At 38.3% G+C, this 288358-nt stretch overlaps 1 protein-coding gene and 1 non-coding gene across 3 annotated transcripts; both read left to right on the forward strand.

Moving 5' to 3' along the window:
- Nucleotides 1-58368: 58368 nt before the first annotated feature.
- Nucleotides 58369-237102, forward strand: Npsr1 (neuropeptide S receptor 1). Of its 2 annotated transcripts, XM_027939686.3 has the most exons (9): nt 58369-58518; nt 88137-88269; nt 187824-187927; nt 207712-207805; nt 210164-210365; nt 222609-222685; nt 232638-232724; nt 235989-236169; nt 237012-237102. In XM_027939686.3, exons 1-9 carry the CDS (start codon nt 58369-58371, stop codon nt 237100-237102), a joined length of 1119 nt encoding a protein of 372 aa, XP_027795487.1. The 2 variants fall into 2 exon arrangements, with proteins under 2 accessions (XP_027795487.1, XP_071464529.1); XM_071608428.1 differs by lacking the exons at nt 187824-187927; nt 207712-207805.
- On the forward strand, nt 219711-219813 carry LOC114096241 (U6 spliceosomal RNA). The gene has a single exon (XR_003583388.2). It is a non-coding gene; the product is annotated as a U6 spliceosomal RNA (small nuclear RNA).
- Nucleotides 237103-288358: the final 51256 nt, after the last annotated feature.

Genomic DNA, 288358 nt, shown 5'->3' on the forward strand with positions numbered 1-288358 from the left:
AAAGTCCAGTCAGGTCAAGCTTCCACGCGGTTTCTCCTCAGACCCTTCTCCTGTCCACTCTGTGTGTCTGATGGAGTTCCGTCTGGGAGTGATATGTCAATAAAGCCCCATTTAGCGGCCCTTTTAAATCTGCCTCCTTTGGTCGTTGTCCACCTCTCCTGATCTGACACTGACTTGTAACATTTGCCAATTCTCTTGGTGTAAACCTTCGTTATTGCTGATTTCAAGGTACCAGGATGATATCACTGACTGCAGAATCCAGAGTCATCATCTTATGAGCAAATATCTAGCCATAGTAGACCACACCAATGGTTATTCAGAATAGATCCTCACCTGCTTTAGGTCAGCAGCCTGTTTAATTGTGTACTGAACCAAAATGTCTACAACTCAGAAGACGATACACACTTGAAGACTGTAGGCTATTATCCTTGACCTTTATTATTCTCCAGAAACTATGAAGGAGATGAATGAAATTCAGGTAATGGTCATTGAAATATAAGGTGTTTGTATGTTTCCAATTAGTGTAAGAGTAACATTACTCCCTATGTTCACACAGGCCAAGTAGTTTTCTTATCCTACCCAGGTGTTGAGATCGACCCAACCAGAAAAAAATGAGTCCAAGAGTAAGCAAGAGTACTTCATTTCTGGAAATGACTATAAGAGGCAGGGTTAGAGAATAGAGTCTTTATCTGTAATCAAGTAGCTTCCAAATAGGAAACTCCCTGAAATTAAGGGACAAGGGGAGAATTGGCACTTTGAAAATGGGAAGCGTGAACTGTAGGCACAATGAGTCCCAAGGGAGTTTAGATAGAGGAGATGTTGGGAGAGTGTCTTAAGACCAGATACCTATCCTGACATAAGCAGAAATAAACAAGAGCAGGGCTCCTGAACCTTCCTGTGGTTCTTGGTCCTACTAAGGGGTGATAACTGCAAAGTGAAACAGCAGAAGGAAGCGTTGCTTCAAAGAACGTCTTTGCCCAAGAAAGAAAGGAGAGGGAGAGACTGATTCCCCTATGTAAGTCGTTCATCAGGGAAGTCATTCTGTAGGCCAGGCATGCCTCACTAAAGACTGTCTGCAGGTGAAGGGGGAGAAAGATATCAGCCCCACACTGCTATGATGCCTCACCTATTTTTGCTTCAGTCTATGGTACTTAATCATTAAACTTTTGGCCCTGGGGGAATTTGGCTGCTCCCTGAGGGAAGAAGATCAGCCCAGGCCTACAGGGAAGGAGTGTCTCACTTTCCACCTCCCCAGGCATGAATCTCTGCTTCTTTGTGAATTTCATGAGACTGCTGAAAGGCAATATATAATTTGTCTCCATAAAGTTCAGAAATTATTCATACCAATTAATTAATTAGGACAATCCCACAGCTATTTGGTTCCCAAGGCTGAAAATTTGCTCTATATTTTATTTCCCATTCCAAATTATGTCCAGCCAGCATTTCAGAGGTGCTGCAATAAAAACAAATGAATAAAATGTCAACCACATAGATATACCCGGAATTTGATTATTAAAACTTCTCCCTTAATTCAATTCCCAAGATAAATTATAGTTCAAAGATTAATATGCTTGCTTGTTAAAGTCCATGATTCATGCCTTCTAATTTCATATTTTGCTCATCTCCAGTAAAGGGGTTATTATGGAGTCTGCAACGTCACCTGTAATGACCTCCTACAGAGTTCTCTGGAACAGGGTGTTGGAGAAGCTGCCAGCCCAGTTGGCCTCCCTCCCTCTGGTCTTGCAGCCTCATAGACTGATGCTAACTAAAGCCCATTATTCCTTGCCTTGAATTCCCACGTAACCTGTTCATACGCTTTTTCATATTTTGTGTCTTTGCTGCCCCTTCTTAGTTTCCAGTTCTTTCCTTCTTTATTAAACAAAAACAAACATGGATTTGGGATAGAGTTGAAATGCATAAATATACAATTGCTTTATCTTCAGCTTTGAGATAGTTACTGAATTCAGTGGAGTATTCTCCCAGTTACTCAGAAGGAGCTCACAAAGTAGACTTTTTATAGAGTGTCATATCTGTTAGTAAGTAAGGCTAAAACCTAAAAGATTCTCTTTCTTGGCTGTTAGAAAAGCACAGAACTCTATGATTCATCTTTGCTAGGATGGACTGATGTCAACTACCAAGAATTGCCTCCTTTTGCCTTCTGAGTATTTCTAAGCATTAAATATGTTAAGACCAAATAAAGTGGGAGGAGATGAATTTTTAAGCTGTGCTTCATGAAGAGAACTTTGGTGGCATTGTCCTCAGGGACTATGGCACATAATGAGACCCATTTGTTTTTCAAACATTGCTTCACGGAGAAGGGAAGTAGTTTTACTTAACCAAAACTATAATATCAATTTTTATGCTCCTCTAATCATTTCTACTAACATTGATAAATAATTTCTGACATTTAAAACGTACCTTTCAAATATCCCTTCTCATTTATTTATTTTTTGTTTTGTTTTTGTTTTTGTTTTAATTTTTATTGTTGGTTGTTCAAAACATTACATAGTTCTTGATATTTCATATTTCACACTTTGATTCAAGTGGGTTATGAAAAAACATAGTTTTGGAAATACCTATCCCTCCTGGCCCTATTGCAAGAAGGCTCACTTTTTAAATAATCGCTTTTACTATAAAAGTAGAACATGAATATTAAAGAAAATTTGGAAACTCAGAAATGTAGTAAGGAAAAAAAAATACACATCCAGTCCTGTAACCCAAGAAAAAACATTGTTAACATTTTAATGTTTTCATTTGTGAATTTTTCTATTTTTATGCCTATAAAGTATTCCTTGGATTGAAAATAGGTCAATTATCCACATTAAGCTAATCATTTAATGTTAATTCTAAATTGCAATTCCTTATTAGAATCCAATTCTAATATAAATCCCTACGGATTTCTTTTAGAAACTGATGTATTCACTCTAAATTCAACTACAAGTTTAACTGGATCAGACTATGTAAGAAGAAAATTTTGAAGCAGCTAAGAAAGAAGCAGTCTTGTAAAATACATTGAAATTAAAGACGCATGCACTCTTGGATCTAACAATCCAGTAGGGGAAACTTTCCATACAGTGCAGCACTTGTTTGCAAAGATGCATGTCAAAGGGTGTTCCGGAGGGGTCTGTGTCAGTTTGTTATCCAGCTGCAGGTGCAGAGAGTAGAATTCATGAGAGTGCTCAGTTCCTGACACATTCACTGCCATCATCCATGAATGGAAGGGCCGCCTCTTCCTTGGTTTTGCTTGGGACCAATTCTTGTTCTCTGTTTGACTCCTAATCCTCATTCCCTTTTCCTCCCTTACCCTCCAATCATGCACCACATTATAAATATCCATTCCTTTAGGAATAACCCCCAAATTGCTTTAAACTCCTTTAAAAAAAAATCACGTAGTTGTAGATGGAAACAATACCTTTATTTTATTTATTTTTATGTGGTGCTCAGGATGGAACCCAATGCCTCACATGTGCTAGGCAAGTGCTCTACTACTGAGCCATAACCCCAACCCCTTAAATTCTATTTTATCTCAAACAATGAAACAATGAGCATCCCCATAAACTTTCCTCTATGGCCCTCTGTAAAAATCTAGATTGGACACAGGATAATACAAATATAAATCTATGTATTCTTATCTTCACAAAGTTCTTCTGAATTGTTTTCTATATTATTTGTATCACTTTTTACAACCACTTCTGGCCCAGGAGGTTAATTTCCTCTAATTCTCAGCAATAGTTGATATTCATTTTTGTTCATGTAATGGGGATAATGTAGTAGTTCACAATGGTCACAAGTCTTATGCATTTCAGTAGTTGTGGCCATTTGATTTTTCACTTCTAAGATTTGGTCCACTTTTTATTCTTGGTGCCCTGACTTTTTCCTAATTAGTTAGAAGAAATCCCTTAAATGTTATAGATTTCAATCTCTTGTCAGTCTGAGATTGGACATAATATCTTCCTCTTTTTCTGTTTATTAATGTTATCTACAGTGTTTTTTGCTTAATAGAGATCTCATTTATGATGTAATCAAGTCTTAATTTTTCATATCATGATTTTTATTTTTTGAGGTTTTCTTGAGGAATATCCAACGTGACCTGAAATCATAAAGGTGATCTCTTACACTTTTTTCCTATTGTCTTCTGTTTGACAATTAGTACTTATAATCCACTAGAATCCATCTTCATATTTTACATGATACCTGGTTCTTCATACAATTAATTTCTATTAATAATCTGCGCTCTTTCCCATTGGTGCGGCACTATCTTACCCCTAATTTTAAAAGTTGACCTGACCGGCATACATTTCATCCAACAATGACAGACTCCTCCTCATTCTTTCAGGTATATGTAATACATTAAGAAAAAATGAACATATTTCTGGGCATAACTAAATGTAAAAAAAAAAAACCTTTAAAATGATTGGCATTATCCATTGTAAATTCTTTGATCATAATGATATCAAATTAAAATTTTAAATATAGAAATTAAATAATATACTTCCTAATAAATCTATATGTCATAGATGTTATCATAGTAGAGATTAGAAAAATATAGAACTGAATTATAATAAACAAGTGGAATGCAGGAAATGTATACCATAAATATACGTATACATACATATTATATATTTATATGAAAGCTGAAAAATCAATTACCTAAGCTTCCATCTCAAAATATAATTACATAAGCTTTCATGTCAATGAACTAAAAGAAACAATAAAATAAAAACAGCAAATCAAAGCCACTGAGAATAGAGGAAATGAGAAAGAGAAGAAATTAGTGAAATGTAAAACAAGAACACAAGGTGGAAAAACAAGTCTAACCCCAGTTATTTAAAATTTATTTATTAATCATAATAAGTTTTAAACAAAAAAAATTTTAAGTCCATTATGATTAATAAATTATACACTCGAAAATTTCTTAAAAACTCTAATCATGAAAAATTCAAAAAATACTAATTACCAATATTAATGATGCAAAAGGGGATGTTACTACAGATTCTGTACACAAGAGGCAAATATATAACTTTGCACCAACAAATATACTTCATAATATATTAACAGTTATTTTAAAATCACAAAATAGAAACACAAAAAATAGGAATAAAGAAATAAAGATAGAAATTACAAAATGTAATCCATTTATTAATCATGTTTCCAAAAAAGAAAGTAAGCCAAGTAAGCATGACTTTACTACTGGTCATACGAATATGTTAAAAAGAGATAACACAAATCTTATGCAGGCTTCCAGATAATAGGGAAAAATTTCAAGTACCTGTTATAAGATGTTTTAAAACTTTGATTTTAAAACTTCTCAAATGGACAGTATTAGAAGAGAAAAATATAATCTCTTTCATGAATATGCATGCACAAATTCTTAGGAAAACATTATTGCTTAGCACTAATTTATTTTGTATTTACATAGAATTATGGCCAAATGATATTTATTCCAGAAATGTCATGCTGGTTTAATAGTTGAAAATCAAGGTAATTCTACACATTAACAGATTTTTTTTTAATTATATGGTCATTTCAATGGATGCAGTAAGAGTATTTGTTGAAACTTAACATTAAATTATAATAAAAATCTCTAAACAAATAGAAGATAAATTCTTTATTTAATCAAGATTATCTGCCAAAACATACAGAATGCTACACATAATCATGAAATAGTGATAATTTTGCCTTGAAATTGGGCAAAGAGAGAAGAATATCACTCTTAACACTGTACAGTAGTTTCTACTTAAGGCATTAAGAAGAAAAAAGAAATAGATGGTGGACGTGAGAAATGGCACCAGTATTGTCCTCCTGTTAGAAATCAGAGCTACATGCACCTTCTATTGTGGGGTGTCCCTCAACAACTCTTCCCTTTTTCCCAATGTTTAGACCATTTGGGAAGGTTACCGGGAAGGATAGGCACATTGCCAACAATTGGTGATTTAGAATAAAGACAGGGTTTTGTGCCCAGGAAAGTTGAGTACTTATAGTAATTGGCTTCAACCTCTCTGCAGCCATTTGACCAAGAGTGAACATTTGGTCAGTCTCTTTCCTGAGAAAGTTCTGGAGGAAGGTAAAAAGAGACCTCCAGCATTCCCTGCAGTGGAAGGTCGAAGAATCACCTTCCGTAGAGAAGTTTGTCCCTGGTAAATAAGTCTTGGGGATACTCAAGTAGTCCTGATCATGGACAGGATTTATTCAACCCAGAGAACAGAGCAAGGGAACCTGAGCCACTGCACCGGTGGGTGTCCTTCAGTCTCTCTTATGTTGTCCCTTCATACCTCAATTTAGGGTTACAGCTATGAGACTGCTGTGCTTGAGAGAACTATGCAGAGTCATTCTTCTAGAAGTTCCATTATTTTCTACAAAATAGTCCTTTCTCCTTCTCCTTCTCCTTCTTCTTCAATTGTAGTACTGGGAATTGAATCCCATACTGGGAATTAAACTCTGCTACTGAGCTACATCCCCAGCACCCCACCTCTGACCATTTTTTTGTTTTTATTGGAGACAGGTTCTTGCTCAGCTGTCCAGGCTGGGTTGGAACTTGTGCTCCTCCTGCCTCAGTCTTCCAAGTAGCTGGGATGACAGGTGCGTGCCACTGCATCCAGCTATATCAAATAGTTCTTGAATAGGCTGAAATCCCTCTGGATTTAGAAATGTACAAAAATACCACATTATTATCTTTTCTATATGTGCTTTAATAGTCTAGGTAGTCAGAGTGGAAAAAATAAATATTTCTATTATTTTTACAATGGGAAAATAAATATTCAGTGTCGAAGTTTATAGAAAATTTTAATATGGTAAAAATCATTCTATTCACTTACCTTCTCATAGAGGAAAAAAATAGATTTTCAATGAAACTTTAAAAAAATCATTCTTTATTCTCAGTAAGAGAAAATGCAAAAATCCATTAGGAATTTATGCTCCTCTTTATATGAAATGTTTCTGCAGACAATACTATATGAAGAAAGCTTCATATAAAAGAGAATTGAAAATTATCCTAATAAATATTCAGTTAGCAAAATACCCCAATCGTCAGATCCGTATTTCCTTTATTTACTTGCAATAAAAACTGAAACAGTAGCTGAATGAAAGTATAGATCAAAATGAATTGTTTTGAAAAATTATAGAGACACTTTCTATCATAGAGGTCACATTCATAAAATGAACATGATCAAAACATGTTTTCTGTACTCAGTCTGACAATTTATCTTATGTCCTTTTCTTTGAGAATAAGAGTTTTTAATATAAAAAGCCCAAGATTTTAATTGTCCTTGTTTTTGTTCTGGCCAATATTTTTATTAATGACTGAAATGTGGATAGTAATGGTATGTGAAGCTAATAATCTTAGCCAAAGGTGTGAAGAGGATTAAGTTATCTGCCCTAGCTAGAGAAATACAAATTAATACAGAGAGTAAAACCAGGGTCCCAAATTGCCTGCTATATTGGATAGGAGCCTTTGCCTAACCACCTTCCATGTGCTTATTGGTTTGCAGTTTCAGTGGAAATCAGCAATGCTTTGTGACTTCTAAGACAGTTGATGTAATCTTAGTCTAACATGACATGGAGGGCAAGTAAAGTCATAGTCCTAATATGTACTGAGTCCATCAGAGTTTAGCTACATGACACAGTTCAGTTCTAGATCCAACTCAGAAAGGAGGGAGCCATAAGAATTGGAGCAAATTCAGAGGAGACAACTGAGATGGATAGACCCCAAAGTATAGTCACACAGGGACCAGGTGAAGAGACATAGAAGACTCACAGAAGGCATGATAGGTGTTTTCACATCCTTAAAGTGCTGCCATGCTGTGATAGGACTAGACTGACTCCATTGCAGAGAAAAACTGGCTGCACATCTGCACAGGGAAGATCTGTGAAAGAATAGTCTGCCTATTGCCTCATCATTGAGGCATTCAAATAGACAAGCATATGTTAGGGATGTTTGGGGGCATGAAACATCTTTAGATGTTTAGAAATAGAAGGGCCAAGATGGGCGCAGTGGCACACACCTGTAATCCCAGAGGCTCTGGAGGCTGAGGCAGGAGGTTGGCAAGTTCAAAGCCAGCTTAGCAATTTAGCAAGGTCCTGTCTCAATCCCCTGTCCAAAAGATAAAAAAAAAAAATAGTGAGGCTAGATTGTTTTAGATTAGAGAATTGACCTGAACAATCTCTGCAATGCCCTCCACACCAAATTTCTACAAGGCTGTGCAAACCAGGTTTCCCTATGGTGTCCTCTCAACTTGTCACTCTGTCATCCCTTTCTCTGTGTATTGCCCACTTCACTGATCCCAGACAGAGCCCTTTGACTTCTTCTTCTTCTTTTTTTTTTTCTTTTTATATACATCCCTTATAGTACCATCTTGCCTCACAATGTATTTCTCTTTTTCTTTGTATTCGTTCCTCATCTGACTGTGAGTTCTGACATCATTGGGACAGGCTTTGGCTTCCTATCAACTACATGCCCTTTACCCAAAAGCTTTTTGTCAGATGAGTTCATGCATCTCTGTAAATACTTATATAAGCAACCTTGAGAAAAATAAAAGAATCTGTTGTAGTAAAAAGGAGTTGGTGAGAAATGTCAAATACTTGGTATTCAAAAATTAAGGGAATAAGCCAAAGCTTAAATGCTCCATTATATAACCAAATGACATTGTACTTGTGCAACGATTTCTACTGAACTCGAAAATATCCTTTACACATTGAGGAAACTAATGTCACTCGGAACACTGCTTAGGTTGAAAAATTAGAAATCAGGAAATCAGAAAAACAGAATAGGAACTTGTTAGAGTCTTGCTGGAGCCTCTGCAGTCTCATTATGGCGAATTTGGTATACTGGCACAAGCCCAATGCCAACAATTGTCAGTTTTCCAAAATCACTAAATAGAAAATCCTATCTAGACATTCCCTGGATTTGCAGCTTCTTGGTGGGGATTCTACTTAGGTGTACCTGAAACCCAGAATTAACTTGCAAATTTTTGATCTTTAATCTGCAGGGAGAAGTTGTGGATGGTTCAGACTCTTCCATTGTTAGGTAAGCTGAGGCTACAGATGCAGCCCAGGGAGCTGTCAATCTTGCTCCTCACACTTACCATGTCGGGGCAATGCAAAAGTACACATACTAAGAACAGATTTCTGAGACCAATATATTTGAGACTGTCGAAAAGAAACTTATTAGGAAAGGTCGTTGAGATGGCTGGCAGAACTAGAATATGCTTTGATGTCATTAATTAAAATTAACTTTAATTTTTAAATAACTTACCTGTGTTACCATTTATCCATGCACTTGCAGTTTTAAAAAATGAGTTGCATTTGCTGCCTAAGAGGCTCAGTCAAGATAGGATATGTAGAGATGGTTGCAACTCCAATTATATTAGCTGTCAGGCTAGCTCTTTGTCTCCCACTCAAAGTTCAACTACTAACAATGGAGTGATCTTTGATCTGTGTTACAATCTCTAATTGCTGATGAATTAAAATATTTGCATACTTCAGTACTAGAGCACCAATTATCCCCCTCTAAATTCATCACAGCACTCCACTGTGTCTACACTAGGTGCAGGATTGCAGGGGTTCTGGATTCTGAAACTAAAATCTCCTAAGAAAAGGTTTCTTTAGTTATGGAAGCATCCTCACATCAGAGCCATTTGTTCTCAACATCAAAGGCCAAGACTTTAATCCAGGAATATGTGAGAGAATGATGAACAGGAACTCAGTTAGAGAGACACATCCCCAGAGCAGAAAAACTGAGGATCTCTCCTTCTCCTCTTCTTCCTCTTTCTTTTCTGCTTCTCCCTCCTCCTCCTCCTCCTCCTCCTCCTCCTCCTCCTCCTCCTCCTCCTCCTCCTCCTCCTCCTTTCCTCTCCTCTTCCTTCTCTCTGTTCCTCCTTCTCTCTCTCTCCCCTCTGTCTCAAGGAAGGAGAGAAGGCCTAAATAGTTGCATGAGATTCTTACAGAGAAATTCAATTAATGCAAAAAGGACAATTACCTTTTTTTCCCCACAAACATCATTGAAAACTGAAGGATGAGACTATTATTTACACACACTATCTAACCCAAGATACCACTCCCTGCCAAATTGGGCAATTGAATCTCCCTGGATCACTTGTTTATGTTTCAGTTAGAGGCAGAATCCTACAGCAGTAAAAGCAAAGGCTTTGACAAGGGACCCACATGGTTCAGGTTATGGCCATGCTGTCTGCCCCCTCTATAGTCTCAAGCCTCAGTTTTCTCACCTATGAGCTAATAGTGTTATTTCAAAGGATTTTAAAAAATACATCCTGCATAGAAAATGATTATTAATAAGCACTAACCTCAGGGCAGTTGATAAATAATAACTATTAACAAAAGTAATAATAATGGGAAACCATGTAGTCTGAAGTCAAAACTGTCTATGTAAAAAGTCTTGGCTTTTGTTCTTTTATGTGACATTGAAGAAGTTATTTGCCTTTCCATGCCTCAGTTTCCACATTTGTAAAATAGAGATAAAATGGTACCTACTTTCCAGGGTTCCTATGGATAATAAATGGTATAATCACAAAATGCTTATAATATGGCCTTTATAAATATCATCTGTTAGTTTGTTACTAGCCAGTTGATGAGTGTAATAAAGAAAAAACTTTAGGTAAATTAAATTCCACAGAGCATAATTTAATAAGGAACAATTTGCAAATCTAGGCTGGCCCTAGAACCAAAATAGATTCAGAAAGACTCAAAGCTGCCACTTGGCTGGGTAACATTTATAGACAGAAAAAAGGAAGTGATGTATAGAACATGGAAGTCAGGAAAAGAGACAGCTATAATTGTTCAAGTGTGGTGTATGCCTTAATTGAACCTGATTTGAACAGTTGCATGTCTGTGATTGAAGTTTTGGCTGCTGTGACTGACAGGAGCAGCTATTTGTTGCAAAGGTGAATCCCCAAGTTAGGTTCTCAGTTTGTCTATGTATTGAAATAGGTTGCAGTTTGCTATGTGAGGACTGGAGTATGTGAGTAGAGAGGATTTCTTAGGCCAAAGTTAGTTTGGTTGTAAGATTCATTTCAGTCCAACAATCCCCTATGGCCCTAAGTAGAAAGAATTAGCACAAGTTGTTCTCACTCAGAATGACTTACAGTTGGATTGTAAAATGAAGATCAGCTGTTAAATGGTGAATACCTTAAGAGTAGTGATGTTTCATTCATCACTATTTCCCCAGGGGACACTTGTGGTTGACTGCAAAGTTAGCGTTCAATCAATCAGTTCATCTAAATAAAGTAAAGAAAGTAAATTCATACAACATTTCAACATGTCATGTTCTCACCATCTTTTAATTCCCCCCTCACTAGTCTGAATGGTTCTTCAAGGCAAGAATGGTGGTGCTGCTTTTTAAAAACGCCTGTATCACCAAAATAGCCAGGTACACAGTAGGTGATTAGTAATCATTTGTGGAATAAATAAAAGAATGAATTTTCAAAATGTTTTATTTTGAATATTAGATTTTTTAAAACTCTTTTTTAGTTGTAAGTGGATCTTTTAATTAATTAATTAATTAATTTATATGCAGTGCTGAGGCTCGAACCCAGGGCTTCACACCTGCTAGGCAAGTGCTCTACCACTGAGCCACAACTCCAGCCCCCCAAACATAAGTTTTTTATTAGCATCGAGAGTAAATCAGTATTTTCATATTAGGTAAATAGTATCACTTAATTAAAATGGGCAGCATCTTGCATGTGGAATGTTTAGCTGCCACAGTAAATCAGCTGTGTCTAGAGACTCTAATCCTTGCTCCTCAGGCAGATTGTACCACTGGATAACCCAGCTTGCTTTTAAAATATTCATTCTCAGACTCTATCTCAATCTACTGAATTAGTCTCTAAAAATGAGATTAAATAGCTATTTTGTTAACCTTTCTTCAAATATCCCCAAGATTAATATGAAAGTAGGATTAAGAACCTACCTGTACTTATAAATTACTAGCCCTGTAATATTTACCATTTTTAAAAATTTCTGTAAGTCTCAATACCTCATAAAAATGAAGATAACTATTATATCTACCTCCTAAGGTTGAACAATAATTAAATTAAATAATCCCATAAGAAGTTTTGAACATGGTACCTAAAATATTAAAAGCCTTGTTATCATTTTATTAGCAACATCATTTTAACTATTGGCATATAGGCCATACCACTACCTGTGAGGCACTACTGCCATACCTTAGCCCAATATCCTAACTGCAGAGTCTTTTTCTGTATTTAAATACTTGAAACTGGACCAACTTGCTACTTCTAACTAAACTTTTCAAGTAAAGAACAGCAAATTATAAAATTCCAACCACCCTTTCTTTTATTCATCTCTGATATCCAGGCCCAGATTTCTCCCCAGTTCTTTCTCTTTTTTTAATTAATCTATTTTAATTAGGTATATATGACAACAGAATTCATTTTTTGATTCATTGTACACAAAATGCAGCACAACTTTACATTTCTATGGTTGTATACAATGTAGCATCACACCACATGTGCAATCATACATGTACCTAGGGTAATGATGTCGGTCTCATTCTATCATCTTTCCTGTCCCCCGTTAATTCTAAGTTACATTATTTGAGCCTCACTTAGGCTTGAGGTCACTGCTTTCAGAGGAAAGAAAAATTACTGTAGGATAAAACTTCCTACATATTATTCCTCCAAAATTGTGAAAAAAATGTGTATTATTCAGATTTGTATCTCTGTGACTGGAATACCTGACAACAACTTAGAGGAGGAAAGTGTACTTCAGGCTCTAAGTTTCTGAGATTCATTCACTGTCAATCATTCACTTTGGCCCTGAGCTGAGGCACAGCATCGTGGTGGAATGGCATGGTAGAGGAAAACTGGTCAGCTCCTGGCATTCAGGGAGGGGAGAAAGTGAGGGAGAGCCAGGGACAAAATATAATCTCTAAGGTTATGCCCCCAGTGACCTATTTCTTCTAGTCATGGCTCCACCCGCCTACAGTTACCACCCAGTAATCCATTCAAATTATTAATCCATCAAATGGGTCGATTCACTGATTGGGTTACAGCTTTTATAATCTAATCATTTCACCTCTAAATATTCCTACATTTTATTCCTGATTTGGGGGAACATCTCATATCCAAACCCTAACAGTGTGCCTTGACAAAACCCACTGTGTAGGAGATGGTTTTGATTGATAATTTGGACCTATTCATTTCCTGATGTTATCACTCTAAATGTCCTCATGACTCTAGTAGACCTCTGCAGCTTCCATTTCCATGGCACTGAAGGGGCCAAATGAGTATATTTTATGTGAATCATAGCATGCACAAACTCTGTAAGATAAGTTCAAAAACCGATCTACACATTAGAATCAGGGAGAACAGGTGAATATTTATAAGGAAAAATAAATGTTTAAGGTAGAAAAAGAAGAAAACCAAAGAATTCCTGTGCTGTTTTCCTCAAGGATGCTCATTTTCCCAAACATAAACATCTGTTTATCTTATAAATATTTACCTGTTTTCCCTATAACTAATGAACAAATTGGATTTTGAACTTATCCTTGAAAGATATAAGAATCCCAGGGCTAAGAGTACAGAGATGGAAGTAAAACAGAAACAACATTCTGGAGTTGAGAACATGTCAACAGAATGTCTACCCATTTCATCTTCCCAATGACACCGAGAGGGAGTACTATCATCCCAGTAGTACAGATGAGGAAATGGAGACAGATGAAGGAGAGACTTCACCAATGTACAGAACCATTGGGTGGCAGAATCCCATGAGACTCAATGCATGGGTTGCTTCATTTCATGGTTCGTCTCCTTCTATTACGATGTTTTGTGTAGCAGAGAGAAGCAGCCCACAGCCATCAAAACCATTTTAACTAAAACAGAATATTGTAATTCATGTGTAAGAAAATCTCCAAAAACAATTTTCAAGGCTCTGAGGGAAGTGTTTGCTGTGTGAGATGTGACCCTGGGCTGCCTAAGGAGATGCATAGTTGTGACAGAACAGGGTTTTCTTCATTTAGAGGTCATGAACAAAATGATTTGGGCCTTTGGAGGTGAAAGAAATTGGCGATGGGGTAGGAATGATTTTTTTCATGTTTTAATTTTTATAAGATTCCTTTTAAAAAATTATTAAGGAAAAAAAAGGTGATTCTCATGATAAATATCACAGAGCAATCCTATTTTATCAGATAAGGAAGACTAACTTTTTACTCTATCATAAGAAGAATAAAGCTCTATAAAAATGTTTTGGTTAACATGTATTAACTGTATATACTAATAGGTTCAATGTGATATTCCAAAACATTCACACTGTGCACGCCAATCAAATTCAGCCTTCCTTTATCCACCTTCCCTTCTCCCCTTCCCCACCTCTAGTATTCACTAGTCTACATTCAGGTCAGCTTTTTAAATAGAAGTTCCACATATAAGAGAGAATGTGTGGGACTTGTCTTTCCATGTCTGGCTTATTTTACTTAAAATATTGTTCTCCAATCCCATCCATTTTGTTCCAAATGATAGGATTTACTTATTCTTTGTGTCTGAATGATTTTCTATTATGTATATAGACAACATTTTCTTTATCCATTTGAACACTGATGGACATCTAGGTTGATTGAATATCTTAGCTATTGTGAATAGTGCTGCAATAAACATGGACATTCAGGTTTCTCTTTGGCATACTGATTTCATTTCTTTTTGATATATACCCAAAAGTGAGGTAGCTGGATCATATGATAGATCTATTTTTAGCTTTTTGGGGAGACTCTATACTGTTCTTCATACTGGTTGTGCTAATTTATTTTCTCACCAGAGTGTGTAAGAATTGCTTTGTTTCCACATTTTCACCAACATTTCTCATTTTTTTTTTTTTGTTTTTGAATAATGGTTATTCTAACTGGAATGAGATGGTGTCTCATTATAGTTTTGATATGCCTTTCCCTGATGGCTATGATTTTGAGCACCTTAGTATGTATTTCCTTTTTTGAGAAGTGTCTCTTCAGATCATTTTTAATTAAATCCCTTGTTTTTAAGGTTTTGAGTTTCTTATATATCTAGATATTAATTTTTTGTCAGATGAATAGTTGGCAAATATTTTTTCCCATTCTCTAGATTGTTTCTTCATTCTGTTGATTGCCTTTGGACTATTATTAAGTAAAACAAGGCTTACTTGAACTCAAGCAACAGTGATGCTGTGATACCATGACAGTAGAACTGATAACCAAGGCAAGTACCAAGTAACCTACAGATGGATAATTTATACAGGATGGATACACTGGACAAAGAGATGATTCATGTCCAGGCAGGACAGAACAAGACGGAGTAATATTTAATCACTCAATTTGTGCTGAAGCTTTTTTGTTTGATGTAATCCCATTTGTCTATTTTTGCTTTTGTTTCCTGTGCTTTCATATTCATATCCCAAAAAGTATTTCCTATGCCAATATTTCAAAGTGTTCTCCCTATGTTTTCCTCTGGTATAGATTTATAGTTTCAGGTCTTATATTTAAGTCTTTGACCCATTTTATGTTGATTTTTGTGCAAGGTGAGAAATAAGGGTCAAGGTTCAATATTCTGCATGTGAATATCCTGTTTTCTCAGCGCTATTGATTATAAAGACTGTCCTTTCCACAATATGTTTTTGTTACCTTTATCAAGAATGCTTGGCTGGGGCTGAGGCTGTAGCTCAGTGGTAGAGTGCTTGCCTAGCACATGTGAGGCGCTGAGTTCAATCCTCAGCACCACATAAAAATAAATAAATAAAACAAAGGTATTGTTTCCATCTACAACTAAAATAAATGAATAAATATATAAAGAGAACACTTGGCCTTAGTTGCTTTGCTTATTCCTGTGATCTCTATTCTATTCCACTGGTCTATGTGTCTGTTTTTATGCCAGGATCATGCCATTTGGGTTACTATGGCTCTGTAGTTCATCTTACAATCAGGTATTGTGATGCCTCTGGCTTTGTTCCTTTTGTTCAAGGTTACTTTGACTGTTCAGAGGCTTTTGTGCTTCCCTGTAAATGTTAAGATTGCTTATACAAATAAAGGTTTTCTTCAAAGCATTTTATATTTTCCTATCCATTCCTCAAAATCTTACCATGTGCTGACAGGAAAACCTCCCTTAGAAAGCTCAGTGGCTCCCTCTCTTAGCAAAGGCCCAGTGAGAAGGGTATTAAAAAGATGATATTCAGGGAGATCTGTACCCAGAGGGACAGGTTTTGAGTCATTATTCACAGACTTGCTGTGATATCCTCTGAATTATCTCTGTGCTTTGGTTTCTTAAAACTGACTTATGTCTCGCAGAATTCTTATGGGAAAAAAAGAAAAAAAGGGAACACAAGGATAAATGAATCCCTCTGCAAAATCTTACTAGTTTTAAGTGATGACTTTGTACCCAGCACTAAGCTTAGGACTTCACATACATTGTCTCCTTTAATCCTCAAGACAAGTATTATTATCCCTTTCATCAGAAAGAGGCACTGGGGCCTACAGTGTCAGTTAGCTTGCCTAGGGCCATGCAGATCCTTAGAGGTACAGCCTATTTTCCCTGACCTTTGACCTGCATGCTTGCTCAATTTAAGAACTTTAAAGTCAAGATGTTTATGTTCAAATCTCCCTCAATGGCCAGAATCTGACCTTTGGTAAATTTCTTAACTTCTTGGTGCCCCAGTATTTTCATCTCAAAGCTGGAGACTACTAATAGACAGGACTTAAAGCACAGGGCTCTCAGGAGGATGAAATGAGTTACTATATTTCAGGTACTTAGATCTGAGATTCCCATCCAGTGTGCCAATGTGCCCCAGGGCACTGCAGTTAACTCACAGAGAATTGTGGCACATCTAAATTTTTCCGGAGAAAATGTGCTGATACCTGACATTTGTCAGTCCTTGAGTGAACTACTAGCTTTATCATTAAGAGTACTGAATTTGTTTTTGTTTTTGTTTTGTTTTGTTGGTGGTATATATTCACCAAGCTAGGTTGTCAGCTATTGCTGTGACCAAAGGCAACTACCACCCAAGAGCCACTAAGGAGCAGGATGTGAGAGTGGTGATTCCCAATGTAATTCAGAGGCTCCAGAAGTTGTACTATACCCAACAAGCAAAAAACCCATAGTAAGTATTATATTTCTTAAGAATGAAAAAAGGTATTAATTTTTATTTCAGTTTATATGTATTTTATTTTTTTTCAAAAAGCTACTAAGTTGTCAGGACATAAATACTGCACACTAAGTAATTGAGATGCTGCTAGTTGGTAAATGGGTATCATGGGTGGGCTTTTTTTTTTTTTTTTGTAGCCTAGATAGCCATAAAAAAAACATACTATCACTATAGATGCTATGAAATGAGAACGTTTGGAAATTCTGTCTTAGAACCATTCTTGGTTGCAGAGTCATGCTGTATGTGTTAGCCATTATTATCAACCTTCAAGTTGTACTTGACCTTTTATTAAGTTCTACAAATTCCAAATGATTAATTTAGTTGATGTTTGTAGATGCAAACTGCCTAAACAGGTTGGGAAAGAAAGAAAGACCAAAGTTTACAGCGAACACTGGCTTGTGACTTGTCACAGATCACTCAGACAGATCACACAGATCACTTGAACTTCCAGAGAGAAAGTGCACTGTTCTATGAGACATCTAGTTCCTCAGGATAAAATGACAGCAAACAAGAAAAAAATTGTTACAACAGTCAATGTTCTGCTTCTTGACCTCAAAAGAGAATCCAGTCTCTTCCATTTTCCTTTGCTTCCTTCCTTCATTAATTCACTTGAAAATATGTTATTTAATGATTTTAATGAGAAAGTCAGTCTGCTGATTCAGAAGATAAGCAGCTGGATTTTATTTTCTTCTCTGACTAAGTGGGAAGGCTCAAAATAAGATTCATGCTTGTCATTCTAGGATTCAACTCCCCATCTGTTACCTACATGTCTGGAAGATTCTGTGGAGATAGGTGCCTTCTGCTACTTTTAGGATCATGGCAGGTTCTTCAGAAACCTGACCTGGAGTAGGGGTCAAAAGGATTTAGTCAGAAGCCATAGTTCTGTTATTATTAAGAGGCAAGGGGGAGGAGAGGTGGGGGGGGAGAGAGAAAGAGAGAGAATATCTCAATTTGATGCTTTGATACAGGTAACTGTGCCACTGGAGGCAGAACCTTTTTTGCAAACTGAAGAAACTGTTTTGAGGAGTTTGTGTTTAGTGGCTCACTTGTTTGTATTATTTCTTATTTTTCTCCCTAAAATATTTATGGCACTGATTTACCTTTCATATTTTTATAGCATCCCACAGGGCCATCCTAAGGGCCTGATTATGCCAGCTGCAAGTCATTATGCTATTTTGGCTAATTAAGGGGTTTCACAAAAGGTGCTCTGGGAAGATGACCTTCAAACATTTCAGTTTCAAGTCTGTAAGCCTCTGCATCCATCCCCCAATCCCGTCCTAGGTCCTTGTAAAGTTCACACCCTGACACACAGGCCTGAGCCTCCCCTTGCCTCCTATGACCTCATCACCCAGTCCCTTACTCCTGATTCTGCTTCACTCACTGGTGCTGTTACTTCCTGGTTATGAATGTGTTTCCTATCATCAGTCAAAGATAATTCTAGACTCTCCATTAGATTAAGCTCCTCTTGGATTTTGAGCCAATTTCCATAGCATTATTTGTTATCACTATTATTAGTATAACCTCTTTTTTATTAGTCCCACCTTTGCAGCCTTATTTTCTGGTTAATAATATGGGGATAATTGTATTTACTTTTTAGAATTGTTGCAAGAATTAAACGACATGCTGGATGTAAAGCTGTGAGTCCAACCTAATGGGCACATGGTTAATGCAGCCCTTATTATTATGAGTAGAGCCACCACTAGTCAGGGAGAATAAAGATAAGTGGAACTTAGAGCCTGGGATGGTTAGAAAGACCTTCAAAGATGCTCCTTCTCTGTTACCTATATCCTATGAATATGTTATGACACATTGCAAAAGTGATTTTGCAGGTATAATCACCATTATAGACCTTAAAATAGGGAGATTATCTGAATTCTCAGATGGGCCCAGTCCAGATACAACCCTTAAAAGCAGAGAGAATCCTCTAGCTAGAGTCTGGAGTTGCAGCAGAAGGGGAAGTAAGACAGATCTGAAGGTGAGAGGGACTCAATATGCACCTCTGGCAAAGCCACCTGGGAAGTGCGAGAAGGAATGAGGACAGCCTCCAGGAACAAAGCTCTGCCCCAGATGACAGCCAGTAAGGGGTCCTCACTTCTACAATGACAAGAAGCTGATTCAACTAACAACTTGGAGCAGATTCACCCCAGAGGCTCCAGACAGGGATGCAGTCCACCCAACACCCAGATTCAGCCTTGCACTAAAAGCTAAGACCCCACTGAGCCATTCCGTGCCAAATCACTGACCCACACAACCATGAGATAATGCATTAATGTTGTTTTAAGCTGCTAAATTTATGGTAATTTGTTACCATAGCAATAAAAACCAGTACAGAGCCTGTATCCTGTATTAGGTCTGTGTAGGAAAATGAGTTTCAAGAAAATGCAGAATCCAAGCCATCATCATCAAGTATTGCCTCTCAAAGGCCTTGGTTGGAGAAGGCAGCATGGCAATACAGCCATCAAAGGAAATAGTCACTGACAGTGACACAGGCTTAAAGGGCTGAGGGACTCAGAAGATGACTCACCTTTAACAGTGCCGATAGCTGCAGTCAGAACTGTGAAGCCTGGCCCAGGGATGAAGCACAGAGAAAGTGGGAAAGGCAGCCAGCGTGCCAGCTGGTGGGGCTAGGTCCAAGGCTGGTATATCCAGTGTATGGGGAGAAGCATGTTACTACTAAGCATGTTAAAGTCAAATTAGTATGGAGTAATATGTCATGTCCATAGTGATACAGTAGTCCTCTTAACCCAAGACCCCCAGTGGATGCCTGAAGCTATAGATAGGACTGAACCAATATGTATATGTTTTAACCTATATGTATATACATACGATAAAATTTAATTTGTAAATTAGATATAGTGAGAGATTACCCATAACTATTAATAGCAGAACAATTGTAGAAATATAATAAAAGTTATATGAATGTAGTCTCTCTCTCTCTAAATATCTCTTACCTTTTACCTTAAAGAAATCACTTTACAACTTCTCTTCAGCCTATCTAAATTGCCACTTGAAAGATTCTCCAGCATCACCACTCCTGGGCTATTGGACTATTTTTAAGTAAAACAAGGCTTATACTTGAACACAAGCAACTGTGATACTGTGATACCATGACAGTAGAATTGCTAACCAAAGCATCTACCAAGTAACCTACAGGTGGGTAATTTACACAGGATAGATATACTGGACAAAGGAATGATTCATGTCCAGGCAGGACAGAACAAGATGGAGTATTATTTCATCACTCAATTTGTAAAACAATGAAATTTAGAACTTATGAATTTTTTACCTCTGGAATTTTCCATTTAATATTTTCAGACCACTGTTAACCACTGGTGATGGCAACCATTTCAAGTGAAACTGCAAATGTGGCAATAACCATATGGACAAAAAGGTAAGTTTTTTTTTTTTTTTCCTCCTGCACAGATTTGGGAGACATCTCATTTAGCACTGTCAAATAAGTGACCTCCCTACTGGCCAGTCCTTACTTAAAGGGATAAAACACAACTTCTCCTCACGGAGACTTGGGAAACTTGAGTACATTCACATCTTTCAACATTAGAACCAACCAGTGTCCAACAAAGTTTACTGTTTAACCTTCGCCCTAGAATGTAATGTGTGACATAGCCATCTCCTGCTGTCTCTGCACCTACACCTCTCCTCACAGTGCAAGAGCATCAAAAATGTAATATTCTTATTTTCTTTTATAATAAACAACATTACCAGTACCTGCTAGAAAAAAAAATAAACACCTCTATTATATGGCTCCTATCAATCACAATTCTGCAGGTAGGTGTTGGGAGATGTCAAAACATGGCTCCCTTTCTCTTGTATATTGTTTTCTGTCTGCAATATTCTTTCTCCCTTGTCTAACTCACTCCTAATCATCACTCAGAATTTAACTCAAAGCATTTCCTCTTGACAGCCTTTTCTTACAACACCCCCATTCACTCATTCCAGAGACATTGCAGGCCTTATTCAAAGTGACCCAAGTATTAGAGATATAAAAGTGAATAAAAATGAAAAGTTGTCTGTCTTTATGAAGTTTACAGTCTCTTGGATATGAATCAAACCCTGACCAAATAATTTACATGCAATTACAGGCTGGGATAAAGCTGCTTTGCCAGGGTGATGATGTATCAATAGTGTATTAAAGAAACGATTTTGTGGGTTTTTTTTCCCTGTACCTGACTTTTTTAAAGAAAAAAAAATATAATTTTCCATCTTCCCCAGAAACATACCTCTGACTTTATGTTTATGAGCCAGTGGTTTAGGGGTTTCTGCCCTTGAGGTGGAGCTACCAAGTGTGGATAAGGACTTGTTTTCCATTCTGAAAAGTCTACAGTAACACTGTATGACAGAAGTATAATATGAATTAAATGTGTTTTCTTAAACTTTCTAATAGTCACATTAAACAAAAAGAAGTACAATTAATTTTGATAACTCATTTTACTCAACCCAGTATCCAAGCTATTATTTTGACATGTGTTATGGTTTGGATCTGGAATGTCCCCCAAAGCTCATGTGTTGGAAGCATAATCCTCAATGAAGCAAGGTTCAGAGGTAGGGCTTTTAGGCAATGATTTGATCGTGAGGACTCTGACCTCATTAGTGGATTAATCCTTTTGATGGATTAAACCATTGGTAGCTGAATGGACTAGTAGGGGGTGGGACCAAGTTGGAGGAAGCAAGTCTCTGGGGGTATGCCCTGCAGAGGTTTCTCTTCTTCCAGATCTTCCCTTCTCTCTGAGCATCTTTCTTCCACCATATCTTTCCCATGATGCTCTGTCTCATCTTAGACCCAGAGAAATGGATTCAGCTGCCTATGCACTGAGATTCTGAAAATAAGACCCAAAGTAAACTTCTCCCCCTGTAAGTTGTCCTCATTGGGTACTTTGGTCATAGCAATGAAAAACTGACCAACACAACACATAATTATATATGAAATTATGAATGAGGTTTTTTACATTATTTTTTCATATCAAGTTTTCAAAACCTATTTTACAACCACAACACATCTTCATTTGAACTGATCACATCCCAAAGTTACTCTTCCTATAGTAGGAAGATTTTCATTGAGTTAGCTGTGTGATAATTCTGGAGTAGACACTAATATCCAAGGATTTGTTATCCTGACAAAGACCCTCATGATCAAACCTTCAGGTCATAGAGAGGCCTGTCTCTAGTCCATTGCTGGGCCAGTAGTGGATGGAGGGCAATCCTTAACCACAGTAGCATTTAACCGAATGTTCCAAATTGGCAATACAGTCCAAGCAAACCCTTCCCCCATTTTCTAGAGTAAATAATTTCCTATTTGTGGTAAATGGGTACTTTGAATTGTAGTATTTTATTTTCTTTAGAAAGTTCTAGTAGTCAAATGCAAAGTATTTGAATGTCTATATTGTCTATGGAAAATAATTAGAAAAAAAATTCTTTTTTATATATATTTTTTAGTTTTACATGGGCACATAGCCTTATTTATTTATTGTTATGTGGTGTTGAGGATCAAACCTAGTGCCTCACATGTGCTAGGCAAATGCTCTACCACTGAGCCACAACCGCATCCCTAGGAAATACTTCTTAAACCTACATACAACCTTTTGACTCAGCAATCCCACTGCAAGGAATACTGTGAGAATAAACTTCCAAAAATCTGAAAAAGCATATGTATTTGGTTATGAATTGTGGCATTTTATGAACGGTAAAATTTCACCCACAAAGGACTACAGTCCTCCCACACAGAGGACTAGGACACATCTATTAAGTAGATGGACAATCTCTGTGAACCAACACAGATGGTTTCTAGGATACACTTTAGAGTGAAAAAAAAATACAGAACAGTATATATTACATGCTATCTTTTGTTTAAAAACAAAGGATAATTAACATATTAATGTTTTTTGGGAAAAGAACTAAACTTACATGTTTATATGTGCTGAATTAACCATTAAAAAATTGTTCCTTTTGTGGTAACCTGATAATACTTTTTCTTATAGTTCTGCCCTTCAAACCATGAGAATGCTTAGCAAGTATTCAAAATAACATTAAATCAAAAGAAAAAAGCAAATTATGAAACTTGACACAAGAACAAATGAACTTAACTATATATGATTAATAACATATATATAACTATATATGATTAATAACAAAACATCCCATGAAAATAATTAATTCAAGTAGCTAATGAATAAGAACTCTGATAGTACAGTTTTAGTCTGATATAGATACTGTTATAGTTTGAATGTTGAATGTCCCCCAAAGGTGTTAAAGGCTTGGTCCCCAGAGTGGTGATACTGAAAGATATTGGAATCATTGGGTGGTAGGGCCTTATAGAAATTCCTAGGTCATTGGGGGTGTGCACACAAAAAATATTGTGGGAACTCGGTTTCTTCGTTTTCCTTTTCTGATTCCTGGCTGATGAGGTGAATGGATTCGCTCTGCCTCACACTCCTGTCATGATGTACTGCCTCACACAGACCCCAAGCAACAGGACCAATTGATCATAGACTAAAACTTCCAAAACTATGAGCCAAATACGTCTTTTCATTTTATAAGTTATTTATCTCTGGTATTTAATTATAGTAATAGAAAACTGGCTAACACACTCTAAGAACAAAATGGACTGCCAAGAAAGTTTAAATTTCACTCAGATAATTAAGTTTTTACTCAGATAATCAAGCTAAACTCAGGTTTATCATTGTTAGTTAAAGTAGTAGTAAAATTTTGAACTATTATAAGTATATTATAGATTAAAGAAACAAGCAAATATATTAATGTTGTTAGGGAACAAGATTTAAATATAAAAGAAAAACATGAAAATTTTTAAGATAAAACTTTATAATAGAAATATAAATTGGCCCTTAAAATTATTATTTTTCTACTTCTGACATCAACAGAACCTAGAAGCACCTTATCGATATTGATACCACTTGCCCAACCCCCCAAATAAAAAGTGATAGAAAAAAAATGCAAGCTCTACTATAGAGAACATTTCATTTACTGGGTAGTAAATGAAAAGGGGATGTTAGAATTATGAAATCTCTATTTGCAACCCTCATTGCAATGATTGATTTAGACAAGCTTCATCAATGAATGCTAAAACCATAAGGAGAAGTGGGAGGGACCTGAAGGATATCATATCATGCCAAAGTATCACATGAATGCTTTTCTACCAACTGAAAATGGTGAAATTTACTATTACAATAGAGAAATCTGATGGCCACCATCTTCAAATAATTATAGTTAATACAAATAGTGCAATAAGCTAATATTTGGGGCCCCGGTGTAATTCACTGTGATGTACTTAGCATCAGCCATGAGGTAGTCTTACCCACATTATTCAACCCAATCTAATCAAGCTTCTAGACCCAATTTCCAATTTATAGGAAGCAGAGTGATAGAGGAATAAATAACACCACAACCAAAAAAAAAAAAAAAAGAGAGAGAGAGAGACAAATCCAGAATTCAGATCACTCTGAACTGGACTCATAAAATCATGACAATGTCATAGGAAAAGAAGTGTGGAAACTTTAGATTTAAAAAAGATTTCTAGCCCCAACAATAATATTTACTGGCATTAAATGGTATCTGCTTGAACTCAACATCATTGACTCTGGCATAAGCAGAGCAAAAGGAGCTAAAAAGTGAAGAAGTCCAGTGAACAAAGAGTGGGTGAAAGTCAAATTCATGAGTGATCCTGAGAAGTAAGCAGCGTATGTGTGTGGAATGGTAAGTGTCTTAGCACTTACTCCAGTGTGCTCCCAGTACCACTTAGGAAAGGAATAAAAATACCTGCTTACATCTATACACATGGGAAGGGAGCCAAGCAGGGACAGCTCTGTAGCCTGCAAATGTCTCCCACTTTAACACTTCCCTATGCTTCACAGGCAACCTAGCCCCTTTCCTCACAGAAAAAGACACCCATAGCATGAATATTGCCTTTTCCCTTTGTCTGGAACAACATAATTGAACAAATATCTAAAAACAGCTGGCTGTATTCATCTCAGTCCCCAACACATAAACAAAATAGACAAACCATCTCATCACAAGAATGAATAAGTACAGAAAAAGCTACAAATCTATGAAAACATTCAATAGTTCTCAACAAAGATACCATTCTGAGAAAACACTACATGCTTTCCACAAAAAAAAGAAAGAAAGAAAGTCAAGGGAAAAATACATTAACGATTTCTGTTTATAATTTGTTTATAATTTTCAAAGATATTTAAGAGAAACTTCTATCTATGAGCAGTTAATAATCTGTAAGGTACAATTAGCTATGGATGATTGACATAAATAGGTTGAAAATATAATAGAGGCTATGGATGATGAAATTTCTTTTTAAATGAGAATTTGTTAATTGGATGAAAGAATTAAGGAATTTTCCCAGAACAAAAGGATAAATCATGATGAATGTGGTAAATATATTCAAAAGAGACATAGATGAGGAGGTAATTCTATGACGATGGCAAGTAAGAAGTAACAGGAATCTCTTCCCCCACAATGACACAATATACTGGCAGGATCTATGTGATGCAGACTGTTGAACTCTGGAGTCTTTTGAAGTCTTGCAACTTCCAGAGAAACAGAGGGACTGTGAACCATGATTGGTTTTTATCAATTTTAGCTCTTTGTATAGTAGCAACCACCCATTCCCCATACTAAGCCCCATAGCAGACAGCTGAGCAAATGTTCTTTGAGCAGTTTGCATAAAGCTTGCAGGAGCCAAGTGGGAAATAAGGACCCTGTTCTTTAAATACCAGGATTCTGTGCTGTGACTGCAGATTTTGGCTTTTGATTACAGAAGTACAGTGAAAACCGTGGATGTGGATGGCCATTTTAATTGCATCTCCCCCATTATTGCAGATTTTCTCCCACTTCTGCTTAAAGTAACTTGCAGAGGAATTAAAGGGTCAGTGTCCCTTTCCTTTTTTCTCCCTCTCATTTTCTCTTTTGCCCATCCTGGAAGCCAGGCATTAAAAATTAAGATATTTTAAAAACATCAGCACATGTGGGGAAAATTAGAAAGCGATCATGTATGCCCAGGAAAAACTCAGAAAGAACCTTAGAAGACCTTAAATTGGCTAATCTGTGACACAGAGATTGCCTACAACAATCAAAAATTAAAATAACAATAAAAAAGCAATAATAAACTACAACAAACAACACAAAAGAGGGAGAATATGATTTATGGAATTACCAAAGTATTAAATTCAACAAAAAAAGTATACAAAGAAACATGAAAAGTTGGAATATTCATGGGGAAAATAAATAAATAAACAAACAGAAAAGAGTGCTGCAAAAGACCTTGTGGCATATTGACTAGATGAAGATTTTAAAGTAACTGTCTTCATGAAGTTAGAAGAACTAAAGGAAGATGTAAAGAAAGTCAAGAAAACAATCATTGCATGATGAAATGAAGATATTTGTAAGGAGGTACAAAGCTTAAGAAGTAATCTAAAATTCTGGAACTGAAAGGTACAGAAACTAAAATTTAAAAAAAATCAATTTCACTGAGTGATTCAAAATCCAAAGAAAGAATTGACAAATTTGAAGAAAGGACAAAGGAAATCATTGAGTTTAGGGGAAAAAATAGAGTAAAGATAAAATAAAAATGAGCAAAGTATAAGTGACCTTAAAGACATCACCAAGAGGACCAATATACGCAATGTCGAAGTCCCAGAAGAGAAAAAGAAGGAGGTAGAGAATATTTGAAGAAATAATGACTGAAAACTTCTAAAATTTGATGAAAGACATAAATATAACACCCAAGAAGCTCAACAAACTCCAAGTAAGATGAACTCAAAGATACTCATGCCATAACACATTAAATCAAATTTTTAAAAGATAAGGAACAAATCTCCAAAGCATAAGGGAGGAGTGACTATTGATATACAAAGCATACTCAGAAGGACTATCAACATATTTTGCTTTAGAAACTTTGGTGGCCAGAGTGCAAGGCTGTATATTCCTACAATGTTAAAAAGAGAAAACTTTTAACCAAGAGTTCTATATCCAAAATAATTGTCCTTCAAAAAATGAGGACATTTCTTGATATATCAAAAGCTGAGATGATTTGTTACAATTAAACCTACCCTGAAAAAAATGATCATGGAAATTTTGCAAGCAAGAATGAAAGGATGATGGACAGCAAAGCCATCCAAAGATGCACAGGTCTCAATAAAGGTAAATACAATGGCAATGATAAGTCACAAATTTTTGTTGTTGTTAAGACAGATTTATTTCACTGGAAGAGCAAGTTATAATGCAAACATGGTTCCTTTTTCCTCAATGAAAAAGCAGAATAGCCTTTACAAAGATTGTGCAGTTTTGCTAGATAACTTTGAAGCTCATTAAGAGTTTTGATAATTGCAGATGTGTAACAAGTAACACCAATACTACAAGAGTAAAAGAAAAATGGCAGTAGCATTTTAGCAATTAGTCATAGATAACTCACACAGACCCATGGATTGTAAGGAATCTGAGTTCCTGAAATTAACACTTTTATATCTTCTGAAGAGAAACCACAAATAGTTAAAAAAAATCTAATGTGTATGTGCAGTACTTCATAGAATTGGAACCATTAAGTTAAACATCAAAACTCTTGAAGGTGGGGGTGGTGTTGTAAAGGTATAGAGTATTTTTTTAATGTTATTGAAGTTAAACTTACATAAATTCAAAATAAAATCTAATAACAGTGGTGTGTTAAATGTAATCTCCATAGTAACCACTAACAACAAAAGACTCTAAATAAAAGTGAATGCAAATGGAATTTAAACATTTAACTACAAAAATATCAACTCACCACAAAATGCAATAATACAGAAAATGAAGGGGAAAAAATCAATAGTTCATAAAGAACTCAAATAGCAAAATGAGAGAAGTCCTTTCAATAATAATTACTTCAAATATTAGGGGATTAAATTCCCTGGCCAAAAGACAAAAATTGTAGAATAGATTAAAATACTTGATGCAACTGTATGCACTTTGGATGAGACTAACATTACATATAAAGATTCAAATAGATTGAAAGTGAAAGGATTTAAAATAATATTTCAAGCAAATAATAACCAAATTATTTTTGGTTATACTAATATGACAAAATAGATTTTAATTTAAAATTATTTGAAGAGATGAGCAGGGCAATATATGGTAATAAAACACTAAATAATGGATGAAAATATAATAATTTTGAACATTTACACACCTAATAGCAGACTATCAAACTATACAAATCAAAAACAATACTCTCAATAACAGGCATACCAAGTAAGATAAGTCAGAAGATAAGAAAGAGAGGACATAAAAATACAATAAACCAACTATATCAAACTGACCTACACTTAACACTATCCCAAAACTAAACCATGCATTCTTTTCAAATGCACATGGGACATTTCACAGGACATGCTATATAGTAGGCCACAAACTAAAATGTCAGTAGATTAAAAAATATAAGTATCATACAAAGTATCTCCTCCAAACATAACAGGATGAAGTTAGAAATAATTAATAGTACTAAAATTAGAAAGTTCACAAATTTGTGGATATTAAGCAACACACTCTTAAGCCACTATGAGTCAAAGAAGAAATCACAAGGGAAATCCAAAAATACTTAGAAATGATTGGAAAGGAAAAGAAAATGTATCAAAATGTAGGGGACAGCAAAAAAAACAGCACCAAAGGGGAAATTTGTTCCCAATCAATCATGGAAAAGAAGAACAAAATCAGAGGACTTACTCTTCCTGATGTCAAGACTTACTCCACACCTAAAATGATCAACATAGTACAACACTGGCACACAGACAGACAGATAGGCAATCCACAAAAGGAGAGAAAATATTCAGAAATCATGTATTGATAAGACATAGATATTCAGAATATAAAGAGAATTCCTAAAACCCAACAACAACAAATTGAATTCAAAACTGGATAAAGGATTTGAATAGACACAGCTCCAAAGAAAATATTCAAATGGGGGATAAGCACATGGAAAGAAGCTGAATATCACTAGTCATTAGGGAAGTATAAATCAAAATCACAATGAGATACCACCTCATACTCATCAGAATGGCTACCACTACCAAACAGAACAGAAAATAGCAAACAAAACAGAAAGTAGCAAACATTGGTGAGGATGTAGAGAAAACCTTGCGTACTGTTGTTGGGAATATAAAAAACATAGTTGCTGTGGAAAACAATGGCAATTCCTCACAAAATTAAAACTAAAATTAACATGTGATCCAGCAATTCCACCTCTGTATATATGCCCAAAGGAACTTAAAAAAGCCTTGAAGAGGCTTGTACAGTGTTAGTGTTAGAGTAACACAGTTTTTTTTTTCTTTCCAGATTTATTTAAGAATTTTCCTAAAACTAAAATTAACATGTGATCCAGCAATTCCACCTCTGTATACATGCCCAAAGGAACTGAATAAAGCCTTGAAGAGATATTTGTACAACCCTGTTCGCATAGCTAAAGTATGGAAGAAACTCACAGGTGAATGGACGATAAGTTGAACAAAATAAAATTCATCTGTACAATGAAATACTATTCAGCATTTTAAGAAATCAAGGAATTCTGATATATACCACAGCAGAAATGAACCTTGAGGACACCATGCTAAGTGGAAGAGGCTAGCAACAAACAAATACTGCTTGATTCCACTTATATGAGGTACAGTAGTCAAGAATCATAAAGACAGGAAGCAAAATGGTGATTGCCAAGGGTGGAGGGGGCCAGAGTGGGGAGTTCTTCTTTAATGCGTACAAAATTTCAGTTTTCCAAGATGAGGAAAATAATGGAAACAGATAGTGGAGATGGTTCACATTAATATCAACAGACATTTAAAAATGACCACAATGGTAAATTTTATATTGCATCTTTTTTCACCCAATAAAATGGAAATGAGACACTGATAAAAAGGACCAGATTTCATTCATCGGAAATAATAATTGAGGAAGAAACATATAAAGGAGAAAGAAGTAAATAACCAAAGAAACTACAGAAAATTATTGAGGTATAAAGAAGCTTTCATCTTCAGATGAAAAAGGCTTACTCAGTATTAGCTGAAATGATGTAGCGAACCACTAGTCAAACAATGAAAATCCTGTTTGCAAGGGATCCTGGGAAATCTGCTTTGCAAGGTAGCCTCCAGAGTCAATGAGTAGAGCAGAGGAAGGGCGGGGAATGGATCATACAGCAGTTGGACAAATTGGCACCATGGCTGTGTAAGTTTTGTTCCATAAATAAAGGTCATAAACATGCTGTTTATGCATGTTCATTATTAGGAAATCTATCAATGTATCATATACATAGATCAAAGAACAATATCTATAAAGAAAGGATGCTGAAATTACACTTGAAAATTAGTAATGAAAAGAGTAAAACAACCATAGTTGAGTTAGATAACAGTCAATCTGACACACATTAAAAGTGATAAAAATCATTTGCTGCATGATTGAATTATTCAACATTGAATTATTCAACTGGATATTTTGGCCAAAAGATCTTTGCCTCTAACAAAAAGTGAACGAAGACAGGAAAGAAAAAACATAATCAAGAGCTATAAATAATAGAAAAGAGGAGAAAAAATTACCATTATATTCATATGCTGTCATTTTAGGCCTAAGACCTTCCCAAAACCCAACTAAGTAACTTTTAGAACTTGTACATGAATCCAGTAAGCTGCTAACTAAAAATAAGCAGTGTAAAAAGTTAATATACTAACAACCTCTGAATAAAATTAATTTATTATAATATCTAAAATATTAAATACCAAGGAATAAATTTAACAGAAAGATAATATAAAATATTCTTCTTGAAATACCTAACTAGAAAACCTAACTATATGGGAGAAACAAGATGTCCTTGGATAGAAAGTCTCCATGTGTTATGGACAGCATGTTTATGTCCCTTCAAAATTCCAATATTGAAGCCCTAACATTCAATGTGGCAGTATGTGGAATTAGGAATTAATTAAGGTTAAACCAGGTTGTATGAGTAGAGCCCTGATTCAATAGAATCAGTGCCCTTATAAGAAGAAATACTATGGAACTCAATCTGTCTCTGTTTCTCTCTCTCCCTCTCCCACCCTCCCTCCATCTTTCTTTCCTTTCCTCTCTCCTTCTCTCTATGAGCATGAACTAAGGAATAGTCACTTGAGGACTGTGTCATCCTCAAAATAAATTATCCCCGAATACCCCTTTCTGTCCTGAAATATCTAGCCACATCAAGGGATCAATGAGAGCAAGTCTGGGCTGGAATGTCCCAATGCATATTATCTTTAAGGGTAGTGACTTTTCTTGTGTACACTGGGAACAAGAACAAGCTAATGTTTGTAGAATGTTGTTTTTACCTGTTCTTCAGGACAGTTTCTCCTTGGATTCTGGTCATAAAAGCAAAATAATGCTGACGATGACACTGTTTCTGTAGCCTAACATACCCCTCTCTTAGTGGCAACTAGCACAGAACTGAGGACACTGTGGAAAGGATACATGTCACTTGTCCAGCAGGCTACCACTGGACAAAATGCCATGAAAGATGGACAGGGTATTTTCAGGTTATTTCCAATGCACCTGCCCTATATGCATTTCTGGCACAGCTGGGCAGTGGACATAACTAAATATAGAAAGAAAGTGGCCATATATATTATTTGGGGTTGGGGTGCCAGGGATTGAACTCAGAAGCACTGGACCACTGAGTCACATTCCCCAGCCCTATTTTGTATTTTATTTAGAGACAGGGTCTCACTGAGTTGCTTAGAGCCTCACCATTGCTGAGACTGCCTTTGAATTTGCAATCCTCCTGCTTCGGCCTCCTGAGCCTCTGGGGTTACAGGCACATACCACCTTGCCCAGCCAAAAGTGACTATATATAAGTCAGAAGCCAAATTTTCCCACACCTTGATGATGGATTTTAACTCTCCAGACTGTGAAGAGTAAATGTTTATCTGGGTGCAGTAGTGCACAACTGTAATCCCAGCAGTTTGGGAAACTAAAGCAGGAGGGTTACAAAATCAAAAAACATCCTCAGCAACTTAGCAAGACCCTGTATCAAAATTAAAAAAAAAAAAAATGGGGAATATAGCTCAGTAGTTAAACTCCCCTGGTTCAATTCCTTATATCAATCAATCAATCAATGTTTAAACCACTTACCCAGTCTGTGGCATTTTGTCATAGCAGCCTAAACAGACTAATACACCACACAATAATGTTGTTTATTGTTCTACCATTAGCCTATAAAATCGCCATTATTTCAACCATGACGTCAATGAATTATTTTTAAAAACTTAATTTTGGAAGGAAAATTTTTATATAAATCTGGAAAGAAAAAAACTGTGTTACTCTAACACTAACACTGCACAAGTCACAGTTACACTAGAAGAAAGGCTGGCACATCATACTCAGAATCTTAGTTATTATCATCACCATCTTCACTTCCATTAAATATTCGTAAAAATGTTAGTTATTGTCATCATCATCCATTTCTCACTTTTGGTAGATATATCAAATGTTTTAACTTTACTGAGGGAAGTAGGAGAAAAATTGGTTTAAACAAAGAAGGCAAGGATGTGCCTAAAGTCAGGGTAATTTCATCTTTAGAAAACTACCATTAGGATATATTTAGGCTAAAGGCTGAAGACATTTACTGTAAATTGTTTATAATGGCATGAAATGGAAATAGTCTAAGAATTGGATAATGAAGCAATATTAAATATCTATAAAATAGAAAATATTTTAGCCACAGAGCCATTGTCAGGGTGTCAGGGTCACAGAAGAAGGAGATGATGAACAGGATGATGGGCCATGAAGTTGAGCAACACAAGAATCCGCTGACACTCTGAGCCTGGGCAGGGGAGGGAGGAAGCAGTGGTACCAGAAACAGAAGCTGAGCCTTCCTGTGGAATCTAGAGTCCCATTAGAAAGCTGAACAAAGTCCTAGTGCAACAGGGGACCACAGAAGAAAGGGTTGTCCTGGTGTTGCTGAGGCCAGTGGAGAGACTCAGTTGCTGCCAGCATTAACATTCAATATTTCATATTCAATATTCAAATTCAAAGCAGAGAGAAAGGCAGAGAAACATCCTGCCTTATCCTTTCCAGTGTTCCACCAATTTTTCCTATTAGTGGATCTACCAGGAAATTAAAGGCAAGGAAATTCAGGAAATGAAATTCACTGCGATTCAGAAGACACCGAGAAAATGTGGGGAATGAATTTGAAAGGAGACAGGCAATAAACTGACATACTTTATGTAGTACTTATTGATGGAGAAAATATATTCATGATATATTTTAAGGAAGGAAACAGGTTTTATATATACTGTTTACATAGACACATACCCACCTATATACATGCACAAACATGTAGAAAAAATGTCTAGAGAATATCAGCCAGAATATTAATGTTAACATTGTTTGGATAATAGCATTGTTTGTTTTTCTGTATCTTGTACTTTTTTCTAAAATAAATATATATCATGAGTAACTTAAAACATTAAAGGGATACTTATGTTTCTGTGTTTAAGAAACAGGTTAAGTACATTATTGGCTCCTTGAATGTAGGATATAAAGATGAGTTATCTTTATCATGGTCAGAGCCTTTATTCTAGGGAAAAGAGAATTTAAACTTTTCTGCAAATATGAAACATACAATGGCATCCATTGGTGTGAACCATGAGACAAAATGTTCCTTTTAATTTTACTTCTGCTTGCCCTTTTCTAACTCCTTGCATAACTAAAATAAAAATGTGTATTAAATCTGCTTCATTTTTATCTCTTTCAATATTATATTATGAATCATGCCCTCTAACAACTCCTTTCCTTTATTATCATGTTCACCCCTATAATTCAGACAGCTCTATTTTGTGATTTTCATATTCAATATCATTTATTTAATAACAAGTTTTCTCTATCCTTTCACCTTGAATTTTGCATTTTTCCCCTCAAAACATTATTCAGAATATTTGAGTGGTTGTAGAAGACAGACCTTGTTTGGGGACAATGGGTCAGATGTGAACTTGTAAGGAGAAACTGGAAAACCCTGTTTCCCATTGTCATCCTTATTCTCAACTTGGCTCATTCCGTAGCTGGTCAGGACACAGAGATGACACCAATTATTTTCACACGGAAAACTGAATGTGAACAATAGTTCAACAGGTATTGGAGAACTGAGAATGGAAACACAGGACACTGAGGCTTTACAGAGTTTGTAAATATAGAAAGCAACAACTACCTCTAGGGTTAGGAGGATAAGGAGAAGGAGAAGGAATTAGGATGATTAAAATTGAGTCAGTTAGGCCAGGGTGCCAAGGAACTGGGATGGAGGCCTCTGAGCAGAAAGCACTCCCTGCCTTTATGATGCCACAGTTTCAGGGCTTGTAAGGAGGCATTCTGGAACTACACTCAGGCCTCTGAGTAGGGGACCTTAGCCAGCCTGGCCAGTGCTACTATGCCTAAAAGGATACCTTGAGGCTAGTTCTAAAGGCAAACTGGATGGCTACTGCTACAAAACTTATTGCCATTGTCATGATGAAGGACCGCGATTGTGGTATGGCTGAGATGAACAAGAAACACACAAGAAAACAAGTCCCTTCTCCCTCTTCTGTCAGGCATTAGGATCCTCCCTATGAAGAGGGGAGACTACAAGGAATCACTGATCAAACAAAAACAAGTTTGGGTTAGTCCTAGCCCTGAAGTCAAAAACTGAATATAAGAGGTGGTTTGAAGCTGAGACGATTAGCCAAAGTCTCCTGCCACACAGAACTGTTAAGAGTGTCCGAAAATACTAGAACTCTGTGCTCACATCTGAGTTTAAGGAAGCCTGGACACCAAAGGAGAGTATAGATTTGGGGTTCTTTATACTAATTAAGATAGCAGGGCAGAGAATCACCATCCCACATCTTAAGTCAGTGCTGAAGAAATATAAGCTAGATCAAACAAAAACAGGTTTGGGTTAGTCCTTGCTCTGAGGTCAAAAACAATTATCATATCCATTTAGCTTACTAACTATGCAGCTGAATCTGCAGTAATTTTTACCTCATTTCCTGATGTTCATCCCCATTGAAGTAGATAATGAATTTGGATTTCTGGAGTTTGACCCTGAGAATTCTCCCTTAGGTATAAAGTATGTGTGTTTTATATGTTCACCCACTGACCTTCTAAATGTCATTCCCCTCCAACGATAAGTGGCATGCAATCATACAACTTTGTATCGCCCAGTCCCATAAGACCTGTGTTGGCCTTGGAGAGCCCTCTCCACCCATCTGCTCCACCATTCCCAACTCATTCAACAAGTGCTTATTTAGAACCCTCTGCGTTGCATATTATTCTAAATGCTGGAGACATAGCAGTGAACAAAACAGTCTTTGCGCTGATGGAGTTTGCATTCCAGTGGGAGGAAAGGAGAGGCAGCCAGGGCAGCCAGGGGCAGACAAGGCGCAAGCTAATACATCACAAAAGGTCATGGAATAATGAGTCCTGTAGAGAATAACAGAGCAGTGTGAGCAGAGAGTGATGGGTGGAGGGATGAGACAGTGATTGGGGAAGGACTTTGAAAAGTGACGCTTGAACAAATATAAGAATGGCACAAGTCCCAAGAACAGCTCTGAGGAAAGGCATTCCAGGTGAAGAGAACAGCAAGTGAAGAGGTTCTGAAGCAAGAACACCTCTTGATTTACATGTTGGACAAAAGTAAATCAAAAACACCAGCAACACTGGGGAGAAGTCAGTTTGGGGGTCCCATAGAAGGTGAGATCCAAGAGCCAGCAGATCACATTGGGCCATCTGAACCTTAGTCAGAACCTACTCAAAGTGAAAATGAGAAGCTACATGAGGAGGATGAGCAGGGGGAGAGAAAAATCGATTTAAATTTCTAAAAAAAAATTTAAAAATCATCCTAGTTACTGTGTGGGTAATAATTCATAGACTCTGAGAACAAATCAATTAGAAGAGACATCATCATATCACTGAGAAATAAGAAACACTTCTAATGAAAAGCCACAAAAAACTTTCTTGTGACTCAGGAATTTTTTTTTACTAGGTAAAAGAACTCTTGGATTTATTAAGATACAGAAGTTCAGTATCTAGTATTCTTGTGCATATATAAAAGAAAAATATATATGAAATTTTTTGGCTAAAGAATTCCTAAGTCTTCTCCATATCAAGAGTCCAGCTTTCCCAAAATACTTTTTGATTCAAAGTCATCAAGGAAACCAGGCTATTCGCTCATTTCACTCATTCATTCAGTCAGTCAGTCAGGCAGTCAGTCAACAAATACAACCAGGATCCAGTATGTGGTGGAAATATGACAGATTGGATCTCATCTCACTAAACTTGCAGTCCAATGGACCACACAGAGCAAGAAAGAGAAGGGTGAGAAACAGAGAAGAGAAGGTAGCAATTCTGTGAACATTCTGTCAACACAGGGCCTTGTTCATTATGTCAACTTTAATGCCAGTCAAAACTGGCTTGAATCTTGACTCCCTGTTTACCATTTACATGTCCTTGAATGCATTATTTAATCTCTCTGGTCATTGATTTCCTCCTAATAATATCCACCTCCTAGAGTTGTTTGGATTAAAATAAAGTACTGCCTATAAAGATCTTAGCAGAATATTGGCTCTGACTGTAGAATTTGTAGTTATTTATTGAGTGCATATATGTTTTTGTATTTTAAAATGTCTGATATAGCTTGCAAATGAACTCACATACCCATGATAGCCCTGACTTTTCTTGAGCCAAGTTGTAAGGGTTAATTTTTTTCTTTCAGTAACCCTTGTGGGGGGTCTTTTAAATAAATGTGTAACATTATAATAATATGACAAATTTATCTTCTCATAATTATTCTCTTAGTTAACATCCTTTTCCCTCTCTCCTAACTCAAAGGATTCAGAAAGTAGCATTTGCTTCCACTTGTGTAAAAGAATTGTTATTATTATTTACCATTCTTTCTATTTGGCAAAGTAAAATTTGAAGGATTGAAAGCAAAGTGATTGGAACACCAGCTCAAGGGCACTGAAGGACACTGTCAATCACTGCAAACATCTGAACAGTTTGAAGGAAGTATTGAGCTAGCCCCATCCAGGATCCCCATTGTTGACACAGTTCTCCTGTGAGTCACTATTAAAAAATAATAATAATAATAATAATAAATAAAATAAACAGTTCTCAGTCAATCATGGAGTTTCATGTCAAAGGCCCCTCAGCCCTGAGGCCAGGAAGACAGTGAGGTGCACAGTAACACACATGATGACCCTGTTACTACAATCTTCATACCATCAGAACCGAGATTCCCTGTGTCTTCCTCCTGCCCATATACTTAAAGTTCTGATTAGACCCAGTTGTCATTTCTTATGCAATCAAATAAACATACAGCTTAAATGGTTTCTATCTTTTAAATCCTGAAATGATAAATTGTACACTGAAGTTTTCTTGGCAAAAGTTTCTTTGAAGGAAAGTGGATAATCTATCTCTAAAAACAGTTACATTTGTTTTCTCTTCTACATTCTAGACCACATTAGACTTCATTTGCCATCTGTCTCATTTGTGTGAATCCCCCCTCAAAAAAAACCCACAGATTTATGAATTAGAAAATAATACACCTTTCTCTATATATCTTCTATTAATATGTTAACATCATGACTACATGACCAGCAATATTTAATGTCTATGAAAGGGCCATTCTGCTTCCTGCCAAAACTATCTGTTCCAGAGCTCAAAGGATGCCAAATACCCCATAATAAAACTTCAACATAAATAGGGCCCTGTGTTTCAATATGATTACAAAAGCATAAAACACCTTTCCACTCCCTGAATATTTTAAAATAGAGAGGCTATTTTATTATTTATTTATTAGTGTATTATCTGACTTACTCTCTCCCAAACCATGTTTTATAATTATAATGAGCAACTTGAGGCCACGTGAATCTAGAGGATGGTCACAAATGATTAATGATTCAAGCCCTATTACAAGGAAATCACTGAAAAATCATGAGGTTAATTAATTCTTACCCAGGCAACATATGGTCTTTAACTACAACAGACACATGAATGTGTTCTGTGTTTATAAATTTCTAATTTCTCAAAGTGTTCCAAGCAGCTCAAATTAATTTTCAGCATGTGTTGCTTCTTAAAACACATTCCATTTTATATTACTTCCACAAAATAAAATTACTTTTTTTCACATGAAGTTTTAACTCATCTGAATAATCAGATGTCAGCCGTGGAGAGAAACCCATTGTACTCAAATTATGGGCAAATGACATTCTAACTCCACGGTATCTATTTCTTTCAAAAGTCTCCCCTGTCCACTGTCCGCCTAATTCCTTTTACAACCTGATCTATGTAATACTACATTTCCCCCATATTTCAACTTCCCAAAGAAAACCATGAAGCCAAGGTGGGGCATGGTTGGCACAAGGTTCACACATGATGTCTACTTTCCCATAAGATGCTTCAATCTGCTTACTGATGTATTAATAATGATGGTGACAATGACAATGAAATCTTACATTTCCTTTAATCAAATCATTCAATTGTCTTGCACTTTGATGCTTTCCTAGCACTTTGACATTAATAACCACATTTAATTCTCACATAAATTCTAGAACAGACAGTTCAATAATATTACATATATTTGCATACACAGTATAAGACATTAAATCACTTCAAAAAATTACAATTATTAAGAGTTGGTGCTCATAATAGTACCCAGACTTCCTAACCTCCCGCACATAATGTTTTCAATGATGTCCTAAGAAATAGATTAATCTGAGTTTTGATGTTGTATATATATATCCATTGGAAAGTTACTTCCATTCTTCACTAGCTAGGTGAATGTGACTTTACATGAAACCCGTAAGACTTCTGCACACTTATGACTGTTTATCCTAAAGTGCTTAATATGTGAAGCTAACTGCTATTATTCATTCCATTGTGTACATTAAGAAACTGAGGTACAAATGGATTAAGAAACTTCTCAATATCAGACAAGAAAAGAGACTGATACACTTGAGCCAGTTAATCTGGTTCCAGAGTACTTTGACTATATGTCAATTCCACTAACTGATAGAACCAGCATGTGCTAGGTTTAGAGCAATGAGTCTTCTATTTAAGTGACAGGAGATTGGGCTTCATAATTTTGTTTTCAGCAAATGTACCTTAACATTGATATTTTTGGTTTGACAATATGGAGCATGATGTTCTGATTCTGATAGGAATTCATTGTATATAAGAAAAGGGAGATGAAAGTCTAGCAGTTTGGGTAAGTTAGCATTACCAAATAACTGACTGAGATGCTTTTATATTTGAGAAAGAATAAAAGTGGAAGTTGAGATCATTGCCATGCACTGAGGGTTTTGAAAGACTTTTACTCTGGAATTGAGAGCGGGCCTGATATCATCCCAATCAAACTCCAGAGTCCCCACATTTAATTCTCACATGCCTTCTCTGACTTTACACTAATCAGGGCTGTGTCAACCATCACAGACTTCCCCGGATACACCATAACACATCAATAGCTGAATTTTACACTTATTCACTACAAATTGTGGCAACAATTTCATGGCCTTCTTTTATGATCCAATGAATATGTTACCAAAGGCCATTTTGTTTACAGTTCTTGGAGTCTGTGTTCAACCTTTATACTCTCTCCCTAAAGGAACTAACAGGTGTCTCAAGTGTTGGTGGTACTAGGTCTTAGGGTAAGAAAATAGGATGAGCCTGGGATGATTTGTTGTTAGAAAGGGGGATGTTTGTGGAATTTGGGAGATATTTTGGTACAGCTAATAAGATGGAATTGAGATAAGGGCTCACACAACAGTGCATTCAAGTAGCAGAAAGGTAACCAGAAAAATATTATTATGGCTCACTAGGATAACTTACAACCAAGACTCAAATGCATGTTAAATCTTAGAAATAAAATTCAACTGAACAATGCTAATAATACTATATAAGTTGGAATTGGATCAAATGTGAGGCTTTGGTTTTATTTACAGTAAGAGAGGTTATTAATTTATCAAACAAGTAAGAGAGTCCTATACTGAAGTTTAGCCAACATTCATCCAGGTTACACATGACAAATTGCTTCTTCCTCTGTGGAGGCTTTTAAATCCACTTTGGCACTCCTTCCATGAAGAGATGAAGGTCTGAAAGTTTTAACCAGTATAGATGAAATGAATGGAAGAGCCAATGCTATGTGATTTCGAAGGCTAAGTCATAGAATGCCATGGAGCTGTGTCTTGTTTACTAAACCACTTGCTTCCATATCTCTGATCCACTATATGAGATGTTCAGTTACCCTGAGGCTGCCATGCTGTGAGGAAACAAATGTCACATAAGCAGGCTCCAAGCAGGCACTCTTGTCAACAGTTTCACCTGAGCTCGAAATTCACATCCTCCCTGCTCACATACCAGATGCATGAGTGAAAAATACTCTAAAAGATGTCAACCGATCATCACTTCAGACACCTAAGGTGAAGTCCTCATAGAGAGGTCCCAAACATAATGGAGTAGTAACAAACCATTGCTGTTCTGCCCTTCAATTTCATGATCCACAAGATCTGTATGAACAATAAAATGGTTGTTGATTTATGTCACTAAATTTTGGAGTATTTTGCTACACAATAGACAATCAGAATATCTCCAGACATTTAGGTTAGTATAAATTATGTGATTAAAATCTCAGGTACTTATGAAATATCAGTCCATACTGTTATACTTTAGATTGTGCTTAGTGTTTGGTATGCATAATGCATTCCAAAAGGATGGAAAAAATCAACTCAAGTAAAAGGATAATAGCTCAAGAAATCTCTACTATACAAAATTGAGCCTGAGTCACAGATAACTATGCATGAATATTACACATAAAATTCCTCTTAAGATTGGTACTAATTAAAGTTCTCAAGAAAATAGCTTAGTACACTGATTCTCAAAGATTGGTATCAGAATCATCTGCGGCACTTGGGGTAAATGTAGAACCTAGGCCCTTACTTATATAGTGAGCTGGAGCCCCTACATCCTTTATTAATCTCCAGGTGATTATTGTGAAATGCTAAAATTTGAGACACACTGATACAGTGTTTGGGAAAGTTTGTAGAGAAACGGTTGAGATATAGATAAGATGTCAATATTTCTTGCCCCTTTGTCTACTGGATAGAGGAGAAATTTGAGGAGTGTTAATTCTGGAAGGAAATGCAAGTGTCCTTTTTCTTAATTGTTTCTTAATTGCATTGCTTTGTCCCACTAACTTGAAGGATCATCCTATACCCATGCACATATTATGGATCTGAAGTTTGTGGCACTTACACCTCAGGAGGGACAGGATCTATTTACTTGCCAACCAAATGTATAAGGACTTATAAAAATTCCTCTTTTCCCACCTATACACAGATTACAGAAAAACCAGGAGGGTGGGACACAGGCATCTGTGACGTATGGGGGTCTCTGAATGATTCAAGGTCTACAAAGGTGAAAAACCACCATCTTCAACTCAAATTCTCATTAATGAGGCTGATTAATCCAGGATTAACAGAATAATGTGTAACACCAATAGTGCTCTTTCTTTGAAAATACTCTCATAACTTGATATCAGATGAAGTAGTTTATGAAAATGTGTACAAAGAGGAGAAAGTGAACAAAAAATTGTTCCAAGTATCCTATTCTTTATATTCCTGCCTACTTTTTAAAAACCTAAAGAAAACATCATTCAAGTTCCTGTACATGGGTACAGTAGAGAAACAACATGCAAAAATATTAGATACTTTTAAATTTTTTCTCTTAGAAAATTTTTTTTTTAATTTTCTCATTAACAAGAACAAATGCCAGATAACAATGCACCAGCAACTTGTACTGCACGTGCATATCAGCTTCCTTGAGCATCACAACAACCTGAGAAGTACACTTTGTCATTATTCCCAGTTTGCAGATGGTTCCCTAGGGTGAAGATAACCAGATATCATCAGTTGTCCTAGGATAGGATAACCCTGGTTTACCCCTGTTACAGATCAACACATGCATGTAAATTACTTAAAGCACTCATTACATTCTCAAAGTATCAGAGTATGAATGGTAAATTATATGATCCCCCCATTTTGAGCCTAAGAATTACATTTGGTAAGTTATCTTATTTCCACTGTTAATAAGTTAACAGTGTAAAGTTTAATCAAATAACTTAAAGATATAAAAATACATATTAGTAATACAAAAATTCATATCTTCCATATTACAGAAGAAAAAGAACCAAAGAAAACCTTTAAAACATAACATAAAGAAACAATATAAAGCTAACATCAAAAAGAAGACAACATTTAAAATCATAGCAAATTATGGAAAACAAATGTATGAATTGGAAAACATATAGAGACCAAACACAGGATATTTAATAATAAATATAAATGGTTAAAGCAGTTTGTTGCTAAAAGAAAGAGATCCTGAAATTAAACAAATAAAAAACCAAAACCTATTTAGAAGATCTAAAGCCAATGACTAAGAAAGCTAGAAAATAAGGATGAGAAAAGATAAGCAAAGAATATTGGTGGAAAAGAAAAAGTCATCAATGTCAGAGACTATTATCTGCCAATCCATTCCTAACTCATGTACCTAAAGAATCCTGATTTTATGGGGTATCACAGTATTTCCAGTCTCTCTTGCAAATAGAAGAAACCATATAACTAAGTTCTGGCCAGTAAAATATAAGCAGAGGTTATGGAGGGAGGCTTGTGGGAAAGCTGTCTGAGGAAGAGCTAAGCACCCTTTTGTCTTCCCCACTTTCTTCTTTCATTGGCTGGAATGTTAACCTAGTGGAATGGGACTTTCCAGTTCCATATGGTGACCTTAAGGATGCAAGCAATTCACCAAGCATGACAGAGCAAGAAGATGCAAGGAGCCTGGTCCACTGATGATGAAATAGAATCTCTTCATCCTCTAGCTTTCCATACCTCGTCTCTATGCTACTAGAAGGGGAAGGAAGAAGGAAAAACTATCCTGTTGAAACTGTTTTTCATTCCTCTGTTATTTGCAGCCAAAAATAATTCTTAACCAATATCAGATTATAATATAAAGCAAGTCAAAACCAAAGGTGAAAAAAAAATATTAGCTAAGACGGGAAATTGGCTTGCAGATTGATATATTCTAACATAAATATGTACATCATTAATCTTTCTGGGACAATAATACAACATTAAAAAGCATGATCAAAACCTAAAGGAAATACAAAGAGAAACTATTATAGAGTCTAACAGAGTACTAATGGGAAACATAAACTTCTTTCAGTCTTTGACAAATGAAGTAAACAAAAACCAATAGGGGAAGAAATAATGTTCTATGGGCTGGGATATAGCTCAGTTGGTAGAGTGCTTGCCTCACATGCACAAGGCCTGGGTTCAATCCCTAGCACCTCAAAAAAAAAAAAGAAAAGAAAAGAAAAAGAAAAAAGAAAGAATGTTCTGAAGAATACAGTCAAGTAGATGAAAGTATCCTAACAATACACACATGAAAGTATTTGTGTTCATGTATGCCTTGGTGTATACAATTGTCTTATGAATAGAATTCCAGGGACATTAAAAATATGTAAATAAAGACATTTCAAAATATACATATTGTCTTCAAAATGTAATTCAAGAAATAAGTAGAAGGTGGGCATGCCTATAATCCCAGCAGCTCAGGAGGCTAAGACACTAGGATCTCAAGTTCAAAGCCAGCCTCAACAAAAGCAAGGTTCTAAGCAACTCAGTAAGACCCTGTCTCTAAATAAAATACAATAAAGGGCTGGGAATGTGGCTCAGTAGTTGAGTGCCCCTGAGTTCAATTCCTGGTATCCCCACCCAAAAAGAAATAAGTAGAAACATGAAATTAAATTAAATGTGAACACAGAATGTAATTTAAGAAATAAGTAGAAACAGAATTAAATTAAATAATAATGAACACTTGAAAGCATTTACAAGTAATTATTTGGTCTAAGAAGAAATCAAACACATATACATTGTGGGAAATAATGCAAATAAAGATATTACATATCAGAAGGTCCAGGATACAGGTAAAAACCTAGTTAGAGGAAAATTCATTGCCTTAAGCACTTTAGTAACACTCATGAAAGAATGAAAATAAAAGCCAAGTATTCTAGCCCAAGAATTCAGAATACAAAACACCAAAACTAAAACCAAAGAAGAAGAAACAGATGGAGAAAAAAAACAGTAGCAGCAATTCTATCTCAAGAAAATATTTTGAAGAAACAATCATACAAGTGCTCAAAGATGTTTGTTCATTTCTCTGTATATGAAAAATCAGAAACAACTAAATCTCAGCGATAAGGGGACCATCAAATAAATTATGGAACATTGCATATTGCCATAACACAGAGACATTAAAACAACCATTGTATTTCTTGATATAAAAATCTACACCATGAGATTAAAAAGCAAAGTGCAAAGCCAAGTATAAAGAATGATCTTACTTGGGTGCTGAGGATTACATTAGCAGTTAATAGAACACATGTCTTTGCATCTTCAGATATTTATTGAGAGTAGGCACATTTTACTGTTATAATTAGAAAATGCAACCTAAAGGCATGATCTGCTAAATCATATTTCTTCTAATGTCCTCTTTCAAGTAGAGCACTACATTCCATTTATTCAAGGAATACATCTCTTAACCATTGTAACAAGCGTAACCTATTGCACCTGTCAGAGTAAGCAATTACCAGAGGTAACATTGAATGTATCTGTTCTTTGGGATCCAAAAAGAATTTCTCCATCTTCAAAGCAATTTTCTAACACCAAACATAGACTTTTATTTTATACTGATGATTTAGAACCCTCACCATCAGTATGTCAGGGTCAGGGAGAGGGGAAGGTTAACTAGTGTGGAGAGTAAGTGATTGTTTCTAATTCCATCACTCTACTTGAAAAGCTCCTCTTTGCCAAGAGTTCCCTGTATCTTTAAAATGGAGGAGATGTGCACTCACTTTGAGGTGCTATTCAGGAAATTAAATGTTGTGACATCCAGTAAGCACCCAGCACAGTGTTTAGATGGAATTTCCTACTTTTCCTTCTCCATATCCTTCCCTAAGCACCTCTGTAACTAAAGCTCCTCAACCAATCCACTTTTGCCTGGCTTCTGTGAGAAGCACTTACACAGTAGTATCCAACTGCAGCAGCTGTGGTCTTTTATACTCACTACCAGAAATATTTCAAGCTTTAAGTTGTCAACTCGTTCCTTTAAGGGAAAAGTCCCAGGGACTGAGGTGTCTATTCACATTTTAACCCTGGGAAATTTACTCTCTGCAGGCAATGGCATGTTCTGTTATCAAAGGATCAAAATCCAGCTGGCCAAAGTGACTTTCCTTTGTCCTACAATTCACACTTAACTAGCCACTCTTCACTCAGAGGGAAAGGTGAGTTCTTCATCCCAAGAAACTAAACAAACAAAACCCCCAATTTAAAACTTGATCTCTGCTTCCTGTGAACTCAGAATATTAATTCTACACACTAATCATTTAGAGATGAGTCACCCTCTGCCCTTGTCACCTATTGAGTCCATGTTATTTTACTCTCTTTGTGTTATTCTACTTGTCTATTTTCTCCAACTAAATTATAAATTAGCCCATGTCAGGGATCCTCTGACAGCAGATTGACCCAACATGTTCCTCACATATCAATGCTTTGTACATTTTTTTATGACTAGATTTGTTAGCCAAAGACATGTCACAATTTAATACAACTTGTGTTTTAAACATTTTGAAGATTTTGAGAAATAACTTGGAACTTTGGACAGATGACACTTTATTCAAAAGGATTCCTACAAGAGCAGAGAAAGTGACCTTTGCAGGAAGGAGAGAGGGACTGTTGCTTAGGGAGAACTCCTACCATGAGATCTGCAAACACCCAGAAGTTAGACAAAATTAATGCCATTCTTTCAGAGAGAGAAGTAAGCAAGGCTAGAAGAGCCTGGTGCTGAAACATGGGAGGCGACTAGAAGGACATGGCCTGACCATAGAGAGAGTGTTTCACCTTGTGGTTCCGCGGCCTGTCCCAGTGAAGGGCGGTTTCCTGGGTTGTGTGCTGGCTCAGGCTCCAGGAGAGCCTAAACTTATTCTGCAGAAAAACATAATGGTAATTAGAGTTTGTTTATTCAGCATGGTGCTCTGATTGATGGTGGAAACAAAACAATTTAGCTAACTCTTTAAGAGGCATAGAAATGGAATTTGGAGGCTGTGTCCAGCTTCCTTATAGGAGCACTGTGGGTCTGATTTAAGCCACGTAGGGAATGGTGGTTTGTTGCTGTAAGCTGTTTCAGGAACACAAAGGGCAAGGGGCATTTCATAATCTCTCTTGTCTAAGACCACAGAGATCTGGTAGCTTTTGTAATAAGGTCAGAGGACATAGAAAGGAGGTCAACTCCCTCAGAATTTGGAGACTAAATGCAGAGTAGAGAAAAAAATTACACATTAAAAAATAATGATTAAGGAGAAAGAAAGAAGAAAATTAGCATTAACAGGTAAAAACTTACCTCATTTAATTCTCCAACACTCTTATGATTCAGGCACTCTGGTCTTTCCAGTTAACAGATGAGGAGAAAAGAGAGTTGAGGGTGTTAAGTAAATAATTCATAGTTTTATAGTAAGAAAGTACAGAGCCAGCTCGGGATCCCAATCATGTTGACAGCTAGACCACAGTTAGTGTTATGTGAAAGTACCAACATTTCAACTAACAAAGATGTTTAGACAGTCAGGAAATACCTGGGAGTTCCAGAACTTTCTATCTTGTTTACATGGAGTGAACAAGAAAACCTTTGGACTTTGAGTCTGCAGTGAGGAAGAATGGCAATCCAATAGACTGCAGTAACCTTCAAAACACATAGATAAGAAATAAGTTTGAAAGTTTTGCTTACAATTTTTATTCCAAAGCTTACAAACTTTTTCCCTTTAGCATTGTAGGAAAACAATGCCTTTGTTGAAGGTCATAAATATTGTAGCCAAGACTCCCGTAAAAAAAAAATGCATGAAGCAGGACACTGTGGGGAATTCATGAAACCTGGAGCATCTCTCTTCCAAATCTCTCCATCAGACTGTTAGCTAAAGCTGAAATGCCTCTCTCAGGGCAAAGATTTTCATTCTAGGAAGGTCAAGACTTCAAAAATAAATGTTCCTAGTGGGTAACTGCCTCTATTCATGGCTGACAGGAGACTGATTTTGTGCAAAAGTTTTCCTAGTGGAAACGAAGAGAGCCAGTAACCAAGGAAAGGTGACCTTCATCTAGAAAAGAGACTAGATATCCAGTTTTCACAACACCAGTTTTAAATAAAGAAAAGAAGAAAAACTAAAAGGCTAGAAGTGAAGGGTGAAGAATATAGGAAGGAATCAAAACCAAACCACAAAATCTTGTTCCTTCACAGTGATCGAAATGTGTTACAATAATGTTTCAAATATGAATCTTTGTACTCCTTTTCCTTAGCACTTAAAAAAAATCTATTATCTGTAGATCAAGTTCATCTCCCTTCAAACCTGAAGTGCTAGGTCCCAATTATCCACTGCTTTGGAGGAAAATATGAGGATCATCTGTGAACCAAAGGCAGAAAACTTGTGGAAACTGAGTCAGCTCCCAGATGTTCCTGAGCTGATATCTGGAATGGCCCATAGATCCCATAGATACAATGGCCAGTATGCCTCTACTTATTGTTCATTATCTAGGCCTGTGGTTTTGGGAAAAAAATCCACATTGGCCCACTCTGGCACTGGGAGGTCACCCAGGAACAGGTCCTGATGATGATTCTGTGTGATCCCTGACACTGGCCATAGTGGACAATTGTTTCAGCTGAAGCTTTTTGGTTTTCCTCCCTCCTGCAGGGGAGGACACATGCCTACTGCGTATGGCTTTATAGCTATTAGAGATTGGAAGTGACCAAGATGATGAGGCAAGAAGGCTAGACATGGAGATTCCTTTCTCCAAACTACATGCTTGACCAATAGCACAAGAAATAACAGAAGGCTGAGGAGAAGAGAATTGGACACACACTGAGTTCAAGGTAAACAAAAAAGAAAAGAAAGAAACTTTTGAGCTGCCATTTTTTCCCAAAGTCTTGCAGTCTGCACATGTCCCAGAAACATAAAAAGTAAATGTACTTCATAAAGCAGTTGCATAGCAATTCATGCAATTTCTCTTTTGGGGTCTCCAAGCCTTAGTTAAGTCTTTTGAAATCCCTTGTTCCTAGATCTGTTGCATTCTCAGGTACAAGTATTCAACTAAGAACTCACACGGCTAAGGTCAGAAAGGCAGAAAAATTAGTAAGCTTCCCCAAGGACAGAGAAAATCTAAAGAGTTTAGCTGGAGCTTTGTAACCTATACTTACTTCCTGTCCTGAGTATTCTTCTTTCAGGCTCAGGTTGTATATGTTTTAATTAAGCCAATGCTTAGTCCTAGAAATGTGATTTAAGTTGGGGTATATAAATGTCTCCAAATTGAAGGTTGACGAGGACATCCTGTTGCTAAGAAAAATAGAAGAAAAACTGGTAGTCCTAAAATTAAAAAGTGGAAATATTCCTTCATCTCTCTGCTCCTCTGAGCCTGTGGGTGCAGATTGGCTAAAACTGGGTTTTGAGAAAGCAGAGCCTGCAAATGAAGTCAGACTTGCTGTGGGTCTCTGGAGTGCCAAAAGCAGCCCACAGGGCTGAAGACCAGGTAGGGCTAGATCATTAGGAAAGCAGAACCAAGTGGAAGGTGGGAGGGCAGATGGCAAGAGAGACTTAGAATTGTTGTACTCCTAGGAAAGATTCTCTCCTTTGCATGCACATTAGAAATATGTGGGGAGCATTAAAAAAAAAAAATCCCGAAGCCCAGGTTTTACCCCCGGAATCTCTTCAGAATCTTTGGGGGTGGAACCCAAGCATTAGTATTTTTTCAAGCACCCTAAGTTTTTCCAGTGTGCAATGAGGATTGAGAATCCCTAACCTGGTGGGCAATAAAGAGGTAATAAGCAAGGCTTTGAAAGGGTTCCAAATTCATAAGTAACACAGCAATGTGCTACTCACTTTATTGCAACCTTTTAATAAGCCATTTACTAAGGCCTCAGTTGGAGGGCACAGTGGCCAGGTGGGGAATGTTTAGCTTCCTCTCCTGGTAGTTGTCAGAGATCAGAACTCTCCAACCAGTGTGGAATCCTGTGAGGGTTACTGTCAGGCCCTGCTTGAGCTGGGATCCCCAGCTCTATTGTCTAATCAGGATTCTCAACTGCAGCATCACAACATGCTGGGGTTTGTTGTTAATTAATTGTTGTTAGCAATTAACGCCTAGTAATATATTGAGAGTCCTGACATTTTCCTGTGGTTTGACATTTTTGGATCTTAAATTAGAGAAGCTTCAAAGTGGTCCTTGTAAGAACACTGTACTCAGGCATCTGCACTCTGGCTCATTCATCCAACAGTTTTCTATTTGACATGTACTACATGTGTGCCAAGCACTTAGAAAGATGCTAAAGATAACAGTCCACACAACAGTTGTGGATTCTGCCTTCACAGCGCTGATCATCTATCAGAGAGCAAAACCTTTTTTAAAAAAATACTAAATTAAGATGATCGTTAGGATGACCAAAAACTACCCCAGGGACAGTGAGCAACAGGTTCTTGGTAGAGATTCGAGAAGCCCTTTCTTATCATGAGGTCTGAGGGATAAGCAGGTGTTGGGTGAAGGAGCAAAGGATGAGGCTACAAATTTTTATGAGGAATTGCCCTACATAGTGGCCTATCCCCAAAGCCACAGAAAGCCCCCATTCCTGAGGGCTTAATACTTGTCACAATTCTTGTCTATGACTATATTATAATATAGCTTACTTCTCTACATATTTGGGGGGATTCATCAGAATCTCAGAAAGACTGGGGAGGGAAGGGCTTAGGCCTATGTCGCATGTTGTAGGAAAGGTCAAGATCCACAGCACTGATACTGGAAATATGTCTGAGTATTTTCTGTTGCTGTAACAGAATTGCTGAGGCTGAGTGAGTGAGTATTAAAGATGTGAAGTTTGTTTTGGCTCATAGTTCTGAAGGCTGGAATGTTCAAGATCTGGTGAGGATCTCAAGCTGCTTCAATTCATGATAAAAGAAAGACAAGTGGGCAAATACAAAAGGGACAGAAACACCAGGGCAGGGGGACTAATTCCATGTCAACCTGCTATCACAACCACTAATCCAGTCCAGAAAGAGTTCACTCTAGAAAGGTGGCGTGAACCCATTCGTGAGGGTGGAGTTCCCACAACCCAAACATCTCCCACTAAGCCCCACCTCCGCCCTTTGCCATGCTGGGACCAGCACGTGAACCCAGAATTCATGTCCTTCTCACATAAAAGAAAAAAAATGCATTTATTCTATCTTAATAGACCCAAGATTTTTAACTAGTTTTGCACTCTGGAGTCCTGCTATGAGCCTGTGAAATCCAAACATGTTATCTACTTCCAAAATGCAATGGTGAGATGGGCACAGGATAGATGCTCCCAGTCCAGAGGGGTGAAGTTGGCCAAAAGAAGGGGGTAATTGGCACCAAAAGAGATCCAAACCCAAGAAGGCAGACATTAAGTCTTAAAGATAGAGGATAGCATTTCATTCTACATGCCATCTCCTGGGCACACTGGGATGAGGTTGGGTCTCCTTGGGTACTCTGGCCCCCACAGCTTTGCTGGGCTCAGCCCTTGTGGTGTCTCTCTGAAGTTGAGTCACAGGCTGGTGCCTATGGCTTTCCCAGGCTGGCATTTCACACTACAGTTCTACAGTTCTACATCCCAGCAACGACTCCACTCCCACAGCTCCAAGAACCACTGCCCCAGCAAAGACTCTGAAAATGTCGTATGCTCTTCCCCAGCATTCATATAATTAAATAAACACACACTAATATTTGCTTTTGTTTTCATTTCTTCACGTTAAAAATTATGTACAAAACATACACAAACCTTAATTACATAATTCGATAGATTTTGACAGATGCATTACAACAGAGTATCCCAGACACCTATCAAGAAACAGAACATAACACACATCAGGGAGTTCCTTCTCACCCCTTCCAGCAATCTCTATAACCAGTCCTATTATACACAGATACAACCATATTCTTAAATTTTTCCACCTTAGATTACTTTTGGTTATTATAAGACTTAATTAATAATTAAAATAATTTAATATTTATTCTTTTTAATAATATTTCTTTTCATTCACCATAATAACTTTGAAATGAGCCATGTTGTTGTATGAATCGTCACTTTGTTCCTGTTCATTACTGAGAAGTATTCCATTGTATGAATAGGTGCGGATTTATTTACTCTCTCTCCCATGGATGAACAACTGGAATCTTTCCAGCTTTTTGCAATCACAAATAAAACTGTGATAAACATTGTTTTGCAAGTTATTTTTTTGTGTGTGGATATATGACAATCCTACAAATAGAAGTATCTCATTGCAGAATAAGTATGGTTTTTGTTTTATAGAAACGGTTAGAAATTTCCCCACCAAGTTGTACCAGTTTTGGGGGTTTGTGTGTTTGGTTGGTGGACTGTTTTCCTTCTATCAGAATTGTGTGAGGGTTTTACCTACTCCATATCCTTTCCAGTCTTTGGTGCTATTAGTCTTTTAACTTGAATAATCCTTGTGGATGAGTAGTGGCATCTCATTGCACATTTCTCTGATCATTAATCACATGAGCACTTTTTCATGTTTATGCCACATTCACATATCATCTTTAGGTATCTGTATAAATCTTTTCTCTGATCTAGTTTGTTGTGTTTTAACTTCTTATTCATATACCTTTGATACAGGACCTTTGTCATGTATGTATTAAAAGTATTCTCTCCTAATCTTGCCTCTATACTTTAATATCTTTTCTTTTATAAAAGAAAGCATCAAGCAAAATTGTTGACCATAACATTCTAATTTTATTTAAGTCTAGTTTATCAATGTCCTTTTATGATTATTGGCTTTTGTATCCTGAGAAACATTTGCCTAATCAAAATTGTGAAAAAAAATCCTTCTGTGATTTATTCTAAAGACCAGAGAGTTTTAAGTTTATAGCCATGCCAAAATAACTTGGAAAATGAAGGCCAAGCTTCATTTCCCTTCCATATGGATATCCAGTTGTGTAAACCCTTTTGTTGAAAGGAGTTTCCATTTCCCATTGGATTGTTTGGGTCCCTCTGTCAAACATCAGATACCTGTATCAGTGGGCATTTGTTTCTGCATTTTCCACATACTTGGAATGTTTTGTTCTGATAATGCCATTATCACACTGTCTTGAATTCTGTAGCTTTAGAGAAACTCTTGAAGTCAAGTAGGTTAAGCATCCCAACGTTGTTCTTCATTTCCAAGAATCCTGTAGATGCAATGCATTTCTGCATATATATTTATATCATCTTGTCTACTTCTACTGAAAATCTTGGTTTGATTAGGACTGGAATTTCATTGAATCTATGCATCATTTTGAGAAGAATCGACATCCTAATAACACTAAGTCCCCCAATCCCTGAGCTGCTCTACCACTCTATTTTCTCATGTCTTCATTCATTTCTCTCAGCAATGTTTTATGGAGGTATTTTCACCTCCTTTGTTAAGTATAAGCCTAACATTTTTAAATTCCTAAATTTAAACTTCCTATAAATTATAAATGAAATTCTCTTATAAATTTTATTTTCCAATTGCTTCCAATTGTTTTTAACTCTCCCAAGGGGACTCATTATATAGATGTTCACATTTTTTCCATTGTGCATATTCCTTAACTATTTTTTCTTTCATTCTTTACATGATATTTTTACCATCTTTAATGTCTTCTGAGAGTGTTTCACCTTTTAGCTCATTAATTATTTTTTCTACTATTCAATACATTTATTTAGCTTTTTTCCCCAACTATTTATTTTTGTAAATTAATCAATTTTTTTCCAGTGGATATTCTTTAAACTTATGGCTCCACTCTAACCTGGTCTTATTCAAAATCTCCCTCCCTCAGGTATAAACACCTAGGAGTGATATCAAGGGTGGATTTTATAGTGGCCCCAGTGACATTTAAACCTGAAACTCACACCTTTGTGTAATCCCCTTATCCAGAATATGGTAAGATCCTGTGACTTCTTTCTTCTTTAATACTATAATGATTTCTTTTTATTATTACCTGAAACAGTTATAATCTTGTGCCTGAGTAGCATCCCATCTCTTAAAAATGATCCAGTAGCCTCTGGTCCCTTGCCATCCTGATGTGTTCTACCATGCACTTGTTGCATATATTTATGGAAAGAAATCAATTATGAATTTCTCACTGAATGACAGGCCTTGGTGCCATCACAGATGGGACCCAAATCCAGAGTAGAATGCTAGCAGATGCTTATTTGGGAAGTGTTGCTGTCATACAAGGCTGAGTGGACACATAACATTTTCACCATAAGAAATATGTATGTTGTCAAGGGGAAAAAAACCTATTTCAATGGTTTATTTTATTTGAAGGAACAAGATGTTCTTTCATACTTCTTAGATCTGGATTAAGGGATTAAGCATCAAATCAATGAAAACAATAAATTTTATGATTTTTCTGCCAGAATACTGTGATGGATGACTTGGAAACCCAGTTTCCTCAAGAGTGTCTTTAGCCAGTAATAATTTTTTTTGGTAGCAGCAGGGCAACAGGATTGTTTCCAGTGATATTTTTATTATATGTTAGAGAATAGCGCAGATCTTGGAGGCAGAGTTTGAGTTTAAGGATGAAATGTGCTGGGATGTGTACAAAGTTAAGAAAGGTTCTAAAACTTTCTGAGCCTCATTTTCCTCATCTGGGAATTGGGATTGTTCTCCTCTGTTCTAGCCAATCCTAAGTAAACCTATAATTAACCTCCTTGTTGCAGCATCTTCCTTATCTGTGAAAAAGATTACCAGTGATTTCAGGCAGCAACAGTCAATATCACTATGCTGTAAAACTGAACTTGTGCCACAGGCAGGCTGTGATGCCCAATTTCTCCTCAAAGTGGCCAAACTATCTCATTTTAGCTGGAGAAAGCAGAGGGCAGCAGGATAAATGGAGAGTTCCTTGGATATCAAATTAATTCCCACAAACAGTTTAGAAAAGCAAAGAGTTCCCTGGATTTGGACTAGGAACAATGCTCTGGAAACATCCACAGGCATGCATATAGGAGAAGGAACCCATCAGAGAAGGGAGGCAGTGGTGAGGAGGAAATCATGCCAAACCCACCCAGATTTGGGGCAAAAGTGAGTAGTACACAGTGCCCCTGGCTGCAGTCAAACCCAGCAACCCAGCAAACTCCCTGTTCTCAGCCCCACCCTTGGCAAACTCCTCCCAACTCATTCCGTGGGAGGTGTGTTGGAAGTGGAGTAAGCAGTCAGAGGTGTTTTGGATGGCAGCAAGATGCATCTGTGACTTTATTTTGGAGAATAAGGAAAAGAACATATGCAATTAATGTATGAGATTGCATAAGAGTAGTGCACTTATCTTGCTACAGTATCCTGCTCTTGTGCTGGCTTCAAAGATATGAGCCACAAGGAAATGAATTATGCCAATAGCTTGAAGAAACCCAACAGTGGATCCTTCCCCCATTGAGCTTCTGATGAGACCCCAATCCTGGCCAAGCACCAATTTCAGCCTGATACAAATGGGACAAGAAGAAATACTCAGAGGCCAGCTGTCTATCTGTGCATGTTGAACTCAATCCACATTCACCCCAAGGCCTTGCACCACAGTTGCTGCTACTATTTTTCTTCTCTTTTATAATCACAGGCCAAGCAAGGATCTATCTGGGCAACATGTGAAGAAAAAACAACTCAACTAGAAAGTTCTTTCTCAGCTTATCTGCCATTCGTGATCCTTAGTCTTTGTCTATGTTAGGTCACCATTTCTACCTCCTGCTCCAAGCCTTTTCAAACAATGACCCAACCAGCCTCCCTACCCGCTGCAGGATTTTCCCACAGCTTGCAAAACATTTACACAAAAAAGGCAGAAACCGTAAGAGTACATAGTACAAGGCATATTCACAAGTGCAGCACCCTCAAGTAACCACCCCAGTCATAGAACAGAATTACCAGCCTCGCAGCATCAAGCCTTCTCAGCAATGTATCTTTTCCATTGTGAAAATATGCCACAGTTTATTATTTCACTTTAATGTTGGTGGACATTTAAGTAATTTCTAGTTAGGGGCAAATACGAACAGAGTCACTATAATCACCATTATATTTTTTTGGTTAACATATGCATTCATTTGTGATAGGTATTTTCCTAGAAGTGAAACTGCTAGGTCATAGAGGGTACATGTGTTCAGCTTTTAATAATATTTCCAAGCAGTTTTCCAAAGTGCTTTGATCAGTTTACCTCCCCACCATAGTGTATGTTAGCTCTTCTTCCTCCTCCACATCCTTACCAATACAGAGCGTTTCCCATCTTTATCACTTAGGTTAAACCAGGAGCTGCTTGAATGGCTTAAGTTCTGTATTTCATCAATGTTCCACTCACTGTGAACAATCTCTAGGGAGCAGTTCAGGTGAGGGGCTAAAATCTGTGTGTATCAGTCAGGGTTCTCTAGAGAAGCACAACCAATAGGCTGGAGACCCAGAAGAGCTATTTTTCACTTCAACTTCAAAGGCAAAAACAAACACAAATGTCCTAGGTCAAGGCAGTGGGTGGGTGAGAGCCATCCACATGAGGCTGCTTCACTCTGTTTACTAATTTAAATGTTAACCATTCAAAAAACACCCTCATAGACACACTCAGAATAAAGTTTGACCAACTATTTGTGTGCCCTGTGAACTAGTCAAACTGACACATAAGAATAACCTTAATACCATGTTCATTTGCCACCTGGTCTACAAAAATTCCTTCAAACTGTTGAATATATTCCGTTGTGTGTGCACACAGTTATGCTTTATATAAATGATAACAAATATGCTTATTACTTTGCTTAATATTAAGCAAAGTGAGTTTCATCTCTAATGATATTTTTGGCTCTACACCTTTCATTCTCATCACTGTATAGCATTCCATGGTAATTATTCACCCAGTTAAGAAGCATGTGGGCAGTTTCCTCTTTAGGATGTCTCATTGATTTTTGTCAACTTGAATATTTAGATTGCTTCTGTTTCTACACAATGTTGCAAAAGCATCTTTTGCATGTCTCCTTGTACTTATCTATGAATGTTTTCATTGAGAAACCTTAGATCAAGCAATGATCTGGACCATGAGTGGAGAGAAAATGATACAACCTGAAAGGTCTTTCTCCACTTATCTGTTGTCTATGACAACTGCCATTTTCTCTCTTTCCACCCATCCACACCAAACTAGCTTCTGCTCTTTCTCAAAGGTTTCCCACAAAAAATTTATATTTTTTAAATAAAACTCACAAACAGAAAAGTGCACACATTTTAATGGTGTAATCCAGCAAAATTTCCCAAATCAAACACATGTAAGTAACCCAGATAGAAATGGAAAATTACCAGCCTCTAGAAATGGAATAATGCATCAGAGGGTCTGTAATTGCAACTCTGCTAGACACTGTCAAATTGCTCTTCAAAGTCACCCTGTCACCTAACTCACTTCAGAAGTAAAAATGTACACCCCTTTTTTCTCAATCCTTTCAACACTTTGGGGGGGGACAGGTAGTCATACATAATTTTCATTATGCTAATTGGTAAAAATTCTTATTAAGTTGCTTTTCCCTGTTAATAGGTTTAAGCATTTTTTCCATGTTCATTTGTTGGCTGGAATACTTGCCAGTTGGAATCTTTTGCTGTTGGGTTATTATTTTATTATTTTGTTTTGACCCTTTTCTAAGAACTGATAACATCTCCAGTTTTCTGGAAAGCCCCCTTCTAATGGTTGCTCCTTTATTCCACATGTAGTATCTTCCCTTCTGTAGCACACTGTTCTCTTCTTGATGGGAGAAGGGGGATGGATTATGCAAAGGTTTGCTTAGGAGATTTCATGGGGCCATTGTCTTTTTTTTAATAGTCACTAAACCTGCTACCTCCTATACCATGTGCCACAAACCACTGCTGGCCTATTTGGCTCAGAGTGTTTTCACAGTCCGTGCTCCAATGTTATGCTTGGTTGTCATACAAGAAGCTTAGTTCCTGATGATTTATACCTGGCTTGCTACCGTATTCATATTAACCTCTCGTCCTGGTAAGCATTTGGGATTTGATGTAAACTCATCTATGTTTCAGTAAATCACCACTGTCTAGGAATTTCAGAAGAGAAAGGTTAGCAGCTCATTTCCATCTCTGGTTGTGGGATGTTGGGCAAGTCACTTCATCTTTTCCACCCAGCCTCTCCTAGTGTAAAAGGAAAACATAAAGTCACCTTCATTCCCTACATCCCAGAGTTGTGGAAATCCAATGGAAAAATCAAGGCACAGGTCAACATGCTTTATGAGTTTGCTTGTGAAGCAGGAACATCTATTATTCTAACTCCTCTTCATAGTGTCTAGGATACTACAGTGACCTTCTTTCCACCCTTACCCTGAGTACTGTTCCAGGCAGGAGTTAAGGTGAGCCCACAGCAGGTGAGAAGATTTCACCAGGCCCCTCCTGGTCACATCAATGAGGGATCATGGATTACACACACACACATATACACACACATACACATACATCATTTTTTTGAGAACTACCCTTTGAAAACCTAAGCAGAACCATGGGTGTGAAACACAAATATGCTGTTTGCCTCCATCTATTGAAACAATGTGCAGGCTACTGAGTAAATGGCTAGGTGAGGACTGTAAGTCAGAAAGCAACCTTAACAGAAACAAATGTATAATTATGATTGATTTCAGAAGTGCAAACATGACCTGAATTAATTGACCTGATGATGAGTCCAGATTCCTGAATTACTGAAGCTGGAACAGAATGGGAGCCCATTGTGTAAGTTAGGAAAAGCACAGCAGAGCAGGAGGCCCATCCAGGCACCATGTCCATGGCTGTGGGAGGCTCGCCCCTTCCCTCAGGGCGAGGCCCTGGCCCTGTGTGGGACTGTGGGGTGACAAGGGCTGTGCTGGCTCCTGGATTGTAGCTGCTGAGGAGAGAGCAGCACGTGGATCCTCCCTGTCGTCAGGCAGAGCTCTTCAGTGAGGTGGGCTCAGGGAGGGCTCTGTGCCTCTGCTCAGCCGAGCTCCAGCCAAAAGCCTTGGAAATCAGAGGAAGTGCCAGGCTGCAGCTGCTGCCCAGTTCTCAGGGGGCAAGCTAGACCCTCTTGCCTGGCTGCAGGGACAGGGACAGCAAGCCTCAACCCCTCCTGAGCCATGCCAGCCAACCTCACAGAGGGCAGTTCCAATTCCACCCAGACCGTGCCAACAACACTGGATTCATCCCGAGTGGCTTGCACTGAAACGGTGACTTTCACTGAAGTGGCCGAGGGAGAGGAGTGGGGCTCTGTCTACTCCTCCTTTAAGGTAAGTGTTCCAGATTCCATGCTGAATGTTGACTTTAAATTATGGGACAGGTGGAACTTAGGAGGGCAGTGAAAGTATTAGCCAGTACTGTGAATGGCCATTGTTTATTTCTTTTCTAAAAGGAGTAAAAGAAATGATAGTTTTAAACAATGATTTTCATAGTGTTCCAAGATCTGAATTATTGATTGTTTTTAATGTATACTGGTGTATTTTCTTCTGCTGATGAAAACTTGTGAATCGTAAGTAACGTTTGTAAGTGGAAGATTTTTTTACTTTCCTGTTTTCATTAGGTGAAAGCACTTTTAACTAATTCTATAGCAGTGCTTGAGATGTCTGCTTCTAGTAGAAATAGTGAAATTGTCAAAAATAGACATTTCTAGTATATGTGTGCTCACTGTCAGAGCTATGAGTCTTTTTGCTAGGAGCATTAGAGGTGCAGAAAGCCCATATTCCCCAGGGCAGAAATGGGTGCCACTAGAAAAATCATGCCTAGTGAGATAGGAGGATTACACTGCCTTTGTTGATCCTTCTCCTTGAACATGCATGAGAAATAGATTCTTGGACTCTAGTTGGTGGTGTCCCTGTTTGCAACAAGTTGCTACCCAGACACATGAAAGAATCAATTTGATGCCTTTCACCTTCAGAGTATCCAAGGCTCACATTGAGGAAAAGATCACCATTAAGATAATACTGTTCTCTCCTTTGGAAAAAAAAATCTTGTGGACAGAGAGAAATCATGTCCCTAGAAAACAAAAGTTTCCTGCCTCTTATGTCTGAATGCTGGCTTGTGGGTTATTTTACGTGCTGCCTGCCTGACGTTATGTTTAGTCCTTGCAATAACTCACAGGTCTCAAACTGGTCCTTTACACTAGAAAGAAAAATGCCTCAAGGAAAATTCTTATTGTTACTTTGTTGTCAGTAATGTTGTTTTTAATCCTCTGGGTGTTCTTGAAATGATCTGACTTTTACAAAAAGAGGTAGAATTACTATAACAACCTTCTCTCTACTAGAATTTCACTTCTTTGTGAATACTCAGAATAAAACTTTCAGTGGGGAACTGTCCAAGGAGTCAGCTTCCTATTCATGGGAAAAGAGACCCTGTGGCAGTGCAGATCCTGAACAAATCACTTACACTGGCTGCAGGGGATCCAGTCCCATGGAGTCACATCCGAATGCATTCACATACACAGCCCAGCTGCTCAACTCCCGCAGCACAGAAAGTGAAATTGGAGTTTGTTACCACTTAACTATTGACTGAATAATCCCTTTTATGAAATCAGCCTCCACACACAGATATTCTATCTTGGCAGGCGTGGTACACCCAGGAAGCTCCCGACTCCACTAGTGACACCGTCTCTGAAGGCTTTGATATTTAGAGAACATGACAACAAACAGAATGAAGAGGCTGGCCTTTGTGAAAAGGATAATAATCAGCAATAAGGGAGTTGTTCTGAAACTTGGGCAATAATCGCTCTCAGCGCAAATCTTATTTAACATTTTTTAATGTAGCCTGTGAGAAGATGTTTTGAATGTAAGAACAAATCCCACTCACTTGCTGCTGGTGTTCCCACTTGGTCCCAGCATCATCATCTGCAGGCACTAAAGAGAATACATCTCCTGCATTTCATTCCTGCTAACACATCTGTGGCCAAAACACTTAAAGAAAGAAGCAGAGAGAGGAATTATGTCTAGGCGGGAGCTTGGACTGTTCTGCTTCATTTTTGAGAGATGTATTCATCCTCTAGAGCACTGAGCTTTAGGGACACAGAAATCAGGGGTGGCATCTATGGGAGCCTAGCTTAAATATTTTGGTGTGTCTGAGCAAAAGCAGTTTTGATACACTCTTGACACAGAAATCGTTCTGCTGCCTGCTCCTGGTTACTGTGATTCCTTTTGTCCCACAGACTTGAGAAGAATGTCAAAACTGTGCCCCGTTCCTATGTCCCTTTAATTCCTGTCACCTGCACAAAAATCAGTGAAAATAGCACAAAAATAGACATGGTGATAGCCATGAAAGTAGCAGAAATAATAGCTACAGCAGGAGTGATTAGTTTCACTTGCTGTGGATTTTCTTGGTGCCCAGAATTTTGCTGTCTGACCTCTGTGGAGATCTCATGTAATTCCCATAAACCACTGTGAATTTCCATTGAAACTACCTTCCATTCTATGTTAATTATACTCCTTCTTTAAGGTTCAGTGAGGGCTGCTTCCTCCATGAAGCCCTCCTTGACTCATCCCAGCAGGTTATGGTCTGAATCTGTCTTAAACTGGTGTTTCTATCCCGGCTGAGTGGATGTGTTAACAGTCACGGAGCATCATGAATGAAAGAACTACCTTGCATTGATTTCATATACTCTCTGGGATCCAGGACCATGCTAGACATGTTCAGTAAACATTTACTGCGTAAGCAAAGTGTGGTGTTCTTTTTCTGTCCACTGCCAACATTTTGCCAGTATGGGCAACAGAAAGCTTGCTTTCTCCATGATAAAAATCAGGGGAAACATATAGTCCTGCATGGTGTCTAACTGCTTTACTCACCAAGGACTCTCTCCCTGTCTCTTCAACCACATTCAACTCATCCCTGTTCCCACTTCAAAGTCAATAGGACCAGTAAGTTATAGATCCCAGTGGACTACTAAATTTACTGTGGCAGGGCAGGCTGGCCCCAGAACCGAGTACAGCCCTCAGGAGTCGCTTCCCACCACAACACAGCCTTATCTAGTCTCAGAACCCAGGGATGTGGATAGTAAGGCTGCTATCATAGATTCTACCTAGCACCTAGTTCCTCCTTTCTCACCCTAAAATTCTCTTGATAGGAGATAAGACATCCCTGTCTATATGTCTCTGGATCATGCTTCATAAGCTAGAGCCTTCTTCCTCCCATCTCCATCCCAAATTCAAGTTTCTAGGAGATCAGACAGGAGGTTGGGGTGAGTTTACCGCCATGTTCTCTACAATGGCACTGTACGATTCACCCCTTGTGACTATGGGTTCACAGTCACAGGGCTCTTAACTGAGTCATTGTCTCCTTCACAGCTGCTGACCTCTTCTACCTTCAAGTCCTATCCAATTTACCTCCTCATTTCCCAGCCACCAGCATTAAGCAATTACAAGGGCTTTGAGAAACTACTAGAAGTTTTCAAGGAGGATGGAACCCAGCTCATCTAAAAGTACATGAGGCTGTCCAAATTGAAGACAAGATGAACTTCTTCACACAAAAAAATCTTTAATTTTGCTAGTGAATTTGCTAGCAATGTTTTCTGAATCTCTGATTCATGGTGATGAGAAACTCAATTAAAATTAACTGGGTGGGAGACCTATCTGAATTTGTAAATTACCTAAATTGTAGCAAAATGCAAATGAAACTCAGTCTTATTACTTCTAGGTGAGAAGAAAAACATGAACCAAGACTGCTAAATACTACCTAATGATGATCTTTCATTGAACTTCCTTTAATGGATAGTTACAAAGGATATGCAATTAGTCTAACTATTGTTTGTATGTAAATTGTTGCTTCTAAATGCTTGGGGGTGATTGGACACAGTGTGTTCCCATGTTTGTACACCCTCCCTGCTATGCTGTCTTACTGTTAATTTTTGCAACATACCCTTCCTCCATTAATATAATAAAAGAAAATTTTAGCTCAACTATATCCCAATTATCTCACACTATGCTTTAGAAAAAGCTCAGTTTAAGAAGCTTAAGTATAGAATACTTGTTTCCATTACATTGAGGTTGACAATGCATTCCTAAGACCTTGTTCTACCCACTGTGTACCAGCATTTTCACCTGTGACTGTCATTTTGTCCCCTCTTTGCCCTTCTGCCTGCTTCCCTAAACTCCCCCTCTTCACCCATCATACCTCTCTAAGGTTTGCTGGTCTCCCCTCCTGCCATGGAACCCAGGAGAGTCCATGATGTCTTTCCTGGAATCCAGGAGACTTAACTTCCTGAACTTCTAATGTAGTTCCCACAATTTGCATTTATGTCATGCATTTTTTATTTTTTTCCACCTGGTTTTACTCATTATGTTTGCTTGAATATTTACAGTTGAGTACCATGCTGTTCCTAAAGGAATTCCTACGAGTTTTGCTCAGTCGAGTGATTTTTATTAAAATCACTTTTGTTAAAAGTCTGATTCTTTCCTGCTTATTTCAGCTACGCAGAACTAGCACTTCACTCTCCAATCATCCACCCTGAGTGAGCGCTACCATGCAGTGTGTCCACCTTCACTCCATGACAAAAATGTGCAGATGTTATTGATGGGCTGGACAAGGATGGCATGCAGTTTCCCAAAGCTATTTATATTGGAGTATGAGAAAGGGAAGCTTCTTTGACTGAGTTTTTCTCTGTATTATTAATGTACAGGACAGATGGCAAGAAACACAAATCTTAGTTAATTCAGAGTAAACACAATCATTTTCCAGCCTACAAAAGTTTTCACATTCTCTGGCTTACTGAAGATATCTAACACCAAGGGCAGTGGTTCTGGGATGAATCCCTGTCTATGGTTGGGAGTGGTGGGGGTGGAAGATATCATCTCTATTTGGGTAAATTTGGCATCAACTGAAATGAAGAATCAGATCTCTTTCTCAAAAGTGGCCATCTTTGTTCTGAAGCTGTGTCTGAGATCCTATGTGGCCCAGGTCAATTTCAAATTGCTTTCTGGGACAGCTTCCTTTTTTCTTAATTCCCTAGATCCAAGGTTCTTGAATCCCCCTTTCCCCCTCTCACTCCTGGCTAAATTTCCACATCCTTGCTGGGAATGGAAAATTAGACAGTTCTCCTAACAGCTCTGGACTTCAGAAAACAAGGTAGCTTTGATTCTGGTCGCCTCTCCCCTGACACAGACACCTAATGGTACTACTCCCGCATCCTCATGGCCAGTGCCATCTTGGAGTCATTCTCTGGTTTCTACACAGTGAGTGATCCTCAGCCTTCTTTTCATCCTGTGCTTCCTAAACCTAGCAGGCACTGTCTCTTCCTTTCTCTTCTTATGCTAACCTTTTGGAGGGAGGCAATACAATGTCCTCTCATCAGTGTCCAAGTTTCCCACTTTCTCCTGGATCCTACACCAGATTTTTGCCTTCACCCCTTCTTCCATCTCCCTCAGCCTCCCTTCTCCATCTGTGTCCCTCCAGACTAACTCTTCCAGGCTCCATTCTCTGAAGGCTCATGAGACTTATCCCCTCACAATGGAAAAATGCCACTTCCCTTCAAGTTCTTTATGGAATTCTGCTTCGTGCACTTGAAAGCCCAATTCTTACTTATTTCTGTTTGCATTAAAGTAGTAAAGGGTCTACCTTGAGGGCAACGGTTAGAGCCCTCAGGCTAGAGAAGGTTTTATCAAGGAAGTGAGAAGAAGCACATCCATTCATGCTTCAAAATGTCACCCTGTCATCCTTGAAGTAAATTCCTCTTTATACAGTGGGCAAGAATGTTTCAAGCTATGCACTTGAGTGGATGAAAAATGTCACTTTGTTTTTCTTAAGTTAATCTCTCTCTGAGCCACTCAATCTGCCTGATTGCAGAAAAAGATAACTTAGTCATTACCAGGGAAATTCAGGTTCTTGAATTTTCTCCATCATTTCAGGGAGACTCTGGAGCTAGTAGATGCATTCACCCACTGGAGACCACTACCTAGCTGTGTGATTTTGGACGGCTCTCTGCTCCTTGTGCCTTGGTTTCCTCATCTAACTAATAAGCTTCTAATTGAATGTCTTTCTGAGAAAAGTTAAGTGACAAAATGCTTGTAATGCCTTCAAGAATAGTAACTGGCCTGGAGTGTGGTTTAATATTAGCTATTATATTACCAGGAAATAGTCATTTCAGTCTTTTCTCAAGACTACTTACTGAGACAAGAAGAACTTCAATTACAAGAAAGAAGCTTCTGGAATTGCTGGGAGACATCACTGCATGTCAAAACACTTGAGGACAGCTTTACTATGCATTTGGTCCTCAGACAATGATGGTGAATTAAGGTGTTCTTTCTCTTTTTCTTTCTTTTTTTAATTAGACCACCAAAAACGATAGAATAAGATGTAGATATTTAGAGAAGATTCCATTTCTTATTTTATCATCCTGCTTTTATGCCTAACTTTTATCTAGGCAAGTTAATGGCCCATACATGAAAGGTTATTTGCAAAGATGGAAAATTATGTCCTATCCAGAGAAAGAACGGATGGGCTTCTGCAGTGGTTATAAGATTTTCCAGGCCACAAGATAGCAAAATCACCCAAGGTCATGATGAAGCTATAAAGAATAATCAGGGATATGTTTTCCCACTTAGGCAATATTAATGGTTTCCTAAAAATGATGAAGCCCTGACTCTTGTCAGGACTGTACAGTGTGATTGCACATTATTATATCCGAAACTCCCATCAGCTGTGTGTATATGCGGAGGGGGTTAAGTAGCATTTTTAAACTAAATATGAAAATAAAGACTGAGAAGTCAAAATTGTGAAGGAGTGAATGCCCTAAAAATAGGTAATATTTAAAAAAGAAAAAAATAAAACAGGTTTCTAAGCTGATTTTAGGATAGATTCGACTGTGAAACAGTAAAAACAGAAACCTTGAACCTCTTCAGTTTAACACACCAGAAGTTTATTTTTTCTCACATCATAGTTGCAAACAGGCCAACTTGCCTCCTAGAATAAGCGGTTTCCAGGCGAGATGACCAACCTTTTGTTGTTGGCTATGGCTTCAAATGACACATGATTTTGACTTGATTCCATGGGTAAGGAGTAGCTACCTGAGGAGCACAGGAAATGTCCCCAGTATGGGAGACAAAAGGCACTGCTTTACGGCTTTGCTTGTTCCTCATCTTCTGCAAGATGAAACTCCAAATATTCCACTTGGCCTCCTGGCCTTTGGCATTTGATGCCCTACCTTCTTCTCTTCTCACACCCTGTGCCACTTTACGCTGAATGCCTCACCACAGTCCAAGAAAAGATGTTCTGTTTACCTTTCTGCACAGGCTTTTCCCTCGCCTCATTCTTTTTTTTTTTTTAACTGCAGCAGTTTTAAAAAATTATTATGGGTTACAAAGAAGCATGCAATATATAAAGTTAAAAATTAAATAAGCAATAAGAAATGCAAATTTTTCGATAAATGTATAAAAGTAAAATATATGAAAATACCTCCAAATGAACAAAGCAGACACTGAAATGTCTCCTCATTCTTGTGATACCACTCCAGGCTTAGTGAGTCCCTCCTCTATGAAGCTTTCAGCTTTGGTTAATATTCAGCTTTGTCAATATTCTTGTGCCCTCAAAGCACTTGGAATCCCTGTGAAAAATGGCTTGTCTCTAGATATGCATGTTAACCTATGTGCAGACACATGAATGTATGCATGCACTGAATGTCAGTCAACTAGGGATATCTCTAGGACCTACTGTCCCTAGATTAGTGCCTAATACAAAACAAATAAATGGTCAATAAATATTTTGTTGAATGAAAGAGTGTCTCAAGAAACAATTCATATAAGATGATGATGATGATGATGATGGTGATGGTGGTTTAGAACTAGGGATTGAACCCAGGGGTACTTAACCATTAAGCCAATCACCAAATCTTTTATTTTTTTATTTTGATACAGGGTCTTGCTAAGTTGCTTGGTGCTTCATGCCTCACTAAGTTTCTAAGACTGGCTTTAAACTTTCAATCCTCTTGCCTCTGCTTCCTGAGTCTGGGATTCTAGGCATGTGCCACTGCATCCAGCAACAAGTTTTATTTTTAGTCTCAGTAAGTTTGTGTGAATGGAATGGGTGATGGTGTCTTAATTTTTATTCACCAGTCATTTAGTGTGAATTTTAAAAGTGCCAAGATCTGGGAGGAATCCTGACATCATAGCAAGTCATGTTGGCAGGGATATATAGATTGGCCTTTCAGATCTGAATATGCAGCATCCAAGGCCCCTGCATGCCCTTTCCCATGCTGCCATGTTCTCCTTCCTAGGCCTTGAGATCATCCACCTGTGAGCCCTGAGACACGAAGCAGGTATTGAGCAAGGGTACAACATTAACCTTCAAAACTTCACTCTCCATATATGTGTTTAGATGCATGATTATAAAAGCGTAGCCACAGAGAGCTCCTGCAGGGTACATAGGACAGAAAGACCATCTGAAGACACAAGGATCTGTTTCAGTGGAGCACATGAACTCAGCCATCTCTCTAAAATTTCAGGCAATAACATCTAATTCCTGCCAGCTGCCTCTGGACAGTTCAAGCAGATGTGCTGTCCCATGAACAGAGAGCTATAGCTGCTTTTTCTGGATTGGACCCATACTTGGTAGGGAAGCAGAGGATTAATCACTGTCTCAAGGAGCTGGTAAACAAGGCAGTAATTCAATAAATATTATTAAAAAGATTTTCATAATTTTAAATTTTAACACCTATGGAGAAACATAAATATTTCTCACTCTAATTTAAATTTTAAAATAAATATTAAATCTCAGAATAAATCAAGACATAGTAATGCAATCTTTCAAACTATATTTTTCCCTTCTCATTATGACAAATACCCCTTTACCCTACTAAGTTGAGAAATAAAGATTGGCTTGACAAGTACATTAAGCACTGAGGTTCTGAAATGGGCAAAACAAATTCATTGCCCTCGGGTAGCTGTCTAATGGGGGTAGCCAACTTGCTGTCAATAGTTGCTTAAGTTATCCATATAAAGGGGAAATATCAATTCAACGAAAGGAGTAAAGAGGTGGAAGTGGAACTCACGGAGGGTCTCAATAAATGGCAAAGAATTTGTAAAAAAAAAAAAATTAGCAGCTCTAGCAGACAAGCAGACAAGCAGACAAAAATTAGCAGACAAGCAGATGGAAGTTGGGGGTTTACTTAGAAGAGTTAAAGAGCTAAAATGAACCTACTGGACCATCAGACTAAATAATAAGATTTTTTTTTTTCTGGGCAAGAAGAAATCTTTCACTTTGTGTTAGAAGAAAAAAAAGTTACAGTTCAAAACTGTAATTTTAGAGAGATAAATCAGGATGAATCTGAATTACAGGGAGGGGACACTGGAGAAGGAAAGTCAATTAGGATGATTCAGTGTGAGGCACTTGGAGCTCAATCAGACAAGGACTGTCTGAGCCTGGGAAGGAAGAAGCAACGGGAGGTCATCTCTGGTCATATGTGGGGTTTGGGGGACATAGAAGGTTGGGAGAAGCAGAGGAGGAAAATGGAGTGGAGGTTAAAATTGATAAACTGATTCTAAAGTTTATATGGAAAGAAAAAGGAAAACGGAAACCATAATAATTCTGAAAAAGAATGAAGTTGGAGAAGCTGCTTGACCTGGTTTACAGATTGAATAGAAAGCTACAGTGTGATATTAAAGGTAAACGTCCAGATCAATGGAACAAAAATAGGCCCACACACATCTATATTGATTTTTGACGAGGGTAAAAAAGAAACTTAGCTGAGGAAAAGAAGAAAATGATGCTGGAATGATGTATGGCTGCATGTAAAAAGTAAGGCTCACCCCACATCAGACACCCTAGAAAATTTAATTCCAAGTGGATGATAAGCCTACATGTAATCGCTAATATAAAATATTTAGAAGAAAATATAACATAAATTCTTTGTAACCTTGGATTAGGAAAAATTTCTTCCATCCAACACTAAAAGTACAATCCTTAAAGGAAATTTTTAATAAATTGGACTTCATTAAAATTAAAGATGTTTGTTTTTTTAAAGCTTCTATTAAGTGAATAAAAGGGCAAGCCTCATACCTGAAACTTTCTCGAGAAACTATTAATAAATCATATACCTAATATAGGATGTATATCCAGAATACACAGAAAATATTTAAAGTTAATACAAAGAAGAAAACAAACTAGCCAATGAAAAAGAACACCAAAAGATTTGAATTATAGGTAGGCATACACAATGGCAAATAAGCACATGAAAGAGATTTTACATTAGTCATTAGAGAAATGCAAAATAAAAACCAAACTGAAATAGCACCAGACATTCATTACAATGGTTGAAATTAAAATGTACTGACCATACTAAGTACAGGCAAGGATGTAGAGCAATTAGAACCAGCATGTATTGCTGATGGCAAGGCAAACTGGTGAAGATATTTTGACAAAATTCTTTCCATTTTCTTATAGTTAAATGTACATTTTTTCCATACAATGCAAATATCCTGTTTCTAGGTATTTGCCCAGAGAAAATAAAACATACCTATACAAAATCTTTTAAAAGGGTACTTATAATGGCTTCATGTGAAATCACTGAACACTAAGGGAAAAAACAAACATCCCTGGGATGGTAAATGAATAAATGGTGGCATATCCACTCAATGGAATGTTACAGAGCAATGAAAAATAAGCTTACAGATACACACAACATGGATGAATTTCAAATGTGTTAAAAAGAGACAGCCTTCAAGTGTTTCTTTCTCTAATTAGTTCATTTATATAATGTTCTTAAAAAGGCAAAACTCCAACAACAGAAAACAACTCAGTGGTTGCCAGGGGCTGGGTAAGGGGAGAGATGTTGGCCACAAAAGGGCATGTGGAAATTTTCTTGGATGATGGAGTTGTTCTTTATTTTGATTAATTTTTGTATGAGTTGAAAATACAGAACTGGGATGGACATTGTGGAGCATGCCTGTAATCCCAAGATTTGGGGGACTGAGGCAGGAGAATCATTAGTGTGAGACAAGCCTGGGCAACATAGGGTGAACCTGTTTCAAAAAATAAAAAGGATTGGGAATGTAGCTCAGTTGTGGAATGCTTCCCTAGCATGTTCAATCCCCAGCACCAAAAAAAAAAAAAAAAAGAGTATACACATACACACACACACACACACACACACACACACACTTAATGCATATACCTAATATAGGAGATATATATATATATATATATGCATTAAGAGTGAATTTGCTTTTGAACAAACTATACCTTAATTTAAAAATTGATACATAGAATTTATGACTTTGGATGAAACATACTTTGCTGAATATTAAATTCATTATGTAAATCTCTAAGTGACATCATAGTAGAAGCACAGCTTAAGTCTCAGGAGGACTTGAAAGGAGGTGTAGAAGTTGATGGGACCAAATGAAAGATGAATGAACCGAAAGCAGCAAGCGTTTCAAAATGAACAGTGACGAATGTCTCATTTCACTTGGGCATTGGTCACCTCCTCAAAGATCTTTGACCCACCCAACCAAATATCAACATGCCCATCATCACTCCTTGTCCCCCAGGCTGGTTTATTTTTCCTTTTAACATGTACGTGGCATCATATTATATATCTAGGTATGCCTTATCTATCTCATAGTTTTTGGAAACCGTGTTTCTTGGACCTTCACCTAACTTCTCTGCAGTGTGTCCAGCCTGAACACCTGCATGCACCTGGTGCAGAGTACAGCCTCACAGAATCTTGAAGAGTGAACAGATCCTCTCTTTGACTTGGCATTGTTCTGGGCATGAACTGACAAAGAATCCAGGTCCATGAATTCAGGACCCATGGGTCCTCTTTATCTTACTTTACAAATAGACATCAACTTTTACCTTGAGTAATATATGTAGTCATTCACCTATATTTAGTGCTGGTGAAGACTATGATGTTGCTGCCAAATGTTGGAATATACAATGGGGCTTCTGGGAAGAGCCACTGGATAACTCTCGAGGAGGAAAAGGAACAGGCTGCTGAAACCTGTTTTAGTGGACGCAGCAGTTAGCCTTAACCCTCTTCTCACTTTTCCATCTGAATACTTTGCATTTAAATGAGGCACATTTTCAGAAACTTTATTGGAGGCCTCTGAGATTTCTGAAAAGTCTTTCCCTTGCTGATAAAGGAAAAAAGACACAGCTGGCATTTTTACCTTCCCCCTTTCTTCTGCCTTGAATGCAGTGCACAGAGCTGCAGCAGCCTTTCTGTGACAAGAGAAAAAGCACAGCAGTCTCAGTGATGAATGCCAGAAGCAATCTGCCTTCCAATTTCTGGTTGTCTGAGAGAAATTAAAACTTATTTGTATTAAGTGGACTTTCTCTCATTCTGAGCTGAACACTTTCCTAACTGATACTAATATCAGGTGCAACAGAGATGTGAAGAGTACTGAAGCCAAGGAACCACCAAGAGTCAGGCAAATATTCCAGTTATTCCACCGTTGGGCAGGGCAGAAGCTGGCTCTGTCCATTTTTTTTCCATCCTGCTATTATCTAGATTACGAAAGAACTGAATAGATACTTTTAAATATTGATTCAGTTTGGATTATATGCTTTTGAGTAACCAAGAAAGTCTTTCCCTCTTTACAAAGAAAAGGACCTTAAATTTTCTCCTCATTCCAAAAAAAAATAACAGTGTCATTCAGTGATGTCACTTTATAAAAAAATATTAAAGTACTTTTAAAACTTTAAGTTCAAAAATGACCCAAAGCATTAGGTCACTATTTCAATGAGTTTTGATTGTTTCTTTATTCTCCTCCCAAAAGCAGAGTTGAAAACAACCAAGAAAAGTGTGACCTGAGACATGGCCTCTGGGCCCCTCCTCCAGTTTTCTATTGTGGGACCCTCAGGGTTGGTCTGCCGTGAGTGCAGAAGGATGGGGACTTCCCTGCCTGGATGGTCAAGTGGGACCTGCCATGTGTCCTGCACAAGATACAGTTTTAGGGGACAGAAGGGAAGGGTGGTCATGGAGGAGCCTTACTCACTGAGATCCTGTGGAAGTCCTCCAAGCTCAGAGTGGGTGGTAGTTCGGGAGGGCTGACATTCTTCCCCTCAAAGACCAGTCTCCCAGACACTCCACTTACCCAAATTATTCATCTATCACTAAAGGCTAATAAAGCAGAAACTTCCTGGGATTCCTCCCCATGAGTTCCATTTTTGGAAAGAGACAGTTTTCCTATAGACAAGATAATAGTAAGTGGCTGGAGAGGAATAAGTAATAAGCATGCTCATAGGTGTCTGCATTTCTGGGTCACACTGTGACCTGTAACTCATGCTCTTGTTTTTGACGTGTTTCCCAAGAACCCAGATGAAGGTTTCCTGCCCTCTCAAGAGCGCCCCCTTCCTAGCCTCCTCGGATGGCCTTTGCTTTGGACCTTGCTGTCTGTTTTATACATCTTTTTCTTCCCACTTTCCCCACCCACTCTTTCATTTTATCCAATATTTTATTCTCAATAAGACAATTTCAAATATTAGTGTAAAAACAATTCTGAGTAACACTAATTCCATCCCTCAAATGTCTCTTCCCAGAACACACATCTCTCCAGCTTTATAGGGCCATTTGTATTTTTTTAAAAAGGCCTTTGCTTAATGTAAATAAACCCTTACTCTTTGGGAGAGTTCTGGGGCATAAGATGGTAAAGAAGGTGGCTGGGAGGCTCAGTGGTGAGTACTTGCTTAGCATGCAGGAGGCCCTCTGTTCACCTCAGCACCACAAAATAAGGTTTGTTTGTTTGTTTGTTTGTTTAAGGGCACTCAGGGTCTAAAGGATTCTGAGTTTCTTGAAGAAGCTAGAACTCTTCTGGTGGGCTGGAGCCCTGATTCAAATAGGCCTTGAACCAGGAAAGAGATCTCCTGACAACACTGAGAATTCCTTTCACATACAGATATTGAACCAAAGTATCATAACTTAGCACAAAATGAAAAGGACTATTGTGCGTGCTCAGATGCAGGTTTCTTCCTTTATCCATTATTGAAGACTATGATACTTGATAACACATAGCAATTCATGCAAAGGCAAGAAATTCTTTGGGCTAAGAATAAATTCTACTCCCTTTCCAAGGCATTTAGTGCCTTTTAAGAATTTTTGGCCTAGATTGAGATAAAAATGCAAAGGATTTTTTGAGCCTCCTGGACTGACTGTTTTGGACCTAGAATGTCCCACAAAGGCTTATAAGTTGAAGGCTTGGTCCCCAATGCAGCAATGTTTAGAGTGGGGTTCATGGGAAGTGATTAAAAATCTGATTTCATAATTTGGACATGTATATGCCCATGAAGGGTAGGTATCTCTTGTTCCTGGCTTCTTCCTCCCCATACTCTTCTTCCTGGATGCCATGAGGTGAGCAGCATTGCTCTGTTGCACCCTCCATCATGATGTCCTTCCTTCCCCACAGCAGGGCCACAAGCAAAGAACTTAGCTGATTGTGGTCTTCTCTGAGACCATGAACCAAAGTAAACCTTTCCTTCTCTAAGTTATTTTTTCAGGTATTTTGTCATAGCAAAGACAATCTAATACAACAGGAAATATGAGGGTCTGAGCTGAGTAGATCCTTGGGGAGAAGATTCCTCAGATATTTATACCTGTATATTAATAATAAATAAACTCCCACAGGCCTATTTTTTAACTATATGAATCATCAGGCAAAATATTGTTTTGATATTTTTATTACATAGTAGTTATAGTTGGCTCTCTATATTCATGGGTTCTACATCCTTGCATTCTACCAAATGAACAAGAAAAAATAAATTTTAAAAATATCTGTACCAGGGGCTGGGGATGTGGCTCAAGCGGTAGCACGCTCACCTGGCATGCGTGCAGCCGGGGTTCGATCCTCAGCACCACATACAAACAAAGATGTTGTGTCCGCCAAGAACTAAAAAATAAATATTAAAATTCTCTCTCTCTCTCTCTCTCCCCCCCCTCTAAAAAAAAAAAAATCTGTACCAAAGATGTAAATTAACTTTTTTCTTGTCATTAGAATATAGTATGACAACTTTTACATAAAATTTACATTGTATTAGGTATTATAAGTAATATAGACATGAGGTAAATCACACGGGAGGATGGGAGAGGTTATATGCAAACACTGTACCATTTTTATAAAGGACTTGATGTGGGGGGAGGATTCAGTAAAGAGATGACAGTACTTTTCCTACCAAATTATAAAAATCTGGACCTAATTTACCCAAATGTTAGTTGTGTTGTTTTGTTTTCAAGAGTCTAAAGCTTAAACAACGATTTAAATGTTAATTCCAATTCTTGGTACTACAAATACTTCATTTGTTTATTCAACAGATATTAACTGTTCTATAGACTTGAAGCCAAGTGGGTTTTCAGAGGATCTGTGGTCAGATGTGCTATGGGGATTCAAATAGAGTCTCAGAATATAATTGTCTAGGTTTCTAATACACCCTATTTGTGTTAATGTTGAAGTCCTCATGTGATCAAAGAAAAAAATTGCAAGAAGATTTTTCACATTGAGGTTAGTGTAGAGTACATTTGTGGCATTTCTATCTGGTGAAGTCAGATCGTACTACCAACACAGTTCCACACTTCAAGGCCCTGACTCTCAAGAGAACGATTAGGCAGTGGGAAATCACTAAAAATGTATGATCTGCAAATACATGTGACCCGTGGTGGGGACGATGAAATACTCCAGACCATTGAGTAATCCTTCCTTGTCAGAGTAGAATGTCCCGGATGTGGATGCTAAAGTGGGAAATACATATGAGACAGTAATCCAGAGTCTACTGAGTCACTTTCTTATCTAGTCCCTATCTAAAGGAGCAAATGTCATATGCTTTCACCTGTGATGATGGTGACATCATTTTCCCAAAGATGGGAAAAGGCAGCTCAGGTAATTGAGACAATTGAGGATCCCAGAAGGACAAGAATCTTTTGGTAGCACTTTGTTCTAACTTAGGACAATGATCCAGAGTTGACCTTTCTCCATTTCTGCAAGAGCTGGTTTTCAGGACCCAGCTCCAGTTTCTCATTATAAACCTTTCTCACTCTGTGACTGCTCCCAGCAGGCCTGGATGGCCACTGTCCACCCTCACTAACCTGTAGTTTTCATCCTCTGCCTTAACTTATATTTCCAGACATCTTCTTCACTTAGCTACTTCTACTTATTTTTTTCAGATTCAGCTCACATATCAATTTCTTTAGGATATATTTCCTGTCCAACTACAAATAGCTCCTCTCCAACTTCTACTACATGTTCCTTATTTAGGATTCTACAACATTTCCACAAGGAAAGTTACCACTGAACATTTTTGTTTACATACCTGCTTTTACCATCATTCTATGAGCTCTGATCTTAGCCTTCTTATAATCCCAAGTATGTAGAACTTTGCTAGTAATCTCAAAAAAAAATGATTATCAAACTTCATACAGAGTAGAAACCAATAGAATCACATCCACAGATCCATGATTTCTAAGAGAGCTTCCCACTTCTACCACTTTGACCACAAGGAGTACAAGCCAGGGCCCTCCCCTCAGGTCAAATGCCTCCTTGTGTTCCACATTACCTGACAGTTCATTGATGACTCTCAGTCCACAACTATTCATAATGTCATAGTCCCAGCCTCATTTCCCATCCTATGCAGTTCTCTATTTTCCATGTAGGAGGCTTCCTACGCTCTTGACTTGCCAGCCCCTCGATAGGTCCAGAAATCACACAGGGAACAACCTCCATTCCTGTTCTAGATCCCTGTTAAAAGTCACATGAAATGCCTTCCACAGGTTAAAAAACAAAAACTTCCACATTTATATGTAGCTTATAATGTTTTATTATTTTTTTGTTTTCTCAGCCAAATATTAAGTAAAAAGACTACCATGGATAATCCAAGATAGCATCCCCGTAGCTCTTGGTACAACAGCTAGAGAAGATGAATATAGTATGACAATATTTCAGCTGTATGTGCAAGGCTGTCTTCCCAGCTGGACTGCTGGAAGGAAACCAGATTTTGTTTCTGAGGAAAAGGCAGATTTTCCAAAAAGATACCATCAAGAGATGGCTATTTGGAGGAAGAAAGGTGGGCCCTTCTGAGCAAGCACAACCCTACCTTTGTCTTCCTTGGGATTTACACTGTTCCTTTTTTTTTTTTTTTTTTTAAATCTGCTGGTAGTGCTTCTAAGGGAGATAGTGTAGAGGAAGAGAAAAGTTGGAATAAATCTGAGTGAGAGGTTCTTGGTTGTTCAGTACCTGCTCAGGAGCCCTCATTTCCCCATAATGTGTCTCACTCTTCAAGTCTAATTAAGCATTTCCAGAAATTCAAAGCTTTGCCATCTCTTTCTACCTGTGTTACTTTAAATTATATGCTCATAGGTGTCTGCATTTCTGGGTTACACTGTGACTCATGCCCAGTGGAATTAGAGATTTCAGATCTTGGTTTCTGATATTACCAACCCACCTAAGCAAATTAATGAGGCTTTGATCGGAGATCAGGTATTGTGAATGCCACAAGCCACACAAGTCTCAATAACAAGACAGTCCAGTTTCTTTGTTGCATTCCTTGAGAACTGAGGCTGAATCAGTGAATCTTTTCTCTAAGACTTCATTTCCTGTCTTGTAAAGTAATAGATATTTGCTCCTTCCTGTGCTTGAGATATTCATCTTCAACTCCACACAAATAACAGCATTCATAAAACAAACCATGAAATGTGAGGGGTAAGAAAGCTTTGTGACCTCAGGATGGATGATGTAGCTGTATCTTTTGTGACATTTATGATTACTCTTACGTGAAAGCTGTGTATTGCTCTGGTGTTGAAAATATGTAATTGGCATTGAGCTTATGCTCAGTCCTCAGAGATATAGTTGTGACTCTAACCCAGCCTCGGAAACCCAGTTCAAATTTTGGATCGGAAGGAAGATGAAGATTTGTTCCACACATAAAAATTGAAAGCAGAGTAAATGAGGCAACTTCACAGTCCCTGACTCCAAATGTGGTCAGAAATCCACTGTAGAGAGTAGGGCATGTCTGGGTCAGTCAAGCACAGCTGTGTTCAGATCCCAGCTGAACCATTTATGAGCCAGGTAACCAAGGGGGTAACTTCTGTGAGCTTCATTTCCTTTCCTGTGAGATGGAGGACAGTGATACTTTATCGGTTAGGTTCTAAGTAAGCCACATGGAAAGCATCTCAAAGGAGGCATGGCCCATGACAGTCAATCAACATTTATTGCCACTTAATATACATTATAAGCTAAGTAAGTGAGTTGCTGGATTAATGTGATTCGCTCACATCATTTGGTTTACATTTACTCTATAGTTGTTAAAGATATTAGGTTTTTTTATCTCCCATTTTCCAGGACTTTACTGAAAAGAATCATTAGTCAGTATGGGGTGGAGGGTCATCCAATGATTAATCCTTGGATATGCTTAAATCATGTCTTCCATTCCAGATATGCCTGGCACATCCAGATTCAACCAAAGTAACTAAATGTCCTTTATTCTTGAGGTAATTGTCATTTTAAATGACCTTTTCTGTGATCCTTAAAGTAGTCTTTTACTTGTCATCAACCATCTAACAGATGTTTATTAAAAACCTTCCTTGGACCAGATAGATTCCAAGCTTGTAGAGTTTGCCCACACTCATGGGCATCCTTCTGTTTCTGGAAGAATGGTTCATAACGCAAAATCCCAGGTATCAGTCCTGTGGCAGCACAAGCCTTACCAAGGGAACCCTGCAATTCATCTCTATCAATCCCAGCTTGCAATTCTCTGAGTCTGCAGAGAGCTGACATCGTTGTGTGAATTAATTAACTTGAGGTTGAAAGGCAATCAGTCATGAGTCAGCAACCATGTAACTGGTTGAGAACACCTTAGTCATTGAAAAATTTTAAATTCAACTGCTTTTTCAAGCCAGTAGAAGCATCTGACTGTAATTTTGCTTCACATAACCACTAGGGGGCATTTAGTCCCCAACTATATTCTGCAATAGATTTAAGAATGGTGTTGGGACATGGTCAGTATGGGGAGGGAGGGTTGTAGGTAGAGTGTCTGTTAGGTTCAGGTGACATTTCAGTGGACTGGTACTGAAAGTAGGTTAAACAGGATAAACTTAAGCATTATTATGAAAAGGTAGTTAGTTATTGGTCATTCCTCAAACTTATGCATAATCCATAAAACTAAGAAAGGAAATAACACTTGTTTTTAATAGCAGTATTGGGAATTAAACCCAGGACTTTACAAATGCTAGATAAGCACTATATCTCTGAGTTGCAACTCCAGCCTTGATTACCCCATTTTTTAAATATATTTATTATACCTTTATTTTATTTATTTATTTTTTTATGTGGTGCTGAGGATTGAACCCAGGGCCTCACACATTCTAGGCAAGAGCTCTACCACTGAGCCACAACCCCAGCCCCCTTAATTAACCCATTTTTATTGCATGTCTACTATGCATCACACTGAACTCAGCATCTTCATCTTCATCATCTTATCTACCCATCACAACTATCCTGAGAAGAGTTTTATTTTTATCTTAATAAATGAGAAAGCAGAGGTGAGGTAGGCTATAGTGATATATCACACTTGTAGTATATACCCAAGACTGAGGAGAGTCTGGCTCAACCACATCTCTCATCAGGGTGTGGGGACTTATTTCCTCAATTCTTATTACCATCACTCCTAAATCTGTGTGTGTGTGTGTGTGTGTGTGTGTGTACGCATATATGCACAAGAATGATGTGAATAAATGAGCAGGCAGCTAAATGCTTAGTGATCCTTGTATATTTGATGCAGCAGGATTTAAACTTGACTGAGTGTAACTTACACATGCTACGTGTTTTATTCTTTCTTGTAGTACCAATACCAAGGCTGCATTTGGCACATAGAAGATAAGTAATAGATAATCCATGAAATAATAAACTAATAAGTAAATATGGCTCTTAGAAAGACTCCAGAAAGCAATAGTAGGGTATTTGCTCCATCTGGATGATTCCTGAAGCTAATGACATAAGACCAACTTCCAACAGAATGCTTAAGGGAGAGGAGAGAGACCTGTTTTTGTGAAGCAAGATTTGCCCAGCCTGTCCCAAGACATTAGTCAATCTTCAGAAGAGATCTCAACTTGTTCATAGAATTCTTTGGACCTAACCCATAGCACACTTATCTCAAGCTCCTAAGATAATAACGATCCACTCCAAGCCAGTCCTGACCTTCAGTCCTCCTGAGAGCTGACATCCAATTCACAAGCATATCAAACTAGGGTAGTTTTGTCCTCAGTGGTTATCACTACATACTCCCCATGGAGCAGATCTGAAGCCTGCCTTGAAGACACTTGACACTTCAGGATTGTGCTATACAAAGATGAAGAAAGTAGCCAATTATTTTAGACAAAAACTTGACTTGGGGCAATCTGAGCTTTGATGACAGTACCATACTTGCCAACTTGCCATGTGAAAAGCCAACTATTTACCTCCTCCAGTAGTGGTATTCTGGAAATGTTCTCTAATTATACTTACCCAGGAAGGTAGATGTGTGAAGAAAGAACAGGAAGGTGAGACACAGTGCAAAACAGCTCATGTTCTCTCGCTTAATCTCTTTCTCTTTCCATTTTCTTCCTAAAGCTCATTGCAATGTAATTGTAGTTGAAACACATTCTGTAACAGAAGTAGACTATATGGAAAGTTGATACCCACCTATTGGAACAGTGGAGGAAATTCTATAAAGTGTAGAGTAGGCAAGAGGTTCTGAGGGCAGGGAAGATGATTTTTGTGTATTACACCTGAGGCCAGAGTCTCCCTAGGGAAACAGTAGGGGAGAGGCTGGCCCCAGGGATTCCACCAAGCTGAGTTCAGCAGCTGAGATTGGAGCAGTCTCCAGCAAGCAGATTTCTGTTCACTGGATGCTGTAGATGTCACAGAGGGGGACTGTGGCCAGTGCCTTCTCACAGCTTACAGGACGTGGACAGCTGTCCAGTAACACTTGGGCAGGACCATGGACAGTGCTGGTAAGGACACAGTTTCCTCAGGGAAAACAACCATGGATCTTCTACCTCCCTGACACCTCCCCCCTCCCCTTCTTTGGCTGCTTCTAGGCATTGCTGTCCCTCGACTCACCACGCACACCTGGGTTTCTGGCCTGTCCAAAAAAAAATCACAGGCAATAGAACTTTTCCCTTCCTTTTTGTCCAAGGCTAAAAGAATTCAACAGAGACCAAAGCAGTACTGGATAAGTGTAGGAATAAATCGCTACTCCCTACCACCACCCAAGCAGAGAAAAATTGCTGGACATGATACAGTGTTCCCTAATTTGCAAAAAAGAAATTGCTTAAGGCATCAATGTGCTTCTCCCTATGAAACTGATTTCCTGAAAGAAATGGGAACAAAATCTTGGACAATGTCTCATTTGTGTTCTCAGCAGGGCTTGAAACCACATTGCAATATGAAAGGGGGCATGCTTATGTTCAGAAAATATTGTTTTAACATGAAAATCCCATTATTTCAAGGAATTGAGAATGAACAGATGACTTGGTTGTTAAAATGTGAGAATACTCAAGAAATTCTCATAAAATTCACAGTAAACTTAGGAAAGCTAAATCTGATGAGGTGCAGAGAGATAGAGAGGAGATATGCAGGAAAATCCCATGAGATCCATACAATAAAACTCCAGTAGCAAGAAGAGGTCAAAGAAGAAGCGAGAATGAAAACAATAACAGAAGACAATTTATCTGACTTTAAAAATTGAGTCTTTTAATATAGAAAGGTCAAGAAGAATCATAATAAAAGACCTAACCTAAATCATCACCTAAATTTTGAGAATATTAAAAGGAAAAAAAATTTATCAAGGACCTAAATAGAAAATTGCTTTCTGTATAGAAAATAAATGTGTATCTTCTCTATAACTCAGTGTTAGAGATCATGCTGAATATTTACACATTCACATTCATAATGCATATCTACAGAGCTCTAAGAGAAAAATATGTGTTTCAAAATATTAAAAGCTGTGAAGGTATAACAGATGTTTTTCTCTGTGCCATGTGAAGATTCAGAACACATTCTAAATCTCCTTTAAAAAAATTAAATTAGAATATTCTACTTCAGTTAGGAATAAAACAAAAACTTGAACACAGAATATATAACTAATAACTAAATATTTCTTGGTGAGATTTTTATGAAACTTTAATGCAATTGTTAAAATGACTCCTAGAAATATAATTATGTTAAAATTTAATAATCATCTGAATTTAAAAATCACAAATTATTTCAATAGACTCTGGGAGGATTGGGAGGAAATAAAAGGTAATTTACAATGTGGGTGGGCTTAAGCATATATATGAAAATTAGTTACCAAGTAGAAAAATGTAACAGTATAAACAAAAGATGCCATTTGTAAGGATTTAAACATACCTATGAATAAAAATTGTGAAGACTGAACATCTACCCAAAACAAATTTTAAAAAGCATTTGGCATTATTTAGCCAAGTTGAAAATGCTTCTCCATGTCCTAGCATTTGCATACATGCTAGAGCTTTACATTGGTAGCATTTTTTTTTTTCTAATAGCTCCAATAAGAAACCACTCAAACATCTGTCAAGTACAAGTAATAAATAAATTGGAGTGTGGTCATACAATGGAATACTACATAGTAGTAAGTATGGAAACCCTACAACTCTATGCAACAAAATAGATGATTCATACTATCATAAACCAAACAAGCAAGATGCTATAGTTTGGATGTGTTTTGAGTGTAGTGCTCAAAGTTCATGTGCTGAAAATTTTGTTTTCAGTGTGGTGATGTTGAGGTGGTGGAACCTGAAATAGGTGGGAGCTAGTGGAAAGTAATTGTGTCATGTTAGCTTCACCTTTAGAAGGGATTAATGCTGAACTCTCAAATAGAATTAGTCCTTGAGAGAGTAGGTTGTTATAAAAACAGCCTGGCTCCTGAATCCCTCTTGCTTCCTGTCTTGTCATGTGATCTCTCTTGCATGTGCCCCACTATCATGCTATCTGCCATATTATGATATAGCCAAAAGGCTCTCACCAGAGCTAAGAAAATGCAGGCACCATGATTTCCCATATCCCAAACTGTGAGCTAAATAAACTTCTTTATGTATTACCCAGCATTAGGAAATTTGGTATAGAAGTAAAAGTGGACTAAGAAAACCTAAGGAATATGCATGACATCAAACTCAAATAAAGTTGATAAGCAGAGAGTACTCTTTCTGGGTTGATACACATGGTAACAGTAAAAATTAGACAAATAAAACTGGATTAGAGGTTATCTCTAGGAAGCATGGGATGAGATTATGATAAGGGGTTCACAAGGGGCTTTCTGATTTGGCAATGGGTTTCTTCATGATTTGATGGTAATTTCACGAGAGTTCATTACATTATTACTAGAGATCCATCATGTATCATATCTATCTATAATCATTTATATTATATAATATGTGATGTCTGTAATATATAAGATAGATATCTAGTAAACATAATCACCTCTTATTTTTATCTATATAATAGATACAATATAGATAATATCTATATAATATACAATATAGCTATCTAGTAATAATATATTATATAAATAGATGACAGTAATAATATAGTAAAAGCTCCTATGCACTTTTTATGTGGTAAACTTTACAATAAAAATGCCACAAAAAATGTATTTGCAAACTGATAAAATAGTCAACATTAATATTACAAAGAGGTTGTATTCTTTTTGTGATAATGAATCTTATAAATTCGTCTAAAAGAAAAAGAAAATTGGTTGTTCCCAAATATATAACTTATAAAATTTAAAAAGTCACTAAGAAGATAATGAAATGTTAATTGTAATTTACATTAATAAAATACTATAAATGTTTGTCACTCACTAAACTGGAAAAAATTAATAAAAAAAAATAGTTCCTCATCATGAAAATATTTTTAAATACTCATTTTCATGTACTGGCATTGTGGGTAAGAGTTGATTCAGACATGTCTTGAAAGAAATTAATATGTATACAAGATTATTTAAAACACATTGATTTCTTTGACTTTAATCTTTCAAATCTTTTTACTTTTACTCAGGAATTAGGCTTATATAATGGATGTCCATCATGATATTACTTATCATTTAAGTAATGACTAAATTCAGTGTCCAAAAATAGGGGATCAGTTTAATAACTTACAATCTATCCAGATACCGGGATATAGGCAGCTACTAAGTGATCAGGTGAAGACACATGTCACGAGAGTCCAAATGTCAGAGTCAAGCAAACCTGCTTAAATAGAGACCTCTTTTTAACCTGGGTGAACTTTTCAGCTTCAGTTGCCTCATGTATAAACCCAAGGATAATAAAACACACGTCTTTCACTGAGAGGAGGATTAAATAAAGGGATATAAGTCAAATGCTAGGAAGCTCTTGATTTGGTGTGTTGTGATAAAAAGAGAAAAAGCGAGTTCCAGAACAAAATCTTGCAAAAGACCCTGATTTGTGGGCACAGGAGCAAGAGGAAGAATCTATAGGTGCTGAAAGATTGATTTTGAAATTATATACCCCAGACTCATCTTTTAGTTCCTTCTTTTTCTATATCTTCTAATTTTGTAATAGCACATATTCTTTTTTTAGTATAATCATATTTATTGAAAAATTCCATTAATTTAGAATAATAATAAATGTTTAATAATGATAATTTGGGAGAAATGTTGTAGATTTTTTATTGATTTTTTTAAAAAATAAATAACAGTGGAATGCATTACAATTCTTATTACATGTATACAGCACAATTTTTCATATCTCTGGTTGTGTATAAAGTATGTTGACACCAATTTGTGTCTTCATACGTGTCCTTTGGATGATGATGTCTCTCACATTCCATCATCCTTGCTAATCCCCTGCCCCCTCCCTTTCCCTCCCACCCCTCTTCCCTATGTGGAATTCATCTATTCCTCCCATGTTCCCCCTTCCTACCCCACTATGAGTCAGCCTCCTTATATCAGAGAAAACATTTGGCATTTGTTTTTTGGGGATTGGCTAACTTCACTTAGCATTATCTTCTCCAACTTCATCCATTTACCTGCAAATGCCATGGTTTTATTCTCTTTTATTGCTGAGTAAAATTCCATTGTGTATATAGGAAAACTGGGAATGGAACCACCATTTGACCCAGTTATCCATCTCCTTGGTTTATACCCAAAAGACTTAAAAACAGCATACTATAGGGACACAGCCACACTGATGTTTATAGCAGCACAATTCACAATAGCTAAACTGTGGAGCCAAACTAGATGCCCTTCAGTGGATGAATGGGTTAAAAGAAAAGTAATGGTACATATTCTGACAAGTTTTTTTTATTATTATTATGATCCTTCATAAAATGAATGCACTACCTTCCACAAATCCAAATGTCACAGCAAGTATGACACTCTTCTTTGACGTTCCCAGCTCCCAGCCTACTGTCTCATCACTGGGTGCTGTCTCTTAGCTCCTATGGGTTGTTGCTCCAAGTAGACCAGCTGCATAGATCTAAACTCTTGAATTTCCTCTTTCATTTTACAACACTGACCCTTGGGCCCCTTTCAGCTTTTAAAGATTCGAGTTTTGCCCTGATGCCTTCCTCAGTCCAAGTGCCCAGAATGAGGAAGTAGGATTTCAGTCTTCCTTTGTCAGGATTGGAAAATCAATCATTCTTATCAGTTCCCGATTCCCAGGGGACAGTCCTAGCCCTCAAGTTTGTAACAGACTGAAGCACAGTTGCACTTTCCCAGTTATTATTGGCACAGGGGTGAGAATGGAGCTTTGCCTCCCACATAATTTTAGGCCTGGTCACCTCTGTTCACCTTGTCCTCAGGTAACCCATCGCCATGCATCACTAAACATGTTTCAACTTCATGCAACTGCAAGGTGTGCAGAGCCTTGTGGATTCAGTTTTTCTTTTCACATAAGTGAAGAATGGCAGTGTAGGAGATTGCACCTCTTCTCCAGCCAGCTAGAATGTGCTCAATCACTTCCTGGGGCTCTCAGCAGGGCCAAAGACACATGTGCTGTTCCCATGCAAGGAGACAGCCATCTTGAGACTGGGAGAAGTGAGAGTCGTGGACATTGGTGAACCACTAGAGTCATGAGCCTTCTCCTCTTTTCTATGGTTGAAATGCCTATGTTCAAAGTTCAATGAGTAAAATAGTTGGAGCATCTCCAGGGTCCTCATATCCTATGATGAACTCTAAATACCCTAGATCTTTTAAAGCTGAAAGAGAATACTTCATGGTGAGGGATTTCTGTAGACCGGGATATAGTATCTGAAGCCCATACACTGGTACACAAAAAATAAGAGACTATATAATTTACCATCAAAACCAAGGCCACTTTGGGGAAGTTAAATGTCAGTTGAAAAAATTACTTTGGGATAAGACAGTAAAACTAGGTCTGTCCTAGGAAAACCAGGTTGCATCATTACCCTAGCAATGGACCATACTTCGAGAAACACATTCCAAAGGTTTCCAACATGCACAGCTCCTCACAGCCATGCTCACAAGTCACAGACAGAAACATTTCTGAGAGATATGGAGCTTCCAGAAAACCTAGAATGTTAAGATGCCATGGGGAACAGAGGGAAATACAGAAGAGCTTGTCCCTGGAGAACTGGCCCAACACTGTCACAGCACTTCCTGGGGCCATTCAGCACTGCAGCTTGCTTCATAGACTGAGCAAGAGTATTTGGTGGGTCCTTTGTCAGACCTTCCCTGCTATACCACCTGCTCATTAGGCCACTTCAGATTTTTCTGAAGTATAGATACCCCCAGGACACTATCGTTACCCTTGACAACACACTATATTAAAGCTATATCAGGGATATGCACACTTTATCTACCACCCTGGTCCTCAACAGCAACATCTGTCTAGATCATGGAATCAGTGAGACTTTCTGCTAATGGGAACTTCCAACCATCTGCCTTCTTATACTGTTATCCATGTTACTATATAGTGTTTTTAAAGGCCAATCATCCAAATAAAGTTGTTGGGGTATCTCCAGGGTTCTCATATCCTATGATGAACTCTAAATACTCTAGATCTTTCAATGCTGAAAGAGAATACTTCATGGTGAGGGATTTCTTTCTTATGTCCCACTAGTTGAACAGAATGTGCTAGTAAGATATATCAAGGTCCTCTCCTGTTCTATCTGCTTCTGGCAACATAGTTAGTTGTCTAGTCATCTCAAAAGCATTTTTTTTCTCTTTCAAAAAAAAAGCATTTCTTCATTGAAGCCAGGACAGTTCTTATCATAATAATTAGTTTCCATTCCTGAGGCTTTCTCAATGCCCATGTGAGGACTGTTAGAGCAAATGAATCACCCTGAAGAAGATAACCCATCTGCTGAACCAAGAACCAGAGAGCAAGTATGTAGCTTGGGCCCATGCAAAGGAGCTGCCCTCCAAGTGGGAAATGACAGAAACATTCTCTACGTAAGGTATCTGCCCCCTGTGCCCTCCAAAGTAGCACAGATCTTCAACCCTGTGGTCTTCCCATGCCAGTTCTACATCACCATTCTACAACTACCACAATGCCTTCCTCCCTAACTTCCATAATACTGTACTCCCAAGGATCTGACTTCTGTCCTAGGCTCAGGAACCCAACTGAAAACCTGGGATGGAGAGTCAAATTATCAACTTGTTAAGTGAGGTACTCATGGAGATGCTCTCTAGCTTCAGCCTGGAATTCTGGCAAGGATAGAAACTGGAGGGTTAATTCCAAGAAAATTTCCCTTTCTCTGAAACCTGGTAGAAAAAGTTTACATTCCAACTTGGCATCCAAAGGGAATCACAGTTCTTCTGTGTTCAGGAGTTGGGGCCTAAGAGAATCGAACAAACTCCCTTCATTACCTAAGCCTGTAAACTTGCCCAGTCCTTCAACATATTTTGTTTTCCTAGACTTAATCTATTTCTTGGATCAAAGTATTTTGTTACATTATATAAAATATCACTTTTATTTGGCTATCCCTCCAACTGACTAAGAAAGAAAGTTTGAACAATATGGAGACTTTCTTAATTTCAAAGGACTGGGGAAAAATGTACACTGTATTCAAAATTATTTTTACTTTTTGGGAATGGGGAGCTATGTAGCAAGGAGAAAGGAAGATTTGGTTCTATCTCCATTGTTTTAGTTTCTTAAAGGAGAATTCATTCTTATATGTCATTATATAATTTTAAAATTAATTTAATATAGTAAACAGAAAAAAGTGCAGCCGTGACATTAGGTACTCAGGGAGCATATCAGTCAGTGTTCTCCAGAATTATATACATACATATGTAAGATGGTCCCTGATTTAATGATGATGGAACTCATGATATTTTTCGGCCTTACAATGATGCAAAAGATATATGTATTCAGTAGGAATGGTACTTGAATTTTGATTTTGAGCTTTTCTTGGACTAGCAGTATGTAGTATGATACACTCTTGTGATGCTGAGAATGGAAATTTTGTGCCACAGCTCCCAGTCAGCCATGTAATCAGGAGAGTGAGTAACTGATATTCTACAGTGTACAGTATTGCCACAGCATTCATAACTTGCATGAGATAGTCATTGCTCTATTGTAAAATAGATTTTGTGTTAGATAATAGATAGATTGTCCTACTGTGGGTTAATCTAAGTGCTCTTAGCACATTTAAGGTTGGCTAGGCTAAATTAGGATGTTCAGTAGATTAGATGTATTACATACACTTATAACTTATGAAATTTTCAATTTAGAATGTGCCCGCTAGGATGTCACCCCACTGTAAGCCAACTCACTGGCTAAGGTCCATCCACATTAGTGAGGGTCATCTGCTTCACTCTGTGTCAAGTAATATCAGATGTTAATTACATCTATAAAAGATCCTTATCACAACACTTAAACTAGGGTTTGACCAAACATCTGAACACCCACAGCCTAATCAGGTTGATACATAAAATTTAACAACCACAGGGAATTTCTTCTGGCTCTTCTTATCTTCTCCTCCAAACAGAAGCTCTGTGGCTTCAGTCTCAGATCTGTGCATTCTTACAAGGACCCTGCCCAGACCTTTTGAGCTGATGTCTCTGTTGGGCCATTTGGCTTTGAGTTCAAGTTTCTCCAGCATCCCTGCGGCCACACACTCTTCCCATGAGCTTGTTCTGCATCCTGAGTCTAGCTCATTCTGATGCCTTGGCCTCTATTCATTCTGGCCCACAGACATCACACCAATAACAAGACCCATTTGAAGAATCATGGGAGGCTTTTTATGAAGTATTGGCATTATAAATGAGAGGTATTCATGCTTTTTGTTATTGTTTTACTAATCACACATATTTCAGCAGAACTTTAATATTACAGTCTTATGAAATTCTGCCAAAGGATAGAAAAGAGAACCCATAATCATTCTACCCTAAAATAACCACTCTTAACATTTTAGTATACTTCAGCCTTTTTCCTATGTGTATAATTTTGTAGAGTTGTAATCATACCCAATATATAATTTTATCATGTTTTCCCACTTACCATTATACTATAAGTATTTTTAATCTAGTCATAGAGTCTTCAAGGTTGTCACTGTTAATCGTTACACAATAGTTCACTGAATTGAAATGCTTGATTCACTTAACTATCTTGTTATCTATACAATTTCCAATTTCTTCTTATAATAAGTATGCACTACAATCTTTGTGATTCAGTGTTCTTTTTCACACCTTGAACTTTCTCATGGAGTTAAAATTACTTGGCCAAAGAATAAAACTTCTGTTGTTTGTTTTAGTCTCTTGCTATACATTTCTAAAAATATTTTAAGGCACATTAATTTACTGTGCTGCTGATGTAAATGTGGACCATGTTGTCATTATTCTCTTGAGATTCAAACTTCCACATGTGAGGATAAGGGACCAGAAGGAACACATCCAGCACCAATGCCTGCACTGTACATTCAGAAAAGTAGCCTGGTCCTTACAGTACAGCTGTTCTGTGTTTCTCTGCTCCTTACAGACTGAGCAGTTGATAACCCTGTGGGTCCTCTTTGTATTCACCATTGTTGGAAATGCAGTCGTGCTGTTCTCCACATGGAGGAGGAAGAGGAAGTCCAGAATGACCTTCTTTGTGACTCAGCTGGCCATCACAGGTAAGCAACTGTTTCAGTGGGAGAGGAAGAAGTTGTGTGCACAATCCCTATGGCTCCTGCTTTTGATTATTCTACCAATAGAAATGCAGTGCTAGCAGTCAAAAGGTATCAGTAAACTCAGGAGCAATTTCTATAAAACTGATGTTTGAATATTTCCTTTAACAAATTTAACACATTTATATGCCAGTGAAATATAAAAATAAGTTCTTATATTCAGAATTGGAAATACCATTGTTAATATCACCAAAGGGTTCTATAGGGTTTTCTTATACATAGCAGTCTCCCTAGTTCACTAAGATAATATCGCCATATCATCCCATATTGGGAACTTAAGTAATACATCCTAAGAAATGAACCAGAAAGATCTCTATTCAATAATAAAAAGAGAAGTGTCAGGTACTTTGCAGACTAAATCCTGTGGTACTGCTTTCAAAGTGCAAGTGAAGGTGTAGCACCTCTGCTGGAGGGGTATGAGGAAGCAAGATGATATCCAGGATCTGAATGTTTAAATGTAAACTTCGGGAATGGCCTACTTGGTAGATGTGCAAGCACAGCACTTCTGGAAGGGAAATGGCAAAATATCAAGAAAGAAGGTGATCTATGAAGGGAAGACCCCAATAGGAAGGTTTAGAGGCTAGATTGGTAGAGCTCATGTTCAAAAAGAAAAGGAAAATACAACCAGGAAGAGAGTAGCATTCCATAAAGCCAGAGAAGAGAGTGGGCAAATGAGACTCACAGAGGTCCCAGGCTAAGCCTGGCTGGAGTCCTGAGCTCTGGGAGCAGAGCAGATAGCTGTCATATTACTTTAATTTGGATCAGTCTATAATGGAATCTCAGTGGCATATAAATGTGTTAAATTGCAAACAAATTTTTAAGTCTTAAGTGTAAACAAGGATTGATGTTAGATGACTTTCAAAAGGATCTATTTAGTACAGTTCAACCTGTGCTGTCATCCTAGCTGCAGTACCGGCAAAGGAGTTCTTGGAATTTAGCCCTGAGCCAAAATATGAAAAATATGACATTAACCTATAGGAGAACCTTAGTTATGCCTCATTCCCAACCTGGATCCCCCTTTCTTTGCCTATGTATTATAGCAAGACTCTGAGGAAAGTTGACACAACCTGAGCTACTTGAGCTATGAGAAAGACACCATTAAAAAGTATAAAGAAGGGCTGGAGTTGTGGCTCAGTGGTACAACGCTCGCCTAGCAGGTGTGAGGCACTGGATTCGATCCTCAGCACCACATAAAAATAAATAAACAAAATAAAGGTATTGTGTCCATCTACAACTAAAAAAGAAAAAAAAAACATTTAAAAAGTATAAAGAATATAAGAACCACCTAAGCCCAAAAGGTGGGACACGTGATGGGGGAAATCTCCTTCAGTCATTCCTATAAACAGGAGTCCCATTATTCACTCTCACAGCTGTAGAGGAGTAGAGAGTGGTAATCGTCATCCAGTAAATCCTAGGATTCAAAATACCTGATTGAGAGCATCACAACTTGTTTCATCACATTTCTCTGATTACAGTGCTGTAACCCATATTCTCTGAAACTATGTATTCTCTAAGAGTGTAAAACTTAGAGGTGGCAAGGATATCAACTTGGAATTTAAAGTCTTGCCACAAATAACAGATCAATCATGGAAATTTCACCATTATTACCAAAGAGAAAAGATGCATGTTCTTTTCTAATTCATAGTCTGTTGAAACCAGGTTTGATTTCTCATGAATGTTCTAGACAGACTGTTAACACTTTCTGGAGAAACTCAAGATGTCAGGTGAGGAGCAATTCAAGCAAAGAATAATTCTCAAAAACACAGCACTGCTAATGGTCTAAGATGAAGGCTCAGAGAGTCTGTGATTAAACTGCTTATATGAGATATGAAAATATCATCCCTGCCCATCTCTCCATGATTTCAGATCCTTGGGGTAGGAGTGATGGTACATCTCTGAGGCCAGAGTATGTTTGTAAAAGTTACTTAGATATCAACTGAGAGACCCCATTCATTGAGACTTATATTTTGATTTGATTTGAATCCCCTACCATAAGTCAATGTTATGCCCAAAGTTTCTGTAAATTTTCTGAACCCTATATTTGTATCACTTTTGGTTCTTGCTTCCTACTCAACTATTAATCTCTCATGTCACCAGCATCTTGTGTTATTTAACTTGGGTTTGTTGCTGCTGTTCCATGCTGTCCCTGTCAAGGCACTCAGCCCCTTTTTTCTTTACTTTTTAAAATCATCCACAGAAATAGGCCTTACAATGCTTAAAAGGCTTTACTGAACACTTCATGTAATATAAGGATATCATATCAATGAAAAGTAAATTATCTTAGAATATTTTGTGTTTTTAAAACTTTCAGCTGCCACTAGACATTTCTCAATGTTACCTTGCTCTATCTAGCCTTGTGTTTTATCTTCATTTTTTTACTTTTTTTCACTTTTGAATGTCTATTATCGAATGCCAAGAGCTTCGATTTTTCTATACTGTTTTTATTCCTATCAAACCATCACATATTTTCCAAAGAAAATAGCAAACTTTTTAAACTAAACAAGTAATTTCCTAAAAAAGAAAGAAAGAAAGGAAAAAAGTAACATAGAACCAGTGACAACGATAAACAGACAAGCAAAAACACATATTCATATTTCTATTTACATGTCATAACATGTAAATAAACTGGTTTGAATTGTAGAAAACTGCATGATAAGTAATATTAGCTCAATAACATGCCTTCAGCTTTCAAAAATTTTGAGGTGGTTCATTTTAGACAAACTCTGCTGCCTACAGTATTAGAAAATCTGAACAAATTTTAAAAATTATTAGAGGGCATCATGTGACTACCAAAATAGCTAAGACTTGAATGACCAAGATACCTTATAAAAGAGAACGCCAAGGTTAAATACATTACTTGATACCACTATTCCCATCTTCGAATCAATTTAAAAGCAGAAACAGAATCTTGAAAAGCGGAATAGAGTCTTTAGTAGTCTTATTGGACTTATAGGACAAAAATTTCTCTGCCCAGGCATAGCAGCTTTTTAAATACCAGTATCTCTGATGGGGCTACTGACATGCTACAACTTATAAGAGTGAACTGAAAATAGACCAGCCCTCACAAAGACTAAAAGAAACCTCCAACACTAAATGGAATCAGATGATCTATGTGCTACCTCTATATGTACCTAAGCTATCTTTCAGAACAAAAGTAAATCCACTTTAGAGTATGGATTTTATTTATAATATTATCAAAAAATGTTAAATTAACTATACTTTTTCATTTACAATTTTTCATTTCATAAAAGTAATCAGGAATGCAAAAGTCAAGAATTGACCAAAGGCAAGGAGAAAAGTAGACAAGGAAAATGGTGGCACAAGAGATCTAGCAATTGGAATTAACAGTTATAAAATTTATAACTATTGCTAATCTGTTCAAGAAACTGAAAGACTGAAAGTCCTAGAAAGAAATAACAGGAAACTTAAAAAATGAAAATTTTAACATAACTAAAACTAAGAATACAATAGTAGAGTTTGGCAGTAAATTAAATATAGCTGAAGAGAAATTATTGAACTGGAGAATAGGTCAGAAGGAAATAATCAGATTGAAGCATGGAAAAATGAAGGATGGAAACTACAGAAAGAAAGTAAACAGCATATGGGCACAGTGAAAAAACTCTCGGAAAGAGATAAGATAGAGTAGATGGAAATAATAGTTGAAGGTATGATGGCTGGTAATTTCCCCAAACTCCTGAAAGACATTAAACCATGGATTCAAAGCACCACAAAGTGGTGCATATTTTAAAAAAAAAAAAAAAAAAAGTCAAACAGAGAATTAGAACACAGGAAAATTACTAGATTATGTAAAACCTCCAAAATCTTGAATTTAAGTAAATAAAAACTATTAACTGAATTCACTTATATTTTATTTTTAAAGGTTTGCTCATATTTTAAGGATACATCCTAAACTATGTATAGATAAACTAAAAATATGTCTTTTATTTACTTCAAAACAATTTGAGGGCAATGGTGGGCAGTGATACAGATTTTCTGAAATTGAAAATTGTTGAAGCTTGATGATAAGTACATGGGTTCTTATACTATTCTCTCTAATTTTCATGTTTGAACTCTTCTTGACAAAACTTAAAACAAAAATAAAAAATATACATGACAATAATGAACAAAATAAAATAAACAAAATAAAGAGATTTAGAGAGTTAAAGACTTTAAAGTCCTTGAATTTTTTGTATGTAGTAACAGTACTAACTTATATTAGATTTTAATGTAAAGAAGGTATGTTGACTCTCCAGGGTTATCTACCCAAGTTATGAAAAATAAGTTCCTGGACAAAAGAGAGACACAATGGAATATTTTAAATATGCCAAAATTTATATAGGATATATGTGTTATTATAATTAATTTATAGGAAGTTAAGAAGGGAAAGAAACGTTAGAATTATTAGGACAGAATCAATACGATATAACTTTAAATGACAAATATATTGGCAGTTGTGTATGGACTAAATATTTCAATTAAAATAACAAGATTATTGTACTAGATTTAAAAGTTCAATCCATTCATAAAAGATGTATATCTTAAATATGATGTACAGAAAAGTTAAAATAAAAGTAAGATGATAAGGTCTTAGCTTTCTACTGCTGTGACAACATAGCTGAGATAATCAATTTATAAGAATAAAAATTTTATTTTGGCTCACAGGTTTCAGAGATTTTAGTTCATAGTTGCTTGGTCTGAGTGCCTTTGTGTCTGTGGCAAGGCAGTGCATCATGGCAGGAATACATGGCAGAGGAAAATACCTCATGGCACCTAGGAAACAAAGAGAGAAAGAAGAAAGATGCAGGGTTCCAATATCCTCCTTCCACTAGGCCTTACCTCCTAAAGGGACCAAAACTTGCTGATAGCATCAAAGGGTGGGGGGAAAAAATCCTTCAATAAATATTGCTACATGATTAGAGGTGCCACAGGGAGTTCCCACTGAGCAAGGCCATGGGTACCTCCAAGCCTTCAGAACTGTAGAGAAATATCATCCTGGGAGAGCTTCAGGCATGAGACTCTGACCTGTGATGGCTGCTATATAGCTCTCCAACCCATGGGAACAGGGCTTCCCAAGACTTTGGGGGCCCAAACCCCCAGTGTGCCCAGGAGGCACATGAAGTGAAATAATTTGGGATTTTGGATTTACTCATAGCCTGTTAATCCTTTTTTATTGCCTATTTGTTCCTTTTGGAATAGGATTGTCTGTTCTATGACTTCTTCATCATGTATTTTGCAAAGCACACAACATATTTTAATTTCTCAGGCTCACAGCTAGAGGAAACTTTAATTGGGATGAATTATGCCTTAAGTCTCACCTATACCCCATTTAGACGAGGCTCTCGACTTTGGACTTTGACTTGATGCTGAAGTTTGGGGATTATTGGGATAATAATCATTTTCATTTGAAAAGGACAACCAATTTTGTGGGATTGGAGGAGTGTATCATTTGAATATGTCCCCCAAAGATCATGTGTTGGAATCCTCAATGAAATAGTATTGAGAGGTGTGACCTTTCAGAAGTGATTATATCAAGAGGGCAAAACTCTCACAAATGGATTAATTCTATTATTGCTGGAGTGGATTTCTTACCAAAGGAGAAGCTAGGTTCCTTTTCTCTCTCTCTCACCCAAGTTATAATGCAGCAAAAAGGCCCTCATCAAATGCTCTCACTTTGATTTTAGATTTCCCTGCCATGAGAACTGTCAGGAAATAAATTTCTATTCATTATAAGTTATCTAGTCTCAAATATTTTGTAATATGAGCACAAAACAGGCTAAGATAATAAAATAAGGGGGAAAATCTAAAAGAAAGCCAATACAACCATGTACCTCTATCAGAAATTCATATCTTCACGGTGTTTTCTTGGGATCACGTGTAGCCTTAACTTTGCCTTAGAATTTGTTAGGGGGGAACACAAATGAAGATGATAAAACTTCTAATGTCAATAAGGTTCTATTTATTGACCTTGCTTAGAGTTGCATGGGTGTGTTCCCCTGGGAATAATTCATGGAACTATACACTTATGATAGTGTGTACTTTTCTCTATGTAGTCTATTTACAAAAAAAAAAAATCACACCAATACAGAGTAGGGGATGCAATTTCAAATGCCTTCAAGGAAGGAATCAAGCAAGTAATGTAAGTGTGTGAGTCAGGGGAAAGAGACAGAGAAAATGGAAACCAAGCTGACTGAAGAATGAACACCCTGCTTAAGGCATTCAGATTCAACTTTTGTCAAAAGCTGTGCTGATCAAAAATATTACACATGCTGGTCAGATTTGGCCTAAGGGTCACTTGTTTATAACTACTAATATATAACATTAAAAAATAAAAAAAATTGAAAAGCTTGTGCAATTATAAAATTCTAGCAAACTGATAAAGTATTAATTCCACCTGCAATCTTTGAGGCGAAATATTAAACTTTTGGGGATGGGTCTGGGAGGAATAAGGGCAGGGAGATGGGAAGTTTAACATTTCCAGTGGTTTAGACTAATCACATGCTGGAAAAAGTTTTAAAATCCATTCTCTTTATTGAAGATGTATGTGAGGACTGTATTCTCCAGTTTTGTTGTTGTTGTTGTTGGTGGTGGTGGTGGTGGTGGTGGTGATGGTGGTGATGGTGTTGCAATATTTATTTGAGAAATCTGAGCCATTAGGACCAGAAATATAACTTAGCAGTATAGTACTTGCCCAATACATATGAGACCCTGAGCTTGATTCCCAGCACTACAAAAAAACAAAAGAAATCAGAACCATCATATCCCTCATGACTGTGACAATGGGAATGAAAAATATAAAGGAAATATTCCTAATGACATCCAGTCCAACATACACGACCTAAAGTCTTTCTTATTATCAAATGACCATCTAGACCAAAGTGGAAGTCAAGATCAGCATGTACTTATATCTGCTTATCTGGAATTTTTTCAGAAGACTACATATTGGGTGTCACTATATAAAGATGCCCAAAAAAGTGACAAGATATTTGCTCTATAAGGATGATGTTCAAACAAAGCCTACTGGCCTCAGGTCAGTAGGATGAGTTGTTTTCCCCTAAAGATGCTCCTAAAACAATTAAAGATGGCAGATTATAGACACCTAGAACTCACCTGCTTACTCATGAGATAAAATAAAAACAACTGGAGACCTACTGAGGTAGGTGACTATGGGAAAATGCTGGAGTTCAATAATAGATAGAGATTTGTAGAAACCCCCAAAATGTTGTATAGTGGAACAGGGTGAGATGGAGCCCTCCACACCAATCACCTGGCATCACAGCAGAGGTCATAGGTAGAAGTGAGAGAGTGGGAGTCCCAGTGAGTACCAGAAACACAGGAATTAGCACCTTGCTGAAACACACTCTAAACAGACAACAGACTTGGAAACTGCATAGCAAACTGAATCTGGAGATATTATATAAACTTGCCAATTATTTTTTCATGGTACTGGAAGAAAGAGCCATCTCAGTTTAGGTGTTGTCTGAGTTGATTATTCTGGGAGTCAAAGTTCCTTGCATTTTTATAACTCCAGGCCCTTGAGGCAATATTGTTAGATCAGTGGTCAATGGCCTTGGGAGTTAGTTTGGCTCACTGGGGGATCCCCTGACACAAACCCACTGAGATTTCTATGCAGGGGAGGGGAACTGGGCTTGAACACATATGGGAACATAGGACACTTCCCCTTCAAACAGCAGCAGATTGGGAAACTGGCTGCGGGAGTACAGGGTAATGACCGGTCAGGTCTGATTTTAGGAAGAGCTAAGTCTAGGAAGACCTTAATGATGGGCCATGGAATGTGCAGCCCACCACGACCCTTCCCCTGGCACAAATAACTGAGTCCAAAATTCCTTCCTGTACTCATAACATACAGCACAAAGGCACCAAGTCCCTGACACACTGCAGTGGTAATGTCTACCTTGCTCTAGGAGTGGGCAGCTCAAATAACTCTAGAGTAAATCTTTGCCTAGGGAGCTCTGAGTTCTGCCCTAGTTCATTTTGGCATTCAGGACATCTGAGAGATATTTCAACTGGCTCTGACCACAAACCACTCCCCTGGACACCTGATGAGCACAACAAAGGAAAATGTTGATGGTGAAAGATCCCTGGTATTTGCTATAACCAAGGGTGCACAAACTAAGAAGACATAGAAAGAAGCTCTGATTGGCATAGGTTGTTGTAAACACCCACACTTGACTGCACAATTAAGCACATCAACAGAGAAGAAATTTTTACTCTTTATTAATACTCTTTGCTATTGCTCTTATTAGAATATAATTTTTTCTCTATTTTCTTCTAATTTTAATATTTAATTTTTCTCTTCCCTTATTTTTTTTCTTTTATATTTATTCACATTTTAGTTCTCTCCTACTTCTCCTTTTTTAATTTTTAAAATTTTCTTCTTTTTTGAATTGATTTTCCCCCTTTCTTTTATATTTTTAGATTTATAAATTAATTTTATTTTTGCTATTTTTTTAACTTTTTAGTTAATTCTGTACCACTTTTGACTCTTTCGTCTGTGTCACTGATATTGTAGTTGTTTTTTGTACTTGGTTTTACTTTATTTCTTTCTCTGGTTTGTTTCATTGTTGCTGTTTGGTTTTCTCTTTCTATGTGATGCTGGAGATTGAGCTAGTCACTTTGAGCATGTTTGGTGGGTGGTCTTCAACTGAGATACACTCCCATCCCATTTCTAAGAAGCTAAATGCTATTCCAGACATGAGCTAACTCTGCTTGAGCCTTGGCAGATAGTTCAATTTAAAGAACAGTGTAAATAAAAGCTCTCAACAATTAACTAGACCCCAAGGAGGCATGGATAGAGGTATCCTGACATTTTGCCCCTAAACATTCACCCAATAATCCTGCATATTCTATCTATGAGGGTCCTCAGAATAGGTTACTCCCATTTCAGAGTAGGAAGTACAGATAAAACTGAAGGGGTATCCACAAAGGGTACACCCCATATATCCTGCTGACTACAACACACCTATCTGAATTACATGAGGGACCCCAATCTTGCAAGAGCTACAGAGGAATTAGGTCCCTCAAGCTCTCACACATTATGCATTCTGTCAAGTACCTCTATTTACACCAAAGAGGCCATAGAGAAACAACATTCTGAAATTCAGTTGGAATTAACCTCAACAGTATACAACAACCCATTATCTCAGGGAACATTATTGAGAGAAGGCTGTTTACAAAGAAGGCCCTAATGTAAAAGTGGAAGAAATAGCAATCTCAACAGATGCATAAATCTCTACATAGAAACAAAAAATATGAAAAAATAAAATCAATATGATACATCCTAAAACCCATAAATCTATTGACTGATTCCAAATATACATAAAGGTATAAAATGTCTGACAAAGAACCCAAAAGGATGATTTTTAAAACCTTGATGAATTCCAAAAACTTACAAATAAACAGCTGAGTGAATTAAGGAAGACAATACAGCATATGAATGAGCAATTCAATTGGAAAAGAACCAAAATTATTGGAAATGGAAAGTTAATGAGTCAGATACAAAATCTGTCAAAAATCTCACCAATAGACTAAGCAGAAGAAATATATCAAGGCTTAAAGACAATTATCATATTGTCTTCAGTAAGATAGATAATGAATAATTGATAGATAGGGATGGATAAGTCATTACCCTGTACTCCTGCAGCCAATTTCCAAATAAGATAGGGATGGATAACTGGTTGAGCAACTATCATATTTAAACATTAATAAAAAATAATAAAGAATGAACAGAACACGCAAGATAACTGGGACACCACTGAAAGAACAATGTTATAGGCTGAGTAAAAATACAGAAAACCTATTCAGCAAAAAACAAGCATAAAAATTCCCAAATCTTGGGCAAGACATGGGCATACAGGAACAAGAGTCATTTGGAAACCCAAATAGACATGATCTGAACAGAACCTATCCTTGATATATTAGAGTTAGATGGCAAGAAGTACAGAACAAAGAACATTAAAAGCATTAAACGAGTAGAGCCAAGTAATGTTTAAAGATAAACCCATCAGAACAACAACAACAGATTTCTTGGAGAAAATATTAAAGAATAAGAGAGAATGGAATGATTTATTTGGTGTCCTAAAAGAAAATAACTTTGAACCTAGATTATTTACACAGGAAAGTTGCCCTTCAGAATCGATGGAGAAATAAAGATCTTCCATAACAAGCATAAACTAAGAGATTTCATGACCGTTTAACCAGAATTACAGAGACTACTTAAAGGAATCCTACACCCAGAAGAGGATGAAAGATAAACACAATCATGAAAGAAAAAAAGAAATGTCACTAGAAGTATACATAAACAAATGGGAATTACGAAAGAATCAAACAGCATTTATACAGAAAATCATCAAATATCTAAGATGAATAACAGACAAGAAACAAACAATGTTCAAAACAAGCAGAGGGAAAACAACAAAATGATAGGAACAAGTACATAGCTTACAATCATACTTTAAATGTAAATGGCCTTAATCCTCCAATTAAAAAACTGGCTGGTTGAATTAAAAAATAAGACTCAGTTATATGCAAGAAATTTAGGACACTGGTGTAGACGTACACAGATGTGAAAAATGAAAGGATTAAAAATGATATTCCAAGCAAATGAAATACAAAAGCAAGCAGGAATAGCTATACTCATATCTTACAAAACAGACTTTAAGCTAAAATCAATTACAAGAGACAAAGAAGTCCACTACATATTGATGAAAGAAACAATTTATCAAGAATTTATAATGAATATGAATACATACACATCAAAAGTTGGAGCCCCAATTTCATAAAGCAAAACCTACTGGGCATTCTTTTAGGGAGAAATAGGTCCCAATACAATAATGGTGGCTAACGTCAATGGACATCATTAACACAACAATCAAGTATATCAGAGTTAAATTACAATATAGATTAAATGAACTTACCCAACAATTGCAAAATATTCCATACAATAGCTTCAGAAGACACATTGTTTTCATGTGCACATGGAATAGTTTCCAAAATCTATCATGTATTGGCTATAAAGCAAGTCTTAACAAATTCAAAACAATTAAAATATTTTTTTTCATCTTATCAGAATGGAATGAAACTAGAAATCAACAGTGATAGAGACTTTAGGAATTATAAAAACACAAGGAGATTGAACAACAAATTTTCAAAGGAACAGTGAGTCACTGAATATCAGGAGGGAAATTTAAAATTTTTAGACTCAATGAAAATGGAAACACAATATACCCAAATCTGTGGGATATAGAAAATGTAATACTAAAAGGAAAGCTTATAACTATGAGTTCCTAAATTTAAAAAAGTAGAAAGATCTCAAATAAATAACCTAATGATGCATCTCAAGATCCTTAAAAACACAGAACTAAATCCAAAATCAGTAGAAGGGGAAAAAAATCATAAAAATTGGGCAGAAATAAATGAAGACTAAAAGTAACAATGCAACGGATCAATGAAACAAATAGTTGGTTCTTTAGAAAGATAAAACAAAATTGTCAAACTCTTAACTAAACTAACCAAAAGAGAAAGAAGATGAAAAAACAAATAAATAAAATTAGAGATAAAAATGGAGATATTACAACAGATAACACTGAAATTAATAGGATCATTAGGGAATATTTTGAAATACTAAATGCCAATAAACAGGAAAATCTAGAAGGAATAGACAAATTTTTAGACATAAGTACAAAAGTGAATCAAAAGAATACAAAAAACTATATCAATGAATGATATGCAATGAGAATAAAGCAGTAATAAAAGTCTCTAATAAATAAAAGTGCAGGATCAAATGGATTCACTACTGAATTTTACCAGAATTTTAAAAAAACTAATACCAATGTTCTTCAAACTGTTTTATGTGAAGAAGAAGAAGAAGAAGAAGAAGAAGAGGAGGAGGAGGAGGAGGAGGAGGAGGAGGAGGAGGAGGGGGAGGAGGAGGGGGAGGAGGAGGAGGAGGAGGTCTTTTAAACTCATTCTACATAGCCAATATTACATTATTACCAAAATCTGATAAGAGTACAACAGAAAATCTGTAGCCAATTTCCTTGGTAACTATACATTTTTAAATCCTCAATAAAATTTTCACAAACTTCATTCAATGGCACTTTTAAAATTATCACTTTGTTTTCACTCCATGGATGCAAGTACAGTTCACCATATACAAATTAATAAGCATGATACACCATATAACTAAAATCAAGAATAAAAATCACATAATCATCATTCAATAGATGCATAAAACACCTTTAATAAATTTCAGCATGGCTTCATGAAAAAAAAAATATCCCTGAATAGATGGATCATATAAAGGCTATATATGACAAACTCATAGTCAACATCATACTCCATGGGGAAAAACTGAAACATTTCCTCTAAGTCAGAAATGAGACAAGGGTGTCCATTCTCACCACTCTTATTTAATATATTTGAAATTTTAGCCAGAGAAATAAATAAAAGGAAAATAAATTGGAAATGACACAGTCAAATTATCCCTGTTTACAAGTAATAGGATTCTATGTTAGAAAACCCTAAAGACTCCATCAAAAAACTCTAAGCTGATAAGAAATTAAGCAAAGTAGCAGGATACAAAATTAAGTAGCTTTTCTATGCACCAATGATGAACTCACTGAGAAATTAGGAAAGCAATACCATTAATTATAGCCTAAAAGAGATACCTAGGAGTAAACCCCACCAACGAGATGAAAGACCTCTGTTGTTAGTCAGTTTTGGGTTTTTGTTTTGTTTTGTTTTGTTTTTTTTTTTGTTTGTTTGTTTACTGGAACAGATGCCAGGTAAGAACAAGTTAAAGGAAGAAAGATTTATTTTAGCTCATGGTTTCAGAGGATTCAGTCCATGGTCAGCTGGCCCCAACAGAAACAGGAAAGCTGCTCGGCAAATAACAGTTAGAAAGAAGAGACAGCAAGGGGTCAGGGAGAAGATAAAGTCTTACAGGACACACCCACCAAGGGACCTACTTTATCCAACTAGGTGTCAGTCCCTGTAGTTCTTTGTCATCAATGGATTAATTTACTGATGAGGTCACAGCTCTCATGATCCAAACACTTCCCTAAAGCCCCACCTCTGAACATTGAAGCACTGGTGACACATGAGATTTGGGGGGACATTTCAGAGCCAAACCATAATAACTTCTAGAATGAAAATTTAAAAACACTGAAGAAAGAAATTGAAGAAGATACTTAAAAAAAAAGAAAAAAGAAAAGATCTCCCATGTTTGGGAAGATTAAAATTGCTTTAATACCCATACTACCAAAATTGACACGCAGATTCAACACAGTCCCAATCAAAATACTAATGCCATACTAATGTCATTCTTCACAGAACTAGAAAATCAACCTGAAATTCATATGGAAGCACAAAAGACCTTAAATTGCCAAAACAATTCTAAGAAAAAGAACAACCCAGGAAGCATCACAATAACCAATTCTGAAATATGCTACCAAGCCATAATAACCAAAATGGCATGGCATTCTCATGAAAGCAGACACATAGACTATAAGAGAATAGAAGACCCAGGAATATACCCGTGCATCTATACCAATTGATTCTTGACAGGCGAACCAAACCTATAGGAGGAAAGACATGCTCCTCAACAAATGGTGCTGGGAATATATGATATCCACATGTGGAAGGTTGAAACTAGCCATCCCTTTCTCACTCTGTACAAAATTCAACTCAAAGGGGGATCAAAGACCTCAATATAATAACTGAAACTTCAAAAGTACTAGAAAAAAACACAGGGGAAACACTTTGAGAAGTGACACAAATGACAGTTACCTAAATAAGGCCCAATAGCTCTGGAAACAAAAGCCAGGGTTGATGAGTGGGATGACATCAAATTTAACGCCCCCGCCCCCCGCACTACAACAGAAATGCTCAACAGAGTGAAGAGAAAATCTACAAATGGGAGAAAATCTTTGCCAGTCATTCATCTGACAGGAGAATAACAACTGAATACAGAGGGCACTCCAAAAAACTTAACAAAAGAACAAGTAACCAATCCAAAAGCAGGCAGATAATCTGAATGGACACTTCTCAGAAGAACTACAAAGGACCAATAGATATATAAAAATGCTCAATTGCCTTATACATCAGAGAAATGCACATCAAAACTACATTGAGATTCCACCTCATCCTAGTCATTGGGTGAGGTAGAATTATCATTGCCATTACCAGCAGCAGCAGTAGCAGCACGACATATTCCAGCAAGGATGTGGAGTAAAGGAGTCCTTACACACTCATAGTTAGAATGTAAATTAATACAGCCTCTGTGGAAAATAGAATGGAAGTTCCTTAAAACACTAAAAGTGGAACTACAATATGATCCAGCTATAATACCCTTGGAGATAGATATATATATATATATATATATATATATATATATATATATATATGAAGGAAACAAACTCAGCACCCTAGGGAGATACTCATGTTCACGTTTATTGTGGTACTATTAACAACAGCCAAGATATGGAATCAGCCTATGTGCCATCAACAGATGAATGATAAGGAAAATATGGAATATGCACAATGGAGTATTTCTCAGTCATAAAGAATAAAATCACTTCTTTTGTAGGAAAATGGATAGAATTGTATGACATCATGACAAAAAATAAGCCAGACACACTAAGACAAGTATTACATGTTCTCATTCCTAAGTGGAAAATAATAATAGTCGGCGTCGTCGTTGTCGTCGTCATCATCATCATCATCATCTAGAACTAGAAAGTAGAGGAGGGACCATTAAAGAAGGAGAAAAGGAACTTGAGGGGGGAAGATGAAAGTGGAGAGAAAGAGAGGGTAGAAAGAAGGGTGGGCATTATTAAAGAACAATATATGCACATATACAAACATCAGAGCCCAACCCACCAATTGTGTAATTAATATGCATGAACAAGTATATTTTTTTAAACCTTTTTTAAAAGATGTTGCTACTATTACTGGCATGTCCCTGCAACGTTAGTATACTCACCTAAATATAGCTGCCATCTTCCAGCTGATTTCTTCTCAACATCAAGGGGGAGGGAGTATTTTAGTCTGAGGAGTTTCTATAATAAAATAACATAGATCGTGTGGCTTAGGCAACAGAAATTATTTATTTATCACAGTATTAAAGGCTGGAAGTCCAACATCAGGGTCATATTCAGATAAGGGCTCTCTTCCTGGCTTACAGGTGGCACCTTCCTGTGCCCTCAATGGCCTTTCCTCTATACCAGTACATAGAGAGATAAACAATGAGCTCTCTGCTACCTCTTTTTTAAGGAAAGGGTCCTACTTTTATAACTTTATTTAACCTTAACTTCTGTGATGAGCATATATTCAAATACAGTCACATTGGGGATTAGGGCTTCAGCATATAGATTTGCGGTGGGGGGACTCAAACAATAAGTGGAAATAGCTAGGCGCATCAGAGGATTGCAAATAATTCAGATTGTTGGAGCAGAGATTGCAGGGACAGAGGCCCTAAAGGAAATGTTGTAGTAGCAAGAGCTGAGAGGTAGTGATAAATAGGAATTCCAGATGCCTTGCTAAGAAGTTCCAACTTTGAACTTTGAACTTTGGCTAGCCTTATCCAGGGCACTATTGCCTTCGGTGTTGGTTGCTGCAAAAGCCACCTAAGGTGCAGGAAATGAGAAATTTATTAAATCCATGGCCAGGCTCTGCTGGAAACATGAGAACACAGAAAGCCAGGAAATCAACCTTGTTGTCAAGAGAGCAATACAATGTTGGGCCACAGAGACCTTGGCTAAAGAATGTGATGGAAGCAGTGGAAGGCCAAGGAATGGAGGTCTCCACAAAATCGTAAGGTGTGAGTAGTGAGAACACCTGTACAATAGAGGCAAAAGGAAATAAGCTCAGGAAGCAAGACATTCTCAAATGCAAATATGATTTAAGTCAGAGTAGCTGTTGTCCTGGGTAGCTGAAGTGGGGTGGCGGGGAAAGTCATTAACACGCGAGGCCACAGTAGTGGAAATTAAACTCTATGAAGTGCCTACTATGGAATGAGCTCTGTGCTGAATATTTTATATAGATTATCTCATTTAACCCTAACAATAGTCCCATGGTCTAGCATTGCCATAATCCACTTTTTATAGTCAACTAAATTAAGGCTCAAAGAGAACTCATCCTAGGTCATTCAGGAATGGTGGATCAGAGATTCAAACCCATCCAGCCTTTCCTCCAGTCCTGAATTTTCCATTATTGTAGGATGCATCTCCCCAAGGGACCTAGGTGTGAGGTGGGTGGTCCATAGGCACACTGAACCACTGTGGGCTAATGGAAACCTGGTTAGGTGTTTCAAAACTGAGAGTCTGGTGCCAACCTACTTAATCAGTGGGTGAGAGTGAGCAAGCTAGGGCGTAAGATTAAGTAGGGGCAGGAGCAGAGAATAGCTAAATATAGTGCAAACTTCAAAGAACACTTGAAAGTGCTATGATTCAATAAAAGTATCTGTAGTTGAGCAGTTGGCTGGATTTCCAGCCCACACAGAGTGCCAGGATTGCTTACTAGTGCGCAACAGCAAATAGGGCAGAACACAAAGAAGTTCCCTGCCCCAGTTGTGAGGCTTCCCAAACCTGTTCTCATTTGCTGAAATGCCTGTCACTGGGGAACACTTCTTTGAAAAAACTGGGGAAAACACTCATCTTTTGTTCACCATTACCTCCCGGCATCAAGGAATTTCTGACAGCCCTGAAAAGAGATGGGTCACAGGGAGAGAGCATGGCAAGGTGATGTGTGTGTGTGGGGGGGGGGGGGGATTCCACTCATTTATTAACATGTTGCCTTCAGGTTCCCAAATTTGCTCAGTCTAAACAGGTTTCCATTATTCCATGTGCCTGCAGATCACCTGTCTTCTTGGGGAGGTGACAGTCCTCAGAATGGGAAGAAAACCTACCTTGGTTTGACCCTCTGGTCCCTACCCCACTGTGTGCCCTAGGCAAGGGATGGGGAAGTAGCAATGTCACTGAAAACAAGTTCCACCAAAATTTCCTACTTCAGATCCTTTGGGGAGGCATTAGGGTTTACAGAAAAGCAAATGGAACTTAAGTTTTCCAAATTTTGGAAAGGTTCAGATCTGTTGACATTTTAGGTTTTCTATTTTAATCAACACTTTAATTGGATGTGCTATCTTTTCAAAGTAGCTATTCCTGTATAAAGTATCCTACTAAGGCACTGTTAAATACACACAAAAATTTCCACAAATGCCTCCATTGATGAGCATCTTGCTTTTCCTGTGTTTTAGGTGATTCATGGTTGGTTTAAATTACAACAGTTCTACTTTCTCTTTCTGTAGCCTTGGAGAAGCGACAATTTCTCTGAATGTTTTCTAACCCAAGAAAGGGAATACTTCTTAGGGTTGTATTGAGGATTAAGTGAGATAACATAAAAAGTATGTAATAGAGTGAGAGGCACATTCTTGTTCTGTAAATGCCAGCTGTGAATGCTAACCGCTATAGTTTTTTTTGTCCTTTGTAAAAATAATTAATTTGAAAAAGAGTAAAGTTCTCTGAAATACCTGAATTTCATTGCACCCCCTCCTCATTTATTTTCTTATTTATTCAAACCAATGAACTTTGCTCAGGTAAGTCTTTGGATCTCAAGTAGTGCTTTAAAGGATGATCTTCAAATGACCTTCATATAACATATTCTTGAAGGAGTTTAGGATGTGCCACTTCAAAAATCCAGCTTTGGGATATTGAATATTTTGAGGTGAAGGCACTGGAAAAATCAGCAAATGCAGGGGAGGATTCCTTTGAACTTCTCTTATCTGCTTAAAGACAGATCCTTCAAAAAGAACTCCATTGGCATAAATCCTCTCCCCCGAGTTTCATCAACCAGAGGGGATTGGCTCTTCTCAGGAGCGGAGATTGAAACTTGCCACCACACCCAGGCAAACTGTCTCAAGCTATCATCTTTTTTACCTGTTCTTCTGAGAGCCCACTGATCTTTCCTGAGAATCACTTTCTGTCCCTTACCTGTCCTGCATCACCTCTCCCCTTTCCCTATTAAGACAGTATAATTGCTCTCCAATCTCACTGCCTTTTCTTTGGTGATTGAGCACTCATTTATGTTTCTGAGATGCCCATGTGCATCTAATTTTGAAATAATGGTAAATTCACTTTTTCTCCTACTAATCTGCCCATTTCATAAACCCAATTATTGAACCTAGGAGGCAAAGTCTTTCCTCATGTTCTTTAATCATCAGATTCACTGCCATCAGCAGCAGCAGAATATCTGGAAGACTAATTTCAGAAGCATTATACCTTGTGAGGGAAGAAAAGTAAGTGTTAACAGGCATTTCCAGGTAAGGCAATACTAATGTTCTTCATTGAATAACATTTTCCATCCTGATCCACATCTTGAAAACAGCTTTCTACTAATAGACCAGTAGTTTTGAGTGATTATTTAAAGAACATTTTTATTTCTATTTTTTCCTTTATTCACATAGTTGGTGAATCAGCTGGAGTGAGACTCAGAACACATACATAAAATCTAGATAATGATGGCTTAAGTTCATAAGAATTCACATTTTTATCTTATGTAAAGAAGTCCAGAGCTAGGTAATCCAGGGCTTATATTGTGTTTTCTTATCATGGAGGACTCAGGCTCCTTTCTATTTCTACTTTATTAGAGGACTTTCATCCTCAGGTTCAGCTCATGGTATTAATGATGCTTGGTTCAAGATGGCTGCCAGGATTCCTGCCATCATACCTAAATTCTAGTCAGCAGCCAAGAAGAGGGAAGGAAGGACATAGGGTTTCATGCCAACACTCTGCTTTCCTTTTAACTAGAATTCCTAGAAATGCCACCCATTAAATTATCCTTGAATCTCATTTGCCATCTCTAATTGAAGAAAAACTTGGGAAGTATTTTAATTTTTATTTTTAATCTGGGCTATTGGCCAGAAGAAAATCAGTTTTATTTCCTGAGAAAGGAGAAAAAAAAAGTTAAGTAGAAGTTTCTGGCCACAACTTATTGTCCATACTTTTTTGTTGTTGTTCTTTTTAGTTATACATGACAGTAGAGTCTAATTTGACATATTTATACAAACATGAATTATACCTTATTCTTATTAGGATTCTAGTCTTGTGGATGTACCTGAGGCTGAGATTCACTATGGTGTATTCATATATGTATATAGTTAGGTCAGATTCATCACAATGTCTTTCCTACCCCTATTCCTCCTCCCTTCCCTCCATTGACCCTTGTCTATTCCTCTGAACTTCTATTCTTTCCCTGCCCCTTTTTTTGTGTGTTGGCATCTACTTATCAGACAGAACATTTGACCTTTGGTTTTTCTGGATTGGCTTCTTTCACTTAGCATAGGAAATTTAGATAACCAATCTATGTTCATTCTCTCATTTCCCTGCTTTAAGAACGCTTTTCCCAGATGCCATTCCATAGGAAAAAATAAACTGTTTCCCTCTGCTCTCGCACCATTATCAACACAGAAGCTTTCTGTGATCTCAAAAGGTGTGGAGGCTTCTCCACATCAATGGGCAGACCAGCTATTCTGCAGCAGACACCAGCTGAGTGTCCTCTAATCCAGTTCATTTCTGACACTATCTACCTGGAGAGAGTCAAATTTGACAAGTTGAAGGCTCAGCCCTCAAGACTAACTCTAGTTCCCTTCAGCTGCAAGTTGCAGTCACAAGTTTGCTTTAGCTGTGCTTCTGACCAGTGAGGTTTAAGCTAGACTTCTCACAACCCCTTTCTTAAGTTCAATTAACTTGCTTGAGCAGCTTGCAGAACTTGGAGAAACACCTAAGTGTACTGGTTTATGATGAGATATTTTAAGGATACAAATACCTTGCACAGGGAAAGGTATGAGGAAGGGGGAGCTGAGCACCCAGGCTCTCTCCAGTGTGCCATTTTCAGTGTCCAGGCTCCCTGGACCCTGTCCTTACGTAGGCATGATTGATTAAATCTTTGGACCTTGGTAATCGACTCAACATTCAATGTCTCTCCCTTCCCCAGAGGTTGCAAATGGAAATGAAAGTGCCAACCCTCTAAATTGTGCTGGTCTTTCTGGTGATCAGTTCCCATCCTGAAGCTACCTAGGTGTGGCCAGCCATCAGATACAGATACAGAAAGACGCTTACGACTCAGAAGAGTGAAAGGATATTAGAAGTCACCTGCCAGGAAACAGGTCAAAAACCAAATCTATGACAACCATGCTCTCCTATCTTGGCAGGCAGCACATTGTATATTCTCCAAATATTACGTGGAGAATAGATAACCATTGACCCCCTGGATGATTGTTCCATTGTGTAAAAAATTCTTATATTGCCAGCTGTCTGTGTGGTTTCCCCCAGTTTCAGGCTATCAGTAATTCTTCAATGAATATTTTCATAAATAATAAAAAACACAAAGATTTAATTATTGGGGGAGTTTATAGAAATAGACTCATTAAATCAAAGACAGACACTTATATGGTTTTCAAATTGACTGATGTCCTTAGAGGACACATAGGTTAAAAAGAATCCACTAGGAATCTTGGCTATAGGATTTATCTTGAGATGGGAAGAAAAAAAAAACAGAAACTGAAGCTGCTATTTTGGCACATTCTGCAATTTTTAGCACATCCATTCTAACAATTTTCTGGATGAATTTAATGACTGTTTATATTTTATGAGCTAAAGTGCCAATTAAAATTTATTAGTCATTTATCATCTTCAAGACTTACTTGTCTGTTTTATTCAAATGCAATAAAGAAGAGAAGCTAATGAGAGTAACTCCCATTGAGTGTTTAACAAAGGAAAAAAGAAAAACATATTTTTTTGGCATGAATTCAAATAATTTCCTTTTTCTGGTGGTGCCAATCCTTCTCATATTGGAAAAGAAAATTAACTCAAGAGCAATTTACTAATGAACGTAGGAATTCTCTACCTTCATAACCCTCTATAAATTACCTGAGAGCAGAGAAAATTGATAGGTTCGAAACGGAAATGAGGCCAGGAGTGTTGAGGTGTCTGAGGCCATCTGTGGAGTTCACTATCGCTTCCCTGTGTGGACCATTTGTTTGTTCTTAGCTTTTGAGTTGTTCACTCAATTCATTTATTTAGTTTATTTCTTATTAATTATTAAAATATATGAAACTAAGTTTTTCTGAATTCATGTTTTTATATGAGAAGTTATTGCTTTCGTTTTCTAAATATTTTAGTATTGAAGTACTTCCTCTTTTACACAATAATCAGTCAGTAGTTTTAGTTGTTGTTTTTAAAATCCTTAAGTGACTTGCCCTTTAACATTCTGTAATACACTTTTTTTTGTAGTGCTAGGGATTGAACCCAGGGCCTTGTGCATGGGAGGCAGGCACTCTACTAACCGAGCCTCACATTTAATTTTATTGCATGGAAGTCAAAGGATATTTTTTAAAGGACTTCTGTTCTTTGTATTTATTAAAAGTATCTTTGAGGTGAAATCTATAAGCATCATCTTGAAAAACTTATGTATATTAAAAATTAGGCTATAAATTGGTTTGGAAAAATTAGATATAAAATATTTTAGAAATTAAAGCCATTCAAAGGAGAAACAGCAATTGCTATTTATTCATAGATTACTGTAGTGAAAGAATGAGCCGCCATCACTTGTGTTGGCAGAGACTCAAAGACAGGCAGAGGAGTTGGAAAACTTCACAGTGAAAAAGAAAAGGGGAAGATTTCAGGTATATCCTCATTGGAGGCTCATGTGGGAGTGGGGGCACAGGGAGGCTAACCAGTGAGGGCAGTCTAGATGATTGGCTAGGAGTGCTTACTTTATCTGCCTTTCTCCTGCTGGTCCCTGGTTGGAATAAGAGCAAAAATTAGAGAAGCTGTCACTTATTAATCAAGTTCTGGGTGTTTGGGGCTGTTTGCTTCAGTGGTATTTTTGGCTTTCTTAATGTGTTTCTATAGATAGTAGGCTGGCTTGCTGGGCTAGTTTCTATAGATAGTAAGTTGGCTTGCTGGGATGGTGACTGCAGGTTGTGGATCAGAGTTCTATTTTTATGTATTATCTGGCCATTGTCCACAAATATGTTCAGTCTCCCAATGAATTCTTTGCATTTGTCTTTTTGAATTTGCCCTTAATAATTATAGTCTCCAAATTGTTTATTTTAATATATTCCTTGTCCATTTAATATTCCATGAATGAGTAAGTATTGTTAAAAACTTTACACTTTCTCTCAACTCCTAATATTTTTATCAAACTTGTTCAATAAATTTCAATAATTTGTTATTTTGTTCGTAAAAGCTTATGACTAACCTATTTAATGTGGGTTTTTAGATGTTTAGAACATAGATGTTGTTCTGCTGACCTCTGGCATTTTGTGTCACAAACGACAGGTCTAAAATAAACCTGGGATTTCTTCCTTTCTTGGTTATCAGGTTTTTGTCTTTTGTTACTAGAATTATTTTTTTCATTTGATGAATTACACTTTTACCTTTTACCTGGGTATTCTATTTATTGGTCTGATATGTCAGTTTTTCTAAGATTTTCTGAAGATTAAAGTGATTTATTATATCATTTTATATCTTTTGAATATTTGTTATTTTACCTTTGTTATTATCTTATCTTCAGAAGTGCTAAATTAGCAATTATAGTTTCTCTATCATCATCAAAATATCTGGGGCTGGGGCTTAGTGGTAGTGCACTTGCCTGGCATGTGTGAGGCACTGGGTTCAATTCTCAGCACTACATATAAATAAATAAAGTAAAAGTCTATCAACAACTTTATTATTTTAAATGTATATAAAATAATATATATGTGTATATATACATATTTATATATGTACATATATTTATACATACTCATATATATATAAATACACATATATATATAAACATGATTCTGATTCTCTACTTTAGATAAATTATTTAAACTTGTCTAGTGATGGATTTATTATTATTATTGTCAGACTTAAATCTACATTTTATTGTTTATTTTCATATATTCTTTTTAATTGAAAAATAATACTTGCATATATGTGTGTGTGTGTGTGTGTGTGTCTGTATATATATATATATATATATATATATAAAAAAATACAGTGTGATGTTTTGAAAAATGTTTACAACGGGGGAGATTAAATCAGGTTATATAACAAATCCATCACCATACATGATTGTCATTTTTGTAGTGAAAAACATTTAAAATATAACCTTTAAGCAATTTTGAAGATTCAATGCATTACTATTTGTTATCGTCACCATTTGCTGCAACAGATCAATAAATCACACCCCTTTTATCCCCAATGAGTTGTTTTTTTAGATTATTCATGCAATATAATGCAGTATTTGCCTTTTTGTGCCTAGTTTGTTTTACTTACCATAATACCCTCCAAGTTCATCCATGTTTTCATAAATGACAAAATTTACTTCTTTTCCAAGGCAGACTAACATATGCCAGATTTTCATTATTTACTTATCTGATGGTGGACACATAAGTTGCGTGCATATCTTAGTTATTGTGAATAATGCTTCAATGAACATAGGAGTGCAGATAGATATTTGGAATACTGATTTCAATTAAACTTTATTAGATTGCTGTATCATATGTTAATTCTATTTGCTGTAGTTTGGATCTAGAATCTCTCTCAAAGACTCATGTTTTGAAGACTTGGTCCCCAATGCAGCAATTTTCAGAAGTGAGACTTTTAGTGAGTGATCAGAGTATGAGGTGTCTGATATCATCAATGCATTCATTCATTTTTACCTGAATGGACTTCTCATAGGTGGGACATAGTTGGTGGAAGTAGGTCTCTGGGGAAATGCCTGGGAAGGGTATATCTTCTCCCTGGCCTCTCTCCCTGCCCTCCCATCTCTATCTCAATCTCTGTCTTGCTATCTGTTTTTTCAGCTGCCATGAGCTTCATCATTCCTTTCTACCATAAATTTTTGCCTTGAAGCCAGCTGATCATGTACTGAAACCAGGTGCCAAAATAAACCTTTCCTCCTCTAAGTCATTCTTTTTAGGTATTTGGTCAGAGCAATGAAAAGCTAATAAAAATTTGTACCAAAAGTAGGGTCGTTGCTATAGCTATACTTGATAATGCAATTCAGAAGCCTATGGAACTGGTTTATAGAAGGAGTTTGGAGATGCAGGATAGAGAAGCCCTAGAATGGTATAGGTGGAGCTTAATGAAAAATTCTGGTGTGAGCTCAGAAGACCAGAATGCCAATAGGAATACAAACAGTAAAGACTGCTCTCATGAGTTTCGGGTGGGAATGAGAACTCCATTGGGAATTGTACTAGAGGCCACACATGTTACATTCTGGCAAAGAATCTGTATATATTTTGTCAAGTTCTGAGTCTGTACAAGGCTTAAATGTGATGAACTAATTAATCTGGCAGAATAAATTCCAAAGCAGCATGACATTCAGGCAATATCATCAGTGGTCCTAATAATTTTTAGGAAGGTTTTCTCTGAAAATCAAGAGGAAAAAAGCAAAGCAGAAAGATCTGAAAAACTTACAGTTTGAACAAAAAATACATGTAAAATTAGGGCCAAAGAAGTTGTGGTTGGCAGAGAGATTTGCAGCATTAGAAAGAAGCCAAGTACTTTGCACAGAGACAATAGGAAAGATGGGCTTGAGGACATCTAAGAAATCCACATGAACCTACCCATCTCAGGCTCAAAGGTGCAAGACTAGAAACTTATTTGAAAGACATTGTCGGAAGAGAGCACTGCTGGGATTCCATGCTTACTCTGGACTGTCTAAAAAGCTTTTTTCCCCCCAGGATTAGTTTCATTGTGCTTAGCTTCTCAGGAACTTAGAAGCTGCTGCAACCTTGCTACATGGGTTCTAGCCATTTGTCCTGCTGGCAACAGACCTTGGCATTATCAACATAGTGCTGGTTTTGCAGAAATGTAAAATACTGGAGTTAAAGTGTCATGAAGGCTCCTACCAAGATTTCAGAGAAATGCCTTGAAGGTCAGACAGTTTTCAGGGTCAGACAACCTGCAGCGGATTCCCTTCTCTTTTCTTTTTCTCTCTCCCTCTCCCCCTTCACCATGCCTTCCCAACATGATTGTTCTTCACTGGAGCCAATTGACCATGGACTGAAATCTTTGGAACCAGGAGCCAAAATAAATCTTTCCTCCCCTTTCTTGTTAGGTGTTTTTGTCACAATAATGACAAGCTAACACACTATTTTTAATTTTCTGAGGAACTTCCATACTGTTCTTCACAATAACTGTGTTAATTCACATTCCCACCAACAATTCACAAGTATGAATATTTTTATGTTGGTGTTTTATCAGGGGGAGTCTTTCAACACTTTGCCAACATTTGTCTTTTGTCTTGTTGGTCATAGCTATACTAGCAGATGTAAGGGAAATTTTCATTTTAATTTGCATTTCCCTCATGATTAGTAATTATGAGCATTTTTTGTTATATTTGTTGGATAATTGTATGTCTTTTTTTGAGAAATATATACTTAGTTTTGACCTTATTTTTTCATTAAATTATGTTCTTGCTATTAAGTTATTTGAATTTCATATGTATTTTGGATGTTAACCCTTTATCAAATGTATGGCTTGCAAATATTTTCCTCCAAACCATGGGTTGTCTCTTTTGTGTTTCATTCATTGTGCAGATCTTTTTAGTTTCATTCCATCCCATTTATTTATTTTTGGCTTTTCTTGCCTATACTTAGGACTCAGATCCAAGAAATTTTTGCTTATACTGATATCATGGAGAATTACCCCTATATTTTCTTCTAGTGGTTTTAAGTTATCAGGTTTTATATTTAAGTCTTAAATCCATTTCAAGTTGATTTCTGTACACGATGTGAAGTTTCATTCTTTTGCTTGTGGATATGAAGAAACTGTCTTTTCTCCATGATATGCTCTTGGCAAACTGGCCAAAAATCACTTAATGATAAATTCATGGATTTATTTTTATTTGAGGGCTCTGGATGCTGTTCTATAGGTAAATTTATTTTTATGAGGACATTTTGTCAGGTGCACTTCCTGGGTGTGACTTCCAGGGTGTGGCTTCCTCCAGGTCTCTGGAAGTCTCCTTCTTGATTACCGACGGGTCTCTGGGCTAGCTGTAGCCCCCAGTGCATGGCTAAGATGAGATAATAGATTTATCTCCCAGTAGGTTACTGGATGAATGAGCTTATTCTCAGACTGAAGTTGAGAAGAAATGTACCCGATTTATAAGGTCACTTCAAGATAAACAGTGTGTGGGAGTGGATATAGCTCAGTTGGTAGAGTGCTTGCCTCTCATGTACAAGGCCCTGAGTTCAATCCTCAGCACCACAAAGAAAAAAAAAAAAAAGAAAGAAAGAAACAGTGGAACTTAATGACATTCTACCTCCAGCTCCAGTCCCACCCTCCTACTCTCATTCCATACATAGGAGGGGCCAAGACCATGATCCAGGGCCATTTGAGAATGCACTGAGGGAACAAGTTTTTCTAGTCTGCCATAGGGACTCACATGTATGCATGTCTCAGTGGGACCCCAGGTAGACACACTGCTCTCATACCACCACTGGGAGAAGCTGAAACCAAGTCTCTGGTTTAATTCATAATCTTCTATGCACTGATGTCAGTAGCCTGACCCTATGGCATCAGCAGACAAGACTCCCAGCAGTTCCCTATGTGGGTAGGATTGCTCACAGAGCACAGCTTCTCACTCTCTGCTAGAGATGAAACTTCAGCCTCTTTAGGAACTGCTATGGGCCAGAGGTTGGTAAGCCTCTCTGGGTAGGTTTCCCAGGAGTTCCCTGCACAGGTGGGAAAACTCTGGGGCTGTGGCAGAGAGGGATTGGTGCCAAGAAGGAGCTTCTTCAGGATCTGCTATGTGACAGAAGCCTTAATACTGTTCAGTTGGCAAAGATGGGCATGCTTCTCAGCAGTTTCTCATGCTATCAGGATTGCTCTCCGGTTACACTTGAGAGGAGCTGAAATCAAGCTTCAAGGCCCCTTCAGGATCTGCACACCTATCCTGTTGAACAGGTGTCTGTGTGCCCTTGTGTGTGTAGAATAAGCAGGTGCCATAGCCGAGCAGGACTACAGAGTAGTTTCAGGATAAATTTTGGTTTGTTGACATTGATGTTGTCCTGTCTGCCAAGGCTTTTGTGTGTGTGATGCTTCCAGGGCCCTTTGCAGATGATTTTGGAAGCAGCCTCAAAGCTTAACAGGGATGAAGCTAAGGCTTTGGGGATTGGGGCCATTTCTGGGTCTGAACTTAGAAGCACAACCAGTGGGTCTGCACCTTCCACATGACTCCTTAAGTCTTGGGCTCCATCAAGTTTTCACAGTCTGAACCCCAAGGCTCCCACAGATTTTTATCTATATATGAGTACAAAACTCTTTTGAGTTTGTAGGGGGAAAATAAGCAGAGGACCCCCTATTCTGATGTCTTGTTAATGTCATCTCCACATTTAATTGTGTCTTAAGTATTGTCTTAGTCAGCTTTTTCACCACTGTGACTAAAGGACCTAACCAGCACAACTGTAGAGGAGAAAAGGTTTATTTGAGAGGTCATGGTTTCAGAGGTCTAAGTCCACAGAAGCCAGCTCCATTCCTTGGGGCTCAAGGTGAGGTTGAACATAATGGCATAGTGTGTGGAAGAGGGAAGCAGCTCACATCATGGTGATAATACTGTTCAGTTGGCAAAGATGGGCATGCTTCTCAGCTGTTCTATAGGTAAGTTTATTTTTATGAGGACATAAAATCAAGAAGGAGAGAGAGAGAGAGACAGAGAGAGAGAGAGAAAGAGAGACTCCACTCACAAGATATAAAATATGTATACCCCAAAGCCACGCCCCCAATTGCCACCTCCAGCCACACCTACCACTTCAGTTACCACTCACTTAATGCCACTGGGGATTAATTCATTGATTGGGTTAACATTCTCACAACCCAATCATTTCTCCTCTGAACCAGCTTGTATTTTTTCACATGTGAGCTTTTGGGGGACACCTCACATCCAAACAATAATAAGTACCTTAAAATTTGCTTTGCCTGTGATAAAGTTTCAAAACATTCATTCTTTGCATTGTCTAGGACCTTTTAATTTCTGTAAGCTTCTCAGTATTTCCCCTTTCACAACTTATTTAATGTCTTATTATCGTGTCTTTCACCTTTTATTCTAGAATGTTAAAGTGTTCCCCATAAAAATGTAAAAATGTAAAAATGCCTAAAATTTTAGTATGTTTTCTGAACTAAAATTTGTTTGGAACCCACATTCTTTTTCTGAGATGTTTGTGTTGTTTTCTACATACTTCATTCTAGGAAACCTTTACCGTATGACTCACTCATTTCACAAAAAGTTGTCTAATCGGCTAACATCTGAATAAATGCAGCATTTTTATTTAGATGATTATTATAATATCTGCACAGTACTGTCATCAGTTTGTATGCAGAGAAGTGATGATCTGTGTTCATAAAGAAATCAGCTTCTCTCAAGCAGGAGGGAAAAAAAGCATTGTCCTTTTCTCTGGGAATAATTTAACTAAAAGGAACAAATTCTTTTTCCAGTAAATCTTTTTCTTCTTTAGAAAAATTGGGTTTGCTTTTGTTCCCTGCCTTTGCTCCAGCACTAGCACACTGTGTGACCTAGGAAAGGCACTTTCCCTTATTAAGCCTTCGCACTCTCATCTCTAAAATGAAGGGGTTCTTTCCATGATCTTCAGGAGACCAGAAGACATCTGGTTCTAATGGTCCCATGCTTCTAATTAGAACTTTCCAATAGTAAAAGTTGAGAGGAAGTTTTACATCCTCAGAGTTCTGCTAATTTAACAACTTTTACTATAATGAGTGCCAATCACCTTTATGAATTAGCTTTGCCACTCAATAATAGAGTGTTCTGGCTTCTGGCCCAGGCAGAAGGAATGTGGTTAATGGAAAGTAGTAATAAGACTGGCTGTCATTCTCCTGTTGCTCCACTGCCTCACTCCGCTTCCCAGGTTAATATATTACAAGTCCATACAATTATTTATTCCTTCCTTACTTTATTCATTCAACAAACATCATTAGGCATTTACTGTGATTCAGCATGATTTTAGGTGCTAAAAGATGCTATAGTCTATTTTGTTATAAGTCATACTCAAACAATAGAGCAAGGGGATAATTTTGATTTTTGTCATAGAAAGTTCCATGGTTGAGTAGACTTTGGATTTGATTTGATTTAGCAAATCAGCCATGGTACAATATGTAAATCAATGGATGTGTAACTGATGTGATTCTGCAATCTGTGTATGGGGTGAAGGTGGGAGTTCATAACCCACTTGAATCAAAGTGTGGAATATGATATGTCAAGAAATTTGTAATGTTTTGAACAACCAACAATAAAAAATTAAAAAAAAAAAAATCAGCCATGGTAAAAGGCAGAGGCGAAGCTCATCCTAAGCCTTGCTTGCTATCCTGGTTATAAAAGCTGTATTAGTTTGCTAGGGCTGCTGTAACAAATAACGCAAATTGAGTAGTTTAAACAACAGAAATTTATTTTCTCATAGTTATGGAGACTAGAAGTCCAAGATCAATTTGTTGGTGGAGTTAGTCTCATTCTGAGGCCTTTCTTCTTGGCTTGTAGATGGCTGTTTTCTCCCTGTTTTGCTCATGGCCTTCCTTCTGGGCATGTCTGTATCCTCAACTTCTCTTCTTATAAGAGCACCTGTCCATTTATCTCATTTCACCTTACAGGCCTTATCTCCAAATGCAGTCACATTCTGAGTATCAAAGTTTAGGACTTCAACATGTGAATTTTGGAGAGACACAATGCAGCCCCCAACAGATGCTTGCTAATAATTCCTGGAGAAATCCTGTCTCGTACACAAGAAAAGATTGTGACTTCTAGAAGCTTTAGTGTAAATGTAGGAAGGAATCCTTCCCAGAACTGCTTGGCAAACCTTCCACATACCTCACTGACCTCTCTAGAGTTACGTTCTGATAATTGAACCAATATGTGTGAACAAGTGTACAGTTACACAATGAGCTAGAGTCAAATGACCCCCTCCTGGAGATTTGGCTTTCCTCACAATCCATGGACTCAATAGGTAAAATAAATATTTGAAATAAAAGCCAATGTGCTTAATAAAGGAAGAAAAAGAAATGATGTTGGGCAGGTAAAACAGTACTATCCCTAACATCTGGGAGCTCATGTTAAGGTTTCAGCACAGTGGCTGTGAGGCTGCCCATGCCTGGATTTCAGATCAGGGCAGAATGTAATTCTTCCCAGAATTAGAAGCCTCTTGAATATCGTTGAAGATTAAAAACATGCTAACACTGTCTGAGAAAAGTCACTGAATTATAAATTTAGCCTATGACAATCAACTCAGGGCAATGTACACAGATAAAATAAACCACAATTGCATTCTCTTCCTGATAATCACACAAGAAGGTGAGCAATGAGCGCCAACTTTCAGGATGTTCATAAGTATCTGCTTTCACCCTGACATCAGCCTTGTGAGGTAAATATTCTCATGTTACAGATGAGGTTCATGAAGGTAAGTGGCCTGCCAAAAGCTTCCTGACTTGCACCCTGCCACCTTGCCATTTCAGTCTGGGGGACATAAGGAACCAAAAGTGCAGGTGGTTATTTTCCCCTAATGAGGCCTGACAGCCACCAAGTTGCTGTTCAAGACACTGTGAGAAGTGAGTGGTCTCTCCACATCTCCAGGAGTTCTTGGGGTCACATTTTCAGGATCCTCAGGGGTGAAATAATTTAACATACAAGTACCTCAACTTCTTCCTGCACAACTCTGTCCTTGGCTCAGTAATTAGCAACTCTGTTCTGATGAATGAATGCAACCCCAGATTCTTAATATGAAGGATTGTCCTCCGTTTCTAAAATTAATAATGAAGAGAACATTTACAAATTCCATTCACTTTCAATTCAGTTCTTATTGGCTTACTGTTTCTTGGGCAATAAAAGTGTGGCCATAGTTGGATAGACAGAGGCTGGACATGGTCTATGAACAGTGTTTTCTTTTTCTTATTTTTTGGAGTTTTACTTTGAAATTATTATTTTTAATCATTGTTTTTTATTTATATATGACAGTGGAATGCATTACAATTCTTATTACACATAATAGAGCACAATTTTTCATATCTCTGATTGTATATATAGCATATTCAGACCAATTTGTGTCTTCATACATGTACTTTGGATAATAATGATCGTCAATTCCACCAACATTAATTACCCCATGCCCTCTCCCTTCCCCTCCAACCCCTCTGCCCTATTGAGCGTTCATCTGTTCCTCCCTTGCTCCTGCTCCCTATTCCACTATGAGTCAGCCTCCTTATATCAAAGAAAACATTCAGCATTTGGTTTTTCAGGATTGGCTAACTTTACTTAGCATTATCTTCTTTAACTGCATCCATTTACCTGCAGATGCCATGATTTTATTCTCTTTTATTGCTGAGTAATGTTCCATTGTGTATATATGCCACATTTTTTTATCCATTCATCTATTGAAGGGCATCTAGGTTGGTTCCACTGTTTAGCTATTGTAAATTGTGCTGCTATAAACATTGACGTGGCTGTGTCCCTGTAGTATGCTGTGTTTAAGTCCTTTGGGTATAGGCCAAGGAGAGAAATAGATGGGTCAAATGGTGGTTTCATTCCCAATTTTCCAAGAAATCTCTATACTGCTTTCCATATTGGCTGCACCAATTTGCAGCCCCACCAGCAGTGTGTGAGTGTGCCTTTTTCCCCACATCCTCGCCAAACTTTGTTGTTGTTTGTCTTCATAATAGCTGCCATTCTGACTGGAGAGAGATGAAATCTTAGAGTGGTTTTGATTTGCATTTCTCTAATTGCTAGCGATGATGAACATTTTTTCATGTATTTGTTGATGGACTGTACATCATCTTCTGAGAAGTGTCTCTTCAGGTCCTTGGCCCATTTATTGATTGGATTATTCTGTTTTTTTGGGGGGAGGAGCTGTTTTGTTTTGTTTTTAGTGTTTAGCTTTTTGAGTTTTTTATATACCCTAGAGATTAGTCTATCTGATGTATGAGGGGTAAAGATTTTCTTCCAAATGTAGGCTCTATATTCACCCCACAGATTGTTTTACTGAGAAGAAACTTTTGAATCCTTCCCATTTATTGATTTGTTATTTTAATTCTTGTGCCACAGGAGTCTTATTAAGGAAGTTGGGGCCTAATACCACATGATGGAGAATAGGGCCTACTTTTTCTTCTATTAGATGCAGGGTATCTGGTTGTCTTCCTAAGTCCTTGATCCATTTTGAATTGAATTTTGTACATGGTGAGAGATAGGGGGTTTAATTTCATTTTGTTGCATATGGATTTCCAGTTTTCTCAGCATCATTTGTTGAAGAGGCTATCCTTTCTCCAATGCATGGTCTTGGTACCTTTGTCTAATATAAGATAATTGTAGTTTTGTGGGTTAGTCTCTGTGTCCTCTATTCTATACCATTGGTCTACCAGTCTGTTTTGGTGCCACTACCATGCTGTTTTTGTTACTATTGCTGTGTAGTATAGTTTAAGTTCTGGTATAGTGATGCCACCTGCTTTGCTCTTCCTGCTAAGAATTGCTTTAGCTATTCTGAGTCTCTTATTTTTCCAGATGAATTTCATGATTTCTTTTTCTATTTCTATGAGGAATGTCATTGGAATGTTGATTGGAATAGCATTAAATCTATATAGTGCTTTTGGAAGTATGGTCATTTTGATAATATTAATTCTGCCTATCCAAGAGCAAGGTAGATCGTTCCATCTTCTAAGGTCTTCTTTGATTTTTTTCTTCAGAGTTCTGTAATTTTCTCTCTCTCTCTCTCTCTCTCTCTCTCTCTCTCTCTCTATATATATATATATATATATATATATATATATATATATATATATCCTTCTTCATTAAGTTGATTCCCAAATATTTTATTTTATTTTATTTTATTTTTAAGTTTATTAAGAATGGGGTAGTTTTCCTCTTTTCCCTTTCTGAGGATTTGTCACTGATATACAGGAATGCCTTTGATTTATGAGTGTTGATTTTATATCCTGCTACTTTGCTCATTCATTTACTAGTTTTAGAAGTTTTCTGGTGGAATTTTTAGGGTCTTCCATGTATAGAATCATATAATCAACAAATAGTGCCAATTTGAGTTCTTCTTTTTCTATGTGTATCCCTTTAATTTCTTTCATCTGTCTAATTGCTCTAGCCAGTGTTTCAAGAACTATGTTAAGTAGAAGTTGTGAAAGAGGGCATCCCTGTCTGGTTCCACTTTTTAGAGGGAATGCCTTCAATTTTTCTCCATTTAGAATGATGTTGGCCTGAGGAGCATAGGTAGCATTTATGATATTGGGATATGTTCCAATTATTCCTAGTTTTTCTAGTGTTTTGAACATAAAAGGGTGCTGTATTTTGTCAAATGCTTTTTCTGTGTCTATTGAGATGATCTTATGGTTCTTAGCTTTAAGTATATTGATGTGATGAATTACATTTATTGATTTCTGTATGTTGAACCAACCTTGCATCCCTGAGATGAATCCCACTTGATCAAGGTGCACAATCTTTTTTATATGCTTTTGTATTTGATTTGCAGAATTTTATTGAGAATTTTTGCATCTATGTTCATTAGAGACATTGGTCTGAAGTTTTTTTTCTTTGATGTGTCTTTGCTGGGTTTTGGAATCAGGGTGATATTGGCCTCATAGAATGAGTTTGGAAGTGCTGCCTCTTTTTCCATTTCCTGAAATAAATTGGAGAGTATTGGAGTTAGTTCTTCTTTAAAGGTCTTGTAGAACTCAGCTGTGTATCCGTCCGATCCTGGGCTTTTCTTGGTTGGTTAGACTTTTGATGGCATTAGCTATTTCGTCACTTGAAATTGATCTGTTTAAATTGTGCATATCATCCTGATTCAATTTGGGAAAATAATATGATTCTAGAATTTTTCAATGCCTTTGATATGTTCTATTTTATTGGAGTACAAGTTTTCAAAATAATTTCTAATTATCTTTTGTATTTCTGTAGTGTCTGTTGTGATATTTCTTTTTTCATCACGTATGTTAGTGATTTTTCTCTCTCCTTCTCTTCGTTCTCATGGCTAATGTGTCTGTCAATTTTATTTATTTTTTCAAAGAACCAACTTTTTTGTCAATTTTTTCAATTGTTTCTTTTGTTTCAATTTCATTGATTTCAGGTCTGACTTATTATTTCCTGTCTTCTGCTGCTTTTGGTTTTGATTTGTTCTTTTTCTAGGGCTTTGAGTGTTAAGTCATTTATTTGTTGACTTGTTCTTCTTTTAAAAAATGAACTCCATGCAATGAACTTTCCTCTTAGAACTACTTTCATAGTTTCCCAAAGATTTTGATGTTGTACCTATGTTCTCATTCACCTCTAAAATTTTTTAATCTCCTCTTTGATGTCTTCTGTAACCCATTGTTCATTCAGTAGCATATTATTTAGTCTCCAGGTGTTGGAGTAGATTTTATTTCTTGTTTTATCATTGATTTCTAATTTCATTCCATTATGATCTGATAGAATGCAGGGTAGTATCTCTACTTTTTTGTATTTGCAAAGAATTGCTTTGTGGCATAGTATATGTCATAGTATATGATAAAAATATGATAAATGAATAAATAAATGAAACCAGATAAAAGCAAAGTTAGATGAAAGAATGGAAACAAACAGATTCCCAAATAGTGTTGGCTAAACAGAATCACATAGTGAGGACAGCCTCAGGTTTAGTACAAAGGAGAAGGAAGATAAGTGACAGTTATCTGCATGATAGACAAAGTAAGTAACATCACCTTTTTAGGAAAAACTAGACCAGAGAAAATACATGTGAGCTTGAAGAAATGACCAGTCCCATAATTAAATACCTTGTCCTTTTATAATAAGCACATAGTCAGGTATCAAATGACATTTTAGCAAATCTATTTTAGAGAAGCATCCATGTGCGGCTGAGAAAAAAGTATATTCTGTCCTTGATGGTTGGAATATTCTATATATGCCAGTTAAGTCTAAGTTATTGATTGTATCATTGAGTTCTATAGTTTCTTTGTTCAGCTTTTGTTTGGAAGGTCTATCTAGTGATGAAAGAGGTGTGTTAAATCACCCAAAATTATTGTGTTGTGGTCTATTTGACTCTTGAACTTGAGAAGAGTTTGTTTGATGAACACAGCTGCTCTGTTGTTTGGGACATATATATTTATAATTGTTGAATCTTGTTGGTGTGTTTTTCCCTTGAGCAGTATGTAGTGTCCTTCTTTATCCTTTTTGATTTACTTTAGTTTGAAGTCTACTTTATTTGATATGAGGATGGAAACCCCTGCTTGCTTCTGCAGTTCATGTGAGTGGTATGATTTTCCGCAACCTTTCACCTTCAGTCTGTGAATGTCTTTTTCTGTATGATGAATCTCTTGGAGGTAGCATATTTTGGGGTCTTTTTTTTAAATCCAATCTGCTAATTTATCTTTTGATTGGTGAGTTGAGGCCATTAACATTCAGGATTATTACTGGGATATGATTTGTATTCCCAGCCATTTTTGATATATTACATGACTTGGTTTCTCCTCTGATTAGACTTTACTTTATTTAGTGTAATCCCTCCCTCTGCTGATTTTCATCATTGTTTTTCATTTCCTCTTCTTGGAATATTTTGCTGAGAATGTTCTTTAGAGCAGGCTTTCTCGTTGTAAATTATTTTAACTTTTGTTTATCATGGGAGGTTTTTATTTCATCATCAAATCTAAAGCTTACTTTTGCTGGATATAAGATTCTTGGTTGGCATCCATTTTCTTTTAGAGATTGGTATATGTTGTTCCACGATCTCCTGCCTTTGAGGGTCTGGTTTGAAAAATCTGCTGAGATAGGAATTGGTCTCCCCCTATATGTGAACTGATTTCTCTCTTTTGTGGCTTTTAAGATTCTATCCTTATTCTCTATGCTAGACATTTTCATTATAATGTTCTTTGGTGTAGATATGTTGTAATTTTGTACATTTGGTGTCCTGTAGGCCTCTTGTATTTGGTTTTCCAGTTCATTTTTCATGGTAGTCTGCTTGAGAAATTTTCTGATATTATCTCGTTGAAGAGATTGTGCATTCATTTGGTTTGAAACTCTATGCCTTCCTCTATCCCAATAACTCTTATATTTGGGATTTTGATCCTGTCCCATAATTCTTGGATGTTCTGTTCATGGTTTCTTACTATCATCACTCTGCGATCAACTTTATTTTCCAGATTGTGTATTTTGTTTTCATTATCTGACATTCTTTCTTCAAAGTGATCTAGTCTGTTGGTCTTACTTTCTTTTGGCTCCTGCAGTAGTCCACTGGTCAGAATGGGCAGTCCTGCACCAGACACTAGGCTCTAGGGAGTGTCTGCCCCACTGGGAAAGGGATGGACCAGGCCTGCTGTGTGCCTGGGCCCCACAGAGACCAGTGTGCGTGGATCTGACCAATGTTTTCTTTCTTACAAATCTCACTGTGTCTTTCTTAATTCCCAAGGTGTTTTTCTTGTTGTTTTTTAAACACAATTTGGTCATTGTTTCAAAATTTCAGGCATCAACACTTGCGTTTAAAATGTATTTGTGTAATATACTTTTTAAGCTAAGCCAACTAGATTTATATACTCAACTATTTATCTAATATGCCTAAAAATCTCCTTTATGCATATCTCAGTTGATACTAACATACCATATCTATGCAGTAGCTGAGGACAAGCCATTCTAGATTCTTCTCATACTGCATATCCAGTCCATCATGAGCTTATCTGATTTAAATAATATGATATGTGTGTGTATATATGTATATGTATGTGTGTGTGTATGTGTGTATCTCATAGCCAACTACTTCTCATCATATTATCACTTTCACACTGGTGAGTTATTTCATCTGTTGCTTGGAAGAATTCAATATCCTTCTACAGGTCTTCCTGCTTCTATATTTGCCTTCTTATAGTCCGTGCCAAGGGTATAAAATCATGGTCCACAAGCCAAAGTTAGTCAGCTGCCCGTTTTATGAATGAAGTTTTATTGGAACACAGCCAAAATAATTCTTCCATGCTAAAATTTACTTTTTAATGGAGCTTATTGTTGAGCATTTGTTCACTGAGTATTTGTTTATGTATTGTCTATGAGTCTTTTTGTGCTAACATGGAAGAGTTGAATAGATATGTGTGGTCCATAAACCCTTAAATATTACTATCTGAAACTAAAGAAAAAGTTTGCTGACTGGGGCTAATTTTACTTTAGCAACCTGAAAAGTGCTTTCAAAATCAAAGTCAGATCAATTCAGGCCTCTGCTCACATTCTTCCCATGACTCTTCATTTTAGAGGAAAATCCAAAAGACTACATGATCTGAGTTTTCTTTTACTTCTAACTTCCTCTCCTGCTGCTTTCCCCTTTAGTCACTCTAGACCAGTCCAAAGGATCCCTTGCTGCTCCTCCAACATGGGAGGCATATTCCTACCTCAGTGCTCTCCCTTCTACCTGGATGCTCTCCTCCCAGATGCATGTGCTCTCCCTTCTACCTGGACACTCTCCTCCCAGATAATCTGCATGGTTCACTCCCTCATGTCTGTCAAGTCTTTGTTCAAATATCAGTTTCTTAAGGGTCTTTCCCAAGCCAACCTAATTAATAAAGCCCATAAGCCCCAAATCCCAGCATTACCAAATTCCTTTATCCTTTATTTTTCATCTATCTTTAGCAATTGCCATATCCTACCATAGTTTACTTATTTATGGAATTTGTTGAATTTTAGGTCATCCTCTTAAGACTATAATACAGGAACTTTGTTCTCCAAGAACATGGAACAGTGGTTTTTTTTTTATAACAAATATTTGTTGAATAAGTGATTGAACAAATGAGTAAATGAAAAATGAATATAAACGTATTCATGGGTCCTCTCCACAAAGCACTATAGGACAATATAAAAGTAGAATGTGATGTCATTTTAAGTCAAGAATTGTTGAAGGAATTCAGGAAGAGCACTAAGGAATATAATTGGCACTAAAATGACTAGTATAACCATATGTATAAAACAGATCTGAGAAAAAGAGAATGACATAAAACAAGCTTTTGGGAAAGGCTGCATGGAACAACCTGAGCCCCTCACAGAAAAATGGAGAGAATGAAACAGACCAGAAGGGGGTGGGGAGGACCGCCCAGTACTCCAGGGAAAGGCACGGCACAAGCAAAGGGATGCCCCAGAAGAGCTATCTCCAAGTAGAAACCACAAGATTACTAGTCAGTACTACTTTGCAGTCCAGGTTTGAAGTTTTGGTCTTTCTCTATCAAACAGTGAATCCATAGGACATTGAGGAGCTTGACCTAACTCTGTGGGAAGGTCTGTGCCATGAAGGCGAATTCCTTCCTACACATATGTGGATTTTATATACAGACACCTATAAATATAGATGTCAACATAAATAAATAACATCAAAGGGACCAACAGCCTGCATTTTTTTAATAAAAAGAAAGAAATTATGGAATTAGTGATCTACTGGCTAAGAGCAAGAAGCACTAAATCGGTCAGTGGTATTTTATCGTTTACATCAGTGATATGTCATCAAGCCTCCCCATGTTTAGATATTCACCAACCAAAATGCAAAAACCTTGTGCCAGATGCCAGAGTTCAAGTGTAACAAACAAGACAGTGGTCCTACACTGGGGAGCATAAGTCTAGAGGGGATGGCAGAGAATAAACTGGACAAGAGGATAGGAGGAGCTCCAGGAGCAGCCTCCTCCTCTTGCTCTGATTCCATGATCATGAAGCAACCTTCTGATGGCTGCTTCAGTCTCAGATTGTTAACAGGCACCTTCTTAGGTGTGGGGGAGAGAAGGTGGGCTAGAGCATCAGACTGGAAGCTCAGTTTCTAGACCTGCCCTGAACAGGGATAGCCCTAGGCCCTGGCAAGTTAATCATCGGAAAGTGACAGGAGTATCAGAAATGTTGTAGGATTATTGACTGTTGATTATATCAAATAGTGTGTGTATTGGATAAAGGACTATAAGCAATATGCCCATGATGTAATGTGCACTGCAAAACTTAGATAAACTGCAGGACTTAGCTAGACTTAAGTTAGTGATCTAAGAGTCTACACCTGGGCATATACACCGGAACTCACCCAGTTATCAGCTGCAAGCACAACTGAACTGGGACTTAAAAACCCAGAATTTGGGGGGCTGGCAGGACCAATAGGACCTGGACTGGTGCTGTTGTCCCCGCTAAAACAGACTCCTCTGGCCTGGATCAAGTTCCAGCAACCCGGATTTAAGACACATCACAGGAGAGCGTCTGGGACCCTTGGGTGTATACTCAGTCAGGTCTTAGAATTAGGATGTGTATCTGAAATTTAATGAGCATTAATAAAATAGATTTGATTCAGTCTAACTGTGCCTCAGACCAAGTCTGTAGAAACTGTTCCTGACAGAGAGCCACCCTGAAGGTGTCTTATAGACCTTCTTAGGGATATGGGGACATCTTTCTTGTTATTATATATAGTCCTTACAGGAAATACTTTTTTTATTATTTTCTTGCCTTTTCCTATGTATTTTTCTCACCTTTTCCTTGTTTTTAATTTTTGTTCTCTAAGTCTTCCCAATAATATAGTGGTCTTGATTTATCCTGGATTTGTTTTGTGGGATTGCTGCTAATTTGACATCTCTACCTCTCTCTAGACTCTCCTTTACATCACAGGAGAGAAGCCTATATTTCCCAGAAATATTTTTCCCATCTCTTCTCAGGTCAGATTCTGTCACCCAGGGGTACACACAGGAGGTTTGGAAGACAGATAAGGAGACACCATCATTCTCCAGTGACAGGGCTAATGGAACAGAAACAGATGGCAAACCTAAGATTATCAGAATGTTCTTGGCTAATTCCTGCAAATCAGATGGTTTCCTGGTACTTCCAAAGGTTCTAGAAGTTTGGAGACTCTAGGGTTAGCTCCACAGACCACAGCTTTTGGTGCTGCGAGCAGATGAGACGATGGCAACAGCGTCCAGCCACTCAGACACTTGGCCTTTATGAACTCAAGCCATAGGTCCCCCGACTGTGCCTCCTAGGGCCCTCTTCCCTCTCTAACTCCCTGCATTCAAAATTCTTCCTGCTTGGAAAGCTACTTTCTGAGCAAAGCTGACAAGTTTAGTAAGTTTATAGAGGAAAGATTCTTTTGACCCTCATCTCAAAAGTCCTTAGTGCTTAGATCCTTGGACTAACCCCTAACTCGGTGGTGTCCTTCCTTCCAGGAAGGTAGAGAATGGAGAGAAAGAAAGGAAGTAAATTATTGTCCAAATTGTCTGTGTCTAGATTCTACTGTTACTGACTAAACGGTCCTTTTTACTTCCTGGGTTAGAATACAAAGGCCATGAATGACCAGAAGTTTGAGAAGAGGTGACCTGGCCAATAAGAAAAAGCTATTGGTCTGATAGTGGATAACTGAGAAGCTGTCCTTGCTCTGAGGCTTCAAGGAACTGGGAAATACTAACCTGGGGTGTACTGCACACAAGGCAGTCCGCCACACACAGCAGGGAAGGAGGATATTCACAGGAAATAGTCTTTCACTGGGAGGCTTCTATATAACAGGGAGAATAAATCACAGTTGTAAATTGAAATGGCACATGACAGAAGAAAAAGATCCCAAAGAAAAGAATCCATAAAAGCTAGTGCTAAGAGGGTTTCGCAAGTGAAATTATATTCTGGTAAGAGAATTCAGAAAGGCCTTTCTGGAAGACATAGATCTTAAATAATGGACAAGTTTTCAAAGAGAGTTTGGGGAGGCCATTGTGGCCTACAAAGCGGGATGCTGAAATGTCCATGGTGTTTTCAGACAATGACATGCAGGTTAGCTGGTTAGAGAACAAGGACTGCAGAGGAATCGGTTCATAATTCAGCCATGTACCACTTAACAATGGGGTGTGTTCTGAGACATGCATCATTAGGCAATCTCTTCCCAGCATCATAGCATATACTTGCACAAATCTAGATAGTTGGGGTCAATTCCTCCACATGGCTTTTTTTTTTTAACTTGGAATTGAATTCAGGGGCGCTTAACCACTGAGCCCCATCCCTAGCCCTTTTTTATATTTTATTTAGAGACAAGGTCTCACCAAGTTGCTGAGGCTGGCTTTGAACTCACAATCCTCCTGCCTCAGCCCCCCTAGCCTCTGGGATTACAGTCATGCACCACTATGCCCAACTCCCCATGGCCTCTTGATGCAACAGGAGACGTGGTAAACGAGATGCATGAGGCCACTGCAGGCAGAATGTGGCATCCTATTCTAAGTTAAGTCTTTTTATTTTTCTTTTGCAAGTAGGAGTAGTACTCTAAAATAACATTGAATATTGTAGTAAATACATAAACCAATAATATGGTCATTTATTATCACTGTCAAGGATTAGAGAGCATACAAAACTGAATGTGTTATACTTTTATATGACTGGTAGCACCAGAAGCATGCATACACCTGAGTAATGTGTTGTATATGTAGTGTTGAGACCACTGTGACATCACTAGGCCATGGGAAATTTTCAGCTTTATTATAATCTTACAGGATGACTCTCATTCATGTGGTCTGTCATTGACCGAAATGTCATCATACAGTACACAATTGTATGAGAACTAGAGAACCTTACAGGATCAGAGGATGGTGATTCCAAATCATCCTGCCTATCAAGACAAAGCAAGAGTAGTCAAATCACATACAAAACACACACACACACAAAAAAAAAAAACTCAGCATCACACCAATAATTTAATTGGCTTTCAGCATACTAAAACATGAGACAATGCATCTGAAATTCTAGCATAGGGTAAGAACTTTTTTTGTTCCCTGATGTCATTGTTTGGGAGAGCTGAGCCTTGGGCCCAGGCTTCTTGGAGGAGGGTCTCCCCATTATCCCACAGCAGCCTGAAAGTGATGGAAAAGATTCTACAGCAGCATTTCTTTAACTACACACTCTAATCAGAGGAGAACCTCGGCAAAAGAACTGGGTCCTACTTTGACCAATGAAATCGGAATCTCAGAGGTTCGAACCCAAGCATCAATATTTCCCCATTAATTATTCTGGAAACATCCACATGATCTGCCCCCTATTTCTCCACAGTAACGGGTTTGTATTTCCCCATTTCATTTCCGTTTTTACCTTGTGCCTGGTATTAGAGCCTCTTGTTCATGTCCTTGCTGTCAGATTCCTTTTGTTTCTGGGTACTCTCTTTCCTCTCGCCCTCATGGCACAGCAGTCTAACATGTAGTATACACTTCAGTGATTTTGACTTCAATTTCAAAGACCACAGACACCTGTCTGAAAAGACTTCTCCACTCGTTCTCCATTTCTCATGATTCCTTCATTGTTGCGTTTTAATCTTTTCTTCACATTGTAGCCAAAGTGAATTTCTCAAAATTCAAATCCACTTAATTTTCAAAGCTGGGTGGTTGGTATGATTGATATCTATCTATCTGAATATATAGATAGATACTAAGACAGATTTAAAGATAGATTTAAATAATTATATATAATTAACTTGCCATTAGTTATAATATTCCATTTATTTTGTGCATGGGGAAGACATTGATAACTTATAAATTTCCCTGGTGATTGATAAATGAATCCAGAGTTAAGAACCATGACACCAGGTGCAGGTTGAGGCCAGACCACAAGAGCCTCCAAGACCCAGAAACAGGATTTAGAATGCAATAAAATTGGACAATAGATTATTACTGAAACCTTTGAGTGCATAAATAACATAAACAGAGATGTGCTAAAGCTCACAAGCCAAAATAACACTTGTGGATTTGAGAATGAGACTTAATTACTTCTGAGAAAAGTTATTTATTCATTTCTCAATGGGCTTATGTAATCATCTCAGTTCTGTCTCCAGTTTCCTTCCTTTCGTAATTATTTTTCCTCCATTTACTTGCCCTGATATCCTTATAGTCATTTGGGTATCTGTCAAAAGGCTACATTTCAGTATATTAATTCTCTTGGTGAGTGGAAGAACTTAGATTCCATCTGCTAGTTTTATTAAAATCCAAAGGGGAAAAAAAGAAATTTCTGTATTATCTAAGGGATCCATGTGAGCCGCCCAGCCCCATTAGCTGTTGTCTGTTGGAGAAAGATTATGAGTGGCATGATATTAAGAATGCAGCCCTTTGGTGGTTGTTGAAAAGGATCCCAGAAAGGGCAGGAAGGCTACTACCCTGATCAGTAGCCATGGTCACTGGTTTCTACAGTCAATAGAATTTCAACTGTGAAATCCAGCCTGATGGCACAATAGAATGCAACTTTTGATTTAATAATTTAGACAAGGATATAATCTCACTTTCCTGCATGTGCTTGCATCTCTTAAATGTGTCAGCATAGCCATGGTTTTCCAGCACAATCCTATAGCATGGGGAGATGGGGAGTGGGGGAATGCCCAAAACTGTCCTAGACAACAGATGGAGAATTCAAGTTAACATGTCTGACAGAGCAACCTAGGGAAGTCCTCTATGGTAGCCCATCCTTAACCACACTCCAAATTAGAAATTCTAGGAAAAATAGTTTTAAGTAATAATTCAACTCATCAACACAATGTGAAATCTCTCTGCATCAGAAATGGAGAACATTCTCAGAAGAGGATATTCAATCAACAAATATATAAAAACATGTTCAACATTTCTAGCAATTAGAGAAATGCAAATCAAAACTATTCTAAGATCCCATCTCACTCCAGTCAGAATGGCAGCTATTATGAAGAAAAACAACAATAAAGGTTGGCAAGGATGTGGGGGGAAAGGCACACTCATACATTGCTGGTGGGACTGCAAATTGGTGCAGCCAATATGGAAAGTAATATGGAGATTCCTTGGAAATCTGGGAATGAAACCACCATTTGACCCAGCTATTCCTAACCTCGGTCTATACCCAAAGGACTTAAAAACAGCATACTACAGGGACACAGCCACATCAATGCTTACAGCAGCACAATTCACAACAGCTAAACTGTGGAGCTAACCTAGATGCCCTTCAGTGGATGAATGGATAAAAAAAAAATGTGGCATATATACACAATGGAATCTTACTCAGCAATAAAAGAGAATAAAATCATGTAATTTGCAGGTAAATGGATGGAGTTGGAGAAGATAATGCTAAGTGAAGTTAGCCAATCCCCAAAAAACAAATGCCGAATGTTTTCTCTGATATAAGGTGACTGACTCATAGTAGGGTAGGGAGAGGGAGCATGGGAGGAATAGACAAACTCTAGATAGGGAAGAGGGGTAGGATGGGAAGGGAAGGGGCAGGGGTTAGCAATGATGGTGGAATGTGATGGACATCATTATCCAAAGTACAGGTATGAAGACATTAATTGGTGTGAACATACTTTATATACAGAGATATGAAAAATTATGTTCTATATGTGTAATAAGAATTGTGATGCATTCTGCTGTCTTGTTTTTAAAAAATAAAAAGCAATTTAAAAAAAGGAATGGAGAACAAATCTTTAGGTGGGGAAGTTGTGGGAGTTGAAGCAGAACATAGTGAGGATAAAAATGCACTATTTAGAAGTTGGCATTTTCACTCCTCTGTGATGAAGTCAAGCTCCAGTTCAAGAATGCAGAACTGACTCTCCAAACAAACAAGCCTGGGGCCAGCAAAGACAGAAAATCACCCTGCTGGCCAGAAAGCCATCCATCTACCCCAGGCCTTGTCCCAGGTGACTTCAGAAACAGGAACTTCAAAAAATAGATTCACAAACCCATCATGCAGCACAGTTGCACCACACACCAGGCATGGGCATGGCCAGAAGTGTTCACTGAATGCTCCCAGGGAACATCATTCACATATACTAGTTCTCTTATTCTGGTCATGGTTTGCTATGTAACAAGCCATTATAAATGTCCATGGCTGAGAACATTGGTTTATTGCCTCTTGTGTTTTGGGAGACTATGAATTGAAATGGGACACAGCAAAGCAGCCCATCTATGCTCCATGATATATGGGACCCAGCTGTGAATGCCTAAGCAGCATGACTGGCTTGTTGGAGCTGGCAGTCCACTGGGAGCTTAGAAGGACTGTCAGGCAAATTCTTCAGTCCTTCTTCATTTGGGTCTCTCCAGAGCTTCCTCTGTGGGTGGCACATAGGATTCAAGAGCCCCACATAGAAGATGTAAATATTCCTATGACCCAGGGTTGTAAAATTAAAAAGTATCATTTCTACCACATTCCATTGGTTAAACAAGACCTCATCATCAGCCAGGACTCAAAAGGAAGAGACCACACTAGGGTATAAATAGCATAAACCATGGCTTACTGGGGGACCACTTTGGAAACACAATTATACTGTTGGAATTGTGCAGTATGCCAGTATTTGTGGTTGTAGAAATTCTTGTGCAATATGCCAAACTGTGGTTGTATAAATTCTGGCGTAAGATTTAAATAAAAACATGGGTTAAGAATAAGTCAATTCAATGGAACCCTTCAGAATGACCATAATACTGAGACCTCCGTGATAGAGCACCAAAAGACTCTCTTAGTGTTCCCAAAGGTCTCCTGGAAGATGAATTTGAAGAGAAGAAATATGCTCCTATCAGAGCTGGGCTATGAGCCCTAAGCAGAGTCTACCATAAGGCTCACCAGATAAAATTTACAGGGTTACCCATCTCAGTGGATCCTGATCAGCCTCTAGAGTAAAATACAGTCAGTGTGAGGGCTAACTGGGTAGGTGGCTGCCCCATAATTTTAAATATGCATTGAGGAGGGCCAAGGAGACCAGGAGTTAAGTGAATGATTCACTATCATTTGGAAAGACATAAGACCACTTGTATAACTTTAAGAAACTTAACCAGGATCACAAACCTCCCATCTCAGCCCAGCAACAGCAATCTCTGAAAAGAAGCACCTCCCCAGGCTGGTTCAGTTCACAGGGAAGATGTGTGTTCAAATTAACACAAATGACAAGTGCCATTGTGCTCCCTCTTCCCAGAGGAAGATTAATTGAGGACACCTGATGTGAGAAAGAGCATAAAGGAGCCTGGCTGTCAGAGCAGGCATTCTGCATTGTGACAGGTTCTTCTCTGTCTGGCACTTCAGAATAGATCAAGGATATGATGGACTCATAATTTGGTCTGCTTGAAAGCTAGCAAAGAAAGAACACCTAGTTTAGAAAGATCAGGATTCTGAAGCATATAAAGGCAATGCTATCTCTACCAGCATTTGCTCTTGAAATAAGCAGATGAAAAAGTAGTTCCAGAAAGTTCTTCTCCCAAAGAAATCTTTTGGACAGCCAATCAGGTCCAAATGGATTATAAAATAGCCCAAGCATGAAAACATTCAAGCATAAGGGACAAACACAGCCTCTAACCTTATCTTAAACTTGGCAAAAGTGATGCCAAATGTTCACAATATTCCATTTCCCAGTCTTTCTTTCTGGATGAGGTCATGTGATATGTTCAGGTCAGTGAAACATGTGAGTCCATGAAAAACCTGTATAGAATTGTGCTGTCTGTCTCTCTGCTTAGGGTACGAAGAAGAGAGCCCATCTGTGGAGACAGCAGGCTCTTTATATCAAGGCAGCCTGGATCACTGAGGCTCTGCATTTGAAGCTTATTTGCTACTGCAGACTCATAAACTTCACTGATTCCATCATTCCAAAGGATGTGATAGGTTTGTACTAGTAGCCTGGGATACCTATGGTCATCCCTCTCATGTGGTGGCCCATAGGAGGTAGCACCAGGATAGGATAGTTCTACGTTTACCTTGGAGGGATTTTAGCAGGCATTGTTCTGGAATGAACTACTATGAGAAGAAAATTGGGGGAAGCCAGTGTCAAAATGAGGGAAATCATATTGGTTAAATCCAAAGATGAAAGCATAAAAATTCTTGGAGGTATGATGAGTGGGTACAATCCAGAGTGGGGACTTCCAGGGTATGGTACAAATTGTGCTTGGGATTGAGCTGATTAGAACTCCATATACAAATGGGCTGTCGACACCTCAGTTCCCACTCAGTACAAAACACACTTGAGATGAAAAGTATACTGTAAACTATCAGTGGAGAGTCTTGTTTCTTGGACCAGGAGGTCCTTTAACAATGGTCTTGCTGCTTCTGCCTACACTAGTATATCCAGCATAGGAAGAAACATGCATTCATCATGACAGTCCTATGAAATGAACGTAGGCAGCACACCCCTCCAGGCTCTGTACCTGGTGCCATGGAGAAAACAGTGTTTTCAGGAAACTATCACCTCCATAATTCAACTCTTATCTAAGAAAAACAAGAAAACATACATTTAAGGAGTGGATTCCAGAGGCAGGGTTTATTCTTGGTACTATTCCTGTCATTCCTGGTTTCCATTAAGATATCTTACAAGTTAATTACTTGACTTCTTTCTGCTTCTCATCTGCCAAATGGAGATAAAAGTAGTTCCCAGGCTGGGGATGCAGCTCAGTGGCAGAGAACTTACCGAACATGCATGAGTCCTTTAGCTCCATCCCCACCGGCACAATAAAAAAAAAAAAAAAAGCAGTTTCTTTTTCATGAGTTAACATAAGAACTATACTGGATCATGAAGAAAAGTACTTAGCACTATGTACAGGATCCTTTCAAGTATTGGCCAGGAATCCCCACCTGTGTCTTTGCCTCCTCTCTCTGCAGACCTAAGACAGGCCACTTCTCCCCTTTCAATACCTGCTGTGCAATCCCTGGGGTCCCCACTCTGAGACGGAAGCATCACAGAATAAGGACTATTTCTATTTTCTATCTCTAGAAGTCCTGGGTCTCCGACTTGCCACCACTCTTGCCTGCTTTTCACCAACAGTGGCATTGGGAACATATTACCTAAGGTCCCACAACTGCTGCTCTGCTAGCAAGATTTCCTCTAGGGGTAAGGAAGCCAGATGACCCCTCACTGGTATGCTTTATGGACCAGAATATCCACCACTTCCCAGGACATTTTATGTCCCACTTGTTCCTAATGTCTAAAACTCTAGCAGACAAGGCACATTCTAAAATACAAAACTCCCAGGAAGAGGAAGTCTTATCTGTCACCAATGCCTCAATATAGATCAATTCCTCTGATTCCTTTCCTGAAAGCAGGTTAGGTGAAAGGCACATGTAAGAAAAAGATGAAGAACTTGGGTATTTAAAAGGCAGCTGAGAAGTAAAAGGATCCAAGTGAGAGTCCTGAGAGCCCAAGAGACAGTCACCTACATGACATAGAGTTCCACTTACACCTGCTTCCACCCAGCCATTGTCCTCAGTGAAGGAAACAAACCAAAATAATACAAAATCCCCAGACTCAGTAGGGTCCTGGGAGTCTCCCAAAGAAGAGCTGAGCTTCTGAATCCTGAGGCTGCAGCAGGTATAGTGTTGTTCTGTGAGCTGGTACGGGTCATCCACATACAGTAAGTAATCAGTGAGCACCGGCAGCAGGCAGGAGCTCTGGCCCCAAAGACCTTTTCATTAGGACTCATTCTACTCTGCACAGGAAATTTTGAGCACTATCAAGACTGTCAAATGCCTGCTTTTCTATTCATTAAAAAGACCCAGGATCCCCTGACCCAATAAAAGTGCCACCTTGACCCTATGGGGAGTGTAAGCACAGGAATAAACACAAAAGACAATAAAATCTAAAGGACGATCTCATCCTGGCAACATATTGCCGGGCAATAGTTTTAAGCTTTTTAGTTTATACACTTAAAAATTATATTGAGGACCCAGAAGAGCATTGAATTAGGCAGGTTAACATCTACACATATTTACCATTTTAGAAATTAAAATCGAGAAATTAAAAACATATTCATTTATGAATTTATTTTAAATGATAGTAAAATGTTAACATAGCCAACCTGCACTTTGAAAAATAACTATTAAAAATAAAAGTGCCTGGATGACCAATTGCTTCCTTCCGTGCCTGTTTCTGTATCCGTCAGTGGTAATATTACTTTCCATGTGACGTGGAAAACTCCAGTGTATACTTGAGGGAGAACAAGAGTGAAAAGGAACATAACAGCATAGGATTGCTGTGAAAATAGTTTTGGCTTTGCAGACCCTCTGGATGGCTCTCAGGGACCCCAGGAGGCCCTGTCCCACCTGAAGACCTCTGTGTTAGTGGATGGTTTTCAGTGATTGGACTCCTCTGAAACCATCCATTCCTTAGCTCTTGAGCACCACATGCAAGTCTCCAGGGCCAGAGGGGAAGGTCATAAGTGCCTTCTCCATGAGTAAGGACATGTCTGGATTTAAGATCAAGGCATCTTGGAGTCTGTATGCTCATTAGATTAGCATAGCATAGAACAGCTGCAGGACTCTGTTCAATTTCTGTATTTGTGACTCCACAAGAGAAGCAGCTGTGGCCTGAGGAACACAGACTGAAAAGGACAGATGTAGGGAAAATCCTGACATTCATCTGGGATTTCCTCATTTGTAAAATAGAGATCAAGTCCAAGCACTGTACAGACATGGCCTCACTTAAATCACAGACATGCAAAACTCGGGGGATAGGGTTACCTTGTTTTATAAATGACAAATGAGGTGTTCAACACAGTACTCAGTAGACACCAAGTGACAGAGTCCTAATGTGAATGCAGGTGTGACCTTGAAATCCATGCATTTTCTAGCCCTACTGACATGGTGAGAAGGTGTCCAGAGTCCAGAGGGGAAAGAAAGAGATAGAGGATGAAGTTAGTTCCAGAAGTTTGTCCAGAGCCCACAGATTATAGTAATCATGTGCTCTGTTTTGGATCTGGTGTGCCCACTAAGGTTCATATGATAAAAGCTTGATCCCCAAAGGAATGGTACTGAGAGGTACTCTCATGAAGGGAAGAATCCTGGTCTCTCCAAGTGGGTTAGGTCTCACTACAGTGGATTAGTTTCCATAAGAACAGGTTGTTAAAGAGCAAGCCTGGACCTTCCCTTGACTCTTTCTTCCTCTCTTGCCACATGATCTGTTTTCCATATACCACTCATTGCTTTTGCACATGCTTTTGTCATCTTGTGATACAGTGTGACGAGATGTAGTCATAAGATCCTGCCTCCAGCACCGGGAGCCAAAATAAACCTCTTATCTATACAAATTACCTAGCCCCCAGCATTTTGTTATAGCAACACAATGTGGACTAAGACACTATGTTAAGAATGTAAGAACACTCAATACCTAGTGAATATATGTGGAATTTTAAAAAGTGGAAAATAGAGTGATGATCTGGCTAATTGCCAGAAGGCCCCAAGCAAGGGTCCAAGTCCCCAGGGTAAATACCTGTGGATGTATATATGTATGCTACACCTCAGAAGGGAGGGAGGAGGGTGATGCTTCTTCCTCTCTTTTCATTTGGGATGCTAATATCTGGCATAATTTGTTGCCAACCATTTTTCTCTCATGACTTAGGAGAATGGAGGCAGAGCGTTAGCATGCTGATCATTCAGAGCACTGGCAAAGGAGCAGATGACCTAGAAAAGATCTTTCCTCAAAAACATAAAAAAAATTTAATAATAATGACATCCTATCTCTAGGCACTGTTTCAGAAATATCGTGGTATATGAAAAAAAAGTGATTTTTTCATACAGCTGCAGCTTACTCAATAAATATATATTTTGAACCTGCTTCTTTTAATGAGGATTCAAATTGTATTCTCATACGGCTCCCAGAGTCTGTCCCTAAATCGCACACAGATTGTTTCCATTCTCTTATGCAAAAAATGTAGATGGACTTCCAGTTCAAGATCATGCCTGGCTAACAGCCCGCAATGCAACCTGTCCCATTTTCTCACTTTAAAAATGTGAGGGGGAAAAAAAATGAAAACTCTCATTACTATGGAAAACCACCAGTGATAGACAATCTAATGTCAGAATCAGAGAGGAATTGGCACTGATTATAAAGCAGATGGAGCTGCATTAAGAAACACCAAGCCAAGGAGTCCTCTGTGCCACACCTAGATTAGATTCACAAAACACAGACGTCAGACAAAGGCAAGGCAGAGGGACAGGCCCCCTGTGCTGGGATCTGACCCACCTGACCAGAGGATGCTAAGCCTCAGATGCTACCAGGGAGCAGGGCATGGACTCTAGACGGTAAGTACTCTTTTATCTAGAAAGGAGGGGGAATGGACAGGATGTAAGAGTCGATACAGCATATAAAGTGATCTTCACTCCCACAAATAAAGAGCTAAATACATTAAATAATGATATCACTGCTATGATGGGAGTCATGTGTGGTGTGCATTTATGTGTGTGTGTGCCTAACTACAATAATTCAGTGTCCTAATAAATCAGGCAACTGAAGGAGAGAAAAACCTCCCTTGGATAAAGACCCTTCAGGAACACGGAAGTGGCCTGGTGCCACCCACAATGACCTGCCTCCAGATGCATGGCAGGAAGGGAAATTATTTGTTCAGTGTACGATGAACAGAGCCTGAATGAGAGTGATTCATTTGCCATATCTACTTCTAAACACCAAATCTGGGGGGAAAAACATCTGGCTATTTTTTTGAGGAAAAAAAAAATGAAAGAAGGCATACATAACCTGTAACTGTAAAAGTGAACTTTATACCAAGAAAATGGGAACAACATCTGGAAGCCTCAGAAGAAAAGAAAAATCTCTGAAAAAAGATACGTATACTAGAAAAAGATATCTTAAGGCAAAGAAATCATTTCCTTGATGTGCGAAGACATAAATAGGAAGCATGTCATCAGCAAGAGAGCAGGAAGGGTAAAGGGTAAAGACATGAAAGGTAAGGAGAGGGAGGAGAGGACCTGCTACTACCATATTTGAGGCAGCAGCGACCAGAGAGGCAGAAATCCAATGGATCACTGCAAAGACTAGTCCGAGATGTCTTGCAGAATGCCAGGTAAAAGAATCAGGAAATGGAAACCTCGTCAGAGGAGACAGGAATGGAAGACAGCAGAGAGTGCTCCTAGAAGAGAAACAGGATTCCATGAAAGACAGGGAATCAAACCTGCAAAGGAAGAAAAACTTCCTGAACTCAGTAGAAGTGAGGAGAGGCCTGGGTGAGCAGGTCTAAGGGCTCACCACTTCTAAGCACAGCAATGGCACGATCCCAACCACCACATCCACCCTACGGCTTGCCAAGACATTTTTACTCATTTCATTCCAAATGTATACACCAGGCGCTGCAATTATCAAGGTTAAAGAAAAAGTCCCCAAAGTTTTAGGTAGAACAAAATTGTTTACTTATGATACCTACAGTGATTTTAGATTTTTTTGAAAAACCAAGTATAGTATATCATAGAAAGATAACTATAGTTTTTACAAGTATAGATTGTGGCCCAGGGATTTCCTGTGTTACATCTTTGAACAAGAAGACAGACATATGACATATGCACATATACTAAGGCTTAAAATCCACGGCATTAATATTGAATGCTTCAAAAAATACCTAAAGGTATCCGACAACCAATGGAGAGTTGGAGCAGAATTAAAGGCCTAAGATCAAAGAAGTCATGATATAGATGTGTTGAAACTATTGAAATGCAGATAAGTATAAAAAAGTTGTTGCATGATATATACTCAAAGTATATATCAAATATGATACTAGAAAAAGAACATGTATTAATATACTATGCCCTCCATGTATCAATTCTATTGAGTTTCTCAAGGAATTTTTAAGTATGGGTATAACGGTTTCTAAACAAGGATACAATTTGTAACATTAGTTACAAAATGAAGAAAGGTTAAGATTAGAACAAAACAATATAGGTTGCTTAAATAAAAGATAATTTTATCCATAATAAAATAAAATAGAGCAATGGAGATAAAATTCAAGTACAGGGTAACAAGCTGTGATATGCCAGGTAAAAAGAGCAAGTTAAAACCCAATTTATAATTCTACTTTGGAAAATATGTATATGCATATGTATATGTATATATAAATAGAAAATAAAGGTTAGACCTCTGTAGTTAAATGTTAGACATTATTATAACTGAATGAAAAGATTTTGCAAGCTTGTTACTCTATTTTATTATGCTGGTTTGTTTCAGACTCATTTAGATTTTCTATTTTTCCTGCAAGTTACATGTAAAAGATTTAAACAGAATATGGTATATTTAGATTTTCAAGGGTAGAGACAGAATTGTAGGGACTACTGTGAGGTAATTGATAGAAATCAGGTGGGAGATGGTGGGAGATGATTATGGAGGAAAGCCAAACAATGGCAGTGGGAATAAGCAGAAGTGGGCAGATTCTAGCGATTCTAGAGAGGAGGACTGATGGGGTTGGAGACTGGTGCGCACAGGAGACAGGCTGCAGATAATTGCCATGCAGTGTGCCAGCCTGCATCAGTGCAGATGAAAGTACCTCGGCTGCTAGGTGATCCATCTGGGAGGAGTTGGCAAGTCTTAGAAGAAATCATGCCTCCTCCAAGTTTTAAAGGATAAGAAAGAATCAACTGGACAAAGAGAGGAAGGCTCGTTCCACCAAAAGTGTTCAACTTGTCTCACTGTTGTCTTTCCCAGCCAAATTGCAAACACACTCACCAAATTTGAATTAATATTGTTAAAGGGAGAGGAACCTGGGAGCACATTCAGTCAGAGCATGGATAGCAATCCCCAGACAGTGCTGCCCAGACAAGAGTGCTTTGCAGAATGGGGCTACTCTCTGCTGAGCGCCTCATTCACTCCTGAATGGAAAGCTCCTGGGAATCAGGCATCAGTCACGCAGAGTGCAGTTATGGTTTCTAGGAAAATTTCATTTGACCCCAGTGACTTACAATAACAGAGTAACGTTCCATTGCCTAGTCGTAATCACTATGACCTTCTTTGGGACTGAGGTGTCCTTTCCCTAAGGACCTGCTCCAATATGCCATTCAGCAGATTGGAGCTCCTGTCAGAACATAAAGTTGTCATATTGACAGTTTCTCCCTGAGGGCCCCAAGTAGCTAAGGATTTGGACAAACCATCCATTTATGTGTAGAATGAAGAACAAATCTTCAAAATAGCAAATAAAATAAAGGTTATCTGTAATTATGTTTTTTAGCAGACATTTGAAGTAGGAATAGGTCATTGGAAATTCTGTTTTTAAATCTTAACAGAAATTTTTTATCAGAAGATTTTTTTTCACATTATCTATTCAGCATTTTTATCAGTCATAATTTATAACAATAAAAATAAAAATAATCATAATAAAATAATATGAACGTTTGCTACTGGTTACCAGGCCCTGTTATGAACATGTCTATAACAACTACATGTAGCAGGTAAATCGATTTCTGCAGGTTTCAGAAAGAATTTTATCAATTTTATTGAACCAAAACCGATCTACCATTCACACTGAGGTGATAGCAAGATGGTTTTAAAAATAGAAGTCTATCAAGAAAGGGCATCATCCACTGTCTTCACTTTGACCTTTGCTCTCAAAAGTCACCAGAACTGAATTGTTGGCAGGTTTCTCCCAAAGTGTAATTAATGTTGACTTATTATTTTATCACCTCCACAACTATATTTTGAAAATGACATAGCTAGCATAAAGGGAAACTTCTAGACACTGTGGACATCCAGTCACAGAAAGAAATTCAGAAAAGAAACCTGAAAACTAGAGAGGAATGCATGTTATGTAAGTTTTCCCATAGAGTTGGCAGCCTTTGTTCAGATTTGGTTATGAGCTCACTCAGTTCTACCCATAGGCCCACACAACTTCTCATCTTGACATCTGGTCTCTCCTCCCAGGATCTGGAAGGTTTCTTCCTTCTGATAAAGTATGAAAAGTTTATAGGGAGAAGGTTCAGAAAGAGAGAGAGAAAGTAGACAGTGGGATTCGAGGGGACTGTGTTGAGACTCAGGAAGTTAGACTTTTTTAAACCACTCACTCTGCAAATTTATTCTTGCTCAGGTAGTTTTAGGAACAATGCTTTGAGAACCTCTGGAGTTGAGGATGTGGTAGGATGCCCACAGTGGGTATGACTGTGGAGTCATAAAGCCTGGGGTCAAACTTCACCTCTGTGCCTAACCAGGTGGGTGAACTTGGAAAGTTGATTAACTGTATAAGCCTCAAATTCTTTTTTTTTTAAACAGAGGCAACAATATGAGAATCAAGTCCTATAGTGTCTATATGGAAAAACTTAGCTCAGTGTGTGGATTATAGTAGACAAGCAAAAAGAGGAGTGATTATGATTATAATTGTATTACATGAAATATATAAAACATGTAGTGCCACAGTATGCATGTAAGCCCTCATTTTATTGCACAGAAGTAATTAAGTAGAAATCCCCCCACATCTGTTGCCTGTGAGATTAGATGAAGGAAATGGCTAATGGTAGTAGACAGCAAGTGTTACCAAGCTCCTCAAGTGAATGATCCATTTAAGTTTCTACTTGGAAGAGGAACAAAACAATAGTAGATCCTTCTAATACCCTTCTCAGCACACACTAAATACCAGGGCTCTCAGAGCCACAGGTGCCTGCAGCTACAATTCCCATGCTACTCTTGACATTTCCACATTCCAAGGAGAGGGAATATTCAGAAGACTATTTAACTCAGTAATTAAAACATAGCAACCAAAGAAGGACATCATAATGCATGTTATAACACCTATAACATTATGGAGAATATTCCATGTCCCATAAACTGCACCAAACCCTCTACTGGGATTAGATCATTCTATCCTGACAATCACTGTAGGTGATAAGTGTTGTTTTTATCCATTTTGAGGTACTGAAGGACAGAGAGATTAAATAATTTACCCACACTGCACATTTCATGATCTGTACACCTCATACCCAGGCCAACAGATTACAGGACCTGTGCTCCTAACCAATGTAGTCATGTGTCCCCAGAATGTGGGTAAACCGGAGTGGAAAAATGGTTTTCTGCCATACCAGTTCTTCTCCACAGCTTGTTAATCAAAATCAAGAAGAATAACTTTAAGACATTTTCTGGTAAATGGATGGATCTGTTGACTATCATGCTAAATGAAATACGCCAATCCTAAAAAAGTAAAGGTTGAATGTTTTCTCTGATAGGTGGAAGGTAACCCACAACACATGGGGGGGGGGATAGAAGTTCAATGGATTAGACAAAGGGGACTGAAGGGAAGGGAGAGGAGATGGGAAAGGGAAAGAATGAATGAATCTGACATAACTTTCCTATGAACATTTATGAATATACTACAGTGAATCTCACCATCATGTACATCCACAAGAAATTAATAAAAAAATTTAGATAAATGACAGAAAATCAATAGAGGGAAGAGAGCAGGAGGTGAGGAGAGGGAAGGAGAAGGAAAAGTACTGGGGTCTGAATTAGAATAAAATATATTCTATGCTTGTATACTTATGTCAAAATGGATTGTATTGTCATGTATAACTAAAGAGAACCAATTAGAAATTAAAAAAAGATAAAAGAAGACAAGCCTACTTGGGAGAAAATATTTATGAAAGCACATACCTGATAAGAGACTATTACCCAAGAAATACGTAGAACTCTTAAAATTCAACAATAAGGAATAAACTGATTTAAAAATGGGCAAAAGACTCACACACCTCACCAATGAAGAAGGCAAATGAAGTTATGAAAAGATTCTGCACATCCTATGTCATCGAAGAAATGCAAATTAAACCAGCAATGAGATATCCCAGCACACCTCTAAGAATGGCCAAAATCCAGAGCGCTAACAGCGCCAAAGGCTGGTGAGGATGCAGAGCAACAGATTTTCTTACTCATTTGCTGGTGAGAATGCAAAATGGGACAGTCACTTTAGAAGACAGTTTGGCAGCTTCTTATAAATTTAAACATACTCGTACCATATGGTCCAGCAGTCACCCTCATTGGTATTGATCCAGTTGAATAAAAAACTTGTCTCCACACAAAAACCTGAACACAGATGCTTATAGCAGTTTTATTCTTAATAGCCAAGAGTTGGAAGCAACCAAGATGTCCTGCAGTAGGTGAATGGAGAAATAAACTGTGGTACATATAGACAAAGGAATACAATTTGACACTAAAAAGAAATGAGCTATCAAGCCATAATCAAAATTCACAGAGGAAACTTAAATGCATATCACCAAGTGGAAGAAGCCAATGTGAAAAGCTACATCTTGTATGATTCCAACTCTATGATATTCTAGTAAAGGCAAATCTATGGAGACAATGAAAAGATCATGGGTTACCAGGGCTTACGAGGGAGAGAGTGATAAATAGGCATATCACAGGGGATTTTTAGGTTAGTGACCTATGAGATAGCACAATGGTGGACATATGTCAATAGACATTTATTAAAACTGGTAGATTGTACAACACCAAGATTAAACCCTAGTGTAGACAATGGACTTTGGTAATGGTGTGTCAATGTGTGCTCATCATTTGCAGCACAAGTACCACTCTGTGTGAGATGTGGACAGCCCAGGAGACTGTGCATATGTGGGGCAGAAGGTACACAGGGCTCTTCATGCTTCTTATTCAATTTTGCTATCATCTCAAAACTGCTCTATAAGATCTATTTTTTTTAAAAAAGAAAGCACATTAGATAATTATATGTTAATAAAGCTAGGGGGGAAATGAAATAAAGGCTGATTTTCAAACACAAGTGCAGTAATTCATTTATAAACAGTGATCTTCAGGAAAGTAAGACTTGTGTTCATTATATTCACTTTTCTTAAAATTTATTCTGAAATAATAAATTCAAATAAATTTGCAGAAATAATAGAGAGGACCTTTGTACCTTTTACCCAGTTTCCCCCAGTGTTCTTTTTTTTTTGGGGGGGGGGGGCAAAAATATACATGACAGGCTGTATTTTGACATTATACATACATGGAGTGCAACCCATTACAGTTTTGATCCCATTCTTGTGGTTGAACATGTAGAGTTATACTGATCGTGTATTCATTTATAAGCATAGGAAAGTTATGTCCAATTTATTCTACTATATTTATATTCTACCATCACCTTCCTTTCCCTTCATTCCTATTTATCTAATCCAATGAACTTCTTTATTTCCCCTTCCTACCTTCCCTTGTTATGAGTTAGCATCTACATATCAGAGAACATTTGTATTTTTGATAATTGCCATTCTGACTGAGTGACATGTAATCTCAGTGTAGTTTTTTTGTACTACATTTTGTGTTACTCTGGTTTAATACGTAAGTCAGGACCCTGAACATGAGTACAGTGTGTGTGCACTACTCTATGCCATTTTGGCCCCTGTGTATTTATGTAACTACTCCACAGTTTCTTGTTCACAGTGTCATCCAGCATTGGCAAGATACTCAATACTCTTGAGTGATTCAATGAGCAAAAGAATAAGCCCATCACTGAGTGGTTGACTGAATAGTTGACATAAGTAACAGGTATATAGTTCTGATTTGAGTATGGGCTCAATCTCACAAATCAATTTTACTCATGTAAAACTCTCAAACAGAGCTCTTTATAGATGTGTGAATTGGGAGTGCCCCACCACACTTCAGGTTAGCTAACTGAGCCTGTGTGAATTTAATTGGCATCCCCAAAGCATTCTTTTTGTTGTCGTTCTAATCAGTTACACATGAAAGCAGAATGCACTTCGATTCATTGTACACAATTACAGCACAACTTTTCATTTCTCTGGTTGTACATGAAGTGGAGTCACACCATTCGTGCAATCATATATGTACCTAGGGTAATGATGTTCATCTCATTCTACTGTCTCTCTTACCCTTATGCCCCCTCCCCTCCTCTCACTCCCCTAAGCCTAATGCAAAGTTCCTCCATTCTTCCCTTTCCTTGACCACCCCCCCATTGTGGATCAGCATCTACATATCAGAGAAAAACATTTGGCCTTTGGTTTTTGGGGGGGGGGGGGTTGGCTTATTCCCTTAGCATGATATTCTCTAATTTATCCATTTACCTAAAAATGCCATAATTTTATTCTTTTAATTCTGAGTAATATTCCATTGCATATTTATATACCACAGTTTCTTTATCCATTCATCTATTGGAAGGCATCTACGTTGGTTCCAGTTTAGCTATTGTGAATTGTGCTGCTATAAACATTGATGTAGCTGCATCACTGTAGTATGTTGATTTTAAGTCCTTTGTGTATAGACCGAGGAATGGGATTGTTGGGTCAAATGATGGTTGCATTCTAAGTTTTCTAAGTAATCTCCATACTGCTTTCCAGAGTGGTTGCACCAATTTGCAGTCCCACTAACAATGTATGAGTGTACATTTCCCCCCAGATCCTATCCAGTGCTTATTGTTGCTTGTATTCTTGATAATTGCCATTTTGACTAGAGTGACATGAAATCTTAAGAGTAGTTTTGATTTGCATTTCTCTCGTTACTAGAGATGTTGAACATTTTTTCATATATTTCTTGATCAACTGTATATCTTCTGAGATGTCTGTTCAGTTCCTTAGCCCATTTCATTCTTATTCAAATACTGTAACATGAAAATAGGAAAAAGATAAAAAGCATATTCCAGATGATTGGAAAGATACAATCCTATTTTCATGGAAAAACAAATTTCAAGGCTTTCTTGTCAGATTTCAGAGCAAGTGACATTGAAAAACACCATCTAGAAAGAAAAACAAACATGCCTTTGTTTTAACTAGAAGGGATAATCATCAAGACTGAGTTCGCAAGCGAGAAAACCAAAAGCTGGAGCAAAAAGTTGTTTCTGGTGTCAGTTGTGGAGGAAACACACCACACCCTGACATGGAAGAGTAGTGTCCTCCAGTGGGAAAGGCAGGAGGCAGGCTGGGCTGCACCAGGAAAGTGGGACTTGGGGACATGCAGCAAAGTCAGTTCCTACCTGGGCAGTAATGCTATCCAGAGAACTGTAGCAGGGTTATTATTATTATTATTTATTATTATTATTATTATTATTATTATTATTATTATTGCTATTGTTGTTATAATTAGATCTCAGCACTGACAAACCTCAAAAGCTCCAGGTGGAAGTCTTAGTCTCGAAATACAATTGGACTTTGATTTGGCCAAATGGAAGTAGAAAAAAATTCTTCCTCTTGTCTGCTCAGTTAAGATTTTTCAGGAATCATCTAATCATTTGTGTAGGAGTAACAACATCCCTGAAAGAAATTATCTTAATTACAAGTTTCATGTTACAAAAGATCCTCAGGGGAAAAAAAAAAAAAACCCTCTGCTCGACTTGAGACTCCTGACAACTTCACATATGGCTTTCTTTTCAGAAATGTCCAATGGGCCAGGAGACTAGGAGGACTACCATGGGTCTCTATGTGCTTCTCCCAGATAAGCTGAAAATGGAAACTGAGAAAATTTAAATGTCTATAATTTCTCATTACAGTTAATTTTGTCAGAAAGTATTTTTGCATATGTTTTATATATTTCTATTAGAGAAAAAAGGCACTTGTTCTGCAGACTTCCAAGAAAATAACAGAAGTTAAGTCAGAACTTACAGTGTGCCCACAGTTGCTAACCTTAAAACACTAATAAGGGGGTCAAAGTCCTCTCACCTACCCTTTCTAGAACAACTAATCATTTCCCAGCTCAGAGAAAAACCCTTCCAATCCTTACCAACCCAAGATCCAGGCCAGCACAGGCTTCTGAGAATCCCAGCCTAACCCAGGGTTGTTGCAAAGCAAATTCTATCTGGAGACTGCTGAATCTTATATCTCAGAGGCAATGAAGATAAGAGAAACCCCTTGATTTCTGTTTGCCTCTTTATGTCCTGAAATTCCCATCTCATTGTGAATAAAATTTCAAAATAAGTGTAGTCCCAGAGAGGGGTTATATTTCTGAATTTTTCAAGATTTAAAGATCATGAAAAATTGACTATCCTCTGGAAAGATGGGAAAAATAGATCAATTAACACATACAAAGAGTCTGTATTCAGAAGGAATCTGTCTCAGGAATTTAGCTAATGTAAGTCAATAAGAATATAACATAAAAGACATAAATGAAAAAAATGAGTGAAATTATCAGTTTGCAAAATCATGTTACTATGTGAGATGAAAATACAAGATTGGTTTTGAGAAACCACTGGGCCTAAAAAGAAATTCAATTAAAGAAGCTGATTATAAAATGAACAAATAGAAAAGGCAATTAGCTATTCTATATAGGGCTAGAACCAATTCAAAAATATAGTAAAAAACAAAAGATTGGCTTTTCAGTAGCAGTCAATGCAGAATGCATACAAATAAATTTTGAAGTAATTGTGGTTACATATGAAGAAAATTGCAAATTTACTGAGTGACATTTAAAAAATTTAATATTGAAAATCTATTCAATGTTTCTGGTAAAAGACCAGAATTAAAGGCCAGAAACAAATCAAATATACACAAGAATTTGGAATATAAGAAAAGTGCATTTGAAATGAGTTAGGTCAAAAAAATAAAACTGTTGAATAAATAGTCACTGTCTCTGTGCTGCAGCAGATTGGCATTCCTACTTTTCTCAACATGCTTAACCTTGAGTTTACTAAAGACCTCTACCTGTTCCCTCTGACCTGAACAATCTTTCCCTAAAGACTATTCTTGGTCTCTGTTCAATACTCTCTGAAGAGTATCAGAAGCTTGAAGTCTTTATAGCCCTGGAGCTTATTTTATCTATGCCTTCCAGATGTTCGGCACAATTTCTCACGAGTATTCAAAGTAAGGAGACTCCAAATGGTTAAAAACCCTTATTTGGTCTATGACTAAAACAATGGGATGTACAAAATTTTGAACATGGCATCTTCGGGCTTCTGAACTAACAGATCCAGTCTGCCATGAAGAGGAAATAATATAGGAGCCATACACAAAGGCCACTTTTGGCTTATCTTAATGGCACATCCCCAACCCTGTTCTCTACCACTTCATATTTGGATATAGCACCTATCATTCTGTGACTTTACAATCCATATTTATTTGGTTTTGTATTTATTCTTGGCTTTCCTCATTAGAAATGTTAACTCTATAGAGCCATCTTTATTTTACTTCCCCAGTGCCAAATATAAATAAATAAATAAAATGAATGACTGAAGAGAATCGGATCCTAATAAACATTTGCTGAATGAAGAAAGACAGGAAAAGATTGAGAAAGGAAATACACAAAAATAGTTCAAAGATCCCAGTGCAACCATGAGATTATTTTCAGGAAAATTGTATTTAATTAATTAGAGTAGGAAAGGATTTTTGTAGACATCATTAAGACTAATAGATCAGACTAAAATTTTTTAACTTATGAAACTTCAATTATAAAGTTAAAATGTTTTAAATAAAAAATAGGATTATAAAAATATATACAACAGAAATAGTATTTACATAGTCAATAGAGTTAACATGCTCACCAACTAAGGACCTCATATACATCAATAAATAGAAGATAAATACTTAATAGAAAAGTAAACACACATATATGTACAGGCAAGAGCCAAAAGGAAATGCAATTTGCCAGTAAACCTACTTTCAGTGTTCAATTTTGCTACAAACCAAATAAATGAAAATGAAAATAGCAATGAGCTGCCATATTTTTCAATTAAAAAAATAGTTTTCAGGACATTGGTAGTACTTTAGGCCATTTTTATTCAATATAATCTGAAGTGGTATCAATAGAATGCTTTGAAAGTATCCCTGGATTATATTTTACTTTTTAGAACTTTCCAATCACTCACAATTGGTACCTTGTAATAAAAATGTAATTCTACATAAAAAAATAAGTAGTATGGTAAACCTCCAGCTCCCAGAGTATGTCTATTCTGAAAAATAATGCCCCAGCACTGAAAACTACCTAGGGTATTGTAGCTTTCAGTAGCACAAATGTGGGTGGATTGTTCTCTGCTTTGGACCAGGGCTGGTAAATGAGGGTTAATGGTGCATAGAGAAATTTTGAAGGACAAATAGAGGTTTCCCAGGAAAGGACTATAGGCAGATGAACAGGGTGTGCAAAGGAAGAAGGAGCACGAAGCAACATGAGCAGTGTAGTATGTGAGTAAACAAGAGACACTTAGAATTCTCAGTGACCAGAAATACTAAAAATATATCACGTAACAGAACTTGGGTTAAAGGTCACCTCACTGGTTATGAATTCAAGACAGGGGTTTTGATGAGACAAACAAGAGTTGACAAGAAAACCAAGAGCATATTCCTCTGATCTCTCACTCTGGGAAGGCTAGAAAGGCCAGGAGTGTTCCAGAAGAGGTCCTTAGGCCCCTTTCTTATTTATCAAGCAGTTATTTCTCTTTCTCAATTATCAAGAAATGGAGCTAGTTGCAGGGAAGTAGTGGTGGTGGCAGCAAATGGACCACTGGGGCACCAGGCAGTGTGTTTTAGAGTCAGTGGTTTACACAGTGGTTCTGGAAAACCAGCTGCCAGCCTGAGATCAGGTGCATCCCCTTCTTGACCTGAGGAAAACCCATTGTCATCTTTACTCATCATCCAGGCAACTCAGTGAGAATTCCCTGGGCTGCTTTTGGACTATTTTACTTGCCATACCAGATATCCATATCATTTTATCAATTTTAAATTCACTGAGGCTGGATTTGTGAGCCCAGCTGACTGCTCAACTAGATTTTCTTTTGTTTATTTATTAGTACATTCACACTTATATGATAAGGTTGTTATTTTGTGAAAAGAAGCCATAGAAAGATGCTTATTGATAATGCAAGTGGTGGCTATAAAGAGAAAAATTGATAGTTCTTAGATAAAACAACTGCTGGATAAATGAAAAGGGAGAAAAAAACTAACTTGTCTCCAAGTTTGAATGGGAACATGTTTAGCATTTAGAAAGAAATAAAGGTGAGTTATTAAATTGTTTTAATGATTCACTGAGCCAATTCAAAATTTGTTCCTTAATTTCGAGATAAGATAATTGAATAATGTGGTTGTTAACTAACAATGTTAACAGGTGTCTGGCTCTTTACAGAGACCTATGCAGAGCAAAAAATACCATCAAAGCTTTGAAACAGCACATACTGCAAAATAAAAAGTTGGAAATTTTAGGAAATCATTTCCTTGGCAGATTTTAGATAATAGGCTTTTGTGAAGAGAGGTCTTCATAATCACACCTCTATACAAATGTGGACTCTATAGGAATAATTAACATCATTCATCACTCTTGATCGGTGTTACTATGGAGATGTGAATGCAATATTGTGTAGAGGTTATTTTCATGACAGAATATACTGTAATTGCTATCTAAATTATATTACTACTGCATTTAGAGAATCATCATGGAAGTCACAATTTTTTCAGTTATAATTTATTGCATTGTATGGAAAGAAATTATATGACATTTCAGAGAATAGAGTTTGACAACTGTCTTGGGATATTTCCTTTATAAATACCAAAGACTGCATTGGTACTGTTATAGGAAAACCTAGGAGGCAAAAAAGAACAGAAGATGGTAATGAGGAAATGGGAGTGAAGCAGTACATGCACTGGTCTTTCCAGCCATTCTTAGGAGTAGGAGTCACAAAAGAATCACAATCATGGGAGTTACAGAATCATACTGGTTTTCTACAAATATTCACCTGGAAATGGTCTGAAGGAAAAACTGGAAAAGAACTAGAGTGGATGAGGCAAGGTCACAACTTGTGAAACTTGTTTAATAGTCCTGAAAGGATAAGTCTCCAAAGCTAATCTCATATCCAGTGATCTTCATTCCTAGTTTGAGATTATATGCAACTGGAAGCATTTTGAACTATAAATGCCCAACCATTCTTCCAGATCAGTTACATTAGAATCTCTGGAGATGATACCTGGGCATCAATATTGTATGAATATTCTTTTTACACTTCTCCAGATGTTTCTGGTGTTGAGAATGCTGCTTGAACCAATCAATGCCAAATAAAGGTGGATATATTTTTAAAGTACTTAGTAGATAGAACTTCATGACGAGTGACTGATGGGAATGGAGGAACATCGAGGGTCTTATGCCAAGATGAAAATCTTGCACAGCTTGGAGAATGACGTAGAAATCATTAAGATTAGAAACTGTGGAGGCTTTTCTCAGAGTTGAACGCATTTTAAGACTTGAATTCACTCCAAGTTATAGTCTCTTCAGAATCTAACGTGCCCTATGAGCCTACAGGCTTGGACTAGCAATCAACAATAAAATATCTGTATTTTTGGAAAAATAATTCTTCGCTGTTATTGGGAGAATTATAGTTTCTCTAAAGTCACAAGGGAATCATGGCTTGACTCCAGGTGCCTGTTTCTTAAGGGAGTTGGTGATGTCTTAACAGCAATATCCCATCATGGGCATCTTGCTCCCATGTAAGCTAAAGTGATGATTTCTTTAATACAAAGGAATACCAAGTCTCCTCGGAGGACAGTTTTTCTCATAAAGGGGTCTAAACGGCCATGCAGTTACATACTAGTTGAACAATTTCAGTCCTCTTAAAGAGCCATATCCACCTCAGATGATCCTTATCATATACCTGCCAGCCTTATTTGTTATTCCCTTGATAGTTCCCTCCACATTGAATGACTACATTTTTTCTGGGATGTTTTTGTCAGGCAGGATCTCTCCTAAGACTCTCTCAGTACTAGCCTTACATTACCCTTAGAGCTATTTACCAGTCACTATGGCCATTGGAAAGATCGCTCTGATTACCTAGGTCTGGATCATGAATTCACCCTAGATGCATAGCATGTGGTCAATACCCTGCAAATCATGTGGATAAAAACCTGCTTGAGGGGAGGATTTTTGAGATACTGTGTTCAAAAGAAGAAACGTGTAGAGTAGGAGAAAACAAGAGATGAGTAAAACCTTAGGGAGTATCCCAATTTTTCAGTCCTCTGAATCTCATCAAGGTTAGAATCTTTAGGAATGATTCACAGATGACTCTGTTCCTTCCCTGGTCTCCATGCACAGCTTTATGCAGAGGCAGAGTTGGGCAGCTTCAAGGGGAAGGTCTGAAGGTTACAGAAAGATTACTAGGCTGGAGGTCAGTGCCATATCTGGCAGGACCACCCCTTTTATTTCTTATCACAGAGCTCCACTTATTTCCTCTAATTTCCTGACTTTCATAAAGAAATAAGTGTTTTAAAGAAATAAATTTTACAAATATCAAATTTATAAATAAATAAATACATATGTGTCTGGGACCACATTACCAACATACCCATATCCTCTTCTCTAAGGAGCAAATTTTTGTAATAATAGAGCTAACAAACTAAGAACTGACTACTGAAGATCCAGAGAAAACAAAACAGAGCTTGTGAAAAGTAGCACTTAATGAGTTAATTTACCAAAGCCTGAAATGGAGGTTTAAAATGTTCATTTCTTTGAAATCGTATTTAAAATTTTTAATAGTTTACTCTGAGGAAATCATCGAAAACTGCTGATTAAGCTTTTGGCAGAGATTTTCATCACAGGGCTATTTATAACAGCAGAAAATTATAAACAAGTTAAATGCCCAACATTGAAAGAACAGTTAAGTAACATTTGCAAACCTACTTGAAGAATATTGTGTATCATTAAAAATAATGTTAACCACAAATTTGTGATAAAATAGAAAATCTCTCAATGTAAATGAAAAGCAAGATGGAGAATTGTATATGCACTATGAACTCCTGGTATATTAAAAATAAAACTTTACATTAAAAAAAGAAAGATGAAAAGGATCACTCCGGAATGTAAATTAATGTTGGCTTTTGGTGATGATAAAGCATTTTATTTTTCTCTCCCAGCTTTCTGCATATGTCTAGTTTCCATATTTTGGGTAAATATAATCAATGTTCAGTTCTCAATTCATCTCCACTGCCCTGTCAGCAGAATTTAACAGCTGATCACTCCCTCCTTCCCCAAAACTTTCTTAACTATTTTTCCAGATACTCTCTTTTCTTCTACCCTACTGATCCCTCCTTATCTCTATACCTTGTTCCTCATCTTTTCCCTGGTCTCTTGATGTTGGGTGTCTAAGAGTTGTATCTCTTCTCCAGCCACACCCACACAGCAGCATGACTTCAAATGTCATCCTATATCAATGACTTCCTCATTCACATCTCCAGTCTAGACCTGTCCCCTAAACTCTAAGCTTGAAAATGCAACCCTACTAGGTCTCTCCATGGAAAGACATCTTACATAATTTACATCCAAAACTGACTCCTGATCTTCTTCCCCCACACCCGCTCCATCTGGATCTTTTCCCATCTGATTCAGTCTAGGTTTTGTCAAGAAATCAAAGTCATTCTAATTATTATGTGAATAAAAGAATTTAGTATATACATTGTTGCTTCCCCATGTGTGGACTCAGTTGGAAAAGTGAAGACCAAGAACACTGAAGCCAGTAGTTGAGGAAAGACAAAGGTTGATGGTCCTCAAAAGTTCCCCAGGGAACTACAGCAATTCTCAAGCTCTCCAGCAAAGCTCCAACCAATTGTTTCAGCTGTGGCAAAGCAGCCTCTTTCAGAGAAGCCTGAGATGCTACTGTGAAGCTTGCAGCTGTCCATGTATCTGCCCTCTACAGGCTACTGACATTCACTTTCTCATTTCAAATCTCATGCTGATTCCTCTCATTGGAAAACTCTCACCTGGAACCATATGCAAATGAATAGTTATACAGTATGGTTCCTGGATTTTTCTCTTCAACATAGAGAAGTGCACTGGAAGTGGATGGAGGGATGCATAATTGGGAACTGTCAATCCAGCACAGCATTGCAATTGATGGGAGGCCATTCTTCTAGTTTCTCTGGCCAAAAATCTTAGTGGTACATCTGACTCTTCTTTTCCTTTCACCATTTCCAATCAGGAAATCTAGTTGTCACAACTTTCAAACACACCCACTACAGACAACTACCAATACCATGCTGATCCCAGCTGTAATTTCATTCATCCTTACCCTGACCTCTAACTTGGCATCCCTTCTCCTACCCTTTCCACCTTCACTCCCAGACATTTCTCATTACGGCATCCAGAGGGATTCTTTCAAAACATAAGTCAGACCACGCCATCCCTCAGCTAAGAACCTTGCAATGGCTACTCATTTCACTCAGAGTCAAAAAATCTTACAATGTTCTATAAGTTCTACATAATCTTCCTTTACCCATTTTTTTCTCTGATTTCATCTTCTACCATCATCCCTTTTTGTATAAGTTATCCAAATAATGCTAGGTAACAAATTAACCTTAGACTCAGTTATTTTAAATGAAAAATACTTATTTTTGCCCATGACTGGCAGGTCAGCTGAGAATCTGCTAGTCGCACCCAGGATGGCTCCTAGCCTCAGGTTGTCATCCCAGTGTACTCCATTTTACTTTCAGAAGAATAATAGCATGGGGTACATTCTTTTTATAATAATGGAAGAAATGCAAGAGAACAAGCAGACAACAAACATATATAAAGTATTGCTTCCATCATGTCATATTTAATTAGCCAAAGTTACATGGTCAAACCCAATATCAACGGGGCAGGGAAATAAATGCTACCTAAAATCACATAAGTACAACCTCAGAGATGCATAAAGAATTGGGAAGTAATTTTAATTTCCAATGAACTATGTAATTTTTACAACTACCATAAATTTTGTTTATGGCCTGTCTTCCTCCATGAGAACAGAGATCTTCATTAATAACAGGGACTTGAAACACTGCATTCACAGAGTAAAAGCTCAGTTAATATTCATCAAATGAAGGAACATCCAAAGAATGCTGACCCTTGCTTAGCCTTGATATTAAAGATCCAAAGGAGGCTATTTCACCAGAATTTAGGCTCCCTCATGACAAGCTTTTGCCAGAACCTGAGGCCAAGCAAGAGTTGATACTGAAAGTATTGTTTTGATTACTGTAGCTTTGTAATAAATGATGAAGTCAAAAAGTATGTATTTCCATACTTTTTAGGTTCTCTTTCAGGATTATTTTGGCTATTCTGGCGTCCTTTGCAATTTTGTTATTGGTTCATAATCATTTTGCAGAATAGTGGGTTTTATTAGGTCATATTCATTACATGTGCATAACATAATATGAAGAATCGACTTTTCCATGTCTTAAAAAAATGACAATTTGAATTTTTGACAGGGTTGGCATTTAATCTATGAATCAATTTCAGGTCATATTGTTTTCTTAATAATATTGAATCTTCTGTAAGTGTGTAATAGCTTTCCATTTACTTAGATTTTTAATAAGTAAACAATGTTTTTAGAATAAAATCTTAACTCTTTGATTAAATTTATTCTTAAGTATTTTATGTTAATGTAAGAAGAATTATTCTTAATTTTATATTTGGGTTATTCATAGCTTGCATATAGAGATGTTTTTATTTCTTGTATCCTACAATTTGCCAAATTTGTTTTATTAGTGTTGATAGATTATGAAAGATTTAGAATTATGTACCCATGAGATATTATATATGAATAGATAAACTGAAATTGGAAAAGAGGAAGCAAATTATTTTCCTGAATGTATAAGAATTCCTACTAAGAACAATTTTGAAAGCAGGTATAAGATTAGGAGAAAACTTTCAGCCTTTCATCATTTGAATATCATTGAACATCATTAAATATAATATTATCTGTGGATTTTTCAGAAATGCTCCTTTACGTGTTAAGGAAGTGTCCTTTCTATTCATAGTTTGTTGCACGATTTTTATCATGAGAAAGACTTTCCTGTGTCACTTAAGATAATCATGTGTGGTTTTTCCCCCTTCATTCCATTTATGTCATGTATTACATTGATTTATATCTAAAGTAATCGCTGATAAGATTTGCTTCTGCCACATTTTCTGTTTTCTACACACTTATAATTTTTTGTTTTGTAATTCTTTTGACTTTCTTCTTTTGTAAATAATAGATTTTTTTCTAGTGTATGATTTTTAATTTCATTTTCATTTTTTTCCTGTATGTTTCTTTCTTACTGGTTACCCTGTGAATTGCAATCAGCATATTAACATAAAAATCAAGTTTGAATTAAGACTAATTTTATTTAATAACAAAAATTCTCCTTTACAGCTCTGCCCCTTTTATGGTTGTTATTGTCACAAATTGCATTACCTCACATTGTCCTTAACACATATGAATTATTGTTTAATGAGTTTGCTTTTAAATCACATAGAAAAAAGAGGAATTACAAATAAAATATGCAACAATATTTGCCTTTTATATTTATGTATATGCCTAAGACTATTATTCTTTTTTCCTTCATATGGATTTGAGTTACTATCTAGAGCCTTTCATTTCAGCCTTAAAGATTCTTCTTAGCATTTCTTCTAGGGCAGAGCTACTGGTAAGTTTTTCACCCAGTTTTCATTTCTGGGAATATCTCCTTCTTCTCCTTCTTCTCCCTTTTTTTTTAATGGCACTGGGCATTGAACCCAGGGGTGCTTAACCTCTGAGGCTCATCTCCAACCCTTTTTTATATTATATTTAGAGATATAAATATATAAATATATAAGGCTTAGGGCCTTCCTAAATTGCTGAGGCGGGCTTTGAACTTGTGATTCTCCTGCCTCAGCCCCACAAGCCTCTGGGATTACAGATATGTACCACCCCACCGGACCTCTCCTTTATTTTTAAAAGATGACATTACTGGATATAGAATTCTTGATTGGCAGAACATTTTTTTTGACTACTTTTTGAAAAAAATAATTTCAGTTGCAGATGGACATAATATCTTTATTTATTTATTTTTATGTGGTGCTGAGGATCAAACTCAGTGCCTCACACATGCTAGGCAAGTGATCTACCACTAAGCCACAATCCCAGCCCTTGAGTACTTGAAATATGTCATTCCTCTGCCTTCTGGCCTCCAGGGTTTCTGAAACGAAACCTGCTATTAATCTTATGGAGGCTCCTTTGTACGTAAAATAAGCTTTCAGATTGATTTTAAGATTCTTTGCCTTTAGAAACTTTAGTTATAATGTGTCTTGGTATAGATATATTAGTTTATCATTCTTGAAATTTACTGGGCTTGTTCACCTGTGTAGAATCATGTTTTTCTTCAGATTTGGGAAGGTTTGGGCCATTATTTCCTCAATTATTTTTTCCACTGTTTTTTCTCTTTCCCTCCCTCTGAGATGCCCACAGGTGTAAGCCAAGGGTGCTCTCAGGCCTTTTCTGACATTTCACCCATACCTGAGCACTCATGTGAGCTTCTTGATTTATCTATATACAGTGATGATTTGAAAAATCATGATTCCTCCACATACCTTCTTTCCCAACCTTGTCTTTCCCACACTTTTTCATTTTTCATTTTTTCTGACTGTTATTCCTTGCTCAGACTGCTGCCACCAATACATTTGCCTGTAAGTATTTTGGAAAGCACAGCTCAGCATATTCCCCAGCCCTGGGAGCACTCTGAATCAGATGAAACTAAGTATATTATGTATATGGCTAAGACTATTATTTACTTTATAATTTTATTTACTTTAACAGGCTTAGTAATGCTTTATACAACTCCTTTAGGTAACTTCCATACACAGGTCAAAACATACAACCACAAATTTTTGAGAATAAGGTCTATATCTCCCCCTGTGGCACTAGCAACCAGTAGTGCAGTGTCCTTATGGGCACCAGGGATCTGGGAAAAGAATCTGGCAACTGAGCAATTTAAAATGCCATAACATTCACTTTCCTTGATACAGTGGTTTCTTTCTTCATTCAACTTTCCCTAGTTGTTCTAAGTATTTTGTTTATTTGTTTGCTGTATTCCATAGTTCTGTGAAAGTTCATTCTGCTAGTTTTTCATGTGTTTGTTTACCAATTTATTAGTTGCTGGAAGAATAGGGCCTTGGAGATTCCTACTCTGCCATTTTTGGTAACTTCCAACTTTTTGAAATTATGAAGTTAAATATATAGGTAATTAATTTTCCTGCTCTTTTCTTTTCTAATGTAAGGATTGGGAGACCATAGCATTTCTCAAGGATTGGTCAGTTTCAGCTTAGAAGTTCTGATATGTTATTTTCATTACCATATGGTTATTATATAGTCTCTAATTTCTATTATGATACATTTTTGACAAATTATTTAGAAGTGTTTTTTTAATTTACAAAAGTAGTAGGCTTAGCCTGGCACGGTGCACAACTGTGATCCCAGCTGCTTGAGAGGCTGAGTCAGAAGGATCACAATTCACAGCCCACCTCAGCAACTTAATGAGGCCCTAAGCAACTTAATAAGACCCTGTCTCAAAATAAAATATAAAAAGGACTAGGGATGTGGTTCAGTGGTTAAGCACCTCTGGGTTCAATCCTTAGTACAAAAACAAAAGTGCTAGGCTCATTTAGTTATATTTTTGGTTATTTTTTCCTGCTTGATTGTCTTTTTTAGATTTTCTTAAATTGGATGAAACTTGACATATCATCTATTTCATATGTCCTTAAGATTTGAGAAACATTATTTTGTATATTTACATTAAGTTTATTTATTGTGTAGGTAAATTCTCCTCTAATTTTACTGATGATTTTTAATCTACTTGATCTATAAATAAAAGATGTTGCTAAGATCTGCAGTTATGGTGTTGGATTTGTGAACTTCTCCCTATAGTTCTATCAATTTTTTATTTTATTTACTTTAACTGGCTTAGAATTGCTGCATCTTCCCAGTAAAATGCACTTTTAATCAATATAGAGTAACACTCTTTATCTCTGGTAATGCTTTTCACTTTAAAGATTTTATCTTGTATTGATATAGCTACAGAATCTTTCTTTTAGTTAAAGTTGAAAAATAAATTTCAGATAAATATTAACATTTTATACCTATATTTTAGGTGCTTTTTTTTTCTTCTTTCCTAAAAGTAAGTTTCTATATGCCTAGCCTTGTGTCCAGTTGTCCACCTGCTACAAGGGTGATAGTAGGCCTCAGGATAGAAGGTTCAGGAAGAGCAGAGAATAAGGGAAGGGGTCCCAACGCTTGGTAACCTTACTGGCACTGGCCAAGATTCAATAATTGTTCACTGAACTGTCAAAGTGAATTTTAATGTCCAGGCCTTCTTCCTGGAATTAACCTCAGACCCCAATGAGGTCTCTACATCTCCTTTGTATTTGAAACTAAAGGTGTCCCATTGGAAAGCCCAATCCCCAGGACCTGCTGCTCATGATGAATACACAATACAATCCAAAATAGCATCCATTAGCTCTTCAAAATCATTTTCTCAGCCTAAAGTTGAAATATTGTCTGAAAAAATCATACTAGATATTAAAACCAGAACTTTGTCAGGTTTATTGAATCTGAGTATTGCTGTCATTCATTGTTATGAGGCTGAGGTTGTGGCTCAGTATTAGAGCACTTGCCCGGCATGTGGGAGGCACAGGGTTGATTCTTAGCACAGCATATAAATAAAGATCCATTGACAACTAAAAAAATATTTTAAAAAAAGAACATTCATAGTCACTACCTCCAGGCTTCTTTCCCTTTCTCTTTATTATCTCCTTCTAGATTTCCAGTGAGATTCTTTTTGGACTTCCTCATTTTATTCATCACATCTTCTTAACTTCTGTGATCTACCTCTTTGTCTCTATTGCTTCTGGGTAATTTTTTTCTGACCAATCTTCAACTTTCTTAATTTTCCTTTTGTCTGTTTCCGATCCTCTAATTAGCATTTTCACTGAGATTCTGGATTTAATTACTACATAATTTTTCATTTTTCAAAATTATGTTTTGACCTTGTTTAAATATAGCTGGTCAATTAGAGACTCTTTTTAATCTCATCCAAGTTATAATCCCCTGTTTTATTTCTTTTCATATATTTTTAAATAGTATGTGATATTGTTTCTCTGGTATTTTCAATGTATCAAATCTTTGTGCATCTAATTATTGTGTGTATAAAGATGTTCATGTTTGTTCAGAGGAATCTTTCAAAGAAACAGTATATTTATAAGAAATTGAAAATAAACAAGGCAAATAAAGCTCTTTGTATTACTATAAAAATAGTTTTGACCTGATAGAAGGTCTTAGTGACCCTCAGCCATTCTCCAATTACATTTTGAGAATCACTTCTTTACCATCCACTGATGCAATAAATTTTTTCTCCCCTGTGCATCTAGAATTGCACTACCTAGGTACCAATCTTGGAAAAATTGAGAAAATGAAAGCTCCAATCATTTTCCATGGGGCTTAATTTTCTCAAAAATTCTGATTGAGAAAGACTGCAAGTAATTTTTAAAATCTAATGTAGCTATATAATATAATTGCTTCTTAACCAATATGCTTCTCTCTGCCCTGACCCCTTCTACTCAGCATTTCTATCACTATGCAATTCTTCATTTGGACATCTGCATCATGAGGCTTTTACTGCCACAATACACATTAATTAAGGGAACCGTAAAAAACCAAATAGTCTACTTCTCAGTTTTTGGATTTCAAATGATTTGGAAGAAAAGATGAGAAGTCAGACTATCAGAGTGGGGGGGGGGGAATAGGGAGGGGCATCAGGCAGGAGATGAGCTTACTCCTGAGAATATCAGAGAGAAAGAGATCAGGAGCCCAACATTGCCCCAGGGAAGACACTGAGGGGGTTCTGGGAGATGGAATAGGAATTAAGGGTCAGAGAAAAGGGGCCTTTTCATCAAGATGGCTCTGAATGAAAAGAAAAAATTTACTGCTCATCCCAGAGCCAGAACTGAGATCAAGAAGGCAGTGCCCAGAGGTATCCACAGCCACCCACACACAAAAAAGAAGACCCTACATCACCTACCTTCTGGCAGCCTGTGACACTGTGGCTCCAGAGACAGCCGGGTGTTCTCAGAAGAGCACCCCCAGGAGAACAAACTTGTCCATGATGCCACAAAGTCTCCCACTGCCACACCCCCGCCCTCCCCCAACACTGAGTCTGCCAAAAAGAAGACAAAAGGCAACCGTGCCTCATGGCCAACAGGCACCAGACCAAACAGGCTGTTGAGAGGTCCTGATGTGGTCAAGGTCAACGCCCAGCTCAGTCCTGATATGAAGAAGGCGGAGTAGATTTGACTGGCTCCTGATTATAACACTGCAGATGTTGCCAACAAATTGGGAACATCTAGACTAAGTCTAGCTACCTAATTCTAAGTATACTTTGTTGTTGCTGTTGTTATTTAAAAAGAGCAAAGGGACTCTTAAAGACCCTCTGCCCATTTTCTCAGGGGACAGTCCAGGAAACAGGTGAGGTACTGGGTGCTTTCTCCACCTAGCATGAAAACTGAGATGATTGTGTGAGTGTATAAGAGCCAGAAAGCCACACAAGGGTATCTTCAAACTTCAGCCTGGGGCAGGATCACAGGAATGTAGTCTGATTAGAAAGCCCAGAAGAGGCTTTACAGGTGGAAAGAGGTTGATCTGCCAACAAGGAAAGGTAACATGGACTAGGAGACATCTCAGTGGATGTCCGTGGTAAGGGTTGGTAGCAAAGATGAGATGCACATAGGCATACACGACTTGAATCTGGGTGAGCTTTCTGGAGCTTAAAGACTACAAAGATGAGGAAAATAATTGCAATTAAGGTTTTGAGTAGAAGTTCATGCTAGTAATTAAGTTTTAGAAAATGAAGAACATTATTTTTCTTGTACAAGTACAATAATGTCATGAATGCTTTGATTCCAGGATCACTGAGCGGGGGTGACAGGTGCAAAGAGGACAAGAAGGAGATGGAGGGAAGGAATCTGGGTGCTATTGAAGTGCCACTTTCTTTCTCTCAGGACCACATCACACAAGAGGCCCTTAGTGGCTCCCAGCATGTTTACTGCCTGGTTTTGCACAGCAAGGCTCTCAGCCAGGGAATATAATTGATGTGCATAGAGCTAAAGCCCTTGCCAGCTCATGGAGGAAGGGCCTCTAATTCTGGGAGAAAGGAACTGGGCCTCTGCCAGCCGTGTACCTTCTATGCTTTCATATAGACATCAGTAAGACCCTGATTTTGGTCTGACAAACCAGGAAAAATAAAACTGTCAGAATCAAGGCACGCTCTTTACTGGGACAGTTAGCCTGGTAATGGAGAGGAATTTTATTGCTCTTAGCATTTGCATAATATCTATTGATCAAGCCTCCTCCAAGCTGCTATTCTTCATATCAGCTTCTGGCAGAGAGGGAGGACTGTTTCAGGCCTCACTATTACAGCTTCTTCATGCTTAGATGTGGCTATAGTCCCCAACATAGCCTGAGAATGGAGCAGGAAATCCCCAGGGTAAAATATAAGATGGTCTCAGGCAGAGCAAGAGCATGAGACTGAGATTTGGGGAAACTGCATTTTATTCTCGCCTTGCTGTGTGACCTTGGGAAAACTGCCAGTCCACTCCACTCCTTTCAGTATTCCACACTGCCTGAATCCCTACATTACTGTCATTCTGGGGCCAAAGGTGCTGCTACCCCCATTAAAATGAAAATTCAGTTGGGAGAATAACTGACCTTACTCACTAGCTCTGGAGAATCAGTTCATCAGTTAGATTTGCTTACACCTGAGAACTCCTTCTATTCAGGTGAGTAGTAATGGGAAAGCCAGTGAAGGCAGTGTTGATGGAGTAGAGGGAAGCTCCTTCTTGGGAGAGCTGTGCATGACACACAGGAGGAGCCAAATTCATTTCAGAATCCCTGACTTATAGATCTGGGAAGCACAGTAGAGGTCATCACATCCACCCTGCCCCAGTGCTGAATCCCTGAGAAATACACTGAGCATCTTTGCTGGGTAATCACCTGCTCGTATAGCAAGCTTCTTGGAAGCAGCCCCATATTAGTCTGAAGTCTAACACTTCACCCAAGTCACAGAAATTAAGAGTATGTATGTCAGACATCCTGCCCCCATATCTTCTCTTCTCCCAGATAGATAATTCCTGGTCCTTTCTCTGTAAGGTGTGTGACCCATATACAGCTTAGTTTCCTTGTGGCCAGTCTCAGCCGGAGGAGGTTGTGGTCCAAAGAAGCCCCCAACTTCAGTCTAATTCCTGGTGGTGAGAAAATGACACACAGGAAAAAATCTTTTGTCTTCAAAATCTTTTCTGCTTATCCATCTATCTCAGCTTACTCAGCTTCTCAGAATCTCTTCATTTCCTATCTCCTAGATGGTCTCTTTCCAAAAATCTTTCTAATATTCCCAAGGTAAACAGAAGGGGGTAGAAAGAAAACTGGGAAGATAAACAAAAGAAAGCTTCCATTATTGAGAGCCTATTATGTCCCCAAAACTTATGACATTTAATCTTGATAAAGAAAATATACTTAACTCAGTTTTGTAAGGTAGTAATAAAGATCCAAGTAGTAAGTTGTCCAAGGTCACAGAGCAATTAAGTTGCAAACAGTGGATTCACACAGTGATTATATCATAGGCCAGGCCAAATTACACTCAAAATAATTCACATCCCCCTGAGAGACAAGCCCTGGTGACCCAGTATTAGGGTGTTGAACAGGATAGAAACCAGAGGAGACCAGTGGCTAACCACATCTTGGCCCTGACTGAATTAACTGCTACAATTAAAGTTCAGTTTCACATCCTTAGAAGGATGCCTTTATATTCCAAGTCTGGTGGTACAGTATAACACTGGGAATCTGTTGAACATTTAAAATGCAGGCTTTCAATTAAATCTTTAAGAAACTTCCTGTGTTTGTTCCTCAATCTTTATTTCTGACTCATCTGAGTGCTCAGAAATTGATTAGATGTTTGGGGCAGAGGGAAAGCCTAAGTTAGGCATCTTATCCATGACTCTCTCAGTCTGATCTTAAAAGTTGGCAAATTCAATTCCACCTCAACAGTTAAGTCAGTGACGATCATGGTCCGTAATGTGAGGCCTTTGCCCATGCTGCTTTACGCATCTCTATCTGGATGCTCTTCTTTCACTTCATGTCTGGAAAAAGTCACAAAGCACCAGGGGCACTCCATAAAACCTGCCTGGTCCCACTGGGTCCCTTCCCTAACAGATTTATTCAGTCATCCCTACCAAAGACAGATATCACATAACCCTACATTTAACTATTTTACATGCCGCCTTTTGAGACTGGAACATGAGCAAGCTGAAGATAGGAATGGAGTTTTCTTCCTTATATTCCCAGCACGTAGCATACTGTCTAACTCCAAGTAACCGGCAAGCAATAGCGATTGCCTGATAAGTGTTCATGGAAAAGCTAATTGAGAAAGTCACCAATGAGAAAGATAAGGAGGAATTAAAGGACAACATAAGGATATAATCAGGTGTTCCACACTGGGCTTGGTCTCAAATATCCCATCCTATTGTCAAAGGAGTCACAGCTTCAAGTTGAGAAAAAAATGGTTTCATAAGGGAAATGAACATTATTTTGAATCATAAACCCATGTGAGAGCTCATCAATACAGAGGGCTTTGGATTGGGGACCAGGCTGCTAAAGGGATACCTGGAGTTTAAACCCAAAGATTGCATGGGGTGATTTCATCAATGCTAAGCAGCAGCCTTGGACATTTTGAAGGCTCTAAACTCATTTTGACAGCTGCTCAGAATCTCTTCATTTCCTATCTCCTAGATGTTCTCTTTCCAAAAAGCTTTCTAAAATTTCTGAGGTAAACAGAAGTGGGTAGAAAGAAAACTGGGAAGATAAGCAAAAGAAAGCTTCCATTATTGGGAGCCTATTATGGGTACCTTTCTCATTTTTTAGTTTTTAGTATTTTATGGAGTTCAGAAATCTAATCCTGTGCACACACTACAAGTATCCGTAGATGGATGTTCACAAATGGAATGTGCCAGCTGTCCCCAACCTCTTGCCACCCACCTCCAGTCACACCCCTCACCCACACCAAGAGCAAACTCTGAGGCCCAGACCAACTTCACTCATTCTGTACTTTAACAGAAGAGAATCAATCTCACGGCATGTGTGCTTTTCTTATCTGGCTTCTTTTACTCAGTACTATGCTCACGAGATTCTTCCACATTATTGCATTTGGTTATAGGCTATTTATTCTTCCTATTGAACTGTGTTCCATTGTGTAAATATACCACAATTGATTTTTCCATTCTACTAGCAATGGGTATTTGGATCATTTTCAATTCAGGGTTATTATAAACAGTGCTGCCTTGAACACACTGAGCACATTCCAGGACACACTGCTCTGTGAGATGCTTGCTTTCATAATTTGTGCTACCTGACTTTTGTATGATGGGCATGAATTCCTTTTTTACAAAATTTAAAAATATCATCCATAACTTTTCAACTATGATCAGAGACTTTGCTCCTTCCCTGCTGGCCATTAGGCAGAAATAAACAGTTCAGTATTAACTAACATTTACTGAATGTTCACTGAGTTAACTCTTTATAGGAAGAAAAATATCTTTTAATATGTTTCCATTTAATCCTCCAAATGACCCAGAGCTACTGGTATACACATTACTCCCCTTTCAGACATATGGGAATTGAAACTGAGGAAGCTTCAATAACTTGCATAAAGTCATGCAGCTCACAGATGGACAGCCACAGTACAAACGCAGGTCCTGGACTCTGGGGTTTGTGTGTTCAACCTCCAGCCAGGCAGCCTTCTGTTTGAGAAGGCTGGGAGTTCCAGGAGCCTGTCAAACATGGGAAGGAGGAGCTGAAATCACAGTAGATCAACCCAGCCCAACAACAGGGACTGTCCCTGCTCCCCCCCCCCCCCATGCCCTAATTAATCAAATCCTCTTGAACATGAAAGAGTGAGATTGGATTTTTGATAAAATGAATGGAAGGACTCCGTTCCCATCTGGTACCCACAAAACTCTCCTATTCAAGCCAGCAGGGAGCATTTCATTGCAACCTGCGCAGCAATTTAATAATTGCCCAAGAATGCTGGAAGATTTGGCAATATCACAACCCATCTGGATCCACTGGCACCTGAGAGTAATGGAAAGAGCAGGGGTTAAAGGGCTAGAGCAAAGGCAGGCCAACTTTTTTGGTAAAGGGCTAGGTATTAAACACTTTAGGCTTTGGAGGCATATGATCTCTGTCTGAACTCTCCGTTTCTACAGGAAAAGCAGGAAAGCAGCCATGGGCAATATGCAAATGAATGAGTGTGGTTCCAATAACACTTTATTTGTGGACACTGAAATTTGAATTTCTTACCATTTTAATGTTCCCAGAAATGTATTCCTCCTTTTGATTTTTTTTTTTCCTAGCCAAAGAAATATTTTAGAGTCATTCTGAGTTTGAAAGCTATACAAAACAGAGGGCAGAATCTAGAAACTAGGTTTGAATCGTAGCTCTGCCATTTGTGATTTCTGAGGCTTTCAACACATTTCTTAAAATCTCCAGGATTCACTTCCTTCCTGTGGAAATGAGCAAAGCAGGTATTGTGCATGTCGGGCCTCCCTTGTGGCTGGCATAGAGGCATGTGCTTTATATGCTTAATTTAATCCTCATAATGATGGCAAAAGGCTAAGGGACTGAGGATGGAGCTCAGTGTAGAGCTCATGCTTAGCATGTGTGAGGCATTGGGTTCAATCCCCAGCACTGAAAAAAAAAAAAGAAAAAGAGGCTGAAAATTATAGTATTGCTTTTAGTAGTTACAGTAATTGCAGTGATTAAAAAGTAAATGTGCAACTGTGTCTTGACTGACCTTTGCTCTTCATTGAGGTTGAAACTTTCTCTCATATATTGAGGTCTTTATGTGGATTCAAGGGTGCCCCTGCTTCTTCTAACACTCTGACTTTTTAAATACCTGTAGTTGTACTGCATTTAGAGTGAATCATTGTCTAACTATATTGCTCTATTCAATTAGAATAACATCAAACTTCAATTTACACTCCAACTTCACTGAACTGCAAATTGAATGCACACTCCAAATGGCCACTACTTCTATTTATGTGCACAGTAGGCAGTTTGGTTCAGACATGCTCATTCAAAGCACTGCCTTAAATAAGATACATTATGCCTAACACAAAGCCTGCACACAGGTGTCAGCTGTATTTGTTTCTTCTTTCCTTAGCAACAAGAATCAGACCAAAGAGTGATCTTTGGAGAAAGGTGAATATTACCTGGAAAGATGAGATCGTATAAGACACACTGGAACAAATGAGCCTTTTCAAGGAAATCAATTTAGAGTGTCCTGTATATAACTTCCAGCTCTGAAACCTGACATTTCTCTTGTTCCCAGAATGATTTCCCAGTTTTTGTCTTAAGCACCCAGTCTGGACATTGCTTTCTCTGTCTGCTAACTATCGACCCAGCTGTGGCCCAAGTCCCTCAACATTCATTTGGCCCTGAGATTTGGTTCTGCTAGTCTTTCTGCACATCTGCTTATTACTTTTCCATGTCTCCTCTGAGCTTTGATTCCATTTCCCACTCCATGCAGACAACTCACTCACATCCACCTCACATGTGGTGCAACAGCTCAGACTCTCCTAGACAACTCTCATCCTGGGCATCTCAGTTTGCTTTATGAAAACAAACTGGAAAGAAAAGTTTCACTGCTCAGAGCCTCTTGAGAAGCAGAACAGTAGAGTTACGAAAAGAAAGTCAGGTCTCCAGAACCCTCCAGACCGGTTTTGAATCTCAGGTCCTTTTGGTACCGAGAGCTGAGTGAGTTATTTAGCCTGTCTATGCCTTGGTTTCTTCATCCATAAAATGGGGTTATAACAATAGTGTTTATCTCATAACATTGTGTAAATCATTACGTGAATTCTCCTAAGTCTGGTGCCTAGAGCAATGCTCAGCATGTGGTAAGCACAGCCTGTGTTAGTTTCTGTGATTGATGGCTTTATTTGCTTTTAATATTATCTGTATTTCTGGATCCTCAACATCCCCACCAAAGAGTATGAAGTTGCTTGCAGTATGATGTGGGAACAAATAACAGCCCACATGTCAAATCTCTCCCCAAGCAAATCATTAACACATACATTGCACAGTAGCTATCCAGGAAGAACTATACTTCTGGATGAGATGAAATTTACCAAACAATTTTCAAACTCACTTGCTAATATAGCAACACCTTTCTCTCAGCATGTTGTCTCCAGTCCTGTGCAGATTTCACACCATTGCATCCTGCCAGCTCTGCCCCTATGGATTGAGTAAGCATATCGCATGTTCTTACAACCAGGACATTTTTTATTGTTTTGATATAATTTTAGGAAATCAAGAATAGTACAAAGTATTCCCATGTATCCTGTACTCACATTCCACAAATATTAATAATTTTTACATTCGCATTATCTGTTCCTCTATCTAAACATCCATCCAGCAACCATTAATTCATCCATCCAAATATATTCTACTATGTAACTACAAATCTAAAAACTTGCCTTAAATTTCACCAATGCCCCAAGAACATACTTTATAGCACAAGAAAATCCTGACTCATGCATTGTATTTAGTTCTTATATATCTCTTTTTTAATTATTTTTTTTAAAATAAATGATAGTAGAATGCCACACAATTCTTATTACACCTATACAGTGCAATTTTTCTTATCTCTGGTTTTATATAAAGTATGTTGACACCAATTCATGTCTTCATACATGTACTTTGGATAATGTCCATCACATTCCACCATCCTTGCTAACTCCCTGCCCCTTCCCTTTCCCTCCCACCCTGCTGCTTTATCTAGAGTTCATCTATTCCTCCCATGCTCTCCCTCCCTACCCCACTATGAATCAGCCTCTTTATATCAGAGAAAACATTCGGCATTTGATTTTTGGGGATTGGCTAACTTCACTTAGCATTATCTTCTCGAATTCCATCCATTTTCCTGCAAATGCCATGGTTTTATTCTCTTCTATTGCTGAGTAAAATTCCATTGTGTATATATGCCACATTTTTTAATCCATTCATCTACTGAAGGGCATGTAGGTTGGCTCCACAGTTTAGCTATTGCGATTTGTGCTGCTATAAACATTGATGTGGCTGTGTCCCTGTAGTACGCTGATTTTAAGTCCTTTGGGTGTAGGCCAAGGAGAGGGATAGCTGGGTCAAATGGTGGTTCCATTCCCAGATTTCCAAGAAATCTCCATACTGCTTTCCATATTGGCTGCACCAATGTGCAGTCCCACCAGCAGTTTGTGAGTGTATTTTTCCCCCACATTCTCACCAACACTTATTGTTGTTTGTCTCCATAATAGCTGCTATTCTGAATGGAGTGAGATGATATTTTAGTTTTGATTTGAATTTCTCTAATCGCTAGAGATGATGAACATTTTTTCATATATCTGTTGATTGATTGTATATCCTCTTCTGAGAAGTGTCTGTTCAGGTCCTTGGCCCATTTATTGATTGGGTTATTTGATTTTTGGTGCTTAGCTTTTTGAGTTTTTTATATACCCTAGAGATTAGTGCACCAGACCTTAAACTATACTACAGAACAATAGTAACAAAATCAGCATGGTATTGGCACCAAAACAGACTGGTAGACCAATGATACAGAATAGAGGACACAGAGACTAACCCACAAAACTACAATTATCTTATATTAGACAAAGGTGCCAAGACCATGCATTGGAGAAAAGATAGTCTCTTCAACAAATGGTGCTGGGGAAACTGGAAATCCATATGTAACAAAATGAAATTAAACCCCTATCTCTCACCACGCATAAAACTCAACTCAAAGTAGATCAAGGACCTAGGAATTAAACCAGAAGCCCTACGTCTAACAGAAGAAAAAGTAGGCCCTAATCTTCATCATGTGGGATTAGGCCCCAACTTCCTTAATAAGACTCCTATAGCACAAGAATTAAAACCAAGAATCAATAAATGGGATGGATTCAAACTAAAAAGTTTCTTCTCAGCAAAATAAACAATCTGTAAGGGGAACAGACAGCCTACATTTTGGGAGCCAATTTTTACCCCTCACACATCAGATAGAATTCTTATATATCTCTAGTCTTCTTTAATTTGGAACCATTCCTTGGTTTTTGTGTTTTATAACATCAATGCTTTCAAAGGGTGCGGGCTAGCTATTTTGTGAACTATCCCCCAGTTGAGGTTTCCATTAGGTTTCCTCCTGTTTAGATTCAGGCTCTGTACTTTGGGGAGATACACTCCAGAAGCGAAGCCACACAATATCTCTGAGCACACAATATCAGCAGGCACAGGATATTCAGTTTGTCTCAGTACAGATGATGCTATTGTAAGATTTCTCCACTGTAAAGGTGCTATTTTTTCCTCTTTCCAATGAACAGTATTCTAAAACTGCATAATTATCCTGTAATTTCTCAAACTTTCATTCACAGCTTTTAGTATCCAGTGCAGATTCTTATTCAAATCAATGCTATAAAGTTTCCTAAGTGTGATTTTTCTAATTATGTCATTCCTTCTACAATTATGAGTTGGCTATACAGTGTAAGGAACAGCTTTCCCTTATCCTTCATTTATATATATGCATCAAACATGGGAAAATGCATTCTTATCTATTCAATAGGTTATAATTTGTTACTATCATTATTTTGATTCTCAGATTGCCAATTGGCCGGGAAGAGCCCTACAATGCAGCTTTGTTCCTATTGAAATGTTCTTTGCCATTCTTTGGGCACTTTCTTACTTTACAGGACAACACGATGTTCCAAGATTATCTTGTACTTTTCCCAACTTCAGCAATGGAATCAGCCATCACCCTAGAGCCATGTAGGCTGACACGTGATTAAGCAAAAGGACCACAGGTATAATCATGACTGATAGGGTCAATTCTAGGGATGTCAGGTTATATTCTCAATTGACCTCTAGATGTCCTTCTGCACTTTAGTGGTTCTTAACTGGAGGCAGTCCTCTTTAGTGGGCATTTGAAGTTGTTGGAAAGATGGGGGAGTGGGGCATTTCTGGTAATTAGGAAGCATAGTTAGAAATTCCACATTGCCCACCATGCATAAGACAATCTAGTTTAACAAATATTTGACCCACACATCGCATCCCTGTTAACAAACAGTAACCCAATTCCTGAACCACTCATCCCATCTAGGCTTTCTAATGTTCTATTCTCTCAAGGATTGGTTTGATTTTTTTTCCCTTGCCACTCAAGTTAATCACCACTATTTTCTCAATGCATGCCAAATGTATTAGATTAACTAATACATTAGAATGACTGTGATAAATAAAACCCAGTCTTTATTGTAGTCTGGTTTTTAGTTTGTTTTATTTATTATTTTTCCACATTTGTAGGTCTAGTTTAAATAGAGCCTCTACCTCTTATTAAGTTTTTCAGAAAAAAAAATACCCCTTTTGCAAGTTAGCTAAAAGCCCAGGACTTATGGTAAGAAACACCTTGCCCTAGATGCCCTTCAATAGACGAATGGATAAAAAAATGTGGCATTTATACACAATGGAGTATTACTCTGCATTAAAAAATGACAAAATCATAGAATTTGCAGGGAAATGGATGGCATTAGAGCAGATTATGCTAAGTGAAGCTAGCCAATCCCTAAAAAACAAATGCCAAATGTCTTCTTTGATATAAGGAGAGTAACTAAGAACAGAGTAGGGACGAAGAGCATGAGAAAAAGACTAACATTAAACAGGGATGAGAGGTGGGAGGGAAAGGGAGAGAAAAGGGAAATTGCATGGAAATGGAAGGAGACCCTCATTGTTATACAAAATTACATACAAGAGGAAGTGAGGGGAAAGGGAAAAATAATACAAGGGGGAGAAATGAATGACAGTAGAGGGGGTAGAGAGAGAAGAGGGGAGGAGAGGGGAGGGGAGGGGGGATAGTAGAGGATAGGAAAGGCAGCAGAATACAACAGACACTAGTATGGCAATATGTAAATCAATGGATGTGTAACTGATGTGATTCTGCAATCTGTATACGGGGTAAAAATGGGAGTTCATAACCCACTTGAATCAAAGTGTGAAATATGATATGTCAAGAACTATGTAATGTTTTGAACAACCAACAATAAAAAATAAATAAATAAATAAGAAACACCTTGCCATCCTCAGTTTGTGTAGTAATCTGGCAATAATATCCCTATTCACTGTATCAATACAAATAACAAGTACCCAAGGTTTATATGCCAAGAATTTTACTAAACATTTTACATGCATTATCTCATTTAAACTTTGCAATAGCCCTATACCTCAAGTACTCATATCATCCGAATTATACAAAGAACTAAGGATGCAGTGAGGCTGGTCACACCTTCAGGATTGTATAATTCTCCTGCAGTAATGCCCCAGCATTCAAACACCCCAGTCAAGCTCCAATACTATGCTGCATACACTGCTTATTAAAAACACACTTAATACAGAGAAAAATACAAAGTATGACAGGAGGGTCATGAAGAAAAAATTATAACCATAGAGAAAAAAGAACTAATCACATTTGGACTTTCAGGTACTGCAAAGTTACTGCAACTGGGCCATATTTTATTCTGTACTTCTTAGTAGCCCAAACTGAGGTCAAAATTAATCAGATATGATTTTGTGGTAGCTTTGAGGGAAATACACAGCATGAAGTTCCTAATCAAAAAAAATATATATATGGACTATTATATATAGTACTTTAATGCAGCATTAAAATGTGCTTAGTAATATTCCTACAATGAGTGAATTTGTGATTCTTACAAACCTTCATAGGAGCCAAAAGCATGATATTCAAGCACAGGTGTTCAGGCTTCATGGCAGATAGTTGCTGAGCATAGCAGTCATTGTGACAAACTGCTTTCTACATCCTGGTAGCGTTCTAAGTGGCTTTATTTTTGAAGAAGAAGAGTTATTTGTTAAGTTCCTATATTATGCAACAAAAGCATCCCAAAAGACCAGCCCTAAAATGATCATGGGCCCCTTCCTGCCTTATCCTGTGATGCATGTTGGGTTCATTTTGAAGCGGATGCTGAAATAGAATCCAGCATTCAACGGTTTTTGGAGATGTAATGTTTTAGTTAGCTTTTCTGCTGCTGTGACTAAAAGACCTGACCAGAACAACTGTATAGGAGGAAAAGTTTATTTGGGGACTCACGGTTCAGAGGTCTCAATCCACAGACAGTAAACTCAATTCCTGAGGGCTCCAGGTAAGGCTGAACATCATGGAGAAAGAGTGTGGCAGAAGCAAGCAGCTCACATGGTGATCAGAAAGCAGAGACAGAGAGGTCTCCACTTGCCAGATACAAATATATACCCCAAAGCCATACCTCCAATTACCACTCAATTAATCCCATCAGGGATTGATTCACTAATTAGTTTAAGGCTCTCACAACCCAATAATTTCCCCTCTGACCCTTCTTGCATTGTCTCACATGTGAGCTTTTGGGGGACACCTCACATCCAAACCATAACAAGTAACACCTGTGAAAAAAAAATGAAAGGTGTAGGATTTGGCAGGAAGACATATCAGAGCATGATGTCAACCTAACAGTCTCCACCAAGTCATTAAATTGTTCTCCTGTTGGGTGGAAATGACTGGTGCTTTGTACCCACAGTTCACTTGGTTATTGGCAGAGGTTGTACTATGAATAGCATCATCTCGAGTAGAAATCTGAGGCAATCACCAAGAAATCTAATAGCTGGAGGATGCCAGCAAACCCCACTCCTCAAATTGGACAGAGTTCTTTCTTGAAGTAAAGTCTGGGCAGCATATCTCTATGTCTTCCTCACCTCCTTATGCACAAACTTGTACCTGGATGAAGCAGGGTGACATGAAAGCCAAATATTTCTCATTAGCATCTGCTACTTCCATCCCAACCTGTTATAACTCAGATCGCCTTTGGCAAAAACTGCAAAGGGAAAAAAATGTCATTTGAAGAACTGGACTCTTCTTCACATGAGTTTGTAAGCATCCCAGACAATTTATGTGAATTTCTCTTACGGGGAAAACAAAAATCTCTTCAAAAGAGGAAACAAGTTGTCTACTTCTTATATCTACTGTTTCAGTCAATTGCAGAATGATGATTACATGTGACTGTGCCTCACGGTATTTCCCCTTAAAGTGGGTAAAGAGGAGTAAGAGTGGTGAGTCAATGTTTTATTTTCTCTTGTGTTAAGGGAAAATTTGCTCTTGCTGAACTTTTCTCATACGACCACAAGAATTCATCAGCATCTAGCAATGCCCAACAACCCCAGGCAGGCCAGTCAGCCTCACTTAATGAGATTCTTGAGCTTTGCACACAACAGATGCAAAGAGGAAAACTCTCAGGAAGGTTTTTTTTTTTTTTTCATTAAACACAAGATTTTTATTCAGTGTGGGGAAACTAATGGAGAGAGGGAGTCACTGGTGGCATTTGTTACTTGGTAAGATATTTAAAAACCTCAAGAACAAAGCTTTCTGTGAGGAGACTTCTCTAATGAGAATGGATGTAAAGATTTCTTACCTAATTGAGCAGTAATGACTGAGGTGCAGGCCACTTCCCTGGGATTAATAAAGAGCCAGGGAGTTGACAGTTTAGGCCATTAAACTCAGCTGGTACTTAATCTTGGTGAAGGGCACAGTGCCAGAATCATATTAATAATAGTGTAAAATAAGCCCAAAACAGAGACACAAGAATTTACTCTTTTGAGAAATAATTTTAATTGGCAGTTAAATACCTGACATGAGGTTGGGCAGTCTCATTCCATTTAGAGTGTCCTCAAGCATTGGGCTGTTAGAAAAATGAGAGGGACGGGGACCAGTAGCATTATCAAAAGTAGTTCCTGTGCAAGCACAAGTAGACAGTTATTATCAACCCCCATTCTGAAAACAACACTAAAGATGTTGAGTTGATCTGGAAGCACTGTTTATTATGAAGACACACATTAATATCATTACCCGGAGTATGCCTCCAGGAAAAGCAAAGCACCCCTCATTCATAATACCATAGCTCAAAAGATTTTACATTAACAGAAATGCCAATATCTCAATAACTCAATAATAATTGGGGTTGTATATGCTACTCACCTGTCAAGAAAAAGTTACTCAGTTTGCTAAAGAGTCCCTTACTTCTATCTTTGCTGTGCATGGGAAAGCCCAAACTGCAACAGAGAGCAAGCAGAAAATTAGGAAATGACAGCTCAACTTGCTCTTCTACTAAAGTGGCACCCCCTTTCTCCACAGCAAAGTCTTAACTGGGCTTCTCTAGAAATCTTCACCCAGGCTGATTTTGGGACTGTCAGCAAAAGAGTCTCTGCAAAAGAGTTCAATGTGGATAAACTTCCTATTTTCAGGTTGCCCTGTTTTACTTGGCCACTGGCCAAGAAGATACCAGCACTCCAGTTGCTGGACACCCCCTTAGTAGTTTTTCACAAACTAATCCAGTAAAGTACTTTGTAGAAATGTGCAAACAAGGCTTCTGGCCATGAGCTGGGCTTCACAGAGATGTCTACATTTTTAAGATAAGTTACAATTGGGCTCTATGGTAACAGTTGGCAGGGGGAGGAAAGAAAAGAGAGAAGAAGCTCTCCCTTTCTCTGGTGTTGTCTTTGAAGGGTTCACTTGCCCAGAACAGTAAAATAAAAAGCTGATTTTATGTGAACTTCTGCAGACTGTGAACTTCTGAGCTCCTCCCCTTACATACTGGATATAAAACTTTGAAACTACCTGAACTCGGGGTTCAGAGGATTGATTGATTACAGCAAAAGCTGTGCCCTCTGAACCTGGCTGCAGCCAAATAAAACTGTTTCCTGCTATCTTCGGTGCCTTGCCTCTTTTGTCCCTATAACACTACCGTAGTGGCTTTTGCATTTTTAAGGAGTTTACCAATGTGTTTAGTTAGTCAATGTTTTCTCCTTTATCTAGCAAGTGCTGTTTATCTTGCCAAGCACTATGAAAAAATCCAGGACTGCAAACATGAGTAAGGTAGAGCCACTGTCAATCAAGAGATTGCAACTAGCAGCTTCGTCACAAAGCTGCTTGGGGATCAAAATTTCTAATCATGCTCCTCCTCTGGGCATCTGGATTCCATAATCATTGTCTTAACCTACACTGAAGCAAATGGTTGCTATGGCTTCATCTGCTCTGTGAAATCACCTATGCTGTAGTCAGCCAATCAAACAATAGCAATAATATATTAATTCAGTTAGTGGAAAACTACCAAACTGTTATCATGTAATATCACAATTCTAGGGACTGGAGGTGTGGAGCTAAGTAAAAACAAATCTCTGCTTTTTTTATAGGATAGTCAAATAATAGAGAAATAAGGGAAGTTGATGCCTAAGCGTGTTATAGGTATAGAAAGGTAGGGTGGGAAGAGGCACACAGGAGGGAATACCCAAACCAATCACAGTAGTTCAAAAAGATGCATTAAGGAAGTAACTCTGAACCTTGAGTGCTATGATCTGCATGGCTGAAGCCTAAAGACCAGCAAGGGACAATGGGGGATTATAAAGACACACAAGGGCTGGGATTGTGGCTCAGTTGGTAGAGTGCTTGCCTAGCATGTGTGAGCACTGGGTTCAATTCTCAGCCCCACATATAAGTAAATAAATAAAGGTCAATCAACAACTAAAAAAAAAAAAATTTAAAACAGACACACAAACATTTACAAAAAGAAAGCTGGGACCAGGTGGTACACTGACCTCTGATGGAGGAACAGAGACACAGAGCTCGCACAGCTTGTTTATTATATAGGTTTTATTATCATAAGGTTATTTATGGCAAATTTTCTGAAAAGCAGGTAGGTTGAAGGTCATGGCGCTTGCAAGATGTTGTAGTTATCTTGATATGCTCAGAATTCTCTATTACCCTGCAGCTGGTGTCTGAGCTCAAGGTCAAGACTGCTATTGCTCCGAACCTTTGCACAGAACTTCCTTAGATAGGGCATTATCATAGCTCCTAGGCAACCTCATCCTGCACCTTTCCATAGAAAGTTCCCAGGGCAAAGCGCAGGTATAACTCCAAAGCAGTCCAAGACCATGGTCCAAGTCATGCTCTCCACAGTTGAGGAAACAGGAGATATTCTTCACACAGAGGTACATAAAGAGCTTCCCAAGCAACATAAAGAAAAGGGGGATGCAGAGTGAAGAACTGAGGACAGTCATAAAAAATAAGTGATTCCAAGGACACTCTGTCTCTGCTGCATTGTCTCAACTGCCTCACCAAGGTAATCAACACTCTCCATTCTTTCAGCAAAACCCTGCCTCAGTCTGGCTGGGCACAAAATAACCGAGCCGCCACACAGCCTTTAGGTTCAAAACAGGAACTCCTTTATTTTCCACACTCCCATAAACGCCAGGCACGTGGCCTTCTCCCTGGACACACCACACCAACTGGAAATCCCTCCTCCGGAAATCCCTCCTCCCGCACTTCCCCAACCAATGGGAACTCTCCCCGGGAATCCCCACGAGAATCCCCACGAGAACTCCAAAGTAGCAGGCCAAGGTGGACAGCAGGGGTCTAATATACAATTGAATACACAGCTTAACATAACCATTATCATCTCAATGGCTTGCTGGCACCTCTCAACCACTCATTCTGGCAAAAATGCCATGCATCATTCCGACTGGCTAGGACTCTCAGCAAAACCCCAACTAACTAACTGAATATTGTGACTAGAAGGACAGTCCCTTATGAGCCTGTTCATCTCTCCTCCCACTTCTTGCACCATGTGAGGTGTTTACTCCTAAACCAGTTTCTGCCTGTTATACTTATTATTAGAATGATACAATTTAACTAACTTTAAAGAGTTGTTTCTCTGAAAATTAAAAAAAATACCTTGGACAGACTTATATTTTTTTCCAGTGAGTCACTAAAAACCTGTCCTTCATAATGTAAACTAAGGATATTGTGTCCAGCTAAAACAAACAAACAAAAAAAAAAAAGAAATAAATGTTTAAAAAGAACCTGTCCTTCAGCTAGAATTGAGCTCAGAGATGCAACTATACAAAATGAAGGAGGATTATAAAAATCCCTGCAAGAAGATTCTGCCTCAGATTGCTTTGCTGGTGTCTCAATTTTTCACTCCAATTTAAAGAAGCCCAATGAATGGATGAAGAAGCTGGAGGTAGGTATTTATAATGGAGTTTTTTTCTGCCATAAAGAATGAAACTATTTCATATGAAGGAAAATGGATGGAACTTGAGAGCATTATGTTAAAAAAATAAGTCAAACTCAGAAAGTTAAGGGTCAAATGTTTTTCTCCCATATATGGAAGCAATAGAGAAAAAAGGGAGGGCTTATGAAAACAGAGGATACTGATTATTCCTTTCTCAAACTTCTTCACAGTCCCCTAACTAGTCTAAATGGTAATTCCAGTGTTGGACCTACCAAATTTATTCTTCTCATAATAACTAGAGAAACCTAAAACATATGTTTGAAGATGTAAGTGTTCAGTATGTTTTCCTTTTTTTTTTTTCTTTTGGTGCTGGGGATTGAACCCAGGGGCACTTCACTACTGAACCACATTCTAAGTCCTTTTATTTTTTATTTTGAGACAGGGTCTCTCTAAGTTGCTTAGAACCTCACTAAATTGTGAGGCTGGCTTTGAACTTGCAATCCTCCTGCCTCAGCTTCTCAAGCCACTGGGATTACAAACCAGACATGCACCACTAACTATGGTAATGTTCAGTATTTCTCACAGTATAAAGAGGAAACCTGAAAGACCCTTTTATTGTCATGTGAGAGCCTAAAACATCTGGACTCTTGTCTCTTTGGTTCCATTTCTTGTCAATTCCTAGCTCCTATTTTAGGCCTTCTCAATGCCAAACTGCTATCATTTTGTACAAACAGCCAGGTCGTTTCTCATCTCACTTTTCTGACCTTCATAACTTTGTTCATGGTCTTATCTGTGCCTAGAACTGATGTCCTTTAACTCCTTTGCACCTGGCCAATCCTTGCTGAGCCCTAAGCATTCAGCTCAGCTGTGCCTCATTCGTGACTGCTCCCCACCGTACCCATAATTGTGCTCCTAGCAGGAACCTACATTCGTGTTTATCCAGCACTCTCAAAAGAAGCATTAAAGTCTGCTGGGAGTCTGCTTTGGCTTTTCTAAGTATTATAGTTTCCTAGAATCTTTTGCAGAGTGAAATTTAAAAACCAGGAGTAATGCATGAAAGTAATTAAGGCTTTAAAGTGTACCCTTTGTTCCCAAGGTCCTGTTAATTATCATTTAGGAGCAGCTTATTTGCAATGTACTCAATTACATAGGTAACTAATTAGCTTTTTACTGATCAGATCTGGCATCATTTGCTTAATAGCAACTAACAAATGCTGCGACATAGTACCATGGATAGTCTACTCCCAGAAATAAGCTTATTTAAGATTAAGCTCCAGGGGAAAAATAGATTTTACCAAAATATTCTGTAATTGTTCATAAAGCCACTTAGATCTAGAGAAACATCAGTTAATTTTCCCATAATTTTAAAATTAAGAAATAACTAAACAAAAAGAAAATATCCAACTCACTCCAATGTCCATTTCATTCATTCGTCCAGTTCCTTCCTGCCAGGAAAATCTTCATGACATTCCTACCTGATCCATCACAACCCAGAGCTCTCAGGGCCCTGCCCAAGTCTGGTCAGTAAGAACTTTTCTTTACAACCCAGAACATCCATGGGAGTTTTCTTCTCCAAGCTTCTCGTATTTTTGTCATAGTTCCTATGTATTTGCCAAGGTTTCTTATTGTTATTACCTGTAGAGAAACAAAAAAGGCAGAGACAGAGTATAGATATAAAGACTGGGAGGACCGCATACCCTTTTATGAGGGATCATACCATGTGAATAGTCAAGGAAAGCTCCTAAAGAAAGAAACAGAGCTAGGTATTGAAAGATAAATAAGAATTCAACAAGCTAATAAATGGAGGGAGGTCATCACAAGCAGAAGGCATGCAAATCTGGAAGCACAGATGTGTGATCAATATGGTGTTCGATATTAAAATGCCAGCTAAGGACTTGACAAGAGGTAGTCATCTGGTTTGTGCTGCTAACAGAATACCAAAGCCCGGGTAATTTACAAACAGAAATTCATTAGCATACATTTCTAAAGGCTGGGAACTCCAAGGCCAAGGCTCCAACAGGTTTGGTGTCTGGCAAAGCCATTTTTTTTCCTTCCAAGATGATGCCTTACAACTGCCTGGAGTCTCACATGGCAGGTGGAAAGGCAAGGGCCCAAGAGAACAAACCCAGTACTGCAGCATTAGGATTTAAGTTTCTAACACATTGATCCTGGGACACATTCGGACCTTAGAAGTAGGCAAGGCCAGGTCATGGAAGGCTGTAATGCTTTAACCTGAGAATTTCAAACTTTGTCGTGTTAGCAGCAAAGATCCAGAAGCAAGAACCTCTCCAATTCTCTAGAAGAATACAGGCAACTTCTATGGGTAGAGTAAACATAAGAGGCCGAATTATAAATAAGGGCATCCTGAGTAGGGAAAGGGTGAAAAGAGAAATCGGGACTTATGTCAGTACAGTAGAGATTAAAAGAAACACAATTAGAATTTTAAAATAAAGGGAAAAGCACAGTCAATGTGATGGTGGTCACCCAAGAATCTGGGTTAAAAGCCTGGCTTCACTTCTAATTGGCTACAAAATCATAAGAAAATATTCTCACCTCTCTTAGTTTACTCTATAAAATGGGGAAATTATATTATAGATTCTGTGAAATTTTAAAAAATAAATGCTTCTACACATTTAGAATGTTGACAAGGACAAAACAATTGCTTATAACATCCCTTACAATCAGGTTCAATATCATACAAAAGCCTGAATTAAGAGTATTACGTTTCAAATCATGAAGTCTAAATATAGTTAGATCAGATGTCCTCACTGAGGAGATAGCGACATGAAAACTCTCTGTACTACTTTGTAACTTCTTGTGAGTCATTATTCAAAATAAAAGTTGGTTATGCTTTGTTTTATTTTGTTTTGTTTTTAAGAAGTGGGGGCTTTCCAACTGCAGTGACAATTCATTCAATGTGTTTTTGAATAACCAGTATGTGCCCTACACTGCTCAGGATGCTGGGTTCCCATCTGTAATGACATTCATAAAACTCATTTTCTAATAGTCACAAAAGTAATTAACCAAGTGACAGTATAATTTTCAGTTTTTGTCATTTCTCTTTAGCAGAAACATGGAAATAAAAATAAACCGTTGAAAATGGAATTATGGTTATCTTACCTTCACACCCAAAGATGCACTTTCTTTTGTTCAGCTGTTCAATTTTCTGAAAGCTTCAATCCAGTCAGATGCATTCTGTATTTCTGAGTAGGGTTTTTCCCAATCCTCTGAGTACAATTGCACAGAAATCACAAGTCCTATCCCACAGAGCTTAGCAGTGTTGCTCAATAGAGACATGATTGGAATTTTGAGCTGAACAACTTAGTAGAGGGTACAATCCATTCTGTTTAGTTGAGGACAGGATAGGCACCTGAATCCAGGGTGCATGTCTTTATGACAATAAAAAGACCTAATTTCAGTCCCCATTCATCTGCCACTGCAGCAAGGACAGGGCACCCTAGAGTATAAATCATCTGCACAGGCTTCCACTGGTGGCCTACTGCAGTCAATCATAACTCGACAGTCACAAGTACATATCCTGTATTCTACCCATAATTCTCCCTTCCTTCATTGTATAAACATCTCCATTGACTTCTGTTTGCTAATTGTTCAGCCAATTACTTTTGTCACAATAGTGACTCCTCCCTTTACCTGCTAGTTCCTGAACACAATGAATCTAAAGTGCCCTGATTGCATGCCTGAAATCCTAGCAGCTCAAGAGGCTGAGGCAGGAGGATCACAAGTTCAAACCAGCCTCAGCAAAAGTGAGGTGCTAAGCAACTCAGTGAGACCCTGTCTCTAAATAAAATACAAAATAGGGCTGAGGATGTGGCTCAGTGGTTAAATACCCCTGAGTTCAATCGCTAGTACCAAATAAAAGAAAAGAAAAAAGTGCCCTGGTGGCAGTATTGCCTTTAGTTCTGAGACCCTCACTATCTCTCCTTGCAGGAGTAGACCAACTTTAAAGACCAAGAACTCCAACCTACAGAGCACAGAGATATACATAAGAAAGCATGATGCCCCCATGGGTCATTGGGAGTGATGTTAATGTTGAGTCCATTCCTTCCTCTATCCTCTGGTTCTCAGACCTGTGTATACCCTAACCTTCCAGAGCATTATCTTTAAGCTGGCACCTCATATGTTCGTTCAGTAGTCCATTCCAGAGCTATCAGAGGACAGATTATTCTAGATGATACAGTACATGGGTTTTTTGGTCATGAGCCTAATCCTATACTTCTTTCACTATGAAGTGGGTCCTCTGATCAGATATTATGTTGTTTGTGAATTTCCATTCCAGTTAAGAAATCAGAAAAGTCCCCAGACAGTAGCAAATAGTGTTGATTATAGACCAGAAGACAAAAAAGCCAAGTTCATATCTTGAATAAGTGTATCAGTAGAAGGATGGATGAAAGGCCTTTGCAGAACAGAAGTAGCCAAATGTCAACTTGGTACAAAGAAACCAGTTGGTCTCCTGATGAAGCTGTCCCTTATTGGGGGCTTGATGTGGACCTCTATTGTTGGCAAGTCAGATTCAAAGATATCAGTAGCCAGATTAGTCATGAGAAAAGGTGGACCACCATACTGACAAATGAATAGTATTCCTCTCTGCACCATGGCCACTCTATTCAGGTGCACATTGTGGCAACATTGGAGTGACCATTGAAAAAGCCTGGATAATATCAACTGGTCAAGTCATTTTTTACCATGCACTGCTTGCAGCTTCAGCCATTGGGAAGCTCTCCCTTCTTTGTTGTCCCTCAAGGCTACCCTGAATGCAGCTGTAATGCAGTACCTCTATTTTTTTTTTTTTTTTTTGCAACAGAATAGTGACGAACCTTTGTCTTCAGCTTAAACACCATAAATATGAGTGAAGCAGTGCCACTGTGCAACCCTGGTGGATGATATGGGCATCTGAGCTACTTGTTCATTGCCTACTCATGGCAATCTGGTTTAGTGTAGACTTCATATATGATGTACTATTCCCATTTTTATGGTTTAGATATGAGGTGTTCTCCAAAAGGTCATCATGTATGAAGTAATACAAGAATGTTCAAAGGTAAAATTATTGGGTCATAATGATCTTAACCTAATGTGTGCATTAATCCATCTGAGGGATTAACTGGGTGGTAATCATAGGCAGGTATAGTGTGGGTGGAGGAGGGAGGTTATGGGAATGTACCTTTGGGGCTTATGTTTTGTTCTTGTAGGGTAAAAATCACTCTCTGTTCTTGATGCCATGTCCTGAGCAGCTTTCTTCCACCACATCCCACCACCTTATCTTGGTTCCTGAGCAAGAGTTAGCCATCTGTGAAAACCATGAGCTCCAAACAAACTTTCCACCTCTAAAATTATTCTTGTCAGGTCTTTTGGTCACAGTGACGAAAAAGCTGACTAAAATACCCATATTCTGATGGATGGCCATTGGCTCTGACCTGACAAATTAGTATGTCTAACAAAATCTAGCTCATATGATCAGCTCCAAATATTGTTGGTGCCCTGATATCAATAATTCTATCTCTATCAAAGCTCAGAAATATTTCAGGAACAATTTTTAAAAAGACATTCATTTTAGTCTACAGTCGACTTGGCCTTGTCCAGAGATCTAGGACATGCATTTTGATTCTCCCACTCAGGTGTCCATCAACTCCAAACTACACCTTTCCCCACTGACATCTCCAACACTGTAGATTCTGCCATATTATCTATCTCAAGTAGGACAGTTATTATACCGCTGTGCACACAAGCTATGAAGCCCTTTCCTGCTTCAGACCCCTCCAAGCTGTCAGACTTTCATGCCATCCAGTAAATTAATCAAAGTAACATTCCTAGATGTGCAATGTGTTGTCTCCAAAAATTAAGGAACCCTTATTGAAATCTTACTTCCTTATTTAAGGTAGGAAATGTAAGACACAGTAATTTATTTATTATGTGGGAATAAGAGAGTGGATATTCTCACAGCCCCTCACTACTGAGTCACTCAAAACTTTACTGATAGGACATGTTCCTGAATTTTCAGTTTATCTCCCAACTTCCTGAGGGTATATTTCTTATCAAAGCCTCTAATATACTAGACATCTCTTTCTTGTCCTTCACAGTTATGTCATCAATATAAAGGGATCAAAGTGATATTCTGCAGAATTTTCAGATGGTCCAGGTTTCTTCAGACCCTATTATGACAGATCTTAGGAGAGTTAACACAGCCTTGGGCAAAATAGTAAATGAATAGCACTATCTGTTCCACATGAATGAAAACTCTTTCTGAGCCTCTTTTCTGATCAGATTAGAAAAGAACACTCTTGCTAAATCAATTCCCTTGTGCCGTGTACCTGAGACCATACTCAACTATTCTAGTAAAGGTACCACATCTATTACTACAGGCACAATCAGGACTGTTATTTGTTTGAGTTCGGGTCTGTCTATAGTTATTCTCCAGGATCCACCTAGTTTTTTGCAAGGACCAAACTGGTGAATTGAGGACTTCACTTTGACCTTCCTGATGGGGGAACCAAAATGGGGTTACTTGAACTGCCAAGTACATCTATTCCAATTAATCATTCAAGGACTGGAGGAATAACTAAGGAGAATGACTGCAGACCTCGTGGACCATCCTATTGTAGCCAGGATTTTATTTATTACCTGGCCCATAAGATTCTGCTCTAACAATGAGGCCATAATAACACTCAGATCTCTGGGTTTCGTGTCTACCCAGATACTGTGCCTAACAGTCTTCAAAGTGTCTGTGTCTTCCTCTTTCCCCAGTTTATAGTCATGCAAACAAATGCACATAAGGCCCTCTGGGAAGGACTAGGGGAATCATACAGTTCATGCCACAGTGTTGCAAGACCTGTATCTGTAACCACTTCTCCTACTACCTATGCTGGCCTGTGATGGAAGCACCACTGAGCTGTTTAGTAAAGCTGGGGTCCCTTTCACCACTTTTGGTAGTCTTAATGAATGATATGTGCGGGTTCTCAAACCCTCTTATGAAAAAGATTTCTTTGGGGGTCTTCTGGCTTCATAAAGTATATCTATGCCCATTTCTTTTAACCATTTAGTCTTTACTATCTGTGGGAGCAACTTCAGAATTTCCATTTTGTTTAAGAAGGACCATCACTTTCTCCAGGCTTCTAAAAGCTACCCTAGAAATAAACTTGCCCTGCCTCTGTTCCATTCTATGCCTGAAAAAGTCATTGAATTCTTGCTTCTCCAGTCTTGTGTTCCAATTCTAACCATCAATCAATCAGCAGATAACCTTTGAAGCACTGGTTTATAAAAGATTCTGGGTCACATAGCCAGTTAGTGGTATCTGTCATGGAAGGAAAAGAGGGAATTTTTAGACCACCATCATAGTTTGCCATTTCTTTTGTAGACATCTGTACAACTTGTATAATCTGTAACTATAGGATTGAGTACAGGCAAGCTGCCCACGGAAGAACAAAGTCCTTGACCTCTGCCTCAGTTCCCTTATAGTGTAACCAATTAAATTGATAGATCATGCACTTCATTTTTTCCAAGCACAGATGTCAAAAGGAGGATAAAGCAAAGGAACCTGAAGGTAGGGAGATAAGAAGACTAAGTTGTAAAATAAAGAGTGTAAGGGGGGCGGTGGTATGGTTCCAAATGGTAAACATTTAGCTTTTCTCAGTTTTGCCTTCTTCTGATTCTCACACAGTGTTTGTTTGGAATAGGACTAGATCCCCTAAAACTCTTCCTCTGTGATTTAAAAGATCAACTCTATGATTAGTTTGATTCCTCTTCAGTCATTGCTGAAATCCTTCCTAGGTGGTTCCATCTGAGTTGTAACAAACTCAAATAAGAAAAGTCAAGGGCCTCCTGTTGGCCGTAATTTTTGTCAGTTGCCATCTGATAAACCAAGAGAAAAAGAAGATCTCCCCAGGAATTCATTTCTAAAGCAGTATAGCCATGAATATGAGAAAGACTGCAATTAAGCACTGTTTTGTTTTGTTTTGTTTTGTTTTGGTTTGGTTAGACTCTTTCACGGGACTGATCAACATCTTGACGGATATTATTTGGCGATTCACTGGAGACTTCCTTGCACCTGACCTGGTCTGCCGAGTGGTCCGCTATTTGCAGGTATGTAGCACCTTCCAGATGTGATGGGACAAACTAACACCAAAGTTAATATGTGGGTTTTTCCTAAGGAAAACAACATAAATTTTGCACTTCTATGCAACAAACTACTCACTTCCTCCTAGGAGAAAGAACAAGCAAAATTTACAAGAGTTTTTTAATGTATTTCTTTTGTTAAAAAAATCATACTTAAAGAAAACACAAATAAGCAATTCCAAGAATAAAAAGTATTCGATATATCAAGCATTAAGTAAAAGTTATGGGTCAGTATTAAAAATTGTGACATATTATAGCTAAATAATCTCCAGAAAATTTGTTAATTATATCTATGTTTTGCCTTCAATCTAACCCAATACTGGTTACTGCTTCTTTGGAAAAATTTTGACAGTTTGTTAGAAGATAAGCACTAACTTCTCATATAATTGCCAGCAAAATGCATTTTTAAAAATATATATTGACATTTATTTTCTTTTTTTAATTTAAATTTTATAAAATTATATTTTATTATTGACATTTCTTATTCTAATTTTCTACTTGAATTTCTTTTCTAAACTGATTATCATCCCTTTTCAATTATTTTGTAACTAGGATACTTAATATTCTCTGATTTTTGCTAAGATTCATTTTTACATTAAAGATATCTATACTCTGCCCATCAATATGCTTCAATGTAAGTGACATGTATTATACTATATAATTAATTTAAAATATTTTATGTAGCATATTTGCATTATTAATACAACATGTATGTATATAATATAGATAAAGACAATTCAATAGCATATGGAAAGAATGGACCATTTAATAACTAGTGTTAACATTGATGTGGCCTGTTTCTGATATCTTGAAATTATTTTCTAACAATTCATTTCTACTCTGATCCCAGTACTTCAGGTCTAAATTATTGCAGCTGTGTAGCTGCATAGTGCATTTCTGGAACTCCCTACTAGATGCCACGTTTTGGCAGGATTATTTAGGATTTTTGTATCTGTATTCATTAAAAAATTATTATTTTTAATTGTTTCATCATTTTTATGAAATAAATTTAATTATAGAGCTTTTTATTGTTTAGAAAATGAATAGAAAATAGTTCCAATTTTAATCTTCCTGTTTGCTCTGTATATAACCTTGAAAATACAGTAAGCCCCTACCACTATATGAGAACGGTGCTTTCTTGAGTAATTTTTAAAAAACATTCAATTTCTTCTTGAGGATTTGTACCTCCTTGTAGATAAATGTGTTTCAACTGCTTACTGTATTAGTAATCAACTGCTGAGATACAAATTATGGCAAAACTTAGTGGCTTAAAACAATAAACACTTATTATCTCGCAGTTTCAAAATGCAGGAAAAGAGTGATTGGGTAGGTATGGATGAAGTTTTATCATAAAGTTCAGCCAGATGTTTCATGAACCTACAGTCATTAGAAGGCTTGACTGGGGCTGGACACTTCATTTGCAAGGTGGTCACTCACACAGCAAGCAAGTTAGTGCTTGCTCTAGGTAGAACACTCACCTCTCCACGCAGACCAATCCAGAAGTCTTAAGAGTCCTCACCACACAGCAGCAGGTTTTTCCTAGACCAAGGTGGAAGTGGCCATGTGTTTTATGAATTAGTCTCCAAAGTCACAAAACCATCACCTCCACACCATTCTCTTGGTTATACAAATCAACTTTGATTCAGTATGGGGAGAACAAACTCACAAGAGAGACTAAAACCAGGAAGCAAGAATTACTAGGGACATGTTAGAGGCTGGCAATCACACCTGCATTTTTGAAATGCATATCAGATACCATTTTTTTTTCTTATTGACAACTTAAAAATGTCCTCTTTACTCAGAAATATACATGTCTCTTCTAACTATATTTACAATGAACATTGAAATTATATATATAATAGAAAATATGGCTTGGTGGCATCACAAAATGTAGCAAAAAAATTCTTAATAATTATCTCCTCAGAAAGGCAACAAGAAACCTGACAAAAACTGTCAGAATCAAATTTTTAAGGACTCTGGAATTTAACCAAAAGCTTGCAACAACCAAGGGAGCATTTATTCATGACTGAAATTTATTCATGACTGAAAATGACTGAATCTTAGAAGGAAAAATTAGCTTTGTGGTGTTTTAGCTTGCATTATTCTCATCCCTCAGTATCCAGCTCTGCTGTAGCCTTGAAAATTTAATAGTTCTCATTCCCAGTAAAAACACTCTGGCTGCCACCAGAGAGAGCAGAACAGGGCTAGAGCTCTTTCAAATCTTCATTCCCCCAAATTTGCCAATATGTAATGTTCCTGAAGATTCTTACTAGACCCCACTGACAAAGCTGTCTGTATTGTACTTTATTCAGAATTTGCACATCGTGAAGCCCTTTTCCCTCTGAGAATTAAAAATATATATACAGGCAATCAATTAGCATAACAGATGCATGAAGTATTGGGAAACTCTTGAGGAAAACAATAGATTAAGAAAATCTTACAATCATAAGCTAGATAATGAGATTTCCATGGGGGGCTTTGAACATTTCTGACATATTCCTTAGATTCTGAAAGACCAAGTATATGCCAGTGATGATGTCAGTCCTCACAAAGAAATAGAGAAGGCCCTAAGCTGCTACTTGTGGTTGACATTGAAGCAATTGACAAAATTGAATATCATTTCATGTAAAAAATGTGCAACAAATTAGCAATGGAAGGAAAATACCTCAACATAATAAAGGCCATACATGATGAGTGATGATGGCTAACATCATACTCAATAGTAGTAGTTCAAATGCTTTCTTTCTATGATTAGGAAGAGATGAGGATGCCCATTCTTACCACTTCTATTCAGCATAGTACTAGAATCCTAGTGATTAAGCAACAGAAAGGAAGAAAAGGCTTCCAAATCAGAAATTAAGAAGTAAAGTCACCTGTTTGCAGATAATATAATATTATATGTAGAAAACTCTAAAGGCTCCACCAAAAAACTAAATTAAAATAAAACTAATGAACAAATTTAGTAAAGTTGAAAGATACAAAAATCAATTTGCAAAGATCAGCAGCATATACTACTAGTATATACTAGTGTAGATTATTGACTATACATAGCAAACTATCCAAAAAAGAAATCAAGAAAATAATCCCACTTATAATTGCTGCAAATGCATAGTAAAATGCTGAGGAATAAATTTAACTAAAGTGGTAAAATAACTGTACACTTTAATTTATAGAACACTGATTAAGGAAGTAGGAGAAAAAAAATGAATGGAAGGATATCATGTTCTTATATTAGAAGAATTTATATTGGTAAAATGGTGTATACTACCCAAAGGGGTCTGCAGATTCAATGCACCCCCAATCAAAATTCTAACAATATTTTTCACAGATGTGGAAAAAATATATAGGGAACCACAAAAGCTCCAAATAGTTAAATGAATCTTGAGCAAGACGTAAAAAGCGGAGAACATCAAACTGCCTTTCAAAATATAATTAATAGTTATAATCAAAACAGCATGACATTTGCATAAAAACAACATATAGAACAAAGGATCAGTTTAGAGATCCCCAAAATAAATACATATATGTATGATTAATTCACTTTTGGCAAAGACACCCAGAACATAGAACATAAAAGGATATTTTCTTCAATGAATGGCCCTAGGAAAACTGGATGTTCACATGCGAAAAATGAAGTTAGGCTCTTACCGCACACCATGAATGAAAATCAACTCAAAATGGATTGAGGAATTAAACATAAAACCTAGAATTATAAAACCTCTAGAAGAAAACATAATAGAAAATCTCCACAACATTTGTCTGTTATGGATTGTTTGAATATAGCCCTAAAAGTACAAGTGAAAAAAGCAAAAGCAGACACACAGGATTACATCAATCTAAAAATCTTTGAACAGCAAAGGAAACAATCAACAGAATGAATAAACAACCTATAGATTTGAAGAATATATTTACAAACTATATATCTGATAAAGGTTCTATTACCTCAAGCAACTCAATATTATGAGCTATGGTATGGATATGGTTTAATTGTATCTTTCAAGGGTTATGTGGATGTATCTCAGTGTGGCAGTATTGGAAATGGTAGAAATTTCAAGCAGTGGGCCTAGCAGGAGATACTTGAGTTCTTACAAGTGTGTTCATGGAAGGTAGACCTCTTGTAAGTCCCTAGTTCTCATGAAAGGATTATCATAATGGGAACAAGCCTGGCCACACCCAGCTTTTGAATGAGAATCCTCCATAAATGTTCCACTATCTTCCATCTGTACCATGCTGTCTGATTTTGAATCTCTGAAAAGTATGAACTAAATAAACCTTCTTTCTTATAAAGTTATTCTATGCCAAGACTTTTATTACAGCCATTAAAAGCTAACTAATACAATGGTGGGGGGAACTAATGAAATAATGGGCAAATGACTTGAGTACCCATTTCTCCAAAGAAGACATACAAATGGACAATGGGAATAAGAAATATCATTGATAATCTTAGAAATACAAATTAGAACCATAATGAGATATTACCTCATGCCTGTTAGGATGGCTATTGCCAAAAAGAAAAAAAATAATAACAAATGTTGGCAAGGATGTGGAGAAAAGAAACCCTTGTACATTGTTGGTGGGAATGTAAAATTGTGAAGCTGCTATGAAAAGCAGTATAGAGAATAATTTGAAAATTAAAATTAGAACTGTCATATGTTCCAGCAATCCCACTTCTGGGTATATATTCAAAGGATATGAAATTAGGATGTCAAAGAGATGCCCAGACTCTCATGTTCATTTCAACATTTTTCAAAATGCCTAGGATGTAGAATTAATAAGTGCCTATTGATCAATGAAAAGATTTAAAAAATTATATATATATATATATATATATATATATATATATATATATATATTCATACATACACACACAATGAAATACTATTCAGTCTTTAAAAAGAGGGAGATCCTATTATCTGCCACAATATGGGTGAACTGAAGGTTATTAGGTTAAGGGAAATAAGCCAGACATAGCAAGACAAATAATGCATGATCTCCCTTATTTGCAGAATCTAAAAAAGAAAAAAAAAATCAAACACGTGGAAACAGAGAATAAAACTGTGGCAATGATTTCTTGGATGTGATATCAAACACTCAGGCAATAAAACCAAAGTAGATAAGCAAGACAGTGTGAAATGAAAAAGATTCTGTGCATCAAATCCAGCAAAGGACAAAGTGAAAAGGCAAACTAAGCAACAGAAAACATCTGTAAACTACGTGTAATGCAAAGAGCTAATAGTCCAAATAGAAACTTCTACAACTCAAAATTGAAAAAAAAAACAATTAAAAATGAGCAAAAGATTTGAATAAACACATCTCCAAAGAAGACATACAAATGGCTAACAGGTATATGAAAAGATGATCAACGTCACCAATCATCAGGATAAAATAAATAAAAACCACAACGAGATATCACCCCACACCTGTCAGGATGGGTATTATAAACAAGACAAAAAGTAACAGGTCTTAGCAAGGAGGAAAAGAAGTGAAGGAAAAGAAAATGTTTGTAACACTATTGGTGGAAACATAAAGTAGCCACTTTGGAAAACAGTATGGAGGTTCCTTGAATAGAATTGGACCAATCTTACTTCTGAGTGTAGATCTAAAAGAATTAGTATCAGTACTGCTGAAGAGATAGCTGCACCTCAAGATGTTTGTAGCATTATTCCCAACAAACCCAAATATCACTGATAAAAGGATAAAGTAACTATGGCATATATATAGAAATAAATATTTTTCAGCTTAAATAAAAAGGACACCCTACTATTTGGACAACATGGATAAATCTGGAGGACATTGTGCTAAATGAAATAAGCCAGTTAAAGAATGATAAATAATTCATGATTTCACTGATATTAAGACCTAAATAGCCAAATTCATAGAAGTAAAGAATAGGACAATATTGCCAGAGGATTTCCAGCTCGACAGCAGAGAAATTGTTGCTCAAATGTATAAGGTTTCAGTTATGGAATATGAATAATTTCTAGTATGTGTCCAAATGCCTCAAACTAAATTAAACATGTAGTTTTTAAAAGAATAATTATACTTCAATAAATCTGCTGAAATACATAAATGCATAGATCTGTAAATAACTAAATGCATATACCCAGTTGGTCCTTTCACCTAAGGTTTTCACATACACAGATTCAACCAATCATGGATAAAAACAATTTGTTTAAAAATGTCCACCTGAATAGATACATATTTTTCTTGTCATCATTCCCTTAAACAATGCAGTATAATAAATCTTCCATAGCTTTTACATTGTGTGAAGTATTATTAATAATTTAGAAATCACTAAAACTGTGAGAGGATCAGTGTAGATTATATTGCAAATACTAGACCATTTAATATAAGGAAAGTTTAATATAAGGAGCATCCATGGATTTTAATATCAGTGGAAGGGTTCTGGAACCAATCCCCTGTAGGTAATAAGACATAACTATACATAGATTTTAATTTGGAAAAAAATAAACTAGACATCAAAACAAACCTCATAATATTAAAAGGTTAATAAAGGAGTATTATAAGCAACAACTTTATGTCCACAAATTTGATAACCTAGATAAGAGAAACCAATTTCTTGAGATTAAATCTACCAAAACTCACACAAGAAGTAATGGGCAATATTAACAGGTTATATTTGTAAAAAGAAATTAATTATTGAATAAATAATTAATCGACTTCCAAACAGAAGGCACCATGTTCTGAAAGGTTCACTGTTATATTCTATTAAACATTTAGCTAAGAAATTGTATCAATTGTCAACCTTTCCAGAAGATAGAAGCAGAGGCAATACCTCCTAAATTATTCTATGAAGCAAGTTTTATGCCAATACTCAAACCAGACAAAGATATTGCAAAAAAGAAAATTACAGACAAATATCTCTAATAAACATAGATGCAAAAAATACTCAACAAATATTAGCAAATCAAATCCAAAATAATTATATGCCTCAACCAACTCGGTTTATCTCCAAGCGTTCAAGTCAGGTTCAACATTGAAAACTCAGTTTACATAATTCATAACATAAATAAAAATAATTCAGTTAACATAAATAAAAATCACAGATTATATTAATAGATTAGGAAAAGCATTTAGGCATTTAACAAAAGCCAGTATACATTTACAATTAAAAAAAAAACTTACTAAACTAAGAATAGAGAGGAACTGCCTCAACTTGATAAGTAATATTTATGAAAAGAGAGAAAAAAAAACACAGCTAATTGTTTTAGTCTAGCTTTTTCATTGCTGCCACCAAACAACCTACCAATATCAATTTTAGAGGGGGAAAATTTTATTTGGTGCTCCCAGTTTCAGAGATCTCAGTTCATAGAGAGCTGACTGCATTCCTCAGAGCCCAAGGTAAGGCAGATCACCATGGTAGAAGGGTATGATGGAGAAAATTGGATCAGGACATCACATCAGGAAATAGAGAGAGAGAGAGAGAGAGTTCCTCACCTGGAACAAAATATATACCCCAAAGGCCAGTGACCCACCACCCCAATGACCCACCTCCTCCAGCCACATCCTATATGCCTAATATAAGCTCTCTGTTTAGGGGATTAACACACTGATTAGATTAAGGTTCTCATTATACAATCATTTCACCTCGAAACTTTCTTACATTATCTCACACATGAGCTTTTGGGGGACACCCAGTATCTAAACTACAACACTAATACAGTACGTAATGGTGAGAAACTAGAAACATTCTTGCTAAGACCAAGAACAGTGCAAGAATTCTCCCTTCTCACACTCCATTTCAACATTTACAGAAAGTTCAAAATAATGTAATAAGATGAAAGAAAGAGAAAGTGTTTTAATCAGCTTTGTCGCTGCTGTGGCTAAAAGACCCAAACAGAACAGTTGTGGAGGACGAAGAGCTCACGTTTTCAGAGGTCTTAGTCCATAGAAGGTCCGCCATTCTCTGGGGCTCAAAGTAAGGCTGAACATCATGGCAGAAGAGTGCAGCCGAGGGAAGCAACTCACATGAAACAGAAAGTCTCCACTCTCCAGATACAAAACATATAAGGCATAGCCACACTCCCAATGAATCACTTCCTCCAGCCACACCCACCTGCCCCCTACCATTCAGTTAATCCTATCAGGGATTGGTTTAAGGCTATAACTATACGTTAGCTTTTGGGGGAAACCTCACATCCAAACCATAACAGAAAGAAAAGGCAAACTGATTGAAAAAAAAAATTAAAAACACTGTCTCTGTTCACAGATTAAATTATTACATAGAAAAATTTAAATGATTAGCAAAAAAAGAAAAAAAAAACCCAGAGTAAGAAATTACAACAAAATTGAAGAATACAAGATTAATATCTTGTATTCTTCAATTTTGTTGTAATTTCTTACAATATAAAAGTCAAATGCTTTTTGGCATACCAGCAATGAATAAGTGAAATTTGAAATCAGACACACAATATAACATACACTAGCACCCCCAAAAATGAATTACATGAAGTCTAATAAAATATGTAATAGATCTATATGAGAAAACTACAAACTTTAAATGAAAGTGATCATAAAAGATCTGAAATTGAGAGTTGTTCTGAGTCTATACTGGAAGATTCAATAGCGTCAAGATGTCAGGTCTTCCCAACTTGAGCTATATATTTAACACAATCCCAGCCAAACTCTTCTTGTGAATATCCACTGTTTCCAACTTTACAGAGATATGCAAAAGTCCCAGAATAGCCAACACAATATTGGAGGAAAAGAGCAAAATTAGAAGAGAGACACTCCGCAGCTCTACTACAAAGCTGCGGTAATTAAGGTAGTTTGGTATTGATAAAAAAAAAAAAAAAGGACTAACAGATCAATGAGACAGAATAGCAAGTGCAGAAATAAGGCTTATGTTATTATAGTCAAGTAATCTTTTACAAAATAATGAAGGTAATACAAGGGAGAAATGATCATCTTTTTAATAAATGATATTGAAAGAAGATATTCACATGCAAAATAATAAATCGATATATTCATCACCAACTTCAAAAAGAATCATTGGCATAAATGGAAGTGCAAAACTATAAACTCATAGAAGATAACATTGGAGGAAAACTTGATGACCTTAAATATGAGGATGATTTTGTAGTTATGATACCAAAGCCATGATCCATGAAAGAAAGAATTAGTAAACTGGACTTCATTAAAATTAAAATTTCTGCCCTGTAAAAAAACACTTTTCAAGAAATGAGAAGACATGCCACAGACTGGGAGAAAATGTTGGCAAAAGATATATAACAAAGGACTATTGTTCAAAAATATACAAAGAACTCTAACTCAATAAGAAAATGAACAATCTCACTTTTAAAAGGTGGAAAGAACAAACAATCCACCAAGAAGATGGCAAATAAGCTAATGAAAAGATGTTCAACATCCTATCATTGGAGAATTTCAAACTGAAGCAACAATGAGAAACCACTGCACACTTAAAAGAATGACCAAAATCTAAAACATAAATAACACCAAATTCTATTGAGAATATGAAACAACAAAAACTTTTCTTCATTACTAGTGGGATTACAAAATGGTACAGCAATTTTGGAAGACACATCAGCAGTTTATTCTAAAACTTATATTCTCACCATATAATTGAGCAAGTATGTTTCCTGATGTTTGCCCCAATAAGTTGAAAGTATATGTCCACACAGATACCTGCATATGATTGTGTATAGTAGCTTTATTCATAATTGCTAAAATTTGGAAGCAATCAAGATGTCCCTCAGAAAATGAAGAAATAAGCTGTGATCTATTCATACAATGAAATACTACTTCATGATAAGAAGAAGAGAGCCATCAAGTTCAGTTAAAGCTTATGTGTCCCATGTAGAGATATTGAAGAACCTTAATTGCATACTACTAAGTAAAAGAGCCAACCTGAAAAGGCTACATACTGAGTGATCCAAATATATAACATGGAAAAGGCAAAACTATGAAGACAGTGAAAGGATCAGTGGTTGCCAGGGGTTAGCTCTAGGGAGGGATGAATATGTGGAACATGGAGGACTTGGGGGCAGTAAAACAACTCTTGATTAAATTATTATGGTGGACATGTGGCACAATATATTTGTCAAAATCCATACAATGTATAACAGTAAGAGTGAATCCTTATGTAAACTATGGACTTTGGGGGATAATGATGTGTCAAGTAGGTTTGTCAGTTATAACAAATATACCACTCTTGGGTAGGACTTTGATAATGAGGGAGGCTCTGTGTATGTAGGGGCAGGGAGCTTATGAGAGACTTCTTTTCCTTCTGCTCAATTTTTCTGTTAATCTAAAATGACCCTATAAATTAAGTTTATTTTCAAATGGAATCGAAAATCCAAGAACTATTGAGTAATATGTAGTATATAAACAATGGAAACTCCAGAACATGAAAGAAAGGAGCAGGAGAAGAATTTGCAATACTAATAAGTGTAAATTTTCTGAAATTAATGGCTGACACCAAACCACAAATTCAGGAATTTCAGAGAACACCAAAGCAAGATAAATACCAAAAACATATATCCCTTCTCATAGCACATTCAAATCACACACACACACACAAAAAAAAAAAAACCAAAGTCGAAGAGAAAATCCTGAGAGATGATAGTGGGGGGAGAGACTCCTTACCTACAAAGTAATATTAATAAGAATTTCTAAGATTTGGGGGGTAGAGCAAGTGTTTAGCATTTATGAAGCTGTGGGTTCAGTACCCAACACCAAAAAAATACAAAGTGAAAAAAAATAGAAAAGTACTCAGAAAATTAAAAACTGAGGAAATTTGCCATGAGTAAACTTGCCTTGTAAGAACTATTCAAAGAAATTCTTCAGAAAAATAAGAAGATAATACAAATCATAAGCTCCAATCCATTTAAAGAAAGGGAAAGTATCAGAGAAGGAATAAATGAAGGTGAAATACAATCTTTTACTTTTTAAATTCTACATTGATCTGCAGATAACTTCTCAATGTAATATTAGCAACAATGTATTTTTAAATCAGATAAGAAAATGAAATGAAGCAATGTTAAAAGGGATAAAAGGAGATATTGTTGAACTAAACAACTATCAGTAGAAGTGAACTTAACTATTAATCAAGTTGATTTAAATGACATTTATAGAATTCTTCATTAAACAGTCACAGAACATATATTCTTACCAAACTCACATAAGACATTCAACAAGATAAAATACATCCTGGACATTAAACCAACCTTAACAGTGTAAAAAAGCAAAAATCATAAACTATGCTCTCAGATCACATAGAGTAGAACTAAAAGTCATTAACCATTGAAAGAATAGATAAACAAATGTACAAAAACTAGTGGACTCAGTAGGCAAAAATAGCAAGACTGAAGAATACATGGGTATTATACAAAGTCAAATGTTTTCCAGCAATGAAAAATGCAAATTTGAAATTAAAGACAAATACTATTTGTGTGAGCACCAAAAATAATGAAACTTAGTTATAACACAGACCTTACACCTTTCACCAAAAAAAGCTCAATATAGATATAACACATAATACTAAATATAATGTGTCATATCTATATTACACATAATACTAAATATAACACATAATACTAAAATTCTTCTGGAAGATAATTATAGGAAAGATCCAGGGGATCTTGGGTATGTCCATGAATTTTTACAAATAATACCAACAGCATAATCCACTAGAGAAAAAATTAAGATGTTGGGCTTTATGAAAATTAAAAACTACTATGCAAAAGACATTATTTAAGTGAATGAAAAACCAATCCACAGAATGGGAGAAAACATTTGCAAAGCACATATTTTATAAAAGACTTTTTATCCAAAATGTACAAAGGACTCTGATACACAACAAGAAAACAAACCACCCAGTTTGAAAATGGGCAAAAGATCTGAATAGACACCTCACTAAAGAAGATGGCAGGGGGCTATGGTGGCACAAGCCTGTAACCACAGTGACTCATGGTTGAGGCAGGAGGCTCCCAAGTTCAGGATCCCAACCTTAGCAACTTACTGGGGCTCTAAGCAACTTAACAAGACCCTGTCTAAAAACAATTTTTTTTAAAGGCTGGGATGTGGCTCAGTGGTTAAGTGCCCCTGAATTCAATTCCCAATATTAAAAAAATAAAATAAAAACAAAGAAGATGTGAAACACATATATGAAAGAAGCTCAACATCATATGTCATTAGAGAATTGCAAGTTAATACAGTGAGATACCAATACACAGCTATAAGATAACAGCTAATTTTTTTTAAATATGACAATACCAAATGCTGAAGAGAATGTATATCAATAGGAACACTCATTTATTCCTAGTGGGATTTCAAAATAGAACAGCCATTTTGGAAGATAATTGCCAGTTTCTTACAAAGCTATTCTTACAATACAATCCAGCAACTATGATCCTAGGTATTTGTGAAATTGAGTTGACAATTTATGTTCACATAAAAACTTGTGCAAGAATGCTTATAGAAATTTTATTCAGCCAGGTGCAATGGCATGTGCCTGTAATCTCAGCAGCTTGGGAGGCTGAGGCAGCAGGATGGTGAGTTCAAAGGCAGCCTCAGCAACTTAATGAGGTGCTAAACAATTCAATGAGACCCTGTCTCTAAATAAAAAAAATACAAAAAAAAAAGGGCTGGGGATGTGGCTCAGTGGTTAAATGCCCCTGATTTCAATCCCTGGGACCAAAAACAACAATAAAATAGTTTCATTCATGGTAACCAAAACCTGTAAGAAATCAAGATATCCTTCAAAATCTGAATGTATGATGGATATAAAAACTCATGTTAGACAAAACAGAAATGGTTAAAGGTAAAATGATTAGACTGTGAGAGCTCTAACCTAATCAGTAGGTTAATCCATTTGATGGATTCATAATTTAAGGGAACTGTTCATTTTGCAAAGCACATATTTTTTATAAAATTCTTTAATCCAAAACATACAATGGACTCTATATACAACAAGAAAACAAACCACCCACTATGAAAATGGGCAAGAGATCTGATCAGACACCTCACTAAAGAAGGTGGCAGATAGGTGTGGTGCCCAGCTAACAGGTCAGGCCTAGCTATAGGAAGGAGGCCACTAGGGGCCTGCCATTGGGGATTACATTTTGTTCCTCTGGCTTCTTCTTCTCTCTGCTTCTTGGTTGCCATGCCCTCTTGCCATGATATTCTACTTTACCTCCACCCAGAACAATGGAGTTGGCTGACCACGGATGGACACTTTGAAACGGTGATCACAAAATAAACGTCTCCTACTCTTAGTGATTCTTGTCAGGTATTGTGGTTACAGTGATGAAAAGGTCACTAACATAGAAATTGATACCAAGTAGTGGGGCAGTTCCTTTAATTAAACTAACCATGTGGTCCAGAAGCCCTAGGGCCTGGGAGGAGTTAGAGAAGTCTGAATATGCAGGATAGAAAACCTTAGAATGTTGTAAGCAAAGCCTAATGGGCAATTCTGGGGAGAGCTCAGAAAACCAGAATGCTGATAGGAATGCAAACAGTAAATACTGTGCTCATGGGGTTTCAGAGGGTAACAAAAACTCCACTGGGAAATTGGATTAGAGACCCTTCATGTTACATTATGGTAAAGAAGTTGTCTATATTTTCTCCATGTTCTGTGACTTTCTGTGACGCTGAATTTAAGGGAAGGGAGAAGGAATGGGAATAGGAAAGACTGTAGAATGAGTCAGACGTGACTTTCCTATGTATATATATGAATACACAACCAGTGAAACTCCACATCATGTACAACCACAGAGTGGGATCCTAATTAGAGTAAGTTATGTTCCGTTTATGTATGTCATAAAATACTCTACTGTCATATATATCTCTAAAAAGAACAAATAAAAGTGATGTGTTGGCAGAGGAAATTTCTAGGCAGCACAGCATTTAATTGATGGCAGGGGTGTTGCTGGAAGCTTTTATCCAGTTTTACTGTGAGAACCAGGAGCAAAGAGCAGAGAGGGAAGTTTTGGAAAAAAATGTGCAGTTTGGCTGAAGAAGAAGCACATGTCATGTTAGGGTCCAGGGAGTTGCTAGAGTTTACTGTCACTAAAGAGAAAGTAAATACTTTGCACAGAGAAAATAGAAAAGATGCCATGGGGACATTTCAGGAATCATCATTGCAGGTCAAGGGTATAGAAGTGAAAACTCATTTAAGAAACATTGGAAGGGGGCTAGGGTGAGAAACTGGGTTCAATTCTCAGCACCACGTATAAATAAATAAAATAAAGGTCCATCAACAATTAATAAAAATAGTAAAAAAAAAAAGAAAGTAAAAAAGAAAGATTGGAGGTATACTGCTTGCATAGAGGAAAGGAATAAAATACTTCTCCAGTGTTTGTTTCACCATGCTCAGTCACCCAGGCACTCAGAGGACACTGTAGCCATGGTTCAAGGAGGCCCAACTACTGTTCAAGCTGGCAGCAGACCTTGGCCTCATCTATGTGGTGATGATTCTGCAGGAGTGGAGGATGCTGGGGTTAAGTGGTCATGGAGGCTTCCACCAAGATCTCAAAGGAAAACCTGAGATGCCATCCCCTGAGAAGTTGATATGAAGCTATGAGAAGGAAGCTTAGACTTCAGTGGATCCCCTTGGGATTAAAAGAAGCTCGTAAGGTAAAAAGGAAATCTGCTGGTTGTGAGCAGAGCTAGCCTAAGAGAGAGGCCATGTGGGCTAAAACAAACACAAACAAATGCATGGGCTTCACAAGCCTTTTGAGATCACATCTTACTGCCACATGTCCCAGATGCCAGAGGCAGAGCTACAGAAAATACCTGGCTGGGCTTCAGTCTAGTTTTTGTTGCATCCTTTTCTCTATACCCCTTTCTCTCCCTTTTAGAATGGAAATGTTCACTCTGTACCATTATATATTGGATGTATATAATTTATTTTAATTTTTACAGAGTCTCAGAGCCATGAGTTTGCCTTAAGTATCTAGGAGACTTTGAACTATTGGAGATGAGCTAAATGCATTTTGTTTGGTGATATGGATATGAGCTTTTGGGGATCAGGAGTAGAATGTCATGGTTTGGATATGAGACGCCCCCCCCCCAAAGGTTCATCTTTGACAATGCAGAATGCTTATAAATAAAATGATTATATTACAAGAGCTGTAACTTAATCAATGAATTAATTCATTTGAATGGACTCATGGTGATAACTGCAGGCAGGTGAGGCATGGCTGGAGAAAGTAGATCACAGGGGCATGTCTTGGGAATTTGATATCTGGTCCCTGGCTTCTTATTCTCTCTCTGCTTCTTGGCCACCACAACTAAGCAGTTCCTTTATCATGCCCCATCACCATGATCTTCTGCTTCACCTCAGACCAGAGCAATGGAACCAGACAACCATGGACTAAAGCCTTCAAAACCATGAGCCAAAATAAACTTTTCTTCCTCTAAGCTATTATTATTGGGTATTTTGTTCACAGCAATGAACTCTCAAGCTATGAAAACATATAGAGGAATATTAAATGCACATTGCTAAGAGTCCAGTCTTAAAAGCTTATGTACTGTGTACTTCCAATTATGCCACTTCTTAAAAAAGGGAAAACTACAGGACAGTTTAAAAAATCAGTGGTTATCAGAGATTTGGAGGAGGGAGGGATGAATAGATAAAGCACAGGGAAATTTTGCATCAGTGAAACTCTTTGGTAAAATACTGTAATGGTAAACACATGGCATTATAAACTGTCAAACTGCAATGAATTGCACAACACAAAGAGTGAACCTTAATAAAAACCATGGAGTTTAATTAATAATAATATATCAATATTGATTCATCAGTTTAAACAAATGGACCATACTAATGCAAGACATGAATAATAGGGGAAAGTGTGTAGGTAGGAGAAGGGTGAAATAGGAATTCTCTCTACTATCTGCAGTGTTTTTGTAAATATAAAATTGTTCTAAAAACTATTTTTTTAAATCAGTGCAGAAATCCTCCTTTATATGAATCCAATCTGGCATTTTTCTCAGTAAAATTTCTCTGTTTCTAGCATTTAAATCTCACTTCTCTGTGCAAGATTTTCTTTAGTTTCATATTTCCTAGGTCATTTCTGTCAGAATTAAGGGGCGGGGTAGTGAGAATTCAGACATATGTCCTCAAACTGCCATCTGTTCTCCGAATGGTATCCCATATGTTGTTGATATGTAGAGTTTTCATTGTTGACATTTATGAATTGACTATAATTGTACTTTGATTTCCTTCTTGACTTGAGTTAATTATGAGGATGTTTAAATTTCCAAGTGGTATTCAAAAAAAAAAAAAACATGTTACTAATTGCAGCTCCATTGCTTGTTTTTCGAAATATATGAATTGCTTAAGTTCTACTTTTTGGAAACTATTGAGCAATTTTCTTTCTTGGTCGTTTGGGATATAACCAATTGTTGAAATGTTGTCTAGATTTTTACAATAATGTGTATCTTTCTTATATTACAAAATTTGGTTTTTCTTGCTTGTATTTTTTCTTCTGTAGAAATAGTAATGTTTTATTATATACATTTAGTGTTATGTTACTTATTACATATAAATTTATGAATGTTCTATTACCATTATATGTCATGTTTTGTCAATATAAATAATCCCTATATCACATGTAATATCATTTGCTTTGAATCTAATTTGTATTATATCAATATTATAATGAATGCCTTCTTTTAGTTTTTAATTTCTTTATATACTTGTGACCATTCCTTTGTTTTTAAACTCAGATAGTATTTGATTTTAGTGGTTTCTCTTCCAAACAGTATATGGTTGGATCTTAGGGAATATTTTCTTTTAAAATAGTCAGTTTTAGAATGAAGCTTAAGTCATTCGTATGAATTGTGCAAACCAGTGTTTATCATTATTTTACTCTCTTCATTTTAACCTTCCTTTGTTAAGCTTTTCCTGTTCCTTATTTGTTTTTATTTGGTTATTAATTATAGTTGGCTGAAAAAATACCCCCTCCTAGATTATCTACATTCAAATACTTGAAACCTATGCATGACAAAAGAGATTTGCATGAGTGATTAAATTAGAAATCTTGAAATGGGAAGGATATCCTGAATTAGTCCAGGGATTCATAAGCAGGAGGCAGATGGAGATTTGACACATAGATGAGAAGGTGCTGTAATCACAGAGACAGACATTGATTGATGTGTCCACAAGCAAAGGAATGCTGGCAGTTAGCTAAAGCTGAAACAGGCAAGGGATGGATTTTCCCTCAGAGTTTCTGCAAGGCCTAGAGCCCTTCATAAACCTTTATTTGAGTCCAGTAGAACTGATTTGGACTTCCAGTCTTCAGAACTGTGGAGAGAATAAATTTGTGTTTTTTTTAAGTCACCAGACTTATGGAATCTGTTAGAGCAGTTATAGGATACATACATTAATTTTCTCTACTTTTATTTCACTCCGTCATAGCTATATTTAATTTTTAGATTTACTATATCTCCATCAGAATACAGGCAAAAGAGATAGATAAAATATCTAAATGGAAATTTAACATGATTTCTTTCCTGTTACTCTCTTCCCTCATTCCACTCCCAGATTTTTCCCTGAAATTTTTCATAACTACATTTATAATTATTTTGTAAACATTTTATATTTTCCTAACATCTTTACTTACCATAGTTGTTACTATTCTATCCCCTTTCCTCTTCTGGAGTTTTTAATTTTGAAATAATTCTCAATCAACTCAAATATTTCCTCAAGGAGAATTTAAGGAAGAGCATGTGGTACGTGGTATTAAATTTCCTCCCTTCTATGTATGTTAAAAAAAAAAAAAACCTGTACTGTGCCTTGGCACAGAAGTTATATTTACAAAATTCTTGGATCATAATTTTTCTTTCAAAACTCTGAACATGTTGTTATACTGTTCTCTGGCATTTATTTTTGTGGAGAAGAAGCGTGATAATTCGAAATGCATTTTTTTAGATAACCTTTAATTTTTTTTACCCTCCCTAGATGTTTGAAGATGTTTCATCTCTGAAGTTGAATATCATTTTGATAGTGTCTCAAAGTTGATCTCTTTTTGCTAACATTTTCTGTTGCTCTGCTCTGTGCCCTGGCACTGTGCCCTGTGCCCTAGCCCCGACTTTGGTGATCCTTCCTATTGCTCCAGGTCCTGACTCAAGGCAGCTACAGATGTTCAAGATTCTTATGACCTTCTCCATGACCTTCCATCCCATTTGTTGCCTTTCTACAATGCCACCTCCTCCGCTGTGTGTGGTCAGCCTCAATAACACTGAATTCATGCATTGAACATAGAAGCCTCATTTTTCTCGAAGGACACAAATGTCTGATTTTTCCCTTCAACTAAGCCATCCATTTTCTCTATCTCTATTTGTCTCCTTTACACAAGAGTAAAATTCCTGTTTATGTCTCTCAGGGGAGCCTTCAATCTGAACATTCCTCACTTTCCTCTCCCTGTGGCACTTTCCACAAATTAAGTGCTGAGGTGCATTTGTGGTAGTATTACCAAGATGAGGGGCGGGGAAAGACAGTATACAGATAGTCCCCAACTTCTCATGATTTAATTTATAATTTTTAAACTTTATAGTGGTGCAAAGAATACCTATAAAACCATTCTGTTCTTTCCTTTCAGCAGAGTACTTAATAAATTAAGTGAGGAATTCAACACTTTATTGTAAAATAAACTTCATGTTTGATTATCTTGCCCAAATGCAGGCTAATAATGATAAGTCTTCTGAGCTCATTGAAGGCAAGCTAGGCTGAGCTAGGTTAAATATATTAAATGCATGACCAACTTAATGTCTTTTTGACTTACAATGGGTTTATTGGGGTGTAACCCCATTGTAAGTTAAGGAGCAACTACAGTTGGTTGTTACTTGTCTGAGCTGGAGAAAGAACAAAAAGGTACAAATTCAGCACATAGGTAAATATCAAGAAGAAAGACACTCATCTTTAGAACTTCAGTCTTCAGTCTTCTTTACCCTTCTTCCCCTTCTAGATTTGATCCTAAGTTTACAAAGCAGAGATAAGCTGGGCTCTTGGTAGAAATGAAGTTTCAAGTTACCTGACAATTTTCCACCATGATCATCCTTTCAGAGATATTTCATTTAATTACATTTTAAATATGTCACTTGCAGAAGATATTAATTTCTTATATCCCAATTTCTTCTTCTGCAGAGTATGCAAATAAAACTGCACAAGATAATTAAAGGGTGTGGGTAAGGTTAATAAAAGAGGCAGTGTGGAGGAGGGAGAGGAGACTCAGAAACTGACCCTAGTGAACAGCTCTGCTAGAGAAGTGGACGAAGCAGGGGAGCTCTCTGATGGTGTCGGTGCTGCTGATGATAAATGATTCAGAACAGCACATGGACCTACTGAAACCGGAACCCTTCTATCATTTCTCAACTATTCACACTGATAAAAGGCAAATGAACCTTTGTTTCTAATTATTCTGGAATGTCAATTGTGGCAGAGAAAATTAATTTAGCTTTAAAAGTCAATTACAAATAAATGTACCATGCAAATGTCAAGAGGGACTGATCCTGTAATATGGAATTTCCAAGAAGCCAGTTGAATGAGTGAGTGGGAGCTAAAAGCATTCTCACCCATCACCAGTAGCAATGCAAATTCCAGCATCAAGAACTGCAACCTGCTCCTCAGCAGGGAATGTCAGCACGCGCCCCACACAACCCAACCCTCATCCAAGATTTCTAAATAGCATAAAAGATGATTCTTTCCATTACATGTGCTCCTCACCTGTATGACGTCACATAACTCCTCTCACTTGTATTTTTAGGTTGTACTGCTCTATGCCTCTACCTACGTCCTGGTGTCCCTCAGCATAGACAGATACCATGCCATCGTCTACCCCATGAAGTTTCTGCAAGGAGGTAAGCAAGCCTTCTTTCATGAGGCATCTTCCTTGAATGAGGGTGGGATTATTTTCATTGATATTTTATTCTTAACAATAGTGCTCTTATTTCCCTCCTTCTTTTCCTTGTCCTCTCTTTGTTCTCCTTCTTTGTATTTCCTTCCCCACTTCATAGGTCTTGTTGTTCAAAAGGGTATAGAAGAAAAAGCTGAGGTACCTGGGAAAATGCTTACTGTTCCCAGGGATGGCTAAGGACCCACCTTTGACATTGACTCTGTGTTTCCACCAAGGTCCTTTAGAGCCCTATTGACAAGCATATCTGCAAAGAAATGAACACTCCCACTTCAACTTGCTCACTTTCTAGAAACTAGCACTTCATAGTTCGTACCCCAAAACTATAGGAAAAAAAATGAAAAAGATATTTTTATTGATTATTATACTGAAAACAAAGGAAATCCTCCTTGACCCAGAAATAGTGAAGATCCTTGATAGAAAGAAGCAGATGGGTCAGCCCACAGTACCCCAGATGATGCTTGCAGTAGTATGTCAGTACTCTTAGAACAGACTCTGTAAGTGCCCAGAGCAGGAGAGGACCCAGGAAACAGAAAGAGTGATTTCTTCAGCACAATACGGAGGGTTAAGTTCATTTCCCTTCCAGCTGCCCTCCTTCACTCCACACAGGCAGCAGAAATGGAGTCTCTGCTTTCAAATAAGCAAGCTCAGTGAGAATGCTGAGTTCAATGAGACAGATTGGGGCTGTGGGAAGCCTTGGAGAGATGGTGGGGACCTCACTCTAGGACCAACTGACCACAACTCCAACCACAAGCAGAGGCCACCCTCTTCCATGCCCAGTGTTAAGCCACCTTCCCACAAGCTGACTGTGAAAACTGAAAAAATGAACAACGTAACTGAAAATCTCGGCGACAAACATGAGGAGCAATCAAATATTATTAAGTAACAGTGACAGAAGCCAAACTGTGGAAAATAGATCATACATTTAAAATATCATTCCACAGAATTTACTCCTAAGGAAAACAAAGTTAATAGAGCAAGCAGAACTTTAGAATAAAGTGTAATGAATGTCGTTGGAGAGTTGCAAGAAGGTGAGGAAATGTGGTAATTTTCATTTACTATTGACAAGGATATAAACTGACACAGATACTTTGAATAGTAAATGTATTTTTTACTGCTTTTTATTAAAGTGGTAGCTTCCTTAGTCAGCAACTCCAGAGAAGTTGACAATTGTAAAGCTCTTTAGGAAAAATAAATATAAAAATAATTAGAAAAATATCAATAATAGTGAAGAGATTCATGCAGTGCCAGATATTAAAACACAAATCAAACTTTGATCATTAAAACAATAAGATACTGGAACTAGAATAGTATATATAAAGCATATGAACTTTCAGATTAGCTTGGAAAGAATGAGTCAGTATATAGAGTTGTAATAGCTCTCTACATACTTAAAAAAATTAAATTACCACATGTCACAGTTAATTACAAATAAGGTTCCTGTTAGATTGAAAAAAGAAACCTTTTAAACATAAAAAATATCAAAAGAATATATATGAATAAATCTTAGCCAGGGAAATTTGCTTCTAGGAATCATACTAAATGCAGAAATAATAAGGAAAACAAGGAGAGTTTTTTACTATTTCAAAATTATTGAACAATTTATACAAATAATAAACTTCATAAATTAAAAGCAAAAGGATGAATTGAAAATATTTGAACATATGAGGCAAAGAACTAATATCCTTTTTATAAAGAACTTTGACAAAATCAGTCATGATAATCCCATCAACTCAGGACCCTGAAGCTGGAGGATTGCCAGTCTGAGGCCAACCTAGGCAACTTAGTGTGATCTTGTCTCAAAATAAAAATAAATAAATAAAGAGGGCTGGGGATGTTGTTCAATGGTAAAGCCACCCTTATATAAATCCCCAGTACTTTGGCAAATAAATAAGAACATACAAATTTTAAAACAAAATGCGCAAAAGATATAAACAGATAAAGAAGCAAACACAAATAAATAGAAGATATATATAAAAATGCTCATTTTTAACTAATAACTAAAGAATTGCAAGATTAAACACTTAGATAGAAAATTCTACCAACCAGATAACAATATTTAGAGTAAGAATCCTCTCAGTGTTGGGGGAACACAGGGAATGGGAACTTACACTTTTGGTAGGAGATATACGTTATAGGCAACAGGTGCTAGCATCCCATTTTACACATGAGGAAACTGAGGCTGCAAGCGGTTCTGAGAGGTCCAAGTGGCCCTCTCACAGAAGTCCTTTTCTACAATAGACTCCAAGTGTGTTCCTGAAGATATTCCCAGGTACTCAGGCATCTCTCCTTTTCCTCTGAGCAGAAAAGCAAGCTAAGGTCCTCATCGGGGTTGCCTGGAGCCTCTCCTTCCTGTTCTCCATTCCCACCCTGATCATATTCGGGAAAAGGACACTCTCCAATGGTGAAGTGCAGTGCTGGGCCCTGTGGCCTGATGACTCCTACTGGACCCCATACATGACCATTGTGGCCTTCCTAGTGTACTTTATTCCTCTGACAATCATCAGGTAAGTTGCCAGCAGGCCAGATCCACAAGGGGGCTTTTCTACTTTTCCAGGGACTGCTTTGCTCCCCTTCTGATCACTCATTGTTCTTGATGTCCTTGAGGAACTGTCCAGGTCCTAAGATTTAAGATATAGCTACCATGAGCTAAGCCAACTCCTCCCAGGGAGAGTCAGGAGGAGAGAACTAACATTTACTGAGAATGTGCTAAAGGGTAGGTATTGTGCTACATGGCTAACAATTACCCCATTTCCACAGTACAATCCTGTGAAAAAAGCACCAAAGTCTTCATTTTATGAATGATAAAAAGCCAAATCAAAGAGGTTAAGTAGCTTATCCAACATCACACAGGATTGAAATCCAGGTTTAATTGAACAACCTATCATACCACCTTTCAAATACATAATATGAAACTAGCTTCATGAACCTTATAAATGGAAAGATAGGTATACTCAAAACAAAATAGTTGGTGCACGCTAATATATGAGAGTATGTGGACATTGACTGGGGTCAGGTAATGGCAACAGACATTTCTTGGAAGCCATCATTAAAGGAGGGAAGGAGAAGGAAAAGTAGGGAGGAAGCAAGAGCCCTGGGGACCAGAGATCAGAGGAGTAAGGGCACTGAGCAGACAGGCAGGCAGTTCCATTGAGAAAGAATTTGATAATGGCTGGGGTAGGTTCCTTGTGAACGGCCTGGGCAACTGAGCCCTAAGATGTCCACTTGGTCCTACAGCCAATGGTGGGTCACAGATTGTCTTTCAGGACAGATGACCACAGCACCCTGTTCAAGGCAGGATCTCACTGGGTGAAACAGTAGTCCTCCATGTGTGGATAGGGTGAGGGACCGCAGGGAAACCCATGTTAGCTGTGTATGTGGGCCACTTTTAGGGTGCCCCCACACCTGCCAAGATGTGTCACATAACGTGTCCTGGACAATGGAAGATCAGCCTTTGATTTTTGGTAGTACAAATACTGTGATAAAACTCCTTGTAATTAAAATTATACAGGAGTCTGACTATGTCTGCAGAACTCATTCTAGTGGAGTTTCTAGATCAAAGATGATGCTCATTTTGACCGCTGATGTATATTCACAAACGATCCTCAGGAAAGGTCTGCTCCAGCCAAAAGCATTGGTTTCCCTTCTTCAGCCCAGTGCAAAAGAGACCCATTTTCTTTTTATTAAATCTTTCCCAAACTGCAAGGGTAAGAAAATATCTCATTGTTTTAATATTTTTTTTTAATTATTAAGCTGCTTGAATATTGTTCAAGTGTTTCTTGATATTGTAGGAATCACCTTTTTGTGCTCTCTGTTGCTTAACTTGAGTCTCATGAAATACTAAATCTGGGAGAAACATTATCCATAACACATCCCACCCCTCAATTTTTGGTAAGAGTAGATTTAGGGCAAAAAGAGGCAAAATAACTTGCTCCCTATAAGAGGTGGAGCTGGGCAGGAACAGAGTGACTCCAAAAAAATCAGATTTTAACATCACTGAGCTTGGATGTTGTCCAGTCTTGCTGCTGGATTGACAAATTAACATCCACATTTAATTTCAATTTGCTGCCCTCCTTTCTATCGAGCTGAAGGTGGGAGGATGCTTGAAGGGAAAATGAAGCTTATTTAGACAACCAATGAAAGCTAAGTCTTAGCAACAATGTTAGAAGGGGCTGGGGGAAGAGGAGAGAGCAAGAAAGCATTTGGAAAGAGCAACTCATGTGATCAAAGGCAACTGAGGCATTGATTTCCACGGCAGCACTGCCCTGGCTTCACTTCTGATTGATTTCCACTCTGCTGGGGGCACAGCCCAGACTCAGCTGGGTGGATGCAGCAGCACATAAGGTGACTCTCACAGCCCACAAGGACAAGTATCTAGCCACATCTCACATCTTTCACCATCTGAGAGTTCTTCCTATATTAATTCAGGCTTTTTTTTTTCCAGTTAACTCAAGGACTTCTTAAACTTGCCTTTAGCTTAACTTGTCCTTTTTCCTTAAGTGTCCTTGAAATGGCAAAATATAATTTGTTTGCTGATTAAGGGAAATGATTTCAAAAGCGAGTTTCACCCAGCTCTCATCAAATAAGGCCTCCTTCAGGCCTGCTCCTGGCTCCTCACTTCCAGACAGAACAGTGAACTCTAGTCGTGACCTCCCTTGTCCTTGAGTTTCTGAAGAAGCAATTCCTGTCTCACAAGAAGCCCGATGATCATCCTCTAGCTCTACTTTTCCCTGGGAAAAAGAACATGGTGGCTCCTCTCTCTGGGGGACAGCGCATACTCCACCTCTTGAACCAGGGCCAGGCCCAGGTGGAGTTTTGTGAAGAATTTGTTTTCTACCTAGTTCTTGATATTTTATAGCAGCCAAGCCAGGGAACCTACCTGAGGTCCCACACCCACCCCAACCCCTCCCTGCTGGCTGGATTCAGTCACCTTCCCTCATAAGAAATAAAGAATGTAAAAAGATAAGATGAACTTAATGCAGTTTGGCCAACACTGAGTAGAAACAGCTAGACTGTCTCTTTGCAGTTCCTACAGACGTGGTTAAGATATATAGAAAGAAAAGGCAGGGAATATATATAGGTAGATTTAGCTAAGCAGAGAACACATCACAATTTCTTTTTCAATCTTTGATGGCACTGCCTGAGCTTTGGGCAAAGCTTCTCAACTTCCACTGACATAAAGAAAATAACAAACAGGAAGCTGCAGAAAAGTATTTTAGCTCTTTCAATTTCAAAGGGGCTCTGTTACAGCATAGTCTATGTCTCAGGCCTAAGATTCAACTCATCTCTCCTCTTCCTTCTCTCTCTCTCCTTTCCTCCACCACCCCTGCTGCTTTTTCCTTTCCCATACTATCTTGAGTATCTTTCTTGTGCCTCTTTTAAGCAAGGTTAAATAAACTCCTAATGCCAAGCTTAAGTAAGCAGAAGGACCAGTTCAAAGTTCTAAGTTTGTAAACCCTACCTCCCTGTTCTCAGACATGCTGTATATGCTGTATATGTCCTTATAAAATCAATAGGCCAAAAACCTTTGTCATTTTATTTGGCATTTCTTTCATCACAAAAGATGAAAGAAATTTTTTTTCATCTTTGTTTATTGCCATTTTTTAAAACGAAGTACATATTCAAATTCTTTTACTCATTTTTTGTTGGAATGCTTTCATTTGCTATATTCTTAATCTTTGAGATAGTCTTTATGCATTAACCTTTTTTCTGTTTTTAATGTTGTGAATAGCTTGTCATTTGCCCCTTCATATTGGATATGGTTTTATTTTGTTTCCTTAATTGACATAATTAAGAAAAGGAGAGAAAGTAAAAATAACTGAGTTCCTGGCTTTTCTGCCATGAATAGCACATGGTTTTACTTACTGAAGCTTTACATTCATTTAATATTGGCTAGCACAAGATGACTTATCCTTTTCAAAGACTCCCTGGCTACTCCAGGATAAGCTTTCGATGCCCACTGCTTGCCCCTGCTGCAACCATAACCAACCATTTGCTGTTTGATGAAGAAACATTCCTCTCACCCGTGTGTCTCATTTTCATTAACAACTCCATGGTGGATCTGTTCCTGGCAACCTTAGGCCAACGAGCATATCATGTCTTCATTTCCCTAAACTCAACCTCTCTTTGCTCATATTATTTTTAAAACTTGGTAGTAGTGCAATCCCCTGCTTGTGCGGCCACAGCTTGTGAATACAAGGACTGCTGCCTCCTAATTTCTGGATTCCAACCTGGCACACCGTGGGCACTTGGTGCCCTTGGCCAACATTGGACTGAGTGAACAATGCAGACTGCATGATAAAGTGCACCAGTCACCCAACAGATTTGTCATGTCTCTCTCTGTGTCTGTCTCTGCCCATCGCACTGCCCCCACCACCCCACACACACCTAATTCAGAAATTTCTGATTACATAGTACCTAGGTCAGTTTGGGGTATGTGGTAGCTCCTCCATAAGTACATGTGAAAGGAAGTGAGGAAAGACGGCAGGGAGGAAGAAAAGAGGAAAAGGGAGGCATTGTACTGTCTGTGACAAATTCTGCCAAGAGCTGGGCATGAATAAAGATGTTGCTGATCCATCGTCAACTTAATCAGGCTCCCAGGATTTGAAGTCATAGTGACTGACAGCAAAGGCAATACCTAGCTTTTCTGCTCAAAACAACTCCAATGGTTTTAAAATTCATTTGACATAACTGTCTAATTGTTGCAGGGGAGGTTATTAGCCCTGCAGTAATTGCTTTACACTAGCTTGTGCTTATTTTCTTCCTATTTAATTGATTTCTTATCCTCCTATTATTCTTATCTCTGTGAGATAAAGGTATAGGCAGAGAAGATCCATGGCCAAAAATTACAAAGGAATAAGTGGAAAAATGAACATTAGTCATGGAGCACTGATTTGTAATATGTGAGAAAAATCTATTTATTTTGCTTAGAGAATAGCACTTAGTCTGTAGGAAAGTCCCCAGGCTGGTTGGTCCCCTGTGGAGTACAAGGCCCTGGTGAGTAAAAGGTCCCCAGTGGCCTGGGCAGATCTGTCCATGGCCTTGAGGTCCAAGATCCAGGAGAATAACAGGGGACTGAGCCAACATATCCTATCAGGAAAGAAAGTGACATCCTATATATTTTGTTACCCAAGAGGTGGCAAAATGTTAGTATATCTTTAGAGAAAAAAAAAATTCTCACTAGTTTGCCACATTCTGGTGAATGTGTTGAATTTCCAACATCTATTCCATTTCCACTCCTGGTTATTCATGGCAAACCCTCCCCTGAATTTGTGAATGGTTCAGGAATGATCTTATGAACCAATTCTGGCCAATAAGGCATAAGAGAAACTCTTCTGGAAATGTTTTGATTTCTCCATCCTCAAGATAGAAGTCTAGGAAAGGAGCTCCATTGCTGTGCCATGCTAGTCTGTAGCTGGAACTGCTGTAGCTTGACAAGAAGTTACACTGAAAAGAGAAGAGGGAGAGATATGAAAGGAATGCAAGGTTTTAAAGTTTAGCTAGCCATGGCTTTGAAGTTGCAATTAGGAGAGATAATAGATAGTCTAACTGCCGATATCAATTTGGATTGGGAGTTAAGTATGCTCATTGATACCCAACTATTCACACCTGCTGGTACCAGACATCAGTGAATTCATCTGATCTACTGCAGACTTTAAAGTGACTTCTTCTCCTGTTACCTTGAAGAGATCTCAGTTAACTCCATGGTACCAAAATGAGTTATTTGGGGCATCCCTTTCTCTGTCCTGGAAGCCCATCTGACCTGGGGCTAAAGAAATACATATATCAGGACTTTAGATTTTTCTTAGTTCCTTAAAGTAGCAAGTTGTCTCTACATCTTTCTACCCAATGATTAATTCTGCCTTCATACTGCCCCAACCCCAACTGCATACAGACATGTTTGTGAGCCATAGACCCTTCATGCTTCTTTCAATTTATTCATTATTTCTGGAAATTCCTATATATCACCCACTCTTTGTCAAACATTGAGCTAGGTAAGGGGAATACAGCAGTGGTAAGACATACATGGCTTCAAGAATCTTCACAGAAAGGCAGCCAGCTAGGTAGTGGGGAAGGGGGGAGTTACATCTTATGGTAATGTGCATTAGAGTCTGGTAAAGTGGAGAGCCCTAAGGGACCCACAGCAGGAGGTGCTAATCTGGTCCAGAGATTAGTCAAAAGGTCTAGGAATAAGTAACTAAAGCCATATGTAGCATATAAGCCTCAAACATACTCTGCAAAGGACCCTGTGTCCCCTCTTTGCTGTGATACAGTCTCACATGCTGGCTAACAGCCTATGAAGTCAGAGGGCCCAGGATATGGTCTACCCTATCTTCTAGTTGTGTAAACTCAGCCAAGTCATTAAATCTTTCAAAGCTACAGACTTCCCATCTACAGTAATATTGATAGCATTGTCCATATGGACAATGGGGAGATTAAATGTTACAACCTCCACAAAGAATTTGGCCTAATTATTGGTTGACTGTTAAGGGTGAGCAAATCACCATTATTGTCACAGTTACCATCATGTTAGAGCTTGGCTGGCCAATAGACCTCAATGGGAATCATTTTTCTGACACTTCTGTTATGGTTTGGATCTGGAATGTGCCCCAAAGTCTCATGTGTTCAGAAATGGGGCTTCTGTAAAATGATTATATCATGAAGGCTATGACCTCATCATTGGATTAATCTATTGATGACTGCATGGACTACTAGGAAGGGAGACCTAGTTGGAGGAAGCAGGTTGCTGTGGAAGTGTCTTGGAAGGGTATATCTTATATCTGGCCCCTTGCGCAACCCTCTCTCCCCTTCCAGATGCCATGAGCTGAGCAGCTTTCCTTAGCCCCACCCTCCCCCCATGATGTTCTGACTCACCTTGGGTCCACAGCAATGAAGCCAGGCAACATGGAATGAATCCTCTAAAAGTATGAACTAAAATAAATCCTCCTTCCTCAAAGATGTTCATGTCAGGTATTTTGTTTACAGCAACAAAAAGCCAACTAACATAACTACCCATTTGTGAGACTCCGGTTTTATCATCCATAAAGGGGAGACAGTGCCCTTCTTCCCATCATTCATATATAACATCCCCAAATAAAAACAGAAACATAATTAATATGTGTTAAGCATTTACCATATGGAGCCCAGCACCGTGTTAATAGATGGAGTTAATGAGACAAGGATGTCAAGTGCTTTATAGAGGAGCAGGCACACAGCAGGGCTCAACACTCACTACTCACCCCCTGACCAAGTCCCACAGAGCACTGGGGCAAGAGGTGAGGCACATGACTCTTGCTCCCATTTCAGGATTCCTGAGCCAAACGATATACATTTCTTCTGGGGCATATTTTCTCCATCTTAGCATCAGGTCACTCTATTCTGGTCACTTCATAAAGGATGGAATCAAATCCAAGGACAAGTCAATAGCAGTCCCATAATTGTTACCTTCTTTCACCGGTCGAGTGGAATAGCTCCCTGTCCATTCCTTACTCCTTTTTAATCTGTGCTCCATACCATATCCAAAGCCACTATTTTGTGTGGACAGTTGCTCAGCATACAAGAGTATGAAATAAAAAGTAGAAATTTTCCTCACTCCCTCCTTTCCTACTTAGATGTATCACTGAGAGACATTGCCTTTGTAGACAATTCTAGGACTATTTAATTCCTCTACAAATATATATATATATATATTTTCCCTTATTTTATACACAAATGAAAACAAATCATACATAATGAAAATGCCTGAACTGTGGAAAAGAATAAGTTGATCAATCATTTCACTTTCCTCCTAAAAGTCCTTCAGTAGGTTTCTATTGTCTCAGAATCATCAAAATTTTAACTTCCCAGGGTGCAGTGGCACATACCTGTAATCCCAGCAGCTTAGGAGGCTGAGGCAGGAGGATTACAAGTTCAAAGCCAGCCTCAGCAACTTAGCAAGGCCTTAAGCAACTTAGCAAGACCCTCTCTCAAAGTATAAAAAGGCATGGGGGTGTTGCTCAGTGGTTAAGCATCCCTGGGTTCAGTCCCAGGTACCAAAAGAAAAAAGAAAAAACCTTCGACCCAATGCACAAGGTCATGAATGATCTGTTTCTTGCTTCACTTTCTGTCCGCATCTCAGACCACATAATCTGCTTTCTCTCCAACTTCTAGCCACATTGGTCTTCAAGTGCACCACACTCTCTCCTGCCTCATAACCTTTGGGTATACAGCTTGCTGTACCTGAGATCACCCTCTTCTGCATTTGGAAAACATTTTTACCTTTCAGGTCTTAGCTAAAAGTTTACCCTCTCTGGGAAGTTTTCCTCAACCCCCAGAATAACTCAGGGCCCCTGTTATACCATTGCAGCACTAGCATTTTATCTTTAAAGAATTTTATTCCTTGAAATCACATAGTACTTGTGACATTATTTTATTATTGTCTAGCTCCCCAAATAAAATGTGGGCATCCAGGGGACCAACACCTTGTCTGTTTTACCAACCATAGTTTCCATGGTGTTTCAACTAGTGCCTGGGACAAACAGGTGTTCAAAATGGATATTGTGAAATTAATATTTATGAAGGAGAGAGACACATTAAGGCACCTGCTTGTAGAAGAGTTAAAAGGGCATTTTTGTCAAGTGTTGGGCCAGCTATTCCAAAACACAAGGGCAGAACAGAGGGGCATGTGGCTTCTAACAAGATCTCAAGAGCACAACTGGACATAATCGTCAGGCCCCAAATATGAGGGTCAGGAAAGCTGGTTGGCAGAGTGGGAGCCTTAGGTCCTCTCTGACTCTGAAGGTCTATGGCTCAAGACTGCAAGAGGTATCCAACAAGTCCAAACCCTGGGCCAAGTCCTTGTAATCTCAGTGGAGCAATGCCCGTTGTGTCCTGTGGGAGAACAAACTATTTTTTTCTGTTTCCTGAATGCTTACCATACATGACCCAGAAGACAAACTCAGAAACTATCCTCAGGCATCCTCCTTAGAGTCCTTGAGTCTCACTCTGGTAACCTGGGATCTCGCCTTGTCTCACTTACCATGGGTTGCCTCTGTGAATGACATGAAGGAAAATAGTTCTGTGTTTAGATTATCTCCTCTAAAATGAGGAACTAAACCAGCCAGTTCAGGAAAGAGACACTTTCCTCAATCTGAGAAGTCCTTCAGTTTTCAGATTTCGAAGATGTTTCCAGAAAAGCTAAGCCTATTGAGAAAGCAAAGATAGACCAAAGACAAGGAATAAGTTGTAACAACGATGCTTTTTCTTAGCTGTGTTCTAAGAATGGTCTACTTCCATAACTGCTGATCTCTAATACCTGACTGCCATAGACAAGACTCCATGCAGCCAATGTTCTCCTACCATGGAGGCCCCAAGGAAGGGCAAGCCGATAATCATGGGAAGGCAGCTCAGGAAGTTTTCATATAAGAGTAATTTGTAAAGGATGTGTTTGAAAAGGAAGAAAATATGTTCCAGGTAGAGGATAAAGTGGGCACAGAGATAAGGGAAGAACGGGAACTCACATTCATCCAGACTACTGCATCTAAAGCATGAAGTCGGGGTACATCTGTTGGCCTACTTGCATTGATTGACCAACCTGGGAAAAGATATATCAAAAGACAGTGAGTGGAGGTGTAGGAGGATGATGGTGAGGGTGAGGAAGGCCCAGGTAGGCTGTGGAAAGATTGGATGCCCTATTAAAGAGACTGGATAGCATCTCTTGGGAAAGTGGAAACACAAGGGTTAGGGAGAGGGTTGAGCCAAAGAATGGTCTTCTATCCTACACCTCCAGCTCTGATGGTGGCATGGGCATTAGAGGTGACAACATAGTGTGGGTGATTGAAGATATGGCAATAATGAGGCAAGCAGTTATCAGGGCACTTCTTGGATAACACATATACTGAAATTGGAATTAAGCAGAGATTAGCCTGGCTCCTGTGCAAAGACGAAACATAAATTCACAAAACATTTCATTTTTGTGTGTATGTGTTTTATGGAGACAGTTTCAGCTGGGGAAGGTGATACTTTCTGGAGATGGGTAGTAATGATGGTTGCACAATAGTGTAAATGCTCCTAGGGCTGTAGAACTGCACCATTAAAAATGACTAAAATAATAAATTTTATGTATATTTTACCACAATAAGAGAGGTTATCAAAATGAAAAAAGATAGATTGCAAATATTTGTCCTAATGCTGAAGAGGAGAGGTGGAGAGAAAGGTGTATTTGATTAAGTCATTTTTAAGGGACAATCCACAGAATTTGTGATTAGGGCTAGGCATGATGGCATACACCTGTAATCCCAGCAGCTCAGGAGGCTGAGGCAGGAAGATCATGAGTTCAAAGACAGACTCAGCAAAAGTGAAGCACTGAGCAACTCAGTGAGACCCTGTCTCTAAATAAAATTCAAAATATGGTTGGGGATTTGGCTCAGTGGTTAAGTGCCCCTGAGTTCAATTCCTGGAACCCCATCCCCCCCAAAAAAAAACTTGGTGATTAGTTAAATGAAGGAATAGTGCTATGAAAGAAGAAGACAAAAATTATGTAGGTGTCTCTGTGATGCATGGCTGCTACATTGTAAGAAAATAGCTTGGTTTGAGCAGTAACTGAAAGGGATACCCTAGCAACCAGGTGTTTGCCTGGCTAACAGTGAGGCTGGCCCTACCTTTCCACTTATCTGATTGGTCCTAAGTAGAAAAAGAAAAATCCCTAACTCATAGGACCTTCCTGAACTTTTTTATTATGCATATGGGTTGATGGTCAATAAATGTTTGAATTACTGATCAATTAAATACTAGGGTTCTAATTGCCAGACACCATTAACATTTCATGGTAGTTGTAACCTTACCTTGAGTTTCATTTACCTCGGAAACAAGTTTCTCTGATCTAAGAAACACTCAGCTTCGGGTAAAGAATAGACTCACAAGTTTTTCCCCATTTTTTCTGTAATGTAGGCATATAAATTCCAGAAAAGTCCCTGGGAAGGAATATGAAAAGGAGTAGGAAGCTCCAAAAAGGCCCCGAGCTTTCCTGGAGCACCCAGAGGAGCTTGCTGAGCAAGTGGGAGAGGCAGTAAGGGCTGGTGTGCTCCAACCATCATTGCACAGTCATTAATTAAGCTATAGTCTAAAGATCATTAAAAGCAATTAGTGCTTTGTCAGTTACTACAAACTGGAGCTCTGATTTCTTTACTTTCTTTCTTTCTTTTTCTTTTTCTTTTTTTGAACTAGTGATTCACAAGAGGAAAGATGATGCAGTTTTAAAATAAAGCAGTGCTTTCTCTCAAAGTTTTTAGTTGAGGTGCTTAAATAAACTTGAAATGTCAAATAACATTTAAAAAGAGTCTAAGGTTTTATATTTAACAAAGGAGACTTAGAATGCAAACTTTGATGATGTGTGTTAATCATTAATATTCTGTTAGACCCAGTTGATATCATTCAAGAATGTGAATGATATAATGTGAAAAACAGGCAAAAAAAAAAAAAAAACCTAAAAATGGAGAAATTACATTTTCAAGACTCTACTGATTTTCAAGTTACTAAATGGTGCTTGGCACTTTAAGTACTATCATATTTGACACTCAAAAAACTCAGAGGGTGTGTGTGTGTGAAGGACAGCAGAATAAAATAGACATTATTATTGCTGTGGTTATATACGTGACTGCATGACCAATGTAATTCTGCAACTTGTACACTCAGAAAAATGAGAAATTATATCCCATCTGATTCAAATGTATGATATGTCAAAAAAATAAGTGTACATTTTAAATTAAGGAATTATGTGACCACATCCAAGAACTGTATGTAAACTGTAATATCATCCTTTGACAAATTTAATGTTAAAAAAGTTATAGAAAAATGTTCTTATACTCAAAAAAAAACCTCAGAGGGTGTGTGTGTGTGTGTGTGTGTATTCTTTATATTATATATGTGCATACACAAACACTATATATACATATATATATATATATATGTTCCTCAGATGTTTGTATCATTAACCCCATCTTACAAACTTTCAACTGAAGTTTAGTGTATTATCTACTACTATGGGAACAAATCATCACAAACCTACTGACTTTAAAATAATGTCATTGTTATCTATAGTTTTTGTGGGTGAAGGGTCTGGGCAAGGCTTAACAGGGTCCCTGCTTAGGCAAGGCTGTCATCGGGTGCTAACTAGGACTCGGGGGTCATCAGAGGGTCAGCAGGAGAAAGCTCTTTTCCAAGTTCCCTCTGGCTTTTAGCAGAATGAATTTCACTGGGGCAGCAGTATTCTCAGTAGCTTGCTTCTTTAAAGCCAGCAAAGGAGACAGGCACTAGCAAGGCAGGTGCTTCACCCTATGTAATCACATGCAGCACACTGGGTTGATCAGAAGCAAGTTGCAGGTCCTGTCCAAATGCAAGGAAGAGGGTCTAGCAAAGGCATCAGTAGCAGAGGCAAGTGCACAGAGGCCACCTAAATTGTTCACAGTCAAGGTCATACAGCCAGTACATGATAGGGGAGACCCAGTTCTTTCTGACAGCAAAGCTGGTGTTTGGAGTCTCATCACAGCTGTCCCTCAAAGCACCTGGATTGTTTGACTTCCCCAGGTCCTGACCTCCTCACTTAAAATACAAGCAGCTCCATTCCACTGACCTTTTATGGTTCTCCCTGTTTCAGCAAGTGTGGCAAGCAGGTTGCTTGAGAGCTCATCATCAGGAAAGTGGTAATAGTCACCCTGTTTGTCCTAACAGGAGGGACCCACTAGGTATTTTAATATTCCCTCTGGTCCTTTCAGCATCATCTATGGCATTGTGATCCGAACTATTTGGATTAAAAGCAAAGCCCAGGAGATGGTGATTTCTAACTGCTCGGGTAAGTCTCCATATCGCCCAGTTTGTGACTAATTTTGCCCCTGAAAAGGTTTTCCTCTAGCAAACATGAGCTGGGGTTTCCTGGGTATACAAACATGAGCTGGGATTTCCTGAATGGTTTTATACAAGCCTGCACAATTATATCAGGACCTATCTCACAGATCAAACCCACCAAACGCTGTCTCTGGGAGGCACTGTCTTCCCCACTCGGCCCCCTGAAAACAGGGAGAAGCAGTCTTTGGGCCAAGATTGAGAGTCTCTCTAATCTCAGGTTAGGCAGGGAGCACCCTGGAGGATGCAGGAATGAGAGACACCATGCATTTAGCAAACATGAGGCTGGGCCTTTCTGTTGGATTCAGAGATGAGTAAATCTGCCATCTGTCCAAGAATGATCCTGGGCTCCAAGCCAGCTAAGGAATGGTCCACATGTTTTCCTCGCTGCCCCAACACACCAACTTAAAACTAGTCTGCACCTAAGATTGCCCGCTAGGACCCTTCCCAAATTTGTTTCAGTGAACCTGGATATGCAACACCTCCTAAGCAACAGCTCTGAGACCTAGAGGCTGTCTCTGCTTCCCAAGCAAGTTTCCTGGGCCTGACTCAGGTACCACCTTGGAGAAAACACAGCAAACTAACAGGCCAGAAAGAGTAAAAACGGCTGCTGGTTTCATGTTTGTTATAATGTGATAGTTGCTAAGTCATGCAACTTCTCTGGTCTTCAAGATATTAAAATGAGGGGCTCAACTTGGCCCCCTATAAGTTCTCTTCTTTTCAGACATGGAGTTAACCCACCTGCATTGGACCAAGATGGAGCTTATTGCATTCCCCTAGAAGCTCCTTATTCTCATGTGATGTGGGCCAACCAAGAGGATTCACAAGGGTCACTGGACACTGGTGATCTGTGTCTCTTTCCCTAGGAGAATGAGTAGAGATGTAAGTCTTCATGTTTTTCTCTGAAGTTCAGTTAGTTCTGCAGTGCTCTGCATCCAGGAGTGGTACAAAGAAATGGGAATGACAAATGAGGCCATAGAAAAGTTCCTGACTATAGGCAGCTGGCAGTCTAGGACCTTGTGTCCCAGCAACACAGACACACAGGTCAGAGGGACAGGGAGAGCCACTTCACTCTTAGCCACTTCACTAGGTGAAGTGCATTATCTCCTTTACTCCCTACAAACCACTGGAGGTGGTCTTATTGATTGTCTTTTCCAGATAAAAGATTGAAAGGTTAAGCTTGTTTCTATGGGTAGCATGTGACATGACCAGGAATGTACATGATTGACCAGAGAGCTCCTGCTTTCTTGCCTAAATCAGGCTAGGATGCCTCCCAGGAGGAAGAACATTATAGAAATAGAAATGGTGAATGGCTAAAAGAAAAAAAAAGAAAACTGCTTTTGATTAAACATCCAAGCTCAAGGTCTTTGGCATGGCCTTTCCTCTATGGTACTCTCCTGTTGCCTTCAGAGCACCACACTGTCTCATTTTCGGAAGTTTTTATTTGGATATATTTAAAATCTCATGACTGGTATGTTTAGGGCCAACTTTGCTGAAACAGCTAGGTCCCCCTATACTTTTAGATAATTAAATTCATTTAAGCCCCTGTCCTGTGATTTCTACAATCCCAGCAGGCTAGCCTGCTCCTCCCTGCCTGCCCCTCTGAGCACACAACCTCACTGACTCCCCTTCTCCAGCTTTCTACTCCCTACACTCCTGTGGCTTCAGAGTTTGGAGCCCACCTTGTTTTCCATGAGTTGACAACTCAAAAGAGTGAAGAGTTGATGCTTCTGGAGGTTTGGGGTGACAGAAAGTTTCCACATTCTGCCAGCTACTTGCCCCTCTTTGTCAGCAATCCTCTCCTCACTATGGTTGAGGTCCTGTCTCTCTCCAGAGTTCCCCCTGACTCCCTTTTACTACATCTTCCAGTCCCTGCACTGTTAGACTCCCCCGACCTTCAGTACTGAAGGTTAGAGATTTTTTTTTCCATTGAAATACACTATGTCATTGCCCTCCCTGGAGGTAGAAATGCTAGTTTTTACTCTTTAATGTAATTGTGCATCTCTGTTACACCTATTTTTCATTGTCTCTATCCTTTAAGACCATTAGTGACCTCCTTCTGGAATGAGGCCAGCTGGTATTCTCAAAAGATCATATGTTTTCTGTGTCTTCTTCACAAATGGATCTCACTTGATTTGCTATCTGTCATAACAGCCAAGCAGCACTGGAGTTGGCCGGTAAACAGGAACTCCAGTGGTGCTGGCATGCCAGGATTATTGCTCATCAACAAGAGGACATTAGCAATGATTAGTGTGAACAGAAGCTCACTTTGTAAACACTGGCTGCAAAATTCAAGCCATCCTTCATGTAGGAACCATTCTTCTTGCTGACAAATAATGTCTATTTTCTCCTGCTCAAAGGCGGACTGAAAGAAAAAGCAAAACTGGTTCATAAATGATCTCGAGACGTTCCCCCAAACAAGTGTAAAGGGTGATAGGTGGATCAATTTCCCAACCTTGCACATGGTCTTTCATAAAATGAGCATGCTCTTATGTCCATGCTCTTAATGCCCTATAAACTAGAACATTTCCCATGTGGAGGCAGGAGACTTGGGGGCAGGGGGCTCACCCAAGGAGTAAACCAAGTATAACATATCTGGATGGGACTGGGACTTGCAATTATGGCTTGTCAGATGTGATGTGATCCATGCTGTCTCCAAAGTGCATGTTTCAGATTAAATGAGGCAGAATGGGGTGAAGGAAAAAAGGCATAGATTAGAAAGTGGGTTAGAGTTCTGTCACTGTCTACATTAACACATTTAATATAAACCCATTAATTGCTAGAAACTATAATTAAAGAAATGAAATCAGATCTTTACCTCCATCCATAAGCAAAAACAAATTCCAAGGGACTTAGAGACTTAAATGTGAAAATGAAGACTTTCAAAATGAAAGCAGACTTGGTCTTAGCATCCCCATCTGTAACCATCAATACAATGGCCTCTCTACAGATAAACTACATTTAACAAAATATGTTCAAAAAAGTATCAAGATACAAATAAATAAATATTATAACATGTTTGTGGATAGTAAGATTCAATATCACAAAGCAATGACCCTTCCAACCAATCGAAAATTTAATATAGTTCCAATAAAAAAATGGATTGTACTAGTATATTGAGATTGATAAGCTGCTTTTAAAATATACACTAAAAAATCAAGGGCCAACAATAGCCAAGACATTCCTGGAGAAGCAGAACAATGCAGAAGAGGTTTGCTGTACCAAATGTTAAGATTTATTACAAAGTCACTGTGGTTAATAGAGTGTGGTGTTGGCACAATACAATAGACAAATAGAAAATAAAACAGCCCCAAACAGACCTGCACATATATGAGAACTTGATAGATGTCAGAAGATCATACGAAAAGAAATGAAATCAGATCTTTACCTCCATCCATAAGCAAAAACAAATTCCAAGGGACGTAGAGACTTAAATGTGAAAATGAAGACTTTCAAAATGAAAGCAGACAATATCTTTATGACATTGAGGAAAGGAGGTTTTCTTCAACAAGATACATGATACATTGAATTATAAAAGGAAAAATGCATAAATTTGACTCTGTTGACACATAAACTATCAATGCACGAACTGGGAGAAGCTATTTACAACACATATACCTGGGAAAAGATAGTATGCAGAATATATGAAGAACTACTGAAAATCAATTTTAAGAACATTTTTTTAGTGACAAACATCTTAAAAATCAGCACAAAGGGAAATAGGAATAGCCAAAAATTAGATTCAGCACTTCATCAGTACTCAGGAAAGTACATGTTTAAATCTCAATAACTTTCTACCACGGAATTAGTAAAATTGTAAAAATCTGATAATTCGAAGTATTGGCAAAGATATGAATCTCATGGTTTATGGTTTCCTTGGAAATATAATTCTTCAAAAACTTAGCAGACTCTTATCTATTTGCTTTCTGATCTTACATGTTAGAAACTATAATTAAAAAGTTATTCTTAATAAAATTCTCAGATCTAATTTTTTTTCTGTGCTTCCTCAACCAATCCCTACCCATCAACTTGATGGAAACTAGCTGGAGGTCATCAGAAACAATAGGTGGGAGGCCACATCCCTGGTCTGATCTTTGCTTTAAGAATAAATCTTAAGGGATATTTTCTAATTAAAATCTCTCAATGTTATAGCTTAATTTGGAGACCAGGGCCAGATTTAATCCTGTGCATTTAAGAAAGGCTCATGCTGGGCATGGTGGCACATGCCTGTAATCCCAGTGGCTCTGGAGGCTGAGGCTGAGGCAGGAGGACTTCCAGTTCAAAACCAGCCTCAGCAAAAGCAAGGTGCTAAGAAACTCAAGACCCTGTCTCTAAATAAAATACAAAATAAGTCTAGGGATGTGACTAATGGCCGAGTGCCCCTGAGTTCAATTTCTGGTACACACACACACACACACACACACAAGAGAAAGGCTCATGTTTGGTTTCATGTTCTGCTTCCATTTTCATTTTGCCCTGACCCATGCAAAGTATGTAACCAGGATCTTTGGAGACTAGAAGCTGTTGGCATTTGTCATTCTGCAAGATCCCAAATTGGGGGACTTTCTCAAACTCCTTTTATATTTACTCATAAACCAACTAACTCTTATCTGAGTTCATTTCTTTTTCCCAATTCCTTGCTAAACACAGCTGGTAAAAATCAATAGGCACTATTAAAATTCACTTTAACAACCTCACCCCCTGGGATCCAGGCTCAGTAGGCACAGTCTGCCTTCCCAGGCATCATATGTGGCACTTCTAACAAATGGATCGCTAAGTCCCAGCTTCCAGTCTCAGTGTCCTTGCCACCTGCTGCCTGCCCACATAGCCAGTGCCACATGTTAGACTTTTATCAAGACAACATTGCATGTAAGATACCAGTTTCTGTTTTAGTTAGGAAAACACAAGCAAGCAACTGTGTCAACTCCAAAACACCAGTACCCTTAACAAAACCTAGGTTTATCTCTTGCTCAATTAAATTCCAATTGGCAGTAAAGGCCAAAGGGAAGGGCATTGTTCCATACAGTCAAAAATTCAAGTAGATGAAAATTCTGCTACATTTAACAAAGGGCTACTTAAGGTATTCCTCAGCACCTGCATGCAGAAGGCAGGGGTGGGGTGAAAAGTGGAGGGTTTTTTTGTGGCTTATTGGAGTCAGGTCTGGGGAGGAGAGACATCAATTCTTCCCCTAGTCCCCTAAAGCAGAACTTAGTCTCATGACTATAACCTGCCAAAAAGGCAGTTGGGGAACATAGTATAGCTGCATGCCCCGGAGAAGGAAAGGGTTTGATGGACAGCTCACTCATCTCTGCATTATTAAAGGCCTGTCTGGGTTCCTGGTTTTGCCTGAGCTAAGAACTGAGGTGCAGACATGGCTAACTGGTACGTCAGGAGATACCTTCTCAGATCTGACTGTGACCTACAGTTGGCACTGGGCTGAAAACCTCTTTTTGGGAAAATAACTCAAAAAGAATTCAACCTGAAAGTTCAAATATATGCAGGCATGTCGAGCTAATGGGGAGAGAGGCAGCACTTGGTGAGGAAAAAAAAAAAGCAGGGGGTGGAATAAGTCCTCCAAGGTCCTTAAGGTCAAAAGGAGATATGAGTTCTGGGTCACCCAAGACTGCTCCAACCTAATCACCCCAGCCTCTTGTCAGCAGCTGTGGAGGACAAAGCTGACTATGAAGCCCTGGGAACTTAGGTGGCTACTACAGGAGCCCCAAGCCTCAGAACACAGAGGAGTGAAGACATGTTCTTGTTTCCTGCAGAAGCACTTTGAGAGCAGGTATCCCAGGAAAGAGCAGCGATGCTGAATAATTCACAACCCAGACACAGAGCTGAGGCCAAGAGCAGTGAGCAGAGAGCAAAGCGACTGCCCAGGGGCACAAACTCTAATAAAGGGAACTTGCAGGAGCGGCTTAGAAGTGACTGCAGCTACCAAGCACATGGTGCCCAGCCACAGCCCCTCCAGAGGGGATGGATCACAAAGGGGAGGTCTGGGTGGAGTGGCCTGGGGCTGCCCAGGGAAACAGCAAGGACCGTAGAAAGCATGATTCAGATAAGGTCACCACAGAGGCACAGGTGGTGGCCAGGGAAAGATCCTGGAAAACTTGGAGACCACGCCACCCCCCTTGAGTTTACCAGAGAAACCAAAAAGTCAAAAGAATCCTGGGAAGAAAATGCCCAGTCCCCTACAACTAAGCAGAGGAGGTCAAATGCACACACACAAAAAAAAAAATTTAATGATTTCTGGGAGCATTCAGGTTTATATTTGGAAATAAAAAGTCACAAATAATTAAAAATAAATTTTAAACTTTAAAACTTTTAGTAATCTGGAAAAATTACTAAGAAAGTGTATTCAATTTTTTAAATCAACCTGAAGGACACAAATTTTCCAACACAGGAAAGAAACATACTTATTTTAAAACATTGCCAGTAAGGCTTCCTTGTTTCTAAACAAATCACTTGCACTTACTATAGGCCCACAGATGGACCTCCCCACCTGGCAGGAATGATTTTTTGCCTGCTTTAAAATCCAAAGGGACCCATGGCTCCAGCTTCAGGTGTTCAGCCCACATGAAGAATGGGCTCCCAGCAGCTCAGTTAGGGGCCCGAAGCCTGGAGAAAGTTCAGAGTTGGAACTGGCCATTTGGAGACTATATTTGGGGCAGGGACCCCACTGGGGATTCACCCTGGAACGAAACAGTCTAAATAATGTGTTCCTTTCAGTCTCAAATCTAGTAGGTGCACTGCCTCCAGGCTGCCCAAGCCATTAATGCACAGTGACAGCTGAATTTCACTGCTTTTCACTCCAGCTCCACAGCAAAGCCTGAGTAGAAATAATCCTTTTATCTCCCAATAAAGGAGAATTACCGGCATTTTGTAGCTCAGCTCTCTTTGAAGAGCCATCTTTGGAAGCTGGGGCTTTGCATTTCCTGAAGTGGTCAGATTAAAGACGCTTTTCACTGATCTCATTGGCAGATGGGAGAGCAAGGTAGTTGATTATATTGTCACCTAGTAGCCTTGTGGAAAGTATTTTGAGTTTCCATTTTAAACAGATTTCAGAGCACAAATGTCATTTTTAAAAACTTTTTGGAATGACCAACTATGTCTTTAAAACCCAGCTGTTACACACTGTTTAGAACCCAGCTGTTACCTAGGACCAGCAAGTGGAGACACTTCAAAAAGATATAATTTGGTCTGCTATCATCTTTCTTTGTCTCCCACAGGAATAATCCCACCCTGGTAATTTTCTGTTGACTACAGATAACATTGTATAAGGTAGTAATATCTCATGTTTTCTTCCATAAAGAGAGAGCTCATATTCCTCCTAAAATGCAGTTAAAACTTCATCATCCCAATTGGCAGAGTAACTGACATCCCAGCATGAAACTTAGCACCCCGAATACATTATTTTACTATAATTCTCAAAGTAACTCCGTGAGGTTACTGTTCTATGATTCATTTTTTAAATGGGGAAATTAAGACTAGGAACCTTTGGCTATTTGCCTAAGCATTCACAGATAGTCATTGGTGGAGCTGGAGTGTATATTCAGGTATGACTCTGAAGCCTGTGTCCCTCCCAAGATATGACCCTGGAAATCATGGTTCTCAACCTTCACACCTTCAACAATTTGTACTGTATAATTCTTTGTTGAAGGAGAGGAGACTGCCCTGCATGTTGAAGGATGTCTAATTGCATTACTGGCCCTTCTACCCACTGGACACACACACACACACACATGCACGCACGCACGCACGCACGCACACACACACAGAGTTGTGGCAACCAAAATTGGGTCTAGGCATTGCTCAAGTCCTCTGGAAGGCAAAATCACACCCAGTTGAGAACCACTGCTATAAATGTTTCTGAAGCATCTGCTGCCTTACAGTGCTTGGGTTCTGTGGTTTTAGGAAATGCAAAGAATAATTTAAAGACCTTAACAATATTTAAGAGTGGCCTTGGACTAGGGATATAGCTTAGTTGGTAAAGTGCTTGCCTCACATGAACAGGCCCTGGTTCAATCCACAGCACCACAATAAATAAATAGATAAATAAATAAATAAATAAATAAGAGTGACCTTGTGGGGTATGCCTTAAGAAATAAGAATCAATTATAAGTATTTTAGTTATTTGCACCTAAAAACCTGTTATCATTTGTAATAGTGTGTCCTTTTCAATGAAGAAATATTCACACTACAAAAATGTTTGAAAATTGCTGCCTCGGAAATTCGGCACAGACTTCTTCAAAGATATTCAAGGTCTTCCCAGCTCAGTTCTTCTTTGCACCCTCAAACCCCACGCACTTGCAGGCTACATCCAAACAAGATGACTCATCATGGTCCAAATACATCCTCCACTTTTCTTGTTTCATGTCTCAGCTGAGAATGCTCCCTCTGCTTTCCCTATCTCTCCCAGTGCTGTACCTGCACCTCCATCTTTCCTGTGGAATCCCTCTCATGTCATTCAAATTTGACTTAATGTTCTCTGCATTTTCCATGAAGCCTCCTTGGCATAGCTATGGGGGTACCACTGTCTCCTCTGTCCATGGCTGGTGTCTTCTCTCTTCTCATTCAACTTGAGGCGAGTATGTGATCTTTACTGCTGGATTGAAAGTTGCTAGAGAAATCGAATTCTTTTCGATTTCTGTTCAATCCATACCTCTGGGCACACATGCTATGCTTGTTGGATTAAGTTGGGTTGCAGAACAGATTGAATGAATGAAGCTAAGTAAACTTCTAAAGGGTTTCTACAAGGACTCAAATACATCTCAAACATAAAATATGGACAATGTAGTGAGGACAACAGAGCACTGAAGTTGGCCTCCCTAGTGGACAACAGCCTTGCCCCATTTGGCTTAGATGCTGACTGGGCCTCTGAGCTGGGCTGTTGCTAGGGCTGAACCATTTTGTCCAACTCAATCGCACCAAGTTGAATCATGTAGGGAGGGAGGCTGGCTTTTTTTCCCTGCTTCCCTCCCTGAGGTATGTTCTGGGGCAGGTCTGTGTCCATCCAAAGGAAGGAGACCTTTTCCAAATTTCTTAGAAGGTACCATATAAGCTGGTAAATTTCTAACAGGAAAATCTTTTTCACAGAGGCAAAGGACCCAGGACCAACATTTCACCCCCCAAATTTACCATCTCTCTCCTCTTATTGCTCTGAATTCTGACCATGATATTTTGCCCCTGTCTTGTCTATGGGAGGTTATTATTGATTCATTAAATTAATGTTAAGTAATCATTTCATATTCATATCATTATTACTAGAAGTGGAGAAAATAAAACTCCTGGGCTCCTCTAGCTTATATTGTAGTGGATTCTTATTTCACCCCTCCCACAAGTGTTTTACTATCACATGACAGCCCAATATGATTAAAGTTATATCCAAGCTCAGATGTATGCCAGTTGTTTGTGTTTGAGCTTTTGTTGGGAGATTTTGAGCTTGAATTTTGTTGAGTAAAGTTTCTGAGTTAGATGAATGAGTTGGTCTAGGACGACCGTCCTAGCAAAATGACTTTTGCTCAGGTTGCCGAAGCAAATATACAAGAGTCTTGGCATAGCATGGAGCTCAGAGAACAGCCCCCAACAGAGAAGGTCTCTGCCCCTCTGGTCACGTAGTCTAATTCCAGCTGCAGCTGATTTCAGATCATCTGACCATGTCTGCATCCCACAGCATTCGCATATTGTGTTAAGTTGCAAACTGAGCAGTTTCCAGCAACCATCCTTGAGCCATTTTCACTCTAAAACTATCTGAGGAAAGCCTTCTAGTCATAGACAAGCAGGACATAAGTGGTCCCATCCATTGAAAGCCACAGGTCTAACCTTCAAAGTTCCTACTTGTAGAAACAGAAATTGCCGCATCTTGAGCACTCCAGTTGACCATTCACCTGTTGTATCTACAGATGGGAAACTGTGCACCAGCTACAATCGAGGGCTCATCTCAAAGGCAAAAATTAAGGCCATCAAGTACAGCATTGTCATCATCCTTGGTAAGCAATGTCCCTCCTTGGATTGCAAAACCGTATAAATGTTTCAAAACCAAACTAGTAGCAGGAAGCCCATAAAAGGAAGGAATTTGTGTATAGCACTTCTATCTTTATCTGCTTGGAAAGTAATGTGTGAGACTCATCAGTCCATCTGGGCTTCTTTCAAGGGCCAACATTTGGTTCCTAATCTTTCTCCTTATGAATAAAGTCAACCATTAAAGCTCTGTGTTGCATAACTTGGGAGTAAATTAGATTAGGACCTAATTAGCTGTTTATGCCAAGATCACCCTGTTAACTCAGGTGCTTCCTTTAATACACACTGTCCTCCAGGGCTGAAAACAGCAAAGGTGAGATAGAAGTACATTCCATTTCTTCTGGATATTTAACTTCCATGTCACTGCTAATACTTTCCTTATGGCCATCTTTTCTGTCCTTCCTCCGTGTTGTCTTCTGCCCCTTTCCTTTCCTTTCTCTCTATTTTTAACATTCCATAAAGTCACCTTGAACCTTCCTGTCTGAAATTTTCTCCTCTTGGATGAATTCATGGCTTCCTCCCCCACTTTGGTTTGTTCCCTAACGATGACATTTCCTTCAGCCTTATTGGCAAGTCTTTTAAAATAACCCTCCTCTAGCCTTACCCTAACATGTTTATCTTCATGGTTCCTATACTTCTTCATGGTCCCTACTTCTGTGTACACACACACACACACACACACACACTACTTACTACTTATACTACTTACACTACTTACTGTCTATCTCCCTTGCTGGAGCAATAAATCCATGAGGACAATGACCTGTTTTTGTTAATTACATTATTGTTATCAGCAAAGACTAAAATAGGGTTCCCCATACACTGCTCAATTAATATGTGTTAAATGAGCAAATGAATCGAGATACACAAGAAGAAAAGGGATTTGTGCTATCCCCTTTTTATTTAGCTGAAACACCCTCCTCCAGGCTCCTCTGGCAGCTCTTAGAAGCTCCAGGAGAGCATTAGCTGCATGTCAAATCACCAGAGCAGCCCATCTCTCCTTTCTAAAATGCAACTGCAAAATGCCAAACAGACCACAAACAGTGTGACTCAGCCAGCAGAATATGGGCACAAAACAACACCGCAGGCAGAACTGGGGAGAAAGTGCATACCACTCACCAGGCCCTGAGAAGCCTTTCTCAGAGGCTTCTGAAGTACATCAAAGGCTCTCTTTGCCTTCCCAATCAGAATCAGATGCACATTCCCTGGATGTTGAGCTGGGAAATGCATGTTTATACATTATTCCAGAACCCCATAAGCCTTTTATCAGGGACCATATTTCTAGCCCCTACAAGATCCTTTCAGTCTGCAAGCAGGTATGCCCATGAGAGGGTCAGTGAGTATTGGCAGACCAAAATGGCCCTTTCTGTAACAAACACTTTGTAATGCCTCTTTATCACCTAAAATGGCATGTATAATACATTCTGCCTTGTATGGTTAAAAAAAATCAGTGTACTACTCCAACAATTATCTAAAGTAAGAATAGAAAGAAAGTAATTTATAATAAAATAACACCAATTTTGACATGTCACTATGTGGCCACACCTACATGAGAAGAATAATGAAGTAATCAGATGCTTACACCTGAACATCATAATAGCTACAAATAAAAACCAATACAGGTGTGTTTTCATGGAGGCATAAAGATATAGTATTGCTGTCAGTGACTTGATTTTCTAAGCAGACAAATAAACCATGGTAAAGTTCCGAATTAATCATTTCTCACTTACAAGGAAATTACATTTCTGAAAAATTCACTTTTTATTAAAAATATCCATGTACATATATGAGATTTGGGTTTCTAGCCTGGGGGTAATTATAAACCAACCAATGTCCAGTCGGACATATGAAAAATGTTTGGAGTATGAAACAAGTTTTTCCTGGTTGGGCTGCTGCCTATAGTATACAGTAGGATGGGCATCCCTGTGACAATCTCTCTCTCTCTCTCTCTCTCTCTCTCTCTCTCTCTCTCTCTCAACACACACACAAACACACACACACAATGCAGTTTTACCTTTGATATCCCAGAACCACTTTTCTGAGCCAATGCTGGGGTTAACTACCCAGGGTCCAGAATTCTCATTGCTGTTTTTGTTTGAATGGGTCCCATTTAATACATTGCCATCATCATGAATTAATTCCTTATTTCAAAACTCCCAAGCAAGTTACAGAATCCCTCTTGAACAATTATGGAAGAAAAACTTCCCAGCATCCAGCTGGCTGAAGAAGTCCATTTGCTCCTACTCTTAGAAAAATCTTGTGGGTGGGAAAGTTGTTTGGGAGAGAAGAGTGGCAAAGCTGTACCCAGACAGTAGGGCAACACACGTGTGTGTTCAGTAAACCCCAGAATATGTAGCTCTGTATTAGTCTATGCTCTCTAGGGAAATATGAAGAGATAGATAGATAGATTGATTGATTGATTGATTGATTGATTGATTTTGCTTTATTATATATATATATATATATATATATATATATAATTATATATATTTATATATATATGATTATATATATTTATATATATATATATGATTATGAAGGCTAAGAAGTCTTAAGATCAGCAGTTGATAAGCTAGAGTTTCAGGAGACAGTGGTCTAAGTTCTAATCCAAGTCTGAGTTCAAAAGTCTGACAACAAAAGAATAGATGATTTAAGTTCCAGTGTGACTCCAAGCATGAAGTAGAAGACCAATGTCCTAGCTCAAAGACAGTCAAGCAGAGAGAGTGAATCGTTTGTCACTCAGCTGTATTGTTCTATTCAAGCCTTCAAGAGATTGAATGAAGCCTACCCAACCTAAAGAGGGCACTCTGCTTTTCTTAGTCCACTGATTCAAGTGTTAATCTCATCTGAAAACAGCCTCAGAAATGCATCCAGAATAATGTTTAGCCAAATATCTAGGCAGCCAGGGGCCCAGTCAAGTTGACACATAAAATTAACCCTCACACTCTGGATTCCCACATCTCACTCATTTTCTTTGAGGATTTGGAGCCAAGCAGAATCAGGGTCTTCCACACACCAATTGATTTGGACAGGGGTATTATTAGTTGGATGGTATTTTCATGTCATCAATATCAACGCAAACAACTTTTCTAAACTGCATACACAGCCCTAAAACATCTCTGAAAGATTCCAGATGCCCCAAATCCTCCCAGTTGAAACTCCCATAAGGGCCAACTAAAAAGAGACCCCTCAGCTGTAGCCTCTGTGGTGCCTAATGGTTCACTTCTCCCCAGCTTTCATCTGCTGTTGGAGCCCATACTTCCTCTTTGACATTTTGGACAATTTCAACCTCCTTCCAGACACCAAGGAGCGTTTTTATGCCTCCGTGATCATTCAGAACCTGCCAGCACTGAATAGTGCCATCAACCCCCTCATCTACTGTATTTTCAGCGGCTCCATCTGCTATCCCTGCAAGTAAGTGGTACTCTTACCTGGGTCAGACACACTGATGGCCACCACATTCTGACTCCAGCATGGGTGTTCTTCATCCCAAAGCAGGTGACAGACTCACTGTTTTATAGATGAGACATGAGAGATCAGAAAATTTCCACTAATGTGACAGATTTAACCTAGATTGAGCTATACAGTCAGTGCTCTTTCTTCTATACCACTTCCTATAATAACGGCCTTAATCATGACACATTTAGAAGGTCTTTATTTTGTTTAAAGTTTCTCTATATGAATTGCTTCAATATAATTCTATCATGGTAACAGGAAATGGAACATCTTTACTATTTTAGAGCTAAACAAAGTAAGACTCACAGATGAAATGGCCTTGCTGAGGTTATATGAATAACTAGTAGCAGAGCTAAAATTAAATCCCTTCCATAACTATTGTCATTCTGTTGGGTTTCACCTGTTTTCCTTCACAGGCTAGGAAGAAGGTAGAGAAATTAATAGGAAATAGAATAGTGGAATGGTTTAAGGTTTGGACTTAATACCACTGACAGAAGTTTAAATCCTGCCATTGTTTACCCATAGCTATGTGTGATCTTGGACAAGTTTTTAAACTTCTAAAAACTTTAGTTTCCTCCTGTGTAAAATCTTGGCCAATAGTGTTTCTGTCCACTGGGGTTTGGTGCTGACCAAAGGTCTGCAAGTGGTGGAGAGGGAATGTCAGGATATTACCTGTCAAGGGTCTATCCATTGTCTGATCTTTAATAATCCTTCATTAACAATTATCTCTTAGTATCTCTACTTTCCTTTACATCAGGATAAATTATTTTCCCTTACTACTTTATTCTGACTTTTTCTAGAGAGCAAAGATCACAAGACTCTAGAATGACATGCCGAGAAAGAACGGAAAGACATGAGATGCAGATTCTGTCCAAGCCAGAATTCATCTAGACCCTTGGACAATTGCAGTTGTAGGCGGAGTCTCATGAGCTCTTTAGGTCCCCACAGTCAGCTGTGCATGTGCAAGGAGCCTGAGCCGATTTCTCCACCCTGCTCCTGTCATAACTTGGGAATGTTCAAGATACATGTTCTAATGAGGGTGTGTCATCTGCAATGGCAAGTATTAGCCAAAACCAACTCACCAACTATCCATGGGAACCAGGAAAGACACTCTTTCCTCCTCCTCTCTTGCGATTTCCAGCCCTCCTTCCCTTTGGCCGCACCCAAACCCAATGGACAGAGATGGTACTGACCCAGGGTCCTGGTTTGGATAAGCAAGGAGATACAGAAGCAGAAGGGACAAAAGGGGGAAAAAAAGGTTATTCATAAATCTTCTAATTATAATTTTAAAAGTAAATAAAAGACTTAATAAAGACTAGACTTTTTATCTCCCAGTTTTGGATTGGAGGTTTGGTGGTTGTAGCCAAAAAGAAGTTTGCCCTTGAAATGCCAACAAATTTACTTTCAGACACTGGTGCTTTGCATGTCCTCAGTGTGCAGGTGGATGCATTGGCAGCAGCTAAACTCACACTTCTGTTGTATCAACAAGCAATTCATGGAAAGAACACAACTACTGGCCCTCCATAACAAGGTCAAGTGTAAGGGTATTTTCTCTGATGGGAAAAATATTGTGATAGGAAACCATGGGTCCTTCACCTCCAGCCCCAGATTGCTGAGACCTGGAACTCAGGGATCTTTGAGTATCTCTGAAGGCTCTTCCCTCTGTATCCAGTGTTTGGGTCACTCTGAATTCCATTGCTCACACTCAGGGTCACTTCTACCCCTTGTAGCCCTCCGATCCTCTCTTCAGATAGGAGCTGAGTTCCTGTGGTTTTTCCAGGCATGACGATTCTGTAAGCTCTTTACCAGTTTTGCATGCTGTAGTCTTTGTCTATCTAACACCTCTGCCAAGAAGCACTGGTGGGGTTTATTTTGACAGGTCTGGAGTTTGGTATTTATAAGCATAATCCAAGTGAAATATGACTAAATGTTTTAAAGTTAATTTTTTCCTTTAGATTTTTCTATAAGTGGAAATGGAATAATTAAATTTGATTATGTATACATCCCCACCCACGGCTCTGGGATGCGCATGAGAACCTTATTTTTAGCTTCACATACATTCTTGACATTAAAATCTCCTTGGCAAAATCCTCTCTTCCAGAGTTGAAATCTTTTTTTTTTTTTTTTTTTTTGGCTGACTGCTAGTGGAATCATTAAAATGTTCAGTATATTTTAATAGCACTCCATTCCTCATTATGGTATCAACTCAAAGGCTGCATGTTTAAGGTCATGGTGGCAATTTTTTCCATAAATCGTCGTTTCAATTCCATCTGACCTTAGGGAAAGTATCTTTTTAGACAGAAATCAGACACACCATCTCTCTGAAAATTATTCTCTGAACATGAGGAAACTGAATAATCTAGTTTTATGTCTACACACCAGTTTTGAAGACTGCTTTCTTCTCTGTCCAATCAGCTAAACTTGAGCAACCCTGGATGCTTTGAGTGGTTGAGAAGTGCTTTTCAACATTTCCTTTTAAATCAAGATGTGCCACAGAAGACCTACAGAATTGTTGCTAAAATAGCTGCCTGCACAGAAGCCAATTAACAGAGCAGAATCTGGCAGGTGTCCTAGACAGCAAAACAGGAGGCCCAGGTTCTCTTGACAGATGCTTTCAATCTCTGTCAAGTTCCAGTCTGCAAAAGACGTCACATGCCTACCTCATCCATCAGAAGATTCATAAGTTGAAGAGAGGGTGCAGTGAGGGGCTTTGTGATCTTATGAACTCTGAATGCGATTTATAGCTGTTGTGATGCTCTGTTTCTCATGCCCTGAGAAGACTGGAGATCAGTAAGATAATGGGACAGATTGCTGCAGGATGAGATGCCATTAAAATGAAAATTGCTTTATATTAATGAGCTTCTGGAATCCTCATTTCCATGCATTTGCTTGGCTTGGGAAAACCTGATTTAAATATTATGGCAACAATAGTACTCATTAGTCTCATGACCTTGGGAGAATTATTTCATGCCCCTGGGCATCAATTGTCTTATCTGTAAGATGGGACCAAAATAAGGCTGGAGCAGAGGATCTTGGGGGCCCTTAAAGATCCAGGCTCTAATATTGCAATGGCTTAAAGTCCATCTGGAGAGGGAGCTTCTGGGATTCTCTCCCAAAGAAACCAATGACTCAGTAACTCAAAGCTTAGTCATTTGCCCTTTAGAGGTGTAATTTCCCTATCTATCACTAGGAACTCAGAGAAACATCATTTCCCAGGAAATAGTTTGAGCTCTTAGAGAAAATTAGAAGTTTAGGGTGATGGTGTCACTTTTTATAGCCTTTGATGGCCAAGTGGGACCAAAGAAGCTAGTGGATGGTATATAAATAAAGGTGCTTACTTCCCACGCTAAGATGTCAAAGAGGGTTACATTATCTCATAGCTTCAGGGACAGGTGGAAATTTAGGATAACAAGAGTAGATGTGCTTAATATACTCAGCCACACTATAGAAAATAAGTCTCTCCACTTTACTGAACTAAATTAAATATGAATGGTAAAAGCTTCTCTTCTTTCAGGGCATATGTGAAGCATAATTTAATTGAACTTGGATTTCATCAAGCCATATCTCCCATTCCTTTTCCCAAAGAAAATTATAATAAATTTTAATGAATTTCATTTGTGATTAATCATGAGAAAAAAAGTGTCCCCCTTAAACCAGACCAATATGCAGCTTAAGCTTGCTTCCTAGTTTCATTCAGACAACTCTGTATACACACATACAGAAATGACCTTGCCTCCTGCTTTTACATCCACAACGTCAATCACAAATGCCTGAGTCTGCTGTGGACATAGGAAAACTAAAGCATTTTAATAGGAAACGAAGTGATCTGATCTTCTAAAATCCTCTTAAATAAGTTAGAGACCTGCTGGCAGCCACAGTTTTATTTTGTTTTCATCATGATTTGAATATACCTCATCTTATATGGAGAGCTACCAATGTTCCCTACGACTTTTCAATTGCATTTGATTGCAAAGAGTTGGCCCTAACTCTTTAGGGGGCCATCCTTTTTGGTTTTGGAAACATGAAAATCCTATGCCTCATTTCTCTGTAATCACATTTTAAGAATTCATTATCCACAACAGGGCTGGTTCAGTTAACACTTTAAAAGTGAGAGGGGAAGGGAGGGAGTATGGGGTTAGAAATGATGGTGGAATGTGATGGACATTATTATCCAAATTACATGTATAAAGACACAAATTGGTGTGAGTATACTTTGTATACAACCAGAGATATGAAAAATTGTGCTCTATTTGTGTAATAAGAATTGTAATGTACTCTGCTGTCATATATAAATATTAAAAATAAAAATAAAAGTGCAATTTCATTCTTATAGAATGTTCAAGGGATGAGGTCTTGGATCATCTAGTCTCATGGTTTTCTGTCTGCTTGGAGACTCCTGAAGTGAAATCAATGAATCCAAAAAAAAAAAAAAAAAAGGCAAGGAAAGAAAGAAGACATAGAACAATTGAGACCAATAGGAAATATATAAGAAGATTGGTTTTATCCAAGTATATTAGTAATTATAACAAATGCAAAAAGATTTCATGGTCCAGTTAATAATCAATGATCATCAGACTAGATTAAAAACAAACAACAACTATCTATTATTCATAAAAGACATGCCCAAAGTATAAGGATAAAGAAAGCTTAAAATAATAGACTGGATCAAGACAGTCTATGGAAACAGTAACTAAGAGGTGATAATGACAAAGAATGAATAAATTTAAAGGCAAAAAGCAGTAGAGAAAAATAAGGATCATTCATTATGATAAATGGTTTAGTTTATTAAGATGAAATAGTAATTCTAAGTTTCTGGGCATTTAAAAACATGGTATCCAAAACTATTATTTAAAAAGTTGTCAGACTATGGGGAATTTTATCACACTTAATTCCATTAATTAAAGCAGACCAAAAGTAAGAAGGGTGTGCACAGTTCTAACATTACGAACACAGGTAGAGCACCACCTTGCCACCCCAGAGTAGACATTCTTTTTTTCAAGCACATGTAAAGCAGCTACAAAAGTTGACCATACACTAGGCCATCAAACAAGATTGAATTCATACAGTCTAGTTTTTCTGATCACAATGCAATTATGTTAAAAGTGAGGAATAGAGAGAAAACTAGAAAAATCCCAGGGGTTTGGAAATTAGGAAATATGTTTCTAAATAGCATTGTCAAAGAAGAAAACATGAAAATCAGAAAACAACTGTACTGAAAGATAATGGCAATATATATATATATATATATATATATATATATATATATATATATATATATATATATATAATGTGTGTGTGTGTGTGTGATACAATATGTAAGGGGCAAGAAGAAAGATTCAAATCAATTAATAAAACATATCCCATGAAGTTAGAAAATTTCACAGTAAGGGAAGCAGAGGAAGAAAATAAAAAGAGCAGGAGTAAAATTAATGAATGAAAAACATAATAGAAAGGCCCTGCAAAGATATAATTCCGTTCTTGGATAAATAATTAAATCAATAAACCTCTGGTAAAACTGCCAAAAGTAAATAGAGAGAGAGAGAGAGAAGGAACAAATAAGCTGCATTTTTTGAAGGACATCACTATAGATCTTGGAGTCAATAAAGAGATAGTAAAATGATATTATAATTAAGCTTATGTGAAGAAAAATTAAAACTATAGATAAGTGGGACAACTTAATATATTAACTTAAGAAAAAAATCTGATAGTATAATAACTACAAAAGAATGTGCCTTCATTAGTGAATTCTACTAACATTCTAGATCAAAGCAGTTCCAATTTTATATACTCTTCAGAAAAATAGAAAAAAGGTGACTTTTAAGATTATTTCTGAGACTAGAAAAACCATAGCACCCAAACTCTACAAAGACATCACAAGAAAATAAAATTGCAAGTCTGTATTGTCATGAAAATGATACAAAAATTCCAAATAAAATATTAGTAACCAAATCTAGCAAAATATAACAAAGCTAACATATATGACAACTGGACTCATTCCAAAAGTAGAATGTGGGCTTAAAATTAGAAAACCATGTAATCATTATATTAAAGGATTATAAGAGAAGAACAATACATTATCCACTTAATAAATACAGGAAAAGTGTCTAATAAAATTATTCAATCACCAGACATGATGAAAGATTTTTGCAAACGTAAACTTTAACCTCTAGATTTATGAACAAAAATCTTTAAGAAACAGTATAGCTAATGGTGAAATTTTGAAGGTGTTCCACTTGAAATAAAGGAGTTAAAAAAGGCCAGTATCACACTTTTAATCCACAATGTACTGAAATGCTAGCCAATGCAGTAAAGCCAGAAAAAAAATGAGATAAAATGTAGGAAGATTGATAATAAATAATAAAAACTGGCATTATTGACACAAATATATAGAATTAATTACTAGAATCAATCAGGAAGTTTAGTAGTTGTGGATACAAAAATCAGTATTATTTCCACATAAGAGCAACAAATGAAAAATTAAACAATTTAAGTTGTTCTTTATAATAGCCTTAAAAGATGAGGCTTCTGGGGAAAAAGCTCATAAAGGATATAAATCTTTATGGAGACAATAATAGTATAAAAAAATCAAAGAAAACCTAATAAAATATAGAAATATATCATGATTAATTGTTTGGAAAATGAATATCATAAACTGATCAATTTCTCTCAAATTGACCTATAAAGACTCAGTCGGGTGCCAAAGTCCCAAAGGAATGTTCGTAGAACTTGGCAAAGCCATTCTAAAATGTATATGGGAGGGGAAGGGAGGCAGGATAAGAAGGGGATAGGAAGGGCAGCAGAATACAACAGACACTTGTTTGGCAGTATATATAAACATGGCTGTATAATCAACGTGATTCTGCAATCTGTACACGGGGGAATAATAAGAATTCATACCCCATTTGAAACAAATGTATGATATATGATGTGTCAAGATCAATGTAATGTTTTGAGCAACCAATAAATTTCTTTAAAAAATGTATATGGGAATGAAAATGGCCAAGAATACTCAAGGTACTTGATTACAAATAATAATAATAGTAATAATAATAGAGTTTGATAAACCACATATCAAAATTTGTCATGAAGCTATTCTATTGAAAGTTGTGGTATTTTTTCTAAAGTAGACAATTTAGCAAATTTTATGAGAATAGAGAAAAAGATGCCCATGCATAGGAAAATATGATTTTTTTCAGAGGTAGCATTACAGAAGAATGAGGAAATTGTTTTCTTTTCCAGTTGTCGTGTATGTTAGCTTTGTTATATTTTGCTATATTTGGTTGCTAATATTTTATTTGGAATGTTTGTATCAATTTTCATGACAATACAGACTTGCAATTTTATTTTCTTGTGATGTCTTTGTAGAGTTTGGGTGCTATGGTTTTTCTAGTCTCAGAAATAACCTTAAAAGTCACCTTTTCTATTTTTCCGAAGAGTATATAAAATTGGAACTGCTTTGATCTAGAATGTTAGTAGAATTCACTAATGAAGGCACATTCTTTTGTAGTTATTATACTACCAGATTTTTTTCTTAAGCTAATATAGTAAGTTGTCCCATTTATCTAAAGTTTCAATTTTTCTTCACATAAGCTTAATTATAATATCTTATATGTAAATACATGGTGCTAAGAAAATTGGGTGTTTTTATGGAAAAAATTCAAATGAAAGTCTATTGAATCATATATAAAACTGGTTCCAGGTAGATTATAAATCTCAATACAAAAGACAAAACAACTTTGAAGAAATAATATAAGACAATAGTATAAAAAATATCACAACAGAGGGACTGGGGTGGTGGCTCTGGGGTAGAGCGCTCACCTAGCATGTGTGGGCCGTTGTGTTTGATCCTCAGAAAAAATAAAATAAAGGTATTGTGTCCAACTACAACTAAAACAAAATATTTTTTAAAAAAAGATCACAGGGGAGGAAAAGATCTCCTAAAACATAAAGCCACTAATCAAAAAGGAAATATTGATAAATTTGATTACTTCAAATTAGAAACTTTTTTATCAGGACACCATTTAAAAAACGAAAAAGATAGACTATAGAATGAGAGTGATATTTGCATGTATTTTTTGACCAAGATCTACTATATATAATACATAAATACTCATGTGAATCAGTAGGAAAGAGATAGAAGACATTAAAAAAATGGGCAAGATCTTACTTTAGAAGAGAGCTTATCTAAATGGCAAAAAGCATGTAGAAAGTTGTTTAATCTCATTTTTAAAAATCAGGGAAATGTAAGTAATCTGCAATGTGATAGAAGTATGCACCCAGCAGATTGGGTGCATAAGATTAAAAACTTGGACAATATCAAGAATTGATGAGAATGTGCACATTGGAAAGTATCACCTTGTGCTGGTGGGAAAATAACTAGTATAACCATTCTGGATTATTTTGTAACATTAACTTGTAAAATTAAGGATGCATACTCCTTGAGACCTTGAAATTCCATTTTGAATGTACACCCAATGGGAGTGTATAATTATGCATATCATAATATATGTGACAGAATATTCATAATAGTGTTGATTATTAGAGCCCTAGTTTAGATGAAAACCAGATGCCCATCAACACTAGAGTGAATTAATAAATTATGGTAAATTTAATACAATGCGATACTTTACAAAAACCACAAAATTAAAAAAACCACAGCTGCTTGCAACAACGTGAAAAATATCTCTGAAATAATGTAAGGGTAAAGGAGAAAGACACCAAGAAATGTCATGCAATTCCATTTATATAAAAACCAACACTAGCTAAAATTATACTGTTGTGTTTGGCAACGTACACATAAGTCATAAAACTCAAAAGCAAAGCCATAAAATGACTTTTTCTAGAAGTCCAGATAGGAGCACCTCTGTGGGAAGACAGAGATCAGCATTTGGGAGGAGACATACAATAGTGGGGCTGGCAGGGTTCTATTTCTTGCTCTCAGTGGTAGGCTCAGGGTGTTCACTTTATTCTGGAAGGAGTGCAGAGAAGAGAGCCAGACTGAAACAGGGAGGTGATCGATTGGGTCTCAGTTACATGCAAAAAAACAGCAGAGACAGCTGAAAGATCCTTTTCTGCATTCAGAGCCATCATCTATCATTAGCATCCAATGATAGCAGAACACTGATGCCAACATTTTTCAAAGTCTGCAGAAACAACTTGGCTCCTCCACAGAGCCCTGGGAGTCAGTTCAGCAGAAATCAATACCCATCTTCTGTTTTCTTCTTGCCTGCCGATGTGTCCTTTAACTTTTGCTCCTGGCCTTCCATTCCATATCCATTCAAAGAATCTCTTCTCCTCTCCCACTTCTTTTGTCCCTTTCCACGCCCAGGGTGGACCAGATGTATAGAACAGCTGCCAAGGTGTGCCCCAGAACAGAGCTGTATACGACATCCTTAAGGAGAGGGTTTTCCATATAAACAGGGAACTGGGGATAGCACAGGCCTAATCCTAACTAATCACCAACCATAGGTTCTTTGAGCCTGCAGTAGGGAATTGGGAGAAATATTTGGAATAAATGGCACAACTCACACATCGTCATAACTACCTGACACACTTTAATTGAGGCTGATTAAAGGGTTACAAACATGGCTTCATCATGAATCACCCAAGGAGTTAAAAAAAAGAAGAAAGTACAGATTTCTAGATCTTCAACTGCAAAGATTCTGATTCATTGGTTTGAGAATAGAGAATGGAAATCTATATTTAGAGCAATCAAACTAGGTGACTGACATTGACTGACATACAAGTGGCCCTGGTGCATCTCTTCAATGGGATGCCACCAACCAAAAGCTCTTCAGGTTGTTTGAGCTCAAATTACTCATGGCAGGTTTGCTTACATCCATCCAGTCCCATGGGTCCATCCTGACAGATGTGTTTTCCTAAGAGTCTAACTCCATTAGCTTTGTAACTATCCGAGTGTCTGTTGGTAAACTCAAGACAGCTCTCTCATTTGTTTTCTTTATGCTCCAGATTAAATGTATTTTGTCACAAAGATAGACCTTAGTCCAAAACAGTTCTGCATGCGTGGAGCTACCCAAAACAGAGCCAAGTTAGGACATATGACCGTGTGCTTTATGTGATGTCTTGGAACAAGGAAAGATACCTCTGAAGGGGTATTTTGAGAGAGAGAAGATAACATGCCAATATAACACTGTATTAAAGCCCTCTGAAGGGGGCATCCTCAAAACTTTGGCCATGAAAAGAGCAAACAAGCCTTCTATGCTTGTTTCTATGGATTAGATCCACTGATATTTGTTGTACTAACATTAAAACAAAACTATTTTTATGAATCATTTATAACTAATTAAAAACTCATATATTAACATAAATCTGTCTTATATGAAAAGTAACTGCATTTTCCAAAATAAAATATTTAGTGACATTGTTTTAACTTTTGGCAAATTTCTTAAAGCTTGGCTTCATAAAAGACAGCTGGATTTTCCTATCTTCTGCATTTAATCTGTTGCAACATGTTATTTTGATGGAAATACATAAAAAAAATGAGGTCTCACAAAAATACATAGTTAGCAGGGGGAAAAGAGTCTCTTAATCTGCTTCTGTACTTACTCTTTTGTGCTATCACATCCCATCCAAGGTCTGGGGAATTCCACTCCACTCGTGAGAGAATGAAAATGGAAAAGGCAACTAACATCTTAGTGCTATGAAAATAGCTTTGTCTTCACAGATCCCTGGAAAGGTTCTCAAAGACTTGGCCTCCTCCTGGTGGTTCTGGACCACACTTTAATAATTTTTTTTTTTTTTAAGAAAAGCAATGAGCCCGTTTGTTTTCCTGTATTCAGCCATTGCTGTAATACTGTGGTCTCAGGGCAAAGCCAAGGTAGATGAGGTGGGCAAGATAAGGATCCTTTATATCCATTTGCAAATCTGGGTGAGGCACTAACTTCAGCCAAAGCTGACTGAGACTTTCCTCAGACAACAATCACCTCGGTAAAATCATGCTGTAGCCCACAGGTCCTGCTCACACTAGCAGTTCCAGTATGGTCTAGGGCTGGAAATCAAAGGTTGCTTGGATTGAGGAAGAAAATGGTCAATATTCACCTCCAGATCTGTGGTGTTTGATAGGGTCCTGAAGGGGGCAACAAAGAACTGTCCTCATTTGTATCAGTGTGGGCCTGTGGGCCTCCCCAGACCTCCAGACTTCACCATCACTTTCTGTCCCCATCATTTGCTGCAGGTACACTAGCCTCCTTGCTGTGTTTCAAATATGCTCAGCACAAACACACATGAGGCCTTAGCAGATTTCTTCCTTCCCTGAGAATATATTTCCTCCATGTATCCTCTCCAACTTCCTTGTTTTCTTCAAACTTTTGCCCAAATGGCACATTTTAAAGTGAGGCCACTGGACTACATTGTTTAATACTGCAAATGCCAGCCCAGCAATCCTGATCCCACAGACCATTTGGGCTCTTTTTGTTTGTCTATTGGTTTTTGATTGATTGTTGGTTTTTTTTTTTTTTGCAGTAGCATTTATCACCTTTTATCATACACCAAAATTTACTTACTGGTTGTGTGTATTATTTATTGCCTTTCTCCCATGAGACAGGAACTTTTGTCTTTTCTGTTCACTGCTTATATCCTCAAGATCTAGAACTGTGCCCAGAATGGAATAGGTGCCATAAATGTTAGTTTAATGAATGCACAGGTAAGATTTACACATGGAGGGATAGAAGACTCATCAACTTCTGACAAACAGCCTGTTCCCAAGGGAAGGAGGAGCCAAAGCTGAGCATGCCCAATTTATTCCCCCCAAATTCAGGACACAAGTTTAAGCCATTCCTCCTCCCATAGCTCCATAAGGAAAGGAAACTTCAAGAATAAAAAGAAAAGCTGGGTTTGGTGGTGCACCCCTATAATCCCAGCCACTCAGGAGGCTGCAGCAGGAGGATTGCAAGTTTGAAGCCAGCCTCAGCAACAGCGAGGTGCTAAGCAACTCAGTGAGACCCTGTCTCTAAATAAAATACAAAATAGGGCTGGGGATGTGGCTCAGTGGTCGAGTGCCCCTGAGTTTAATCCCTGGTACCCCCCCCCCAAAAAAAAAAGAATGGAAAGAACCTACCATCAACATTCCCCCACTTTTTGCTCTCCATTCTTAAGGCTGGGGTCAGCCAGGGGTGTGGCGATTCTCAGAGAAGATCCAGAGTTCTGTCAAGACCATTCTGCTTCCCCTTCATCAGGGACTCCCAAGAGCCAACCAATGCACTTGTGCTGTGCTTTTGCCTGAAGTTATTAATCTGTATGTCCATCTCCTTTTCATTCTTACAGCCCTCTACCAACTACGCAACCAATTGCTAGTACTGTGTCCCCTCCATCTGAAATGCCTTCTGTGACTTCTCTTTTCCTGACTGGATACAGCTCCTTTGGGGATTTTTCTGGAACCATGAATAAAGAAGTTAGAATTTATGCCCAGAGAACTTTTATGTGGGTCAGAAATTTTGATTAATTAAATCCATTACAAGCCTAGAAATCTATTCCCCATTCCATTTCTCTTTTCTAATTATGTCCTTGTACACTAGCTAGTACAGTAGGGTGACCATATATCCCAATTCACCCCAAACAGTCCAGATTTTTTACCTGGTGTGCCAGCATAATTATTAATACATCCACCTTTCTCTCTCAAACTGTTCTAGTCTGGGTGATAAATTATACGGTTACTTTAAATATAGATCATTATATGTTCTACAGTGAAATTCAATGGCAATATTAAGATGCTTCAGTAATAAAATGCCAATTATAAAATGTCCCAAATTTGAATATAAGCCCCTTCTCATCATGAATTTTCTTGGAAAAAAAATTAAAGTTCAATGATGAAATTCAATGATTAAGTTAAAGTACAAAGATATTAAAGCCCAATATCATATTCTCTTTCCCTTGTGATTTAAAGTTCAAAGAAAATTAAAGCCCAAAATTCATCCCTATTTCTTATTCAACTCACTGTTGCTTTTTATGTCCCAATATTCAAGACATACACCAAATGTTGGAATTAAGGGGTCTAAACATAGGCTCTTGCTTCCCTATGAGAGTCTTAAACATATTACAAAATAAAACAAAGTATGGCAGAGGGGAGATTAGAACAACACTTGTGTTACTAACAAATGCCACTTGTGCATGCAGGCATGAAAGCCTACTTATAATAGACCCTTAGTCTGGTCTGGTTAGTACATACAGCTTCTATTCACCAGTATCTGTATTCCACCCCTCATCTGAGCACAACTATACTATATATCTCTCAGCCTCTCTTGTAATCCTGTGATTGGCCTATGTGTTAAGTTATGTGTCTGACATAACCATTATGATCTTGTGATTGGGTTTTAGCAAATGGAATATGGAAAAAGTCACGTGTACCCTCAAGCATGGGCCATAAAAATCTTCCCATGAGTGTTTTTTTCAATCTGTAAGCTGAATGGAGAGGAGTCTATTCCTTAAAAAAGGACAAAATCACAATATGGAAGAACCCTGTATCTCCAAAATATGTAAAAGAACCTATCTCTACCATCAACCCACATTGAACAGTAACATGAGTGAGAAATAAAGATTTGTTTTTGTTAAGCGGCTAGATGGGAGTCATTTGTGGCAGGAAGTCTTAGCCTGTTTTTTGTTTGTTTTGTTTTATGTATGTATGGTTGTTTGTGTTTTTTTGTTTGTTCTGTTTTGTTTTTGCAGTACTGAAGATTACTCAGAGCCTTACACATGCAAGGCAAGCAATCTAGCTAAACCCCTAGCCCTGTTTTCTATTACTGTAACAAAATACCTTAGACCAAGTGCTTTCTAAAGAAAAGAGGCTTACTTAGTTTACAGTTTTGGAGGTCCAAGAACATTGTGCAATATCTGCTTTTAGTGAGGGAGGGCCTCATGGAGGATGTCATCCGTCACATGGTGGGAGCAACTATGAGACAGAAAGGTCACAAGGCACGGGTAGAAGCAAGAGAGGGAGCTGTGGAAGTCAAACTTACTTTATAACATCTGGGTCTCGTGGTAACCAATCCAGTCCCATGAGGGTGAAAACTTACTCCTGATAAAGAAGGCCTTAATCAATCTTAAAATCCCAGTCACTTATCTGAAAAGTCCAACCACCTCAATACCATTACACTGAGACCCAGCTTCCAGCACATGAATTTTTGACAAACCATACCCGAACAATAGCATAACTGTTAGCCTGTGCTACTTGATATACTCACTAAAACCTGAAAGCTCTGACCCAGGCCATGTTTTCCTGTGGCAGAGGGATTGCTGCCTAGGTGAGACAGAGAAACAGAGGAAGACATTTGCATGCTATGGATAGTCCACACCATGACAAAGAAGTTGGTTTTCAGTATTACAGTCCCACTTTAAAACAATCAGGTTAAGCACCATTCCCTCTGGTAGGAATGACAGAGCCTCTTCCTAAAGGCAAAAATCATCGGCGCCATGTGAAAGGAAACAGCTCCCCACCAAAAATGTGTCTTCTTTTTGTGTATCTCTTTTCCTGATCTTTAGAAATCTTTCCCTTTGCTCCCCACCTAGAATCTATTTGCTCCTTCCCAAGACATAATCTCTCCTAGCTTCCTTAGCAGCTGAAAAGCAGAGGGAGCTACCTTTGTTCCCTCAGATCAGCCCATGAAAGCCAACCGCCCAGTCTCTTTGGGCAAGGGTGAATGACTGTTACTCACTTGAATCAAAGTGTGGAATATGATATGTCAAGAACTATGTAATGTTTTGAACAACCAACAATAAAAATTTTTAAAAAATAAAAAAATAAAATAAATTTAAAAAAATAAAGGAGAACCCGCCCTCCTTGACCACTTTCCTCACATGGTCCACATTGCAGAATCCACAAAGGCTCATTTCAGCAGACAGAACAGGAAGTCCTTGGTGTGTTCTTAAAAAAAAAAAAAATGACACATCCTTACAATCACCAGGGAAGTTTATGCCCTTCCCTGAATCCAAATTCCAGAGTCATCTCCTATTCACCCATCTTCTTATCCTGCTTTTATCTGAAATGGAGAGAGAAAAGCTCAAATTACTACCAAAGCAAAAACAATGTCAGGGCAAACCCAATTCACTAGGCTTGCCATACCCCAGTTCCATATCAAGGGACACTGTGCTGCACAGTGTCCCTTAATCTTTCTTAGACCCACACTTGACCCCATGTAGCCTAGCATCTCCTGACCAAAATAAATTAGATAGAGGTGGACACCTTATCCATGGGTGTCCATTCATAGACTAGTGGACAAACTATGGCCAGGAGACTTAGTCCATGAATGGGAACAGAAACCTGAGTTCATGGTAGAGGATTTAAATGGAAGAGATCACAATGAAGCCTCTTAAGCCCATAAGACAGCAGGACCAATGAGTAAGCAGGGGAAGTCAGCTGACAGAGAAAGGACAATGGTGACATTACACAGAGGAAATGGCAATGATGAGAAGGAGCAGGAGGAGGTGTTGAGAGCCACAGCCGAAGGGGCCCCAGCAAACTTTCAGACTGCCAGCTGATGATTGGCTCACAGCGGCCCCAGCAACTTCTAGCTGATTGGCTCCTCTGCGGTGATGCTCATTGGGCTGTTTCCCCGCCCTTTCAGACTAGGGAGCTGCTCATTGGGGGACCTTTTTTGGCTCCACTCACGAGACCCAGCCAATCGGCCTCAAGAGCAGGAGGAGTAGAGGAGTTTGAGAGGCTTGTGGGAAGCCGGTGGTGGCAGTTGGGCTCTGAAGGTTTTTCCTGAGGAGCTGTTTTGTTTGGCGTGTGTGGTTCTAAAAATGAAGTTCGTTTCTTTTGACAAGTGGCTCCTGAATTGTGCCCAGCCAGACTGCGGCAAGGAGGGAAAGGGGGAGGGAGAGAGAAGAGAGGAGTAGAGAGAAAAAACATAGTTTGAAGGAACCCACCCTTGAAGGTATCTTGGGTCAAGACAATTGTTCCATTCTTTAAGTATCGATCGTTACCCCCTTTTTCTTCCACCTGACTTGAGAAGGTCGCTGTGCTTTGTCTCACAAAAACAACTCACTTCTTTAATTATACAATCAGACTGTGATGAGGGCTGCTTAAGAAACCGTGACCATTTGGGCTTCTTCCTCTTCCTGCCTAGAATACCAGATGCTTTGAGCTACAAACTTTGGAAAGAAAGTCTGAACAAATAATAGAGTGTTTTGCAAGGTTCCTACTTTGGAAGAAAGGAAAATAAGGTAGGTGATCCTTTTGATATCCTTTAGATTACTACTAGGTTTGAAGTTTACAGTAAAGGAAAATCTACCCATGACAAAACTCGTTCCAAATTGAAAAATGTTATGGGCCACATGAGGAAACAACAGGGGTTTCTTCAAGAACATCCTGCTGCTGGTGATAAATGAGTTTAACTTTCTCTTCTGCTGGGAAGGGGATAGCTCAAGCATGTCCTCAGTAACACCCTTCCAACCAGGAAAGAAATAGATTCCTTCCACTGTGGGATGTTGAGGTCTAGGAGAGACACTTCCAAGCAAAGATAAAAGAGGTTCTAAGTACAAGAGCCCATATACAAGCACTGCTGATCATCAAGACCAATGAATGCCTTCAAGAAAGGAGAAGATAATTGTAAAGACAACAGGCTTCATGAACCCAACCTCCAAGGCAATGTGAATGGGAGCGGGGACAGAAGAGGAGACTTATTTTCAAGCTAAGCTTTGGAGAGGATGTCAAAATGGCAGGTGGAAAGATTGGGAGATGTGGATCCCCACATGAGACAGAACATCCCAGCTGATGCTTCACAAAAACCTGGTACTTGCTGATTCTCCCTGAACCCATTGGTTGCTGTTTTAGGAAAGGGTTAGGGCTATTTGGAGGCAGGAAGCCAGAAGCTGGAGAGGATAGGCAATTGGCCAACTCAGCTCATCAGCCTAGACTGCAGGCCTGGGGGCAATGCTGGGGAGGCACCTCCAAGTCCCCAGGACCCATAAGGTCATAGCTGTGAAGTAGGGTCATCCTTCCTCCTGGAGATTTCTGGTATTGCTCCCAGGAAAAAGGATAATTGGGTTTTCTCTGGAAATGAGAAAAAGGACATTAACAGAACTATAGTTTATTCAACAATCTGTCTTAAGAAATTATAAAGCAAGTGGCTTCCCTTGATCAACAGTGTCCTTGTCCACAGTGTCCCCAGCTGAGTTTCAGAATAAATTCAAAAACAGTGTGGCATCCAATTAAGGAGTTCACCTGTGAAAAGGAAGCCCTTCAAACCCCACATAAAGAGCAGAATAATGACACATACCTACTTATCTCAAGTGGAGAAATCCCAGTCTGTTTTATTAAAAATATTCAATCTTTAAAATCAATAACATGGGGAGCTTTAAGTTGAATGATCTCTGCCTCCTCAAAACCAAAGAAGTTAATGAGGAAATCAAATGAGATGAGTCTAAGACCAACAGTTCAACTAATCAAACAGCCAAATAATCCAGCACACATAGTAGAACCGTGGAATGTTATTAATTAACCCCTGGTGACTTCTCTTTTTTCAAGAGCAAGGCATCAGCAGAAGAAAGGCAAGTTTAAGAAGCTCAGGGAAACCAGCCCTTTCAGCTCTAGCCAGAGAGAGAGTGGTACAGACCTGGAACCCCTGTTCCTTGTCTACTAGAAAGCAGTCCTGGGAGTGAGGGACCAGGGGCCAGCAGCCCCCAGAACACCAGGATGCTTCCTTAAGACATCTGGCCTATCACTCTCTATCCTGCAGGCTCACCTAAACAGCTCTGACCCAAATGGAGTTAAAATTGAAGTTGAGAACCCCAGCATCCCTGACCAATGAGGGTTGGGACCTCTCGGCAAAGTGGAATCCCCAAAGTTGAGGTGAGGAATGAGATCTGGGCATTCAGCTGCACTGGACTGAGCCCAGTAGTGTTCACACTTGCCCAGCAGAGAGCACAGAGGGAAAAATCTGCTCCATGCATGACAGAGAACTCACACTAATGGAAGAAGGGGCTGGATGTACAATCTTGGCCCAGTAGCAGACACTTGCTCCTCAGAGACAGGCAACTCTGGAAGTGTTTTGGTACTGGTCACTTGTGTCCCGCAGTACAGTTTTTATGGACTCTAGTTGAAACCCTGGGGCAGGAGAAGACAGGTTCCCTTCAAGTCTGTTAAGCAAGAGGAAAGTCTTGACCTTCACTATCAAAACATAATAAAGATGGAGAAAGAGGTGCTGTTGACTTGACAAAGACCTGGATGGGAGTGGCCCAGAACAGGAGTGGCTTCCTGTGCACAGGGGTGCCAGTGGGAAGGAGACCAGTCCTCCTCAGGAACTAGAAAGACACAGCACACACAGCTCACACTGGTTACTACTGAGGGTGAAGTTTTCAAAGAAATGACTCCCACAATCTCCTCCAGGGAATGAGGCACAACTTGCCATCCTCCAAGGCAGGGCAGTAACAAATAAGACTACTAATGGACCATAACCTCTAGAAAGCACTAGGGAGAAAGTATCCTGCATTACCAGGTGCAGAGAAAAATCAGTGAAGCCTGGATTAGACAATAAAACAATTCAAGTGAAACAACAAAATGATTCAAAGGGAGAAAACACAGGCCCAGTCATTGATAACACTTTAAAGTGATTATTCCAAAATGCAAATTTAATGACCTCAGATTCTGTTTCAAATCTTTGACAGTTCTCCAATCCCATGTGCCTTGCCTTAGCTCAGACATAATTAACTACTACTGGGATTATTGCAATAGACCCAACTGCCAGCCTCACCTCAAACCTCCCCACATTTTTGCTTTCAGAATAATCTGTATAAATAAAAATTCATCACAGCACTCCTCACATCTGGAAACATTCTTGGTTTCTGACACCCTGGAGGCTAAAGTCTAACGACTGTGTAGGTGTTATCACTCTTCACGTATTCATTCATTCAACAAATATTTATTGAGTGCCTATTCTGTGCCAGACTCCTGCTAAAGGTGCTGGCAATAAGACAATAAAGCAAGAACAAAGTTTGTGACTTGGAGTAGAACAAAATTATCACCCTTGTCTCTTCAGCCTCTTCTGTGCTCTGTAGTCTGGGGTACTGGTGCTGGCTTCTACCCGCTCATGAAGACCAACCATGACCATGTCTTCCCAACTCTACATCCAGTGACATTGCTTTGTAGCTTGAAACCCATCATGGTGATAATATTTACACCATGGAAATTGGCAGATTGGGCTTTTTATTTCTCTTCTTCGTGTGTGTGTGTGTGTGTGTGTGTGTGTGTTAGGAGTAGAGAACAGATCATTAAAGATTTACCAGCACACCCCTGCTTGCATTTCAACAAGACTGAATTATTCGGAATTCTTAAAATGTTTCAAAAAAACATGCTTCTGTGCCTTAGCCCTTGCCACTCTCTGTGAAAGGAATCTCTTCTCCCCAACTAATTGCTAAATACCAGTTTTCAAAATTTAGCTGAACTATTACCTTTGATACAAAAGAGTTTCAAACCCAAGAATAGAGATACCTCCTTCTCCCACGGTTCACTGCCTTCTGCATCCTGTACAGAACTGTGACATGTTCAATGCTTACCTAGTCCTGTGGTTATGTACCCATATTTCTCCAAGCATCTGGTATAGTGCCTGGCCCAATTCTTGGATCAGTCTAAAATAAATTCCTGCTGAATTAATTTGAAGTCAGGAAAGAAATTAAAGTATCTTATTTTAACAGCTGTTATTAGATTTCATTTTTGGAAGGAAATCAGTTGTAAGCTGAGATGAAGTTGGAATCCAAATTGTAGAGATGACCCTTGGGTGTTTAGATGTCAGAACATGTAACACTGAGACTGTATTTTCTATGCTGTAATTATTCTGTACCTACAAGACAACCACAACGTGGAAGCCTTATATGAATGGCTGAAGTGGTGGATGCAGAGGAAAATGACTGAGTCCCATGACTGAGTTAATGGGATACAGACTCAAAAGGACATAAAGAACATAACATTGGCAAGGTGATCCCTAAGCCAATCATCCAGCAGAATAAGGAGCCTCAAGCCAAAGGTGATAGCAAATAACAAGCCCAAGGAAATTTATGTAAATTCTGGAGAGGCTTTGGTTTTTCAGAATCTTTATAATGCACTGTTTCAGAACAAGCTAGTTCCAGGTTACAAAGTGTCATGAGACAGAAAAAGGTGACAGAAAGATCCAGGATTTGACAGAGTGTAATTTATTATAGACCTACTGACAGAAGTGTGGTCCCAGGTGGCAGCAAGTTAGGTGGGTCCCTGTGATTTAGGTCAAAAGATGAGAGTTAATAAAGTGATCAGGGCAAAAGTGACTTCATACAAAACCAGGATGTATTGGATTTATTTCAAACTAATATCTAACAGGCACATTCCTGGCACCAGGGTCTGGTTGTAAAGCTTCACATACCACTCTCATGGTTTTGTCTATTTACACTCTGCTGGGGAATTATGTGGAGGAAACCAAGGAGGGTTACTCAGGGGCAAGCATGGCAGTTACAACTCAAGATGGTTGCAGTCATGTCAAGCTGAATCCATATGAGGACTTTAAATCCATCTTATCATGATGTGAAAGGACAGGTTGGCCCAGTCTGACATCTTGATCAGAAACAAGTGGGTGATATGGATAGATGGTTAGATGGATGTATGTATAGATGGATGGATAGACAGATGGATCTTTGAAAGCAGAAGTTGTGAATAGCTCAGTGGAGGAGGTAGCAAATGAGATAGACGCCAAAAGACAACTAGAGTAGAGAGCAAGTGGTGCAGGCCAGGAAAAGCATTCACAGCCTCAGGAACAGCATAAGCAAGAGGCCCAAAGGCAGTGCTAAAGGAAGCTGCAGAAAAAAAACAGGTTCCTCATCTGACAACTTTCTTTCTCTGAGTACAGCAAAGGGGACCTGGGCCAAGTCCCTAACTGACCATTGATAGCTAAAGTTATAATAACTTGTGCCCACAAAGACCACCACGAGTTAGAGGTGGCAAGAGCTCTAGGGATCCATACTTCTTTTTATACAGGACACTGAAGCCCAAAGGAGTGAGTGAATTTCCCAAGAGATAGACAACCATGACTGAGCTCCTGGCTGCCTGGCCTAGCTCAGCACCACTGCAACTGCAGGATAGTACCAAATGTTTTAATCAAGGGGAGCTTCAGCACCCCGGACACGCCCAGAAGAGTGATATTGGGGAAGTTTAGTGCCTCCCTTGTTTCATATTTATTGTGGAAACAAAAAAAAAGCTTGCCAGGATCTTCTTATAAGAATTAAATCACTTAATACTTTAAAATACAGTGGTATCATATTTGAGCTCTGATCACCCTAAAATTCACCCTACCAGAAGACTGCTTTGAAGAGAGTAGAAGGACTTCTCGGTAGAGAGACTCGGGAATATGCTCTCTGGTTTAAAAAAAAAAAAAAAAAAAGAAGGGATGCTTGCAGGGAAGAGTCATTCATGTCCCTGGGTCTGGGTCTGACAGTTGGAATTAAGCAAGGGCCAGACTAGTCTAAAATAGTGATTCATGGGAACCTCAATTAAATTATGGAACAAATTTTCCCATTGTTTAAAACACTCTGAAAGTTAAAAGAGTTTGGTTTATAGTTAGTCTCCGGATGACACTTCCTAGAACCCCAGGAAAGGTAAGTGGGGAGAGAAGGAGCAGGAGAGAGGTGTTTGAGCAGAGCCAGACAGGAAATATTCCCGTATCAGCAACTCATCAGCGCCCCAGGTCTCCATATGGAATACCCAGTACAGGATGTGAGGAGGCCTCGTGGACTGCTTTCTGGTCTCACTGCTCCTCAGCTTCCATCTTCCTCTGTTTTCCTGGCTCCCACCACCTCTCCCTCTTTCAGCAATGAATGTGTTTGTCAAGGATCCTGCTCCTGGGAAATACTTCCTCTATCATTTCATTTATCTCACTTGACTCACTGTGCCGTAATTATCGGTTTAATTGCCGGCTTCCACTGCTGACAGTTACAGGGAGAACATTCTATCTTCATCCCTGAGGTGTCCTCATTCCTAAACAATAGTAGGCACTCCTTGCATATTTATTGGGTGAATGAATAGGTAAATGAACCAATACAACTCTGCTTGACAATCTGAGGCGCTAATCCCCACAAAGATGCAATTAAAGGTCAAAGTGACCACAGTGAGAAAGTCCTTGAGGCCTAGCTACTGAAAACATGGTCCCTGAACCAACAACTTTGGTCTCCTTAGAAGCTTGTTAGAAATGCAGAACCTCAGGCTGAATCAAACCCTGCGTTTTAACAAGATCCCCAGGTGATCCCCGCCACACAGTGAAGTTGGGGAAGCCCTTTTCTAAGGGATAATGTCTTACAGAGCATAGTGGCTTCCTGTGCCCTTCCTGCAAGAGCCCAATTCAGAAAATGAGAGAAGATGTGGCAAGTGCAGGCAGGTCTCTGAGAGGCTCGGATAAAGGGGCTTGGCCCTGAGGCTTCACCACTTATCTGCCTCACACCCCAAATTGGCCTGGAGATCCTCAAGAAAGGCAAGGAATCAAGCCCTTCTGCACACCCCAGCACTTACTGGGGCCTCCAGCTGCACCGAGTCATGCTCTTGGCAGCACCTGACTGCTATTGTTAGGGGAGAATAAGGACCAGCGGGGACAGTGGCACTGCCGATGATGTCTGAAAAAGGCAGGCTCCTATCTGCCTTGGGAAAGACAGGCCCAATTCTGTTTGGGAAAAAAAGTACAATGGCCCTTTATTACAGGATTTCAATGGCAAGAAGCAGCCAATGGACAGGAAATGATTAGGAGACAAAGGCAAGGCATCATGTGGATACCAAAGCCAGTTCCCACAGCCCCTGCCCCAGCCCACCACCTTCCTCAGAAATGCTGCCGGCTCCTGGGACATGCAGAGGACTCTTCATCTCTCCTCTAGGAAAAGGGGAAAACTATAGCAGGCTTGGGGTCTGAGAGGGCTGGTGTGGGAAGGGGAGGTAAAGGGGCAAAAAGTAAGGTGGGACAGAAGGTTACAGTTAGGAACCACAAGCAGATCAGGGAAGGAATGCAGAAAGCAAGACACATCAATGTTGTACTGTGACTATGATGGAAGTAGAGAATGAAGATGGCAGAGAGGTACCATTTCCACATCCCTTGGGACAGTATTACCTGAAACCCAAATTTATCTTATCACATTTATTTGCTGTGTGGGCATTTTTCTTATTATTTCTGGGTCTCTATCTCCTGGTCCACAAAAGGCAGGTCCTAATGTTGCCTCATGAAGTAACAATTAATGAAGTAAAGCATATCAAAGAACTTTGCACAGCAGTTGGCACATAAATTGTGAATTCTAATTCAGGAAAAAAGTAGAAGTTTCTTTCTGTTGTCCATCAACTAGCATGATACAACCCCAGAGCTATCCATGCGAACACAGAGAGAGGCTGAAAGTGTGATTCCTCTCAAGACATCTGTTTTAAGTGGGGACTCCAAAAGAGTCAATGGCTTCTAATCCAAAAGAAAGATTGTTGAATGGTGGAAATGATATTGAGAGGGCTAGGAAGGATCAGCTACTGATATCTGCAATCATAGCCTCTGCCCGTCCACATCCTTGCACAAAATCTGAGATTACCAAACATAGTTTGATTCCAGCATTCATCAAGTTGAAGAATACTAGGCCGGGAAGGCAGAGGGCTCAATTGTAGTGCCTATTTTCTGCCAGTGGTGGTAGAAGGAAAGGGGTGACAAGAATCAATGGGAAATCAAGCCTGGAAGAGTCAGCAGTGCTGGCAATGCTCAGGGCCAATAACACCCCAGCCACCCAGGCTGGGCCAGCCCCCAGCTCTGGTCAGTAGGCACCAACACCCACCATCTAGGAGCTGTGAAGTAAGAAGAGGACTCTTCTTACTAAGTTGGATTCAGGATGCCACTAAAATGAGTCATTCTGATGCCCAAAAGGATCTGAGTCCTTGTATGGAACTTGAAGCCACTAAGCACCCATAAGCCACAGTCCTCATAGGGTGGGGCAGGAAGGTGATGTTGGGCAGGCTATAGGGCTTAGATGCATAGAGTGGGGACTACTGGAAGGGATGGGTGTAGCTAGCAAGAGTGCAAAGACAAACTGGGTGTCCCTCTGAACCCTTGATCCAAACCTGACACACAGGGGTATGGCCACTCCCACATCCTTGAAGAAAGCCTTAAGAGGAGGCAAGGTAGGGCAAGGGCCTCTAGAGAGAACATGGCAGCCAGGCCCCCAGTGTTGGAGCGACTGTTCCTGCACCATTTGGAGGTAGAAGTAGAAGAGAGGTAAAGATCAGCAGAAAGACTGGACAGAATGCAGTGAGGGGCCAGGTGGCAGAGGCAGGACTCCTGATGAGGGCCAACCCACCAACCCAGTTATTGGCCAAAGGGCAGTCCTGGTGATAGGATAGGGCACAGATGGGAAGAAAATGTTGATTTGTTAGAATCACGATACTGAAATGGCCAAGGAATCATTAGACTACTGCAAAGCCTCCAGCAGTGGGGTTAGAGCTTACATTCCCAAAGGGCATGTGTGAGGCTTTAAGCAAGCTTCTCAACAGCTGGCTGGACACTGTCCACATTCAACTAGAGCAGCCAGTTCAACACCCAGAATAGGCAGGAGGGTTCAGTTGTTGGGAAAGAGTTGAAGAGGATAAAAGAAATCACAATATTACCCACCTCTCCAACATAAAGATATATGTGATGGCATTAGCAAAAAGAAAAGGAAAAAAAAAACTGACTGTAAGTCTTACAAGAAATTCCAAAATGTGATCAAACAGCCTTCTTTTTATGCTAATAGGAAATGTAGGACCTTGTCCATTTCAACAAGCCCCTCTTCTTTTCTAGGGTTCTCTTTTGCATGCCAACTCCAGGAGCTCGCTCAGTTATCTGCCTTCAAGAAGAGAGCCAGAAGGATGCTTGGCCAGCTGAGCCTTCCCAGGATCCTCTGAAATGACAGCTTTCACCAAGGGCTGCAGGTGGCCCTGTGCCTGGTGCCACTTCTCATTGCTTAAGATGGCACTGGGACACCAGCAGTTCCAAAAATGGGACGCAGCAGGACAAGCTATATCTGAATCACCAGGGAGGCCTGTAAAAATGCAAACTTCTAAACCTAGAAACTCTGGTGCAGCAACATGCAGGGGAAAGCTTAGAAATTTCCAAAACTGTTTAAACTCCTCAGGCGATTATGAAACACAGCCAAACTTGGAAAGTCCTGATTTATACAATAAGACGAGGCAACAACTAAAAATGATTAACAAAAAGTAGTTAAATGTCAATATCACAAAGAGTAGACACCTGAATTTATACATATACATACATATATATATATATATATATATATATATATATATATATGTATACACACACACACACACACACACACATTGTATTATATAATAAAAAATATATTTTGTAAGTGGTTAATACATATATATCTGGGTGATAAAGACAATAGGTTTTTCTTCTTTATTCTTTTATCAGCTTCCTAAGATGACCATGTATCCCTTTTGTGTTTGTATTGCTATTCTTTCAGAAATGCTGGGGAACAGATCATGACATTGCAACTATAGCTAAGATTTGGTGTGTGCATTTCCTGGAAACACAATGCCTCTCAGAGAGTCAGACTGTTCCTTGTGTTCTCCTGGAGAGGGTTTCCACATGTCCATGTCAATACACTCTCTTTATTCCAATTTGTGAATTGAATAGCTGGCTCTTTAAATGAAGCTTCATTTTACTGGATTAAATAAATATATTGACCTTTTTGAATGGGCATTAAGGAGGAAGTGAGGAATCTGGGTAAATCAGGATAGGGCTCCAGACATCAAGATATGGGAAGACTGAGTAGGGAAACTGAGGCAATAGCAATATGCAGGTGAGGAGGGGCAGCATGGCTATGGGGGAGCTCATGGGTTCCCCAAGAGTCTGAGGCCAGAACTCAGCCACACTGGGGCTGAGTGCTATTGTTCATTCGGGAACAGGAGGGACAGAGGATTTGGCTTGAGTCTAGCTTGAGTACTTCCTATTGATATATGAACTTGAGGAACCAGCTAAATGCAATTTTATCTCCAGCTTTTCATATACAAGTTGGGAAAAGCAAACCCCACCTCCAAGTTATGGTTGTGAAAGCTTGAAGACTATCTTAAAGGTATGGTATCTGGCACACAAGGGGCAACTATGCACACCCCTTGCCTGTCATCAAGATGGGCTCAAATAGTGAGTGTGTGTTGTTGAGAGCCACAGCCGAAGGGGCCCCAGCGAACTTCCAGCTGCCAGCAAACTTCCAGCTGCCAGCTGATGATTGGCTCACAGCGGCCCCAGCAACTTCTAGCTGCCAACTGATTGGCTCCTCTGCGGTGATGCTCATTGGGCTGTTTCCCTGCCCTTTCAGACCACGGAGCTGCTCATTGGGGGACTTTTTTGGCTCCACCCACATGACCCAGCCAATAGGCCTCAAGAGCAGGAGGAGTGGGGGAGGTGGAGAGGCTTGTGGGAAGCCGGTGGTGGCAGTTGGGGCTCTGAGGGTTTTTCCTGAGGAGCTGTTTTGTTTGGCGTGTGTGGTTCTAAAAATAAAGTTCGTTTCTTTTGACAAGTGGCTCCTGAATTGTGCCCAGCCAGACTGCGGCATTTGGTGGGCCGCATGGGGAACGACTGAGGGTAAGTGATAAGGTAAACTGTTTGCCCCTGAGGGCAGGGCAAGAGGATGGATAGCCATTTTAAGATTCCTCTTTTGTTTTGCTTAACTTTTGTTTTAAGTTGCCTGTCCCTGGAGATGTGTAAGATGGAAGAAAAACCGCTCACATCTGAGGAACAGATAGGGAGAAAGGACGGATGGACATTTCAGGAGGATAGAAAGGCTATTATAATGATTTTCTGTTGTTCCACTTTTGTTTCATTCTGGTTCAGTTTTGTTTGGCGTTATCTTCCTGGGTTGTATTATAGTTATAGTAGAAATATTCAAGTAAAAGAGAAGGCCTCTCAAGCTAGTCAGACAGAGGAAAAAAATTCAAGTAAAAGAGAAGGCCTCTCAAGCTAGTCAGACAGAGGAAGAAAGTTTAGAGCAGAAAAAGCCATCAGGGGGAAAGTTACAACAGGAGACTGCTACTTACACCTTTCTGTCACCAGAGGGTGTAAGTGTCCAACCAACAGCACCACCTCTACAGGAGACTGCTACTAACACCTTTCTATCACCAGAGGATGTAAGTGTCCAACTAACAAGGCCACCTCCATATGCTGGGAGGCCCCCAACCCCCGCAGTTGATAGTTGGGATCCTGAGACAAGATCTCAAATATTAACATGCCCTGTATTTGAGGCAGGAGGGCAGCGAGTTCACCATGCTTTAAATTTCAAAACAGTGAAGCAGCTAAAAGAGGCTGTAACAACCTATGGTCCTCAAGCACCCTTCACTGTAAGCATGGTCGAATCCATTAACAACTTGAACATGACGTCAGCAGATTGGGCTAATATGTGTAAAGCTGTGCTAAATGGAGGACAATACCTGTTATGGAAGGTTACCAATGAGGAATTTTGCAAGGAGACGGCTAGGCAAAATGCAGCAGCTGGTTATCCTCAGAGAAATCTAGATATGTTGTTAGGAAAGGGACCTTATGAGGATCAGCAGCAACAAATTTCATATACTCCTGGTGTATACACACAAATTGCTGTAGATGCAGTTAAGGCATGGAAGACTTTACAAGGACATGGAGGTTTACAAGGTCAATTATCTAAAGTAATACAAGGAGCTAATGAACCTTATGCTGAATTTGTAGATAGGCTTATTCAAACAGCTACCAGAGTTTTTGGGAATACAGAACAAGCAATGCCATTATTAAAACAACTGGCTTATGAGCAAGTGAATCATTGGTGCGGAGAAGTCATTAGACATGGAAACATGAAGATTTAAGCACATAAATTATGTAGAGACATTAATGAACAAGAGCAAGTCGTGGCAGCTGCAGTAAAACAGGCTTTAGATGCCAGGCCAAGAACATGCTACAATTGTAAACAAACAGGACATTTTAAAAGGAATTGCCCCATTGGAGGAGGGTTTAACAAAACTAGGTATCAAAGGAGTAGCATACCGGGTATTTGCCCACAATGCCGCAGAGGAGCCAATCAGTTGGCAGCTAGAAGTTGCTGGGGCCGCTGTGAGCCAATCATCAGCTGGCAGCTGGAAGTTTGCTGGCAGCTGGAAGTTTGCTGAGGCCCCTTCGGCTGTGGCTCTCAACATTCTTTATAGGACATATCAGGGCACATACAGGTGCCTGGAGCCCTTAGTTTGGGCAATGATTTAGCAGATAAAACTACACATGACATACATATTTTCTCTACACTAGAAGAAGCTACACATTTTCATAAAAAGTTCCATGTCAATGCTAATACTTTACAAAAGCATTTTAAAATAACTAAAGAACAAGCTAGACAAATAATAAAACAATGTCAAAATTGTGTGACCTTTTTACCACAAGTTAATCTTGGAGTCAATCCTAGAGGATTGATACCTAACCATATTTGGCAGATGGATGTCACACAGTTGCCAGAATTTGGAAAATTAAAATATTTGCATGTTACAGTTGATACTTCTTCTGGATTTTTGATGGGCTCCCTTCATGCCGGAGAAAAAACTAAAGATGTTATAGCTCATTGCTTACAAAATTTTGCCACTGTGGGCGTTCCAAAACAGTTAAAAACAGATAATGCCCCTGGTTATACTTCTACCTCTTTTAAACAATTTTGCTCAACATTTGGCATTACTCATAACAGGAATCCCATACAATCCACAGGGACAAGGCATAGTTGAAAGAGCTCATCAAACTATTAAAATGTACTTATTAAAGCAAAAAGAAGGAATTGGGAAGGGGTATATATTCCCCAAAGATAAACTTAAAATAACCCTTTTTACTCTAAACTTTTTAAATTTGGATTCATCAGGGCTTAGTGCTGCAGAAAGGCATATGTGTCCAAAAAATGTACATAAGCCCAAGGTACTTTGGAAGGATATTCTAACAGGACAATGGAAAGGTACTGACCCAGTAATTGTCTGTTGTCAGGTGTCTGTTTGTGTGTTTCCACAGGGAGAACAGCAGCCGATTTGGATTCCAGAGAGATTAACTAAGGTCCTGACCCAGTGATTGTCTGGAGTCGGGGGTCTGTTTATGTGTTTCCACAGGAAGAACAGCAGCCGATTTGGATTCCAGAAAGATTAACTAAAGCAATTTCTACAGACCAAAAAGAAGATGATTTGGCTCAAATCCATAACAACTGATATCCAAAACTCCAGTTTGGGTATTCTTACATCTGGCTGAACCAGGATGCTTTTTTCAATATCTATTTTATTATTGCCCTTTGCCATATCATGAAGTTCTATTTTGTTTTTTGAGCTCATACAGACCTAGGTTAATGTTTTGCTGATCAGTTCTATTTTTTTGACTATAGAGTTTTTAAACATTGCAATGGAGATTTCACCTATAAAAAGTTATAAGGCCTTTACTATTATGTTATGTGTTGTATGTATTATATTATGTGTGCACACTTGTGTTTTGTGTTATATGTTTGAATGTACGTATGTCCATATATCATATATGATGAGCGCTCATGAAAAAATGGATCCAAATATTTTGTTTTTCACGTGATTTAAATGGTTTAATTTAAATTGGGTAAACAGCTGTTGAGGATTGTTTTAATATATGAACAAAAAAGGAGGTTAACAGATCTGTTTATTTACTTTCACCTTTCCTTTTTATTATATTTAATAATTCTGTTGAAGATAAGGTACATTGTACAAGAAAATTGTTTTCTAAAAGAAAATTGTTTTCTTTTAGTACCTTCAGGAATGTTATAAACTTTTTCTTTAGAAAACTTGCCTGGACTATGTATCACTTGTATGCATTGTGAACTCACTTGTATGCATTGTGAACTATCTGTTGGTGTAGCGACTTGTGGTAGTGTTGGGGTATTTATGCTGATGGTGTCATCGGTGGTACAATTTTTCCAAAAGGAGCCATCTCACTGAACTGCTTGCAGAACTTGCCTGGACTATGAATCACTTGTATGCATTGTGAACTCACCTGTATGCATTGTGAACTATCTGTTGGTGCAGCGACTTGTGGTAGTGTTGGGGTATTTTTACTGATGATGTCATCGGTGGTACAATTTTTCCAAAAGGAGCCATCAATTGGCTTGGTGTATCTTCCTCCCTTCTGCTTGTCATGGTCGTTCAGCTAAAATTTGGGGGCCAACAGAGGTGAGGCAAAGAACCTCACCCCACCCCCCCGCTGATACAAAGACCTCTCCACAGGTGTGGCTGTATACTGGACTGGTAGTCAGTGACGGGTAAGATCCAATTGCAATGGTACCAACCTAAGACAGGAGGCTGATGCCTTGAGGTCAGCTCATCCGATAACGGGTAAGGACCATATGTACTATTGGACAACCTAAGGCAGGCACGGTCCCTAAGCCACATGCTTGTTGTTTAAACAGAGAGGGGGAGATGTTGAGAGCCACAGCCAAAGGGGCCCCAGCAAACTTCCAGCTGCCAGCTGATGATTGGCTCACAGCGGCCCCAGCAACTTCTAGCTGCCAACTGATTGGCTCCTCTGTGGTGATGCTCATTGGGCTGTTTCCCTGCCCTTTCAGACCACGGAGCTGCTCATTGGGGGACTTTTTTGGGTCCGCCCACGCGACCCAGCCAATCGGCCTCAAGAGCAGGAGGAGTGAGGGAGGTGGAGAGGCTTGTGGGAAGCCGGTGGTGGCAGTTGGGCTCTGAAGGTTTTCCTGAGGAGCTGTTTTGTTTGGCATGTATGGTTCTAAAAATAAAGTTTGTTTCTTTTGACAAGTGGCTCCTGAATTGTGCCCAGCCAGACTGTGGCAGTGTGTTTTAGTCAGCTTTCCATTACTGTAACAAATACCTGAGGTAAATAATTTGAAAGAAAAAAAATCCCTTAGTTTTGGAGGTTTCAGCCACGATCTGTTGGTTCCATGTTTTATGCCTGTAGAGAGGCAGCACTTTATGGCAGAAGCATATGGAGGAGCAGAATCACTCGCCTCATGGTCAGGGTGGGAAAATGAAGACAAGGAAGGAGATGGGATCCCATAGTCACCTCCAAAGGCATGCCCACAGTGACCAGACCTCCTCACATTAGGCCTTACCTCTTAAAGTTTCCTCCACCTTCCAATAGCACCAAGTTGGGGACAAAGACTTTAAAACATGGGCTTTGGGGGGACATTACAGATCCCATGTTTAGTAGTGTTAAATTGCAGGTGATTGTCACCACAGGCTCCTTCAGATAGTCTTGGAGGAGAAAGTCTGTTTGTACCATCCTGGGTTCTGTTCGGTTGTCCTGAAGCAGATCATGCACAGCACATGGAAATCTCTGTGAAGCTGAAAACATTTCGGAAACCCCACCTTGCATATGCCCCTGCTCCCCACCCTCACCACCCAGAAGACAAGGCATGACCCCAGTCTTCTCTTGTCTCTGGACCACAGATGACAGGCAAGGAGGCCTGCATGCAATAGAACTGTGCCCTAGTCCTCCCTTCCCCACTTACAAGCTGGGCTAAGGACCTCATGGTTCTATGCCTCTGTTTCTGTATAATATCTTCTTCGGGAGGCTGTTTTATGCCAGGTTGCTTGTGACTAAAACACTCAGGGGTCACTCCAGGGGAACTGGGCTAACTGGGCTGCATGAAATAACAGAAATACCTTTTCCTTTGGGGGTGCTGTGACAGCTCCTCTGACCTTAAGGGTCCGCAGAAAGAGAAAGAGAGCAAGCGCTGACCCCTTTTATTGAGGAAAAGCTATTCAAATGAGGCAAGGGGTCAGGTTTTCAGGGGCTGAGTCTAGCTTCATGATGTCTGCTGTCAGCAGGTTGACTGACATCTAGGAAGGCCACACCCAAGGGCAGAGTAAGAGAAGAGGACACACAAGGGGTGTTTCCATGGAACATTCTATCCCAAACAGGGCAAGGGGTAATTTTACAAAGGAACAGGTGAGCATAGCTCCACCCATGGGGATGTAGGAAGGCACACCCATGCACGAAGACAAAGTCACTTGAACCCTAGAAGAGCGGGGCACAATAGCAGCATGGCTGCTGCCTGATGCCACATTGCCCAGCAGGGGAGTTAACAGTCACCTGCGAGGTTGGTCTCCCACAGTTGCATCCTGGGAACAGAGTGCAAAGTAGACATTTAATAAAATCTTTTTCTTCTCTATCCTTTACTGGCAGAAGGGAAGTTCGTACATATTTGATTTTAGTGAAGTCTCCAGAGCATTAAATAATACATTTTGCACCTGTATCTAAAAGATAGAGATATTCTTTTCTGTGTAAGCATGAAATTCATGAACACTTACCTGTCCGACCCCTGGTCTTATAAGGGTTCCCAGGGCCCAAGGACACTGCCAATCAGCCTCTCTGAGTTTTCTCTCAGAAAAGGGGTGAGGGGTACTGATGTTATCATCACACAGACTGTCTCTCACTCCCACCCAAAAGACCTGGTCCTAGGGTCCCTGAGGCACTTTCAACTGTCAGAAATGTTTCTGGGATCCTCAAACTACAGAGTTCAAATGGTGTTATGGTTTAGATTGTCCCCTAAAAGTTCACATGTGAGACAAGCAAGAATGTTTAGAGGCAAAATGATTGGGTTATAAGAGATTTAACATAATAAGTGCACCAATCCCCTGATAAGACTTAACTTGGTGGTAACTGTGGGCAGGTAGAATGTGACTGGAGGAGGCGGGTCATTGGGGGCATGCTTTGGGGGAATATATTTTGTGAGCTGAACTTAGTCCCTCCCTGCTTTCTGAAGCCACTTCTTGAGTTTCTTTCCTCCACCACACTCTTCTACCATGGTGGTCTGCCTTACCTTGGGCCCCAAAGAATGGAGTTGTCTGTCTATAGACTGAAACCTCTGAAACCATGAGCCCCCAAATAAACTTTTCCTCCTCTAAGTGTTCTTGTCAAGTCTTTTAGTCACAGAAAAACAAACAAACAAACAAAAAACTAACCAAAACAAATGATTATGAGGTAAAAGGTTTAAGTTTTTAAATTTTACTTCATTGAATTTTCATGCTCTAAGGCCTTGGATCCCCATCTTATTCATACAGAAATAGATTGGAAGTGTATTTGGAGTTAGGAGCGTGAAAAACAAAAGGACAAAATAAAGAACTAATATGTGTTATACTCTTCCATAGAGCATGTAGTACCAACTTCAGTTCAAAGATGAGTATTTGGAGTCCCAGACACATGAAGTACTCTGATCCAGGCTGGAAGTTGACATGTCCCTTGGCTAGATTTTGATCCCATGTTGGCATTCTTTCCACTATATTCATTGATGTGGCCAATTGTGTCAACCCCTATATGATCCAGACACTGTCCAGATGAGCAAAGTAGAAGACATGGTCCCCTCCTCTTAGGGAACTTAAAGACGAGTGGGGGAAAATACATTAATGAATTAATTACCACAAAAAAAAAATGTAACTAGAGCTGCACCAAATATCTTGAGGGAGCACTTCTATGATACTGTGAGACTACCTCTAAAATCCTGTGGCAGGAGTTCCAGGATAGGTCCTATTTAACTAACTATGAGATCCCGGGCTGGTCACCAAAGATGTCTCCTTGCCCACAATAATCCTCAGAGGACACCATAGAGCTGAAGCTCTCCTTCATAAAGGGTTCTTGTTGACCCTTGACTGCCAACTTTCTCATCATCTATGTCAGTGGCCTTGATGGTCACACCAACCAGATTCCACCAATATCAGTTGATGTTGGTAGAGAGCAGCCAATAGTTATAGTTGTTGGGAACAGTTGGTAAAATCCCTGTGATGTGAATCTTACCTGTTCTGCCTGAAGCATATTTTCCACTACCCTGGAATAGGAGACAGGATGGGGAAGATTGGTAAAGAAGTGGGCTTTGTAGTCTGAAAGAACAGGATGCAGATCTGAGCCTGACACAGAACATTCAAACAGGCTACTCATCCACGCTAGGCTCAGTCTCCTGATATTTATTAGGAATAGTAACAGTACTTATTCAACCAATTTCTTATTATGAGGATTAAGTGCTTTACAGGAATGGGCTCTTCACCAGTGGCTATATCAGAAGGCATTTGCTGTGCCTCAGGCAGACTACCATTATTCTATGACCTGAGAGTTGGCTCAAAGCAAGGCTTCTGGGTGAAGGATTCAGCAGTGTCTATCCAACAGGGAGATGAAAGAACACCATGGAGCCCAGAGCACAGAGGAAGCAATATGGAAGGGTGTCATGAGTTCTAGAAATACAGGACATTGGCAACACCCAGGAGTCAGGTCAGGGGACAGGCTGAGTGATTCAGAGATGACTCCTTAGACTAAACATCTTTGGTCTGATCCCAAATGGGAATCTGGCTGACCTCATAGATACCTTAAGAAAGTGTAAATAATGTAACAGCACTTAGCAGAGGTTAAGACCTGAACAATGTTCTACCTCCTATTGGGTCTCACTAGCTCTTCTGTGTGTGCCCACTATGGAAATAGGCCCCTTCTCTCAACTGAAAACAGCCAACTTTAGACACAATCAGCCATAAAGGACAAGGTAAGACCCAATCTTTTCTACAGAAAATGGAGGTCATGGAACAAACACGGAACCATGAAGAGAGGCCATAATAAGGATTGAATGAAGACAGCCTTTGTGCTGAATGCATCATAAACTGTGGTATGGCTTCCATAGGCTCTACCACCACCAAGCCTCCTCCAGATGGAGTAGCAATGTATACCCACTCTAAAGAGTCAGGACTGAAAGGGAAGAGAAGGCATTTGCTTTTTCACTTCCCTGACAGAGAGCATTAATCCATTCATGAGGGTTGAGTTCCCATAACCCAATCACCTTCCCCTAGGCCCCACCTCTTAAAGGTTTCACTCTCTCAGCACCAACACTCCAGGCCAAGTTTCCAGGACACAAAATTTTGGAGGACACATTTGAACTACATCAAGGCCTTAGCATCCAGGAAGAGACACTCTGGAGAGTGTTGTGAAGGGTCTGGCTCTGCTGACACTGGAGCTGCTCTGCCAATGGTCCCAGACTGAGGACACAGACAGTGAAGGGGAGACCATGCTGGGCTAACAGTGAGATCTGGGTCCTCCAGGCCATCACCACACCACCAAATCAGCTGTCCCAAGGTTCACCTTCCCCAGAAGTTTCCATCACCTGAGACAGATAATCAAGTCCTTCTTCAAAAACCAGTTTGAGTTGAGGGTTCAGAAAATATATTTCTGAAGGCAAATACATTTGAACAGATATAGAAGAATACGTTGTATGTTTAGAATCAAGATTCATCTATAATCTCATGGAAGCAAAACTGACACTGTCTTCTGCCTAGATCAAAAATGCCATTTTAAGTAAAATTTTAATTCAACTATAACATACATACAAAATTATGCTCAAGTCCTTAGTACATAATTTGATGAATTACAACAAAGGGAGCACTCCTTTGCAACCACCACCCAGATAACTCTATGTTCCCCTGTTAAGTCACTATGCCACTCACATCCCTAAAGGAAACCACAGTCAAGGTCATCAAAAGAAGGAAAGTTTGAGAAACTGCCATAGCCAAGAGGATCCTAAGGAAACACAGTGACTGCGTTGATGTCCTGGGTCCACCATCACAAAATGCCATACAACAAAAGAAATGTATGGCCCCACAGTTGCAGGATTCTGAAATGAAGGGTTCGGCAGGACCAAGCTCCCTTAGAAGTCTCTAGGGGAAGATCCTTGCCTCTTCCAACTCTGGGAGCCCCAGACAGTCCTCAGCTTGGGGCATCCTTACCCAGGTCTCTTCCTTCCTTTTCCACACAGCCACCTCTCCATATGTCATCAGTTTTACATCTTCCATGGTGCTCTCCTATCTGTGTGTCTGTGTCTAGATTCCCCTCTTCTCATAAAGACACTAGTAATATTTAGATCCAAGGTCCTCCCTACTCCAGTATGACATTATTTTATCTAATTACATTCACAACTATCCTGTTCCCAAATAAGATCACATTCTGAGGTTTTAGGATTAGGATTTCAGCACACTTTGCAGGGGGCAGAGGGACACAATTCAACCCATTAGAACAACTAATACAAGGTGACAGCCTGGTGAAACCCTGGAACAGAAAAGGAATGTTGTATGTGAGTAATATGTAAGGAAGTATAAATAAAGCAAAAACTTTGGTCAACAATAGTGCATCAATATTGGTTCATTAACAAATATACCATACTGCAGCAGGATGTTCCTGGCAAGAGAAACTGGATATGGGGCATATGGAAATGCTCCATACTATCTTCACAACTTTTCCATAAATCAAAACTGTTCTAAAATGAAAAGGTTTTATTTTTTTATAGCACCTTAGAATGAGAGTTATAAGTGAGCAGAAAAGTCTCTACTCCTGATCTCAGTGTCTGGTTCAAGGTATATATTTAAGATAGATCATAGATAAACACAGAAATAGGTACATGTTATTATATCTTTATATATAGATATAGATATAGATAGATAGATAGATATTAAAATATTTTAATAGCTATCTCTTTATAAGTGTCCTTTATAGATTTATATATAGATAGAACACTGAAGAATGTCAGTCTATCTATGTGTAGGCTCTATTCAAGATGTTTTATCTCTAAGAATCCTCATAATAATTGTTATTCACACTTGCAGATGAGGAGCTTAGGACTCAGAGAGAAAAACAGCTTGCTCAAGAGTATCCCACTGTTAGGATCAAGTCAAAGCTTCTAACTCAAATCTGCCTGGCTCTCAAGCTTGGGTTTTTCTACCACACTCTAAGTCTTTACCACGTATGACACTGAGTTCTAGAAAGATGGAGTAACTTGCCCAGAGTCATTCAGGGAAACCCAGGCAATGAATTTTGATATTGAAACTTCAAATTCATGTATTTCAATAAAAAAATACTTATTAACATTTTATCTCTCAGCATGGTCAGGAAGAAGGAGGAAGGAAGGAAGGAAGGAAGGAAAGAGAGAGAAAAAAGAGAAAGAGGAGCAGGAAAAGAGCTCTTGAGAATTCGTGGAATCCATGGGTACTAAATTTACAGGGTAACATTTGTTCGTGGAATCAAGTCTTCAGTTGCTTCTGAAATTTTTTTTGCCTCCCATGTTGCCCTCACTCAGAATAATGACTAAAAGAGGAAAAAATATTAAAAAGGACTTCTCAAAATATGTCTTCTGTTTCATGTTCCCTGGCAGGAGCTGGGGCCCTGGGGGTTTCATGGCATGCTTAATGAGGGGACCTGACTGTAAGTACATAGACATATTTTCTGTCTTCTTTGTCTAGGAAAGTTCTGTTCTTCGGGCACAGTAAGGCTGCTAATCATTGGCCCCTGTCTCTGTGACTAACTTTACATTTGTGGCAGTTATTATGCTGAGGCTGAAATGCCACTTGTCTCCATTCTTTGTCCAAGGCTGGCATAAAGATGGTGCAGTGGCTTGAAAAATGGCCAAAGCTATGAGGTTCTAACCACTAGAACTTATAAATAGCATAAGGAAAAAGGATCTTTTTAGATGTGACTATATTAAGGATCTTGATATGGGGAGATTATCCTGCACTAGGAAGGTGGGCTCTAAATGCAATCCCTAGGGCCCTTACAGGAGAACACAGCAGATCACTCACAGAAAAGGTCGTGTGACCATACAGAGACTGGATGGAGTAGCCCTAAATCAAGAAATGCCAGCTGTCACCAGAAGCTGGAAGAACAAGGAACAAATATTCCCAAAATTTCTGGAGGGAGCTCAGTCTTGCTGACACCTTGATTTCCAACCAGGAATACTAATTTCAGATTTCTGGCCTCTAGGATAGAATACAGTTCTGCTGCTGTTTAAGCCACTAATACTGAGCCACTGATAATTTGTTATAGCAACCTGAAAAAAACTAATACAGATGGTAAAAAAGATGAATTTTGCTAATAAGTGAGCAAAACTCTTTAAAACAAACACAGTCTCCTGACTTAGAGCTATTTTTCACTACAGAGATTAGGGGTATTGGTGATGCTCACATGTCATCTGTGAAGAAAATGAAATCAAAATCTGTCAATGCTCAGGGTCTCCATCCAATTACTTAATTTGTCCCAGAGCAATTAACTGGTTCTTAATGATTAAGGATGAATAAGTCTCTAGACTTTCCATAGGATTTTGTTATACATATATACCTCCCACACATGCATGAACAAGTGAGCATACACACACACACACACACACACACACAATCAGGTCATAATTGCAAGAATACATTCAATGGAATAATTATTTTTTTAAAAAACTCAGGATCTAGGGAAAATAGGATTAAAAGAAGATTAAGGCCAAAGAAAAAAATTAATAAAAAGTACAGACCTTCCCCCAAGAGCCAACAGGCTATCTAAGAGCTAGCCTTCAAAATAGGCCCTCAAAAATAAAGGAAGCAAGAAAGAAGGAAGGGAGGGAGGAGCAAAGGAAGAGGGGAAGGGGGATGAGGGAAAAAAAGAAAGAGAGAGAAAGAAAGAAGAAGGGAAGGAGGAGAAAAAGGAAAGGAGAACTGACTCCAAACTACCCAGGAGCCATTGCAAAAGAGGAGCTGGATCAGTTATATAATTCTCATTATTTGCAAGGACAAAGCATACCATTTCCTTAGAGAAAAGCCACATATTTTCTTGCATTAATTTTAAATGTCAATTCTCATCCTTTACTTAGGAGACATGAGGACATGCAATAGATGACCTCAATAATATTTTTATAGTAGAGGAATAATGATTGTGTCTTGCAGTGACCTTTGTTTGATGGAAATCTCAGGCAAAACATTAAGGCCATTCTGAGATGCAGCATCTATGAGTGAATAGGGTGATGTGATGCGTGGGGAAGTGGACAAACTTCACATCCATTCTAAGGCCTCCCATGGACATTTCCCTCAACTAGACATTTTCTAAGATCCTCATATCAAGTCATCTAAATCTGTTCTCTCAGGCAAGGAAGGGTGCAGAGTACTGATATGATTCTTCTACTGAATGTAGAGCCAATCTTGCAACTGATAACAAACACTAATATACATTCATAGAAATGGAGCAACCTAAACAGGCAGGAAAAAACATCCAACCTACACAAGGTAAATCTGAAAGTGAAGCTGGAGTTTTCCCCATAAAACAAGGTACCTCTGTGAAGTAAGGTATCAGTACATTTGCATCAATACTGTAGTATGCTGGATAATGCAAGAATACCATTTCAGACTGTGAGATGGAGGAATTTGGAACCTAAAAAGACAGAGGAGCTTCTGCTCTGTGCTGTGATTTGGAATAATATGGTCAAACCCATAGACTGTAGGAGGGTATCTCTATTAGAGATGTCTCCTCCTGGTCCAAGCTGCAAAGACCTAACTCAACTTCACTTTAGCAATAATAGAGTTCATTGACTCAAAAAGATGCATTTGCTAATAAATGAACAAAATCAATAGATTTCATCAACTCAAATTCCTTGGTTTCCACAAGCCTATTAGGAACCAGGGGTTCCACTCATGGTATCAGGCCTCTCTCATCCTCTCCTTTCACCTCCTTCCCTCAGTATGTTGGCTTCACTCTCAGCTGGAGTATCTCTACCAGGCAGGCAAGATGACAACAGGCAAACCCAAATCTACAGCCTTGGCTTCTGATTGAAAAAGAAAAGGGCCTTCCTTCTCCCCGTGCACATGGAAGGCAACTCATGTAAGCATTTATTGGTCTTGCTTGGTTTGGTGTCCATCTCCATTCATTCAATTATTTATTCATCATATATATATTTAGTTTGTGTGGTTTATGGTTTTAGTACTAGAAAGACAGCAATGAGGTGGGTGGGAATCATTCTTAGAGCTGACCTTTTAGTAGAGGAAGACAGACTGTAAAGAATTTGAGAGTTAGCGTGTCATGTACAGATATATGTAACAAAGAAGAAAACAGTGTGGCAAGGGGACTCAGAGTAATTGTGAGGGGTGCTATTTTATATACAATGGTGGGAACAGCCTCCCCAATGAGGTAATTATTTGAGCAAAGACCTGGAGGAAATGAGAAAGTAAGCCCTGTGAATATCTGGGGGAAGATTAATCCACATTTAGAATACAGAAAATTCACCAGGCATGGTGGCACATGTCTGAACTCCTGATACAGGAGGATCAGGAGTTCAAAGCCAGCCTCAGCAAAGGCAAGGCACTAAGCAACTCAGTGATACCCTGTCTCTAAAGAAAATATAAAACTGAGCTGGGCTCAGTAGCTAAATTCCCTGAGTTCAATCCCTGGTTCCCCAAAAGAAAAACCCAGAAAATTCAGAGGACCAAAGATGTTCTTCGTGTTGAAGAAACAACAAGGAAGCCCATGCATCTAGAGAGGCAAGAACAAAGGAGAAAGGTATCTATCTATTATATACATCCTTGTGGACCATGATAAGGACTTTGGTCTTTGCTTCAAGTAAGACAGAAAGCCATGGAGGTCTGATAAGCAGAACAGTGACATGATATAACAATTCAGAAGGATCCATGTGCTGCTATGTAGAGATCAGGGTCTTCCAACTGAATCTGTAATTTGGTCTTATTGACTTGTTGCAACATGAAATGTGGGGTATTAGTAAAGGGTATTAGTAAGAGCTTACTGCAGGGTTTAAGGTTCTGTTCCATCATTAAAGGGTGAGGGTTAAGGGAGAAGGACTTTGGAGAAGAGGGCGCCTGGAAGCCAAGGACAGAGGTCTCAGGAGACACGAGCCCTGCTAGCACTTTGAGTTTGGACTTCTAGCCCCCACTGTAAGAAAAGGTATCTCGGCCTGGACAGAGGCCCACACCAGCACACTGTGCCCGTCACCCCGATAGAAGCCTGCCTCAAAGGCACATTGCACCCATGCTTCATCTCCCTATTCACCAAAGTATGGCTCTCTAGCCCAACATCAAGGTACCTATAGACTTGACGCTGTTGCTACCAGCAAAGTGGGACATGGCCAACAAAGTGAGACATCGCCACTTCTATCTAAGGACAACAATCAGAACCTGGCATAATGTCACCAAGTTCCCTATGGGCCTAGTTGCTCCAGAGGTATCTTTACCAGGGGTACTAACAGTCATCCTGTTGCAGAGGTAACAGGAAGCCTTGTATGTGGTTGTCTCTTATTTCTCCTGCTAACAGTCAACTTCTTTTGATTACCCTTTCACTAGTCATATAATTTAATACTGTATATTCTCACAGGCTTCCTTATAAACATCCCAGCCTTCCTCCTACCTCCCCCCTACCATTAGAAATTGTAAGCCATTATGCAAATCTATTGACTATATGATAGAAGATAACTGAACTCATCATTTCTGTTTACAGCAACAAATCTGTAACTGTCAAAATAAAAGCTAATTGATTTATGTTTCCATATTGATTACATTGCATATTGTAATATTGATGTCCCCTTTAAAGCTGAGGTATTGGTAACCTATAGGGACACTAAAGATAATAGGGTAGAAGCTGCAATAATTCAGATCTACACTACAAGAGAAGAAGACAAATAGACATCATGAAAAAACAAGGGAGGAAAATGCCCCGAACAAACCAAGATACCACAACAATAGAATACATAGATAGTGCAGTAGATGAAATTTCAAAGAAGGAGTTCAGAATGTACATAATTAAAATGATCTGTAAATTAAAGAATGACCTACATGAACAAATACAGGGAAAAATCAATCACTCCAACAAAGAGATAAGAGAGCAAAACAGGTAGCAAGAGATTACTTCAAGAAAGAGGGAGACTTGGAAAAAAATACAGAAATCCTTGAAATGAAAGAAAAAAATAAACAAAAACCTCAATAGAAAGCATCACCAACAAACTAGATCACTTGGAAGACAGACCCTCACACAATGAAGATAAAATATACAATCTTGAAAATGAAGTTGACCACACAGTGAGGATAGACAAATAGAACATCTAAGAATTATGGAGTAACATCAAAAAAAACAACAAACCTAAGATTTATTAGCATAGAGGAAGGTCCAGAGATTCAAACCAAAGGAATACACAATCTTTTCAATGAAAGTTTCCCAATTTGAATTGTAAAATCAAATACAAGAGACTTACAGGACATCAAATGTACAAAATTACAACAGATCTATACCAAGACACATTATAATAAATGCCTAGCATACAGAATAAGGATAGAATTTTAAAGGCTACAAGAGAGAGAGAGAAATCAGATTACATATAGGGGAAGACCAATTCAAATTTCAGCAGATTTTTTTTCAACCCATAACTGGTGATCCTGGAACAACATTATCAGGCTCTGAAAACAAATGATGCCAACCAAAAAATCTTATACCCAACAAAATTAAATTTCAGATTTGATGATGAAATAAAAACATTCCCTAATTTTAAAAAAGCTGAAAGAATAGCAAAAAGTCTGAACTACATAACATACTTGGAAAAATGTTACATGAGGAGAAAATAAAAATCTGCAAAGGGAGGAACTACACTAAAGGAAAGGCCAATCAAAGGAGAAACCAAGTCAAGTTAAATACTAAAAATATTACAAAATGACTGGGAAAACAAATCATGTCTCAATAATAACCCTGGATGTTAATAGCCTAAACTCGCCAATCAAAAGACATAGACTAGAAGATAGGATTTTTTTAAAAAGACCCAACAATATGCTGCCTTCAAGAGACTTATCTCATAGGAAAAGACATCCACAGCCTGAAAGTGAAAGGTTGGGAAGAAAAACATACCACTCATATGGTTTGCAGAAACAAGTAGGGGTTTCCATCCTCATATCAAATAAAGTAGACTTCAAGCCAAAGTTAATCTAAAGAGATAAAACAGGATATTTCATACTCCTTAAGGGAACCGTATATCAACAAGACATAAAAACTATAAATATATATGCCCCAAACAATGGAGCATCTACATTTATCAGAAAAACTCTTCTCGAGTTCAAGAGCCAAATGTACTACAACACAATAATTCTGGGTAACTTTACCACACTTCTTTCATCACTGGATAAATCTTCCAAATAACAGCTAAACAAAGAAACTATAGAACTCAATAATACAATCAATAACTTAGACTTAACTGACATATATAGAGTATATTATCCATCAATGAGTAAATACACTTTCTTCTCTGCAGCACATGGATCCTTCACTAAAATAAACCATATATTATGCTAAAAAGCAACTCTTAGCAAATACAAAATGTAAAGATACTACCCGGCATTCTATCAGATCATAATGGAATAAAATTAGAAATCAATGATAAAATAAAAAATAAAAGCTACTCTAACACTGAAGACTAAATAATATGCTATTGAAAGAAAAATGAGTTGCAAAAGACATCAGAGAAGTTTAAAAAATTCTTAGAGGTAAATGAGAACACTGATACAACATATTGAAATCTCTGGGACACTATGAAGGCAGTTCTAAGAGGAAAGTTCATTGCATGGAGTTCATTTCTTAAAAGAAGAAAAAGTTAACAAATAAATGACTTAACATTAAAGGAAAACAAATCTACACCAAAAGCAGTAGAAGACAGGACTATAATTAAAATCAGAGCTGAAATCAATGAAATTGAAAAAATTGACAAAAAAGTTGATTCTTTGAAAAAATAAATAAGATTGATAAACTCAGCCATGCTAATAAAGAGAAGGAGAGAGAAAACTCAAATTAACTAACATATGTGATCAAAAAGGAAATATTACAATGGGCACTACAGAAATAAAGATGATAATTAGAATATGAAAATTTGTACTCCAATAAAATAAAAAATATTGAAGGCATCAACAAATATCTAGAGTCATATGATTTGTTCAAACTGAAATTAGGATGATATATACAATTCAAGCAGATCAATTTGAAGCAATGAAATATAAGAAGCTATCAGAAGCCTACCAACTAAGAAAAGCCCAGGACCAGATAGATACACCGCTGAGTTCTACAAGGACTTTAAAGAAGAACTAATATCAAAACTCCTCAAATTATTTCATTAAATAGAAAAAAGAGGGAACACCTCCAAACTCATTCTATGAGACCAAAATAACCTTGATTCCAAAACCAGACAAAGACACATCAAAGAAAGAAAACTTAAGACCAGTGTCTCTAATGAACACAGATGCAAAAATTCTCAATAAAATTCTGGCAAATTGAATACAAAGACATATCACAAAATTGTGCACCATGATCAAGAGGGGTTCATCCCAGGGATGCAAGATTGGTTCAATATACGGAAATCTATAAATGTAATTCACCACATCGATAGGTTTAAAGATAAGAATCATATGATCATCTCAATAGATGCATAAAAAGCATTTGATAAAATACAGCACCCTTCATATTCAAAACACTAGAAAAACTAGGGATAACAGGAACATATCTCAAAATTGTAAAAGCTATCTATGCTAAGCCCCAGGACAACATCATTCTAAATGGAGAGAAATTGAAAGCATTTCCTCTAAAAACTGAAACAGGGCAGGGATACCCTCTTTCACCACTTTCTATTTAACATAATCCTTGAAACTCTAGTCAGTGCAATTAGATGAAAGAAATTAAAGGGATACAAATAGGAAAAGAAGAACTCAAACTATCACTGTTTGCTAATGACATGATTCTGTTATATAGAGGACCCAAAAAATTCCACCAGAAAACTTCTAGAACTAATAAATGAATTAAGCAAGGCAGCAGGATATAAAATCAACACATAAAAATCAAAAGCATTTCTGTATATCAGTGATAAATCCTCTGAAAGGGAAATGAGGAAAACTACCCCATTTACAATAGCCTCAAAAAAAATACTTGGGAATTAACTTAACAAAAGAGATGAAAGACTTCTACAATGGAAACTACAGCCCGCTAAAGAAAGAAATTTAAAAAGACCTTAGAAGATGGAAAGATCTCCTGTATTCTTGGATAGGCAGAATTAATATTGTCAAAACAAAGATACTACCAAAAGCACTATACAGATTTAATGCAATTCTGTTCAAAATCCAAATGTATTCCTAATAAAAATAGAAAAAGGAATCATGAAATTCATCTGGAAAAATAAGAGACCCAGAATAGCTAAAGCAATTCTTAGCAAGAAGAGTGAAGCAGGTGGCATCACTATACCAGACCTTAAACTATACAGAGCAATAGTAACAAAAACAGCATGGTATTGGCACCAAACTAGACCAGAAGACCAATGGTACAGAATAGAGGACACAGAGACAAACCCACATAATAACAGTTATCTCATATTAGACAAAGGCGCCAAAAATATGCATTGGAGAAAAGATAGCCTCTTTAACAAATGGTGCTGGGAAAACTGGAAATCCATATGCAACAAAATGAAGTTAAATTCCTATCTCTCATCATGCACAAAACTCAACTCAAAGTGGATCAAGGACCTAGGAAGGATCCTTCAGAGACACTGCACTTATTAGAAGAAAAAGTAGGCCCAAATCTCCATCATGTCAGATTAGGCCCTGACTTCCTTAATAAGACTCCTATAGTACAAGAATTAAAATCAAGAATCAATAAATGGGATGGATTCAAACTAAAAAAGCTTCTTCTCAGCAAAAGTAATAATCAGTGGGTGAATAGAGAGCCTACATTTTGGGAACAAATTTTTACCACATGCACATCAGATAGAGCACTAATCTCTAGGATATATAAAGAACTCCAAAATCTTTACACCAAAATAAATAAATAATCAGGGCTGGGGATGTGGTTCAAGAGGTAATGCACTCACCTGGCATGTGCGGGGCGCTGGGTTCAATCCTCAGCACCACATAAAAATAAAATAAAGATGTTGTGTCCACCGAAAACTGAAAAATAAATATTTTTAAAATCTCTCTCTCTCTCTCTCTCTCTCTCTCTCTCTCTCTCTCTCTCTCTCTCTCTCCTCTCTCTCTCTCCCTCTCTTTAAAATAAATAAATAAATAAATAAATAAATAAATAAATAACCCAATCAATAAATAGGCCAAGGAACTGAACAGACACTTCTCAGAAGAAATATATGAAAAAATGTCCATCATCTATAGCAAATAGAGAAATGCAAATCAGAACTACTCTAAGATTTCATCTCACTCCAATCAGAATAGCAGCTATTAAGAATATAAACAATAATAAGTGTAAGTGCGGATGTGGGGGAAAAGGCACACTCACTCATACATTGCTGGTGGGACTGAAAATTGGTGCAGCCAATATAGAAAGCAGTATGGAGAATCCTTGGAAAACTGGGAAAGGAACCACCATTTGACACAGCTATCCTACTCCTCAGTCTATACCCAAAGGACTGAAAAACAGCATACTACAGGGACACAGCCACACCAATGTTTATAGCAGCACAATTCACAGTAGCTAAACTGTGGAACCAAACTATAGATATATACATAGATAGATATACACATACATTCATACATACATACATACATAATGGAATATTATTCAGCATTAAAAGAGAATAAAATCATGGCATTTGCAGATAAATGGATGGAGCTGGAGAATATTATGCTAAGTGAAGTCAGCCAATTCCATAAAAACCAAATGCCAAATGTTTTTTCTGATAATGAGGATGCTGATACATAATGGGGATAGGGTGGGGGGCATGGGAGGAATGGAGGAAATTTAGATAGGGCAAAAGGGTGGGAGAAGGGAGGAGGGAAGGGGGATAGGAAAGACGGTGAAATGAGATGGACATCAATACCCTAAGTACATGTAAGAAGACATGAATGAAGTGACTCTACTTTGTGTACAACTAGAGACATGAAAAACTGTGTACTATATGTGTAATATGAATTGAAATGCATTTTGCTGTCATGTATAACAAATTAGAATTTAAAACAAGAAGCAGGGCTTTGCTCTGGATTGGAGGCTGTCAGGTTAATCAATGACCGAGCATCTTAATAACTTTTATCTTGAAGATGAGAACAGAGTAAGGCAAGAACTGTGATTAGTAAGAAGCAGCAGCCATTCATTTTAACCAGGCTAGGAGACTTTTGCATGCTGGACAATGTTCTTTTGTTTGTCTTGACCCATCAGTCACAGATTGTCTTTGTCTGATATGGAAGTCCATGAGTGAGTGCCAGGAAGATCCCAACTATATAGGGGTTGCTTTTCTCTTCCTTGGGGAACAAAAGAGGGTCAGGCCATCAGAGAGAAGGTTATTGGTACAATTGTTATCATGCCTTATCTTTGAGACTATAGCATTTCAAGAGGTTTGATATGGTAGGATTCCTGGCATATTTTGAAGGTAGAGGTGATAGAATGTTCTGTTTGTGTCAAATAAGGCTAGACGTTTAAGGTAATTTCAGAGGTTTATCCAAGTGATGAAATGGAATTGTCATTTACCAAAAAGTAGTAAATAATGGGAGGAGCATGTTGAGTATAGTACACAGAGAACTCAGTTTCAGACATGCTAATTGTAAGAGCCCCCTTAGACATCCAAGTGAAAATATTGGATAGGCAGTATTATCTATACTGAACTATGCATATAGTTCAGAGAGTGGCAGAGGCTAGAAACTATCTTCACAAGTTACTGGTAAATAGTTAATACTTGGTGCCATGAAACTGGATGGCATTACCTAGGAATTAAATGTAGAACAGAAAAATGAGAGTAGCCTGAGCCATGGAATGCTTCTTGCACAATGACTATGGGAGGAACATTCTGAGTGGCCAGCCTGGGACATCTCATACCTCGCAAGAAGATGGTGTAACATGATTGACAGCTCTCTTAAGCCACCATGGTGTGGGAAAGAGTTGATTTCCTATACCTATGAATTTTGAGTCAACAAACACCATTTGCCTACTTTAGCAATGAATGCGGAGCCCTCATTTTTTTTTTTAATCACTGAATTGTTTAATTAACAGATTTTTTTTCTTTTCATAATTGGCATATGTAATTCATGTTTATAAAAATTTTAGGAGTGTAATTGTGCCAGAAATACTTGTCCTCTTGTCTTCGAGATGGCAAGAGTCTTATTTCATATTAAATTTAGTTTCTTCTGCATAACCCTGTGAGAAGAAATGAGGAAAAAATTGCTGTTCCAAAGACTCACAGCTGAGCTTATTATAAATCAGATATTTCTTTTTTTTTTCTTTTTAATTTTTTATTGTTGGCTGTTCAAAACATTACATAGTTCTTGATATATCATATTTCACAATTTGATTCAAGTGGGTTATGAGCTCCCATTTTTACCCCATATACAGATTGCAGAATCACATCAGTTACACATCCATTGATTTACATATTGCCATACTAGTGTCTGTTGTATTCTGCTGCCTTTCCTATCCTCTACTATCACCCCTCCCCTCCCCTCCCCTCCCCTCTTCTCTCTCTGCCCCCTCTACTGACATTCGTTTGTCCCCCTTGTATTATTTTTCCCCTTCCCCTCACTTCCTCTTGTATGTACTTTTGTATAACTCTGAGGGTCTCCTTCCGTTTCCATGCTTTTTCCCTTCTCTCTCCCTTTCCCTCCCACCTCTCATCCCTGTTTAATGTTAATCTTCTTCTCATGCTCTTCGACCCTACTCTGTTCTTAGTTACTCTCCTTATATCAAAGAAGACATTTGGCATTTGTTTTTTAGGGATTGGCTAGCTTCACTTAGCATAATCTGCTCTAATGCCATCCATTTCCCTGTAAATTCTATGATTTTGTCATTTTTTAATGCAGAGTAATACTCCATTGTGTATAAATGCCACATTTTTTTTATCCATTCATCCATTGAAGGGCATCTAGGTTGGTTCCACAGTCTAGCTATTGTGAATTGTGCTGCTATGAACATCGATGTAGCAGTGTCCCTGTAGCATGCTCTTTTTAGGTCTTTAGGGAATAGACCGAGAAGGGGAATAGCTGGGTCAAATGGTGGCTCCATTCCCAGCTTTCCAAGGAATCTCCATACTGCTTTCCAAATTGGCTGCACCAATTTGCAGTCCCACCAGCAATGTACAAGTGTACCCTTTTCCCCACATCCTCGCCAGCACTTGTTGTTGTTTGACTTCATAATGGCTGCCAATCTAACTGGAGTGAGATGGTATCTTAGGGTGGTTTTGATTTGCATTTCTCTGACTGCTAGAGATGGTGAGCATTTTTTCATGTACTTGTTGATTGATTGTATGTCCTCCTCTGAGAAGTGTCTGTTCAGGTCCTTGGCCCATTTGTTGATTGGGTTGTTTGTTCTCTTATTGTCTAATTTTTTGAGTTCTTTGTATACTCTGGATATTAGGGCTCTATCTGAAGTGTGAGGAGTAAAGATTTGTTCCCAGGATGTAGGCTCTCTATTTACCTCTCTTATTGTATCTTTTGCTGAGAAAAAACTTTTTAGTTTGAGTAAGTCCCATTTGTTGATTCTAGTTATTAACTTTTGTGCTATGGGTGTCCTATTGAGGAATTTGGAGCCCGACCCCACCGTATGTAGATCGTAGCCAACTTTTTCTTCTATCAGACGGCGTGTCTCTGATTTGATATCAAGCTCCTTGATCCATTTTGAATTAACTTTTGTGCATGGCGAGAGAAAGGGATTCAGTTTCATTTTGTTGCATATGGATTTCCAGTTTTCCCAGCACCATTTGTTGAAGATGCTATCCTTCCTCCATTGCATGCTTTTAGACCCTTTATCAAATATAAGATAGTTGTAGTTTTGTGGATTGGTTTCTGTGTCCTCTATTCTGTACCATTGGTCCACCCGCCTGTTTTGGTACCAGTACCATGCTGTTTTTGTTACTATTGCTCTGTAATATAGTTTGAAGTCTGGTATCGCTATACCGCCTGATTCACATTTCCTGCTTAGCATTGTTTTTGCTATTCTGGGTCTTTTATTTTTCCATATGAATTTCATGATTGCTTTCTCTATTTCTACAAGAAATGCCGTTGGGATTTTGATTGGCATTGCATTAAACCTATAGAGAACTTTTGGTAATATCGCCATTTTGATGATGTTAGTTCTGCCTATCCATGAACAGGGTATATTTTTCCATCTTCTAAGATCTTCTTCTATTTCTCTCTTTAGGGTTCTGTAGTTTTCATTGTATAAGTCTTTCACCTCTTTTGTTAGGTTGTAAATCAGATATTTCTAACTACAGACCACTTCACAAATTCTCTTCTGGGGGAAAGAGAGCTACGTTGGGGGAGGTGGCAGTGTGGTGGGTCTGGTGACCTGACTTGTCCTCTCAATCTAGAAGCCAAATTGAAGTTCCCCCATTTGGGAAGCCTCTATTCTCATAGACACTGAGGAGATATAGTGGAGATGTTTTAAACATCCTGGGCTGGAGGAGATGAGTCACCATACTGTGACTACCAGTGAACACGGAAGACAAAGAGAACTCAAGCTTTGGTCTTCACTCATCATTTACTAACTAGGTAATGTTGGGCAAGTCACTTTACCTCTTGCTTTGATCTGAATGCTTGTGTCTCTCCAAAATTTATATGTTGAAACTTATGCAATGGTATTAAGAAATGAAGAGTCTTTGGGAGTTGATTTGGTCACAAGAGCAGAGCCCTCCTGGATTGGATTAGCACTCCTAGAAAAGAGACCCTGTAGGCCTGCCTCCTTTCCACCCTGTAAGGATTTAACAATAAGCCATCTATGAGGAACAGGCCTTCACGGAACAAATGAATCTGCCAGTACCTTGCTCTTGGACTTTCTGGCCTCCAAAATTGTGAAAAATAAATTCCTGTTCTTGTTAAGCCACTAGTTTATGGCATTTTTGTTATAACATCATGAACTGGCTAGGATAACTCTCCCAGCTTCTATTTCTTCACCTGTGCAACTAGGGACAATGCTTTCTTTTCACAAGGTGGTGGAAATCAAGAAAGCTATTGCTTGTTAGAGACTAACATAATGGTTGGCCCATAACAGCATCCAGTAAATGTTAGACTACTTCCTTTTCAAGTAGGCAACCTGCAGGGAGAATTCAATTCTGGAAATTTTTATTGACTGCTCATTATGAATTCTGCAACATTTGAGCACAGTACATTGATAAGTCTACTCGGGTCATAGCTGAGAGACATGGGCAATGAGCTTTAAAAAAGGAAGGCAAGGGAACTACTCACCCTGAGGGGATCAAGAGGCATTTGTTTGCTCCTAAGCGGGAGGGGGGGTAGGTTTCCAGATTCTCTTCTGGAGGAAAGAGAGCTACATTGGGGGAGGTGGCAGTATGGTGGGTCCAGTAACCTGACTTGTCCTCTCAGTCTAGAAGCCAAATGGCCCACACAATGCTCGTGAGATTGCATTTTCTTTGGAAATGCAGACCTAAGTTCCACAGGCTGGCTGGGTATCAAAGAGACTCCATTCATAGATTCAGAACAGAGATGACATCAGAGAAAAGATACTCCCAGGCTGAGGGTGGAAGTTTTAAAGTGAAGGACTTATGCAATTATCTGCTTCCCCCATGTATTTTGCCAAACATGCCTTGAGAACGGCTTGTAAAGGGATTTCCCTAGTCAAGGATCTGTGACATGAATGCTCAGATGTTTCAACCTAGTTTAACAATCAGACAGATTCTCCAAAGAACAATGATATTTATTTGGGAACAGCAGAGCATTGCAATGGGAATACGTGTGCCATAGTAAAACAGGATATATCAGGGAGGTCAGGGCAAAAAGAAGTTTTTAAAGGCACACAGGGAGAGATTTACCTGGTTGCAAAGTTCATTGGTCTTGCAGTTGGCATCAGCTCACTGGTAGTTGTACCTTGCTAGGCAATGTTCTGTTAAGAGCATCTTGTCTGAATTGCTGCAGTCTCAAAAAATGTTAAAGATAAACTTTGTTACCGAAATTTGTGCATATTTGGGAGGCCTGCAAAGCACAAAATGCATATAGAACAAGGAGGAATCTCTTATGGGGCTTTTACAAAATCCCTGGAACAGTACTTATCTCACATAGACGTTTCTGGGTTCTTCCCCTTCATAATTTTCCAGCTCTAGTTTTGTCTGGGTCTGACAAGAAAGATTTCATCTTGGTATCATCAACTTGACAAAGGACATGTTCTTCCTCCTCTACAGCAGTTGCCAGGGACAGCCAGACAAGCAGATTCATCGATTCATTCTCAATGGAAGTGGTGACTGCCATCAAACTTTCTCTAATCCCAGCCCTTCCAATTTCCTTAGAGAGGAAGAGGGTACTCATCACAGAATAAACACAAGCAACCAGCAGGAGGGTGAGCAGAAGCATTTGATCTCCAGTGAAGCCAAGGGTGACTTGGTGCATCTGAATCCTCAAAAAGTGGACACAGGGGATCATTGAGCAGTCTATACTGCTAGCAGCAGCACAAATCTTAAATGATCT

Source organism: Marmota flaviventris, chromosome 1, assembly GCF_047511675.1.
Source record: "Marmota flaviventris isolate mMarFla1 chromosome 1, mMarFla1.hap1, whole genome shotgun sequence".
Lineage (NCBI taxonomy): Eukaryota > Metazoa > Chordata > Mammalia > Rodentia > Sciuridae > Marmota > Marmota flaviventris.

Excerpts from the sequence above, each read along its gene's own strand:
- Npsr1 (XM_027939686.3), top strand. The coding sequence starts at position 58,369 with ATGCCAGCCAACCTCACAGAGGGCAGTTCCAATTCCACCCAGACCGTG. Across the intron at positions 58,519-88,136 it reads CTGTCTACTCCTCCTTTAAG|ACTGAGCAGTTGATAACCCT; the intron begins GTAAGTGTTCCA and ends TGCTCCTTACAG. Across the intron at positions 207,806-210,163 it reads CATGAAGTTTCTGCAAGGAG|AAAAGCAAGCTAAGGTCCTC; the intron begins GTAAGCAAGCCT and ends TCCTCTGAGCAG.